This window comes from Halichoerus grypus, chromosome 5 (genome assembly GCF_964656455.1).
Source record: "Halichoerus grypus chromosome 5, mHalGry1.hap1.1, whole genome shotgun sequence".
NCBI lineage: Eukaryota > Metazoa > Chordata > Mammalia > Carnivora > Phocidae > Halichoerus > Halichoerus grypus.
The window spans coordinates 160,737,425-161,013,757 of record NC_135716.1 but is presented as its reverse complement, the minus strand read 5'-3'; the positions used below and the strand labels follow the sequence as shown (position 1 = coordinate 161,013,757).

At 38.2% G+C, this 276,333-nt stretch overlaps 3 protein-coding genes, 1 non-coding gene and 1 pseudogene across 17 annotated transcripts; 2 read left to right on the top strand and 3 right to left on the bottom strand.

The window, feature by feature from the left end:
* The first annotated feature begins 4,649 nt into the window (after positions 1-4,649).
* ZMYM1 (zinc finger MYM-type containing 1) lies at positions 4,650-28,932 on the top strand. Of its 7 annotated transcripts, none has more exons than XM_036065303.2 (9): positions 4,650-4,836; positions 12,886-13,055; positions 14,192-14,261; positions 14,462-14,711; positions 20,514-20,688; positions 23,601-23,754; positions 25,304-25,441; positions 25,625-25,665; positions 26,208-28,932. In XM_036065303.2, exons 2-9 carry the CDS (start codon positions 12,960-12,962, stop codon positions 28,506-28,508), a joined length of 3,225 nt encoding a protein of 1,074 aa, XP_035921196.1. In that variant the 5' UTR covers positions 4,650-4,836; positions 12,886-12,959; the 3' UTR covers positions 28,509-28,932. The 7 variants fall into 7 exon arrangements, with proteins under 7 accessions (XP_035921196.1, XP_035921197.1, XP_035921192.1 ...); XM_036065304.2 differs by having other exon boundaries at positions 14,192-14,264; positions 25,628-25,665; XM_036065299.2 differs by having other exon boundaries at positions 14,192-14,264.
* Positions 28,933-38,399: 9,467 nt separating this feature from the next.
* Positions 38,400-39,340, bottom strand: LOC118518473 (ER membrane protein complex subunit 2 pseudogene; annotated as a pseudogene).
* A 32,110-nt stretch (positions 39,341-71,450) lies between these two features.
* Positions 71,451-87,518, bottom strand: SFPQ (splicing factor proline and glutamine rich). 3 transcript variants are annotated; one of them, XM_036065316.2, is made up of 13 exons: positions 86,596-87,518; positions 85,490-85,678; positions 84,851-85,152; positions 84,656-84,751; positions 83,543-83,739; positions 83,356-83,440; positions 82,895-83,012; positions 82,497-82,545; positions 82,295-82,416; positions 76,685-79,875; positions 73,477-73,519; positions 72,480-72,567; positions 71,451-71,544 (listed from the first exon to the last, which is right to left on the bottom strand). In XM_036065316.2, exons 1-10 carry the CDS (start codon positions 87,403-87,405, stop codon positions 79,738-79,740), a joined length of 2,106 nt encoding a protein of 701 aa, XP_035921209.1. In that variant the 5' UTR covers positions 87,406-87,518; the 3' UTR covers positions 71,451-71,544; positions 72,480-72,567; positions 73,477-73,519; positions 76,685-79,737. The 3 variants fall into 3 exon arrangements, with proteins under 3 accessions (XP_035921209.1, XP_077929557.1, XP_035921211.1); XM_078073431.1 differs by having other exon boundaries at positions 73,477-79,875; XM_036065318.2 differs by lacking the exon at positions 76,685-79,875.
* A 49,991-nt stretch (positions 87,519-137,509) lies between these two features.
* Positions 137,510-271,053, top strand: ZMYM4 (zinc finger MYM-type containing 4). 6 transcript variants are annotated; one of them, XM_078073426.1, is made up of 31 exons: positions 137,732-137,864; positions 161,448-161,509; positions 188,763-188,808; positions 209,809-210,333; positions 212,020-212,081; positions 212,434-212,604; positions 219,407-219,491; positions 219,735-219,990; positions 225,374-225,548; positions 225,662-225,874; positions 228,293-228,443; positions 228,940-229,055; positions 229,621-229,896; positions 230,071-230,221; positions 231,201-231,373; positions 232,328-232,478; positions 233,023-233,163; positions 233,494-233,531; positions 234,457-234,601; positions 237,972-238,090; positions 238,775-238,946; positions 246,945-246,998; positions 247,767-247,946; positions 248,314-248,408; positions 252,686-252,857; positions 253,034-253,129; positions 255,187-255,338; positions 263,038-263,149; positions 264,623-264,871; positions 267,332-267,461; positions 268,557-271,053. In XM_078073426.1, exons 4-31 carry the CDS (start codon positions 209,820-209,822, stop codon positions 268,762-268,764), a joined length of 4,557 nt encoding a protein of 1,518 aa, XP_077929552.1. In that variant the 5' UTR covers positions 137,732-137,864; positions 161,448-161,509; positions 188,763-188,808; positions 209,809-209,819; the 3' UTR covers positions 268,765-271,053. The 6 variants fall into 6 exon arrangements, with proteins under 6 accessions (XP_077929553.1, XP_077929551.1, XP_077929549.1 ...); XM_078073425.1 differs by lacking the exon at positions 161,448-161,509 and having other exon boundaries at positions 137,687-137,864; XM_078073423.1 differs by lacking the exon at positions 161,448-161,509 and having other exon boundaries at positions 137,687-137,873.
* Positions 194,267-194,351, bottom strand: LOC118540904 (small nucleolar RNA SNORA1). Its single transcript, XR_004919863.1, has one exon. It is a non-coding gene; the product is annotated as a small nucleolar RNA SNORA1 (small nucleolar RNA).
* Positions 271,054-276,333: the final 5,280 nt, after the last annotated feature.

The window sequence follows — 276,333 nt, the reverse complement described above, 5'->3', positions numbered from 1 at the left end:
CTTAGTCAGTTAAGCGTCTGCTTTCGGCTCAGGTCATGATCCCAGAGTCCTGGGATCGAGTCCTGCATTGGGCTCCCTGCTCAGTGGGGAGCCTGCTTCTCCCTTTCCCTCTCTCTGCTGCTCCCCCTGCTTGTACACTCGCTCTCTCTCTTGCTCTCTCTCTCTGACAAATAAATAAAATCTTTAAAAAAAAATAAAAATGTTCTTTAGCTTAAAGAATGTTGAAGAGGGAAAAGGGCTCATCAAGGAGACAAACAGATTTGTGACTCATTCTTATTCTCTCTACTGCAGATCGTTATTGACAATTAGCTGTGTACTAATTATCTGGTGAAATCTCATACTATTATTTTGGATCATTCTTTGACTCTTGATTTTTTTCAATAAATTTATGGGGCTTTTTTTCCATTACAAAAGTGATGAAGGTTATGGTTGGGGGAAAATATATAAGAAGCCTTTTTAGGAAGATATAGAATACAAAGAATAAAGTTGTGGATTAATTCTCATTCTTTCTGAACTCCTACTCCGGACCCAAAGCAGGATATCCTTAATATTTAGGTGTTTTCCTAAGGGTATGAATGCCACTGATTATGGGTGAACTCCTGGGGAATTTTAGGACTATGGCTTGACTGCTATTGAGCCTCTCTCTTCAGATACTTATTCAAAAGTGGTAAGTCAAGGAACTAAGTTGGGGTCTGGTGCTTCATCCAGAAGTAACAGGGATGAATTTTAGGGCATATTCAGGTATGGAGAAAATAACATTTATTTTCTCATAATGAACTTAAATCCAAACCTGAAGCCTCATGCTGTTACACTGGCAGAAAACTTAATCTTAGTCATTATTGGCATTCCCAAGAATTCCACCAGAGATATGTATATATCCTAGGGTGGGTCTTATCCACCACTAAAGCATCAGGGAGGCTCTGCAGCGATTGGCTCAATAGTCCAGATTGGTTACCACAGAGATGGCCATTGCCCCAATCTGCATGATCTCATCAGGACCCGTGGCTTAGGGCATGAGCATCTTCATTGAGGATAAAACTCCTTATGCTCAGGGTCCAGCCCTCTCCCCATGGTGCTGTCAAAGAACATGGTGCAGGTTGCCTCAAATCACAAAACTATAGACCTTCACCCGCTTCCTAGCCTTCTGAAATCTTTTCTTCCTTGGTTTTCTCTAAGGCACTTCCTTGTCTTCTTAACCACACACACACACACACACACACACACACACACTCCTTCCCTGGATATTTTCTTTTTTTTTTTTTTACATTTTTAAAAGATTTTATTTATTTATTTGTCAGAGAGAGAGAGAGAGCACACAAGCAGGGGGAGCAGCAGGCAGAGGGAGAAGCAGGCTCCCTGCTGAGCAAGGAGCCTAATGCAGGACTCGATCCCAGGACCCTGGGATCATGACCTGAGCCGAAGGCAGACGCTTAACCAGCTGAGCCACCCAGGTATCCCTCTCCCTGGATATTTTCATAATCTTTTCAATCAGGTTGAATTTTCATAAAACATAAGACAGCTCTTGACTTCCAACAGCTTCTGCTTTGGGTCCTACCAAAATCCCTCTGACAAAGATGCAAGGGAGGAGAAGTATGCAACAATACAAATTAATGTCTCAAAAATTAGGTAACTGCCCCCATGAAAAAGCAGTTTGCACACTCAGTGGTAGTCCTCACCTGAGATGAGGATTCAATCTTTTTTATCATGTTTTTTTTTTTTTTTCTTGGTCCTATTATCAGAAGCAGGGATGTGCACTCAGTGCTCCAGTTCTCCTGAAGTTGTTACAAAAGCTAGGGCTTATCTCTCATTGATATATTTTACTTGTACAAGTCATTCATTTATTAGAAACAAGAGTCTACACAACTTAAAGACTCAACTGCTTTATCTTGCTTAGACCAACTTATGTTAACTTAGAAAATAAAACACATTTGTTGTCAGCAATTGCTCATGGATACATTTACTAAACAAGATTTTGGCTGCAAATGACAGAAAACCAAATCAAAGTAGGTCAAGTACAAAGAGAATCTATTATGTCAGGGTCCTGGGACTGAGCCCTGAGTAGAGCTCCACACTCAGAGGGGAGTCTGCTTGAAGATTCTCTCTCTCCCTCTCCCTCTTCTCCTCCCCTCCCCTGCTCACACTCGCCGCCCCCCTCTCTAAAATAAATAAATAAAACTAAAAAAGAGAGAGAGAATCTACTGGCTTACATAATTTGGAAGTTCTAAGAGTTGAACATCACAAATGGATCGATCAAGGAGGGAAAGTGTCAAAATTTTTATTATATGACCTAGACTGGAATCAGAGTACTCCATCTTCCAGGTATTGTGATTAGGTAAGTGATGTTCATTTGATAGTCCTACCTCACTGGGATTTTTTTCTCCTACCCTATCAAGAAATACCCTTCTATATCCAGTGAAAATATTCTTCAGGAGTAGAGGTAAAATAAAGACATTATTAGAGAAGAAAAACCAAAAGAATTTTTTGGCAATAGTCCTGCTCTAAAAGAATTGCTAAAGGAAGTTCTTCAGATAGAAGGGGAATGATACCTGAAGGAAATGGGGAACATCAAGAATGAAAGAAGAACAGAAATGGTAAATATCTGAGTAAACATAGTAGACTATTCTCTTGAGTAATTTTAAAAATATTTACTATTGGGGCGCCTGGGTGGCTCAGTCCTTAAGCATCTGCCTTCGGCTCAGGTCATGATCCCAGAGTCCTGGGATGGAGCTCTGCATCGGGCTCCCTGCTCCACGGGAAGCCTGCTTCTCCCTCTCCCACTCCCCCTGCTTGTGTTCCCTCTCTCACTGTGTCTTTCTCTGTCAAATAAATAAAAAAAAAAAATCTTAAAAGAAATAAAAATATTTACTATTGACAGTAAAAATTATTAACACTGCCTGATGGGGTTTATGATTCTAATACATAAAACAGCTATAACAAAAGTGTGGGGAGATGATAAAGGGATTTATTTGGGGGTAATAGTTCTACATTCCACTTGAAGTAGTAAAATATTGATTCTAAGTGGACTATGGAAAGTAAATTATGTTTATTGCAATCACTAGAGCAACTACTAAAAAAAAAGTATACAAAGAGATACTGTCATAAACACAATAGTTAAAATGGGATACTAGGGGGCGCCTGGGTGGCTCAGTCGTTAAGCGTCTCCCTTCGGCTCAGGTCATGATCTCAGAGTCCTGGGATGCAGCCCCGCATCGAGCCCCCCATCGGGCTCCCTGCTCCGCGGGAAGCCTGCTTCTCCCTCTCCCACTCCCCCTGCCTGTGTTCCCTCTCTCGCTGTGTCTCTCGCTGTCAAATAAATAAAATCTTTTTTTAAAAAAATGGGATATTAGAAGATGTTCAAATTAGCCAAAAGAAGGCAGAGAAACGGAACAAAGGGAACAGAGAACAAATAATAAAATGATGTACTTAGTATATATTATATTAGAAAGGTAAGAATAACTGTTGGAGAAATTAAGTTCAGTTACCAATGAAGTATTCAGAATCACCAAAGAGTCTAAATTTGAAGTTAACTGCAGAGGACATTTAGGGACCATAGCAGCAGGGGTCAGGAGGGCCTTTTGGGCTGGACACAGACTTTTTTTTTTAAAGATTTTATTTATTTATTTGACAGAGAGAGACACAGCGAGAGAGGGAACACGAGCAGGGGGAGTGGGAGAGGGAGAAGCAGGCTTCCCGCGGAGCAGGGAGCCCGATGCGGGGCTCGATCCCAGGACCCTGGGATCATGACCTGAGCCGAAGGCAAACGCTTAACAACTGAGCCAGCCAGGCGCCCCAGGACACAGACTTTTGATAATATCTCAAGAAGTATGGTTTAAGACAAAATTGCAATAAATTCATCATTCAACTCTATATATCTTCTATAATCCTATTATGATTTTAAGAATAGCACAATTAGGGGCGCCTGGGTGGCTCAGTCGTTAAGCGTCTGCCTTCGGCTCAGGTCATGATCCCAGGGTCCTGGGATCGAGCCCGGCATCGGGCTCCCTGCTCAGCGGGAAGCCTGCTTCTCCCTCTCCTGCTGCCCCTGCTTGTGTTCCCTCTCTCGCTGTGTCTCTCTCTGTCAAATAAATAAATAAAATCTTAAAAAAAAAAGAATAGCACAATTATTTGATCCTATACTTTTTTAGGTGTTGAAAGTGTTAATTTGTTAAGTAGCATTTAAAACACACCATGATTTTTGCACACTCTTTTGGGATTCTTTTAATATACGAAGAGTGCCCCAAAATGGAAAAAGCCTGAACCCTCTCTCCATCGCTGCAGATAATTCCTTTTACTGGGAATTTACTATGTACGTGGAACTTTACCAACATTGCCTTTCCAATCTTCACATGCCTATGGCAAAGGCACTATAATAAACCCCATTTCAAGGATGAAGAAATTGGGATTTACAGAAATTGCTAATAGACCCATCTCTCGAATCCAGTAAATCCAAATGCCGCGCCTGAACTCTGAGTCCATCCCGACGTTGCCCCCAGCATTTAAGGGTCCAAATTTGGGGCCCTGTAGGACGGCTTCAAAGATCAGACCCTGGGCAGCACTAAGGGCTCTTCCCCGCCCTCTGTAGCCAAGGGAACGTGGGCCCCGCCCGACTACCTGCGCTGCGCATGCTCGGCCGCAGAGTGCGGCGGGAAAGGGGCGGGGCCTGTGTGACCGTTTGGCGTCGAAGTTCCTTTGAGAATCCTCGCGCGGCCAGCGTCCCTGAGAGAAATTAGTAAGCCCTCTTAAGCGGCCGTGGATTCCTGCGCCTGACCGGAAAGGGGCAGAGAGTTTCGCCTGTGGCGGGAGAATGAAGCTTCGGGTCGGGCCGGGGTCCTAAAGGTGGGTCCCTGCGTGCGGATTCCGCCATGTGAGGGGTCGGGAGCTCGGGGTCAGGCCCCTGGATTGTGTTTGTCGTCTCCTTTAACCTTGTCCGCAGAGTCGGGGGATCCTTGCCCCGAGTTTTCCAGCGTTTCTCGCCGCCTGCTCCCACTGCGCCGTTACTGGGCTTTCAAGCCTTTGGTCTCTATCCGCGGCCTTTTTTAAAAACATTCATTTGATCACACTTGTAGCTCTCCTTCATTAAGCAGTAGTGTTTTTACAAACAACTTAAAAAAAAAAAAACCGTGGAAGTCCTTTTGCAATTAGATGTGTACACGGAGTCTCAGCTAAAAAAAAAAAAAAAAAGTTTAGTACAAAAGTTTGACTCGATGAATTCGGACTTGAAATTGGGATTAGATGCAGGTGCAGTCTTCATCACTTTATTTCAGTATATTGCTTTAGTGCCCAGGATTGATAGTATCTTGGTTTGCATGGACTAGTGTTTGCAAACGGTAACTTCCAGCTTTCTCGGGGTGCAATTTCAGTAAGAGTTCGACCACTGGTAACACCTGACAGTAACTGGTATTCCTCATCACAAATATACAAGACGAGAAGCCTTTAAAATTTATAACAAGAACTATATTGCATTTAGTCCTGGCAGTATCAGGACTGAACAGTTTGACATTTAACTCCTAGGATGAGGCAACAGCCTTAGGGGAGTAGATGCCCTTGCTAAAATAATAAATTTGCCTCCAGCATTTTCTGTGAGTGAACATGTACAGGTCAGAATCCAAAAAGGATTGGTGAAAAGGTGTAACCTTATCGGTGACACAGCTATGGGGAATTGAACTGTATTCATCTAGATGGCAGGAAAAGCTATTTCCTGAAGGTCAGTGTTAATCTAGCACAAATTAATGCTTTGGACGTCTCCGAAATACTTAACATTTGATATATTACACAGTTAAATGTTTATCATGATTTTATTTTTAAACTAATTTTTTTTTTAAAGATTTTTATTTATTCATTTGAGACACAGAGATACAGAGAGAGAAAGCATGAGCAGGGAGAGAGGCAGAGGGAGAGGGAGAAGCAGGCTCCTCGCTGAGCCAGGAGCCCGATGCGGGGCTCGATCCCAGGACGCTGGGATCATGACCTGAGCCAAGGCAGATGCTTAACCATCTGAGCCACCCAGGCACCCCTATTTTTAAACTAATTTTTAAAAATATGAATGAAATGTTTGCTGAACCCCAAAAGCTACTGATTTACAAGAGTTAGCATGCTCTCTCCAACCTGGAATATTCTTTCATCATTGCTTTGTAGGCACTTTAAAACGTAGCTTAGATCTTCTCTTCTAGAAGACTTTAACCATTTTCTCTTCCCTCATTTCTGCTTTTTACCTTGCATGTGTTTATATTGTTACAATTATCCTGTGCTAGCAGAGTATTACAGAATGTTGGGACATCCTAATTATCCCTCTAATTCTAGTATGTAGGCATTTTATAAATAATGGCTCCCCATTGCCTATAGAACTAAGCATGGACATTTTAGTTTGGTTTGAAAAGCATTTAGCCTTGTGCCTCCAGCCTTTCTGTCAAACCAGTAAAAGAACACAAGTGAATATAAAACATATTTTTGCAAAGTGTAACGTATAAGGAAGTGGCTCTAATGCAAAGAAGTAAAAAGAGTATACCTGCTTCTGGACACATTAGTCACTTTATTTTTGCTTGTGACCATACCACACTATATTAATTACTGTAGCGTTATAGTAAGTCCTCCAACTTTTTTCTTTTTTGAGATTGTTTTAGCTATTCTGGGTTTTGTATACGTTCCATATACATTAGAATCATCTTGCAAATCCACAAAAACTGAGATTTTGATCTGTAGCTCAATTTGGGGAAAACTGATGTAACAATATTAAGTCAATCAAAGAGCATGCTATGTTTCTTTATATCTTCCTTAATTTCTCTTAGCACTGTTTTGTTTTCAGTGTAGAGATCTTGACATATTTCATTAGATATATTCATGTATTTGATGTTTTGAGATGCTTTACAAATGGTTGTTTTAAAGTTTTTATTTTCGGGGACACTTGTTGGCTCAGTCAGTTAAACGTCTGCCTTCGGCTTGGGTCATGATCCCAGCCAGGGTCCTGGGATCAAGTTCCACATCAGGCTCCTTGCTCAGCAGGGAGCCTGCTTCTCCCTCTGCCTGCCGCTCCCCCTGCTTGTGCACTCACTCACGCTCTCTCTCTGACAAATAAATAAATAAATCTTTTTAAAAAATAAAAATAAAATTTTTATTTAATTGTTCTAGTAAAAAATGATTTTGGAATATTGACCTTCCTAAATTTACTTAATAATTGCAGTAATTACTTGGAGATCATTTTCAATGTATACAACATGTCATCTATAAATAATGACAATTTTACTTCTTCCTTTTCAAGATTTCTTTTTTCTTCTTGCATTTTTTTTTAATTTATTTATTTGACAGAGAGAGACACAGCGAGAGCGGGAACACAAGCAGGGGGAATGGAAGAGGGAGAAGCAGGCTTCCCGCCGAGCAGAGAGCCCGATGCGGGGCTCGATCCCAGGACCCTGGGATCATGACCTGAGCCGAAGGCAGACGCTTAACGACTGAGCCACCCAGCTGCCCCTTTTTCTTGCATTATTAACCTGACTAGAACCTCTAGAACAATGGTGAAGCGGTTAGAGAAGAAATTTTTAAATATTGATGTTGTATTATCCTATGATCCTTCTAAGTTCACTTATTTGAGTATTTTACCGGGCAGGGAGAAGATATTCCTTAGGGTTTTCTATGTACACCATCGTGCTCTCTACAAATAAAAGCAGTTTGTTTACTTCTCCCTTTCCAGTTTTTACACCAAATTTCCATTGAGTATTTCACTTTAACTTAAAGAATTTTCTTTAGCCTTTTTTTTTTTTTTTTTTTTAAAGATTTTATTTATTGACAGAGATAGTCACAGTGAGAGAGGGAACACAAGCAGAGGGGGTGGGAGAGGGAGAAGCAGACTCTCCGCTGAGCAGGGAGCCCGATGGGGGGCTCGATCCCAGGACCCTGGGATCATGACCTGAGCTGAAGGCAGACGCTTAACGACTGAGCCACCCAGGCGCCCCTTTAGCATTTCTACAGTATAGGTTTGTTTGTGATAAATTCTCATTTTCATTTATCTGAAAATATCCTGATTTCACCTTTATTCTTGAAGGATATTTTTACTGACTAGAGAATTTTAGGTAGTTGTTTTTTTCAGCACCGTAAAGATACTCCGTTGGCTTCTGGCCTTCATTGTTTCTGACAAGAAAACAGCCTTTATTCTAATTTTTGTTCTCCTGTATGTTGTCTTTTTTCTTTAGCTGCTTTTTTTTTTTTAATTTTTTTTTTAAAGATTTTATTTATTCATTTGAGAGAGAATGAGATAGAGAGAGAGCATGAGAGGGGGGAGGGTCAGAGGGAGAAGCAGACTCCCTGCTGAGCAGGGAGCCCGATGCGGGACTCGATCCCGGGACTCCAGGATCATGACCTGAGCCGAAGGCAGTCGCTTAACCAACTGAGCCACCCAGGCGCCCCATCTTTAGCTGCTTTTAAGATTTTTTTTTTTAATCTTTAGTTTTCACTAGTGTGACTATCATGTGGGTGGTTGTGTTTCCCTTTTGTATTTACCTTATTTGTTACTCATAGAGCTTCTTGAATTTGTGTGGTTTGATATTTTTCTTGATTTTGGGGAAATTGTCTAGCCAGTAGTTCTTCAAATATTGCTTCTGTTGCATTGTCTGTTTTCCCTTATTCTGGGACTCGGTTTACCTCTGTGTTAGACCTTTTTGCCTTGTTCCACATGTTGCTTACCTTATTTGTATTTTTATCCTTTTATGTATCAATCTGAACTACTTTGTACTGTTGATATAAAATGTATCTATTCTTAATTTCCCTATTTTATTTTCCAGTTATCAAATTTCCATGACTTTTTTTTTTTTAATTATTCCAGGACTCTGCTAAACTTCTCCATCTTTTTCTCTATTTTCTCAAATGTATCAAAGTCCTAGCCTGATAATACCAATATGAGTTACCAGTAGGTCTGTTCTATTGTCTTTTTTCTTTTCATTGGTTTTCAGTCTTTTGGGGGGTTTTTTGTTGGGATGTACCCATAAATTTTTATTGTATTATGGATGAAAAAATTTAAAGACTCTAGGTGTACTTCCTCCAGAGAGGGCTAAGTTTCCTGTAGGCAGGCAGATAGTTCTAACAGACTATATATATTTATATATTTATATATTTATATATATATATATATATATTTTTTTTTTTTTTTTTTTTTTTTTTTTTCCCTAACAGATTATATTGATCCTTTTGAGAGTTAGTGTTATGCCTTATTAGGGCTGATTTATTTTGGTTTGCCCTTTCTTCTAGGGAGTGGTCTTTTCTCCTGTGATGTGGCCCTTACTCCTAACACATGGGCCCTCTCAACTGCAAGTCCAGATCTTTACCAAATCCCCTCTACCTTTGCTGGGCTTAAATTTCAACTTTGTTCTTAGCTCTGCAAAGCTACTATATATAATCTCTGTTCAGCTCTTTAGACTCAACCTTCTGTTTTCTGGTAGATTTTTTAGTGTCATACTCTGTAGATGTACATTTGGAAGTCAGCTAATAAGTGGAGGAGGAGATTTGTATGCAAATTGGGAGGCTTGTTTCTCCTTGGTTCCCACCTGTCCTTTGTGCCTCAAGAGTTCTGACTGCTTTGGCCACCCAGAACTCCCATCTCCTTAGCTCATTGTGCTGCTGTTTTCTGCTTGGGCCTTTTCCTCTGCTCTGTCCTGCAAAGTGTGCTCAGGGGTAAAGCCTGTTAATGTTATCTGTTATGCCTAGATTTATCATCTCTTCTTTTTTTTAGGTTATCTCTACACCCAACATGGGGCTCATGACCCCTGATATCAGGCGTTTTGTGCTCTGCCGACTGAGCCAGCCAGGCACCCCTAGACTTATCAGTCTTTTTTTTAAGATTTTACTTATTTGTCAGACAGAGAGAGAGAGCATAAGCAGGGGGAGTGACAGGCAGAGAGAGAAGCAGGCTCCCCACTGAGCAAGGAGCCCGATGCGGGACTTGATCCCAGGACCCCAGGATCATGACCTGAGCCTGAGACAGACGCTTAACCGACTGAGCCACCCAGGCGTCCCATATCATTATTTTTAATTCTTGCCAATCTGATAAAATTTGGAGCTGAGTTGGTTTAGAAGCTGAATAGGGTTTGAATAAGCAAAAATAACTTTACAGGTAGAACAGTATGAGCACAACATAGTGGGGAAGAATTAAAAGATTAAGGTGAAGCAATTTGAAGCATCAATATTGTACTAATTTTCCAGGAGGAAAGCACATACATTCTCTCTGGAGATCTGTTTGTGTGTCTGGAAATAACTCCCGATAGCTTGCAATTTCTTTGCAGTCTCATGTTTTACTTTAAAAATTAATATCAATTTTGAGGGGCACCTGGGTGGCTCAGTTGGTTAAGCAACTGCCTTCGGCTCAGGTCATGATCCCAGGGTCCTGGGATCGAGCCCCGCATCGGGCTCCCTGCTCAGTGGGAAGCCTGCTTCTCCCTCTCCCTCTGCCTGCTCCTCCCCCTGCTTGTGCTCTCTCTCTGTCAAATAAATAAAGTCTTCTTAAAAAATTAATGTGAATTTTGTTTTCTGATCCATGATATATCCCTCTTTGGTTTAAAATGTTTTAATTGGTTATTACCAAGTAGTAGTATTAACCAGCAGGAACATGTACCACATTTATCCTAGGACTATTAATACTCTCTGACATACATGGTTTATCCCCAGGAAAGACAGGTGATAGACTATATAAAAAAAGAGGTTTCAGGGTGCCTACGTGGCTCAGTTGGAGGAGCATGTGACTCTTGATCTCAGGGTCGTGAGTTCAAGCCCCACGCATGCTCCTCCTACTGAGCCAACCAGGCGCCCCAAAAATAAAATCTTTAAAAAAAAAAAAAGGTTTCTAGGACTTATTTTACTCTAATGTACATCTTGTTGGAGAAAGAAGTACTGGATTTGTTATTCATGTATGTTTTTTGCTCTTTTTGTTTTTCTAATAGCTAAAGAAATGTTATATACTGTTTTCCCTGCTTCAAAAACATATTTTAGATTAATTAATTACACTGTCAAGGTGCTTTCCATTATTTGCCTATTGGTGTAATGACTGACACATTTGAAGGGATTCCAAGATGCAAAAGCTCATAGATGCTTTGTTTTTAATTGATTTTTAGACTTGCATATTTTCTTTCAGGTGAATGACAGTCTAGTAGTTAATTTCCCGTGAGTTTTGCTTTGCTGGTTGTGTGTAATGCTCAAATGGGCTGGGCAGAGGCCATATGAGCTTTTATTGCACTTGACAAGTCAGGCCTTATTCATTTAATTTTCTGCTTTGTGATAGGGACTTGCAGTAAAAGCTACCAGAAAAGTGGGGAAAGGACCAAAGATGAGAGAAAAGAATATAGAAGGAACCAGTCTATCCTGGAAAAAGAGGCGTTGGGGCTGAGCAATCAAAAGTCACTTGGAGGAGGGCCTGGGTGGCTCAGTAGGTTAAGCATCTGCCTTCAGCTCAGGTCATGATCTCAGGGTCCTGGTATCAAGCCCGATGTCCCACTCCCTGCTCAGTGGGGAGCCTGCTTCTCCCTCTACCTCTGTTCCTCCCACCTGCTTGTGCGCACACAGGCTCTCTCTCAAAAAATAAAAATCTTAAAAAACAAAAAAAGGCACTTGTAGTTCCTCAAAAGCTATAAAATGGAATTATATTTTAAGCCTGAATGTGTAACAATCTTTTATATTGTGATTTTGGATTTTAACTATCTTATCTAGTTACCAAAAAGGAATCCATTAATGGGACGGGGGAGAGCAGGTGTGAAGTGTAAATGCAAAATAGATTCAAAACATATATAGAAGGTATATTTGATCCACTTTGGTGATTAGATGTGGGAACTTTGAGAGAAGAGAAGCTTAGGATTACCCCTAGATTTCTGGTTTGGGAAATTGGGTATATAGGATAGTGCATTTTATAAGAAAGGGAACATGTGTAAAGCAGGCTTATGGGAATTATATAAGAATATAGTTTTAAATCTCTTGAATTTGAGGGACCTGTGGAGCGTCCAAGTGGAGATATTTAGTAGGCAGTTAGGTATATGGGCTGGAGCTCAGAAATATAGGGGAAAATCAGCCTATAAATGATAGTTGAATCCAAGGTTTTGCCCACAGAACAAGTGAGAAAGAGTCCTGTGGAATTGTGCTTTGGAGGAACACAAATATTTTTATTTTTTAAAAGATTTTATTTGAGAGAGAACATGAGCTGGGTGGGGTAGGGGGGCGCTGCAAAGAGAAAAGCAGAACAGAAAGCTCGACTCGGGGCTCTGTCCCAGGACCCTGGGATCATGACCTGAGCCAAAGGCAGATGCTTAACTAACTAAGGCACCCAGAACACAAATATTTTAGAAGCAGGTGAAATAAATGAGAAGAAGACTGTCAAAGAGATAGGAGGAGAAATAGGCCTTGCAGTCATAGGATTCAAGGAAACAGAGAGGCTCAAGGATGAGGGAAGGGAGTGGTCAGAGAGAGGGCACTAGCTTTAAAAGTTGGATCCTTGAGTGTATTTGAATGTTTATATGTGAAGAACCAATAAGGAGGGAAAGAGAAGTTGAAGAAGATATAGATAATAATTGGCTCTATAAGAGCAGTGGCAGGGGAGAGGTAGTGAGCACAGGTATTTGGATTAACCTTGGATAGAAGACTTTATGTTTTCTAAGACTAAGTTAGAAGTAAACTTGTGGGTTTGGTGAGCTAATGCTATAGGCAGGCCTGGGAGAATAGAAGTGGAGAAAACTAGTTCCAGAAGAAAGCATAGAGATATGTCTACCAAAGAATTATAAAGCAAAGCTATGTTGGGGAATAATGGATGAAGGGAAGAAAGCTAGTGTTGGTACTGTGAAGGAACCTTGAGTCCAAGCTGTCTAAAGACCCTTTGTGCTTCCAGAAAATCAGACTGTCCCATCAATTCATATTTTATTTTAGGAACCTGGATACTGTTCCCCAAGAAGAAATTCATTAGTTTGGACCTGGAGGATTCTTTTGTATCAGACACCAAGATGAAAGAAGCACCGATAGATGGTAAATGTGACAAGGCAGTGACACCACAACTGGGGCGGCTAGATGAAATTAAGACAGAACCTGACAATGCTCAGGTAAATATCCTACTTTATTTTCTTTTTTGTAGAGCAGCATTTAAGTATACATTTCAGTTATGCAGATGCTGGTTTACTGGCTGAAAACCTGAAATCTTTATCTTCCCCTAAGCAGTTGGTCAAATAATACAAGGTATATGGTGTAAAGTGCCGTCACAACTATACGCAAGAATATGATTTGAGCGAAGAATGGATGTTTAGAATTGGGTTTTGGATTGATAAACGGATTGCTTAGGGTATTATGGGCCTAACTAAGGTTAACACATTTTTGTTTTCATTTTTCTTAACTTGAAACAATATGAGTAACTAATTGTATGTTTTTATGCTACTGACTCTGTTTAGTACATTATAAATTCTTAGAATTTTTTTCTTTGTAATTATTTTACCCAAATCAGTTTCATGTTTATTCTTAAACTTTTTTAGACATATTATATGGTAAAGAACCTGTAAATGATAAACTGACTCAAGCTGTGAATGTTCTGTGAGTAGTGCCAAATTTCCTTAAAATGTTTATATATGAACTAGGTGAAATTTCTAATGAAACAAAAAGTAAATTCAGTTTTAATTTATTTCTAGTATTCTGTTTAGAAATAGCCTAAAGTAAATCAGTATTAAGTAAGGATATTACTCCCATTGAGTTGGTGACACTGGGGAATGTTGTCCCATCTCGGAAGTATTGATTGCTTCTTCAGTGTATGGACATTCAAACACATAGATCATGTTTAGATAGAGTGCCTGCTGCTCTGAAAAATCCTCTGCAAGACTCGTTTAGCCCACTCCAACAATTTTGTGTTTAAGGTCTTTATGAAGACAATTAGCTATTATTGATTAGAACAAGGAGGGAAAATAGGCGTCATTACTGAGCGTGTCTCCTCTATTTGTGGTAGCTTACTGAAGGACTGTGAACAAATATTACTGAAATCACATCTAGGAATGATAGAATATAATATATAATGTATAGAATATAATATGTCAGCCAAAGGTCACCAAAAGGGGAGTGTTCACCTATGGTTCAGTTCAGTTATACAATTCATTAATATACCGTATTATATATCAATAATATACAGTATTATTTTCTGTTGAATAACTAGTTGTTTTATACACATTGTATTCATTATTTTCATCTCTTTTTTTAGGAGTATTGTCAAGCCCAGCAGCCTAAAACTCAGGAGAATGAACTGAAAATAAACACCACATTTTCAGACAGTGGTAATAGAATTACTTAAATTAATCCTATTTATTCTAACCAATGTAATAGCCAGTTTATTCTACTTTTTTAGAGTGTCTTTGAATAGTGCATTGTTTGGGGTTTCAAGTCCAGAAGTAACCTCTAAAAGAAAACAAAAGAATGCATACTTAATTTTACGTAAATACTAATTTTCTTCCTTCCTGTTTTGTGTTTATAGCTCCACAGTTGACTGCAGGCATTCAGCTTTCTCTGACATCATCTGGCATGAATAAAATGCTTCCTTCAGTTTCAACCACAGCTATTCAGGTTTCCTGTTCTGGTTGTAAAAAAATCCTCCAGAAGGGGCAAACTGCTTATCAGAGGAAAGGGTCTACTCAGCTTTTCTGCTCCACGCTGTGCATCACTGAATACATTTCATCTGCCAATTCACCAGCTCTTCCCAAGAGAACTTGTTCAAACTGCTCAAAGTATATAATTCTAAATTATGCCCCTTTTACTTCCCTACATAGATCTTGATCAGAGTCTTGGTTGTAACTGTCTACATTTTCATTTTTTCTTTTCTTTTCTTTTTTTTAAAGATTTTATTTATTTATTTGACAGAGAGAGTGAGAGAGCACAAGCAGGGGGAACAGCAGAGGTAGAGGGAGAAGCAGGCTCCCCGCCAAGCAGGGAGCGTGATGCGGGGCTCGATCCCAGGACTCTGGGGTCATGACCTGAGCCGAAGGCAGATGCTTAACCATCTGAGCCATCCAGGCGCCCCTATTTTCATTTTTTCTGAAGAAGTATCACCTTGGTTTAGTGAAAAGAAGCTGCTTCTGCTTTCAGTTCCTCTGTTAGATTCTTCAGAAATACTTTTTTTGTTGAGAGATTTGCAGAAATTAAAACGTAAGGAGTTCTATTTCTCTTCAGCTTTAAATAATGTGACTTCTGAAACTTAACCTTCCTACTCTTCATTTAAAATTCTCTATAAGTGAAATTATTATATGCCCATTCTATTTTATCATTTAACCATATAGGAGGCAAACCACTAACACATTAATCATGTAATAGTTAATTTGGATCTTCCAAGGTATAAAATAGCCAAGGTGTGACATTATAAAATAATGTTTCTCATAATGGTAAATGAAGTTATTCGATTCTTTCACAAAATTGAATAGTCGTAGGTAAACATGGATGGATGTAGTCTTTTCAAGATTTCATTGTTGGGGTCTGTATTACTAACTTCTTTATATATATATGTAAGGCAATTTAGATGCAGAGAAAGGAAGTAGTAATTTCATAATGAATTAGTGGAAAATGTCCAAAACCTTGAACTCTACCCTGGATATATAAAGGATCAACGTACTTTGAGAATCCTATTGTAGTATAATTCTGGTTTGTTAGTACTCATTAAATGCTAATGCTAAATTTTAAATGTTTTTGTTTCAGAACAAAGAAAACACATAAGCCACCAGTTTTGCTCGTAAATATAATAAATTCCTTTCATATGTCTTATTTTGGAATCAGGTTGCCATAATTTGAATTTTGCTTCCTCCATTTACGGTTATATTGTACAACTCATAGCAGCTGTATCCATATCATCTGGGAGCTTGTTAAATAAAAATACAGAATCTTAGGCCTCATCCAGACCTACTGAATCAGAGTTGCATTTGTCCCCAGATGATACATCTATATGCTAAAGTTTGAAAAGCATCGAGAACTTCTTAGTATTCCCATTTGTTTTGTTAAATGCACATAAGAATTATGAGCATTAAATAATAGAATTAAGTGATCAGAACAATACTGGCATGTAATAAGACCTTAGTAAATGTTAGTTATCACTGTTATTCTCTTAACAAACTCACAAACCCTTTTTATTGGTTGCTTCAGCTCCTTGTTTAGCTGCTGCTTCGGGTGTTATCTGTTGCTTCGAGTCTTACTCCCTGAAACTCAACCTTTGTCTTGTGTTTTTTCAACCCTTCAATACTATGTCTTTTTTCCTTTTTGCTAAGGGCTGTAAGGCACTCTCTTCAGTCTGCTTTCTTTCTCTGCAGAATCATAAAACTGGAAGGGACCTTAGAGATCATCCAGTCCAAACATTTTCTTTTGGTTTTGAGGAAACTGAGGTCCTGAGAAGTTAAGGTATCATGTTACTGTGTTTGGAGTTTACCCATTGTACATCTTCAGCAGATCTCCCAGACAGATTGAAAAGGCTGAAACAGGAAAGATATAGTGTGTAAGTTGTTCCCTAAGATGAAGAAATCCAATATGAGCAAAAATATGAAACCGGTTTTACTTCCTTTGGAATACAAATTTTTTTTTGATAAAAACACTATTGTATAGGTTGGTGGAACGGTAATAATGCTTAGGCTGGGAGAGGCCATCCATTGTCCAGAGTAACCTGTGCTTTTTAAAAAATTTTTTTCTTTCACATTTATTAGCATCTTGTATTAATATATAGTTCTCAAGATTTTAGCTAATTATCAGTTAGTATTGAGGTTTCTTTCATAGCAATGATTTAAAATCTGTTTTGAGTTAATGCAGTTTTTATTCTGTTTCATGAACCAAATAAAAGTTAGCTTCGAAAATGGCATTTTAAATCATGTTAGAAAGATAAGACTTCTTTTGAGAGCAGTGTATTTAAGAAGTGTCATTTCTGCACTTTAGTATCCCAGTTGGAACCAACCAGAGATTCTGATAGCAATCAGCAGAGTTCAGAATGTCCCTGTGCTATATAACACTTACATGTAGGAACGTTGTTCAGTCCTGTGCTTAGAGTTTGTTTAAGCTAATTTCAGGTACTATTAAGAAAACTCATTTTTTAGTTTTTTATTTATAAGGACTTAGTAGATTAGAAACCAGGAATGTAGTATACTGGTAGCAGTAAAAATCAGTAAACATTTTCAGACTTCCATGCTTTTGCCAATGGTTTCTTCTGCCTCCCTTTCCATCTGCTAATTTCTTTCTGTCTTAAAGGTCTGCCTCAAATATCTTTACCTCTTGTCTGTTCCCACACCATTTTTTCCTCTCCTCTCACTAACCCCCCACCCACTCAGAGTAATTATTCCATGGCCTGTATTTTAATAGTGTTCATAGTTCCCACAACATTAATCATAAAATTAATGTTTTTAAAGAAAGAATTGATATCGCCCCAGTTAGAATATGAACCTCTTTTTTTTTTTTAAGATTTTATTCGTTTATTTGAGAGAGAGAAGGAGCAGGGAGAGGGGGAAGCAGACTCCCCGCTGAGCAGGGAGCCCAGTGCAAGACTCAATCCCAGGACCCCGGGATCATGACCTGAGCTGAAGGCAGATACCTAACCAACTGAGCCACCCAGGCACCCCTAGACTATGAACCTCTTGAGATTAGGAACCAGATCATACTCATCTTTATATTCCCAATGCGTAAACACCAACTGGCACACAGTGAATCCTAGAAAAGTTTTTGTCGAGTAAAGTACAAGGATAGCACAACTCAGATACTGCATTTAGAGCTATATTTTAAACCAGTAAAATGATTGATTCGTGATAATGAAATGAACCTGTTACTTTTGGTACCATCTATTTAAGAAGGAGGAAAATCATAATACACTAAAAATTTGTGAGTGTTAAAGTGTTAAAATAGTGTTGATTTCAGGAATATTTCATCTGGAAAACTATTATCCTGAAAGATTGATACTCTAAGGGTTCTAAGTAGCCAGATACCATGGCAGTTCTTAAACATTCTGGTCTCTGGACCCCTTTCCACTCTTAAAATTTTTTGAAAAGCCAGAGAGCTTTAGTTTATGTAGGTTCTATCTACCAATATATACTGTGTTCGAAATTAAAATTGAGAAATTTTTAAACTAATTATTAACTCATTTAAAAATAATAACTCATTGCATGTTGACATAAATAATATTTTTAATGAAAAATAGCCATATACATTTTTTAATTTAGTGAGGAGGAATTTTAAGAAAAATTCAATAAGCATCATTTTATCAGTTTTGCAAACCACTTCATCGTCTGACTGGGTTTTCATATCTGCCTCTGTTCAGTTTATTGGAAAATGTTGTTTTAGCTGAAGTGTGAAAAAAATCTGGCACTACAAATATGTAATTGGAAAAGGGAGGAGTGTTTTAATAGCCTTTTAGATTTTGTGGATGCTCTTCTTTGATCCTCTACCAGAAAATAGGTAGTACTTCTTAAAGGTTAGTTACAATGTGAAATCTGAAACCATACCAATGAATTTTTTGTACTGTTAGGTTAAAATACATTGGTCTGTTTGTACTTTGAATGGCTTTTTTTTTACCCATGAATGAATGATTTTTCTTACATGCTATCATAATTTGGAAAGTACTGGTTCACTGAGTTATGTAGATCTTCCAAATGTTGGCGTATTTCTTTTTTTATAAAAATTTTATTTATTTATTTGAGAGACACAGAGAGAGCACATGGGTAAATGAGCAGGCAGAGGAAGAAGCAGGCTCCCCGCTGAGCAGAGATCCTGACATAGGGCTCGATCCCAGGACCCTGGGATCATGACCTGAGCTGAAGGCAGACGCTCAACCAACTGAGCCACGCAGGTGCCCCTGTTGGCATATTTATGCAATATTTTTAAAATCACATTTGTTAAAAGAAACACTAAAAAAAAAAAAAAATACCACTAATCTCATCAAGAAAGCTTAACTATTGGGAAGCAAGTTGGAGATGGCATATTTTCCATAATTCTAATTTTCAGTGAAAGCTCGACTTTTATCATTGGCAGTGAAACTGCCAGTTGTTTATCTTGAAGTAACAGTCTTACTTTATTCATTTTTGAGAAAATATTTGCCAGATACCCACTCTGGATAATAGTTTGTTCTTTCAAGTAAAAATGTATTCCATGAAAAAAGTAACTACCTCAGGTTGTAACTCTCAACATTCCCACGTGAGATTTTCCTTGAGACAACCATCATACTTTGGTGTGAAGGAGAAGTACTTTATGCCTGTGTCCCATATCATCACACAGAATACTAAAAAGAGGTTGTCAAGGATAAAGTTTAATAAAGTAAATGATTTTTACAGCGAATGTGTGGCAATGAATAACCCATACTAGGACATTCTGGTTCAACTGCCTTAATTTGTGCTCAGGCTCTGGCGTTTGACTCAGCATTGTTTTTTTTCTCCCAATTTATTGAGGTGAAATTCACATAACAAAAAGCCACTTCAGTAGTATTTAGTACACTCAACAGTGTCTAGTTCAGAACATTTCTGTCACTCTAGTGTATCCAGTAAGCAGTTTCTCCCCAGAGATCTCCTCTCTCTTCAGCCCCTGGCAACCACCAATCTTCATTCTATCTATGGATTTACCTATTCTGGATATTTCATATTACTGGAATCCTACAGCATACAACCTTCTGTGTCTGTCTTTTAGCATAATTTTTTCGAGATTTATCCGAGGTTTATATGTGTTGTAGCATGTATAGCAGCACTTCATTCTTTTTTTTATAGCTGAGTAATATTCCATTGTATGGATATAGCACAATTTGTTCATTCATTCATTGGTGAACATTTGGGCTGTTTCCATCTTTTAGCTATTTTTTTTTCTTTTTTAAGTAAGCTCCAGGCCCAATGTAGGGCTTGAACTCACAACCCTGAGATCAAGAGTTGTGTGCTTTACCAACTGAGCCAGCCCAGTGCCCCTATCTTTTTTAGCTATTTGAAATAGTGCTGTTAGGAACATACGTGTATTTATACTTTTTTGAGTACTTCTCTTCAGTTCTTTGGGGTACATACCTAGGAGTGGAATTGCAGTGGCCCATTGTTGATTGTGCACCATCAGTTCAAATGTTAACATAGGAAAAAAGTTTTTTTGGACAAATAATATTTTAATATGAAAATAGTTTTGTTTTTTGTGGACCCCTCTAAAAGTATCTGGAGTATCCCCGGAGGTTTGTAGATCATATTTTGATATCCTCTTGTCTTGTAGATTACAAAGTTAGTCAGGTATGAATATGTGATTTCTCATCATCATTCTTTTATCACTAGCACTAATTAACATAAGCTAGATAATCCTCAAACTGTGCTATCAGTTGTGTTTTATAATCCCTACTTTATAGATGAGGGAATCAACATTTGGGAGCATATATGACATACCCGTCATTGCATAATATAAGTCCTAGAACTAAATACCAAATTCAGGTTTTCTTATTTCAAGGCTGATGTCACTGCTGTTGCACCATCTAAAGGTAGATGAAATGGGAGAGGGTTACTTGAAGGAGTGCTTTAACTTATAAAAGTGTTTAATGGTGCCCTTGTTTTTCCTTTTAGAGACATCTTAAATCTAAAGGATGTGATCAGTGTCCAGCTAGAAGATAATACGTCTAGCAAAAATTTTTGCAGCCAGTCTTGTCTTTCATCATATGAAGAAAAAAGAAAAGCATTTGTTACCATATGTACTAATAGCATTTTAACCAAGTGCAGCATGTGTCAGAAGACTACTGTTGTAAGTTGCAATTTTTTTTAACTTTTAGGGATTCTGATTATTTTGCTTAAATATTAAGAGTTTTTACTGGATTTTTTTAAATCCTAGATTCAGTATGAAGTAAAATACCAGCATGTGAAACACTGTCTTTGTAGTAATGCCTGTTTTCAGTTTCACTCTGACAGCCTCATCACGGTGGTCTTGAGAACTGTGGGGCTTACTATTAAACTGTCTCTAGTCTGTTTCATATGCTTCAGATGAAAGGACAGTCCCATTACTTTAATAGTTCAAGGAGAGGGGTGCCTGGGTGGCTCAGTCAGTTAAGCGTCTGACTCTTGATTTCAACTCATGTCATGAGATCGAGCCCCCCATGAGGCTCTGTACTCAGTGCAGAGTCTGCTTGTCCCTCTCGCTCTGCTCCTCTCCCACCCCACACACTCGCGCACTCTCTCTCTCAAATAAATAAATAAAATCGTGAAAAAAAATTGGTCAAAGACTAGTACAGCATATAAGCAGGTATGAATAAAGACCTGTTGCATAAAGAACCACTCCATTTGAATTTGACTGCATGGGACTCAAATGAAACATCCAAGATTGAGTTCCTTCCATTAGTTCACTTGTGGATGGTTCCACTTTAGGAAAAGGGTGGGGATTAGCTTTTCGTACCATTGGGAATAGTTTCAGTTGGTAGGACAGTGAAGAAGATGAAATAAAAGACTTCTGAGAGACAGTTCCTCTTACATAACAATTCATGATAAATTCTGTATGGAGATTTTCCTAAAGAATCTCAGGATGATCTGGCCTTGAAGAAAAGCCAAGCATATGAAAACTTGTTTATAAACTGCAAATAAAGATAGCAGAAATAATAATAGCCTACTGGTCAGTAAGACTCAACCACAAAGTGTTTTGGGTTTTTTTTTAAGATTTTATTTATTTATTTGACGGAGAGAGACACAGCGTAAGAGGGAACACAAGCAGGGGAAGTGGGAGAGGGAGAAGCAGGGAGCCTGATGTGGGGCTCAATTCCAGGACCCTGGGATCATGACTTGAGCCAAAGGCAGACGCTTAACGACTGAGCCACCCAGGTGCTCCACACAGTGTTTTTAATTCTATGTTTTCTTATACCTAAGCAAGGTTAAAATGAATCAAGAATGTCACATGCTTTTCTGAATGAGAAATAATCCCCGGGGCGCCTGGGTGGCTCAATTGGTTAAGCGGCTGCCTTCGGCTCAGGTCATGATCCTGGGGTCCTGGGATCGAGCCCCACGTCCGGCTCCCTGCTCAGCGGAGAGCCTGCTTCTCCCTCTCCCTCTGCCTACTTGTGCTCTCTATCTCTCTGTCAAATAAATAAGTAAAATCTTAAAAAAAAAAAAAAGAAAGAATCCCCTATTTCTGGTAGGAGAGCCTTGGGTGAGAGGTTCTGAGAACAGAGAAGCTGGGTCCTGCTTTGGTGGACTAAATGAGATTAATGCAGTTGGTGGTCTGAGCCCCTTTCATGAAGTAGGATTGAGGTTGTCTTGCTTGTTCAGATGATGCTTTGAGACCCAACTCTATCTCCATAAATTCTTCCTTAAAATCATGCAATTGAAGATAGGATTCTCAGCAAGTCTGAACAATTCAAATAGGTCATTTGTAAGCCACATCTTTTCTTTCTTTCTTTTTTTTTAATTTTTTTTTTTTTTAAGATTTTATTTATTTGAGAGAGAGGGAAAGTGAGAGACAACACGAGTGGATGGGGAGGGACAGAGAAGAGGGAGAAGCAGACTGTCCCCTGAGCAGGGAGCCCAATGTGGGGCTTAATCCCAGGGCTCTGGGATCATGACCTGAGCAGAAGGCAGACGCTTAACCGCTGAGCCACCCAGGCACCCCAGGGCTTCTCAAAGTATAAAAAGTCATACTAGTAAAGTGTAAAAGAATTTTCAAAGTTGTACTCTGTTTTTTGTTTCATTGTTCCTTTGCCAATTTGTTTTTCACAGAAGAAAATGTGTATTTTTTCTTTTTCTTTTTTTTTTTTTGAGTATTTATTTGAGAGAGAGAATTGAGCCCAATGTGGGGCTCAATCCCAGGACCCTGGGATCATGACCTGAGCTGAAGGCAGACATTAACTGACTGAGCCACCCAGCCACCCCTGTATAAGATATTTTCATTTGTCCTTGTACTTTATGCCCCAAAAGCAGTTCTTTTTCACCATTGCCATAAGTCCAGGAATGATGGTTCCTGTTTCAGTAGAAACAGTAGATGGTAAGCCTCACAGTTTATATCATTTACCTTTGCACACTTACTGCTTCCTGGATGCACTATATTCTATATATTTTACTGCTTGTATGCTACTTTCTTGCAGTATGCTTGCAATTTTAAACATGAAGTTAGCCTAGAGAAACAGTGATTCCCACAGCCGTTCTCTGGCTCCTCCTTAGTACCAATAGAAGGCTTTCCTGAGTTAATATTCAAAGTGGAATTGATGAAAGAGATATAATTGTAAGACTTTTGTTTATTTATCCAGTTGGCTTTGATTGCCTGGAATGATGACCATATTCTATGACCTCTTTCTTCATTGCTTGCATATGTATTACTGCTGCTACTAATATTATCTGATAAATAACACAAATAGTGATTTATTGGATTGATCTATTTCTTTCATTTTTGTCACTGTAATCTGTATTGCCTTTTTTTTTCTCTTGTTTGTTTTTAATTCAAGTTAGTTAACGTGTAGGGTATTATTAGTTTCAGGGTAGAGTTTCGTGATTCATCAGTTGCATATAATACCCAGTGCTCATTATTTTTTTCTGGTTTTTAAGAAAGTGTAAAAATGTGGCTTCATTATCATCACTTGCTATATTTTAACTAAGAGCCGTAATGATGAGTATATTTTTGTTTGTTAACAATATATGTCATACACCAGGAATATGAATATTACTTTAATTTCTAAACAGAAACCAACCAAAACACTTACATCTGTTCCTTGCAAATCATTGAAGCCCTCAGATGAAGTGATTGAGACCACCAATGACTTGGGGAAGACAGACCTTTTTTGTTCTATTAATTGTTTCTCTGCTTACAATAAAGCTAAGACGGAATCATCTACAGGTAACGTTTGTTTAGCAGTTATCAGAGGTTTAGAAACTATTGAAGAATATTACTGCTTTCCTTTAATTTATAACCTTGATTCATCTCGAAATTAAACTGACTTAAAAGTCAAAACAGGGGTGCCTGGGTGGCTCAGTCGTTAAGCGTCTGCCTTCAGCTCAGGTCATGATCCCAGAGTCCTGGGATTGAGCCCCACATCAGGCTCCCTGCTCCGCGGGAAGCCTGCTTCTCCCTCTCCCACTCCCCCTGCTTGTGTTACTGCTCTCGCTGTGTCTCTCTCTGTCAAATAAATAAACAAAATCTTTAAAAAAAAAAAGAAAGTCAAAACAATGCAAAATTCTTTGCAAAAAAATGTTTTTCAGGTGCGCCTGGCTGGCTCAGTCAATAGATCATGTAACTCTTGATCTCAGGGTCATGAGTTCAAGCCCCACATTGGGCATGGAGCCTACATTTTAAAAAAAGTTTTCCAGTAGTTTTATATAAAAGGAAGCCTACTTCACAACCAGAGACTTAATATTTATTTGTAAAGATTGTTGTGTTAGAATATAGAATTTTGTACTTAGCCCTGCTTTGTAAAAACAAGGATATTAGTTACATTTTTTACAGCAAATAGAACTAGTTGGAAATAACTTGGAAGTTCACTAATAGAAAAACACAAGTCACCCAGGGCCAACTTTGTATTCCACCAAAGAGCCTCATATAGGACCAGTGGTCCTATTTACATAGATAATAAAGTAAATGATACCCCTGGGGCTTGTACATCATGTAAACTGGCTCATTATAGAAATCTTTGCAATACTAGCTTAGATACCAGTGTAGCTCCATTCATGTTGAGGGTTATGAATCTTGAAAGAGTTAGAAATGATACCCATTAGGGACGCCTGGCTACCTCAGTCGGTAGAGCGAGCGACTCTTAATCTTGGGGTTATGGGTTTGAGCCCCATGTTGGGTGTAGAGATTACTTTAAAAAAATAAAATATTTTAAAAAATGATGAAAGAAATGATAACCATTAGGAGATTCTAAAGGAATCTCTTTTCTGTTCTTCCTGGGTAATTTCATGTAAAGATTTGCTTGAAATTTCAAGCAAATGGTTAAAAGAACTGAGAAATTGTATGCAAAGGTAAAATATGTTTAAAAATGGAAAAAGGAAATTATCAGTTTAAGGTTATTAATGTGTTATCCTAAAGAACCTGGCTATCCTTAAGCCATACTCCAATATCCAGCAATAATACCTAAAGCTATTAGATTTTTTTTTTTTTTTAAGATTTTATTCACTTATTTGACAGAGAGAGAGTGTATACAAGCGGGGAGCAGCAGAGGGAGACGGAGAAGCAGGCTCCCCACTGAGCAGGGAGCCAGATGCGGGGGTGAATCCCAGGACCCCAGGATCATGACTTGAGCTGAAGGCAGACGCTTAACCCACTGAGCCACCCAGGCGCCCCAAGCTATTAGATTTTTTCATTGTTTGTTGAAACACTTGTTATTAAACAATGCTTTCTGATTGACTGATTCTGCTTGGTTTTTGAGAAATCTTTTTATTTTTTTCAGTAAATGTTTCCATGGTACATGATGCCTCAACAGATCTCTTTTCTCCAAAGAAAGATACAACTCCAGTTATAAGCAATATAGTGTCATTGGCAGATACTCACGTTTCCCTACCCATCATGAACTCTGATGTCTTACAAGGTAAAATTGATATAAAGATACCTGACATATACACTGTTTTCCCATCCTTGATGAATCTAGCTATATTCTAAGGTTGTTTTTGTTGTCTGATATGAAATAAGCAATTGTAGTTTATTATCCTATTTTATAGCATATATTTTATTGCATATAAGATCTTGAATTGATGATACTCTTTTATTTTAGCAGATACAGTTTCTTCAGTAACAGCAAATGTCATTGTAGATGTAAGTTTTGTCCTTAATATTTTTGACACTGTCTTGTCTTTTTTAAGCATATTTTGTGCATATATATATGTATGTATATATATGTGTGTGTGTCCATATATATATATATGAGCATATTCATTCCTGTTTTCATCCAAGAGCTCAAAAAAGTTGAGCAAGAGACATCTTTTGGTATTCACGTTCAATTTCCCAAATCTCAGGTTTGACTTGAAATTATTAATAAGAATATTTAAACAGAAGTATTATTAGTTGTAGTTTTTCCTCTGCGTTCTTTATTACCTTTTTCAATATTCTAGGTCACGTGAGCAATAAAAATTATTTTTATTACAATTATATACCAAAAGATTCTTTGAACATTTAATGCTGAATCTAGATTGCAACTTTATATTATAAATAATTGTTAATGTTTCCCCCTAGTGGAGCTAATATTGCAACTCACCCATTCATTTTATTGTGTTATTAGGATAGATATGTTTGATATTTTAATCATTTGAAAACTGTCAAACAAATGCTTTTCTCTTTTTCTCCCAAACATTTCTAAGAGTTTACCCAGTGAATCAAGTAGTGGTGTTGCAACTGGTAGTGTTGAACAGCCAAGCCTTTCTTCATCTTCATCAATACCCAGTCAGCATATGGTTGAGTCCAGTGTAGAAGTACAAAAAGATCAAGTGTCAAACCAAGATGCTACATACAATATGAAATCTGTGAAAATAAGTGATGGACTATGTCACCCAAAATTTACATCCAAAGTACAAAAAGTTAAAGATAAGTCACGAAGCATTAAAAAATCTTGGTGTTCAAATTTCCAGCATTTGAAAAACAGTATTAAAAAGGAAGTGACATTCTGTTATTCATGCCAGTTGTTCTGCCAAAAAAATTATAGTTTTGGAGGAGAATCATTTGCAGCCCAAGGAATTTCTAATTGGAAAAAGACTCTAGAAAAATTCAGAAAGCATGAAAAAAGTGAAATGCATTTGAAGTCATTGCAGTTTTGGAGGGAATACCAGTTTTCTGATGAAGCCGTCAATGATAATTTATCTATTCATTCAAAACAGATTGAAGGAAATAAAAAGTACCTAAAGCTTATAATTGAAAATATTTTATTTCTTGGGAAGCAGTGTTTACCATTAAGAGGAAATGACCAATCGATTTCATCTGTGAATAAAGGCAATTTTTTAGAACTGTTAGAAATCAGAGCAAAAGATAAAGGAGAAGAAATATTTCGACTTATGAATTCACAAGTTGACTTCTATAATAGTACACAAATTCAAAATGATATTATTGAAATAATAAAGACTGAAATGCTGCAAGATATTGTGAATGAAATCAATGCCTCCTCAGCTTTTTCAATAATATGTGATGAGACAACTGATAGTGCCACGAAAGAACAGCTTTCAGTTTGTGTAAGATACCCACAAAAAATGTCAAAGGCTGTCTTAATTAAAGAAAGATTCTTGGGTTTCATAGATATTGAAGAGATGACTGGGACTAACTTACATAGGATTATCAAAACTTACCTGCAGCAAATTGGAGTTGATCTGAAGAAGATATGTGGCCAGGCCTATGATAGTACCACTAATTTGAGGGGAAAATTTAGTAAAATTGCAGCAGAATTCAAGAAAGAAGAGCCAAGAGCTTTGTACATACATTGTTATGCGCATTTTTTGGATTTAGCAGTAATTAGGTTTTGTAAAGAAGTGAAAGAACTCCGAAGTGCTCTAAATACTCTCAACTCTTTGTTCAACACTATTCATATGTCTAGGGAAATGTCTGCAAATTTTCAAAACATTTGTAAGCTAAGTAAAAACAAAACATGCAAGAAACATACATCACAATCATGTTGGACAGTCCATGATCATATATTACTGTCTGTGATTGAGGGCCTTCCAGAGATTATTGAAACATTGGAAGTTGTATCAAGCCATTCTTCAAACACAAGTTTGGCTGATGAATTGAGTGATTTGTTAATATTGGTTTCCAAATTTGAATTTATCTTTTGTTTGAAATTTCTTTATCGAGTGTTAAGTGTTACAGGAATTCTTTCCAAAGAGCTTCAAAGTGAAACCATAGATATTTTTTCGTTGTCTTCAAAAATAGAAGCAATTTTGGAATGTTTATCATCTGAAAGAAATGATGCCTATTTCAAAACTATCTGGGATGGAGCAGAGGAAATATGTCAAAAAATAACCAGTAAAGGTTTTGAAGTTGAAAGACCTTCTTTTCAGAAAAGAAGAAAAATTCAGAAAACAGTAGATCTTGGCAATTCAGATAGGATGTTTTTTCCTACTTCAACAGAAGAACAATATAAAATTAATATTTATTACCAAGGATTGGATACTATATTAAATAATTTAAAATTATGTTTTTCAGAGTTTGATTATTGTAAAATGAAGCAAATTTCAGAACTATTATTTAAATGGAATGAACCATTAAATGAAACAACAGCCAAACATGTCCAGGAATTTTATAAACTTGATGCAGACATCATCCCAGAGCTTAGATTTTATCGGCAATATGCAAGGCTCAATTTTGTCATAGATTATGATTGTATCAACTTCATCAGTCTTGGCTGTTTGTTTATTCAGCATGGTCTTCACAATAACATTCCTTGCATATCAAAGTTATTATATATTGCTTTGTCTTGGCCAGTTACTTCAAGTGCTGAAAATTCATTTTCTGTACTGCCCCGTCTTCAAACATACTTATGTCATACCATGGGACAAGAGAAGCTTAGCGGCCTGGCCCTAATGGCTGTTGAGCAGGAATTGGTGAATAAACTGATGGAACCTGAAAGACTCAATGGAATTGTAGAAAAGTTTATCCATCAGATGAAAGAAACATAACATTTGCTAATTTGAATTTACCCAAAAGAATTTTGTATTTCTGCTGGAATGTTTGTTTTTTATTTCAAAATTTTATCTCCTAAGAAAAAAAAATTTTTTCATCAGAACATGTAACATTCACTTGATTGAAAATTCAAAAAAACAGACTGAAAAGAGAAAAGTCTCCTTCCTCTTTTTAGTACCCAGTTCCCCCTCCCTGTAGTGTTATCTGTTTCTCAAATATCCTCCTGGAGATATTTTTCACAGACAGTACTCTGCAGTGCACACCGTTTTTCAACTTGTCCACTTAACGTATTTTTGAGATTGTCCTATATCAGTACTAAAGAGTTTCTTGATTTTTTTTTTTACAACTGCATAAAATTTCATTGTATGAATGTACCATAATATATTTGAGCAGTCCCTAACAATAAACATTTCAATTCTTTCTAGTATTTTGCTATTATAAATAATCCTGCATTTAATAACCTCGTACAGGGGCCTGGGTGGCTCAGTCAGTTAAGCGTCTGCCTTCAGCTCAGGTCATGATCCCAGGGTCCTGGGATCGAGCCCCACATTGGGCTCCCTGCTCAGGGTCAGCGGGGGCGGGCTGTTTCTCCCTTCCCCTCTGCCTGCCGCTCCCCCTGTTTGTGCCCTCCTCTCTGCCAAATAAATAAATAAAATCTTTAAAAAATAATAATAACCTTGTACATAGGTCATATTGCACATGATTGAGTTACTGTAAGGTAAAATTTTAAATTAGAATTACTAGGTCAGAAGATTTATGCATTTTTATTCTTGATAGATACTGGCAAATTGCTTTCTATAAGGATTATGCCCATTTACAGTCCCACCACCCATGTGTGAGATTGCCTATTTCCTTGAATCTTTATAAACAGTGTTCTGAAACATTTTGATCTTTGCCAGTCTGGTATCAATCCCAGTGGAATTTTGTATTTTCACTTCAGAATAAGGTTGGGTATGGGGTGCCTGGGTGGCTCAGTCGGTTAAGCGTCTGCCTTCAACTCAGGTCATGATTCCAGGGTCCTGGGATCAAGTCCTGCATCAGGCTTCTTGCTCAGCAGGGAGCCTGCTTCTCCCTCTGCCTGCCGTTCCCCCTGCTTGTGCGCGTGGTCTCTCTCTTTCTGACAAATGAATAAATAAAATCTTTTAAAATAATAATAATAATAAGGTTGGGTTATCTACTTGAGCCATTAGTATTTCCTTTTCCTGTGAACTGTCACGTTTAAACATGACTATGGTTTTGGTTGACACAAATAGATGGTGCAATATGAATTCTTAATCTACTTTATGAAAATATGACTAAATAACCCAAAAAGAAGAGACTCTTTCTATCATTATACTTTAGAAAGGTTCAGGTGATAAAGGAAAATCTGTCCCTCAGAGGCTTGTAAGAATTTAGTGGTAGATGTATCTGGGCCTAGAATTTTGTTTGTTTTAGGAATATTTCTCTGCCACTTCTCCCTTTCTGTTTCTTTCTCCTCAATTCTTAATTGTAATTTTTCTAGAAAGAGCATTTTACTTAGGCTTTTTTGAAAACGTATTTACGTAAAGGTATAGAAAGTATTTTTTTAATTTTTTCTGTATACTAAGTTTCCTCGACAATTTCTGTATACATGCTTTCTTGCTTGATTAGCCAACCGGTGGTTTATTTACTTGTTTTTCATACACATTCTTAGATTTATTTATCAATCCTACTTTTTAAAAATATTATGGTTGATTTTAACATAAAAAATACAAAGAGCATACCAAGTAACATTTAATCCTATAAATCCTAATATTTTACTATGCTCCAGATTTTTATTTCAGAAATATTACAGAGCAAGATGAAGCTCCCTTGCAAATCTTTTACTGATAGCATTCCTCTTCTATTTTCCCCAGAAGCAATGATTATTTGTTGTGCTTCTTTCCATGCATGTTTAATTTTATACTTAAAAGATAGCCTTGTTTCATATTTATAAACTATATAAAACTCTAAGTTGCATTGTACATACCTTTCGGTAATTTTTTTTTCACTCAATGTTTTTGAAATTTATACATGGATTTCTAGTTTATTAATTTTAGCTGCTGAATAATACCCCATTGTATGAATATACATGTTCATTCTTTCTCTATTTAAATGGACATTTTATACTCTTTGATTTTGCACTTTTATAATACTCCAGTGAACATTTGTATATGTGGTATGCATTTGCACATTCAACAAATACTTTTGAGCAAGTACTATATACTAGACGCTATTCTAACTGTGGAGACCCAGCAGAGAATAAAATAAGGCCCTGACTCCCAATGAAATTTAGCTTTCTAATGTGGTGATCCAAGATAGATACTAGAAGAGGTTGCTCACCAGTTCTTTATGTAGATAGATGATAATACAGAAAAGAATATAGGCTGCACTAGGATAAAAGATGAGACTTTGGAAGCTGTGACCAGTAAAGGCCTTACCCAACCACCAATCCCTGACATACCGGTTGGGAAGGTCTGCTGTAGGGTACTTACCTAGAAGTAGACTTGATGGTTAAAGGCTGTGTTCTTCTACTTTAATTAAACCTCGGTTTAATTAAATTAATTTTTTCTTTCCCACCATTATCTGAGTGTCTCTCTTGTTCCACACATCCTTACCAACATTTGGTATTATCATTTTACTCTTTTTTTTTTAATTCATTGATTTCTGCTTTACCTTTTTTTAAAAAAGAAAACAAGGGGCGCCTGGATGGCTCAGTTGTTAAGCATCTGCCTTCGGTTCAGGTCATGATCCCAGAGTCCTGGGATTGAACCCCGCATTGGGCTCCCTGCTCCGCGGAAAGCCTGCTTCTCCCTCTCCCACTCCCCCTCTTGTGTTCCTGCTCTCTCTCTCTCTCTGTCAAATAAATCTTATTTAAAAAAATACTTAAAAAATTTTTAAAAAAAGCAAAATAGAAGGCAGTTAGTTAACCACTAGTATTGGATGCTTCTTGCGTGTATTTTCATTCTTTTCAATTTTGTAATGAAAGTGCTTAGTGCTGTGAACTGTCCTCAGAAGTCACCTTTGTCTACCATGTGTTTTTCTCATTTTCATTATTTTCTAGCTGTTTGCAGTTGTAGTTTCTATATTGTCATGGAACCAGGAATTAATTTCAAGAGGTTGGGGTTTTTTTACTTTTTAAATATTCAAATATTTTGTTTTTTACTTTTTTTCCTATAAAGACAGTAACATAAGTCCTAGACCTGAAAAAGAAAACTACAGTAATTAAAACGGCTATTTTGGTTGAATACCTACTATGTAATGTAGTACTTTGTTCAGTGCTTTACATACAATATTTCATTTAGATCTCTCAACAACCTATCTTTTTACACAGGAAACAAAGACAAAAAGGTTATGGATCACAGAGTAAATGGTGAATGTAGGATTTGTGTCCAGGCAGTGTGACTCCAAAGCCCATGCTCTCAATCACAGTGCTCTACTAACTCTTATACAAACTATTATCAGAAATATTCCCAAATAAAAGAGTAACTACCAGAAGGGCATTAAAGAATGGAAGATCACAGAAATAGCAGTATAGTTTTTTAATTTCCCCAAATCCACTGAAGCAGAAATCCATGCACAACATCTACAACAAATCTTGGTGACAATGTATCCCCATGGTCCCAAAATAAGATTAGGTAGTGACAAACTCAAAGGCAATCCATAGACCTGAATGGTATTGGCTATCTGTTCAGAAAGCCATGGAGGAAAAGCAGTGGGACATCTGATACCCTTTGAGAATTAAGAAATCTCCCAAATAAACAGGTTTCCACTAGAAAGCATGGCAGGCTAATTAGGAAACAGTAGCCCAAAAAGAAGGTCCCTACAGATGTCAGCTGGTGAATTTGAGGAGACTGTGCTAAGTTCTGAAGATGATAGAGTAGTCTAGGTCCTTATGAACTCTGTTTTTTTTGTTTTGTTTTGGTCCTTAGGAACTTTTGAAACTAACAAATACAAGCTTTATTCCCAAACAGCTCAATTAAGGAGAAACTGCTGGCTGTAGACAACAATTTTATCAGGACAGGGATAGTAGGGACAGAGGAAAGACAATGTACAGATTGAAATGAAGGAGAGAATCAGAGGAAGCAGAATCTCAATATGAGGTAATTTTGTGAAAATAATAGAATTTCATGAGTCTTGAGGCCAGCAAAGTTATTTTTGTCCTTTTTACTTCCCTAAAAGTACAGGAAAATGTATTTCACATAGAAGTGAACAACAGAATTGTAGAATTTAATACAAAAATAGAGAACAGAGTTATCCTTATAAAACCTAAAAATTGTTTTAATCCAAGCTATAAGAATTTAAGAAAGCTATGAAAGCTATAAACAAATTAGAAAAGCTCAGATAAGTGGATGAAAGATTTTAAAAGATCAGTGACAATTCAGCAAAGCATTAGAAATTAAAGGGAAAAAAATCACTTTAAAACTGAAAACTCAGGTGCTTGGGTGGCTCAGTCGGTTAAGTGTCCGATTTGATTTCGGCTCAGGGTTGTGAGTTCAGGCCCTGTGCTGGGCTCCACTGTGGGCATGGAGCCTACTTAAAAAAAAAACAAAAAAAAAAAACTAGAAGGGACTCCAAAGTCAATAAGACACAATTGATAATCCCTAAGAAAAAGAGAATGGAAGGGAAGAAAATGTTTTCCATCAAAACAAGAGACTTTAGGGTGCCTGGGTGGTTCAGTCAGTTAAGCATCTGCCTTCAGCTCAGGTCACGATCCCAGGATCCTGGGATCGAGTCCTGCATTGGGCTCCCGGCTCAGCAGGGAGACTGCTTCTCTCTCTGCCTTTGCCTCTCCTCTCTGCTCATGCTCTCTCTCTCTCTCAAAGAAATAAAATCTTTAAAAAAAAAAAAAAGACTTTAAAAGGATTCAAGAGAAAGTTATCAAATATAGAAGACTTGATATCCATATAAAAGGAATCTTCAAAGAAGAAATTGAGCCAATGGAAAAGAATATTAAAAATACACAGTAATCCAAAGCAATTGAAAAGAACAAATACTAAAAACTGTATGCCAGTTATTTAGATTTTGTCTCAGCTCCACACCCACCATTCTGTCTCTGTTTGGTGATGATAAAGCTGGACATCCAAACCACAGCAGTTCTCCTCTAGCTGGATCTGTGTTAGCCTCTACCAATAGGGGGCACTAGAGGACAGCTGCAAGCATGAGGGAGAAAGAATCTGTTCCTGCTTCCTGGGCTGTATGTCTGCTTGTGGCTGTGAGCATCATTCCAGCAATGCTACATCATTCTGGAAGCACCACCTCCTTCCCTAGCAGGACCTCATTCCAGTTGCAATTTTCACAACACTTACAGAACCACTTTAATCATGCCCCTCCTGTGAGACACCAGCACGCCCTCTTCAGGGCTCTGGGTCTTAAGCCCAAGCTCAAACCAGCACCAGCATCCTTCCTCAGATGTCTGACTCAGCTCCATGAGGTCCCTCTAAATTTTAACTCCTATCTCCTTTATTTTGTTCTCTCATCCCTGAGAATCTAAGCTGCTACTTCTATGACATTTTGGTGGTTTCTTTTTATTCTTTCAGTAACCTACTTAGCTCTATACTTAGTTAATTTGTTTTCATATTCCATCTGCTCAAATAACTAATATGGCTTCTCTGTCCTTACTGGACCCTGGCCAATACACTGTAATTCAAGGGAGCTTGCCTGAAATTAGAAAGACTTTATGTATTGGGGCCCATGGGTGGCTCAGTCTTGGTTTCAGCTCAGGATCATGGGATCAAGCCCCGAGTTGGGCTCTGTGCTCAGTGGGGAGTCAGCTTGAGATTCTCTCTCTCTCTCTCTCTCTCTATCCTTCTGCCCCTCCTCCCACTCATGTGCTCGCTTGCTCTCTCTCAAATAAATGTTTAAAGAAAGAAAGGCTTTGTATTGAAAAGATAAACTGTGTGCCTAAGAATGTGACCCAGAATAGTCATGGCCAAAAATACTTTTAATGTTTAAAGAAAAAAATTCCTTTGAGAATCCAGGCCAAAAAGCCAAGACACTTATAAGGGAAGGTAAATCTGATTATTTTCATAGTTTTTCATAATGACATTCTATGCCAGAAGACAATGAAGTAACAAACTTACTCAGGATTTTATAACCAACGAAATTGACTTTTTAAAAAATTTTTTATTTTTTAGATTTTTTTTTAAAGATTTATTTATTTGAGAGAGAAAGAGAGATAACATGAGAGGGGGCAGGGTCAAAGGGAGAAGCAGACTCCCTGCTGAGCAGGGAGCCCGATGCAGGACTCGATTATGGGACTCCAGATCATGACCTGAGTTAAAGGCAGTCACTTAACCAACTGAGCCATCCAGTTGCCCTGTTTTTTAGATTTTTTATTTATTTATTTGAGAGAGAGAGAGCACACAAGCAGGGGGAGTGACAGGCAGAGGGAGGAGCAGGCTCCCCGCTGAGCAAGGAGCCCGATGAGGTACTCCATCCCAGGACCCTGGGATCATGACCTGAGCCAAAGGCAGATGCTTAACCAACTAAGCCACCTTAGGTGCCCCAAAATTGACTTTTTAAAAAAATTTTATTTGAGAGAGAAAGAGGGAAAGCACGAGCAAGAAGAGGGAGAGAAGCAGACTCTCCACTGAGCAGGGAGCCCAATGCAGGGCTCAGTCCCAGGACCCTGGGATCATGACCTGAGCCAAAGGCAGACGCTTAACTGACTGAGCCACCCAGGCGCCCCACAAAATTGACTTTCAAGTATCAAAACCACAGGCAAACTATCGTCAATATGCAAACTCATGGAACCTTGTTTCCATGATCCCTGGACCTAAGGAATCTACTAGAGAATGTGGTTCAGATAACTAGATTGATTGGAGGGGCATTAACATGAGGGGTGATAGTTTTACAAGTATCAAGAAGGAATAATAAAATTAGAATATCACTCTTTTGAATTAATAGATCTAGGCGGTGATCATCCATGACTGCTACTGTCATTAAAGGAAGCCAGGCATTATATACTTCCCAATGGACATCAGCACCAGCTGAGCAGTGCATCCCCTCAGAGGTCTGAATTTCAATTCCACAGGATTCTTCCAGGCTTTTAAGGATTAATAACTCCAACCTCTTCTCTTCCCCCCCCCCCGCCCCCCAGCCAAGTGCTAACAGTTAGAGGTGGTAGAAGCTACCAGGAATTGCTGCTTCTAGAACACCTTAGTGCTCTCTTTGTGCCTTCTTAGCTCAATGATTCAAATAACTCATGTGGTTTCAGTCTCCTGGCTGATAGAGAACCATCCATGAAGTAATCTTGCCAAAATAATTCAATCTTTAATTTCATCAAGACCCTAGATCTAATACTCTGGTTTCTCTTCAGATTGAATGAATCTTTTGCCTTAAAAATAAATAAATAAATAAATAAATAAATAAATAAATAAAACCTAGATCTAACTGCTCATTTCTGGAAAGATGGGGTCAGAGAAACATATTAAACATCATTGGGATATAACCAGCAAAACCCAAATCCTGGGAGACTGTACAGAATAAACAATAGTTTAACAAAAACTTACAAGGAAAAAGCAAGATATGACAGAAGATTCTATAACTTTAAAAGAGAAATAGGAGTCTGGCGCCTGGGTGGCTCAGTTGGCTAAGGGACTGCCTTCGGCTCAGGTCATGAGCCTCAAGTCCCAGGATCGAGTCCCACATCAGGCTCCCTGCTCAGTGGGGAGTCTGCTTCTCCCTCTGACCTTCCCCCATCTCATGCTCGCTCTCTCTCACACATAAATAAATAAAATCTTTAAAAAAGAGAGAGAGAGAGAAGTAGGAGTCATGTCAACAAATTGCAGTATGTGAAACTCGTTTGGATCCCACTTAAAACAAATGTGAACACTGGATATTTGATAATATTAAAGAATTGTTCATTATGAGGGTATAATAGTGACATTGTGCTTATGTGTTTTTTAAAAAGTCACTGCCTCTTAGTGAATGAAATTATATGAAATCTGGGACTTCAAAATACTTTGGTGGAGGAGGAGGATGTAGGGTTGAGATGAAACAAAATTGGCCATGATTTCCTAGTTGTGGAATCTAGGTGATATGTACATAGGGACTCACTGTATTGTTACTCAACTTTTGTATGTGAAGTTTTCTATAATGAATATTTTTTAATTTTTTAAAAAGATTTTTATTTATTTATTTGACAGAGTGAGAGAGCACAAGCAGGCAGAGTAGCAGGGAGAGGGAGAGGGAGAAGCAGACTCCCTGCCGAGCAGGGAGCCCGACGCGGGGCTTGATCCCAGGACCCTGGGATCATGACCGGAGCCGAAGGCAGTTGCTTAACCAACTGAGCCACCCAGGTGCCCCTATAATGAAAAATTTTTTAAATGATAAACCCACTGGAGTTTATGCCAGGAATGTAAAGGTGTTTCAATATTAGAAAACTTTTGGGCTGCCTGGGTGGCTCAATCGTTAAGCGTCAACCTTCGACTCAGGTCATCATCTCAGGGTCCTGGGATCAAGCCCCGCATCGGGCTCCCTGCTCGGCAGGAAGCCTGCTTCTCCCTCTCCCACTCCCCCTGCTTGTGTTCCTGCTCTCGCTATCTCTCTGTCAAATAAATAAAATCTTTTTTAAAAATATTAGAAAACTTACTAATGAAAGACAACAAAGTAATATATCAAGTTAAGAAAGTAATATCAATAAATACTATAAAATTGTTTATAAGGCATTAACATTTGTACTTGATTTTATTTTTTATTTTTTTAAGTAGGCTGCACACCCAGCATGGAGCCTAGTGTGGGACTTGAACTCAAGACCCTGAGATCAAGACCTGAGCTGAGGTCAAGAGTCAGATGTTTAACCGACTGAACTACCCAGATGCCCCTTGTACCTGATTTTAAAACATAGGTAAAATTAGAATAAAAAGTTATTTCTTTAACAAAATATAGGTAATATTAGTATTAATATATGGATAGACCCAGCCAATAATTACAATATTAGGAACACTGCTCCCAAAAATATCAGAAATCTACCAACTATCAATCTTATGTAATATTTTTAAATTAGACTATATTTAAGTAATTGTAGATTCATATTAAGTTGTAGGAAATAATAGAGATCACACATATCTTTCACCCAATTTTCCCCTATGGTAACATCTTGCATAACTATAATACAGTATATCACAATGGGAAATCGAACACTGACACAATCTATCTTATTTAGGTGTACCAGTTTTACATGTACTTGTGTGTATGCAGTATTATCATGTATAGATTCTTGTAGTCACCACTATAATCAAGATACAAAACAGTTCGATCAATACAACAATCTCGTATGACACTTTTATAAATATATCCACCTTCCACTCTCCCTTTTCCTCTCTCCAACCATTGACAACTACTAACCTATTAACCATCTCTATAATTTTGTCATTTCAAGAATGATTGTAATCATACAGTATGTAGCCTTTGGGGTTGGCTTTTTTCATTTGGCATAATATCCTTAAAATCTGTCCAAGTTTGTTCCTATTTATCCCTGAGTAGCATTATTAATGTACCACAGTTTGTTTAACAGTCCATGCATTGAAGGACATTTGGATTTTTTCCTGTTTTGGATTACTAGAAATAAAGCCACTAAGAACATTTGTATACATGTTTTTGTGTGAGCATAAGTTTTCTTTTTTTTTTTTTGCAAGTTTAATAAATCACATGATTTATTTATGGAATTTCTACCTCAGGTTGTGGTTTAAAAGACATTATATATGTGTGATATGAAGAGAATGATGTACAATCAAAATGAATCTTGTTAAATCTCTCTTCTGTAGACTTTCTCCATCTTCCTGCTTAGCAATAAAAGGCATTTTTAGGTTTATGTAAACATTTGTTACAACTGCCCTCTTAACAAAAAATTAGTCTATAAATAGCACTAGGCATTTAGTAATAATTCATAGGCCAGTAAGTTCAATTGTGCAGTTGTGAAATGTAATGTGAAGGACTTTGAAACCTTGGGTGATCTGCAGTGTTTCCACCATGTCTTTGACTGCCTTAAGAGAGTATTTGGTTTCCTTCTTACTTCGACCTGCAAACTGATGAGCTCTGTTTATTTGACTAGCTGCCCAACTAGTATATTTCATGTTGTCTTTTTTTGTTTTTGCACTTGCTTTTGGATTAGAAGAAGTATGACTTGCTGACATGTAAAGCCCAAAGCTCTCATATTTCTGTTGTTCAGTTTCAGTGCCTGTGCAAAATACTTTCTTGAAAAATTTGAAGTTTTCAAGTCCACCTTGGGTATATTTAACCTCAGCATACTGCTGACAGTGTAAGTGGTTGTGTGGATTGGTCATCATTAGCTCCTCTAAACAAAAGGTTGCTTTAGCATAGTCATGTTCATTGATATAAAGTTCTGCAAGTTCATGCCAGGGTTCTTGGTCCCCAACAAATTGTTCCAAATACTCATTCAGTTCCCAAATGACCTCCACATTTTTTCCCTGGGCTTTTGAAATGGCAATCTTACACTTTATTACAGCAGTGTTATTTGGATCTTCTTGTAAAATTCTATCATATAGTTGTATAGCATCATCGTATCTTTCTGTGGCTTCAAATCTCATGCCACTTAGTCTGTGGACTCTGTGACTGCCAGGGAACTGTCTTCTCAACTCCTGAAGACAAAACAATGCCAAATCATCTCAACCATAGTCTAGGGCTGCAATCATCACTGGCTCATATATGATCCAAATATCATCTCCAAGCTTAGAAGCATATTCATTAATTAATTCCTCTCCAACTTCCATAATTTGCTCAGTTTCGTGAGTTTTCTTCTCTCCATTTTCTTTTTATCTTGCATTTCTTCCCAAGTGATATCATAGAGCTCTGAGACCTTCGACATCGTCTCAGAACCTGGAGGCAGGGAATAAGTTTTCATTTTTCTAGTCTAAATGCCCAAGAGTACAATTGCTGTGTTGTATGGTAATTACACAATTGGTTTTATAAGAAACTGCCAAACTTGGGGCACCTGGGTGGCTCAGTCGGTTAAGTGTCTGCCTTCAGCCCAGGTCATGATCTCAGGTCCTGGGATCAAGCCTCGTATCAGGCTCCCTGCTCAGCAGGGAGTCTGCTTCTCCCTCTATCCCTCCCCTCTGCTCATGATCTCTCTCATGCTCTCTCTCTCTCTCTCTCAAATAAATAAAATTTTTAAAAATAAATTAAATAAAAATAAAAAAAGAAACTGCCAAACTTTTCCAGAGTGACTATACCATTTTATAGTCCCACCAGCAATGTATGAGCGATCCAGTTTCTCTGCATCCTCAGCAGCATTTGGTGTTGTCACGACTTTGTTTTTAGCTATTCTGGTAGATGTGTAATTCTATCTCGTTTTAATTTGCATATCCTTGAGGGTAATGATATTGAAAACATTTGCATGTGGATATTTGTCATGTGTATATTTTCTTTGATGAAATGTCTGTTCATTCTCTTGCCTGTTTTCAAATATGATTGTTTTTATTGTAGAACTTTGAGAATTCTTTATATATGCTACATATTTGTCCTTAATTTTTCCATTTATAGATTGTGCTTTTGGTGTCACAACTAAGTGCTCTTTACCAGGCCATAGATCCCAAAGATTTTCTCCTACGTTTTTGTTTTTAAAAGTTTTATACTTTTACATTTTACATTTAAGTTTGTGAAATATTTTGAGATAACATTTGTATTTAGGTCAGAATTCTTTTTTTTTCCCTTATGGATATCCAATTGCTCCAGCATCGTTTTTTGAAAGGCTAGCCTTCCTCCATTGAACTTCTTTTACATCTTTGTCAAAAAAAATCAGTTAGGCACAGACACTCAGCAAACTAGAAATAGAAGGGAACTTCCTTAACATGACAAAAAGCATTTATTAAAAAAAAAAAACACACAAGCACACACACAGCTAACATTACACTCAATGGAAAGCTTAAGAGCTTTCCCCTTAAATTCAGAAACAAGGTAAAAATGCCCACTTTCACCGCTACTACTCAAGATTGTACTAGGAGTCCTAGACAGAGCAATTAGGCAAGGGGTGGGGGGAGGAAGGAAGGAAAATGAAAGAGAGAAAGAGAGGGAGAGCGACGGAGGGAGGAAAGGAGGGAGAGAGAGAAAAATCCATTTTGTGTTTGAGAAATTGTAGATGGTACCGTTTTTCATTTTGGTTTCTACATTTTCATTTCATTTCATTGTTCATATGAAGAAATACTATTGGGTTTTGTGTATTTATTTTATATCCTGCAAACTTGCTGAACTCACTTTGTTCTAGGAGGTTTTCTTGGTAAAAATCTCTGAGATTTTCTACATAGACCTTGTCATCTGCAAATAAGGACAATTTATTCATTTCTAACTGGTATGTCTTTTCTTTCTTTTTCAATCTATTCTGGAGGTATAAACTTTTAAAATACTAGACAATATTATCAAATAAGAGCAGAAAAATATTTATTGAGCATACCCAATATGTGCCAGATAGCTACTGGGAATTTATCCTTGAACAGAATAAAATACCACCTCACATGGAGCTTGCATTCTAGTGGGAGGTGATAAACCATAACTAAGCAAATAGGTCAAATATATACTGACTTTGAAAGTGTTAGATAATGTATAGAAAAGAGAAAGATTTACTGGAGTCATCTTTGAGAGGAGAGGGGATCTAGTTCACAAATGGAGGAGTTGGCCATAGCTAGAAATATGGACCGTTCATCCGTTGTGATAGAAGAAAAGGAATATACAGGCATAGATGTAGGTAGGTCAGGAGATAGGACTGTAGAAGCTTGTGGAACTTCTTTTCTGAGTGCTTCTGTTTTCTCAGTGAAATAAGAAGCAAGGTTATCTGCTGAAAATGAAGACAAAAGAAAAGGCACTAGACATTTGAAGAAAGAGGATATGACATGAAATAGATTTTAATGGATTAAAGAAAAAGTATGTAATTGCTGGGCAGCAAAGAGGGATCCCTAGAGATTAAGAAACAGAATTTAAAGAGAGCAGTCAATATGTATGGATTAGATGGAGAGTTGGATTTGAGATGATTTTGATTTTTGCCAAATGAATTCAATTAATCAAAAATGGGGCAGAGGAATTAGGATATTTGCAATTCCAACTTACAATTATCAGTATTAAGTACCATTTTATTTATTTATTTTTTAAGATTTAATTACTCATTTCAGAGAGAGCATGCAAGAGTGCTCTGGTTGGGGTAGGGGCAGGAGAGGGAGAGAGAATCTCAAGCAGAATCCCCACTGAGCGTGGAGCCCAACGGGGGCCTTGATCTCAGGACCCCAAGATCATGACCTGAGCTGAATTCAAGAGTCAGCCACTTAACCGACTGAGTCACCCAGGCGCCCTTTAAGTACCATTTTGTTGAGTGCTTACCATCTACTGGGAACATTAAAAAGGAGAAAAATAAAAAGTAAGTTTTTTATTTACATGACCTCATCCGTTCTTACATTATTTCTAGGAAATGGTGTTGACACTTATTGTACTCCCTGTTTACACAGACCAGATTTTCTAGGAAGATGGGAAGGGAAGTGAATAAGCTGGAAATGGTTTTCTAGATTATTTTAAATATAAATGGTTTAAACTCTCCAACAAAAAGACAGAGACTGGCAGAATGGCTTTTTCTCTTTTAATACATTTTTTAAAAAGACTTATTAATTTATTTTTGAGATAGAGAGCACAAGTGGGAGGGGGAGGGAGAGAGGAAGAGAGAATCCCAAGCAGACTCTGTTCTGAGTGTGGAGCCAACATGGGGTTCAATCTCACGATCCTGAGATCACAACCTGAGCTGAAACCAAGAGTTAGATGCTTAACCAACTGTGGAACCCTGGTGCCCCAGAATGGCTTTTTTTCTTTCCCTAAGATTTTATTTATTTATTTATTTGAGAGAGAGAGAGCAAGGGGAAGAGCAGAGGGAGAGAGACAAGCAGACTCCACACTGAGCACAGAGCCCAATGTGGGGCTCAATCCCATGACTCTGAGACCATGACCTGAGCCAAAATCAAGAGTTGGATGTTTAACTGACTGAGCCACCTAGGCACCCTGGCAGAATGGCTTTTTTAAAAATATGCAACAATATGCTGTCTAAAAAAACTTATTAGATTCAAAGACACAGGTTGAAAGTGGAAAAATGGAAAAATATATTCTATGCAAATAGCAACAAAATCAGAACAGTAGTGGCTATACAATATCAGGCAGAATAGAGTTTAAATGACTCTTTTTTTTTTTTAAGATTTTATTTATTTATTTGACAGAGAGAGACACAGCGAGAGAGGGAACACAAGCAGGGGGAGTGGGAGAGGGAGAAGCAGGCTTCCCGCCGAGGAGGGAGCCCGATGTGGGACTCGATCCCAGGACCCTGGGATCATGACCTGAGCTGAAGGCAGACGCTTAATGACTGAGCCACCCAGGTGCCCCTAAATGACTCTTGATCTAGGGGGTCATGAGTTCAAGCCCTACATTGGGTGTAGAGCTTCACTTTAAAAAAATAATAATAAATAAAAATTAAAAATTCTTAAATTTAAAAAAAAGAAAGGTTACAAGAAACAAGTACATATATTAATGGAAATGTCAAATACAGCAAGCAGATAATAACAACTGTAAACATTTATGCACATAATGACAACATAAAAATACTTATGAAGCAAAAATTGACAAAATTAAAGGGAGAAATGGTTCTACAATAACAGATGGGAACTTCAATATCCTAATGGATCTCCATAATGGATATAACAACCACACAGAAGATAAGAAATAGAGGATTTGAACAACACAGTAAGTCAGAACTATATTTAATAGACATACACAGAACACTTTACCCAACAAAAAAATACACATTTTTCTCAAGTACATGTTTTCCAGAACAGACCATGTGTTAGGCCACAATTAAGACTCAGCTGATTTGGGGCGCCTGGTGGCTCAGTCGGTTAAGCATCTGCCTTTGGTTCAGGTCATGATCCCAGGGTCCTGGGATCAAGTCCCACACTGGGTTCTCTGTTCAGCGGGGAGCCTGCTTCTCCCTTGGCCTGCCACTCCCCCTGCTTGTGCTCTCTCTCTCTCTCTCTCTCTCTGATAAATAAATAAAATCTTTCTAAAAAAATTTTAAAAAAGGAATCTTCTCTGACCACAATGAGATGAAGTTAGAAATCAGTAACAGAGGGGGAACCTGGGTGGCTCAGTTGGTTAAGTGTCTGACTCTTGATTTCAGCCCAGGTCATGATTTCAGGGTTGTGAGAATGAGCCCTATGTTGGGCTCCACACTGAGTGTGAGGCCTGCTTAAGACTTCTCTTTCTCTCCTTCTCCCTCTCCCTCTGCTCTCTCTCCCCCTCTCTTAAAAAGAAAAAAGTCAATAACAGGGAAAACTGGAACATGCATAAAACTACAACAATCAAAACAGCATGGTACTAGCATAAAAACAGACATATAGAAGAATGAGATAGAACAGAGACTCCAAAAATAAGCCTTCACATTTATGATCAAATGATTTGCAACAAGATTCCCAAAACCATTCAAAGGGAAAAAAATAGTCTTTTCTTTAAATGGTACTGGGAAAACTGGATATACACATACAAAAGAATGAAGTTGGACTCTTACCTAACATTACAAATAAAAATTAACATAAAATGGATCAGACCTACAGGTAAGACCTAAAACTATAAAACTTAGAAGAAAACATAGGGCACAGCTTCATGACATTGGATTTGGCAATGACTTCTTGGATATGACCCCAAATGCATAGGCAAAAAAAGAAATAGAGGGGCTCTTGGCTGTCAGTAGAGCATGCAACCCTTGATCTTGAGGTCATGAGTTCAAGCCCCACACTCAGTGTAAAGATTACTTAAAAAATAAAATATTAAAAAAGAAACAAATAGACAAATTTAATGAAAATTTTTAAATCTTGTGCATCAAAAGACTTCAACAGGATAAAATGGCAACTCACAGAGAATATTTGCAATTAATATATATAATAAGAGATTAATATTAGAATATAGAGAACTCCTAAAACAACAACAAAAAATGAGATTCAAGAATGGTCAAAGGTTTTGAATAGACATTTTTCCAAAGAAGATAAATAAATAGCTGGTAAACACATCGAAAGATGCTCAATACCACCAAATCATTAGGGAAATGAACATCAAAACTGCAGTGATGGGGCACCTGGCTGGCTCAGTCAGTAGAGCATGTGACTTTTTTTTTTTTAAGATTTTATTTATTTATTTGCGAGAGAGAGAATGAGAGAGAGAGAGCACAAGAGGGGGGAGGGTCAGAGGGAGAAGCAGACTTCCTGCTAAGCAGGGAGCCCGATGTGGGACTCGATCCCGGGACTCCAGGATCATGACCTGAGCCGAAGGCATTCGCTTAACCAACTGAGCCACCCAGGTGCCCGAGCATGTGATTCTTGATCTCCAGGTCATGAGTTCAAGCCCCACGTTGTGTGTAGATCCTACCTGAAAGAAAGAAAGGAAAGAAAGAAAAAGAAAGAGGGCGCCTGGGTGGCTCAGATGGTTAGGCATCTGCCTTCGGCTCAGGTCATGATCCCAGGGTCCTGGGATCAAGTCCCGCATCGGGCTCCCTGCTCCTTGGGGAGCCTGCTTCTCCCTCTGCCTCTACCTCTCTCTCTCTGTGTCTCTCATGAATAAATAAATAAAATCTTTAAAAAAAAAAAAAGAAAAAGAAAGAAAGAAAGAGGGAGGAAGGAAGGAAGGAAGGAAAGAAAACTGCAATGAAACTACCTCACACCCATTAGGATGTCTATTGAAAAAAACAAAAAAAAAAGAAATTAACAAGTTTTGGCAAGGATGTGTAGAAATTGGAATCTTTATGCACTATTGGTGGGAATGTGAAATGGTATATCCTCTATGGAAATGGTATGGTTGTTCCTCAAAAAGTTAAAAGTAGAATTTCTATATGGTCCAGGAATTCCATTTCTGGGTATGCACACAGAAGAACTAAAAGCAGGGTCTTGAAGATGTACCTTTACACTCATGTTTATAGCTAAAACATGGAAGCACCAAAGTGTCCATCAATAGATGAATAGATAAGCAAAATGTGGTGTACATATACAATGAAATATTATTAGCCTTAAAGGGAGGAAATTCTGACACATGCTACAACATAGATGAAACTTGAGGACATTGTGCTAAGCGAAATAAGCCAGTCACTAAAAAACAAATATTGTATGATTCCATTTATATGAGGTACTCAGAGTAGTCATAATTATAGAGACAGAAAGTGGAATGGTAGTTATAAGGGTCTGGGAAAGTAGGGAATGGGGAGTTATTGTTTAATGGGTAGTATCAGTTTTGACTTGAAAAGAGATGGATGCTGGTGATGGTTGTACAACAATATGAAGGCCTTAAAACTACTGAACTATACACTTAAAAATGGTTAGGATAAGGGCACCTGAGTAGCTCAGTTGGGGGAGCATGCAACTCCTGATCTTGGGGTCATGAGTTCAAGCCCCACGTTGTGTGTGGAGCCTACTTTAAAAAAAAAAAAAAAGGTTAACATAATAGATTTTATGTTATGTGTGTTTTACCACAATAAAAAGATTGGGAAAAATTGGGGAGAAAGAGGGAGTTGGACAACAGAAAGCCTATAGGCAACAAAAAAATAATAATAACCTGATAAAGATATCAGATTAAGCAATTGTCCTGAAAAGCAAGAGGAAGCATAAAGAAATGGAAGTAGTGAAAGAAAGTTGAGATATGAAGAATAGAAGTAGAAATAACCTCTGTATAAAATGTATTCCAGAAAGGGGTGGGGGGAAATAATTTTCCAAAACAGCACTACAATCAAGCAGTTCTTTTCTAAAAAATAGTATTACATGTGTAATATATACCTGTATGCACAGAAAGAGAGCACTCATGATAAAGTAAATGGAGTAAATGTTATCAATAGTTGACACTGAGTAAATGATGATATATGGATGTTCTTTGTATTATTCTTATTCCAACTTTTTGTAAGGTTCAAATTAAGTACAGATTTTTTTTTTAAGATTTTATTTATTTATTTGACAGAGAGAGACAGCGAGAGAGGGAACACAAGCAGGGGGAGTGGGAGAGGGAGAAGCAGGCTTCCCGCCAAGCAGGGAGCCCGATGTGGGGGTTGATCCCAGGACCCTGAGATCACGACCCGAGCCAAAGGCAGACGCTTAACCAACTGAGCCACCCAGGCGCCCCTTAAGTACAGATTTTTAAAAAATGTTTTAAATTTCCCAGATTAGAGAAAGGGATATATAAATGCTAAAAAGGGTGGATTTAAAATGCCTAACAAGATAGACTTTAGGGACGTCTGGGTGGCTCAGTCAGTTAAGCGTCTGCCTTCGGCTCAGGTCGTGATCCCGGGGTCCTGAGATTGAGTCCCGCGTCGGGCTCCCTGCTCGGCGGGAAGCCTGCTTCTCCCTCTGCCTGCCACTCCCCCTGCTTGTGCTTGCTCTCTCTCTCTCTCTCTGACAAATAAATAAAATCTTTAAAAAAAAAATAGACTTTAAAAGTCTTTCCCACATCTACTACAAGACTGAAGACTCTTCAATCAGACTATCAACATTCCAGAAAATGTCAACATTACTCTGAAAGGACACACAGTTATTGTGCAGGTCCCCAGAAGAATCCTATGGAGGGACTTCAATCACATCAATGTAGAACTCAATCTCCTTGGAAAGAAAAAGAAGAAACTCTGACAAATTCTGGGGAAATACGAACTGTCTGCTATTCCCATGATCTTCATTAACAGAACATGATCCATGGGTATCACACTGAGCTTCCATTACAAAATCAGATTGTGTATGCCTATTTCCCTATTAAGCTTATTATTCAGGAGAACCAGTCTTTTCTTGAAATCTGAGATTTCTTGGGTGAAAAATACATCCGCAGGTGTCATATGAGGCCAGTGTTCCTTGTTCAGTATCTCAAGCCCAGAAAGATGACTTAATTCTTGAAGGAAAGGACACTGAACTTCTATCAAATTCAGCTGCTTTGATTCAGCAAGCCACAACAGTTGAAAACAAGGATGTCAGAAAAATATTTTATGGTATCTATGTCTCTGAAAAAAGAACAGTTCAGTAGTTAGCTACAGAAACAACATGACGCCAAAAGAATCCTAAGACCTGTTTTGATAGGTAAAATTTGGGACCTCCCATTACAAAACACTTAGATCCTATAATATACACATACTTTAAATACACAAAAATCAACTCAAAATGGATTTAAGACTTGAAAGTAAAACCTGAAGTGATAAAACTCCTTGAAGAAAACATAGGTGGTAAGCTCTTTGACATTGGTCTTGGCAATTTTTTTTTTATTTGACACCAAAAGCAAAGGCAACAAAATACAACAGACATGATGAGATGTCTCATAATGACAAAAAATGAGAAGTGAAGTATAGATTGAAAATGTCTAACATAATCTAACCAAAGTCTCAAAAAGGGAAAAATCAGAGAATGAAGGAGAGCCAATACTAGAAGAGATAATGGCTGATAACCTATTGGAATTGTTAAAACTATAAATTAAGAGATACAAATATATATCAAGAAGGATGATAAAAAGACACCTACATCTGGAGTGCTTGGGTGGCTCAGTTGGTTAAGTGTCTGACTCTTGATTTCGGCTCAGGTCATGATCTCAGGGTTGTGGGGTCAAGCCCTGCATGGGGCTCTGTGCTGAGCGTGGAGCCTGCTTGAGATTCTCTCCCTCTCCCTCTGTCCCTACCCCCCTCACTCTCACTCTCTCTCTAAAAAGAAAAAAAGAAAAAAGAAGCCTACATCTGAGCTATAGTGTCATACAGAATAAAAAGACAAAAAAAGACCAGAAAGAAAAAGATCAGGTACAAAGGAATGACACATTGATAGCAGATTTCTCCATGACAACAATGGACAGAGGACAAATGGAATACTATTTTTAAGCACCAAGAGAAAATTATTATCAACCCAAATTTCTGTATCCAGAGAATCTACTTTTTTTTAATAATGGCAAGATAAACATTTTTTCAGAAAAATCAAAGAGAGGGGCGCCTGGGTGGCTCAGTCGTTAAGCGTTTGCCTTCGGCTCAGGTCATGATCCCAGGGTCCTGGGATTGAGCCCCACATCGGGCTCCCTGCTCTGCCGGAAGCCTGCTTCTCCCTCTCCCACTCCCCCTGCTTGTGTTCCCTCTCTCGCTGTGTCTCTGTCAAATAAATAAATAAAATCTTTAAAAAAAAGAAAAAGAAAAATCAAAGAGTTCATCACTGAGAGGTCTTCACTAAAGAAATTACTAAGGAGGGGCACCTGGGTGGCTCAGTCAGTTAAGCATCTGCCTTCAGCTCTGGTTATAATCCCAGGGTCCTGGGATTAAGCCCCGCATAGGGCTCTCTGCTCAGCGGGGAGTCTGCTTCTCCCTCTCCATCTGCCCTCCCCCACCCACCCCACTCATGCTCTCTCTCACTCTCACTCCCTCTCTCAAGTAAAATCTTTTTTTTAAAAAAAATAGAAATTACTAATGAATATACCTCAGGAAAAAGGAAAAGAATAATTTCAAAAAAATTCTGAGATGCAAGTAATAATGATAAACAAAGTGGTAAATATGCAAGTATATTCAAACAAATACTATCATTAATAATTTCTAATTCCTGTGTTTAAAAAAAGTAAGACTAGACAGCAATACTATGTAATTGAGAGGGGGCGATCAGATTACAAAAGCGTCCTAGGTCGATGGTTTTATTCCAGGACTGGGTTAAAATATTGACTAGCTTTATACTCTAAGTGTGCATATTAATACATCAGGGAAAACTACTAAAATAATAAGAGTATATAACTTACAAACCAGCTGAAGAAGAAAAAAGTGGAATAAAAAAACAAAAAATCATTGCAAAAGAAAAATAAGGCAAAAAACAGAGGGAGGAAAGATATTTTTAAGTAAACAAATTTATGTGAAAAGTAAACTGGCATAAACATCCGAATATATTAATATTACAATAATTCTAAATGAATTCAACTTGCCCATTAAAAGAGACTGTCATAGTGGATCGGGTCAGAATGGCTAAAATTAACAACTCGGGAAACAACAGATATTGGCGAGGATGTGGAGAAAGGGGAGCCCTCTTACACTGTTGGTTGGAATGCAAACTGGTAGAGCCATTCTGGAAAACAGTATGGAGGTTCCTCAAAAAGTTAAAAATAGAACTGCCTTATGACCCACCAATTGCACTTGTTTGCACTTGTTTGTCCAAAGAATACAAACATAGTGATGTGAAGGGGCACATGCACCCCGATGTTTATAGCAGCAATGTTCACAATAGCCAAATTATGGAAAGAGCCCAGATGTCCATCAATGGATGAATGGATAACTAAGATGTGATATATATATATACAATGGAATATTACTCAGCCATCAGAAAGAATGAAATCTTGTCATTTGTAATGATGTGGTTGGAACTAGAGTGTATTACGCCAAGGAAAGTAAGTCAGTTGGAGAAAGACAAATACCATATGATTTCACTCATATGTGGAATTAAAGAAACAAAACTGATGAACATAGGGGAAGGGATGGGAAAATAAAATAAGATAAAAAAGGAGATGGAGACAAACAATAAGAAACTTAACTATAGAGAACAAATAAGGTTGCTGGAGGGAAAGTCAGTGGGGCCTGGGGTAATTGGGTGATGGGCATTAAGGAGGGCACTTGATATAATGAGCACTGGGGGTTATATGCAACTGATGAATCACTAAAATCTACCCCAAAATTAATAATACAGTATATGTTAACTAACTTGAATTTAAATTTTTAAAAAGGGAGAGAGACTGTCATAGTGGATATAAAAAACAAATTTAGCTATATTCTGTTCAGAAGAGACATGTCTAAAACAAAGATCAAAACAGGTTGAACTCAAAAAAATGGAAAAGGATACAGCTAACCAACACAATCTAAAAGTTGCCATAGTGGGGCACCTGGGTGGCTCGTCAGCTGAGCATCCAACTCTTGATTTTGGCTCAGGTCATGATCTCAGGATCCTGGGATCAAGCCCTGCATCAGGCTCCATGCTCAGTGTAGAGTCAGCTTGGGATTCTCTCTCTCCCTCTCCTTCTGCCCCTACCCCCCGCTTGCGCGCTCGCTCTCTAAAATAAATAAATAAAAAATTTAAAGTAAGAACTGCCATACTACATTAATATCCTAAAAATAGGCTTTATGACAAAACAAAAAAACAGAAAAGATGATCATAAATTCAGGGGCCCCTGGGTGGCGCAGTCGGTTAAGCCTCTGACTCTTGTTTTCTGCTCAGGTCATGATCTCAAGGTCGAGAGATCAAGCCCGGCAATGGGATCCGAGAGCAGCAAAGAGTCTGCTAAAGTTTCTCCCTCTCCCTCTGCCACTCCCCATGTGCTCACTCTCGCTCTAAAATAAATAAATAAATCTTTTTAAAAATGATCATAAATTCAGTGTGTCAGAGAGAACAATTCTTGGGGCACCTGGGTGGCTCAGTCGTTAAGCATCTGCCTTCGGCTCAGGTCATGGTCCCAGGGTCCTGGGATCAAGCCCCACATCCGGGCTTCCTGCTCGGCGGGAAGCCTGCTTCTCCCTCTCCCACTCCCCCTGCTTGTGTTTCTGCCCTTGCTATCTCTCTCTCTCTCTGTCAAATAAATAAAATCTTTAAAAAAAAAAAAAGAAAGAACAATTCTTTTTTTAATTTAAATTCAATCAATTAACATATAATGTATTATTGGTTTCAGAGGTAGAGGTCAGTGATTCATCAGTCTTATATAATACCCAGTGCTCATTACATCACGTGCTCTCCTTAATGTCCATCTCCCAGTTACCCCATCCAGAAAGAACAATTCTAAAGTTACACATTCCAAACAATATAGCCTTAAAATATTTGAAGCAAAAACATACATTTGCTGGAAGAAATTAACAAATCCACCATTATACTTAGAAAATTAAACACATATCTCAATTACAGATAAAAAGAACAGGGACACCTGGGTGACTCAGTCAGTTGAGTGACGGATCTTGGTTTCCGCTCGGGTCATGATCTCAGGGTCGTAAGAACAAGCCCCTGTCAGGCTCAGCACTCAGTGGGGAGTCTGCTTGAGATTCTCTCCCTTTCCCCCTTCCTCTGCCCCTGTAGAAAAACACGGTAAGTAAAATTAGGAACCGGATAAACGAGTAACAGCAGTTTAGATAAGCCCTAGAGAAAATTAGTGTATTGAAAAGTAGATCAGAAGAAACCATGCTGAAGAAAGCACAGAAAAAGATAAAAATTCAAGGGAAAGGCAACCACAGAATGGGAGAAAATATTTGCAAATCATATCTAATAAAGGTCTATTATCCAGAATATGTAAAGAATTCTTGAAGCATCTGGCTAGCTCAGTTGGAAGAGCATGTGACTATTGATCTTGGGGTCATGAGTTCAAGCCCCATGTTGGGTGTCAAGATAACATTATCTAAATAAATAAAAACTTAAAAAAAAAAGAATTCTTACAACTCAACAACAAAGAGACAGTCCAGTTTTAAAATGAGCAAAGGAGGGGTGCCTGGGTGGCTCAATCAGTTAGGCGTCTGCCTTCTCCTCAGGTCATGATCCCAGGGTCCTGGGATCGAGCCCCGCATTGGGCTCTCTGCTCACAGGGAGTCTGCTTTTCCCTCTCCCTCTGCCTGCCTCTCTGCCTACTTGTGCTCTCTTTCTCTGTCAAATAAATAAATAAAATCTTAAAAATAAATAAATAAATAAAATGAGCAAAGGATTTGAGGGGCGCCTGGTGGCTCAGTTGGTTAAGCATCTGACTTTGGCTCAGGTCATGACCTCGGGGTCCTGGGATCGAGCCCCGCATCAGGCTCCCCGTTCGGCAGGGAGTCTTCTCGTCCCTCTCCCTCTGACTCTACCCCCCCACTTGTGTCTCTCTTTCTCTCTCAAATAAGTAAATATAATCTTTTTTTTAAATGAGCAAAGGATTTGAATAAACATGTTTTCAAAGAAGATGCACAAATAGCTAATAAAAGAAAAGAGGCTCAATGTCATTATTCATTAAGGAATTACTTTTTTTTTTTTAAGATTTTTTTATTTATTTGACAGAGAGAGAGACAGCGAGAGAGGGAACACAAGCAGGGGGAGTGGGAGAGGGAGAAGCAGGCTTCCCGCCAAGCAGGGAGCCCAAGGCGGGGCTTGATCCCAGGACCCTGGGATCATGACCTGAGCCTAAGGCAGACGCTAACGACTGAGCCACCCAGGCGCCCCAAGGAATTACATTTTTTTTTAAAGATTTTATTTATTTGAGAGAGAGAGAGAGACCAAGATATCGACAGAGACACAAGCAGGGAGGAAAGGGAGAAGCAGGCTCCCCACTGAGCAGCGGACGTGGGGCTTGATCCCAGGACTCTGGGATCATGACCTGAGCCGAAAGCAGATGCTTAACCGACTAAGCCACCCAGGTGCCCCAAGGAACTATTTATTAAAATCACAATGAATTACCATTTTAGACCCACTAGGTGGGCCATAGTAAAAAAATTAAAAATATAAATGTGAGAAATTAGAACCCTCATACATTACTGGTGGGAATATAAAATGGTATAGCCACTGTGGAAAAGTTTGTCAGTTCCTCAAAATGTTGAAAAGTTACCAGATGACCGAGGAATCTCATTTCTAGGTATAGATCCAAAAGAATTGAAAATACATACTTCACACAGAAACTTGTACATGAATGTTCATAGCATCACTATTCGTAATAGCTAAAAAGTGGAAAAAACACAAATCAGCCGATAAACAGATAAAATTGGTATATCCATACAATGGAATATTATTCAGCCATAGAAGGAAATGAAATATTGGTACATGCTAGAACATGAATGAATCTTGAAAACATGCTAAGTGAAAAAACCCAGGCACAAAAGGCCACATATTATATTATTGCATTTATATGAAATGTCCAGAATAAGGAAATCCAAAAAGACAGAGTAGATTAGTGGTTGCCAGGGGCTGGGAACAGGGAGGAATGGGGAATGACAATGTAGAGTTTCCTTTGGGATGATGAAAAAAATGTTCCAGAATTAGATAGTGGTGATGGTTGTACAGCCTGAATATACTAAAAAACACTAAGTTGGACAGTATGTAAATTATATCTCAATTTTAAAAGAATATTTTTTAAGTAATCTCTATACCTAATGTGGGGCTCAACTCACAACTCCAAGATCCAGAGTTGCATACTCTACTGATGAGCCAGCCAGGCACCCCTAAAAGAATGTTCTAAAAATACAAGAGAGAAAATAAAAGACAAAGTGATCATAGAGCATGGTGGCTTGGGCAGTCCAGTTTATGCCTGTTGTCCTGAGGTTAGTACTTAGAGTTACTACTAATAACTTAATTGTTATTATAAGTGTCCTAGGATGGACAATAAATTAGTCATCCTAGTCATAGAGGATTTGATAAAAAGTTCTAACATTTGTTTAATTGGAGTCTTAGGAGAGATTGCAGCAGAATTAATATTTGAAGAGGTAATTGCTGAGAATTTTTTTCTGAGAATTTTTTTTAAAGATTTTATTTATTTGAAAGAGAGAGAGAGAGCACAAGCAGGGGGAGGGGTAACGGGAGAGGGAGAAGCAGGCTCCCCACTGAGCAAGGAGCCCGATGCGAGGCTCGATCCCAGGACCTGGAGATCATGACCTGAGCCAAAGGCAGGCGCTTAACCAGCTGAGCCAAACAGGCGCCCCTGTTTAATTCACTTTAAATTAATGATGTAAGAGGGGCGCCTGGGTGGCTCAGTCGTCAAGCGTCTGTCTTCGGCTCAGGTCATGATCTCAGGGTCCTGGGATCGAGCCCCACATCGGGCTCCCTGTTCAGCAGGAAGCCTGCTTCTCCCTCTCCCACTCCCCCTGCTTGTGTTCCCTCTCTCGCTGTGTCTCTCTCTGTCAAATAAATAAATACAAAATCTTTAAAAAAATAAAATAAAATAAATTAATGATGTAAGAAAAGTATTTGTCCGCCAATACATTTATTTACATTTATTTACAATACATTTATTATTTTTTAAAGATTTTATTTATTTGAGAGAAAGCGAGAGCACAAGTGGGGAGGGGGCGGAGGGGCAGAGGGAGAGAGAGAGAAGCAGACTCCCCACTGAGCAAGGAGCCTGACATGGGGCTGGATCCCAGGACCCTGAGATCATGACCTGAGCTGAAGTCAGATGCTTAACTGACTGAGCCACGCAGGTGCCCCCTGAGAATTTTTTTTAATGAAGAAACACATTAATTCAGAGATTCAAGAAATCAGATATTCTGGGGCACCTGAGTGTTTCAGTCCGTTAAGCCGGGGACTCTTGATTTTGGCTCAGGTCATGATCTCAGGGTCCTGGGATGAAGCCCTGCCCCCATTCCCCCACCGCCAGTATTGGGCTCCTCGCTATCAGGGAGTCTGCTTGAAAGATTCTTTCCTGCCCCTCCCCCATCTCTAAAAGCAAATAAATTTAAAAAAAATAAATAAATAACTGACAACCTAGAATTCTATAACCAGTGAAAAATACGCTTCAAAAATGAGGATGGCGTAGGGGTGCCTGGGTGGCTCAGTCGGTTAAGTGTCTACCTTCAGCTCAGGTCATGATCTCAGGGCCAAGGATGGAGTCAGGTTCCCTGCCCAGCGGGGAATCTGCTTCTCCCTCTCCCTCCCCTCTCTGCCCCTCACCCCACTTGTGCATGTTCTCTCTCAAATAAATAGAATCTTTTTAAAAATGGGGATGGCATAAAGATACTTTTGAGACTATTCATGGAGTCCATATTTGCCAATTCACCTGCTCCTTAAAATTTATTTGTAATTCAAAAATCAATACTTCCGCTTTTTCGCAGTCCCTTGAGGACATGGGGACATGTGTAGACACACACATTTCCGGCTGAAGTCAAACAAGAGGATAGTGTGCCTTCTTGTGTCAGGTCTCCTGCTTAAAGGACCAGAGGGCGGCGATGGTAGGAAACAGCCCCGTGCAGTGCAAGGAGCTGCAGGTCTGCAGCCCGCTGCACAGGGTTTGGATCATAACTCTGGCACCTGTTAGCAGGGCAGCCTCAGGCAAGTCCCTGAGCACTTCTCTTTGGTCAAAGAAAGAAAATAGACTCTACCAGGATAAGGTGCTTTTAGGATATAAAATTATAATCTATGTGAGCTCTATGTGTGCGTGCATTTTCATTGAGGATTTTTTTTTCCACCTGGGTCATATTTTCCTCCTTTGCATACTAGTAATTACTAGTAAATACTAGTAATAACTATATTACTAGTAATCTTCAATTGAATGGTAGAAATTGTGAATTTACTTTGTTGAGTCCTGGATATTCTTGTACTTTTATAAATCTCCTTGATCTTTGTTCTGATTCAGTTAAGTTCCTTGTAAATAGTTTGATCCTTTTTGTTCTTGTTTCCATCATTTGTTTGGCGGTCTGAAGCAGTGCTCAGTCTAGGGCTAATCAGACTGAGGCAAGACCTTCCTGAGTATTCTCCCAGTGAGAATTATGAGATTTTCTAGTCTGGCTGGGGGAACCAGGCACTATTTTCAGCCGTATGTGAGTGCCAGGCCCTGTTCTCTAATCCATTCTAAAGGTTGTTTCTTGACCTCAGGAAGATTGTTCACACGCATGAGCGGATTAGTACTCTGCTGAATATTTGAGGGAGACCTCTACAAACATCCAGAGTTTCCAGGCTAACACGCAAAGAGTTTGGAAAGCAACACGCCTGTCCCCACAGCAAGAAAAAGGTAAATGTACTGACAATCAACAGCTCTTCTTAGATCCCTCAGAAAGTTGAAGTCAGAGGGCAAGCTGCTGCCCCCAAACTGGAGAGACGGACAGGAGACAGACAAAGTCATAGCCGACCGGGAGCAGAAGCGCAGGGGGAGCAGTCTGCAGCTGGGGCCGGCAGCATGGGACACTGCAAACTGGACAAGCTTGAGAGCTCAAAACTCCAGGGGCCCAGCCTCCTGCTCGGAGGGGGAGGTTCCACACTTTGGTGAGTTTTACCTCCAGGATCCCAACTGGTTCTCAAAGAGAAGACTAGAGAAAAACCGCCCTTATGCTTCCAGCAGGAGGAGGGGCAAAGTAACCATTCTGAAATACTTCCAGATCTCTCTGTTCTCACTAACAAGGCCTGCCCTCGAAGGAAACCATTTTGTCAGATCCTAATTGACTAGGGTTTTACCAAGGCTTAACAGACCTGGGGGAAGGAAAATACACCCAACTCAGGCTTACTGATTGAGACCTAATCACAGGACTGCAGAATGCTTCCTCTCTCCCCACACCTTACCACCACCTTAGTAGTGTTCCCGTGTAGTAGCAGAGGATTGCAGCTAAAAGGACTGCAAGCCCCAGACCATACTTAAGGAGTCTCTAGGAATACCCAAGGCAACAAGGGGAAGAAGGACACCAAGGGAATTTTAGCCTCTAACACCACAACTAACAGTAAACACAGCCTAACTCCTAGTCGGATAGACATAGAACTTCACACTAAAGGACTTTTATCCAATATCTGGGGTTGTCTCTCTGGGTAAGGCTGTCTTTCCTATGAACTCTAGCCACCTGGGATGCTCAGCGGCCTCTCCTTTAACCCACAGTTCGCTGACCTCTGCTTGGTTCCTCTTCCTGCACCGTAGACTGGAAACTCTTCCAAGGCAGTGTGCTGGGACAATTAGGAGCTTCTCCTCATTTGTTTCCCATTTCTCAGCCATCATTGTCCTTCACTGCCTCATGTCCAGTGCTTTGAAAACCATTACTTCTGATATGTTGCCTGGGTTTTTGGTTATTTTTGTTTGTTTTAGGCAGCTGGGTAAATTTGGTTCCTGTTGCTCCATCTTGGGCATAAGGGGAAGTCTTTTTAATCTTTATTATCTGGAATGAGTTTTTTAAAAGTGTGCTAGGGGCACCGGGTGGCTTAGTCGGTTAAGTGTCTGACTCTTGGTTTTGGCTCAGGTCATGATCTCATGGGTCATAGGATTGAGCCCCGCATTGGGCTCCACGTTCAGCTTGGAGTCTGCTTGAAGATTCTCTCCCTCTGTCCTTCCCCCTACTCATGCACTCTCTCTCTCTCTCTGTCTCTCTAAAATAAATAAATAAATCTTTTTTTAAAAGTGCTAGAGATTGTCCATCTTAAACAGGTGGTACTACACATAACCTGGTCATCATATGCAGAAAGTACCTTCTTCAGAGCTAAGTAACAAATAGATGACATTCTGTCCCCACACAAATGGCTCCAGATGACTGTATTATTTGAGTCAGTTGATCTGCTTTCCAGTTTTGTATTCTCTCTGATTGCTTCCACATTTCACTGAAACATATATATTTTAGGGCTTACAAATACCTGCCACTGTACTAGGCTATGGGTGACAAGATGAGTATAATCTGGTCGCCTCAAAACATTTACATACACACACATTCACAAAAAAAATTTTTTTAAGATTTTACTTATTTATTTGTCAGAGAGAGGAAGAGGGAGAGAGCAGAAGCAGGGGGAGCAGCAGGCAGAGGGAGAAGCAGGCTCCCCACTGAGCAGGGAGCCCGATGTGGGGTTCAATCCCAGGACCCTGGGATCATGACCTGAGCCGAAGGCAGATGCTTAACGGACTGAGCCACCCAGGCGTCCCCACAAAACAAATTTGATATGCTTTATAAGAACTGTGTTTAAAGCATTATGGGAATTGTGAGGAGCAATCACTTGATTCCCTTGATGAATAAGGGGTGGGGGGTGATAAATAAGCATTTGGAGAAGGTATTAAAAAATGGTGACACTTGAGGCAAACCTCTAAGAGCCAAGTAATCTCTACACCCAACATGGGGCTCGAACTCATGCCTCGAGATCAAGAGTCACACGCTCTTATTACTGAGCCAGGCAGGCACCCCAAAGCAGCGCTTTTTCTACTTTACTGCTTCTGATTTGCTGGAAGCTTACAAAACAACTAACAAGCTTGCTAAAGCTACCTTAAAGTATTATTAAAGAGCTCAGAGGGCAAGACTTAGGGGCTTTTCCTATGAGAAAATTAAATGCAAGAGTTTTAATACATGACCTGGGGGTGCCTGGGTGGCTCAGTCGGTTGGGTGTCTGCCTTCGGCTCAGGTCATGATCCCAGGGTCCTAGGATCCAGCCACACGTCAGGCTCCTTGCTCAGCGGGAAGCCTGCTTCTCCCTCTCCCTGCCACTCCCCCTGCTTGTGCTGTCTCTCTAATAAATAAAATCTTTAAAAAAAAGGACTTTTAATACATGACCTAATAAATCCTATTTTGGAATTAACTAATTACTTCCTGGAATTTTTAAAAAATATCTTATTTATTTATTTGTCAAAGAGCGAGAAAGAGCACAAGCAGGGGGAACAGCAGGCAGAGGGAGAAGCAGACTCCCTGCCGAGCAGGGAGCTCAATGCAGGCTCGATCCCAAGACCCTGGGATCATGACCTGAGTCGAAGGCAGACACTTAACCGACTGAGCCACCCAGACGTCCCTACTTCCTGGGATCTTGAGTATCTTCAAATTGAGAAAAGTATGATTGTGTATGAGACTTCATATTCACAGAAGACACTATTTGAATTCATTATAAAAAAAACATACTTTTAGACCATATTTTACACGTAATCTACGGATTTAAAGAATATAAACTTCATTATGAGTTATGGAATTTAAACACCACTATAAATGACATAGGAATAGAACTTGGGGAGTCTGGCTGACTCAGTCGGTAGAGTATGCAACTCTTGACCTGAGGGTTTGAGTTCGAGCCCCACGTTGGGTGTAGAGATTACTTAAAAAACAAAATCTTTTTCAAAAAAAGGAATAGAGGGGCGCCTGAATGGCTCAGTCAGTTAAGCGTCTGCCTTCAGCTCAGGTCGTGATCCCAGGGTCCTGGGATCGAGCCCCAAGTCGGGCTCCCTGCTCGGCGGGGGGCCTGCTTCTCCCTTTCCTGCTCCCCCTGCTTGTGCTCTCTCTCACTCTCTCTGTGTCAAATAAATAAAATCTTAAAAAAAAAAAAGGAATAGGACTTAATCCTATTAATACATATTCAGAAGGATGAATCAAATTCTAAAGGTTTTCAGATATAGGGTAAAAAAGTTCTAGAAAAATCCCCAACAGTTAACTCTGGCCAGCTCTGGGTCATCCTGCTTCTCCACTTGACCACTATGTGAACCAGGGTGATTTACTTCATCTTTTCAGATTTGTGTTTCCTTATCTGTAAATGCAGATAATATAGGACCCTAACTCATAATGTTGTCATGAGGATTAAATGGATGGATGCGTGAAAAGCTTTTTGCAAAGTACATTATAAGAACTCAACAAATGTCACCTACTTTTTATCACAACCTGAGTTGCCACTATCTTCACACGAGCTTGTCAAATTAGTTTAATTTTTTAGCAAAGATAATTTTATTTCAGAGGCAAGTAAAAACTTTCTCACCTCTTTCTTTTATTGCCCTAGAAGATCAGTTCCCAAGCCTGGCAAGGCATTAAGCTATTCAGGTGGAGTCCCGTCTGTCCGACCCCTGGAGACTCTGATTCAGTAAGTCTGAGGAAAAGCTAATGAAACTATAGTTGTAAAATCTCCTCCAGCGATTGTGAGGCACAGTTAACTTTGGGAATCACTGTGTTAGAGCACAACTTTTAAATCCGTTGTGTTCTGGGCGCCTGGGTGGCTCAGTTGGTTAAGCGACTGCCTTCAGCTCAGGTCATGATCCTGGAGTCCCTGGATCGAGTCCCGCATCGGGCTCCCTGCTCGGCAGGGAGTCTGCTTCTCCCTCTGACCCTCCCCCCTCTCATGTGCTCTCTCTCTCATTCTCTCTGTCAAATAAATAAATAAAATCTTTAAAAAAAAAAAATTTTTTTTAAATAAAATTAAATAAATAAATAAATAAATCCGTTGTGTTCTTTCAGCTCTAACCCGCTTGTCTGAACATGAGCTGAAGACGGTACAAACACTGAACATAGCAACTTGATAGTTGGCACCTGATACCTTTTCTGGGTCTCAGTTGCGTCATAACCAAAAGGAACTAGATGGACTAGATGACATTTTGTGGTTCTATAAGCCACATCTTAGAACATCTTTTTTTTTTTTTTAAAGATTTTATTTATTTGACAGAGAGAGACACAGCGAGAGAGGGAACACAAGCAGGGGGAGTGGGAGAGGGAGAAGCAGGCTTCCTACGGAGCAGGAAGCCTGATGTGGGGCTCGATCCCAGGACCCTGGAACCACGACCTGAGCCGAAGGCAGACGCTTAACGACTGAGCCACCCAGGCACCCCTACATCTTAGAACATCTTATAAAGAAACCAGACTCCAGTAATGGCTGTGTAAAACGAGACATAATAAGAAAAAAACAAAAAAAGAGGGGGAGGAGGGAAGGAGAGGAAAGAGGAAGGGTATTAAGTGAGGATGAAAACCCACAAGAGAGAAGGGGTTAGAAAATGACCACAGTGGCTACTTTTTAAAAGGATGAACAGCTTTGTCCAGGGAAGAAAAAGAAAATGGTAGAAGAGAAGAACTGCAAGCAGCCTGTGGAAGTAATGGCACCCTACATGGATCCAGAGGAAATGTAGGCTCAAAGGAGAAGGAAACAAAATGAGTAAGAGAGAATGTAAAGGACGGTGATGTGAGGAAGCTGAATAGTCAGGAGGACATAAAGGGTAGGAAGCAACATATGGTAGGAATCAGAAGGATGGAAGACCCCACAGGGCGCCTGGGTGGCTCAGCTGGTTGAGCGTGGGACTCTTGGTTTTGGCCAAGTCATGATTTCATGGGTCCTGGGATCGAGCCCTGCGTCAGGCTCCACGCTCAGGGGCGGGGGGCGGGGTCTGCTTGAAGATTCTCTCCCCCTGCCCTTCCCCCCACCTCTCTCTCTAAAATAAAAGTTTAAAAAAAGATGGAAGAACCCAGCCATGAAATAAAAAAAAAATCAGATCAAATATATAAGATTAAGACAGTGTTACATTTATATAAAACTGTGCTATAAATAGATTTTAAGGCCTGCAAGTTCATGGAATAGGAAGATGTGTTGCAAAAAGATGAACAAATTGGATGGGAAGGAAGACAATTTAAAAGTTTTGGGAACTTCTTCTATTTTGTTTTGGTTTTTTGTTATTGTTTTTAAGTAGGTTCCACACCCAGCATGGAGCCCAACATGGGGGCGGGCCTGAACTCATGACCCCAAGATCAAGACCTGAGCTGAGATCAAGAGTCAGACACTCACCTGACTGAGCCACCAGGCACCCCTGGCATGAAAAGCACAAACTATAAAAGAAAAAACAATAAATTGCATGTAATCAAAGTTAAAAACTTTTGCTTTTCAAAAGACTGTTATGAAAATGAAAAACTAAGCCACACGTTGGAGGATATTTGCCAAACATATCCAACAAAAAACTTGTATCTACAACATATAAAGAATTCTTATAATTTATTTTATTTCTTTAAAGATTTTATTTACATATTTATTTGTCAGAGAGAGAGAGAGAGCACAAACAGGGGGAGTGGCAGGCTCCCCGCTGAGCAAGGAGCCCAACACAGGACTCGATCCCAGGACCCCGGGATCATGACCAGAGCCAAAGGCAGACACCCAACCAACTGAGCCACCCAGGTGTCCCAGAATTCTTACTTTTTTTTTTTTTTAAGATTTTATTTATTTATTTGACAGAGAGAGAGAGAACACAAGCAGGGCGAGCAGCAGAGGGAGAGGGAGAAGTAGGCTCCCCGCTGAGCAGGAATCCCAACGTGGGGCTCGATCCCAGGACCCTGGGATCATGACCTGAGCCGAAGGCAGACGCTTAACCAACTGAGCCACCCAGGCGCCCTGAATTCTTACACTTTAATAAGAAGAAGACAACCTAATTTTTTTTTTACTTTGCAAAAGATATAGATACTTCCCCAAAGAAAAGATATGGATGTCAAATAAGAACATGAAAAGATACTCAACATTATTAGTTATTAGGAAAATGCTAATTAAAACCTCAAAGTTTACTGCTATACAACCCCCTAGACCAGGTAACATTAAAAAGACTAGCAAAATTTAAGTGTCAGCAAGGATGTGGAGCAACTAGACTTCTCATATACTGCTGGTGAGAATGTAAGATGGTATGAGCACTTTGGAAAACAGTTTGACAGTTTCTTTAAAATTTCACATATATCTACCATATGACCTAGCTATTGTGCTCCTAGGCTATTACCTAAAGGAAATGAAAGCCTCTGACCACACAAAAACTTGTACACAAATATTCATAGCAGCTTTATTATAATAGTCCCAAACTGGGAACAATCCAAATGCCCACTGAATTAGTCACAGTTCTCCAGAGAAATATAACCAATAGGAGACATAGACATAATTTATTATTAATATTTGATTTATTAATAATTTATTAATTTAATAGTATTTATATTAATATACATAAGATTTAGGGGCACCTGGGTGGCTCAGTCATTAAGCATCTGCCTTTGGCTCAGGTCATGATCCCAGGGTCCTGGGATCGAGCCCTACATCGGGCTCCCTGCTCGGCGGGGAGCCTGCTTCTCTCTCTCCCACTCCCCCTGCTTGTGTTCCCTCTCTCACTGTCTCTCTCTCTCTCTGTCAAATAAATAAAATCCTTAAAAATATATATACATGAGATTTATCATAGGAATTGACTCACATAATTATGGCAGCTGAGAAGTCCCACCATCTGCCATCTGCCAACTGGGGAATCAGGAAACCCAGTGATCTGATTCAGTCCATGTCCAAAAGGCCTGAAACCTAGGGGAGCTGATGATGAATGTCCCAATCTGAGTTTGAAGAACCAGGAGGAACTTCAAGGGCAAAAGTGTGTGTCTACTCAAGCAGAGAGCAAATTCACCCTTCCTCTGCCTTCTCTGAATAGAGGGTTCTGTTTATGCCCTCAACAGAGTGGATGATCCCCAACTGCATTGATGAGGGTGATCTTTTTACTCAGTCTACCATCTCAAATGCTAATCTATTCTGGAAACATCTTCACAGACACACCAAAAAGTAATGTTTTACCAGCTCTCAAGGCATCTCTTAGCCCAAACTGACACATAAAATTAACTATCACACCCATCAACAGGTAAATAAATAAACAAATTATGTTATATCCAAACAATGGAATTTCACTCAACAATAAAAAGGAACCAACTATTGATACTCACAACTACATCGACGAATCTCAAAATAATAATTTTGTTAAATGAAAGAAGCTGGGCCAAAAAAAAGTAAATTCTGTATTATTTCATTTATATAAAATTCTAGAAAATACAAACTAATATAGAGTGACAGAAAGCATCTCAGTGGTTTCCTGAGTGAGGAGAAAAGGCTGGGTTACAAAAACAATAGGAACTTTTGGAGATAATATATATGTTTATTATCTCGATGCAGCTATAGTTTCATGGATGATCACATATTACCAAAAAAAACTCACCAAAGTATACACTTTATATATGTACATTTTATTGTGCCTTAATTATATTTCAATCAAGCTGTTATATGTTGGCTGAATTAGTGAGTCTCACGTACTAGGAACTCTATAGACATTCAGGTATATTGACAAGTAATATAAGAACATCTGTTACATATCCAAATCACATTTCTTAGAGACAGAATTGGTGAGTTTCTTAGTTTTTTGTTTTGTTTTATTTTGTTTCCATAGAAGCAGGGCCTGAGACAACGGCTTGGATGTATGTAGTTCATTTGGGAGGACCTCCCGGGAAGAAGTAAAGGAGTGGGGAAAGTGAACTAAGGAGAAAAGCAGACCAGGGGTTGCCTGCAGATCTATAGAGGAAAGGGCAGTAGTCAGATGACTAAGGGCTCAGGGAAGATTTTGGGGGAGATGGACATCTTCATTACCTTGATTGTGGTGATGATTTCATGTTGTATACATATGTCAAATCTTATCAAATTTATACTTTAAATATGTGAGCTTACTGTATATCACTTATACTATAACAAAGCTGGTTTTTTTTAAATATTCATCATGTTTTCCAGCGTAAAATAGACTTGTGTGAATATTTATAACTTTGTCCAATTTGTTCTGTCCTCTGGTAAAACAAATCTTTTGGATTCAGCTTCCAGCTCAGAGGACTAGTACCCGATTTGTCCTTCTGCTGTGAACAACCAGAGAACTATGCAAAGTATATTAAACAACTATTGGTTGTACATTATGCATTAGTTTGCTAGGGCCGCCTTAACAAAATGCCACAGACTGGATAGCTAAAACAACATAAATTAATTTTCTCATAATTTTGGAGGCGAGAAGTCCAAGATCAAGGTGTCAGGAGGTTTGATTTCTTCTGAGGCCTCCCTTTTTGGCTTGCCAATGGCATTGTTTTACTGTGTTCTCACATGGCCTTTACATATGACCTTTGTATCTCTTCCCCTTCTTATAAGGACACCAGTCTTACCGGTTTAGAGCCCAAACTTATGACCTAATTACCTGTTTAAAGGCCCTGTCTCCAAATACAGTCACATTCTGATATGTACAGGAAGATAAGACTTCAATATATGAATTTGGGAGGGATACAAGTCAGTGCATGACAAACTGGAAAATAGGCTCTGCAGTACTGTGATCCCCAAAAAAAGGAGTAATAAATGAGGTGAGTGCTTGTCCTAGTGAATCTGCCTGGAGGCATTATCCAATTCACTGCACAGGAAGGAGGCTCCAGGCAGAGTGTGATAGTCTTGCTGCATTTAGAAGAAGAGATGGGTGTTCAATGAGGCTGAAGCAGCTGCAATTTGTGGAACAGCTACTAGAATGGAGGGAGCTATGCAGAGAAAGAAATCTGTATAAAGCTTCTTTTAAAAAAAAAAAAGATTTTATTTATTTATTTGACAGAGAGAGAGCACAAGCAGGGGAAGGAGCAGAGGGAGAAGCAGACTCCCCACTGAGCAGGGAACCAGACACGGGACTGGATCCCAGGACCCTGGAACCACAATCCAAGCCGAAGGCAGATGCCCAACTGACTGAGCCACCCAGGCGCCCCTGTATAAAGCTTCTTTTGAATCCTTGGCAGAACACAAAGCTGTGCACATATAGAATGAGACTCCACAATGTCAGACAAAGAACAATTATTTAAAACTGAACAACCAGGGAGTTATTAAGATGAATCTAGAGCTTACACAGACCTGGGAAACATTAATGTTCTAGCTATCCAAAATAAAAGAACCTTGTTAAACACTTGGGGCATCCAGCAGAGACACTTGAATTAGCTCTCGGGAAAAGGCCATATATACATATATATGTCATTTTCCCTAGTCTTCAAATTTGTTTAAAATATATCTCAGTGTTTAGGCAAAAATAATATATTTCTAAGGGTTATAACACAAGAAGAAATAAAGTATGACCATAACACAAAGGATGGGGGAAAAGATGTCTTAACGTTCTTACTTCATTGTGAAGTGGTATATACTTGATGGTAGAGAGTGATGTTAAAGGTGCATACTGAAGCTCTAAGAGCAACCACTAAGACAAACAAATTGAGAGGTATAACGAATAATAGAAAGAATGATTTATCCAAAGGATAGCAGGAAAAGAGGGAAAAGGAAACAACAGAACCAAAAAAAACACATAAGAGACTTAAGTCTAACCACATTGGTAATTACATTAAATATATGCCTTAAAGTAGACTCCAATTGAAAAATAAAAATTGTTGAATTGGCTGAAAAAGCAAGATTCCATATGCTGTCTATAAGAAATGAACTTTAGGGGCGCCTGGGTGACTCAGTCGGTTAAGTGTCTGCCTTCAGCTCAGGTCATGATCCCAGGGTCCTGGGATCAAGTCCCGTGTTGGGCTCCCTGCTCAGTGGGGAGTCGGCTTCTCCCTCTACCCTTCCCCCTTGCTCCTGATATCTCTCTCACACTCTCTCTCAAATAAATAAAATATTTTTAAAAATGAACTTTAAATATGATCAAAAGAGAACTCAAGGGGCGCCTGGGTGGTTCAGATGGTTGGGCATCTGCCTTCAGCTCAGGTCATGATCCCAGGGTCCTGGGATCAAGCCCCACATCAGGCTCCGTGCTCCATGGGGAAGCCTGCTTCTCCCTCTCCCTCTGCTGCCCCCCTCCCCCTGCTTGTGCTCTCTCGCTCTGTCAAGTGAATAAATAAAATCTTTAAAAAAAAAAGAGAGAACTCAAATCTTACAGAGGAAGGCAAGGAGTAACAAGACTCCAAGGAAGATGACCAAGCAAGAAAGCTCATGAGCTTGCCAAAATTCCGTATGTGCTAAAAATGAAATTCAATGGATCTGAATTAGACAAGTTCTTTCAAAAAAAATTTTTTTTAAAGTAAGCTCTATGCCCAACATGGGGCTTGAGCTCACAACCCCAAGATCAAGAGTTGCATGCTCCACCAACTGAGCCAGCCAGACACACCCCAAGACAGGTTCTTTTTACTCACAGCACAGCAAACAGCAGGGTGACACCAGATGCCCTACTCCTCCCTCTGGTTTCAGAGGAACAGAAAATCCTCCTACCAAGGGTGATCCATCTCCTTGCACTCTAGACGCTAACACTTTCCTCTGCCTCCAAACCTTTGTAAGAGTATCTTCTTTCCTGTCCTTAGTCTCTTTATGAACTCTTACACTCACCCCTGAATCCTCGTGTTCTCAGAGGTGCATCCTCAGATTCCTCATCTTATATATGCTCCCTGGACAATCTTATTTATGCCCATGACTTTAACTGTTACCTATATGCTAATGATTCCCAAATATATATTGCAAGCCCAGCAATCTTCCCTGAGCTTCATGTGAACGTACAGGTTTTGGACTCTGTGGCATGCCACCAGATGCCCCTTTCAGAATGGAGGCCCTTGCTCCCCCAACTTCCCTACAGGTTCATAACTGTATCCCTGTCTGGGAATTGTCCTCATTTGGAGATGCCTCATCCGGGTTTATGCCCACCCTTCCCCCCACTCCACTAGAGACAGCCAATATCCAGTGGGACAAAAAGGCCCTTAAATCAATTTGGGACAACTCTGAAGGGCCATTTCATGGATTGGCTGAGACCTCTGTTGTAACATCCCATGTCAACTTCCCCCTCTGTCTAATCCTGCTTCCTTTTTATCCCTTACATGTATTACTGTTGAGTGCACTACTTGTCAAATCTCCACACAAATCTCCGTCTAAAACATCCAGGGGCATCTGGCTGGCTGTCAGTGGAGCATGCGACTCTTAATCTTAGGGTCATGAGTTCGAGCCCCATGTTGGGCATAGAGCCTACTTAAAAATAAGTAAAATATCCAACTGCCTACTACTATATAGATCATTCTTTTTTTTTTTTAATTTTTTTTTTAAGATTTTATTTATTTGCGAGAGAGAGAATGAGAGACAGAGAGCATGAGAGGGAGGAGGGTCAGAGGGAAAAGCAGACTCCCTGCTGAGCAGGGAGCCTGATGTGGGACTCGATCCCGGGACTCCAGGATCATGACCTGAGCCGAAGGCAGTCGCCTAACCAACTGAGCCACCCAGGCGCCCTATAGATCATTCTTTTTATTTCCATGCTTCAGCACATGTCTAGGATTAGTGAATGGTTGTGAGAATAAATTAAACCTATGTGACATACATCAAGTGTCTGACACGTAAGTGGAACATATAAAAATGTTAAGTTTCTCCCCCTTTACACCTATGTAGACCTCCCCACCGGAAGAGCATCTTGAGGACAGGACATCTTTTCATCTTTGTTACCTCCACTTATTTAAATACGTATCTGGCACAAAAGAGACAACAAAATCTCTTGCAGATAAGTGATCATTTCTTGACCTTTTGGCTAAAACTTTTGGCTAAATCAAGTGTATTGGTAAGTGAAAAAATGAACAAATAACTAATTAGCCTATGAATTTCAAGACAGTCAACAGCTCTTGGCCGACAACCAGGTTCTGCCACTTCTGTCAATAAGCATCTTAAATGTGAAGCCCAGTGAATTTTCAGAGGACTGCAGCCCACCGACTGCATTTTCATGAGACCCCAACCAAAAATGGCCAAGTCAAGCTGTTTCTAAATTCCTGACCCACAAGACTGATCAAAGTACCAAATTACTTTGGGTAATTTATTATGCAACATTAGTAATCAGAGCAATTCCTGAGTTAAAGAGTAGTTTGCTATAATTTTTGCATATAGCATGAGGTAAGGTTCCGTATGAATCTCAGAATCAGCTTATCAAGTGGCTCAGTCGTTAAGCTTCTGCCTTCAGCTCAGGTCATGATCCCAGCGCCCTGGGATCGAGCCCGTCGGGCTCCCTGCTTCTCGGGAAGCCTGCTTCTCCCTCTCCCACTCCCCGTTTGTGTTCCCTCTCTTGCTGTATCTCTGTCAAATAAATAAAATCTCACAAAAAAAAAAGTCAGCTGGGACCATGCTGAATCTATACATCAATTTGGGGAATATTGTCAGGTGAAGTTATTTGAGAGGGCAAGAGCACAAGAGTAAGGACGAGTGGGGGGCAGAGTCAGAGGGGGAAGCCAACTCCCTGCTGAGCAGGGGGCCCGATTTGGCACTCGATCTCAGGACCCCAAGATCATGACCTGAGCCAAAGACAGACACTTAACCGTCACTCAGGAGCTCCAACTGTCTTTAAATCCATGAACATGGGATGTTTTTCCATTTGAACCTTTAATTTCTTCTCAGTCTTTTTCATGCTCAATCTCTTGGTAGTTCATAAATGCTATGCTCCCTCTTGCCTCAGGAACCTTTGGAATTCATTTCAGGTGCAGAACATTACAGCCCCATATATCATTTGTTAAAATCATGTGGACTTCGTCACATTTTGAGCTCTGAGCTTTCTTAGGCTTCCTTTCTCCTACCTTGTCTCCATAACATCTGTCCAGCATTGTGCCAAGTCCTAAAAATGCCAATTTACCAACATACAACTGATAGGATTAAGAATCTTTTTTTTTTTTTTGGAGACTTTGAGACAGCGAGAGAGGGAACACAAGCAGGGGGAGTGGGAGAGGGAGAAGCAGGCTTCCCACAGAGCAGGGAGCTCGATGCAGGGCTTGATCCCAGGACCCTGAGACCATGACCTGAGCTGAAGGCAGACACTTTTCAACTGAGCCACCCAGGCGCCCTGAGAATCCCTACCTACTTAATACAAGGTTAAGTAACTTGTCAAAATTAAATGGCCTTTCCCAGGGGCACTTTCCCAGACTTCCCAATCCCTTCAATACAAAGGACCTATTACTAATCTTCCACCATGGACTCCATGGTCTAAAAGCTTACCAAAAATGAACATATTCCTCTATTTTTGCTATCCAGTATAGAACTATCACACACCTTATTACATTGTATAGAGGGAAAGAATCCTTAACTTTCTGCCTGTGAACCCTGGTGACTAATAAACAGAATTTTTTTTTTTTTAAGATTTTATTTGACAGAGAAAGATACAGCAAAAGAGGGAACACAAGCAGGGGGAGTGGGAGAGGGAGAGGCAGGCTTCCTGCCGAGCAGGGAGCCCGATGCAGGGCTCAATCCCAGGACCCTGGGATCATGACCTGAGCCGAAGGCAGATGCTTAACAACGGAGCCACCCAGGCGCCCCTAGTAAACAGATTTTAAAATACCATGTGCTCCTTTCATGCCAGTGACTGTGCTGAACACCAGGTACATCACTTTCTACCGTACAAAGTAGTGTGTCTGTTTTATCGATAAGCAAACAACTTCGGTGACTTGGCAGATAATGCAGCTAGACAAAGTTCAACACCTGGAACTCCAGTAGTGAAGACCCCATCATGCCCCTAACTCCAGTGTACTGCAAATGATTTTTGCCTTGAGATCCATTAAGTTCCTAAGGTAGCAATCAGAAGTTAACAAAATTGAAACCCCCCCCCCCCGCCCCGCCAAAAAAAAAAAAAGACTGAGGGACACCTGGGTGGCTCAGTCATTAACCATCTGCCTTCGGCTCAGGTCATGATCCCGGGGTCCTGGGATCGAGCCCCGTTATCAGGCTTTCCCCCTCTGCCTGCTGTTCCCCCTGCTTGTGCTCACTTTGTCTCTGACGTAGTAAAATTTAAAAACAACAGAAGATTCTGGATTTGGGATGGCTGGCCTCTTACTTGAAGAAATGCCAACCACAGTTAGCAGGGCTAGGAGCATGAGATAAACAGGAGGGTCTTGATCTCATCCCTGCCTGGTACACAGTTTTCAAGGCAAATCCCATGGGAGCAGTGACTGCTTTGGCTTTCAACTCTTCCTTTGTGCTTTTTCAAGTAACACTGAGCAAGATGTTCTAAATTCTGAGCTTCCTCTACTTAATTATGGCAAGCTAACAACTTAGTGCTTTCTGAAATTCTGCACTATTAGTAATGTGGCCCCCAGAGACATAGCAACAGAATTACCTTTTAAACATATATGCCTCATACCTTTTCCTGAACAAATGCTTAAGCTGGTGCCAAAGAGCCCTTCGACTAACCTCTTGTCAAGTTTCAACGAGAATGACTAGAGTGAAGGGAGAAAAGCAGATTTTACTTCCAAATTTCTTTATTAAGCAGATTTTACAGTCAATTAGAACAATCTTTTCCCTACACTTATGTTCAAAGAATCTATCCATATTTTACTACATATGAAATTCCGCTTTAACTTCAAGAAATTGCTACTCAGGGTAACCCAAACATGTTATTTGGCAAGATGTAATTCTGTCTTTGCTTCTTTGTGAAGTAATGTGAGTACCCTTTAACCATCCATCATCTGACAACTGTTTTGGGAAATACAAAAGTGGGATACAAAATGGTATTATGCCTGAAACCCAATCAAGGAGGGGCATGTAGTTAATTGCTGTTATTTGTCACATACTGATTTTAGGAATAAAACCTATAAAGAATAAAGGCAATTTAAAAATACTGACGGCTTAATCAGTTTAGTTAGAACAAGGGCCTAGGAAGGGCCGTCAGGTTGATCAGTTAATTAACGTTGAAGTAGCTCTGCCAAAAAGCCCCAAGAGTCCTGAATTATCATGTTCTATGCCCATGTCACCTAAAAACAACGTGATGACATATAAGGAAAATTTCAGAAAACAAAAAGTCCTACTTAAAAACAAAAACAAATAAAAGCACAATCTGATTTAAAAATGTCTTTATTAACAACAATTAGGCTGCTCATTCCTCTTTGCCCTCTTCCTCATTCGTTTTCTGGACACAGTTCACCTCATCCTGCCAATTAAAAGAAACAATTACTCCAAAAGATGTTAAGAATCAGAGTTGTCAAACACTTATCATTTAGCACCAACCAAGTAAACTTTCTGACACCAAAGTAATACTAATCAAGGAATGAGGTATTAACGGTATTTACGATCTATATAGTTAAGGATTAAGATGCAGATTTTACCACTAGGCTTTGTCACCAGCTAGTTGATTCAAGTTTACTTCTTCCACTTACTAGGAACTTTAGTAGCAACCACTCTGAGAAGGGAGATCTCTTAAGACACTCCATTAACTGGCACCTTCCCTAGGTTTAAAATCTAGTCAATTACTTATCACTATTTCTACTTTTTCTACCTTACTCTTGTTTAAATGATTACGACAGCCCTTTAACTGATTTATCCATTTGTATTAGATGGGGGTGGGGGGACGGACAGGAAGCTACTGTCCACCTACTATCTTTTTGTAACAAAAACTACTGGCACACAGCCCTGTCCATCTGTTTACATACTGCCTACGACTGCTTTCCCGGCTTCAACAGCAGAGTTGAAGTGCGCTTTAAGACTGCCAAACCTTCTAGGACATCATTAACTCTAGGTGGCCCCATCATATAACTATTTGGCTAAAAAACAGGCAACTTTCAATTTTCCAAACCCTCTTTTGCACAGTTCTATGAACAGAGGTTAACAGACGTACAAACTCCTACAGAAAACTAAAGTCCCTGTTTTTCTGAGGCTTGAGTCAAACCAACAAAACAAGGTCTACAACCTCAAGAGGGCTGTTAAAAGGATATAAATATTCAAGTATTATAAAAACATCGTATTTCCTACACAGGAGTTTTAACATAGAATAAGTTAAAATGAAATATTTACACACAAGTAGTTATGTTTGTAACACCCAAGAGTTCTTCTGAAGGCAGTTTACAGAGTAAGAAACATTCCACTTACTTAAGATACTTCCTCAGTCTAACAAGTTGTGGCTTTCCTTCTTGGCTCACGTTGTGTGATGTCATCTCGAGACTAAGAGCTTATCCACCTATCATTAAAAATATAATCTTATTAAAATAACATGTATAGCGTATTACATTTTTATTAACTTTTAGTGTGTACATCTTATTCTCACATCAACAAGAGGCACATTGTGGGGCCCAGGTCTGGGTTCCAATCAGTCTTTTTCTTTTGTTTTGCTCTGTTTATTGCTTAGAAAAAACCTGGTAAATACACCATGGTTACATTCTTCTAAATTTTCCTCACACACACTTTTGGGATTTTTCCTCCTACCCATGACTGGACTGTTCTCTACTATTTGCTGGATAAGTAAAAGAATCTTAAGGGAGATTCTGAATGGGTCAAAAGTGGAATTTAGAGTTCTAAAAATGCGGCATTTCTCCACTAATTCAAGCCTTCTTTGACGGTTTTCTTTACATAATCCTGTATCTTTTCTTAAAATTGAAACATAACATACAATATTCTATTAGTTTCAGGTGTACAACATAGTTTCAACCATGTACCTTTTGTCAATTCTTCCATTGTCTGACACTTTTATAAATAAAATAAATAGTCCCCACTTTCTAACTCACATCCACGTTTTTTGGTTTCTTAGATTTTATTTACTTGAGAGAGAGAGAGAGAGAGCGTGCGAGAGAACACAAGTGGGTAAGGGGCAGAGGGAGAGGGAGAAGCAGACAGCCCAATGTGGGGCTTCATCCCAGGACCCCAGGATCATGACCTGAGCCGTAGGCAGATGCTTAACTGACTGAGCCACCCAGGTGCCCCCACACGTTGTTTTCAAAAACACATGGATATTATGATATTACCTTAGGAGAAGTAAACATCTTAAAAATCAAACACGTTTCACCCCACAAAGCTAACTCACATTCCTTAACCGTTACAACCAATCACACTCAAAAGTCTTCTACAGGTTAGGACTTCTAAGGAAACTTACTTGCGTGTGTACTCCAGTATCAGCCAACATCAATCATTCTTACCTAAAGAATAATAAGAGAAAGTTAATATAAAAGACAAGGGTATAAAGGTTTGAAAATGCTAGTTAACTTCAAAATTTAAAGAGTAAAATTCCAGAGACAAAGATTAGGGGCAAGTTACAGCATTAAAAAAAAACAAAACAGGAAGAAACTTGATGGGGGGGGAAAAAATCTAAAATTATTCTTATGTAAAGTAATAAAGTAGACAGCTCAATTCAAATAAAAACTGTATCTTATTTAAAATACAAAAGCCTATCTATTTTCACCAGTCTGAGCACAATCAAGTTTGACTGCAACCCAAAATATACTATCCCTTATGTGAAGGTATGTGACAACGTTTACCTTACCAAATGAGTTTTAACATCAGCTCTCTTTTCATATAAAAGCACATACCCTGCTCCCCATTCAAGTATGTCTTCCGTTCTCAGGTGGACTGACCACCTGCAGCAGGAGTCCTCCAGGAGTGCCCTCCCCATTCCACAGTACACAACAATGCAGTTGTTATCCTGCAATCCTCTGCATTTGCCTCATTCTTTCCCTCCCAAGTCCTCACTGAGTTTTCAGTTAGGGCAGGGAAGCTAGGCCTTATTCGGGACAGCAAGGAACCTGAGTTTTTCTGAGGGAGAAGACATTCACCTTCACCATATATGCCTGGCAGGGCCACAGTGCACAAAAACCAGAAAGATCAGCCTTAATTCAAGTTCCAGGTTTTTCTTCCTCCCTGATTATCAGTTACTGCCAAGGGGATAAAAAAAAGAGTTCCCTGTTGCACATGTACCATCCATAAGGGATACTATATCGTTTTGCATTCTCCCCCATTCTCCAGATTATCCTATCCTGCATCCACCAGCCCCCTTTTCACCCTCCAAATAAAATCTTTTCAGCACTGGTGTTCAAAAGCAACATTTTTATGGTTGATGGTTTACCAACTGTGAGATTTCCACAGTTGAGTCTTAAAAATTGCCAATCATTATCTAGCAGCAATGACAGATGATTAGGAGCAGTCAAATCCTCAGAATTCTTTCCCTAATAGGCAGCCATTTGAGAACTGCACTAGCTGACAGAGAACACTGAAACATTATCAGCAAAAGCCAAAACCAAATAAAGGCCCAGAACAAACATCCTGGCTCTCTCAAACCTGTCCAAAATCATTAAGGGAAAGGCAGTAAATGCAGGACTGTGGATCATGTCACTGCAGCTGACAATGATTAACAATAGGAGACATGCAACCCCCATTAAGGTTAAAAGTCCAAAACTAGTCACACGCATCTCTTTTCTTGGGGAAAAATGAGACTATTATGCATTCTTTGTAGGTTTTGCAACCTTGTGTGAAGAGCACCCATTCCATTTCTTTCATCTTTCAGAAAGCACCGGTATCTGTTCCAAGGGCCTAACAGTACGAAAACGCATTCTGGCATCACACCTCTGAACCTTAGACCATTCTCATTAAAAAGAATAATTTTGGTTTGTAACAAGAAAAGACTATGAAATACAATGCAAGCACCTCGGTATAGTGTTGTTACTGCAACCCATTTATTCCCAGCTTTTTGAGTGAGTGATTTTAAGATCCTCTACACTAAGATTCACAAATTATAGCTACATACAAATCGAAACTAGTAAGAATCGACTTAAGTCACAGGTTTCTCATTTGAAAGTGCAAAAACCTATTCATCTTGAAATAAGCAGAAATGAAGCAAAATTAACCCCCCTCCCCAGTGATGTTCCTCAAGTCCACAGATTATATAACAAGTACATTCTCTCAAAATTGTTATTGGCTGTTAAGAAATAAAACTGAGCTTTTATTTCTAAGCACTCGAATCACTAAATCACGGTAGCAAGCAATGGCCACCGATTTAATGAATTATGCCACAGGAAAACCCCATCAGGGTTGTATGTCAATTTAGCGACATTCTCTTGTCACTAATACTGAGCATTATGTTTGCACTGCATTGTATTATTAATATAGAGCTGAACTAGTCACCATTTGCTTTTTTACCTAACAGGAGAGTCAAGGTATTTGCTTGAACAGACTACATTATTAAAGTACCAATTTGTCCCCACCTTGTGAATTGCTTGCCAAAGAGCAAGCCATTTTTCTTGATACAATGGAAGAAAATTCTCATAGTCATGAAGAGTTTTCACCAGCATTTATGCAAAGTAAACCGAACTTTCCAGTTACAGAGCAGAAAGCATTATACATGAAAGCTGTTTCTCATGCATGCTAGCTAAAAACCAGCTCGGGAGACCAAAGTTAAGTTGAATTGAGGTCTGGAACAACAGTCGATGCAAAGCTTACAAAGCTTAAGTCCTAAGTAACAAAAGAAGGTGATTCTGAAGATTTTTTTTTTTTTTTGTGAACATTTTGGATTATATAACATCACATCCCTAAAGCTAATAAGGGAACCAAATTCGAAAAGCTACTCTGAACATTTGCAGTTATCCTACAGAATACGACGAAGTCTTAGGATTGGGAAACAATTCCCAACATGTCTGCAACTGCAGGCAAGTCAACATGCCACACCACTTTCCCCCAGGTTTAGAGCATAGACATATTTAGACAAGTCACGTAACTTGTACTATACACATTAGATTCCCGCCTAAGCCCACGTTAGTAACAAAGGTATTCCCATGAAGCCCATTTAAAAAAAAAAATTTAAATCACATTACCAAAAAAACTGTACTTTTAGTCTTAATTCACTCAACTTGCAGAATAATTACCAAGATTGCATTCTGAATTCGATATTGCTGACCTATGAGCAGGTCAGTTTGCTCCAACAGAGACTCAGTATCGCATGCTATACAGTCCGTGTGAAGATGCTAAAAGCGCTCTACTTCCCAAGTATGGTTTGACTCCCTCTCCCCCACACCACTGACGTGCTCCAGGTTCTCTTCAGTTACAATGCAACTAAAGGAAACCACGCAACTGAATCAGACATACCAAAGAATCAAGTTTGCACTTTTTATCTGAGAACTGCAACAGCACTGAATTCTGCCTGACAAATTACAGCTCTAAACCCAAACCCACGCAGTTTTGATAGGAACTAGCTTTACCATACAAGTGTCAGGTGCTGCACTGTAATTTCATTGTCAGAAGTGTGATGTCAGAATGCCCACGGAATAAAAGTACATAGCAAGTCACCAAGTTAGATTATATTGCTTGTTACCTACCTGTATGCAGTCGGCAATGAGAATCTTGGAGCAAGCAGGAATACTACATCCGGGTCCTAATGTCCATTGCCATTTGCGGTACTACGTTCCTCACAGTTACGCACTGCAGAAATGCTGGCTAAATGCAGTTATGTAGCAGGCCACTACTTTAATAGTGCACAATTGCAGTCCAAGAACACCAGAAAACATTCCGCCACAACATAGTGGCTTGCCCAAGAAAAGCCAAGTATCTAAATTTTTGTCTGCCATAATATGCCACTCATAAAAAATTGCACAGGCGTAACGTTACAATTTCCCAAATTATTATCTGTTTATATTAGTGATATATCTATACATAAAGAGTGGTGGGGTTTATAGTACTTCTTTAGGAGTTTAATTAGTGTTCTAAGCCAAGAGGATTATGGTTTCACTGAATGTGAGCCATCGGGTTAATCTTATAAGGTACCTAATTAAATACACTAGGGTCTCTTAGAGAACGCAGTTTTTAAAGATTAGGAGTAATAAGCTTAAAACGGATCAGTGTTCCTCTTAAAATTATGAGAGAAAGTGGAGAAGAGGAAATGGGGGCAGGTGGTTTCTTTAAATGAGAAAAATGGCTAAAATACTTCAAAAGTACTACATTCCCTTTCCCACCCCACATTTCATTATCAGCTTTTAGGAAATTCCTTTTTAAGATGATTTAAATTCACATTAGTCTAAAAACTATCATATGCATTGCAAGACTTATTGAAAGTCTATTTGAGTATCTTACAACCCTTGGTACGCTGCTGTTTCAGTGATGAAAGGCAAAACTTAGTTGAAACTAAGCAACATTATCTGCTAAACAATGTTTAGCAATTCTACAGCCCACAGTAAGGCTATCAAAGCCACAACTTTCAGGAGATTATCCATTAGCATCCTTCACCACTCTTCAAAGGTACAGTACTAACAAAAGCTTATTTTAGGGGTCTGTGCCAGCATCCCTTATAAAGAAAGGCATGTAATCTGAAAAATAAACTGAAACATTAATTTTATAGGCAGATTTTCCCACTTCCCCACCAGCCCCCGCCCACACACATTCAAGTTCACCCTCTGTGGGTGTCCCATGAACACCCCTTATTTTATGATTAGTGGAGTCCCTACCATACAATTCAATCAACTTGTAATGGATTCCTTTCAAATCCAGACCCTTGTTTCCATACAGAAAACCTCATACATATCACCAGTTGATGACTTAGGACAAAACTTCCTCATTGATAGAATTATGGTAGAACTACTACCGATTTCCAAGTGTCTTGGTGAAGAAATAATGAGCATTTTCTAAGGAGATTCTCTTCCTTAATTAGCACACCATGTACCTGTCAGTCACACCACCATAACTGGGTGACATGCCTTTATACTCCACTAGTGTTTTACTTTTAGTATTATCCAGTTTCCTATGCAGAAAGTGCTCAATTGTTTCAACAATAGGTTTCCCTTTGTACTCAGGCACAATACTAAACTTCAGCATTTTAACCAAGATTTGATTTAGAATTTTACTTTTGCCAATTAGCACCAAGAACAGAGGTGAAAAGGAGGAAGACACATTCCATAGTAAGAGTTCTGTAATGTACAAATTTGAATGGAAACATAACTAAGAACAAAGCCAAACCGTTCAATTACTTTACCTAATTTTAGGAAGTTGTTCCTCTGCTAACATATATGCACTGGGAAAACAGGTTCCCGTTGTACTAACAGACAACAGTAACTAAATCTACTTTAATATTAAGTCAAAATGTCTTATCCTAATGGAAGGAGATTCAATGAAGTTGACAATCAACTGACAACACCATCGAAACACTCCAACACTTTATGGTGGGAGGAAGGGCTATTTGTACTGTGTAGCATAAGCAACTCTCTCCAGATTTAGTGCTACATCGAAAGTAAACTATGGAAACACAAGTTAACAAATATTTTACAGTAAGAATCGTTATCTGCAACCCTATTTGTCATTAACAGTCACCACTAGTTTACTTAGACAAGAGAACAAGTAGATTTTTATAGTCCTACAGATTTTGCCCACCAGCAGTAGCACAAGGAGATATAAAAGTTACAGAGTACAAATGCATACATAGCTAAACCTACTTTATGGTTACTACGCTTCTTACTTTCGAGTTGCATTTTTCAAACTAAACCCCATCTTCATAAATCGCTTGAAGTAATACATGAAAAGGCTTCATGTTTAACAATCTTTAATTCAAATGTGAAAGTTCAATACAAGCCATTTGTAGGGCTTGGGACTTGTTCTTTTAAAAACAAGAATGGAGGAATGCAACAGAATGAGCTTTCCACTTTTTCTTCAGAAACTTTCAAGGAAAGGATAGATCATAGGGCCATAAAGATCCATTTAGTCATACCCACTTTCTCCCCCTACCAATAGTCTTTCACCCATTCCATAATCTTAATACACATTCCTGAAGGAAGATTTACAGTTCAGCTTGCTTACATAACCATTTAAAAATACTTAGCACCAGCTTGCTTCCTATAATGCCAAACAAATCAAATCATGAAACTACTTCAATATGCATTTCTTCTTTTTAAAACAAGGGGGTACTTATTTGTAGAAAGCAATACTTAGCCTACAGATACATTTCCCAGAAATGGCATGTGCCATTCGAAGGCCTAGACACGCTCATGCTTTCAAAGTGGAATACCTAGCCTAATGTGCATAGAAGCATGAATGGCAAAGTTGAAGATCAATATTATAACTATTTTTTCTATTTATTTGAAGCACAGTAAAAAAAAAATTGGTACACTTTGGAAATTCAGTGGCACAAGGTACACTGCCATAACTTGAGGGACATTATACAGTTAAAAAAAAAAAAAAGGAAATAAAAAGGAAAAAAATTCCCCTGTTTGAAACACTGCATTACATAATTTTACCTGCCCAAACAGACCATTTACAAATATTAGGTCAATAAACTGCTAACATCCATAAAAAGGTAGCTTTCTTACTAAAATGCAAGAATTTAAAAGATTGGTATCTAAACAAGAAAAGACAAAAACAAACTGGAATGAAAACCTAAATATCACATCTAAAATCGGGGCTTTTTGTTTGGGCCTTCGTACTCTTCTCTCCCTCTACCATATCCTGCTGGAGTTCCAGGCCCCATTCCTCTAGGACCCTGTCCACCCACAGGTCCCGCACCTCCCTGCCCAAAGCGCTCAGTACGCTATTGGAACAGTAATTAACAGTTCATTATATGTAGTTGATGTCCATGTGTGTTAAGTAATTATTTTAGAAGGTTCCGTAGTCAACGTTCGTCGATACAATCACCAATGAGTCGATCCACAGGTACCGGGAACATAGAAAGGAAAAAAGGGTAATTTGAAAATTAGTTTACGATAATACATGCCTTGTGGTATGTTCCCACTTGAGCCATTCTCATACACCTGTTTCAAAGAATAGGTCTTCCCTGTAGTGCTAAAAAATTTAAGAATTAGTGCAGATGTGAAAACCCATTCCAAAATGAGTTTTAAGAAATTTCACATCAGATTAACCCACTGGAAAAGCTTGCAAACTTCTCACTTTCAAAGTCTGAACAGGAAATTTAATTTCCAAGTAAGCCTAACAAGCCCAACCAGACAGATTCAATGCACTCAATGAAGTGACAAAGACCTACTCACCAGTTAGTGGCATGAGCTGCATAAGAAACCTTGTGCTTTTCAAGATCTTAAGACACATCTGCTAAGTTGCAGAAACCTTAAAAGGTTCAAAGTTTTAATAAAATGCTACCAGACTACAAAAAGAAAAAGCATAAAAGACTAGCAGATTTAGTCACTTAACCGGCACAGTAACTTCATTAAAAAAGTGTTGCCATATTCTCACAGGTATACGACCTTCAGAACCATCACTATATAACCAGAGACAATTATGTTCACAGTAGTAGCCAATACTGTTGCAAATTGACTGAATATACAGCCCACCCCCACACCGGCCCAGCTTTTCCTCCGGGTCTTTGAGAGTCCACTGGTTAGCTATGATTCCATGTTTTGGCTATCTCCCAAACAGCCTAAACACCAAGCTTCGGTAACTGCAATAAAGCAGGATTTCACTATTCCACCTAGTTTTAAGTACTTCTAATCTGAGAAACCTATATTCCCCCAACAGAAAAACCCTATAGATTTGCAAAGCACAGAAGCCTCAACTATCTTTCAAATTCCACTCAAAGTAAGTTACTGAGAGCATCACTCCAAAAATGGGGGGGAAATGCATCAGGGTTTAACTGTTCCTATACATAGTTCCAACATGTTTCCTACTAAATACTACAGAGCTACTTAAAAAACTAAATCTCAATCCTTTAAACTATTTCTCAAAATCCTAAAAATCTCAGGGTTTTAGCGCATTATGCTGTATATCGCAAAAGCTCTAAGACAATTTTGGGGTTTCACGATTATGTTATTACAACATCTTAGAACCCTACCTGTTACATGGGACTTTATATAAAGAACCTTAATTGTGGGAACATCACGTCAAATTAGATTTTATAAATTTGATACAGACCTACAATCTACCTTTTAGAAAGCACATAAACCAAAATGTTACCCACAGTATTTTTAAAATTCAATTTAAAGAAAGCTAGTAACACTATGTTTTAACCCAACCAGCTATTTATGATTCTAATTCTCAAAAAACCTTAAGTAGATTTTAAATAGATGAGGCCCCATACTAAATTCTTATACTCCTATATGTAAAATGAATCTAACGGGCTACGTGCTGCAGCTTCCCTCCTTTGCCAAAAGCCTGCAGATTTAGTTCAGTTGTGAAAATGCACTCTTCTCTAAACCCACCTCTTAATCCAATATTCAATTTTCCTACGGATTTGTAAAGCCCTAACACAGCCACTCAGACCAATCCACTTGGTGGTTTTAAAGCATCCTGATAGTCTACCTGTACAGTTAAAATATGAAAGCATCAAGAAGGTTCAGATCAAATGCACACAACTAGTATGCTTAAAATTGTCACTCATTTTTGCTATCCTGTAGCAAAATAGAGATGTCAGTTTATTTTAGAAGGTGCACCTATTGACAGGCCCAACAAGTGGGAAACGACGAGTCAAAACAGTAAACAACTCCCTTTTCATGGGTAGAAACCACACCAAATATAGGTCAAAGTCCTACACATCACTAAAACATGCCTAAAACTATAAACTACAAGTCTGATTCATACTTATGGCAAATATCAGCTTAATGAATGACAGTTTGCCATTTGATTACTCGTACTTGTATGTAGAATAATCAGGTACATCATCTAACATTTAGAATTTGGATTTGCCATGTGCTAGAGTGCAAAAGTACACAAGCAATATAATGGAAAGCACCTATGTCTACTTATTGCCAAAGAGAACTCCAACATACTACTGACAGCATTGACTTCTTGTTGGCAACCGTTTCTGTTTAGGTTACCGCACACTGAGTTCTTCTATGTTGCCAAAGTATTCCTCAATATTATGATTTACATGATAAGGGAACTAAAAAGAGGTCCAGTTACCTACTTAAAAAAACAAAAACAAAAACAAAAAACAAAACACACACACGTAAGTTGTGAAAAATGAGAATTTCCTTTGTACTACGTCACACAGGATACATTACCATGTCGCTTCCCATCATGGAACCACTCATGGTTGCTGGTGGGACTCCAGGATTAGCTTCATAACCTATGCCACCACCACCACCTAGAGGTGGAAATTTCTGGCCTCCTGAACCATAGGGATCTAGGAAACAAAAATGCTGGTTACAACTCAACCAGAACATTGCTCTCTAATGGTATTGCTAATTTGATCTTCATGCTTACCTCCCATGTTCATTGCTCCTCCACCACCCATTCTCATGTCCCTTTCTCTCTGCAAGAAAAAAAACCCTTTCATACACCTGTACTATACCTCTACTAAGAATTCTTGAGAAGACAGAAATTTCCAAAACTTAAAAAAAGGTTAAGACTACATTTAGAACCAATATTCTAAAACCAATTGTTGAGACTCAGTTATCAGAAAACCCGTAAAGCTTCTTCCCAACTAATGAAATCTTTAGGCCCAGCCAAGAAAATAAAACAAAGCGTATTAATCATGATAATGACACACTTGTAAAAAGAACAGCAGTGAAGTGAAAGGTCATTATTTGAGTAAAATTTCATTTTAGTACCTACAAGTTTTGTAGACAACTCCAATTACATTTCAAAAGAATTTTACTTACTGGATCCATGTAGCCCATCCGGCTATAACTTTCCTCTCTTTGGCGTCTCATTTGCTCTTCCATTTCACGCTGACGAATCATCATCTCTTCTTCCCTTCTACGTCGTTCTTCTTCTTGCCTAGAAATATTCATCAATCATATAAACTAAAGTGCCATCCATATCTTTTAGAAGCCAATTTGAAGAAAGCTAGTAGTTTGCCTCATAACTTTACAAGTCTAGGTTACAGCAAACACACATGAAGGTCTGGAGAGAGCACAGAATAGACTTAGAAGCATTCTGGCAACAAAAACAGGCGTCATTAATCAAAACCTTACACTCCAACTTTGTGTTAAACCAACACTGACACAGTAGTATTTAACCTCTCTGTACTCCATCACACTCACCTGCAAAATTTAGGTCTATCTTTTCCTCTAAATGTTAACCCAGAAGCAAAGGCTAATTAGCTTAACAAAAATTTTACCTTAGTTGCATCTCTTTACGTTTCTGCATTTCTTGATTGTGAAGTTCTTCCATGCGTCTTAATTCTTCCTGGCGTCTCATCAGATCTGAACATTAGAAAATTGTTTTGAATTCACATTAATGGGGTTCTAAAAAATTCAAAAAGCAACTGATCCTATCAGGGAAATTTACACAAGCGGGTCTTTTACCTTGACGCAAAAGATTTGCCTGATGCTCATGATAGGCATCTTCCATTTCACTTTCCAATTTGTCTTTTGCATCTTTCATGTTTTTTTCAACTTGTTCCCTTTGCTGTTTTTCCATTTCATCCAGGGATTTCCATCGCTGAGAATATTCATACTCAAATGTGCCATGTTGGGCAAAACGAGGAGGCGTTTCTCTCTCCCTGACAATATTTAAACATGAACCAATTTGGGGACACACAACAAATACTACCTGGTTGCCCTAAAAACACAGATGTCCCACCTGGCCTATCACATGTAAGAAATGCCAAAAGGTATAGGCCCCCTTGGTTCATGTAAAATAGCCCTACATCAAAAATGACATGTTCCAGGTGTGCCTGGGTGGCTCAGTCAGTCTGACTCTTGATTTTGGCTCAGGTCATGATTGAGCCCCGCCTTGGCAGGGAGTCTACTTGAGATTCTCTCCCTCCACACCCCACGCGCACTCGCCCGTGCTCTCTAATAAATAAATCTTTACAAAATAATGAAAAATATAAAAATAATAGGTCCCAGAATGATGCAGTAATAGAGAATATAGGGCACTGGAGATAAATCCTACCGTCCCCATTTCCTAATTTTATTTCCTCTAACCAAATTCCTATTCAAGGAATATTTTTTTTCAATCTTTAAAAAGATACCTATTCATCACACCGTTGTTTTTAAGGACAAAACTACATATAAAATGTACCTATCTCAGCAACAAACATTAAGCATTTGAGTATCTCTACTTCAAAACCCCTAAACTTCCTGAGCCTTAGATTTCTCTCAAGCACATGCATTTCAAAGATTTTTGCATTCTCTAAACAAAATTGAAAAATTATTATAAGTTCTCATTTACAATTAAAAAAGGCTTATTAGATTAGGGGGGCCTGGGTAGCTCAGTGGGTTAAGCGTCTGCCTTCGGCTCAGGTCATGATCCCGGTGTCCGAGGATCGAGCCCTGCATCAGGCTCCCTGCTCCACGGGAAGCCTGCTTCTCCCTCTCCCTCTCCCACTCCCTCTGCTTGTGTTCCCTCTCTCGCTGTGTCTTGTCAAATAAAATCTTTGAAAAAAAAAAATGCTTAGATTAAATCAATCTTACTTTTGATACATTGGATTCTTCTGTGCAAGTTTTTCAGGAAGGCCATCTTCATCATCTAATTGTTCAAGTGGTTCCACAATGACTGGACGAGGAGTTCTAATAACAAAAATGGTTCCATCTTAACTGGTTTCGGTTTTATCCCAACTTCTTCATCCAAATTAATAAAGAAAAAGTAGGATAAGCATATGAACTTACGTTGTCAGTAAGAAAACACCTTCGCTGCATCTTTCAAAGGCTTTTCTTGCTGCTGGTTTAGAAGCAAATTCCACAATGCCTTTCCCTGTAGATCTTCCACGATCATCCACAATTACAACAGCCCTTTCAATAGGACCAAATTGGCTAAAGGCTTCTTCCAACAGTTCATTGGAAACATAAGGTGAAAGATTTCGAACGGAGAGGGCAGCAGCATGTGTGGCAAAGCGAACCCGAAGCTGTCTACCTCTCATGGGTGTATCATCAAGTTCAGCTTTGGCAATTTCAGCCAATGCCCTAGATTCCTGAAAGTATCAGACACACACATGTTAATATAAGCTCAACGCTGGTTAGTGCCCACTCTAAAACTGTCAAAAGCCTAACTCCCACTCCCTTTCTTCCTCCAGCTCAGTTCAAGTATCTTCAGGCAGCCCTCCCTGACACCACCCAGGGTAGGTAAAGGTCTTACCCACCCACTCCTCTCTTTTCTTAGTATCAATTATTCACAACATGGCATCTTTTTTGTAAAAATGGTGAAAATTTTAAAGACCAACTTATTGCTGTTGGTTTGAACACTAGAGTTTGTAATAGTGAAAAACAAGGAAAAAACCCTCTAAATCCACATTAAAAAAAAAAACTCACAAGTTTAATAAACCCAAATCCTTTGCCTTTATTGATAAAAACTTCTCCTGGTTCTCCATATTTAGCAAATAGTCTTTTGAATTCATCCTCTGTGATATCAGCAGGTAGATTCCCAACAAACAACCGACAACGCTGAGTGTAAGTTTTCTCTCCGGGCCTCCTCAAGAGAGACAAGTTGGCTTTAAACCCCTAATGAAAAAGGAAGGAAATTTTCAGAAACCAGAGACCTTAGCAAGTAGAAAAATCCAGTTTAACAGTGTTCGCTGTTCCCAGACTGGGTTAATACCACCAATCGGGTTGCTCTTCTGTTCCATTTAAAGTCAAGATTCTGTATTTGCCGTATTTCCAACTTAGTAACCATCCAAACATCAAACAGCCCAAACCATCCAGAACACTCGAGAATAGACCTACAGCCCTCTCTAGACTCGACTCAACACAAGCAACCTCATCAGCTGTCTATGTTGAGTGTCCCTGACAAACCTAAATCGTAGCAGACATTAAGTTGAAATGGTGATCAAGTATTAAATGAAAAAAGAGGGGCGCCTGGGTGGCTCAGTCGTTAAGCGTCTGCCTACGGCTCAGGTCATGATCCCAGGGCCCTGGGATCGAGCCCCACATCAGGCTCCCTGCTCCGCGGGAAGCCTGCTTCTCCCTCCCCCGCTCCCCCTGCTTGTGTTCCCTCTCTCGCTGTGTCTCTCTCTGTCAAATAAATAAAATCTTTAAAAAAAAAGTGATCAAAAACCTGCTGTCACCCGCACGACCTGTGCCTGCGCTTTAAGGCCGGAACTCCCCCGACCTCTCCAACCCTACAATTCACGCTCTACTCTGGTTCCCAAGATCCGCTAGCTTTAACAGGGCCCAGCACAGCTTCTCATCGCTGCCTCCTCAGGCCACCCTCCCTCGGTCCTCCGCCAGGCCGGAGCCCAGCCCGCGGCCAGCTAGCGGACCCACGCCGCCTGCCCCTCGCTCCGGCAGCGGCCCCGCCCTCCACGGCCCGCGCGCACGCGCCTTTTCCGGTCTCCGACAAAATGGAGGCTGGGAAAGGAAGGAGGAGGGGGCCGCCGCCATCTTAGGGAAACCGACGCGTAGCTCCGGGAGACACTCACCTCTGAGTCGGAGATCTTCTCCTCGCTGCGGCCGCCGGGCCCGCCGGGTGGGGGCCCCTGGTGGTGCTGCTGGTGGTAGGGCGGGTGGTGCTGCCGGCCTCCGCGGGGCTCCCCGCCGCCTCGGTGCGGCGGCTTGGGGTGGCCGCCAGGAGTGCTTAGGCCCGGGCCGCCGCCGGGCTTCGGCCCGCCTGGCATTTTGCCGCCTTTCGGGCCTCCGGGTCCTGGGCCCTGCTTAGGCCCGGGACCCGGGCCCCCTGCGGGGGGAGGTGGCGGGCCCCCGGCCTGAGGCGGGGTGGTGGGGACCCCGCTGCTCGGCGGCGCCGGCGGGGGCGCCCCGGGGGGCGCCGAGGTGACAGCGGGCGGCGGGGTCGGGGTGGGGCCAGGCCCCGTAGGGGCGCCGGAGGTCGGAGGAGTAGCAGGCGGTGCCGAGCCGGAGGCCGGCGGAGCGCTGCCCACTCCGGGAGCCGGGCCGGGTCCCTGAGGAACGACGGGCTTGGACGAGTCCTGTGGCGGCGGAGGCTGCTGATGCGGCGGCTGATGTGGTGGCGGCTGAAGCGGCGGCGGCGGCTGCTGTGGTGGCGGCTGCTGCGGCGGTGGCTGCTGCTGTTGCTGGTGGGGAGGCGGTGGCGGGATCGGGGGCTTGGGGCCACCCTGGCCCGGGCCGGGACCCATGGGTCCGCGGTTCTGATTGAGGCCCATGCCGGGTGGCGGGGAGCGGAAGTCGTGGAGGCCGCCGCGGCCACCGCCTCCTCCGCGCCGGTGGAAGCCGCCACCGCCACCGCCACGGCTCCGGAACCGGTCCCGAGACATGTCTGTGATCAAGGGGCGGTCGAGGCAGAACCGGAGAAGACGCTCAGGGAACGTGGAGGCCACCTTGCTTCACACAAGATGGCGGATGACACAGGCGGCGCGCCGCCTTTGTCCTCCTCTTATATAGGCCAGCTGTCATGGCCCCGCCTACTTCTCGATCGGTAGCTCCAATAGCCAATTGCAAGTACGGTACTTGATGACACTAAGTTACGGAGCGCTAATCTTTCCGATTGGCTTCCGGATGAGAGGAGGGAGGCCTGGGGGGCGCTGAAGTTTCCAGTTGGCCAATGAGCGGAAAAGGAGTTGGCTGTAGGCCACTGTGATTTGCTGTGAGAAATTTGAATGGGTTTGCCAGAGCAATTTTCCCTGATAGCCAAGGCCCTATCAGCTCCTGGGGAGAGATGTTAGAGGACCCTTTTCTTTCTTGATTACCCCCAAGAGCTGCCTGCCGGTATTCTTGCCCGGAAAGAACAGATGTTCTCCGGTTCAAAAGCATAAATTACTTGTACCTACTACCTACTCTACCTTGCGCTGGGCCAATTAAATTAGAGAAATAAAATCTTACCGATTTCACACACACAATCTTACTGATTTCATTTTGGAACCTCGCCGGAGTTACAGGTTTGTTTTAGCAGTATAAACTTCGGAATAGGCTTAAGTTAGTGCACTCTTTGTTCAAAAAGAAAAGAAGTTTTGACTGTGTACATGCGTGTGTATAGACTAGTAATTTACAAACATAAATCACGGAAGGAAGATAATATTTTCTTTAATTCCACTGGCACTGGGGCGTCTGCCTTCGGCTCAGGTCATGATCCCAGGGTGCTAGGATTGAGCCCCGCATTTGGCTCCCTGCTCAGCGGGGAGTCCGCTTCTCCCTCTCTCTCTGCCCCATCCCCCTGCTTGTGCTCTCTCTCCCAAATAAATAAATAAATAAATAAAATTCAAAAAAAAAATTCCACTAGCACTCAACACTTCCTGAACAGATTAAGATACTTTAAAATTACAATGTTAAAATATCTATATGGAATCAAACAATGGGCAGTATCCTTACTTCAAACTCTCTTTTAAGTACCCTAGCCATGTCCCCTAATGGACTGTTATCTATGGACCTTTTGATGGATCATTCCTTCCTCAATTAATACTAGCTCATGGCTCATTGTCTTCCTTTCCATCTCTACTTCTGCTCATCATTCAACATCTATTTGGATGACTATCCAATACTCTGTCAAATTCTTTACCTCCAACAATCTCCCCTTCCATCCTATAATACCCACCCAACCCTCATCATAGTCACCCTGTGTTTTTTATTGCCAGTAACTACACCATCTCTAAAATCTCCTTTCAAGCATCTCAACTGTCTGATCAATAGTAACTGATTCTTTGACTTCCTCAAAACCTTCAAATCATTAAATGTATTACTTTTTCACTTTCACATTCCTATATTCATAACTTCTGTCACCAGGCTTAGATGTTATGATTGCTTACAAATACAATTCTTGTTTTTCTCTTTCTCCATTATACTCACCTGGTAAAACCCCAATTCTAGTTGGACCCAACAATTCATTTTCTTAACAAGAGCTGAGGCTTTCACTTTAAATTCTTGACCACAAGTCTCAAAAGGGCATTAGACTTTTTTCTGACAATCTCACTGAGTCTCACTAGTAAATTCACTTTCCCACTTCCCCACTTCCAGAGATAGTGTATTTCATGCTTTCTCTCTTCAAACTTTTACACCTTCTTCTCTCACTTCACCATAACTAATTCTCCTATTTCTTTGAGAAAATAAAAATCATCAGAGAGGAACATTCTCATTAGATGGCAAGCCTCAAACCTACTTGTATTTGTACCCATCCTCTCTGTCTTCCTTCCTGATACCGTGAAAGATGTGTTTTTGCCCCTATCAAAGGGCAGACCCCTCCTCTAGTGCTGTGGATTACCCCCCCCACACCCCGCTCCCCGCATGCCTTCTCAAGGATTTTTCCTTGCTGTATCATCAATTACTTCTACTGGAACATTAGCATCTTAAAAAAAAAATAAATAAAACCTTCCCTTCATCCTTTCATCTCATTTCTTCATCCTTCTTTACAAGAAAACTAAAACAAGTTGTCTACACTAGAGGTCTCCATTTCCTCACCTCTATTTCCTCTTAAATCCACCCCAATCTATTGTCCACCCTTCTCCTCTGAAAGGATGCCTTGCCAGGGATGCCAATGATCCACATGTTGCAAAATCCAATAAACACTTCTCTATAATCATCTCTTTTTACCTGTTAGCGACCTTCCACATAGATGGCCCTCTGTCTTTCATGAAACACTTTTCTCACTGGCTTCTGTGACACCACACTGATGATTTTTCTCCTGTTTCAGGGATCCTTCTCCGTTGCTGACTCCTCCCTCATAGGACTTCTAAATGCTGAGATATTTCAGAGCTCATTTCTAGACACTCTTTAACAACTGTTCTCTCCTTATATAGATAATCTCTTCAAGACCAAATACCATCTAAATGTTAATAATCTTTAAATTTATATTTCCATGGTAGGGTAGGTCTGTCCTCTGAGTTCCCATGTCATATATTCAACTACTTATTAGACCTCTCCCACTTGGAGGTCTCCCTGGCATATCAGATATAGTATATCTAAACTGGAGCTCTTGATTTTATCAAACTAACTTGTTCTTCCCCACAGTCTTCCCCAGCATACTAAATAGCATCACCTAGTTGTTAAAAAACAACAAGGATTCATCCTCATCATAAAATCCAAAACTCGGTTCTAACCTACAAAGTGTATCATGAATCCATTTATCTCTCTCCATCTCTACCACTATAACCTAATCTTTTTCACCTCCATCTCTCAGCTAAATTACTGCAACCACATTTTAATTTGTCATCTTTCTCTCTTTCTGGGTGCTCTCTAATCCATTTTCCATATGGCAGCTAGGGTGACCTTTTAAGAAATATAATTCAGGGGCGCCTGGGTGGCTCAGTCGGCTGAGTTTCCCACTCTTGATTTCTGCTCTGGTCATGATCTCAGGGTCACAGGATCAGCCCCTCACGGGCTCCCTGCTTAGTGGGGATTCTGCTCAAGATTTTCTCTTTCCCTCTTTCTGCCCCTCCCCCCCGAATAAATAAATAAATCTTTTAAAAAAATATTTTATTTATTTATTTGAGAGAGAGAGAGAAAGCGCCCTTGTAAGAAAGGGGGGAGGGGCTGAGGGAGAGGGGTAAGCAGACTCTCCACTGAGCAGGGAGCCACCCAGGTGCCCTGAATATAAATAAATCTTTTTAAAAATCCATAATTCAGATGTCATTTTCCTCCTTTATTTAAAGGCCCTACAGTGGCTTCCCATTGCTCCTAGAATAAAATTCAAACACCTTACCAAGTTCTACAAAGCCTGACCTGATCTGACCCGGGTCTGCTTTCCCAGTCTTTTTTTTTTTTTTTTTTTAATTTTGTTTTCATTAAGTAAACTGTACCTCCAACATGGGGCTTGAACTCACAACCCAGAGATCAAGAGTTGCATGCCCTACTGAATGAGCCAGCCAGGCACCCTAACCGTTTTTATCTGTCTAGTTCCCTGACAACATCCACTTGTTCTTAGGATTTATCAAGTTACTTTGTCTGGACGCTTTTTGCTTCAGGGTACTTGGACTTGCTGTTTACTCAGTCTTGAAGTGCTTCCCCCCACCCCACCCCCACAACTTTCTGCAGTTATGGCTTCTTCATTCTTCTGTCTCAGCTTGAATGTCACCTCAAAAAAGCCTTCCCTGCCAACCACCACATCTAAAATAAGCCTCCGTTACACCATCCTATACATGGTGTCCTGTATAGAATAGCTCTCTTCACACATTGTATTTATCTTGTGTGTTTCTTCACGTGTTTATTGTTGATCTCTGTTAGGCTGGGATTCTGAGCCTGAGGTGTTTTTTGTTTGTTTGTCTGTTTGCTTTTCTGGGAGAGAAAGAGTGAGCAAGAGAGAGCACAAGTAGGGGGAGGGGCAGAGGGAGAAAGAGAAGCAGACTCCTCACTGAGCATGAAGCCCATGGGACTCGATCGGGGCTCAACCCCGGGGATCCTGGGATCATGACCTGAGCCGCCCAGGCGCCCCAGTTAGACTGGGATTCTGAGTCTGAGTTCTTTAAGGCTGTACCGCGGTAGCTAACACAGACACTAGCACAGAGATGCTTCATAAATATGTGTTGAATGAATGAATGAAAGCATACCACTTAAAAACAGGCTCTGGTTCCATCTCCAGGGCTTTGTACCAAGATCCTTCATTCTTCTAACACACTCCCTAGGTGGTACGTACTCCTTAGGGAACTTACGTGCTGAGCGGTTTCTCAGTGCTCAGTAAATACTAGCTATTGTTAGGAAAAAATCAAAGACCTCTAAATGCATTGCCTATTGAAGACAAAGGGAGTTCAGTAAAAAAGTCTTGTTAGTGTATTCTTGAAAAGGCAAAGAAATTTGTAACACTTTTTTTTTTTTTTTAGAATCTGAACTTTATTTATTTGGGGGCTCCTGGGTCGCTGACTCTGTTAAGCATCTGACTCTTTTTTTTTTTTTTTTTAGCATCCAACTTTTGATTTAGGCTCAGGTCATGATCTCAGGGTTGTGAGATTGAGCCCCGAGTCGGGCTCTGTGCTGGGCGTGGAGCCTGCTTAAGATTCTCTCTCTCTCCTTCTCCCTCTGCCCCTCCCCACCCTTTAAAAATAAATAAATAAAATAAAAATGAGTTTTATTTATTTTATTTATTTTTATTTTTTCTTAAGTAGGCTCCATCCCCAGTGTGGAGCCCAACGCAAGACTTAAACTCACAACCCTGAGATAAAGACCTGAGCTGAGATCAAGGGTCAGATGCACCAACTGAACCACCCAGGCACCCCTATTTTATTTATTTATTTATTTATCTATTTATTTAAGATTTTATTCATTTATTTGAGAGAGAGAGAGGAAGAGAGAGCACAAGCGGGGGGAGGGGCAGAGGGTCAGAGAGAAGCAGGCTCCCTGCTGAGCAGGGAACCTAAGGCGGACTTGATCCCAGGTCCGCAGGATCATGGCCCCTGAGTCGAAGGCAGACGCTTAACCGGCTCAACCACCCAGGCACCCCCCTATTTTATTTATTTTAAAGCAAGCTCTATGCCCAATGTGGGGCTTGAGCTCATGACCCCAAGATTAAGAGCTGCATGCTCTACCAACTGAGGTAGCCAGGCACCCCTGTAATACATTTTTTAAGCAAATCTATTCTTGAATTTAACAGTAGATTAAAAGAATGATCCACCACAACGAAGTAAGGTTTTCTTAGGAATAGTGGGATGTCAGGGCGCCTGGGTGGCTCAGTTGGTTAAGCATCTGCCTTTGGCTCAGGTCATGATCCCAGAGTCCCTGCTCAGTGGGAGCCTGCTTCTCCCTCTCCGGCTCCCCCTGCTTGTGCTCTCTCTCTGTCAAATAAATAAATAAAATCTTACCAAAAAAAAAAAAGCAAATCTGATGCTTCTTACTCTTTTCTTTAAAATTCCTTATTGGGGCACCTTGGTGGCTCAGTCAGTTAAGCATCCAACTCTTGATTTCAGCTCAGGTCATGATCTCAGGGTTGTGGAATCAAGCCCCGAGTCAGGCTCCCGGCTCAGCAGGGAGTCTGCTTGAGATTCTCTCTCCTCCCTCTGCCTGCCCCCTCCAAAATAAATAAATAAATCTTTAAACAAAACAGACCATATCTGTTTATTATTGTCTTCGCGTTGCCCTTAGGAGAAGCACACAAAACTCCAAAGTCCTGAGGCGGCCCTTCATTTCTCTGGGCATCACATTCTTCTTCCCTTATCTCTCCCTCTTACATCTTTGCTCGAGTCACACTGACTGATTCTGAGTTATTTTAATTTATCATGCTCTCAACTGAAATAGTCTCCCTCTGGCCACTCTCTTCCCACATTTTGTTAGCTCCTATCTGTCTTTCAGGACTTAACCAGGCTTTCTGTGACCCCAGAGACCCAGTTGCTTCACTTGACTGTCACCCTGTACTTTACTCTCCTAACATCATCTCACCGATCGTGGAGACTTTCTGAATCGTACCCTCTAGGTTGTGAGATCATGATGGAGCAATGACTGAGAATCTCTATTCACCGCCACAGCCCCAGAGGGCGGTGCTGGGACACTCAATATAGATTTGGATGAACGAAGAGATGAGTGAATGAAGGACTGCATTAATCTTTCCTTTTCTGAGCCATTGAAGAATGCCCCCTGTCATCGATGACTAATTTCAGATACTAAGCACAACCCTGTAGTTCAGATGTGTGGCAAAATATCCCGGATGGCCCGTGGAACAGTCTTCACCTTGTAATACTCTGAATGTAGGTGAGCCTACAATTCAAAGCTATAATTACAATAAATAAAAAGTATAATTATCCTCTGGTTCAACTTTTTGCAAGCCTAGAAGGGGAGGGGAGGGAGCTAACATGCTTGCTGCAACGCATTGCTGCTCCCTAATGAATATTAATTGCACTGACTAAATTTGCATCTTAAACTGCATCCCAGGGCCTGAGAAACCATGTTGGTCAGCTTAATTTGTCTTCATTTAGCTTCATGGCTCCAACTTAGCAGAGGCTCTTCAGTTTCCAGATCTTTTGGCCCTTGTTTCTGGAGCCTCGTGCATGCAGCAGAGGCTTCAAATTACATTGTTGGGGAGGAGAAAAGAGGGCACTTAAACTCCCCCAAATGCACACTCCCCTGGAAAAAGTGGCTCCTAGACAGGCCCAACTGCCAAACTCTAAGGGCGCAGTAAAGATCCTCACCACTAGGTGTCTCAGTGGCCGAGTCACGTCCTCCACCTCCTTGGAAAGCTGCTAGCGGTACACACTCCGTGACTCTATTGTTACTGAGCCTCCAAGCAAAGAACATTTCCAAACGATTGATTTCAATACTGGGTAAATTTTCCAACAGACCTCATGAGTAGCTAGATCGCCTCTCTCGATAATAGGAACACTGGATTAATCACAGCGTCTCACTCTTCTTGCTTTTCCTTTGTTTAGGGATGATATGCTGTGTTGGCTGTACATGTATTTATTTAATTATTTTTCTATCTATGTATTTATTTATGCGGGAAGGAGTCTTAGCCTGAAGTGATGATGATGTTCTACCTGATCTTGATCACCTCTCACCCCCCACATGAACTAAATGTCCTTCCAGGCATCCTTCACACAGGTACTATATAGCCTTGAAGATGTTCATCACTCTTTGGGGTGAAAAAATAATTTAAAGAATCACCAAATGGAGGAAGATAGCACAGAGAAAGATCCCATATATATGAATTTTTACCCTAAGGTGACATCCGAAATGGATGAGAAACGAAAGAAATATTCAACAAATGATATTGGAATAACTTGTGCACACACACACACACAGCACACACACATATGAATTACCAAACTAATTCCAGATGGGTTAAAGAGATAAATATATTATTAAATCAGATCATGAAAGAATGAGAAAAAAATACAAGTGGATATTAGATCTTTGCCAGGAAGAGAATTTTCTAAGATTTAATGTGATAAAATAAATTACAAAACAAAACATCAGTAAATTTCCCTGCATGAAGATTGGAAATCACCATGTGTAAAAAAAAAACAAGAAAATAACAACAGCTAAAAGTTAAACTGAAAAAAATAGTTGCAAAGAAAAATTATAAGTTGTTAATACCTCCAATATATAAAGAATTACTTATACAATTTTATAAGCCAAGATCCCCATAAGCAGCCAAAATAAATGAAAGACCATATGGAAAATATTTGACTTCACTGATAATTATAGAAATGCAAATTAAATTGAGATACCACTCTTCATCTAGGTTAACACAAATTGAAACAGCCATTACTGATATAGCACTTCCGGAAAATAATTTAGCATATCCTCTAGCAAATTCATTCTCTCTCTCTCCTCCCTCCCCCTCAGGCTCTCTCTCCCTCCAGCTGCCTCCCTCCCACCCCTTTCATTCATTCATTTTTATTCAACAAATACCCTCTGTGTGCCTGCTAGGTGCTGGAATCTAGCCTAAATTCTAAATACAGGAAAAACTTTATGTACAAATTTGCTCATCTTAACATGATTAGTAATAGTCTCAAATTGAAAACATCCTACATTGTCATCCACAGACAAGGTGACAAAATGTCCTGTTTTGCTTGGGACAGTCTTGGTTCATGCCTGATGTTCCCGCGTAATTAATAAATGGTGCCCCCTATTAAGAAAACTTTCTGGCTTATTGGCAGTCAAGTATCTTGAGGCAGGGCCAACTTTTCTAATTTGTACAAAAGCACCACTGAGATTAGCGGCTGTCCGTTGAGTTACTGAGGTCGGGCGATTTCTGGTTTTGTCTCTATTTTCCTGTAATTTCCAGACTTTCTAAAATGGACTTTATATGCATATGGGCTTTACATGCATTAACTCATTTAATTTTCACAACCCTATAATTATTCTTTTTTTCTTATTTCACTGCTTTTTTTTTTTTTAAGATAAGGAAATTGGAGTACCGAGAGATTAAGTTCCTTACCTAGAGTCACACAGTTATTAAGTGGTGGAACCGAGAATTACATACAGGCAGTCTATCTCCATACCTTTTTTTTAAAGATTTTATTTATTTATTTATTTGAGAGAGCAAGAATGAGAGAGAGAGAGCACACGAGAGGGGGGAGGGTCAGAGGGAGAAGTAGATTCCCCGCTGAGCAGGGAGCCTGATGCGGGACTCGATGCCGGGACTCCAGGATCATGACCTAAGCGGAAGGTAGTTGCTTAACCAACTGAGCCACCCAGGCGCCCTATCTCCATACTTTTAAACACTAAGGTATCCTGCCCATAGTGATAACTATATCCAAATGGGGAATATGCTTATAAATGTTATTTGAAAAGTACCAAAAAGGTCTCTCTTTTTTTCATAGAAACAAAATATTTTCTGTTAAATCCACCAATTAGAAGCATACTAAAATAATCGATTTTTAAGAAACTCTATAAGAGGCAAAAGTTCATAAAGAAATAAGTGAACTGTAGGAATCCCAAACACCACGTTATGAATGTCTCTTTTCCATAGATGTTTATATTTCTGTTTAAGTTTCAGCATACATTAAATACACACAATAAAAATATCTGTTGTAGGGTTGCCTGGCTGGCTCAGTCAGAAGAGCATGCAACTCTTGATCTTAGGGTTGTGAGTTCGAGCCCTACTTTGTGTGTAGAGCTTACTTTAAAAATATATTAAAAATATCTGTTTTAGGGGCGCCTGGGTGGCTCAGTCGTTAAGCGTCTGCCTTCGGCTCAGGTCATGATCCCAGGGTCCTGGGATCGAGCCCTGCATCAGGCTCTCTGCTCAGCGGGAAGCCTGCTTCTCCCTCTCCCACTCCCCTTCCTTGTGTTCCCTCTCTCGCTGTCTCTGTCAAGTAAATAAATAAAATCTTTAAAAAAAAAATCTGTTTTAAATGTATTGGTGGGGTTGCCTGGGTGGCTTAGTTGGTTAAGCATCTGCCTTCAACTCAGGTCATGAGTTCAGGGTCCTGGGATCGAGCCCCATGTCAGGCTCCTTGCTCAGTGGGAAGTATGCTTCTCTCTCTCTCCCTCTGCCCCTCCGCCCGCCCCCCCACCCCCATTCGTGCTCTTTCTCTCTCTCTCAAAGAAATAAATAAAATCTTTTAAAAAAATACATGTATTGGGGGACAAATATTTTTCTTATATCATTAATTTAAAGTGAATTAAACGGGGGCACCTGGCTGGCTTAGTCAGTTGAGCTTCTGCCTTCAGCTCAGGTCATGATCCCAGGATCCTGGGATCGAGCCCCACATCGGGCTCCCTGCTCAGCAGGAAGCCTGCTTCTCCCTCTCCCTGCCATTCCCCATGCTTGTGCTCCCTCTCTCTCTCTCTCTCTGTCAAATAAATAGATAAAATCTTAAAAAAAAAAAAAAAAGAAAGCAACATGCCTTAAAAAATAAATTAAAAAAAACAAAGTGAATTAAACAATATGCATTACTATTTAAGTGAGGAAATGTAAAAAATTATGTATACTTTATGAGTGTTATTAAAGATATATAAGAATAACTGTATAATTCTACCTTTAATTATATGTTAATCTAAAATAAATTATTTAACTTAAAAAACACTTTCAGGGCGCCTGGGTGGCTCAGTTGGTTAGGCATCTGCCCTTGGCTCAGGTCATAATCCCAGGGTCCTGGGATCGAGTCCCGCATCGGGCTCCCAGCTCAGTGGGGAGTCTGCTTCTCCCTCTCCTTCTGCCTCTCCCCCAGCTTGTGCTCCCTGTCTCTCTCTCTTTCTCTTGCTCACTCTCTCTCTCAAATAAATAAATACAATCTTTTAAAAAAAGATAAAAACTTGGGGCACCTGGGTGGCTCAGTTGGTTAAGACTCTGCCCTTGGCTCTGGTCATGATCTCGGAGTCCTGGGAATCGAGCCCCAATTCGGGCTCTCTGCTCAGCAGGGAGGCTGCTTCTCTCCCTCCCTCTCTCTCTCTCTGTCTCTCTCAAATAAATAAATAAATCTTTAAATAAATAAATAAATAAATAAAAACTTAAAAATCACTTTTTTAAAAAATTTTACATTACAGAAGGGCAAAATTTAAATTATTTCCCTAAAAGGGATCCTGGTGTATTTAGGCATCACCTCACCCATCTGAATCATACTCTGCTGGTACCAATCAATTAAATTCCCTTCAATGGGTTTGCATTGGCTAAAGATTCACAGATCATGTTGAAGGTTGGCTGTAGATGTCACATCCATTATGCATTGACATCTCCAAGTTTCATTCTCAGACATTGGAAGCAGCATATGTTGGCTATGGAATGAAACAGATTCAGGTTCCCATCCCAGCTCCATCTCAGGTTGTTTGTCCCTGGGCAAGTTTCTGAACCTCTCTGAGCTTCAGCTTCTTCATTCGTAAAATGGTAAGCTAATAATACCTCCTGGTGTTGCCTGGAGGATTAAATGAAATGGGTCAAACTAAGCACCTAACACAGGGTCTGGCTTCTAGTACGTTCTCAGTTAAAGAGTTATTATTGTCATTATGACGTCCAAGTTGTGGGAATCCAACTGGGGCTCTTATGCGGTGACTCTGGTTGGATGGGGTCAGGTTTGAAAATAACTTCACTGACTTGAGCAAAGAAAGACACGTAGAAGCACAGCTTGAGTGACATCTCCCAAGAGAACCTAAGGGAACAATCTAGAAGGACAGGGCAAAGCTGGCAAGATCATCAAGACTGGTTTTTGGCAAGCATGCTAGGCACTGCAGCAGGGGTATCTGGGGGAAGCCAGATTGAATTTTAATATCCTTCAGACCACAAAGGGGATAGCCTTCCTGTCCTCCTGACATTGCAGTACAAGCCAGTTGGGGCACTAGTCCCTCCCTCCTAGTCAGTGGGACTGCAGCAAGAGCAGCTAACAGCCTTTGTTGGCTCTGCCTCTCCTCACACATGCCCAGAATGGGGCCTTAGCTCCAGGTTAAGTGCTACCACTGAAGTCTCCCACGATCATCGCACAACATGCCTAGAGACTCTATGAACACAGTACCACACTGCGGTTGGTGGGGGAGCGGCATGCCTTGAAATCTCTTTGCCATCTTTCAAAGTCCAACTCAGGATCGAGGTTATAAGGATTAAATGAGATCATGCATATTTAGTACAGGGCCCCCCACAAAACGTTGGCTATTAATCATCTGTGCCTCCATGCTCCACATGACCTGGAATGCGGTGGGCATTGGTTGATGAAAGGTCATCTTCCTGGACTTCCTTAGGCAGGGCCTGCCACTTCCTCCTCTGGGCTCCTAAACCCCCTGTTATTGGTCTGTCACTGTACTTATCACCATACATTTCATTTCTATTATCTGGGGACTTGCATGTTTCCTCCACGAGGCTGGGAGTTCTTCGAAGGCAGATACCGCAGCCTCGTCTGTGAATTCATATCTTAGTTGCTTAGTAAATGTTTAATGACTGTTCACTAAAGCAATATATATATATACACACATATATATATTTAAAGATTTTACTTATTTATTTGAGAGAGAGATCACGAGCCAGGGGGAGGAGCAGAGGGAGAAGGAGACTCCCCGCTGAGCAAGGAGCCCAACGTGGGGCTGGATCCCAGGACCCTGGGATCATGACCTGAACGGAAGGCAGCCGCTCAACCGACTGAGCCCCCCAGGTGCCCTAAAGAAAAATACGTTGAAAGAAATACGCATTTTGGAATTTTTATAGACCCAACTTGAGTCCCAACCTCGTCATTAAAGCTGTGTGTCCCTAGTAGGTTACTTCACTCAGAGTCTGTTTCCTTCCTGGAAAACAGGGATGATAAGAACTCTCCCCCCCAACACCTGCTGTGAGGATTAAATAGGATAGTGCAGGAAAGCCTGAACCACCCCCCAACCTGGTCAGTTTTAGGTGCTCAGTAAATGAGTTCCCTTCCCCCTCTGGGAAGTTACACTAAAAAAATAATAATAATAAAATAAATACCAATCTCCTGGACTCTGAGTTTCCTTCATTTATGAAATTCTCATGGAGTAAGAATACACGAGATGAATGGAAAGTACTCTGATGTCTTTGGCTAAGCCATGGGTGTCTCAGCTAAAGGAAAAGTCTACTGTGTTACTACTGGGTTAATTAAGTCTTCTTTGACATTCTTCCATAGTGGAAGAAAACACTTTCTTCTTGGGGTTCATTCAAGGAACACTACTCACAGGAGGGAAAGTCTGGGGCGGGAGTCATGGGTTGGGGGCAGCTCCACACCCCCACCTCAGGCAGCAGCATTTCTTCCCAAGCCTCTTCACGGACACTAATGACGCTCCCAGGCCCTGCTAAGTGCGTCCCCGTCCTCCTCCTCCCGCGCTGCTCTGGGAGCCTCCCCAACCAGACCAGAGCTGGAAATAGGACTCACGATTCGTTAGATCTGGTGGATGGCTGACAGCAGGGGCTGAGTCGGCCAGAGGGGGTTGGATTTTAAAGAAACACAAATCTGATTGGGCAGAGGTAAGAAATGATGAGAGGGGGAGGCAAAGCAAAGGGGTAAATGGAGAGATTTTCTACGAATGCCCACGTAAACCAGATTCTGAGGTTGCACAGCAGCCCCTCCTCCAGGTCCTGTGTTACCCACCTTCCATCCTCCTCCGCTGCCTTTTTGCTGCCTGCTGAATTTAGACCACAAACCCCGTGCCTGCTGCCTCTTTGGAGCCTTCCTGGGAGTGAGAATCTGATGCTTCTGAGGCAGCCCAGTGACCCTCCGCACAAAGTCAAACAGCCTGCTCTTCTGTTTGCCACAGTGGGCCCCAGTCATTTGGGAGGAAAAGACGCAGCCACACAATAGATGACTCTAGGAGCCAATGGCCTAAAATTCTGAACCGCATAGTCACAAAACTGAGTGAAACCCATCATCGGCCCACAACCCCTTTGAGTTATCATGTCACCAGCCCTCCGCCATCGTTTGCTGCCCTTCTCTTTCACGTTGGCTTCCCACTGGGGCCTACTTGGTGCAGCATGGCCTCTTCTGCCCCACTTCTTCCCTGAGTTTAAAAAAAAAAAACTTTTTTTGCAGAAAATTACCTCAACCTCGCAAGCCTGAACCCATGATTTTGAAAAAACTCAAGACCCGTACTTCTAAAACATCAACACCCCCAACCTCTTTTTTTGAGATGTTTTATCCAACTCCGTTAGAAAATTGCCCTATTCTATGTTCCTCGTGCTCTCAAAATTCTCAAGGAATTGTCTACCCCTAGATGTCTTAAATTAGTTTCTGTTTTATAAAAGAACAATAGGACGCCTGGGTAGCTCAGTCGGTTAAGGGTCTGCTTTCTGCTCAGGTCATGATGCCAGAGTCCTGGGATCGAGTCCCACACCGGGTTCCCTGCTCAGTGGGGAGTCTGCTTCTCTCTCTGCCCCTCCCCTGGCTCGTGCTCTCTCTCTCTCAAATAAATAAATAAATTTTAAAAATATGTAAAAGAAAACAACAAAACCAAAAGTGTTTCAGTTTTGTTTTAGAAACAAAACTCATTCCTGAGAAACAGTAAGTGTGGCTTTTAAAAAACACATAGATGGTACAGCCTGATGGTCTGGGTTTGAATCCTGGGCCTGGCCACTTACTAGTTACATGGCTTTGTCAAGTCTGGGAACCTCTCTGGGCCTCCCGGGAATATGGGGATGTTAATAATAGTACTTACCAGCGCACCTGGGTGGCTCAGTCGTTAAGTGTCTGCCTTTGGCTCAGGTCATGATCCCAGGGTCCTGGGATCGAGCCCCGCATCGGGCTCCCTGCTCAGCCGGGACCCTGCTTCTCCCGCTCCCCCTGCTTGTGTTTCCTCTCTAGCTGTCTCTCTCTCTGTGTCAAATAAATCAATAAAATCTTTAAAAAATAATAATAATAATAGTACTTACCTGTAGCATTAGGAGGATTAAATGACTATTTAAAGCACATAAAACAGGGCACCTGGGTGGCTCAGTTGGTTGGGCGACTGCCTTCGGCTCAGGTCATGATCCTGGAGTCCCCGGATCGAGTCCCACATCGGGCTCCCTGCTCGGCAGGGAGTCTGCTTCTCCCTCTGACCCTCCCCCCTCTCATATGCTCTCTCTCTCTCATTCTCTCTCTCATAAATAAATAAAATCTTTAAAAAAAAATAAAGCACATAGAACAGCATTTAGCACATGAGACATGCTATAAAAATATATACTACTGAGGTGCTTGGCTGGCTCGGTTGGTGGAACATGTGACTCTTGATCTTGGGGTCGTGGGTTTGAGCCCCAAGTTGGGTGTAGAGATTATGAAAAATAAACTTAAAAAAAGAAACTATTTAAAATATATATTTACCATTATCTTACTAGAATGTAGATTTGAACTCCTCTATGTAGATGTAGATAGCAACTGAAATTTATATCCTAGGTCTTTAATAGCTTAGCTCCTCTCGTACATGCTGACAAACCACCATTCCTAGCCATTCCCATTTAAACACTGCTCCAACCTCTTGCTGTTCTCCTACTTGGCCACCTGAATGCTCATTCTTACAAGAATAAAATAACTCCCATCCTCGAAAGAAGAAAATGAACCCACCTGGTCAGAACTTCTGCTTTGGTAAAACTGTAGTGGCTCAATTTCTAAGAGATTTCAACTCATGGAAATGAGATTGCAGAGTTGAATGGAAGAAGAGCAGCCCCCCAAAAGGAGACCCAGGACTGAATGAGTTAAAAGGGTCAACAGAGTCCATAATCCTAGACAACAAAAGATGAGCTTCAATGCCTGAAATTCAGCTCCTGTCACAACCACAAGACTGCAGTTGTACTTTGAAAGGTCACCAATGTCCCTTTTGAGCCAGTCCAGGCCTTTCTTAGGTTCTCATCCTTCTTGAGTCTGTAATTCCTTCCTGGCTCTGCTCCAAAGTCTGCAAGCTCCTCAGAGGAATGTTCAGGGGAACGGTGGCAAGGACCCTGTCAAAAGATTACAAATTCCCATTGTAAGTAAAAAGAATTATAACTGTGTGGTGATGGATATTAACTAGACTTACTGTGAGCAATCATTTCACAATGTATACAAAAATCAAATCATTATGTTGTACACCTGAAACTTAATATAATATGTTAATTATATCTCGATGAAAATTAAAAAAAAAAAAAGGTTACAAAGAACCTCCACTAAAACAGAACAGCAGAGATAATACTTAAGCCAGAAAAGATGGAAGCTAGGGATGCAGTTGCACCAAAAGCCCGCAGGACAGACTTACTGTCTTCTCCCTTCTTTCTCTTCCATTTGCTTTCCTAATGCTAAGTATAAACATTACAATGAGAAGAGGAGAGACCTTTCCTGGGAGGAGATAACAGGATGTAAATATGTAGACAAGTTAATAATGTCTTTCTTTCATAGCACTTACCTAATTTATCTTTTTATTAATTGGTTTCTTGGCTTTTTCTTTTCTTTTCTTTAAAGATTTCATTTATTTGAGAGGAGAGAGAACATGAGCAGGGGGAGGGGCAGAGGGAGAAGCAGGATCCCCACTGAGCAGGGAGCCCCACACAGGGCTCATGACCTGAGCCGAAAGCAGACATTTAACCAACTGAGCCACCCAGGTGCCCCTTTCTTCTTTCTCTTGTCTTCGCTTCGCTTGCCTTCCCTTCTCTTTTCTTCTCTTCTTTTCTCCTTTCTTCTCTTTAGAGAGGGAGAGAGAGAAAGGCTGGGGAGGGGCAGAAGGAGAGAGAGAATCTCAAGCAGACTCTGTGCTGAGCACAGAGCCCAACACAGGGCTCAGTCTCACAACCCTGAGATCATGACCTGAGATGAAATCAATAGTCAGATGCTTAACCGACTGAGCTACCCAGGAGCCCTAGTTTCTTGGCCTTTTCTCTTACCCCACCACAGTGTAAGCTCCAGGAGGGCAAGGAACAGGCCCACAGTCTTCCTTATCCTTATATCCCCAGCAACCAACACAACGCCTGGGATATTGTTACAGATTTTAAGATAGCAAACAAGCTATAAAAAATACTAGAAAGAGATATTGGAAAACACTTATTTTTATGTTCTTGGGATACATAAAACCTTCCTAAACCAGAGAGAAAATCAAGAAGCCATGAAGAAAAAGATAAATAGATCTAAGTACATTAAAAAAAAATTCTGGGGCACCAGGGTGGCTCAGTCATTAAGCGTCTGCCTTCGGCTCAGGTCATGATCCCGGAGTCCTGGGATTGGGCCCCGCACTGGGCTCCCTGCTCGGCAGGAAGCCTGCTTCTCCCTCTCCCACCCCCCCCCCCCCGCTTGTGTTCCCTCTCTCGCTGTGTCTCTCTCTGTCAAATAAATAAACAAATAATCTTAAAAAAAAGTTCTGCCTGAAGAATAATAATAACTAGCAATTATTTGTCTCTTTATATGTGCCAGTTTCTCACTTAAGCATTTTACATGTCTTAACTCATTTAAGCATCCTAATAAGCTTATTATCATCTCCCTTTTACAGATAAGGTAACTAAGCACAACAGGACTAAATATTTTGCTTAAGATCAGCTACTAAAAAGTGGTGGAATCGGGGCGCCTGGGTGGCTCAGTTGGTTAAGCCACTGCCTTCGGCTCAGGTCATGATCCTGGAGTCCCTGGATCGAGTCCCGCATCGGGCTCCCTGCTCAGGGGGGAGCCTGCTTCTCCCTCTGACCCTCCCCCCTCTCATGCTCTCTCTCTCTATCTCATTCTCTCTCTCAAATAAATAAATAAAATCTTTAAAAAAAAAAAAGTAGTGGAATCCAGATTTGAACTCATGCAATCCAGTTCCAGGGTCCATGCTCTCAACTATTACATTGCAGTTGCTCCTGGAAGAAATGATAACAAAATTTTAAAAACAAGCAAAAGACTGGAAGAAAAATTTTGCAACATGTATAGTAGACAAGGGCTTAACAGTCATAATATATGAGTTTCTAAAAATCAATAAGAAAAATACAGCTAATCCAGTTGAAATACTGGCAAAGATTATGAATCAAAAATTCACTGAAGAAATAAACACAAACGGTCAATAAATTCCTCACTAGTAAGTAGTGATTCCTAAAGCTATAACCGTAGTGAGATGAGCAAAACGTTAGTGCAAGTATCCAGGATTGGCAAGGGTGGGGAGAAATAGAAAGAATCAACCAGTTAAACTGCTTTCCTCTTTTATTTAATGGGTTCTTTTTCATCACTCTCATGAATAATTGACTAATCAATAGTGATTGGCTAATCAATGGGTATTAATTTTTAAATTGTCCCTGGTTTGACCAGTGGGAGCCCCTTCAAGATATCACATGTGTCCTTTTGACGTGTTCCATTCTTCTTTGAGTACTACATATTTTCTGGCACAACAAAATATTTGCAAGTTCATTCTATCCCAGCCCTGTAATCAGTATTTCTCTAGGGGGTCCTGGTTCCTTGTAGAAACCAAGTGTATTCAGTGTTATTATGTTATTATATATGTATATAATATATTATTAATTATATTATTTATCATATTACTAATGTTATTAATTATTAACAATATCAATGTAATTGGCCATTAATATAATACATATTATATTAAGTGTCATTGCTTTTAGGTCCTCTTGAAGGGCTAGAAAATGTATGCAAAAATGCTTCATGATGAATATTAAGTAAAATAATCAAGACAGAAAATTGTAGATATAGTATGGTGGTTTTCATTAAAAACACTGTCTGGGTGGCTCAGTTGGTTAGGTATCTGACTCTTGATCTCAGCTCAGGTCTTGATCTCCAGAGTGGAGCCTACTTAAAAGAAAAAAAAAAGAAAAAGAAAACACATTGACAGATATAGCAAAAGGCTGAATTATGACATTTGGAGTGATTTTTTAAATTTCAATTTGTATTCCAAATTTTCTGAAATGATTATTTCTTATTACTTTTTTTTTTTTTTAAGATTTTATTTATTTATTCATAAGAGACAGAGAGAGAGGAGAGGCAGAGGGAGAAGCAGGCTCCCCGCTGAGCGGAAAGCCCGATGTGGGACTCGATCCCAGGACCCTGGGATCATGACCTGAGCCAAAGGCAGACGCTTAACCATCTGAGCCACCCAGGCACCCACCCCTTCTTATTACTTTTTTGGTAATCCTTTATTTTAGAGTAGATTTAGATTATAGAAAAGTTGGAAACATAAAACAGAGAGTTTCTTTATTCCCCACATTCGGTTTCCTCTATTATTAACATCTTTTGTCACAATTAATGAATCAATATCAATCATTATTATGAATGAAAATCTGTACTTTATTCAGATTTCCTTAGTTTTTGGCTAATGTCCTTTTTATGTTCCAAGATCCCATCGAAAAATACCACATACATTTAGTCGTTATATCTCTATAGGTTCCTCTTGGTTGTGAAAGTTTCTCAGACTTTCCTTGTTTTTGATGACTTTGTAGTTTGGGGGAGCACTGGACAAGTATATTGTAGGATGCCCTCAAGTAATTTGTCTGATGTCTTTCTCATGATTGGACTGGCGTTACAGGGTTTTGGGAGGAAGACCACAAAAGTAGAGTACCATTCTCATCACATCACATCAAAGGTACTTACATTACTTGTTGGTGTGTTACTTTTAAAATGAAAAAATAAATGTGCTTTTTAAAGTTCTAAGAACAACAAAAAAATAAAGTTCTGACTATGAACAAGTGTAATGCATTTTCTTACATATTACTTTAGGATGCAAATTTGGCTGCTATAACAAAAAGAAACAAAAATATTAAAACATGGGATGCCTGGGTGGCTCAGTCATTAAGCGTCTGCCTTCGGCTCAGGTCATGATCCCAGGGTCCGGGGATTGAGCTCTGCATCGGGCTCTCTGCTCCATGGGAAACCTGCTTCTCCCTCTCCCACTCCCCCTGCTTGTGTTCCATCTCTCGCTTTGTCTCCCTCTGTCGAATAAATAAAATATTTTTTTAAAAATAAAAAAATATTAAAACATGATAGAAGTTAATTTCTTTCTTTCAAAAAGATCTAGCAGTCTAGAGCTACTGCGGCAATATGTTTAACAAAGTTAATAAAAGACCCAGTTTCTTTCTATCTCATGGTTCTGTCTTCTTTAACAAGTAGCTTCCAGGGCTATCATATCCACTTCCCGTGGGAAGTGGCCAATATGCTCATTCTTTTAAAGACACACCTGGAAGATGAACATTTCATTAATTTTGCTCATATTCCATTGGCCAGAACATAGTCACATGGCCAAACGTAGCTGCAGGGGGTGCTGGGAAATATAGTCTTTTAGTAGACAGCTCTGTGCTCTGCTAATACCTCTATGATGATTAAAGAAAGGGAGGCTGGATTTGGGGGAGGTAATCAGCAGTCTGTCAAAACTGGAATGCAAGCGTATTAAGGGTAAAAGATGGTTATGGAAAATCTAACACTTTAGTGGCTATTAATCATTACCACCAAAAATTTCAATGTGAACACAAGACATTTTTTCTAATGTCATTTAGCTACTTTCACTCCACATAGTCCCCAACCTCATGCTACTTCCACACTTCTCTGCCCCATCCCATTCTCCTTTCCTCTCCCTCTCAGAAGGCAAAACCAAACTCCTCCATTCACTTGAAGCAGTTTACCCAGCCACAGTCATGACCATTGGGCTTCTCCTTCTACTTCAAGAGGATTATCAAGATATTTTCCCAAGATCTACTCTTAGAAAAACTTAAAATTTCAGCACCTTTATGCTAAGATCTTTCCCACCAACAGGTGAGGTAAAATTCCCTTGTGTCTGGTACTACCTGAACATGTCTTCATATGGCAACCAGGACTATAAGCTGAAAACCACTGTTTGCAGCATACTCCCTGGCCCCATGTAGGACTATAATGTTGAAAAAGTTTGTTCTCAGGTGACTTCAGTTTTTCCCTACACTTCCCTTTTCCTTAGCTTTCTTCTTCTTCCTTTCCCTTCATGGCACTCCCAAGCCTTCCTCCTGCTTTTGATTTTTCGAAATAATTCCTGAACTACCTTTGACTAAGGTAGAAATAACAGTAAAGCCTCTAGTTACTAACTATTTCAGGGCCATTTACATTTTATCAGGGACTAAAGGCTTCTAAAGAATAGAATTTCAAGTATCTCAGAGTTCTTGGAGGAAATTCTTTATTCTTAATATCATTCAGGCAAAGGATGAGATAAAAACAAACTTTTACTTAACAGCTAGTATAGACTAGGCCTTGTGTACAACACTTTCACATAAATCAGTGTATTTAATCCACACATTAAGCATGAATGGCATTATTATCCCTCTTTCACAGATAAATTGAGGTTCAGAGAGATGTAATCATTTGAACCCAAATCTGCATTGTTTCCATTATAGCAGTTGTGACTATTTGCCTGAAGAAGAGAACTGAAGAATTCTTCAGTCTCACTGGGACCAAATCTTCTCTGGAATTAGCCCCAGACAGATCTTGGACCAGAATTAGCAACATAGGGAGTGGTTGCAGGAGAAGAGTAAATTCTATACCCAGCCCAGACCCAGTCCCTTTTGTGGTGTCTCTGAAGAAATGGCCTACAGTAGAATCACCGGAGAACCTTTATCAAAATGTGGTCTCCTGAATCCCTTCCCAAACTACTGGGACACAGCTCTGGGATCTGCATTTTATTTTATTTTTTTTTTTATTTTATTTTTTAAGATTTTATTTATTTGACAGAGAGAGACACAGTGAGAGAGGGAACACAAGCAGGGGCAGAGGGAGAGGGAGAACAGGCTTCCCGCAGAGCAGGGAGCCCGATGCGGGGCTCGATCCCAGGACTCTGGGATCATGACCCGAGCCGAAGGCAGACGCTCAACGACTGAGCCACCCAGGCGCCCCTGGGATCTGCATTTTAAATAAGATTCCCTAAAGTGCACTAAGTTTGCAAATCACTGGTTTAGTGACTAAACAGAAAAGAAGAGCTGTCATCCTCCTTCCAAGACTGCCCATATAGTTGTAATTTTAGTGCTTGTTAGCACTCTTGTGAGGCTGGGAACCAGAAAGGCTAAGATTCATTCTTCTGAATTATTCATTTAGCAATTATTTATTGCATGCCTTCAAATATGCCAGGCATAGGAAAGCAAACACATTGCTTTTGAAATGTATTAGAAGGGAGGACAAAAAACTAGGGTGCGGGTGGAGGTGGGGGAGGGGACTTAAGAGCGATGATCAAGAAGAAATTGAGAAATTATTTGACCGGTTGATCACCTGCGCAGACTTTCAGGGTCTCCAAAGAGGTGGTTGCAACAATCTGGGACAACACAGGAGTTGCCGGCTTCGTGTGCTCTCATGTTACAGGAATGGAGCATGCCTGTCTGGATCAGCTGGTCGAAAAAGGAAAGGCCAGAGAACCATTTCTCCTCTGTGTCTAGTGGAAAAGCCAGATTGTTCGCTTTCATCTAGCTGGGGAGGAATTCATTTCCATATAAGCAGCAGATCCAGATTTTGTAGGACCCCGGCTTTGGCCATTCTGGAGGCCCTCTCCAACAAAAAGAATACAAAATTATGAGTGCAATATTAAGTATGAATGTAAATCTTTGTTTAGAATGAGAAAAGAAATCAAGACAAATTACTGAAGACTCAGATTCCCATCCCTCTTTTCTGAGATCTTTAAGCAGTTTTCCAGAAATGTTTCTTGATTGCAACCTGCTTCCTCTCTTCAACTCCCAGACTACAACTCCCAGCAAACCCCGCTCTCCCAAGGGCCCGTGCAAGTGAGGGGCTCTGAAATTTAAGCTTCACCACCTTCAAAATAAATCCTTCTTCCTTCCTTCTTCCTTATAAGGCAAAGTGTTAATCTGCTCCAGTGGCCTTTGCTGTAGGCTAACTCCAGCAAATATGCACAGGGCCAATTAACCTGATTTAACTGGGGAGTAATCCTGACAGAATAAATTCTGTTGATGGTGGGGGTACAGGTAGAGAAAATGGATTATTGAATCTGAGAGAGTTACCCCACTTCATTCTTCCTAGGGAATCGGAAAACAGCAAAGGGAATCTGTGAGCATTCCAACATAGTTTAGGCATTTGCTTCAGCCAGGCTGTGCAAGCAGGATAATAAAATTGATTAGACTTGAATTTATTAATTCACTTAGGTTGCAAGAAGTATCTCTCCCCTGCTATTCAGAAATCCTCACTGATTCTCACCTGGTATGAGTAATACACACCAGGAAAGAGAATCAATACCTTCTTAGTAAATGCAATTTGTTTGGTGGATAAAAACATGGTGTTCAAGGGAAGCGCTTTCATAGTAAAAATGTTGAGGAGTACTGTTCTGGTCCAAGCTCCTCCCTTTACAGATGCTAAAACCGAGTTGATAGAGGAAGAGATGTATTGAAAACCAGAGTCAAGACAGTAGCAGAGCCGGAATAGAATTTCCAGTCCTGATTTCCCTTTGACTAAACAACCTTCCCAGTTCAAAATCTTAGCTTCTAACGGGAGGCAAAGGAATAACCCAGGAGGCAAATAAAAAGAACCTGTTAAATTGGGTTCCGAGCTGCTGACAACCTGGTGAGGAGATGGTGGGCCAAGCTAGCGCTCTGATGAGTACAAAGCAGCCAGGGACGACTGCACTATTTGGCAGCCATATCAAAAACCTTGAGCATGTGCTTGCCTTAGCCCTTGATCCTGGAATTCTAGCTCTCAGAATTAATTTAGCATAATCAGAGGTGAGTGCAAAGGCACATATATGTTTACTACAGTATCATTTAGAACTTAAAAAAATTGATCTAAAATATTATACATACACAAAATTAAAATTTCATTAAGAGCAGTCTTATGATGAAATTTTCCTATCAGTCCCCACCCACTGACTAGTTCCACTGGTCAGACTGTGGACTGAGTTGCCTGTTATTTTTTTCTGGTATCTTCCTTCATGTCTCAACCATATACGCTCATACTGCTATTTCTCAGTTTTTCAATTCGGACATTATTCATTGATTCCTTGTTATGGTTAAGTGAAGATTTAGCTCTTCTCACTCACCTCTCCCACCTCCTCTCTTCATTCTCCCGGTATCACAATTGTTTGTCCCATCATAGTCAATATTTGCATAATTACGATTTCACAAGTGTTAACTCATTTCTGTGCGGCGTAGAACACTCTGATTGTAATTTAGTTTCTGTCCTTCCTACAGCTAATCCCTCACTTTTATATTTGCTTAGGTTTTTTTTTTTTTTAAAGATTTTATTTATTTATTTATTTGACAGAGAGAGAGATAACGAGAGCAGGAACACAAGCAGGGGCAGTGGGAGAGGGAGAAGCAGGCTTCCCGCGGAGCAAGGAGCCCGATGCGGGGCTCGATCCCAGGACTCTGGGATCATGACCTGAGCCGAAGGCAGACGCTTAACGACCGAGCCACCCAGGCGCCCTGCTTAGTTTTTGATATTCGTAAAACTAGCTGTCCTTGTGTGTTCTGTGGGGTCTGCTATATGCCTGTCAATATTATTTTTCTTTCTTTTTTTTAAGATTTTACTTATTTATTTGAGAGAGAGAGAGCACGAGTGCACGCGCACGAGCAAGGGGAGGGGCAGAGGGAGAGGGAGAAGCAGGCTTCTGCAGGGGCTCCATCCCAGGACCCTGACCTGAGCCGAAGTCAGACATTTAACCAACTGAGCCACCCAGGCACTCCTATGCCTATCAATATTATTTTCCTACTGGTCAAACATATCAGATATTCTATCAATTTCATTTTTTCCCCCTAGACATCTCTGTTCCAGAGCCTTCTGTTCCATTCTGGAGTAAGAGCTAGATTTCTAGATCTGCCACAAACTATTACCATTGGAGTTCTTTTGGGACATTTTCCTGTCTTCTGTCTTCTTCAACTTATTTCTTTCTCTTTCTAGGTTTATTCCCTTGTTTTACTGGAGAACATTCTCCAGGAATTTCTTTAGTAAGGGGCATGTAAGGTAAATCTACGGAATCCTTGTAGACTGGAAAAGTCTTAATTGAATGCTTACACTTAATAGTGTGGTGAAGTGAAGAAAACTAGATTTTCCCCTCAGGATTTAGAAAGTTCTTGCTCCATTATATTCTAGTTTCTAGTGTTAGATTCTGACTTCAGAATGTCATCTGTTTTTCCCCTCTCTAGAAACTTCAAGAATTTCTTTTTATAGCTTGTAATCTGAAGTTTTAGGATAATTTTATTTTATTTTTTTTTAAGATTTTATTTATTTATTTGACAGAGAGAGAGATAGCAAGAGCAGGAACACAAGCAGGTGGAGTGGGAGAGGGAGAAGCAGGCTTCCCGCGGAGCAGGAGCCTGATGCGGGGCTCGATCCCAGGACCCCGGGATCATGACCTGAGCCGAAGGCAGACGCTTAACGACTGAGCCACCCAGGCACCCCAGGATCATTTTATTCTTCATGTGCTGGGCACTTTGGTAGGCTTTTTGAATCTGGAGACAATTTCTCTTAATATAAAAATATATAAAATATCAATTGTGCATTCCTTCTTAATGCACAAATAGTAAAATATAGTTTGATTCTCTTCAACTTCTTTATATTAAATTCTCAAACTCCCCAGAGTTACGAGATGCAGACCAGAAAGGGAGATATTTACTGAGATTATGAATGGCCACAGACATACTGAAACTTCTTTAAAATTATTGTATAAATGACTCATTAACTTCAAGTGGAGAATGAAAATACAGCCCATGTTAAATATACACATTTCCTCTTTTTTAAGATTTTTATTTTTTTTAAGATTTTATTTATTTATTTGACAGGGAGAGACACAGGGAGAGAGGGAATACAAGCAGGGGGAGTGGGAGAGGGAGAAGCAGGCTTCCCATGGAGCAGGGAGCCTGATGCAAGGCTTGATCCCAGGACCCTGGGACCATGACCTGAGCCGAAGGCAGACGCTTAAAGACTGAGCCACCAAGGCGCCCCAAGATTTTTAATTTTTTTTAAAAAGATTTTATTTATTTGAGAGAAAGAGAGAGAGGGTGCACGCACAGTGTGCACGAGCAGGGGTGAGGGGGAGGGGTAGAGGGAGAAGCAGATTCCCCACTGACAAAGAGCCCAACTTTGGGCTCGATCCCAGGACCTTGGGATCAGGATCTGAGCCAAAGGCAGACGCTTAACCAACTGAGCCACCCAGATGCCCCCCGCTTTTGTTTTTTTAAGATTTTATTTTTAAGCAATCTCTATACCCACCATGGGGCTTGAACTCAGAACCCCGAGATCAAGCGTCGCACACTCTTCCAACCAAGCCAGCCAGGTTCCCCATATATACACATTTCTTAACTTTCCCTTTCCCATTCTACTCGTACTGGTTGATTGAATTTTGCATTTCTTTGGTTCTTGAGATATGTATATGTCATTTATTCCTCATTATTTTTTTTTAAAGATTTTATTTATTTATTTATTTGACAGAGACACAGCAAGAGAGGGAACACAAGCAGGGGGGAGTGGGAGAGGGAGAGGCAGACTCCCTGCTGAGCAGGGAGCCCAATGCGGGGCCCAATCCCAGGACCCCGGGATCATGACCTGAGCCGAAGGCAGACGCTTAACCAACTGAGCCACCCAGGCACCCCAAGATTTTCTTTTCTTAATCAATCTCTACATCCAACATGGGGCTCAAAGTCATGACCCCTGGATCAAGAGCTGCATGCTCTACGGACTGAGCCAATCAGGAGTCCCAGCCATCTTAACCATTTTTAGTGTACAGTCCAATAGTGTTAAGTACATTCACGTTATTGTGCTACCACCACCATCATCATCCATTTCCAGAACTTTTTCATCTTGCCAAACTGAAACTCAACACCAATTAAACAACAACTCTCCTATTTCTCCCTTCCAATAGCCCCTGACAACCACCATTCTACTTCCTGTTTCTATGAATTGGACCACTTTAGATGCCTCCTTTCAGTGGAAAAATACAGTATTTGTCTTTTTGTGACTGGCCTATTTCATTTAGCGTAATTCTTCATTGTTAATCCATACCACCACATGTGTCAGAATTCCCTTCCTTTTCTTTTAATATAAATTCCCTTCCTTTTTAATGTTGAATAATATTCCATTGTTTGTATGTACCACATTTTGTTTATCCATTTATCCACTGATGGACATTTGGGTTGCTTCTACCTCTTAGCTATTATGAATAATGTGCAAATATCTCTTTGAGATCCTGCTTTTGATCCTTTTGGATATAAAAGTGGTATTGATAGATCATATTATAATTTTTTTAAAGATTTTTATTTATTTATTTGTCAGAGAGAGAGAGAGCACAAGCGGGGGAGCAGCAGGCAGAGGGAGAAGCAGGCTTCCTGCTGAGCAAGGAGCCCGACGTGGGACTCAATCCCAGGACCCCAGAATCATGACCTGAGCCGAAGGCAGATGCTTAACGACTGAGCCACTCAGGCGCCCCAGTAAAACAAATGTTCTTGATGAAACAGTAAAAATTATTTAATTTTAATTTTCCTAAATCTCGGCTCTTGAGTACGTATCTTTTTAATATTCTGTGTGACAAAATATGATAAAAGCATAAAGCCTTCAAACTGTATATCATAGTATGAGGTTGATTCCAAGGGAAAGCACCTGAGGTCATTTAAGTTTGGAGCAGATCTAGCTGCTTTTTTCAGGGAACGTCACTTGTACTTGAAAGAATGATTGACAAACAGTGATTATATACACTTGGGTATTTGGCAGACATTTTCTCAAAAACGAGTGAATGAGGCTATTACTTCAAGGAAAACAACTGACAGTATTTGTTGACAATAATAAAATTCAAGCTTTCATGTGAAGTTAGAATTTTGGAAAACTCGTATCTATCATCAGGACCTCAATGGTTTTGCAATACTTGAAGGCTTTTTTTTTTAAAGATTTTTATTTATTTATTTGACAGAGAGAGATACAGCGAGAGAGGGAACACAAGCAAGGGGAGTGGGAGAGGGAGAAGCAGGCTTCCTGGCTGAGCAGGGAGCCCGATGCGGGGCTCGATCCCAGGACCCTGGGATCATGACCTGAGCCGAAGGCAGACGCTTAACGACTGAGCCACCCAGGCGCCCCTACTTGAAGGCTTTTATGGTAAAATTGATGGTGACATTAATGAATGAGATTTTTGACATTTTATAATGAAATGTGTAAGCATTTGGAAGACCAGCATAATGCAGTGAACCAGTATTTTTCAAAGGACCAAAGCATGGTGTTCTAAAATTATTCATGGGTAGGGGTGCTTGGCTAGCTCAGTCACTGGAGTGTGTGACTCTTGATCTTGGATTTGTGAGTTTTAGCCCCATGTTGGGTATAGAGATTACTGAAAAATAAAAAAATATATATTTAAAATTATTCATGAGTGGGGCACCTGGCTGGCACAGTTGGTTAAGTGTCTGACTCTTGGTTTCAGCTCAGGTCATGATCTCAGGGTCATGAGATCAAGTCCCGTGTCAGGCTCCACGCTCAGCACTGAGTCTGCTTAAGATTCTCTCTCCCTTCACCCTCTGCCCTTCCCCCCTTCAAATAAATAAATAAATAAATCTTTTTAAAAAGTAAATAAAATTATTCATGAGTAGAACATCCATTCAAGGTACAAGATAGACCAATGGATTTTTTTTTTTTTTAAAGATTTTATTTATTTATTTGACAGAGAGAGACACAACGAGAGAGGGAACACAAGCAGGGGAGGTGGGAGAGGGAGAAGCAGGCTTCCCGCCGAGCAGGGAGCCCAATGCGGGGCTCGATCCCAGGACCCTGGGATCATGACCTGAGCTGAAGGCAGACGCTTAACGACTGAGCCACCCAGGCGCCCCAGACCAATGGATTTTAAGGTAACAGAATACAGAATTCATTGATATGGTTTCAGATTCCACAGTGAAACTAACATTTAATAAACTCCTATATGTTGATTATTGATATAATACCAAGGAAGAATATCCACATCCAGAAAGGCTTTTAAAATACGTTTCCCTTTTCCAATATAACTGTGTGAAGCCAGACTTTCTTAATAGACTTCAACCAAAACTGCATATCAGAGTAGATTGAATGCAGAAAATATTAGAATCCAGCTGTTTTCTATTAAGCCAGAAAGAGGTTGGCAAAATGTAAAACACTCCACTTTTCTCATTAACTTTTGATTTGGAAAATATAGTTATTTGTCATAAAACATGTTATTTATATTAACACAATGCATTTATTGCTATAATTTTAAGTAAACGAATAAATGCTTTAAAACTTTCTCAATTTTGCTTTCAAATATGGTAAATATGCCTGGACAAAATCTCAATAATTTATTAATTATCACTTATTACTTTTTAATTTTAGTGTAGTTGACCAAAAAAAAAAAAAAAGCTCAATAGCTTTTAAGAGCGTAAAGTGGTCCTGGGTGCCTGGGTGGCTCAGTCGGTTAAGCATTTGCCTTCAGCTCGGTTCATGATCTCCGGTCCTGGGATCCGGTCTGTGTCGGGGCTCCTTGCTCAGCGGGGAGCCTGCCTTTCCCTCTCCATCTGCCTCTCCCCCTGCTTGTGCTCTCTCTCTCTGTCAAATAAAAAAAAAATCTAAAAAAAAAAAAAAGAGTGTAAAGTGGTCCTGATAGGAAGAGCTTGAGAACTAGTGATTTAGAAGCTGAATGCAACATGAGATCTATTTTTTTTTTTTTTTGAGAAAGAGAGAGAGAGAGTGCTTCTGTGAGTGTGGAGGGGGGAGGGGGAAAGGGAAGGGCAGAGAGAGAAGGAGAGAGAATTTTTTTTTTTTTAAAGATTTTATTTACGGGGCACCTGGGTGGCTCAGTTGGTTAACCATCTGCCTTTGGCTCAGGTCATGATCCCAGGGTCCTGGAATCGAGTCCCACATTGGGCTCCCTGCTCCACGGGGAGCCTGCTTCTCTCTCTCCTCCCTGCTCATGCTCTCTTCTCATTATCTCTGTCTGTCTCTCTCTCAAATAAATAAATAAAATCTTTTAAAAAAAAAAGTGGCAGAAGAAGCAGCTAAGAGAACAGGCCTTTGGACTTAAACAAACTTGGACTCAAACGCCAACTCTGCTAATTCTTAGCTGTATGACCTTGAGCAAGTTACTTCACCTTTCAAAGGTCACTTTCTTCCTCAGTATTAGTAATGAGATACTTATTTATTTATTTATTTATTTATTAATTAGAGACAGAGAAAGAGTGTGTGAGAGAGAGAAAGAGCACACATGAGCACGGGTGGGGGCAGTGGGAGAGGGAGCAGAGAGAATCCCAAGCAGACTCCATGCCCAGCGCAGAGCCTGCCTAGGGCCCCATCCCAAGACCCCAAGATCACCCCTAGATCAAGACTCAAGCGAGGGGCGCCTGGGTGGCTCAGTCGGTTAAGCGGCTGCCCTCGGCTCAGGTCATGATCCCAGGGTCCTGGGATCGAGCCCCGCGTTGGGCTCCCTGCTCAGTGGAGAGCCTGCTTCTCCCTCTCCCTCTGCCTGCCTCTCTGCCTACTTGTGCTCTCTATCTGTCAAATAAATAAATAAAATCTTAAAAAAAAAAAGACTGAAGCGAAATCAAGAGTCAGATGCTTAACCGACTGAGTCACCCAGGTGCTCCTAGTAATAAGATTTAAATTAGATGGTATATTCACAGCCCTCGGCAGACACACGGTTGTTCACTATACAGCAGCTCAACTGTCGTATTGGTTGAACGTGAGACATACCAGTCAGCGAATTGACAATAAGTACTTCAGATCTGGACTTCAGGAAGGAGTGTGGATTTACCTCATGTAATGATGGCTCAGTTAATGAGCTTTTGCCATATAAATTGTTCCACTCTTTCTCCAGTATGACAGACTTTTCACTTAAAAAAATACTAAAAATATGCTCTATTTTTATACTATAATTTTTCAATGCTATGGTTTCAGGCAAAGACACCACTTTACTTGGCACGACAGATTTAGTCAGAGAATATTCCATGAAAAAATTTGAATTGTGCTCCAGATTTAGATGAACACAAATGTTTTGTTTTGTTTTGCATATGTGTACCAAGTGAGAAAAATGAAGTATCTTCTACAATCCTTCAGTCGGTTGTGTGTATATGTTGTTTACATTTTCCTTTTTTTTTCAAGTTTTTATTTAAATTCCAGTTAATTGGGGCACCTGGGTGGCTCAGTCATTAAGCGTCTGCCTTCGGCTCAGGTCATGATCCCAGGGTCCTGGGATCGAGGCCCGCATCGGGCTCCCTGCTCGGCGGGAAGCCTGCTTCTCCCTCTCCCACTCCCCCTGCTTGTGTTCCTGCTCTCGCTGTGTCTCTCTCTGCCAAATAAATAAATAAAATCTTAAAAAAAAAATTCCAATTAATTAACATATAGTATAATATTAGTTTCAGGAGTAGAATTTAGTACTTTAACACTTACTTACAACACCCAGTGCTCATCACAAGTGCCCTCCTAAATCCCCATCTCCAATTATCTCATCCCCCCTGCCCACCTCCCCTCCAGCACCTCTCAGTGTGTTCTGTACAGTTAAGTCATTTACAGTTTTCAAAGCACTTTTGTAGGTAGCCTTTATTTTACTCTAGGGGTATTTTTCTATGTAATAAATTTACTTTCAAGTGCAATTCAAGTGAAAGATAACCATGAGTCTGAAAAGGTTGAAAAATTGGTGAAAATGGCCAACAAAAGAATATACCTCCTAAAGAATAACTTCCTTGCAGCCCTCCTCACTAACCACATATCACAATCAAGTCTTCTCTTCTTCCTTGATGAATTTAATAAAACTAATTGAATTACATTTTATGGGCAAAAGATATTAACCTTCAAAGAGCTGTTTATTTGAAGGTTAATATGGTATATTACATGGTATACATTAAATATACAATACATTATATATAATGGTATATATTATAACACGTAAGATATTTAATGTATACCATATAATGGTATATATTTATAATTGTATTATGGTATATAAGTATATTATATGTAATTATAATACATAATTATACTATATTATATATATACTAAACATATAATCATAAATATATATACATAATATAAATAATATATAAATATATGCATAATATAAGTATATACTACATAAATACTATATAATTAATTAATATAATATATTTATATATAAGGTAACATTAACATATTGAATATATTATAAATTATAAACATAATTATAAACATATAATACATAATTATATAGCTTTATGATATGTATACATGTACAATTATGTATTATATGTTTATAATTATGTTTACATTTTATAATATATTTAATATATTAATGTTATCTTATATATTAATTAATATATTGTATTAGTAACAAATCATACGTTATATAATATATAATAACAGATATATATAATATATAGTAACAAGGCAGATATATATATAATATAATATATAATATATTATTTTAATAGTATATATAATAGGGCGTCTGGGTGGCTCAGTAGTTAAGCGTCTGCCTTCGGCTCAGGTCATGATCCCGGAGTCCCGGGATCAAGTCCCACATCGGGCTCCCTGCTCGGCAGGAAGCCTGCTTCTCCCTCTCCCACTCCCCCTGCTTGTGTTCCTGCTGTCGCTATCTCTCTCTGTCAAATAAAAAAAAAAAAAAAGTATATATAATAATATATAATTATATGTAATTATAATACATAATTGTACTATGTTATTATTATATAATCTGTAATTGTTATTTATACATTATGATACACTCCATTATGATTATAATATATACCATATTATATTATATATTATATTTATACAATATACCTTTATATAATAGTGTATATGTTATAATATCTTATTATACATTATAAATAATCTGTAATAAATTATAAATTATTGGGGCACCTGGCTGGCTCAGTTGGAAGTGTGTGAGACACTTGATCTTGGGGCCATGAGTTTGAGCCCCACTTGGGTGTAGAGACTTCTTAAATAAATAAATAAACTTTTTAAAAATAATAAATGATAAATTATTATGTAAGTTATACCATTACATAACATATGAATCTATTTCACTGCTTAATATTTATTTTCATTGCTTAATAAATAGATTTCCTTACTTTTTAAAAATTATTTGTATTATCTTGAGTTTTTGGGTTTTTTTTAAGATTTTATTTATTTGACACAGAGAGAGAGCACAAGCAGGAGGAGCTGCAGGCAGAGGGAGATGGAGAAGCAGACTCCCCGCTGAGCAGAGAGCCTGACATGGGGCTTGATCCCAGCACCCTGAGATCATGACCTGAGCTGAAGGCAGACACTTAACCGACTGAGCCACCCAGGCATCCCAGGAGTTGACTTTAATCGGTTGACTTTAAGGTATTCAAAAGGGAGATAACCCTGGGTGGGCCTGACCTAATAACTGGGCTTTTTATGAAGGGGCCTAGATGTCAGAGATGGAAGAAGTCGCAGAGATTTGAAACATCTGAGGCTCACCTCTTGGCCATGAAGAAGTAAACTGTCATGTCTAAGAGAGAGCCAGGTGGCAGGAAATAGTGGGTGGCTCCTAGGAATTGAAGGCCTCAGTCCTATGACTGAAAGGAATTGAATTCAGCCATTAACCAATGAGCTTGGAAGAGGACTCCAAGCCTCAGATAAGATGGAAGTCCTGGCTGACATCTTGATTTCAGCTTGATAAGAACAGAGCAGAGGACCAGGTAATCCATGCCCAGATTTCTGACCCACAGAAACTATGAGATAATAAATTTGTGTTATTTTAATCCACTAGGGTTCTGGTAATTTGTTATGCAGCAGTAGAAAACTGGTACAGAAGTGCATAAATTAGCTATTGTCATAATAATCCTACATAACAAATCATCCCAAAACTCAGTGGCTTAAAGGAAGCACCATTTATTTCTCATGAGTCTATGGGTCACCTGGGCAGTTCTTTTGACTGGGACTGGGTTAGGCTAATCTCACTTGAACTTGTTCATGAATCTATAAACACCTGCTGGGTTTGCTGGGGGTTAGCTAGTCTAGAATGACCTTGGATGAGATGACTTGGCTCCAATCCACATGGTCTCTCATCTTCCAACAGGCTAGCTGTGTTTGTTTTCATTGTAGTGGCAAGGTTAAAGAGAGGAAGAGAAAACATATAAGCAACTTTCAATTGCTTGCATCAAATTTGTTACTGTTCCATTGACAGAAGCAAGTCATATGAGATGAGAAATGAAAATATGTCCACACAAAGACTTGTAAAAAGTGTTTATAGTAGCTTTATTCATAAGAGTCAACAACTAGAAGCAACTGAAATGTCTATCAATAATAGAATAAACAAATTGTGGCACACTCACAAAATGGAATATTACTCAGCAATAAAAGAATGAATTACTGGTATAAGTAACAATATAGATGAACATCAAAACCATTATGATGAGCCAAAAATGTGAGACACAAAAGAGTACATATGAATAATTCCATTTATATGAAGTCGGAAAACAGGTAAAGCTAATCCATGGTGATAGAAATCAAGCTAACAGTTGTCTAAAGGGGATAGGGATTGAGTGGAAGGGGGCAAGAGGGCACTCTCTAGTGGAAAGGTGCTTTATCTTGATCAGGGTAGTGTGTATTCATATACACAGGTATATGAATTTATCAAATTCATTAAATTGTACATTTTAGATCTATGCATTCACTATGGCTAAACTTTTCCTTAAAAAATAAATAAGCAGGGGCGCCTGAGTGGCTCAGTCATTAAGCGTCTGCCTTCGGCTCAGGTCATGATCCCAGGGTCCTGGAATCGAGCCGCGCATCGGGCTCCCTGCTCTGTGGGAAGCCTGCTTCTCCCTCTCCCACTCCCCCTGCTTGTGTTCCCTCTCTCGCTGTCTCTCTGTCAAATGAATAAATAAAATCTTAAAAAATATAAATAAATAAATAAATAAATAAACAAACAAACAATGATTTAGTGGAAAGAACATAAGTTTTGGTGTTATAAAGCTTTTAATTTTTGAAATTTAATTTTATTTAAATTAAATTAATTAACATATAGTGTATTATTAGTTTCAGAGGTAAAAAGCCTTGAATTTTTACTTCCTACCTGCATTTTTACTTCCTACCTGTGCAAAGTCACTTAATCTTCATATGTCTTAGTTTTTTTCATCTATAAAATGAGAAAGTTGCATACCTCAGTGGTTTTTTTATTGTGGTAAAATATGCATAACATAAATGTATCATTTTAATGATTTTTTTTAAGATTTTATTTTTAAGTAATCTCTACACCCAACATGGGGCTTGAACTCACAATCCCAAGATCAAAAGTCACATGCTCCACCAACTGAGCCAGCCAGGTGGCCCTCATTATAATGATTTTAAAGTGTACAGTTCCATAGTAATAAATACATTCATATTGTTCTGCAACCATCAACATCATCCAGCTTCATAACTTTTTTTTTTTTAAGATTTTATTTATTTATTTGACAGAGAGAGACACAGCGAGAGAGGGAACACGAGCAGGGGGAGCAGGAGAGGGAGAAGCAGGTTTCCCGCTGAGCAGGGAGCCGGATGCGGGGCTCGATCCCAGGACCCTGGGACCATGACCTGAGCCGAATGCAGACGCCCAACGACTGAGCCACCCAGGCGCCCCAGCTTCATAACTTTTTTATCTTTCCCAACCAAACCATTGTACCCATTAAACACTAAATATCCATTACCCTCTCCTCCCAGGCCCTGGGATTTACACTTCTATTTCCTGTATGTATGAATTGGACTATTTTAGATACCTCATATAAGTGGAATCATACAATATTTGTCCTTTTGCCATTGGCTTTTTTCACATAGTATAGTTCTTCAAGTTTCATCCATGTTGTGAAGTGTGTCAAAATTTCCTTCCTTTTAAAGGCTGAATAATAGGGGAGCCTGGGTGGCTCAGTCGTTAAGCGTCTGCCTTCGGCTCAGATCATGATCCCAGAGTCAGGGGATGGAGCCCCGCATCGGCCTCCCTGTTCAGCTGGGAGCCTGCTTCTCCTTCTCCCACTCCCCATGCTTGTGTTCCCTCTCTTGCTGTGTCTCTCTCTGTCAAGTAAATAAATACAATCTTAAAAAAAAAAAAAAGTCTGCTTTCGGCTCAGGTCATGATCCCAGAGTCCTGGGATCGAGCCCCGCATCGGGCTCCCTGCTCTGCGGGAGGCCTGCTTCTCCCTCTCCCCCTCCCCCTGCTTGTGTTCCTTCTCTCGCTGTGTCTCTCTCTGTCAAATAAATAAATAAAATCTTTAAAGATAAATAAATAAATAAAGGCTGAATAATTTTTAATTATATTGATGTACTACATTTTTTTAAATACATTCATCCGTTGATGGGCACTTGGGTTGCTTCTACTTTTTGGCTATTATGAATACTGTTGCTATGAACATAGGGATACAAATATCTGTTTAAGCCCCTGCTTTCACTTCTTTTGGGCATATATCCAGAAGTAGATATGCTGGGTCATATAGTAATTCTATGTTTAATTTTTTGAGTAATTGCTATACCCTTTTCCACAGTGGCTGCATCATTTACATTCTCACCAGCAATGTACACAGGTTCCAGTTTCTCTACATCTTCACTAACATTCATTTTCTGTTTGTTTGTTTTTTTACAATAGCCGCTCTCATGTATGTGAAGTGATATCTTACTGTGGGTTTTTTGGTTTTTTGTTTTTTAAGATTCTATTTATTTGACAGAGAGACACAGAAAGAGAGGGAACACAAGCAGGGGGAGTGGGTGAGGGAGAAGCGGCTTCCCGCTGAGCAGGGAGCCTGATGTGGGGTTCGATCCCAGGACCCTGGGATCATGACCTGAGCCAAAGGCAGACGCTTAATGACTGAGCCACCCAGGTGCCCCTTACTGTGTTTTTGATTCACCTATTCCAATGACGAGTGATGCTGAGCATCTGTTCTTAAGCTTATTGGCTATTTGTATATCTTCTTTGGACAACTGTTCAAGTCCTTTGCTCATGTTTTAATTGGGTGCTTGTTGTTGTTGTTGAGTTGTAAAAGTTCTTTATATATTCTGGATATCCATCACTTACCAGGTATAGGATTTGCAAATATTTTATCCTATTCTGTGGGTTGTCTTTTCACTCTGTTGATAGTATCCTTTGATAAACAAGTTTTAATTTTGATGAATTCCAACTTATCTATTTTTTCTTTTGTTAGTTATCCTTTTGGTGTCATATCTAAAAAATGGTTCCATATCTATTGTCATGAAGTTTTTCCCTTATGTTTTGTTCTAGAAGATTTATAGTTTTAGCTCTTATGTTTAGGTCTTTGATCCATTTTGAGTTAATTTTTGTGTATGGTTATGAGATAAGGGTCCAATTTCATTCCTTTGCATGTGGATATCCAGTTTTTTCAACACCATTGGTTGGAAAGACTATCTTTTTCCCATTGAATGAGAAATGGCACACCCTTGACCCATATATGCAAGGTTTTCTTTCTGAGCTTTCCAATCGATTCCATTGTTCTGTATGTCTGATTTATGCCAGTACCACATTATTCTAATTATTGTAGCTTTATAATAAGTTTTAAAATCAGAGATTATGAGTACTCCAGGTTTATTTTTCTTTTTCAAGACTATTTTGGGTATTTGGGGTCCCCTGAGATTCTACACGAATTTTAGGCTGAGTTATTCTAGTTCTGCATAAAAAGTCATTGGGATTTTGATAGGGATTGCACTGAATCTGTAGATCACTTTGGATAATATTGCCATCTTAACAGTATTAAGCCTTTAAATCCATGAATGTGGGATGTTTCCATTTATTTATGTCTTATTTAAATTTTTTTTTTTTTTTTTTTTTATTTGAGAGAGAGAGAATGAGAGAGAGCAAGCACATGAGAGGGGGGAGGGTCAGAGGGAGAAGCAGACTCCCTGCCGAGCAGGGAGCCTGATGCAGGACTCGATCCAGGGACTCCAGGATCATGACCTGAGCCGAAGGCAGTTGCTTAACCAACTGAGCCACCCAGGCGCCCTATTTATGTCTTATTTAATTTCTTTCAGAAACGTTTTGTAGTTTTCATTGTACAAGTCTTTAACTTCCTTGGTTAATTTTTAGGTATTGTTTTCTTTTTGATGCTATTGTAAAAGGAATTGTTTCTGTAATTTCCTTTTCAGATTGTTCAATGTTAGTATATAGAATTGCAACTGATTTTTGTGTGTTGACTTTGTATCCTGCTACTTTGCTGAATTCCCTTATTCTAACAATTTTTTTGAGGAATCTTTGGGGTTTTCTACAAATAATATCATATCATCTGTGAACAAGAACTTCATTTCCAATTTGGATGCTTTTGATTTATTTTTCTTGCCTAATTGCTCTATCTAGGGTTTCCATTACTACATTGCATTTAGTACTAAAAGTGGGCATGCTTGCCTGGTTTCTGATCTTAGAGGAAAAGGTTTTAGTTTTTTACCATTGGATATGATGTTTGTTGTGAGTTTTCATAGGTAGCCTATATTATGTTGAGATAGTGTCCTTCTATTCTTAGTTTGTTGAGTGTTTTTATCACGAAAGGGTATTTTATCTGTCAAATGCTTTTTCGGTATCAATTGAAATGATCATGTGGTTTTTTTTTCCCTTTCATTCTATTAAAGTGGTATATTACATTGATCAATTTTTTTTTTTAAAGATTTTATTTATTTGACAGAGAGAGACACAGCAAGAGAGGGAACACAAGCAGGGGGAGTGGGAGAGGGAGAAGCAGGCTTCCCGCGGAGCAGGGAGCCCGATATGGGGCTCAATCCCAGGACCCTGGGATCATTACCTGAGCCGAAGGCAGACGCTTAATGACTGAGCCTCCCAAACGCCCCTAAATTGATTGATTTAATATGTTGAACCATCCTTGCATTTCAGGAATAAATCCCACTTGGTCATGTTCATAATCCTTTTAACATGCTGTTGAATTCAGTTTGCTTGTATTTCATTGAGGATTTTTGCTTCAGTGTTCATAAAGGATATTGGTCTATAGTTTTCTTTATCATAGACTCTTTGGTTTAGATATCAGGGTAATGCTGACCTAAAAAATCAGTTAGGAAGTGTTCATTCCTCTTCAGTTTTTTGGAAGAATTTGAGCAGGACTGATGTTGATTCTGTAAATGTAAATGTTTAGTGGAATTCACCAGTGATGACATCTGGTCCTGGGCTTTTCTTTGTTTCTATTTTTGTAATTACTGATTCAAATTTTCCATATTTTCTTATTCTCACTTTTTAAAAAGATTTTTAAGTAATCTCTGCACCCAAAGTGGGGCTTGAACCCAGAAACCCAAGATCAAGAGTCATACATTCCATCAACTGAGCCAGCCAGGTGCCCCATTAGATTTTCTTTTTTCTTTTTTTTTAAGATTTTGTTTATGTTTATTTTTTAATTTTTTTTAAAGATTTTATTTATTTAGGGCGCCTGGGTGGCTCAGTTGGTTGGGTGACTGCCTTCAGCTCAGGTCATGATCCTGGAGTCCCGGGATCGAGTCCCACTTCAGGCTCCCTGCTCAGCGGGGAGTCTGCTTCTCCCTCTGACCCTCCTCCCTCTCATGCTCTCTGTCTCATTCTCTCTCTCGCAAATGAATAAAATCTTAAAAAAAAATTTAAAAAAAAGATTTTATTTATTTGACTGAGAGAGACACAGCGAGAGAGGGAACACAAGCAGGGGGAGTGGGAGAGGGAGAAGCAGGCTTCCCACTCTGCGGGGCTCAATCCCAGGACCCTGGGATCATGACCTGAGCCGAAGGCAGACGCTTAACGACTGAGCCACCCAGGTGCCCCAAGATTTTGTTTATTTATTTGAGAGAGAGAGAGAGCACAAGCAGGGGGAAGGAGCAGAGTCAGAGGGAGAAGCAGATTCCCCGCCAAGCAGGGAGGCCAATGCAGGGTTTGATCCCAGGACTCTGGGATCATGACCTGAGCTGAAGGCAGATGCTTAACTGACTGAGCCACCCAGGCACTCCCACCATCAGATTTTCTATTCATTATTCAGTCTTGGCAGGTTATGTCTTTAGGAATTTGTCCATTCCTAGGTTATCCAATTTATGAGCAGATGATTGTTCACTTTTATGATCCTTTTTATTCCTGCAGAATTGGTTGTTATGTCCCCATTTTCATTTCAGATTTTAGTTATTTGAGCCTTCTCTCTCTCTCTTTTTTTTTCCTTAGTCAATCTAGCTAAAGGTTTGTCAATTTTGTTTTTCTTTTGCAAGAACTAACTCTTGGTTTTGTTGACTTTCTCTCACGAGGTGTTTGTGGGGATCAAATAAGATGACGTGATACCAATTCCTACAGAAGAAATACAAAGGGTCAAGAGTCATATTTTAAAGAGTTCTGCCTCATTAAATAATTCAAAGAAATTAGGTTAACAGTAAGATACCATTTTATCAAATCAGCATAGTTAGAGACAGAACCCAACGAGAAGTCAACCCCTTGTGTGTGGGTTTAGTTACTAAAAGGAAACACTTAGGGGGGCCTCCAGGACATTGGTAATATTTTATTTTATTGACCTGGGAGCTGGTTTCATGTTTTAAAAATTCATCAAGCAATGCGGAGTTATTGTTTACCGGGTACAGCCTTTCAGTTTTGCAAGATGAGAATTCCTGAGTCGGATGGTGGTGATGGTTTCAGAACGATGTGAATGTACTTAAAGTCAAAGAATTATATACTTAAAAATGGTAAGATGGTAAAATTTATATTACGTGTATTACACCACAATATTAAAAGTTTATTGAGCTATATCTTTAAAATTTGTACACTTTTATGCATATAAGTTATATTTTAATTATTAAAAAATATAGTAGGGCACCTGGATGGCTCCGTCAGTTAAGTGTCTGCCTTTGGCTCAGGTCATGATCCTAGGATCCTGGGATCAAGCCCCGTGTTGGGCTCCGTGCTCAGCGGAGAGCCTGCTTCTCCCTCTGCCTGCCGCTCCCCCTGCTTGTGCTCTCTCTCTCTGACAAAAAATAAATAAAATCTTTTTTTTTTTTATTTAAAGATTTTTTTTTTTTTTATTTCTTTATTTGAGAGAGAGAGAATGAGAGAAAGCACATGAGAGGGGGGAGGGTCAGAGGGAGAAGCAGACTCCCCGCCGAGCAGGGAGCCTGATGCGGGACTCGATCCAGGGACTCCAGGATCATGACCTGAGCCGAAGGCAGTCGCTTAACCAACTGAGCCACCCAGGCGCCCAAATAAAATCTTTAAAATAAAAAATATTTCAGATGTTTGCAAAACAATGCAGAAAAGGACATTTACTCTTAAAACAGCAAAAACTGGAAACCACTTACATGTCCTGTAAAAGTGGACCAGTTAAAACGTTTATGTTGGAGCCACACAGTAGAATATATAAAGCCATCAAAAATGCTGTAGATCAATCTTTATCAGCATGGTAATATATGTATGCTACATCAAGTAAAACAATTAGAAGATAAATATGAAAGATACAAAAAGCAGCAAAAAATTTTCTTCTTCTTCTCTGACTTTCTTTAAGGAACATGAAATTGCCTTTCTAATAAGACATACAGTAGGGAATAAAAAACAACAGCGCCTGCTCCTTTCATTTGAAAAGTAATCACTGGCTGCTCACTGCCTGTATTAGTCAGGGTTCTTTTTCAAAACAGAATTAATGGGATGTGTATATAGATAGAGAGAGCTTCATTTTAAGAAATTTGCTCATGTGATTATGGAGGCTGGCAAGTTCAAAATGTGCAGGGTAAGTTAGCAGGCTAGAGACCCAAGGAAGAGCCAGTGTAACAGTTCAGGTACCAAGCTGTCAGCAGGCAAAATTCCCTTTTACCTGGAGGGATGAGGTAGTGTCAGTCTTTGTTCTTTAGGGTCTTCAACTGATTAGATGAGACCCACCCAAATTATGGAGGATAATCCGCTTACTCATAGTCCACTGAATTTTTTTTTTAAGATTTTATTTATTTATTTGAGGAGGAGAGAGAGAGAGCATGTGCGCAAAAGCAGGGGGGAGGGACAGAAGGAGAGGGAGAAGCGGACTCCCCACTGAACAGGAAGCCCAACACAAAGCTCGATCCCAGGACACTGAGATCATGACCTGAGCCAAAGGCAGACACTTAACTGACTGAGCCACCCACCCTGTTTTTTTTTTAAAAAGAAGATTTTATTTATTTATTTATTTTGAAAGAGAGAGAGCCTGTGTGTGCAAGTGAGTGGGGGGGGGCAGAGGGAGAGGGAGAGAATCTCAAGTGGACTCCATGCTGAGTGCAGAGCCAAAAGCAGAGCTGAACGCAGGGCTCTATCGCATGACCCTGAGATCATGACCTGAGCCAAATTCAAGAGTCAGACGCTCAACTGCCTGAGCTACCCAAGTGCTCTTCCACTGAATTAATTGTTAATCTCATCCAACAAACAGAAATATGCAGAACAATGTTTGACCAAATATGTGGGAATCATAGCCTAGCCAAGTCGACACATAAATTAACCATCACATTACCATTCTGTAGGGCTTGACTATGGGCTCTGATGAGAGGTAGAAGAAAAAGACAAAAGGTAGCTCTCTCGGCCATTTGAGTGTTTCCAGGTTACATGGACTTCCCACATGGAAGCCAGCATGCCCACAAACTCTTTCAATCTGCTTTAGTTAAGTTTTCACAAACCAATTTTCTGAAATAGTTCTAGTCCAGATCACCAATGACCTTCCAATTCCATAATCAATTTTTGGGCCTCATCTTACTTGTCTTCTCAGTAACATTTGACAAGTTGGTAATTGATCCTCTCTTTTGAAATACTCTTGGTCTCTGAGACTGCACTCTCTCCTGGTTTTCCTGCTACTTTAATTGATACTCTTTCTCTTCCTGAGTTACAAATGTTGGAGTGCTTCAGGGCTCAGTTTAATTTACTTTCTCTAACCAGTCTTATGGCATGTACTGATGACTCCCACATTCCTATCTCTAGCCCTGTTATCTCTCCTGAGCTTTCCCACTTCACCAGACCTTCTGGGGGATCTCCAGGGACTTTATTGCATAGCGTTGCCCTGAAGGAACTTAGGTTCTCACAGAGGTGAAGTGGCCTACCTAAGGTTCCACAATTAGAGATGGAATCAGAACAAAAACTACAGTTTTTCTGAAATTCATTCTAGGTCTTTCCCACTTCATCAGACCTTCTGGGGGATCTCCAGGGACTTTATTGCACAGGGTTGCCCTGAAGGAATTTAGGTTCTCAAAAGTCATGTCAAGTCCCCATAGTTGGCTTTTAGTTTCTTGAAGTCTGAGTTTGGGTGGGGACAGTTGAGTTCAAGTTGAGACATATTTGCAGTAATTGGAGTCTACACAAATTTGGTACCTCTCCTCTGTGCTCCCTATCATGCTGTACATTTATCTTTCTCATAACAACTCGTTTATCTAATTATATGTCCATCTTAGCCATTATCTCATTTATCTTGTCACCTCTAATTTCTGGCATGTGCCAGGTTCATAAATAAGTAAATTATGTTAAATCATCATGCAGTGGCTATGAGGTTCTAGAGCTCAGGGAAGGGTATGGATTGATGTCAGCAGAAGCAGCTAATGACTTATGTGATGGACACGCTCCCATTCGGGTAAATTCCCATCTTTCAGGTCCTGTAAGCCTAGTGTGCTCCCGTCTCTTGAGCATATCTTACATACCCAGTAAACATTCATGCCTTAGTGGGTCTTTTAGGGTGCCTGGACCCAATTCCAGGGGTAGGTTCTCTCCCTTCCTCCCACAACACCAAGCAATTCAGAGACACAAGAAAGGTATTTGAGAATTCAACTCAATTCTGACACTATCTACCCAAAGGTAGAATCCGATGCCACAGGTTAAGGTTTTAGTCCTACAAGACTGCCCTCTACTCTCCACTTCAGACACCAATCACAAGACACAGCCTATTACCTGGGCTTTTGACTGACAGGCTATGGATTGGAGGTTCCAACAACCTCCTCCTTAGGTTCAATTAATTTGCTAGAATGGCTCACAGAACTTAGGGAAACATTTACATTTACCAATTTATTAAAGGATATGATAAAGGTTATGAATCAACAGCCAGATGAGGAGATAAGTAAGTTTAGGTTTCCAACAAAGAAGCCTCTGTCCTTATGGAGCTTGGGGCCTAGGTTGATGGCATATGTATGTATTCTGGTTCCCCAAGCATGGAAGCACTCTGAAAAGGAGCACAAAGCTAACCTACTAGGCTTTTATGGAGATGTCATTAAATCGTCATGATTGACTAAGTCATGGGCCATTGGCTAATTCAACCTCTAGTCCCTCTCACTTCTCTGGAGGTCAGGGGGTGGGACTGAAAGTTGTCCAGCAGACAACCCAACCCCACCTTCAGGTGCTTTTTAAAAGCCACTCATTAACATGACAAAAGACACATTTACCACAATCAACACTTAGGAAATTCCAAGGGTTTTGGAAGCTCTGAGCCAGAAACAAAGAAGACTACATATATATAGTCTTTTTTTTTTTTTTTAAGTAGGCTCTATGCCCAACATGGGGCTTGAACCCACAACCCCAAGATCAAGAGTTGTATGCTCCACCGACTAAGCCAGCCAGGCACCCCTAAATAAATATTTCTTATAATAAATCATAATATCACAGTGGAGGTTTTTTTTTTTTACAGTGAATCATTTTTTAGTGAAGGGAAATGGGGAAGACATCTTGTTCACATGAGGGCAATGTAGTACACTTGAAATAATACACATGAGGACATGATACACTTGAGATTTTTATAAAGGACAGTCACTGAAAAAAATTGAATTGAAAATGTGGACAATCTACTAATAAAAGTTACAGTAAACTTGTCATAAGGAATCTAAATAACTTCAAATCAGTAACACTTTTTTTTTTTTTTTTAAGATTTTATCTATTTATTTGTCAGAGAGAGAGAGCACAAGCAGGGGGAGTGGCAGGCAGAGGGAGAAGCAGGCTCCTGGCTGGGCAAGGAGCCCTATGTGGGACTCGATCCCAGGACCCTGAGATCACGACCTGAGCCGAAGGCAGATGCTTAACTGATGGAGCCACCCAGGTGCCCCTCAGTAACACTCTTCGTCTAATTTCTGCATGCTACTTTTTTGAAAAAGGACAAACAAAATGTCCCTTATTTCTCCAATGTATGTCAAAATATGGAGTCAGGAAAGATTTAGTCCAAACTCCCACACCTTCTGTTAGAGAGTAAGAATCACTGGTGTCTGACTTGATGGCTTGGTGGTACCACAAAATTTTGGAGTTTTCAAATCTCCAAATCAAGATTAAATTTTTTTTCTGTGTCAAATCACTATGTTATACATCTTAAACTAATGTAACATTGTATGTTAATTATAGCTGAATAATAATAAATAAATAAAATAAATAACATTTAAAAATTCTATTTTGAATAGTTTTTATTTGAATCATATAATCATACTTCAAATTTTTGAATTTTTTTATGACATGAATGTTAACTGTCAGTTAAACTGAATATTCTCCCTTTTTCCTACCATTTTTACTAGGTAGGCTTTTATTTTATTTGTATTTAAGTGTTCAGTCCTCTTAACCATTCTCTTCAGACACACATGTCATGAAAGCTGAAAAGTTTCCATGGTCTTTCTTACTATTATTTTTTATTCTTCAAAAAGATAAAGAAATATATTTTATTACTTGCTTTAATTTCAGTTTTTCCATTGTCCTCATTTTGGAATGAGAATCTCTACATTGTTTCTTTTTTTTTTTAAAGATTTTATTTCTTTATTTGACAGAGAAAGACACAGCGAGAGAGGGAACACAAGCAGGGGGAGTGGGAGAGGGAGAAGCAGGCTTCCCGCCGAGCAGGGAGCCCGATGCGGGGCTCGATCCCAGGACCCTGGGATCATGACCTGAACTGAAGGCAGGCGCTTAACTACTGAGCCACCCAGGCATCCCTGAAGGTCATTCTTTAAGTCAGAATTTTGTACATAATGGCCTGGTGTTCTGAAAAGGAGATAAGCATTATTTCCTCCATTTTAGGATAAGAAAAACAAGGGCTATCCTTTAACAAAAGAATTCATCTTCTCCAGTTTCTGAGGGCTTGGGTTTGGTTTGAAGAGAAGCAGTAGACCAGATTTCTGGGTCTTCATTACTCAAAGGGCAGTGTCAAATTGGAATATCAATTTTTTTTTCTTTTTGTTTCTTCTTCTCTCCATGCCCATTGGCACAAAGGCAAATACTCAAAACAGTGAGATTAAATTGGGATATATCTCTATAGCAGTCATAAAAAATGACAGAATCAAAGAAATCTAGAATTGGAAATAATAGAGTATTCCAATAGAATTGGAAATGCCAAGGGATGGCATATGTGATGGATGATGTTGCTTCCACCCTTCATCAGTGGCAGACATCACCAATCAATTATTGAATCTAAATGTGGCCCAACAGATATTTTCTACACAATGCCCCCAGTGGCCATTACCAAGTAAGTGGAGCTGTCAATGAGGCCCTACCTAAGGTATTCTAATCATTTAACATTATGAGAACACTGAGGCCAATAAAGGTAAGGGGACTGGCTCATAGTCACTCAGTGGCTGACAGAGAACCCCTATTCTTTTTTTTTAAGATTTTATTTATTTATCTGAGAGAGTGAGAGAGAAAGAGAGAGAGAGAGCGTGCGTGTGCAGGAGCAGGGGGAGGGGCAGAGGAAGAGGGAGAGCAGACTCCCCGCTGAGCAGGGAGCCTGATGCAGGGCTCAATCCCAGGACCCTGAGATCATGATCTGAGCTGAAGGCAGATACTTAACCGACTGAGCCACCCAGGCACCCCTAATTGTGGAATTCTTGAAACTATCCCACCAGGTAGCAGGGAAAGAAGGATGGTGTCCCTCTACAAGCAGCATTCCACAACAGGGGACACCCAACTTCCTCTCAAGTTCTCACAACCAGTGTTAAGAAGTTCTTAAAGATTTTTATTTTTATTATTTATTTGACAGCGAGAGAGGGAACACAAGCAGGGGGAGTGGGAGAGGGAGAAGCAGGCTTCCCGCTGAGCAGGGAGCCTGATGTGGGGCTCGATCCCAGGACCCTGGGACCATGACCTGAGCCAAGGGCAGACGCTTAACGACTGAGCCACCCAGGCGCCCCAAGAAGTTCTTCAGAAACTAACCAACTAACTAACTAACTAACCAACTAAAGTAGCCCTCCTCCGGTCACTTTTTATCCCAACACCCTGTTATACTTTCTTTTCAACATCCTCTGATTTTATCTAATGTATCTAAATGTTCAATTTTGTTTTAAACATATTTTAATCTAATGGATAGAATTCCTCTAGGTAATAACCTCTTTTGGGAAGAAACTCCAAGTCTTTTACAGCTGATCTCTACCTCTGCACATGTCCCTAAGATGGCATCTGCATGTATGAGCTGTTAATGTGTGGAAGAAGCTTGAGACCTTGGATCCATTTGGTGTCCTTGTACTATATTTTGACTTCTCTGGATGCACAGTAACCTATTGGTCAGTGAGTGGTGTATCTTGTAGCCAGGCCTCTCTAAGCTTATTAAGAGCCTGGAAGCAAACCCTATCTCTTCCTGAGGTCTGGGTGTTACTACTTTTTGTTCTAGGTTGGATGAGATCTACAGAGCTACTTCCCCCTATACTTGCCAGGTAATCTCATGGCTACCTTCCCTATGCCTCCCCAGGGCGTGTGAGAACTTCTGGATACATTCTAAATCACAGTGGGGTTATGGGCCACTCACGTGCAGAACTTCTTCCAAGTCCCTGTATCGAATTTTGTATATGGAAGTTTGTGTTCTACTTCTTTAAAAAATTTCCTCCCTGCCCCCATCACATAAGCTTCAAGACCCACGAAAATTGGATTCACTCCTAACTGACAGACACTCCGAGGGGCTCAATGCAGGCCTTCTCTCTTTTCCCAATTGCACAAGGCCATTACTTTTATTTGTATGTGGCTGTTTGCCTATTGGTGTGGATACAGTCTGCAAATCATCTCTACCTGGAATTCCAAACAGAAGCAAAACAAAAGTGCTTTCTATTTGAAGAGCTAGAGTAGGAAGACAGTGGCATTTGTCTCTCAATCACTGCCTCTCTTTTCCTTCTTCTTCCCTCCACTCTTTAAGAGTCAGGCTTTTCTTTTACTTCCCTATGTCACAGCTTCATGGCTTATCTTAGAAGAAAGGAGCATCTCTTCCGGAGTTTGGGAGAAATGAGATTCTTACTATGTGCTGAATTTTGTAAGTTAAATAGAATTAAGGAAATTTAGCAAATTCTTTTTCTCTCCACTAAGACTATTCTACTCTCTCCTGATTAGGGAAGTAAGTCTCAGAGCTCTACTTCAGGCAAGAGTCTATGAAGGAACATGATTTAAAGAAGAAAATTAAAATGAATCAGCTTGATATTTGCAAAGTATTATACCATTATACTCTCCTTTTTTTTAAAAAAGAAGTCAGAAAATTGGATTTGTACATGACATAATCCCATTTTAAACATTGGCATATATTTTAAAAAATAAAAAATTTAGAATATATAAAATAATATATTCTTATGATGCTAGGAATCAAAAGGGTTCTAAGAGATTTAGAAATATTAACTAATTCTCCCAACAACCCGTTTTACAGATGAGGAAACTGAGGCATTGAGCAAGTAACTTGACCAAGATCACATAGCTATACATGGTGCAAACCAAATACATGTCTGTGGGGAAGATTTGTCTGCAAGGCACCCAATCTGGAACCTCTAGTTTATATTTGAATAAGCTAGAAAGAAAAGCCTTTGAATTCTGGCTTGGTTTCTCTGCTGAATGACCTTGTACTAGTCACTTAACCTCTAGAAATCCCTCTGTAAAATTAGGATAATGTGATTAACCTTGCAGTGCTCACTAAGTGTTGGTTTTCTTTTTTTTTCTACTTCTTATATGGATGATTGCACTGAACATTCATGATATGCTTGTATATTACCTGAAATGCACAAATCTTGCCTATTGTTCAAGACCCAACATATTCCTAATACTTCTAGAAATAGTCTGCTACAGAAGACAGTGCTAGGCTTGGGGTCAAGATGCTTGTTCCAGTCCTGGTGCTGTTATTAATCCTTTTTGTGAATGCACACAAGTTTCTGAGCCTCAGTGGCTCTATCTTTACAATGTGGAATTGGATTAAATCAGTGGCTTTCAACTGTTTTGCGATATGCTACATTTCTCTAATGGTGGGAAGGGGCATGGAAGAGAGAGGACAAGGGGAAGGATGGGTGAGCAGTTTATGGGTTTCCATCTCCACTACAAATTTAGCAACTCTATTTTAAGCTGTCAGATTTTATTAGATGGGAGTATTCCACTGCCAGTAAAACAGGTGGAAACCACTAGACCTTTCATGTACCCACATTCTCTAAAACTCTTTTCTTGGTTTCTCTGTTTATTTCCTTTTTATCCTAAACATGGAACTAAAGGGTCTGACATGTTTTAAAAATTCCAGCTGAAATACACATTCTTTTGTCCTTTTCTCTTTTCTACCAAAAAGTGAAATTAAAGATGAAGAGGCCTAAACAAGGACCAGCATGGATACTTCCAGCAATTTCACAGATAGTTTCCAGCAAAATGTGATGGATTAGGAAACTTTTCAGTTTCAAAAAGCTACCAAGTGACACACAAAAGTCATAAATTATCTCTCATTATCCTGTGATTTTAGGAGTTGCTCATTTGCATTTGAATGTTTCTTGCTGTGGGGGAATGACCTTCAAGAGGCAGCTTCTTTGTATTTCTTACTTGATTGTCTTTAAGCTATTATTATGAACTCTGTTAGAGCAATTTTTCTCCACCTGAGGCTAAGGAACTGGAAGGTATGAAGAGGAATAAATCAAGCCCCCATTCTCTTCAGTCTTCTTCAGCTTCCATTTTAAGGCAAGATAGACCCAAATTTACTTCCCCGTTTTCTGCTTGGAAATAAGATGGTCATCCTTTAAGTCAGAGTCTCAAAGCTTCTTGAATGGAGATGAATAAGGACACACAATATCTGCAAATCATCACACGTCTTCAGAGACGAATTAAATATTCTTGCAGTATCATGGACCTTCCATTTCTGATCCCCTAGATGAAAACTGATTTATCTTTTGCTTTGAAGACAGGTTGGTACATTGAAAAGCCTGGAAGGCTGTTGCTCAAATCTTGATTCTAAATTCACACCAGCATTTAGGCGCCTTGAGGCAAATTACTTTTCTGGACCAGGCAGCAATTTTACCATTGGGAGTATTGGAGTAGATGCTTCCTGAGATTCTTCTCGATTTAGATATTCTAAGGACAAATTACTATTGAGGAAGTAACCTCCAGTTGTTGGTTTGGTCTTCAAAAACACTACAGGATCTGATTTTGAGGTTAGGCTGTCAGAGTTGACCCTTAATATTCCATGCCCTTTCTCCAGATCAGGCTATCTAAAGGAAGTAAAGCTGGGTCTCCTTGAGATGACTGGCTTGTTCCCTCATTCGTTGGGATTCTTCATGTTCAGAGGTCCACTGAGAACTTGAGGTCACCATCATTTTCCCTTTACAATGGTATCTCCATAGTCAGGTGTAAGATGATGATCTGGACCCCTCACTGACATTTCACCCAATTCTCCAGATAGTCATTTCATTAATTTCTTTCATTCCTCCTTCATCACTGCGTCATGGCCCCTTTAAGGCAGCGGCCATAGTTGAGTGGTGGGAGCAGCTGCTGGCAGCAAAGAGACTTGCAGGATTTGGCCTACCCTTGGCCACTCACCGCGCACGCTCAGGACCGGGGGCTTGGTGGGAAAGGAAGGAGGGGCTTAAGGTGCGCCTGCGCATCTGGGGCGCGCGCAAGGGGCTGGTTTGGTGATCCCTTTAAGAAACCGCAGGCGGAGGAATTTCTCTGAGAGAAAATAATCCTACTCACGGGGCCCCTTGGAGGCCATTAACCCCCCGAGTCCCGGCCCCCCCTTTCCCGGGCAGGCCCTACCGCCCACGCGCGCACCCGTGGGATCTCTGGATCTCCGACCCGGCGCGCGGCATCCGCCCCCTCCCCACTCTCAGCGCCAGGCCCGGCCGGGTTCGGAGAAGCTGCCGCGAGGCGGCCGTGCCTGCAGTGTGGGCGGGGGCCGGGGGCCCGAGAGGTTCCGCCGCCACCGCGCCGGGAGCCGCAGCGGTTCCGAGCGGGGCCCAACATGGCGGAGAGAGAGGTGGAGTCCGGCCCCCGAAAGAGGGTAGGTGAGGTGAGGCAGAACTCGGGCGGCGGGCGGCGGGCGGCGGGGGGCGGGGCGGGAGTCGCGTCCCGGGGCCGGGAATGGGCCAAGCGCAGGCTCGTGGAGGGGTCGTCGAGGCCCGGTTGGGGGGCGGTTGCAGGCAGGACTGAGGCAACCTTGGGTCAGGAGCGCGCTGGAGAGTGGTCCTTCGGCAGGTGGGACAAAGATTTGCTGCTGGTTAGGAGGGGGAGGGGCGGGGGTTGTTGTTTGCTTTTTTTTTCCCCCCAGCACTGGGGGTGGGTTATGTGGGCAAGGGGAGGGAAGGTGTCACATTCATAAGTGCATCTTTAGTAAATCAGAGTCTCGAAGTTTAACTGGGGAGAGGTCAGGTGGGGGTGGTAGTGGTAGTGGCGGGAATAAGTCGTGGACGGGTCTCAGGAGGAATAACCTGGAGGGTTTTTCAGTAACACCATCGCGAATTCATTTTCCTACCTCCTTTCCCCTCCCCCCATAACCGTTATCAAGACCAAGGTGGAGGTGGTGCTCTTACCTGTGAAGAAGTGGGGTCGTTGGCATGTCCTGATTTAGAGAGATTTTGGCAACTCTAAATGTCATGTTCTAGTCTAGCCTCTTTACCAGCAATTAAGAACGTGGAAGAGTATGACAAGTTTTGTTATAGCAAGGATGTACCCAACCAGCCTGCAGAGGTGAAGCCAATTGGGAGTTGTTGAGTGCCTTTTAAAGTTTGTCTTGAAACTTTTCTTATTTAATTCTGAATGATTTTTTTTCAGACGGAGAACAATACTGTACTATCGATTGAGCAATATTTTTCAGATTTTTTTAGACTCCCCCCGCCCCTCCCACCTTAGCATGTTGAGCAGTAAGTTTCCTATCAGGAATCTTCCTTTTGGGAATGGTCACAAAATCAAATTAGTGTTAAGCCAACCACGTAAAAAATTACTACTTAATTTTTACTCACAGTGCCTTTTTGATTTAGCATAGAATTAGCAATCTCATAATGAATTACAGCTAACATTTTGAGTGCTTACTATGTGCCTGGCACTGATTTATAGGAGGAATTTAACTTTGCATTAGGTATGTAAAACCCATTTTGCAGATGAAGAAATGTAGGCATAGAGAGGTTAAGTAATTATTCTTAAGATCAGATAGCTCTTTAAGAGGTCGAGCTGTGATTTGAATTCAGGTTTGTCCCAACTACAATGCTTGTAGCATTGTAGCCAGTCTATGTTTCTCTCCCTAAAAGCTTAAATTATAGGGGTGCCTGGGTGGCTCAGTTGGTTCAGCGTAGGACTCTTGATCTCAGCTCAGGTCTTGATCCCAGGGTCTTGAGTTCAAGCCCCGCCTTGGGCTCCATACCTAGCATGCCTACCTAAAACCAAACAAAACTTAAGTTATAAATAACCAAAAAAATGTCAAATAGTTTTTTCCAACAATTTATTAGGAAATATTTTCAGCTACACAGCAAAATTGAAAAAATTTACAGGGAGCGGTCATATACTCACTACCTAGATTCTACTATTAACATTTTATTGGTTTTATCACTTATTTATTCATGTATCTAGCCCTTATTATATATAACTCCATTTATCAGTTATTTTAATGCATTTTAATGCATTTCATTTTAGTATTTGGAGCAATTAAAATTTAATGTTGATAGTCTTAGGTTTATAGACGTTTAGGTCTTCTTTGTGCAATAATTAGTCATAGCTAGAACAAGTTAAGCTGTATGATAGTATATTAAATAGTTCATTTAGTATAAATATTGCGTATGGAATGCACATGTTTTGAAATTTTAAATTTCTCTTCAAGCTGTGAGTCAGTTTAAACTCGATCCTCATATACATGGCATGTGGTCCACCAATTAAAATATATAGGGTAAATTTAGATGTGTAATGTTCATTCAAGGAGATCTCTGAATCCAGTTGCTCCTAATGCTATTATCATTCATCTTATAAAATGGAATGTTCTAGAAAACATCTAAGCATGTTGGTAACAAATTCAGCTAGCTTTTAAATACTTTTTTCTCTTCTAATACACTTTAAAGATGCCACACTGATAGTAATCTAAACTATTATTTTTTAATGTCATATAATATATATAGCACTTCTACAGGTTTTACCCATTATTTTACCAGTTTCATTGTGGAGGAAGGTTACATTCATTATCTTTTAGGCTCCATAATCCATTTTTTAAAGTTACTTATTTCATTTCATTTATTTTTTTTAAAGTAATGTCTATACCCAATGTGGGGCTTGAACTCACAACCCTTGGTCAAGAGTCGCCTGCTCTACCAGACAGGTGTGCCTCCATTTTGTTTTTGATATTTGGTTAGAATGTTCAGTAGGGTTATCCTGAACTGTACACATGGTACACGTGCTTTTTTTCCCCTCATTTTTTTGATGTGTGCTAAACTCATGTGGATTCCGTATGTATACTCTAAACAGATTAGTGGGGACTATGTACAAAAGTACAATATCTTTTTAATAATTTGACTGCTTTGAGGCAGCTAAAAAAATTGCATAGGCCTAGGTAATAAGTTGAGGTTATTTAATCTGAAATTGCATTGATGATGACATGGTATTGTATTTATGATGCTTAACTGCTTTGACCTTTATAAAAGTCACAAAAAGTTTCTGAGCACCTATGCTAGTTGTTGAACTGTATGCTAGGTATTATGCTGTGGTATTTATGATCATGTAGGATAATACATTCTGGCTCTCCTGCTAAATTGTGAATTCTTTTAGGGTAGGGTCCATTTTATTGCATTTTGCATCTCCAGCACCTATGACTTCCATGTAATGGGAACTCAAAAAGACTTACATTGATTTTTGGTAAGAAAGTTCACCTGTTACAGTAGAGGCTGTAGGGCTTGGGTACTGAGGTATTTGCTTTATAATTTTCAGAGCTTCAGTAAAAATCTTCCATAGCATCCTTTATACTCCAAAATTGTCTCCTATGGATTCAGATTTAGGGATCTTCTGATTGTTCTGGATTATGGTTAGATGGGAGAATGTATTTTAAGACCCTTGCTGGGTTAACAACCTTACATTCTGTGTAGGCCTGCCGGCTGTCTTACTTTTATGCTTGTGGGCATTTAGAACAATAGGTATTCATTAGATAAGTTTGATTTGATTGTATTCTGACTATATTGGAATGCCAGTCTTTCAGTTTCTGAACTTGGGGAAGCTAAGTATGTGGGTGGGTCAGCACCATATCCATCAATCATCTGAGCTAAGAACCAAGTTCATATGAAGTTCATATACACGTAGTCTTTCTTAGTTTAAAGTTAGGGATATTTTTGAGATATTATTTGTGAATTATTTTAAGATTGTAAAATTTTTATTTTCTAATACAGGTTTTAAAATTCATTAGTTAGGCTTGTTGTAAATAGTGGATTTATTTGTTCATGGCTATTATAATAAACTTACGAAGCATGAGATCTGTGGAATTATTTTATGCATGGCTATTAAACTTATGAAGCACGAGATCTGACTGAATCTAGTGGCCATATTTTTTTGTGAAATCCCTATATCTTTTCAAAGTTTACATACAGAATGATGACTTTTGTAAATGTGTATGTTATTACATGGTCTACTAAGTTGTGTCCACTCTCAAACTTGTCTGTGTATTAAATTTGAGGCATATGTGTTTGGTATGCTTAAAAGAAAGGTAAGCATGTGTATAAGTAGCATGCTTCCATTTTTGTAAAAACTGACCATTTTCCCTTCCCCACGTATGTGTCTATACTTGTATATGTATGAGCTTGGAGAAAGTTGTGGAGGCTACATGTCAGGCTGCATGTTACTGTTGATTACCTTCAAGGGGTGGGGATAAGGAAGGAAAGAGAGAGTAGGGGAAAATTTTTGCAAAATGGAAAAATACGTATAATATTAAGTGAAAATAGAGACTATAAAATGTTACCCATATTATTGTAAATATGTAAACAAGGAACATGCATGTAGACGGGGAATAGAAAATAACATGAACAAATGAGAACATTGATTTTATCATGTGATGGGATTATGGAGAAGTTTTGTTTTGGATTTCTGTTATTTTAATATTTTATAATAGAATAATAACAAAAGGTTGATCCCTCTTAATTCCTTGATGAACTTTTAATCTTTTGTCTTTTCACTAAATGTGTTACTTAAAAAGCACAACAGTACATATTAAAAATATTTGCAGCTCACGTGTACAAAGTGTAAAGCATCTGCTTGAAGAATGGGTTGGCTCTGTATAGAGAGCATTTGAAGAGACCATTCTAATGTTGATGATTCTGAATTATTTTCAGTGCCCATCTTATAACTAGCCGAGGTTTCTGTAAATATAATACTTGATATTTATAAACATTTAAGTTCCAGTCATTATTTTAATTATTTTATGTGTAATATAGCCTCCAATCCTCATTAATTCCATTATTAACAGTAGTCACCATTACTGTCCCATTCTATAAATGAGGAAACTGAGGTACAGAGTTTTGTTTTGTTTTGTTTTTGCTTAAGGTCATACTATAATAGGCTAAACCAGTATCAAATAGTACTTGAAAAATTATACTGTTTGATAAATAGTGTAGGTTAGGATTCATTATTATAACATATAAGAGTTAATATGTTTATTAATTATATGTAATATATGTAACAAAATGCATATAGGTAATATGTGTGATAATAGTCTAGTTCCTGAATTATCTGGAGTTTTTGGTGGTTAAAATTAATTGAATTATATTTAAATTGATGTGTAAATTCTCAGGATGCATCGAAATACATTCTAGTTTGAGATAACCTTAAAACATATCTTCACAACGCACAGGTTTATTTTTAAGAAAGTATACACTAAATATTTTAAAGCTATGATTTATTCTAAAGATAAAGTTTGTGCTTCCTTTGAAAATGGAATGGTTTTCTAATTTACTAAAGACCATTTAAGGAAATAAATGTAAAATTGCGGTTTTATGGATATTTAGTGAATATTTTTGAATTCTGTATTAGGAGACAGACCACTCTTTAAAGACTGACATTTCCTTTAAATATTCTGATTATTTTACTGTGCATTAACTATGTAATTATTTTAGCAAAGGAAAGAGAAAGCATTATAGTGTAGTATTAGGTTGAACCATGTAAAAAATTGCTAATATTTGACCGTTTGACTTATAAAAAAATGCATTTTCTTTTTTTTTTTTTTTAACAACCGACAATCAGTTTATTAAAAAGGTTGATGTAATCATGTGCAGTGGTGACTTCAACCTCAACTCCTGGCTCAATACTGATGGAAGTAATCTGCTTTAACAATCTCAGAAGGACTGTGCAAGTCAGTGAGTCACTTGTGGATCCTCATCTGAAAACGATCCCAAATCTTAGAACCTTCACTACAAGGAGTTGTTCTTGTAGTGATTCTCAGAGTCGTGGTAGGCATCCAAACTGGTCCTTCCACTTTGAGATTCTTCTCCTTTGTACCTCTGATCAAGTTGCACATACCTTCTCCAAAGATTTTACATTGTACTGGTTAGAGTAATTCTAATTTGGTGAATCGCCACCTCTGGTTCCCTGGGTGTCTTCCCTGGTGTCTTTAAAAGCCCTGTCTGTGGCGCAGCTTCCTGATGGACTTGCTCCTTGGAGAGAGCGAACAGTGGTGAGTCAGGAGCAGAAGCGGGGCGCCTGGAAGCTCTGCTGTAGCTGCGACCACGTCTTCCTCAGAGAGCCAAGAATGCATTTTCGAATGGCTCAACCTCTAATAGAGCATGGGCTTTTCAAAGTCAGGTTATGGTACAGTCTCTAGTATTTAGCCGTATTGGGATATTAACACCCATACCCATTTATGCTTAGGGAATATGCATAATATTACTTTAATTTCATTCTTACCTTTCTGGCCTCCTGGAAGCTTGAGTTAGCTACCTTCCTGCTTTTCATCAAAGATAATACCTGAGCAAACCTTTTCTATCCAACATGGACTACCCACTACTCTTTGAGGTTAAGGATCATGTGTTCATCTTTCTTTACATCTCCTAACATGTTGTCTTATAAATTTAAATGTGATATGTATATACACACACACACACATATTGCACATTTACAAGCAAAAGTTAAAAAATCCTTTTTATTCTGTTTCATATTTTGATATTAATATAGAATATAAAATATAGGTTGGTACAGTGAATTCCTGTTACCCAGATTCAACAGCTAAACTACTCAACATTTTGCTCTTCCTGTCTCATCCAACTTCTCTTTTTTTTGGTCAAAATAATTTTACTTATTTTTTATTATTATTATTTTTTAAGATTTTATTATTTGACAGAGAGAGCGAGCACAAGAAGGGAGAGCGGCAGGCAGAGGGAGAAGCAGGCTCCCCGCTGAGCAGGGAGCCCGATGCGGGACTCGATCCCAGGACCCTGGGATCATGACCTGAGCTGAAGGCAGACGCTTAACCCACTGTGCCACCCAGGCACCCTGGTCGAAATAATTTTAAGGAAATCTCAGGCATAATATCATTTAATCTATACATACTTATGCATGTATTTCTAATAAGTAAGAATTAAAACTAAACAACTCTAATACCATACCTAGTAAAGTTAGTTCTTTAATCCAGTCTGTGTTCAGATTTCTTTGATTCTCTAAATTTTTTTTTTTTTAATAGTTGGTTTGTTTAAATCACTATCCAAATAAGATTTACCTCTTAAATTTCTCTTAACTTCAACTATTGCCCTCTCTACACCCTACACTTTTTCCCATGATATTTCTTTGTTGAAAAAAACTAGGTCATTTGTTCAGGAGAATTTCTCACATTCTGGATTTGGCTGCTTGAATTCTTGTGGTATTCCAACATGTTCAATTATCCTTCATATTTCCCACAAATTAGTAGTTACATATAGAGCAGTGGTTCTCAACTTTGGCTGAAACTTGAGAATTACCTGGAGAGCTTTTAAATATCCTGATTCTCAGATTACATTTCAGATAATGAAATCAGAATTCATGGGTGGATTCTAGGCATCAATATTTTTAAAAATTTCCCAAGTGATTTAGTCTGTAGCCAAGATTGAGAACTTGAATTGGTAGAGCTTTATGAGATTTTGGTTCAGTTTCTTTAAGAAAGAAAAATCCATGGGAAAAAAAAAGAAAAATTCATGAATAGAGTGATACATAACATATTTCCAATCAGTTTTAAGAATAAAAGAGTGTGCTGTTTAATAATTACAGTGGGGTAATAGCCATAAACTGGGACTGTCCTGGACAAATTAGGATATATAGTCACCCTATTAGATGATGCTAGTAGATGGTGAATTCTTGTTGCATTATTCCAGGATGCACACTTTTAGTGATACTAAAATTGATCAATTTACGTTCTGCCAGTGGAATCTAAACATAATAGTTTCTTAACATCTCACCTAATGAATTTATCAGCCTTCGATGATTGTTTCCTAGATCTATGATTTCATTAGAGGAGTGATTTTTTTTTTTTAATCATTTCTTCTTTTATTCACTGGAATTCTTCCTTAAAGATTTTCTTTCTTAAAGAATTTCTTCATCAATTATTTGGTTACCCTGTTATATTTGTACAGGAAAAGCAGAGAGTAAATGCTTATTTTTTTCTCCTTTATCAACTTTCAGAAGAATGAATTGATGCCATAGCAAATCATAAAGGTGAGGCTTGGGAGGTGGTATTGTTATGAACACATAGATTTTAATATGTTTGATATATTTAAATGTATTGTGGTCAGTATTTTTTTTGATCTTTAAATTTGTCATTTTTTTTTTATTAACAGCTATCTGTATTAGTATCCTAAGGCTGCCATAACAAATTACTACCAATTTGGTGGCTTAATACGGTAGAAATTTATTCTCTCTCAGCTCCGGATGCTGGATGTCTGATATCAAGGTGTCAGTAGGGCCAGGTTCTCTCTGAAGGCTCTGAGGAAGAATTTTTCCTTCTTCCAGCTTTTGGAAGGATTTTGGAAGCTTCTGGTGGGTTGATTTACATTTCTTAATTTGTGGCAGCATAACTCCAGTCTGCCTCCCTCTTCACATGGCCTTCTGTGTTTTCTGTCTTTTTTTTTTTTCTCAAAGATTTTATTTATTTGAGAGAGAGAGAGAAACAGCATGACAGGGGAGAGGGTCAGAGGGAGAAGCAGGCTTCCCGATGAGCCGGGATCCCAGGACTCTGGGATCATGACTGAGCCGAAGGCAGTCGCCCAACCAACCTAGCCACCCAGGCGCCCTTCTTTTCTGTCTCTTTTAAGGATATCTTCATTGGATTTATGGTCCAGCCTAGTCCTGGATGATCTCGTTTCAAGATCTTTACCTTAATTACATCTGTGAAGACCTGTTCTGCTCACATTCTGAGCTTCTGGGTGCACGTGTCTTTTAGGGGCTACAATTCAAGCCACTACAGTCCACCCTCTTGTCCCTCAAATTTGACATCCATCCCATATGCAAAATACATTCATCTCTATCCCAACATCCCCTGAAGTCTCAATCCATTATAGCATGAATTCTTAAGCCTTAAATCTCATCTAAATATCATCAGCTCAAAAACACCCAAATCTTAGCATCTAAATCATCTACACAAGATACGAGTGTGATTCTGGCTATGACTCATCTGAGGTAAAATTCTTCTTTATCTGTGGCACTCTGAAACCAGAAAACAAATTTTCTGCTTCCAACATACAATCCTGGGACAGGCATAGGATAGACATTCCCATTCCAAAAGGAAGGAATTAGAAGGAATAAAGGGATCACTGGTCCCAGTCAAGTTCAAAACCCAGCAGGACCAATTTCCTTAGGTTTCAAGACCTGAGAATAATTCTCTGTGGCTTAATCCTCTGCCCTCTGGGTTTATTGAAACACTGTAGACCCCTGCTTTGAGCCTACTTCTCTGGCTTCTACTTCTTTGTACCTTTCTTTTTCTTGAAGGGTAGCACATGTTCACGCATGAGTAGCTTTATTAGCTCTTTCCTGCCGATAGAATTCCAGGAGTCAGACAGATTTTTTTTTCATTTTTTTTTTTTAAGACTTTATTTGACAGAGACAGGGAGAGAGGGAATACAAACAGGGGGAGTGGGAGAGAGAGAAGCAGGCTTCCCACTGAGCAGGGAGCCCGACGCAGGGCTCAATCCCAGGACCCTGGGATCATGACCTGAGCTGAAGGCAGACGCTTAACGACTGAGCCACCCAGGCGCCCTGATTTTTTTTTTCATTTTTATCTAGTCTGTGTTCTTTTTTTTTTTTTTTTTTTTTTTTTTTTAAAGATTTTTTATTTATTTATTTGACAGAGCGAGAGAGCACAAGCAGGGGGAACAGTAGAGGGAGAGGGAGAAGCAGGCTCCCCGCCAAGCAGGGAGCCCGATGTGGGGCTCGATCCCAGGACCCTGAGATCATGACCTGAGCCGAAGGCAGACGCTTAACCATCTGAGCCACCCAGGCGCCTCCTAGTCTGTGTTCTTTAAGTATAGGCTGGCAGTGTTTTTGTTGATGTAATATGTTTACAAACCTTGAGTCTCCTCTCTGGTTCTTCACAGATCCTGGATAATCCAATCTTTATTCCTGACTTAAATTGAGGTGACTGATTGGACCCATGATTCATACATCTCATATCTTCAGCAAATAGTTGTCCAGCTATACCCTTGGCCCTTTCCCTAGAGCACATTTTTCTAATAGTGAATTTCATAATTTTAGCATCCTCTGCCATCTGAATGGGCTGAGAACTTCCCAAATCATCAAGAGTTGTTTCCTTTTTGCTTAATATTTTCCTCAATTTATCTCTTTCCTCTCACTTTTTACTCTTAGCAGCAAGAAGAAACCAGGTTGTACTTTCAACACTTTGCTTAGAAGTCTTAGTAAATATCTAAGTTCATTGCTTCCAAGTTCTGTTTTCCTACCCAGTATAGAACACAATTCAGTCAAGTCTTTGCTACTTTATAACAATGATCACCTTCTAGTTCACAATAATGCATTCTTCATTTCCTTCTGAGATACTCGTTTCCTTCTGATACCTCACCAGAAACACCTTTAACATTCAGATTTTGTCAACATTTTGTTCATGTGTATATGTATTCTTTAAGAAATTTATTCTCTCTCAGCTCCGGATGCTGGATGTCTGATATCAAGGTGTCAGTAGGGCCAGGTTCTCTCTGAAGGCTCCACGGGGAAGCCTGCTTCTCCCTCTCCCACTCTGCTTGTGTTCCCGCTCTCACTGTGTCTCTCTCTGTCAAATAAATAAAATCTTATTTATTTATTTGACAGAGAGAGAGAGATAGCGAGAGCAGGAACACAAGCAGGGGGAGAAGAAGCAGGCTTCCCACCAAGCAGGGAGCCCGATGCGGGGCTCGATCCCAGGACCCTGGGATCATGACCTGAGCTGAAGGCAGACGCTTAACGACTGAGCCACCCAGGCGCCCCAGAATTTACCATTTTAATTACTAAACGTGTATAATTCAGTGGCATTAAGGACATTTTAATAGTGTTGTGCCAAGTATTACCACTGTCTTTTTCTTTAAAGATTTTATTTATTTTAGAGAGAGAGGGTGAGGGAGGGGCGGAGGGAGAGAATCTCAAGCTGACTCTGTGCTGAGCTCGAGCCTGACTCAGGGCTCGATCTCACTACCCTGAGATCAAGACCTGAGCTGAAACCAAGAGTTGGACGCTCAACCATATGAGCAACCCAGGCACTCCTACCACTGTCTTTTTAGTCCCAAACGGAAACTCTATCCACATTAAGGAATAACTTCCATTGCTCTTCCCTCCAGCCTCTGTTAAACTTTACTTTATATCTCAATAAATTTGCCTATTCTAGATATTTCATGTAAATGGAATCATACAATATTTGACCTTTGGTGTCTCATTTATTTCACTTAGCATAATATATCAGAACTTCATTCTTTTTTATGGCTGAATAATATTGTATGTATATAATATTTTATTTATCCTTTCATTTGTTGACAGGTTGTTTCTATCTTTTGGCTATTATGAAAAATGTTGCTATAAACAGTGCTGTACAAGTATCTGAGTCTGTTTTCACTTCTTTTGGATATATACCTAGAAATGGATTTGCTGGAATAAATGGGATTTTTACGTTTATCTTTTTGAGGAATCCCCAAACTGTTTTCCACAGAGGTGCACTAGCAATGCACAAGGGTTTTGCTTTCTTCATACCCTATCCAACACTTGTTCTCTTTTTCTTTTCTTCCTTTCTTTTGATAATAGCTGTCCTAGTGGGTGTGAAGCAGTATCTCATTGTGGTTTTGATTTGTATTTTTTTTAATGACTAATGATGTTGAGTATCTGTTCTTGTGCTTATTGGCCATTTGTATATCTTCCTTGGAGAAATGTGTATTTAAATCCTTTGCCCTTTTTTAATTGGGTTGTCTTTTTGTTAATGAGTTAGAGGAGTTCTTTATATATTCTGGATATTACAAAGTCTAATTTGTCTATTTTCCTTTTGTAGCTTGTGCTCTTGTTTTCAATTTAAGAAACCATTGCCAAATACAAGATCATGTAGATTTTCCCATATGAAGAAATCTAAGAGTTTTGTAGTTTAGTTCTTTAATTTAGGTCTTCAATCCATTTAAAGTTAATTTTTGTTTATGGTATAATGTATGTGTACAGTTTTGTTCTTTTGTATCTGGATATCCAGTTTTTACAGCACTCTATGTTGAAGTCTGTTCTTTTCCCATTGAATGATCTTGGTATGCTTGTCAAAAATTGGTTGGCCTTTGTATTAATCACTTTGGGTGCTATGACTAGTAGTTAGATTAGATAGTATAGTATAGATTGGGTGACTTAAACCATAGAAATTATTTCTTGTATTTCTGGAGGCTGGGAAGTCTAAGATTGAGGTACTGGCAAGGTAGATTTCATTTGGCTTGTTGGCAGCTGCCATTTTTGCTTTGTGCCCGTATAACCTCTTGTGTGTTCTCGGACAGATTGAGGGAGCTCCCTGGTGTCTCTTTTTAGAAGGGCACTTAATCCCATCATGAGAGTCCTACCCTCGTGACCTCATCTAACCCTAGTTACCTCCCAAAGGTCCCAACTTTAAATATCATAACATTGGGATTTCAGTCTTCAACATACAAATTTTGGGGACACATATTTCGTCCATAACAACAATATATGTAAGGGCTTATTTCTGGATTCTCAGTTTTGTTCCATTGGTCTGTATGTCTCCTTGTGCCTGTACTACACTGTTTTGATTACTGTAGCTTTGTAGAAGTTTGAAATTGGAAAGTGTGAGTCCTCCAACTTTGTTTTTTCCTTTTCAAGATTGTTTTGGCTATTTGGCATCCCTTAAAATTCCATATGAAAGTCAGGATTTTTTTCCTATTTCTACAAAAAATGCCATTGGGATTTTGTTAGGGATTGAATTGAATTTATAAATCTCTTGAGTAGTATTGTCATCCTGATACTATTAAGTCTTCCACTCAATGAATGCAGGGTATCTTTTCTTTTATCTATGTCCTTTAAAAAAAATTTTTTTTTGTTAAGTAAACTTTACCTCCAACTTGGGCCTAGAACTCATGACGCTGATACCAAAGAGTGCCATGCTTTGCTGACTAAGCCAGCCAGGTGCCCCTGTCCTTTAAAATATCTTTCAGCAGTATTTTGTCCAGGTCTCAGTGTGCAAGTCTTGTGGCTCCTTGGTTAAATTTTTCCTAAATATCAGTGTGATACACCATATTAATAGAATGAAAAAAAAAAAACCCACATGATCTCTCAGTTGATGTAGATAAAAAACATTTGAAAAACTCCGTCAGGGGGCTCCTGGGTGGCTCAGTTGGTTAAGCGACTGCCTTCAGCTCAGGTCATGATCCTGGAATCCCGGGATCGAGTCCCGCATCGGGCTCCCTGCTCAGCAGGGAGTCTGCTTCTCCCTCTGACTCTCCTCCCTCTCATACTCTCTCTCTATCATTCTCTCTCTCTCTCAATAAATAAATAAAAATCTTTAAAAAAAATTAAAAAAAGAAAAACTCCGTCAGACTTTCATTAATAAATTAGTAGAAAGGAACTTCCTCAACATGATAAAAGCTATATATGAAAAATCGTAGCTAACATCATACTTGATGGTGAAGGACTGCAAGGCTTTCCCCTAAGATCAGGAATAAGATAAGGATGCCCTCTTTTGGTACTTCTAATCAATGTATTTGAAGTTGTAGCCAGAGCAGTTAGGCAAGATAGAAGAGGCATCCAAATTGGAAAGAAAGAAGTAAAACTCTCTCTTACTGCAGATGACATGATTATATATACAGAAAACCTTACAAATCCACCAACCTCCCCCTTCCCCCCAGACCCTGTGAGAGGTAGTAAATTCAGCAGAGTTCAGGATAAAAAAAAATCACAAAAATCAGTTGTATTTCCACACACTAGCAATGAAATCCTGAAAGGAAATCAAGAAAATTATTTCATTTACATTAGCATCAAAAAGAATAAAATAATTAGTTATCTATATTCTTTTGATTTAACTCCAGTAGTTCCTGAAAGTTTATTCCCTTTTTGGTCAAAAAGATGTGCCTAGGCTCATGCTTTATGTTACTATCTCAGACTTGGAATTAACTCCCAAGAAGCCAGGGTACCTTTAGGCAGGAAGTGGTAGTTACAGACTATAGTCTGAACTGAGATAAGCTTTTTGAAATTAGAGTGTTTTTTTGAGACACTTATTGCTTGTGTTTTTCACACTTACTCAACTCACATCTGGCTTTTCCTTCTGTTTCCCCACTGAAATTCTCTTTAAGATCACTGAAATGACCTAATAATTACCAAGTCTAATGGATGCTTTTCAGAGCTTTTATTAGGTTTCTCTTAGACATCTGACCCTCTTGCCCGTTCCCTCCTTGAAACGTCTCTCTTATTTATAAGATGGCATTCTCATGGTTCTTTTCTTGAATTGCTTCTTTTCGGTCATCTTTGACTCTTTTTGCATGCCCAGTAAGTGTTGTTTCCTTGGCCTGTGTTTTTCTTGGGTAATCTCCTACAGCAGTTTTAAAACTATCCATTAAATACACTGTGATTTCCTTTCTCCTTTGCTTCTTTTTTTGTATGTGTCTAAAACTCAAAATCTGTATTTCCAGATGTATAATTTGACTTGTATTGTGCTAACAGATAATGCTAATTCAGTGTGCCTAAAATGGACTCCATTCTTTTTGCAAGTACTTACTCTCACAAATAGTGCCCCATTCCTTCTCTCCCTGTTTTTCTTTCTGTATTCTTTTAGTTATTGTCTTCTAGTCACCCAAGTTAGAAACCTCTGAGTCATCTTGCTTCTTCTCTTTCCCTTATCAATTCAGTTTTAATTGGTGAATCTTATTGAGATTACTTCAGATATGATTTTTAAGATTTTATTTCTACTAATACCAGCCTAGTTATGGTACTCATTTTGTTTGCTTTGTCTTAGTTTCCTTGTCTTTAAAATTCTTCTGCCCCCCCCATTGTCCTCACCCGTTCATTCTGTATACTAGACTGATTTATCTTCAGAAATGAAAATCTGTTCATCAATATGGTAACAATTTGGCTCCCTTCATAATAATTCAGTTCCCCAGGATAGGTACTGTTCAGATTCTCTTCGCAAGAAGCAGGTTGCATCACAGCTCTGACTCTCCTCTTAGAAATGTACTTTTCCTTCATGGGAGAGGTTTTTTCTGATTGTCTCTGCTACTGTCATGCTAGCCTTGGTAGGGGTCCTGCTTGGCCCTGCAGCCCAAATGTAGAGATAGAATCCTTGTTTAATTCTACCCAGCATAGTTGAAACCAGGTTGTGACTTTTAAAGATTTTTTAAGCAATCTCTATTTCCAGTGTGGAGCTCGAATTTACGACCCTGAGATCAAGAGTTACATGCTCTACTGACTGACCAAGTCAGGTGCCCCCCAGGTTGTAACTTTTAAACAAGACTTTATTAAAAGTTGAGTATAGTAGGAGGGAATTACAAAACCAACACAATAGTCCACCCCCTGCCCCAAATCTGTGGTTTTGCTTTCTGTGGTTTCAGTTACCCAAGGTCAACCGCAGTCCATCCGGAAGCAGATGATCCTCCTTCTGATGTATTGTCAGGAGGTCAGTAGCTTAATGCTGTGTTACAGTGCCTAGGTTGTTCACCTCATTTCATCTCATCACATAGGCATTTTATCATCTCATGTCAGCACAAGAAGGGTGAATACGGTATTATATTTTGAGAGAGAGACCACTTAACTTCTATTATAGTATAGTGCTATAATTGTTCTATTATTGGTGTAAGTCTCTTACTGTGCCTGATTTTTTAAAAAGATTTTTATTTATTTATTTATTTGACAGAGAGAGGGAACACAAGTAGGGGGAATGGGAGAGGGAGATGCAGGCTTCCCGCCGAGGAGAGCCTGATGCGGGGCTCGATCCCAGGACCCTGGGACCATGACCCAAGCCGAAGGCAGATGCTTAATGACTGAGCGACCCAGGCGCCCCTTACTGTGCCTAATTTATACATTCGACTTTATCATACGTATGTGTAGTTGGTCCTTGAACAATATTGGGGTTAGGGGCACTGGTCCCCCCACAGTCAAAAATCTGCCTATAGCCTTTTAAAAATATTTTATTCATTTATTTTTAAAAGATTTTATTTATTTGACAGAAAGTAGGAGAGAGAGCGAGAGAAAGCATAAGCAGGGGGAATAGCAGAGGGAGAGGGAGTAGCAGGCTCCCCACTGAGCAGGGAGCCCAGTGCGGGGCTCAATCCCAGGACCCTGGGATCATGACCTGAGCCGAAGGCAGACGCTTAACCGACTGAGCCACCCAGGTGACTCTTATTTATTTTTAAATAATCTCTTCACCCAGTGTGGGGCTTGAACTCACAACCCCAAGATCAAGAGTCTCATGCTTTTCTGACTGAGCCAGCCAGGCACCCCTGCCTATAACTTTTGACTCCCCTAAAACTTAATTACTAATACCCTACTGTTGACTGGAAGCCTAGTGATAACATAAACAGTTGATTAACACATATTTTGTATGTTATATGTGTTATGTATTATATAGTTAACAATAGAGTAAGCTAGAGAAAAAAATACGTGTATATATATATATTTTTTTTTAGAGAGAGTCTGCAAGAGGTGGGGGGAGGAGTGGCGAGAGGGCAGAGGGAGAAGGAGAGAATCTTAACATTGTTTTTCAGAGAGCAGAAATTGAGATTGAGGCTGGTGAACATACACATATACAGACACAAATTTGATTTTGTGGGAATCAGCAGATAGATAACAGCAGGGGACCCAAGGAGAAAACATATCATGGTGTATTCGTTTTTAATTAGCAATATACCTTAGAATCCCCTGAGGGAATTCTATCCCTGCTCCTTTACAGTACACAAATGTCTAGTCCCTATCTGTCCCAGACCTTCTGAAATAGATTAGGTGGAGGATTGCAGAGTAGGAACCACTATCATTGTAGGTTTTGGCCTTGGTTCTTACCATTAACATGGTTTTTGTTTCCTTACAGATAAAATAGAAATAAAGATTTATCTAACTTAGTAGGTTTCAGTAGGTTACTGCACAAGAAATATTAGCATACACTAGGTGGTGATTTCTAGAAGCAAAGGGGAGAGATTGGGTAGTGTCATGGAAACCTTGGAAGTCATTGTTGGGAAGTGAATGTGAACATTACTTTTTTCTTGCCTTCCATTCTGTGTGACACTTGAATTATTTAAGAAGCAAATGTTTGCTCCAATTATTCCTTTCATTCAACCCTTTTGTTCCCCTGAAATTGACTATGATGTTTTCTTTTCTTGAATTCCATTATATCATAGTAAGTTTCTTTTTTATATGATCTTCACATGGTTTTTCATAGAATTTATGTCAGAGTTGAAATATTTCTCTAAAGATAGTTACAGAAAATATGTATGCTTACTGTCCTTCAGTTTTTCTTCATGTTTGATGTCTTAACATGTAAGAGAAGTAGATATTTTCCTCACTAATTTTTATATATGGAAAATAAATTTTAATGAAACAATATCTGATCATTATGAAGAAGAAAAAAAGGGTGTCGTATCTAGTAACAAAGGAGGATTTATTTTATTTGTTTAGTTGTCATTTGTTGGAAGAAAAGAATACAGAAAGACCCCAAAATAGTTATTTTCAGGGTTGTTGTAAGTGGTAAGTTATATAGAAAAAAGCTGCTTGTTTTGTGTGAGGAGTATAACTCTGCATTTAAGAGGTTTCTAGTTGATTACTACCTTTTTAAAACCTTTGTTACGGAAATTTAAACTATAAATGTAGAACAAATAGTTCAACTAGTGGTCATGTATTTGTTATTTGTCTTCTTTAACAGTCATCAGCTTTCTGCCTTTTATTTTTTCATCTCACATGTCTTTCCCTGTAATATTTTAAAGCAAATTGTAGACATATTTCATTTCACCTATTAATACTCAAAGCATGAATCTCTAACAAATGCTGTCTCTTTTTTGAAAAAATCATAATACTGTTATCACACTGAACAAAATCAACATGATTCCTTAATGTCACCTAATATTTGTACAACTTTGTTTCACAAAGTTAGTAGCTAAAACAAGGTTTGTGGGTTATGTCTTTTAAGCCTCTTTTAATCAGTAAATCTCCCCATTTTAAACACTGCCATTTATTTTTAGAAGACACTGGATGATTTGTTTTGCAGCACTTCCCACATCCTGGGCTTTGCTGCTTATATTCTAGTGTCATTGAACGTGTTCCTCCATTCTTCATGTTTCCTGTAACTTGTAGAAGTGTGAATAGATTCAGGTTCAATTTTTTTTGAAAGAATTCTTCATAGGTGGTGCTGTGTTCTTCCTGTGATACCACTAGTGAATCATGTTCATCCTTGTTCAGGTGATGTCAGCTTAATCTGTATATTTAAAAGTTCCTGTTCAGTTTTTTTTTTGAAGATTTATTTATTTATTTGAGAGAAGGAGATAGAGTGTGCAAGAGTGTGAGTGAGCGGGGGAGGGGCAGAGGAAGAGGGAGAGAGAATCTTTTTTTTTTTAAGATTTTACGTACTTACTTTTCAGAGAAAGAGAGCACAAGAGCACGCATACAAGCAGGGGGAGCAGCAGGCAGAGGGAGAAGCAGTCTCCCCACTGAGCAGGGAGCCCAATGGGGGACTTGATCCCAGGACCCTGGGATCATGATCTGAGCTGAAAGCAGACACCTAACCAACTGAGCCACCCAGACTTCCCAGGAGAATCTTTTTTTTTTTTTTTTAAGATTTTATTTATTTATCTTAGATGGATGGATAGATAGAGCATAAGCAGGGGGAACAGCAGAGGGAGAGGGAGAAGCAGACTTTCTGCTGAGCAGGGAGCCCAATGTGGGGCTCGATCCCAGCACCCTGGGATCATGACCTGAGTTGAAGGCAGACGCTTCACTGACTGAGCCACCTAAGGCCCCCTCCCCCGCAGGAGAGAGAATCTTAAGCAGACTCCATGGTGAGCATGGAGCCTGATGTAGAGCCTGATCTCACATGCCTGAGTCGGACGCTTAACCTACTGAGTTATACAGGTGCCCCTCCCCTTCAGTTTTTTACCTGAGTGGTTTTAGCGTTCATTGGTAGTTCTTTCTTCTTTTTTTTTTTTTAAGATTATATTCCCTAAGTGACCTCTATATCCCGTGTGGGGTTTGAACTTCCACAACCCTGAGATCAAGAGTCGCAGGCTCCACTGAGTGAGCCAGCCACGCACCCCGATCATTATTTCTTGATTCACTATTTTATTAGGTATTATAAAATGATGGTTTCCTAAATCTTTTATTTTTCCAGTGTCTGTTACGATTATTTTGTAGAGAGCTTTCCCTTATCAACGAACAGTTGGTTTCTTTATTACCTTGAAATATGTTAATACAACATAAAGACAAGATAGACGGAAAAAAAGGTAAATGCTTGATTCTTTTGTCATTTTTTTTTAAAGATTTTATTTATTTGAGAGAGAGTGAGAGATCATGAGCAGTGGGGAGGGGCAGTGGGAGAAGCACACTCCCTGCTGAGCAGGGATCCTGATGTTGGGCTCGATCCCGGGATCCTGAGCCAATAAACCCTGACTGAGCCACCCAGGTGCCCCCTCTTTTGTCATTTTTAAGAATGAGTTGAAGACTTGGAGGCCTCCACAAATGACCAATGAGGATTGTTTTTTGGAGTAAGGGGAATAAAGGTGGTATCATGATAAATCATTACAAGTAGATTTTTATATTTATTGTATGTCAGTCTATTATGCCATGTTTGGTGGGTAAAAGCCTCTTTACGTTAGCTCTTGAGTCATTTTGTCATGACTCCAGTAGTCTTTGATAACTTCCTTGTTTTCTGGTGCAGGATGAATCAGGCTCATCAGTATAATTCCTACTCCAGACCTGAAATCAGCCATTTTTCCCAGAAGGTCTGGTTCCTTTTAGTGGGAAATGGTATTTAGAGACCCTAACACTTGATCACTTTTTAAAGTCGTATCATCTTAAATTTTAGATTTAGAAGGGTTCTTTGAAATTTCTACCCGGTGTAGGAATCTGTGTCCTCTAAGTGTTTTTCACATTCATAATTAGATTCATTTGAAGACCATTTAAAAAGGTTAAATGACAAAGACTCTCATGTTGAGTATCATCTCTACTTTATGTTACTTAGAAATCTAAAATGAAACTAATAAAAGTTAAAAATAAGCTATTCATGGCAAAAGTAATTAACTGTCCGAAATCTCTGACTTTGTTTCTAGAAGCTATAATTCACACTGAGGATGTAACTGCCAAGAATCATGTATCAAAAAATCTTGTATGGGCAGATACAAAACAAAAGTTTTAACAGTTTAGAGGAACTGAAGTTCAGTTGAACTTGGTACACTTCTAGAAAAACATTATCATCTTTTACACTTTCGTGGAACATTTATGGAATTTAATCATAATTGACACATAATTCATACTTCCAGAAAAAATGTAGATTTTAAAACCTTAAAATTTAGAGACTGCATTCTTGACCACAATGCAATAAAGCTGAAATGAGTAAAGTCAATTAAAACAACCCAACCATTTGGAAATTTTAGAACTTGTAAATAATTTTTGGGTTAAACAAGTTGAAGCTGACTTTAATTACAAACTGTTGAGAATATAACAGTGAGTATGTCAGTTATACCTCAATAATCATAGTAAGAGAATGTAACAGAGCAAACCATATCACAACTTGGAATGTGAGCAGGCTATAAAGAATATATTTTGTATTAAGTGTTTTAACGTTAAAAAGAAAAGAATTGCTATTTAACTGTATGTGTTAGAACAATGAAATAAACCTGAGGAAAGCACAAGGGAATTAATAAAGTTGAAAATAAAGTGTGGGAAAAAATGAATTAAGTAGAAAATGTATGGACTGATAAAAGTAGGAGCTGATTCCTTGTGAAGTGACCAATAGAGTAAACAAGTTACTGACAAGTCTAATTGAGGAAAAGAAAGGAAAACAAATAGTGTTAAGGAGAAGAAAAGCTATAATAACCATAAATAGTTTGGGGGTAATATGTTGAACTTTTTGAGGTATAATTAACTCAGTCCTTTAGATGAAGTGGAAGATTTTCTGAAATAAGTTACTAAAATTGATTCAAGAGGTAGAAAACCTGGAAAGGCCAATACCATTTAAGAAATGGCCATTAATGTCAAAGAACAGCCCAAGTTTCTAATTTTTCTTTGTACCATTGAGGAATATCCATTTTCATGTTTTTAATAATATTTGCCAAAATAGAAAAGATCTTACATCAAGATGCTAATAAAGACCTTGATATATTTAATATTAATTTTCTATTAATAAAATCTCTTTTTATAAAACTAAGAATAGAGGGTCTTTCACATAATAAAACGTGTTAGAATCCAGCAGTCATCCTTGAAATTTAGGAAGGATGCCTGCTATTATCATAATTATTTATTACTGTTCCGGAAGTTCTAGGGCACAATATAGTTAGATGAGGAAAAGAAACGAGAGTTGTAAATCTTGGAAAGTTGGAGAACAAAATTATGATTATTTTTTCTGATGATACATTTATTTGCCTGGCAATCTCAAGAGTATCAGTAGAAAATATTTTAGGGCTCAGAAGTAAAACTTCAAAAATGAAAGCAATCTGGCGGAAAAGAACAAAAATGTACTAGGATTATAACGGGATAGTAAAATGTCTAGTTACAATATTAAAATATTTTTAAAAATCCTATAAAATTTAATAACTTTGACGATAAGTAGTTGGAAAATAAAAGATTGATTCACAAAGTAATACAAAACTAAATTCCTTGGGATAAAACTAATAAATATGAGACTTGACAAGAGTTTACCTAAGGACATGGTAATTAATAATAATAATAATAGTTACAACAACTAATCTTTATGAGCATTGTTTTAAGTACATGTCTTGACTCCAGAAAATGACTTTATAATACAGTGTTATGCCTGAGGGTAACAGAGAGGTAAAGTACCTTGTCAAAGGTATATAGGTGCTAGAATAAGGAATAATGGGATTGGAACCCACTCAGGCTGTGTGACTCCAAACTCCAAAGAATCTGTAACCATTATGCTTTGATGGCTCTTAAAAAAAATAAGTGATATGCCATATTCCTGGATCGGAAAATCCAATATAATAAAAATACACGTCCCATAACATTAATATTGTATCAGTCAGTAACCCAACAGGATTTTCTTTTTCTTTTTCTTTTTGATGGTGAGGAGGGTAGACTTTGAGAAAACTGATGAAGTTCATTAGGATTTATAACTATGTGAAAGCTAGCCAAAACAGTTTTGAATTAGAAGACTAATGGGAGGGGCGCCTGGGTGGCTCATTCGTTAAGCGTCTGCCTTTGGCTCAGGTCGTGATCCCAGGGTCCTGGGATCGAGCCCCACATCGGGCTCCCTGCTCGGCGGTAGGCCTGCTTCTCCCTCTCCTGCTCCCCCTGCTTGTGTTCCTGCTCTCGCTGTCTCTCTCTCTGTCAAATAAATAAATAAAATCTTTAAAAAAAAGAAGAAGAAGAAGAATGGGAGAGTGGAGGAGTAGGGGAATGGTGGGTACCTTGTTCTACAGGATCTTGAATATAATACTGTTATAGGAACACTTAAATTTTTACAAATAAAGAGATTCATGTCTATATATAAGAATATATAGAATAAAGTTATTCTTTAAATTGTGTTTGGACAGTTTCCTGGTCATTTGGGCAAAAAATAAAGTTAGATCTTTTCCTCCAGATACCAAAACAAATTTATAGGGATTGAATATATGGATATAAGAAAATGAAACTATTCCCCAAAGGATGGGGCACCTGGGTGGCTCAGTTGATTAAGCGACTGCCTTCGGCTCGGGCCATGATCCCATGTCCCAGAGCCTGCTTCTCCTTCTCCCTCTGCCTGCTGCTCCCCCTGCTTGTGTTCTCTCTCTCTCTGTCCAAATAAGTAAAATCTTCAAAAACAAAACAAAACAAAACAAAAAAAACCATTCCCCAAAGGAAATATAGGTAAATATAACAAACATCTTGATACGGGGAATGCCTTTTTGAGCATGAACCAAAAAAAAGATAATTCAAAAGAATAATAGATTTGCCTACATTGAAAATATTGTCACATTTTTAAAGAGCAAAAGTGTTGGAACTATCTGATGATCAGAAGTGACTTTTCAGAAGAATGGGGTACTGGGCAGATAAAAGCAGATAACCACTTTAGGAGTCATCTTAGAATTCCTCAGGGCTCCACATCCCTAATTTCCATCCAGTCACAATTCATGCTTCCATTCAACAAATGTTTGAGTGTCTGTTATGTACAAGGAACCATTGTAGGAACTGAGGATACAGTAATGAATAAAATGGAGAGCATTTCTGTTCTTACAGAGTTTATATTCTGTTGATGGGAGAGAGAACTGTTAAATAATGAATGTAGAGCATTTAAAATGGAACACTACTATAGAGAAACATAAAGCAGAGAAAGAGGATACATTGTGCTATGGTGGAAGGGGCATTGCCATTTTAAATAGGGTCATTTAAGCAGAAATCTGAAGGAAATGAGAAAGCCATCATGTGGGTATCTAAGAGTAGGAAAATCCCAGGTAGAGGTAACAACAAGGCTAATGGTTGTAAGGCAGGTGAATGCTGTGTATATTTTATGAACAGCAAAGAGTTGGTAGTTGAAGGTGGGTGAGCAAGGTAGTGAGTGGTAGGAGATGCGATCAGGGAGATAACTAAATAGAGAGGGTCTTTTAAGCTGTTGTAGTGACTGTAGTGTACATTGTTGGATGTTTCACAGCATCCCTGGCCTCTACCCACTAGATGTCAGTACAGCTCCCCAGTTGTGATAACCAAAAATACCTTCAGATATCTCCAGATTTTCTAGATTTGGGGGGCAGAATTGCCCCTGCTTGAAAACCACTGTTCTACCTTATGGCTGTAGTCCCTTTTTGGGAAGGCTTGGAGAAAGATAATGGTGTGTACTTGTGGTAATGGTGCAGAGCCCTCCTTCAGGTGGACTCAGTCTCTCCTCCATCACAAGAGGCCTTGGGTCTGTGACTTGACCAGGTCTGGAAACTGGGCAAATGTCTGTGACTTCACTGTGATGACTCAAATCGGTTTTGGGCCACCAGATTTAGACATTTTCTGTTATATAGATTAAACTGCCCATCTATTTCATTCCTAGGAACATCGTGATCAATTAGCCACTGCCAAAGATCCCTGCGGGCCAAAGCATTCTGATTGCCGGTACGTCCCTGCTGCCCTTATCTCTGGAGTGAAGTGCTGCCCCTTGGCCTCTGCTGTTTTGGGATCCCATCATCCTCAGTGAAATCAGGGAACCCACCTCAGTGGTGAAATTCCCTGCAGTCATAACTGACTTAAAAAAGAGAGCAGGCACACAGCTTTCCAATATGTGGTGCTTCCCTCACTAATTATAGTGTCTTCTGGGCCTTCTCAGGGAATGCAGTTGGGTAGTAGGTGTATAGTTTGCAGAGGATAAATCCACTTAATATTCCTGTCTCCCTGAGCCTTTGGATATCCTCTTCCACATAATGCCAGTGAAACTTTAGTATCTTAACCTCATTAAATATTCATTGTCATTGTTAGAATAATTTTGATTTGCATTTCCTTAATGATTACAGCTATATTGTTGAGTATGTTTCCGTCAACAAGTGTGCTATTAGAGCTTCAGCAGCTTCAGCTGCACAAGTTATCACATCAAATTCAGAATCTGTAGAAGCTCACTGATATTAATGAATTCTAACCTCCTTGGTCTAATACCTGTATTAGCATCTGTTTTCAACACACATCCCCCAGGTTTTTTCCTTTACATATTAACACAATTTTGGCATTTTTTAGTGTATAAGCTGTTTTCTCTTGGGTCCTCTGTGTACCTGTTCCTCTATAACATGCTGAAATTTGAACCTAGTTAGGGGTCTAGTGTCAATAGGGTTGATTGTAGTTGGTCTTGAGGAGAATGAGCATCCTCCTTCAAGTCATTTGCTGAACATACAATACCACAGGACTTTCAAGCAAAGGAAAGTTTCTGTCTTTAGATACAGAAGGGTAGGTTAGTGCCACTGGAGGTTTGAAATTATTTTTTTCATTCTGATTGAACCACATGTTCCCATTTCAAGTTTCAGGGTCCCATATATTTTCCTAGTCATTGCTCTTACTTTCACATGAGAAACTTGGTGAGACTATGAATTCATCTAATGTTATCATTCAGCTATTTGCACAATAAAATTTTGCCTTTGATTTTTAGCAATATCAACCTGTAGTTATAAGAATTAAGAGATTTTTTTAATACCGCATAAAAGTGGTTTTTTTCAGACTGTGATTTAATCTGATAGTTCATGGATTTGAACTTGTTTTCCTGTGTACTTGTTCAAGAGCACACAGAGAATCCATCTCATGTAACAGACCTTATAGTTATCACTGCTGCCTTAACAGTTAAGTACAACAGCCACTTGGAGTCCCAAGGCACTTGCTTCAGTTGGCACTTTATCACAGTCAACCACATCAACCATAGCTTGATAATTGCGATGCCACTGCATGCCAGGGATTACTAGTATCCTATTTCCTGTGTAAGCCAGAGGGCACAACCAAGCCAATATCCAGATCCCATCTTTGTAGGTCTGTTTACTGTGACCACTACCAGTATCAATTCTATATCAGTCAGATGTCAGAAACCACACAGTAATTTGAACAGGGTAAGTTTAATATAAAGAATTATTAACCAGTAACAGAGAAGTAACCCTAAGGGGGAAAGAGAACTTTAAAGCATACACAGTAGTAGGTACAGGGAGCAGCTGCTACTTCTAGGGCTGAGGCACAGTAGCAGGGATAGAACAGATTTGGAAGATGCCCCATTTTCTAACTTCAAGGCTGAAATTCAGATCTTGTTGAAGAGGGTTGGGTTACACTGGATGATGGAGAAGTTTGAGGTGCCGCAGATTTTTGCTGTCAAGCAGGAAACCCCCTTTTGGGGTGCTGAGAAAAGTCACTAGGCAGCTTTTTTCTGAACCTGGCTGTGAAGCCAGCTGGGACCGTGGCATAATTCTCTGGGAAGTGTCTGGCCTGTAGGAGTGCTGCTGAAACTTGATGAGCTGCCCTCAGGGGTGCTGACAGAATTTTCTGGGAAACTACCCATGGGGTTGTGTATGTGTCACTGAGACTTGATGGGAAATTGGTGCCTGGGGAGAGGGTCATTGGATCTTTTGCACACCTCTGTCCTCCACTGAAACCAGCAGATTAGAGCACACTAATGGGAAGAGAACTCACTTCTGTCTGGAGTATTCATCCAGTGCCATCTGCTGACAAAGGTTAACATTTTGTCAGCTGGCAGAGAAATGTTTATAGGGACCAGCTTCATTATCACAAAGCAGGGTAGAGAGAAGTGGATTTGGAGTTGAGAGGCAATATATTTATAATTGCTACATTCAGATATTTACATTTCTAGTACTCTTCATTCTTTTGGGTAGACCCTGATTTCCATGTGGTACCATTTTTTTCTTGACAAATATACCTTCAGTATTTGTTTGGTGGTGATGAATTCTTCCATCTGAAGAAGGTACATCTGAAAAATCCTTTATTTTGCCTCTTAACCAGTAACAGAGAAGTAACCCTAAGGGGGAAAGAGATAAATAAAATAGTTGTAGAAAATACATAAACTTACCATCTTAAAAAATAAAATAGTTGTAGAAAATACATAAACTTACCATCTTATAAGTGTACAGTTTAGTGATAATAAATACGTTTGTAATGTTGTGCAACCATCTGCACTTCTCTTGTAAAATTGAAACACTATACCCATTAAGTGATAATCCATATTCCCACCTACCCCCAATCTTTGGCAACTACCATTCTACTTTCTGTCTCTATTTCGTTTAGTATAATGTCCTCAAGTTGCATCTGTGTTGTACCATGTTAGTGTTTTTATCATGAGAGGGTGTTATATTTTGTCACATACTTTTTCTGCATCAGTTGTGAGACAATCATGTATTTTTTTTCCCTTCATTCTGTTAATGTGTATTGTGTTGATTCATTTTCATATGTTGAAACATCCTTGCATTCTAGAAATAAATTCTACTTGATCATGGGTTGTAAGTTTGAGAAAGATTGGTATTTTTCTTTATTTTGTAGTGCCAGTGAAGCTATCAAGTCCAGGACTTTTCTTTTTCAGAGAGTTTTGTTTACTGATTCAGTCTTCTTACTAGTTACAGGTCTATTCAGGCTTTCTATTTCTTCATTATCTTTTTATTTATTTAAGGATTTATTTATTTGAGAGAGAGAGAGAGAGAGAATGAGCAGGGGGAGGGGGAGAGGCCGAGGGGGAGGGACAGGGACAGGCAGACTCCCTTCTGAACGCAGAGCCCCACGAGGGGTTCGATCCCAGGACCCTGAGATCATGACTTGCGCTGAAGTCAGATGCTTAACTGACTGAGCCACCCAGGTGCCCCTATTTCTTCATAATTTAGTTTTGGTAGGTTTTGTGTTTCTAGGAAATTGTCCATTTCATCTAGGTTATCCAATTGGTGGTGTAAAATTATTCATAGTACTCTATTATAGTTCTATTCATTTCTGTAGAACCAGTAATGTCTCCACTTTTGTTTTTTATTTTAGTAATTCAAGCGTTTTCTTCTCTTTTTTCTTAGTCTCTACAGAGCTAAAGTTTTACCAATTTTGTTGATATTTAAAAATACCAGCTTTTGGGGGCGCCTGGGTGGCTCAGTTGTTAAGCAACTGCCTTCGGCTCAGGTCATGGTCCCAGGGTCCTGGGATCGAGTCCCATATCGGGCTCTCTGCTCCGTGGGAAGCCTGCTTCTCCCTCTCCCACTCCCCCTGCTTGTGTTCCCTCTCTCACTGTGTCTCTCTCTGTCAAATAAATAAAATCTTAAAAAAAAAAAAAAAAAAAATACCAGCTTTTGGTTCCATTAATTTTTCTTTGTTCTTTTTCTGTTCTCTGTTTTTATAATTTCTGATACAATCTTTTTTATTTCCTTTCCGCTGCCTGCTTTGGGTTTAGTTTGTTATTTTTCTAGTTCCATAAGTTGTAATGTTACATTGTTGATAGGAGATCTTCTTTATTTTCCCTCTTCTTTATTTATGGTAGGTAAGTGTTATAGCTGTAAATTTTTTCCTTAGCATTGCTTTTGCTGCATCCCATAAGTTTTGTTATGTTGTATTTTTGCTTTCATTTGTCTCAAGTATTTTCTAATTTGCCTTGTGATTTCTTTTTTGGTCCTTTGCTTGCTTAAGAGGGTGTTAATTTACACAAATTTGTGAATTTTCCCATTTTACTTCTATTACTGATTTTTAACTTCATCCTGTTGTGGTTGGAGAGGATATTTTGTATGATATCTGTGTTTTTAAGTCTGTTGAGACTTTTTTTTTAAAGATTTTTAAAATTTATTTATTTGACAGAGAGCGAGCACAGATAGGCAGAGTAGCAGGCAGAGGGAGAAGCAGGCTCCCCACCGAGCAAGGAGCCCGATGTGGGGCTCGATCCCAGGACCCTGGGATCATGACCCGAGCCGAAGGCAGTTTCTTAACCAACTGAGCCACCCAGGCGCCCCGAGACCTTTTTTTCTTTTTAAATATTTATTTATTTTAGAGAAAGCAAGGGGGAGTGAGCATGAGTGGGAGGGGCAGAGAGAGGGAGAGAGACTCTCAACCAGACTTCACGCTGAGCACAAGAGCCCTACTCGGGGCTCGATCCTATGACCCTGAGATCACGACCTGAACTGAAACCAAGAGTCAGACACTTAACCGACTGCGCCACCCAGGCAGTCCAGTCTGTTGAGACTTAATTGTGGCCTAACATATGGTCTGTCCTGGAAAATATCCCACATGCACTTGAAAAGAATGTATATGCTGATGTCATTCGGTAGAGTGTTTTGTATATGTCTATTAGGTCTAGTTGGTTTATTGTGTTGTTAAATTCTTCATTTTCTTATCTGTCTCCTGTATGGTTGTTATATCCAATATTGAGAGTGGGGTATTGAAGTATCTAATTATTGTAGAACTATTTTTGTCCTTAATTCTGTCAGTTTTAGCTTAATATATTTAATATATTTTGATGGTTTGTCATTAGGTATGTAAATGTTTATATTTGCTATATCTTGCTGTATCAGACTGTTTTATTCATATATAATGTCACTTGGCAACCTTTGAGGTTTAGGCTATCTTGAACAATGTTAGTGTAGCCAGCCCTGCTCTCTTTTGGTTAGTATTTGCATGGAATATCTTTTCCTGTTCTTTTACTTTCATCTTATCTATCTTTGGATCTAAAGTGATTCTCTTGAAGACAGCATATAGTTGGATTATGCCTTTTTTTGTTTTGTTTTTAAAGATTTCATTTATTTATCAGAGAGAGAGCGTGCGCTAGAGAGCACAAGCAGGGGGAGAGTAGGCAGAGGGAGAAGCAGGCTCCCCACTGAGCAAGGAGCCCAGTATGGGACTCGATCCCAGGACCCTGGGATCATGACCTGAGCCAAAGGCAGACGTTTAACCAACTGAGCCACCCAGGCATCCCTGGATTATGTCTTTTTATTAATTCTGCTGATCTATGTTTTGATTGGAGAGTTTTAAGAACTTTAATTACTGATAAGGAGGGACTTCTGTCATTTTGCTAATTGTTTTCTATATGTTTTATAGCTTTTTTGTTCCTCATTTCATGCATTACTTTTTTGTTAGATATTTTTTGTAGTGAGATGTTTAAACTCCTTTCTCATTTTATACTCTGTATATTCTAGAGCTATAGTCTTTGTGGTTACCCTGGGGATTGCATTTAACATCTGAAAGTTATAACACTAATTTGAATTTATACCAGCTTAACGTCAATAACAGAGTAACCGCTTTTTTACAACTCCAACCCTACCCCTTTGGTTATTGATATCACAGACTTAAATCTTTATACATTGTATGCCCCAAAACACGAGGTAGGCGTTCTTTAGATTGCATTAGTCTTTTAAATCCTGTAGAAAACAACATTTGGAATTACAAAACAAAGTTAGAATAATACTAGCCTTTATTTTTTGATTTTTTGGGAAAGATTTTATTTATTTATTTATTAGAGAGAGAGAGCTTATGAATCGGGGAGGGGGCAGAGGAAGTGGCAGAGGGAGAGGAAGACTCCCCACTGAGCAAGGAGCCTGAGATCATGACCTGAGCTGAAGGCAGATGCTTAAACAATTGAGCCACCCAGGTGCTCCAGTACTAGCTTTTACAGTTGCCATGTATTTACCTTCATTGAGATCCTCATTTCTTCATATGGCTTTGAATTACTGTTTACTGTCTTTTCATTTCACACTGCTGGACACCCTTGAGCATTCTTTATCTGAGAATGTCTTAATTTCTCCCTAACTTTTGAGGGACAGTTTTGCCAGATATTGGAATCTTGTTTGACTATTTTTTTTTTTTTTTTAAGATTTTACTTATTTATGAGAGAGAGAGAAAATGAGCAGGGGGAAGGGGCAGAGGGAGAGGGTGAAGCAGGCTCCCTGCTGAGCAGGGAGCCCAACACGGGGCTCGATCCCAGGACTCTGGGATCAAGACCTGAGTTGAAGGCAGATGCTTAACTGACTGAGCCACCCAGGCACCCCTGATTATTTCTTCTTTTAGTACTTTGAATATATTAGCTCACTGGTTTTTGGCTTCCAGCATTTCTGATGAGAAACCTGCGCATATATTTCTTGAGGATCCATTTTATATGAATCATTGCTTTCTTGCTACTTCCAAGATTCTTTGTCTGTGGCTATCCAAAGTGTCTGTGTGAATTTCTTTGAATTCGTCTTATGTGAGGTTTGTTGAGCTTCGTGGATATTTATATTCATATCTTTCATCAAGTTTGGGGAAGTTTTCAGTTTATTATTTTTTAAAAATATTCTCCCTGCCCCTTTCTCTCTTCTTCTGGGACTCCCACGGTGTGTATGTTGGTCTGCTTGTTTGTGTCCCTCGGGTACCTCTGTTAATTTTGTTTCTGTCATTTTTCTTTTTGTTCCTTAAACTTGGTAATTTTCATTGTCCTATCTTCAAGTTTGCTGATTATTTCTTCTGCCTGCTCCTATCTGTCTTTAAATCTCTCTAGTGAATTTTTCATTTCAGTTACTGTACTTTTCATCTCCAGAATTTCTTTTTGGTTGCCTTATAGGCTTTTTTTTATCTATTGATATTTCTACTTTGTTTATTATTATTATTTTTTATATCTATATTACATCTTTTATTTCAGATTATGAGGAATTTACATTTTTTGAAAAGATTTTATCCACTTGACACAGAGAGAGAGAGAGAGAGAGAGAGAAGGCACAAGCAGGTGGCAGAGGGAGAGGGAGAAGCAGGCTCCCCACTCAGGCTCCCCACTCAGGCTCCCAACATGGGGTTTGATCCCAGGACTCTGGGATCACGACCTGAGCCGAAGTAAGATGTTTAACTGACTGAGCCACTCAGACGCCCCTCTACTTTGTTTATACATTGTTTTCTTGACTTTCTGTATATCTTCCTTTACTTCTTTGAGCATCTTTTTTTTTTTAAAGATTTCATTTATTTATTTATTTGACAGAGAAAGACACAGCAAGAGAGGGAACACAAGCAGGGGGAGTAGGAGAGGGAGAAGCAGGCTTCCCGCCGAGCAGGGAGCCCGGGCAGACGCTTAACTGACTGAGCCACCCAGGCGTCCCTTCTTTGAGCATCTTTAAGACAGTTATTCTCATGTCTTTGTTTAGTAGGTCTACCATCAGGTCTTTTTCAGGAATAGTTCCTGTTTATGTTTTTCCTTTGTATGGGCCGTGTTTTCCTGTTATTTGTGATTTTTTTTGTTGTTGAAAACTGGACATTTCAATCTAATAATATGGTAATTCTGAAAATCAGAATCTCCCCTTCTTCAGAATTTTAAAAAATATTTCGTTATTTTGATTGTTGTAGACTGTCTTTGTAGTTAGGATCAGCCTGAGGTGTCAATTTAAGTTCTCAGGTTTTTTCTCAGTCACTGCTTTTCCCTGGATACGGATGGTGAGTTTCTAATTTCTTCTGTATGTGCAGTTGCTTTTGAATGTCCTACTCTTTTTAATGTCTGGCTCCCAAAGGGGACAGAAGAAAAAAAATGAAAGGGAGGGGAAGGATACTGGGCAGAAGGGGAGGGGCCTGTAGCAATGGGGGTTGGTGCAACCAAAATGGCCACTGTGATCAGAAGCAGCAATGAGGAATTAGGGCACAGATCCCCAATACTTGGAGGACCAGATCATTTTTGCCCACCCTAGCTCTCACAAGCTGCTTCTGGAAGGTATGTTCAGCTGCCTGCCCTGTAGTTGGAGATGGAGGATGGATAGCTGCTACCCTGCTAAGAGCTGAAATTGACCCAAAATTTCCCTTCCAAACCTACCCCCTAGAAGTTGCATGCTTTCAATGTTCAAATATTCTAGAGTTCCAAAAACAGTTATATAAGATAGATTATGCCTGTGTCATTGTTGTCTAGATGGGGAGACAGAATCCTGGTGCTTTCCTACTCTTCCATCATCTCAGAATCTCAATAAAGTTGACCTTTGAAGAACATGGGTTTGAACTTCGTGGGTCCACTTATACTCAGATTTTTTTTTTGTAAGATTTTATTTATTTTTGAGGGAGAGAGCATGTGAGTGCAAGCGCATGAGTGGGGGGGAGGGGCAGAGGGAGAAGCAGACACCCACAGAGTAGGGAGCCTGATGCAAACTTGATCCCACGACCCTAGGATCGTGATCTGAGCCAAAGGCAGTTGCTTAACTGAGCCACTCGGGTGCCCTATACTCAGATTTTATCTGATAACACTGTACAGTACTGTAAATGTAATTTCTTTTCCTCCTTTTCTTAGTAATGTTTTATCTAGCTTACTTCACTGTAAGAATATAGTATATAATACATTTAATATACAAAATATGTATTAATGGACTGTTAATGTTTTCTGTAAGGCTTGCAGTATAGTCAGCTATTCGTAGTTAAGTTTTTGGGGAGTCAGAAGGTGTGTGTGTGTGTGTGTGTGTGTGTGTGTGTGTGTTTTAAGCTTTATCTGTTTTGAGAGAGAGCACGTGTGGGAGTAGGAGCAGAGGGAGAGAATCTTTCAGGCAGACTCCCCGCTGAGCAAGGAGCCCATGTAAGGCTCCATCCCACAGCCCATAAGATCATGACCCAAACCGAAACCAAGAGTTGGATGCTTTTAACAAACTGAGCCACCCAGGTGCCCCTATCTGTGGATTTTTGACTGGGGGCGGGGTCAGTGCCCGAACCCCCATGTTGTTCAAGGGTCAACTGTATTTGTTAGTAAATTTTGAGAGAGATTGGTTGTGAGAGAGAATTGGGGAAGGGGATTGCAGCTGCCTGCTATTATGATTAACTTTACACTTGGAAATCTCAGAATACTCACAATGTTCTCATTTACTCATTTCCACATAGTACTATTAGAGAACTGTATTGGAGTGGCATATTTTTAGCTTAATTAAGTATATTGTGGTTATTTTTGAATATTTTATTTTTATTCTAAAGACAGCAGTCATTGTAGATGATTTGAAAGATTTAAAGTATAAAGGTAAAACTCTTGTAATATTACTACTCAGTGTATTTATAATTATGTGTATATTTATCTTGCATGCGTATGTGTATTTTATTTTAGAGATGAACACATGGTAGCTTAAATTCTTTTGTTCATGTTCGGTGTATAGTTGTATATAAACACAAGTATAGATTCCTATAAGCACCACCACAAATAGGATTAATAACAATTCTGTTGCTCCAAGAAATTCCTACATGTTATCCCTTTGTTGTCATATTCTCCATTCCCTCCTAACCACTGGCAACCACAGTTTTATTTTCTGTCACTGTAGTTTTGTCTTTTTGAGAATGTCATAAATGGACTCATGGTATTTTTAACATTTTGAGACTGGCTTCTTAGAATCAATACTTTATCACTTCTTGGAACTTTGGATCCCACCGTATAGGTTGTTTTACCCTTTCCCTTTATGTTGTTGTCATCTCATATATACATAACAAATCTGTATCATATAATGTTTTTACATTCAGCTGTCAAACATATAAAATAACTAAAGGGTATAAGAATGGATTGTATTTATAAATAGTTATATTTATTTACATAGTTATCAATTCTTTAAGAAAGGTTTTTTATACAAAAAATATAAGAAAATTTAGAATATTCTAAATTTCAAATGCTCACTAAAGGGTACTTTCATTGTATGTAGCTGTGTGGGTTGACATTTCTTTCAGCACTTTAAAAGTGTTTTCTTCTGGGGCACCTGGGTGGCTCAGTCAGTTGGGCGTCTGGCTCTTGATTTTGGCTCAGGTCATGATCTCAGGGTCATGGGATCGACCTTTGTGTTGGGCTGTGCCCTCAGTATGGAGTTGGCTTATCCCTGTCCTCTTCCTTGCCCCACTTGCACGTGCTCTCGCAAATTCTCTCTCTCAAATAAAGAAAGAAAGAAAATCTTAAAAAAAATGTTTTTTTCTTTCTTTTGGCATCCAAGATTTCTGATGAGAAACCTGCAATGATAAGTAATATGTCATTTTTCTCTGGCTGTTTTAAAGATTTTTTCTTTGTCTTTAGTTTTCAGCAGTTTCATTATGAGTACCTTGTTTTGGATGTCTTTAGATTTATCCTATTTGGGAATTTGCTTAGCTTGTATTTGCAGATATGTATCTTTTTTTCAAATTTGGAAAGTTTTTGGCCATTATTTCTTTAAGTACTTTTTCCACACTACAGTTTTTCTCTCCTTTTGGGACTCTGCTTACATGAATGTTACTCTTTTTGATATTGTCATGTGGGTTTCTGAGGCTCTGTTCATTTTCTTTTTTTGAGATTTATTTATTTATTTTAGAGAGAGAGAGCATGAGTGGGAGGGGCAGAGAGAAAGAATCTCAAGCAGATTCTGCACCAAGCATGGAGCCCAATGTGTGATCACAACCTGAGCTGAAACTAAGAGCTGGGGCTCAACTGACTTTGCCACCCAGGTGTCCCTCATTTTTTTTTTTTAAATATTTTTTTTCTCTTGTTCAGATTAGGTAGTTTCTATTACTGTATTTTCACAATTCTTTCCTCTCTATCTCTATTTTGCTCTTGAACCCATGACTGAGTTTTCTTTAGTTTATTACCTTTTTTTTTAAAAGATTTTATTTATTTGAGAGAGAGAGACAGAGACAGAGATAGCAACAGAGAGCACAAACAGGGAGGAGAGGGAGAAGCAGCCTCCACGCTGAGAAGGGAGCCTGACGTGGGGCTCGATCCCAGGACTCTGGGATCATGACCTGAGTTGAAGGCAGATGCTTAACTGACTGAGCTACCCAGGTGCCCCACCTTTTTTTTTTATTGTAAAATATACATAACATAAAATTCACTTTGACCTTTTTTAAGTGCATAGTTTATTGGCATTAATCGCTTCCAATTATTATAGAGCCACTGTCATCTCAAAGACTATTTCAGGGGTGCCTGGGTGGCTCAGTCAGTTAAGTTTCTGCCTTCAGCTCAGGTCATGATCCCAGGGTCCTGGGATCAAGCCCCATGTCTGGCTCCCTGCTTAGCAGGGAGTCTGCTTCTCCTGCCCCTCTCCCTGTTCATACTCTCTCTCAAATAAATAAATAAAATCTTAAAAAAAAGAAGACCATTTCATCATCCAGACTGAACTATGTACCTGTTAAATTAACTACCCATTATCCCATGACCCCAGCCCTTGGTAACCATTCATTGATTTTTTCCTTTTTCTTCTTTGGTGTTCTAATTTTTCAGTTCTAAAATTTCAGTCTGGTTCTTGATTCTATTTTTTTGTTGCGACTTTGTCTATTAGCTTTTTTTTTTTTTTTTTAAGATTTTATTCATTTATTCGACAGAGAGAGACACAGCGAGAGAGGGGACACAAGCAGGGGGAGTGGGAGAGGGAGAAGCAGGCTTCCCGCTGAGCAAGGAGCCCGATGTGGGACTCGATCCCAGGACCCCGGGACCATGACCTGAGCCGAAGGCAGACGCTTAAGGACTGAGCCACCCAGGCGCCCAGTTGGTTTTTTTTTTTTTAAGAGTTATTGATTTATTTTAGAGAAAGAGCACAAGAGTGATGGATAGAGGGAAAGGGAGAAAGGGAATCTCAAGCAGACTCTGTGCAAAGCCTGATGTAGGGCTCGATCTCATGACTCTGAGATCATGACCTGAGCTGAAATCAAGAGTCGGACGCTTAACTGACTTAGTCACCCAGGTGCCCCAACATCTGCCATTTTAATCATTATTAAGTTTATAGTTCAGAGGTATTAAGTATATATTCATATTGTTGTGCAAAGATCACCACCATCTCCAGAACTTTCTACCTTATTCTTTGTAAAGTCTGCATAGAATTCCATAGTATAATGTGTATTAATAAATCATTTAATCATTTCTCTGTAGAGGGACTTTTTTCTAATATTTCATTGTTGAAAATAATGTGGCAATTGATGTCCATCCTGTGTTTTAAAGGCACAGGAACAATTCTAAAGGTTAGGAGATTTGTAAAGAAGATGTGTGTGGGGGTGCCTGGGTGGCTCAGTTGGTTAAGTGTCTGCTTTGTGATCAGGTCATGATCCCAGGGTCCTGGGATCGAGTTGCACATCGGGCTCCCCACTCAGCGGGGAGTTTGCTTCTCCCTCTACCCTTCCCCCCTGCTCATGCTTTCTCTCTCTCTATCTCAAATAAATAAAATCTTTTAAAAAAAGGTGTGTGTGTGTGCTTACGATAAAAAAGCTTTACTATATTATCACTTGTTGCCATTTCCTTTTTAAAAAGTTACATTAAAAATGTATGTTAGGGGCGCCTGGGTGGCTTAGTCGTTAAGCGTCTGCCTTCGGCTCAGGTCATGATCCTGGGGTCCTGGGATCGAGCCCTGCATCAGGCTCCCTGCTCTGCGGGGAAGCCTGCTTCTCCCTCTCCCACTCTGCTTGTGTTCCCTCTCTCACTGTGTCTCTCTCTGTCAAATAAATAAAATCTTATTTATTTATTTGACAGAGAGAGATAGCGAGAGCGGGAACACAATCAGGGGGAGAAGAAGCAGGCTTCCCCGCGGAGCAGGGAGCCCGGAGCAGGGAGCCCGATGCAGGGCTCAATCCCAGGATCCCAGGATCATGACCTGAGCCAAAGACAGACGCTTAACAACTGAGCCACCCAGGCGCCCCATATAAATAAAAATCTTAAAAAAAAAAAAAAAAAAAAAGTTATATATTAAATGTACATATAATTTATCAAGGCTTAAAATTTTATTTTCTGCTTATTAAAGTGATACATGATTATTTAAGAATTTGAATATTGTAGAACTATTTATGATTCAGATTGTATATATCAATTCTTATGTATATATATATGTGCAATTTAGATATATATAATTGGTCTATTCTTGGTTTCAAGAAGTATGTTTCAGGTCTGTGTGGATCCTTTAAGAAAATGAGCAGCTAATCTTTAAATAATTCTAAAATGGCAGTTAACATTTCATCAGTTAAGCATTTAGAGATATATATTTGAGTGTATCCAGTTTCTATACCTAGGAAAGCAATTTACTAGATTGCTTATAACTAATTTATATGTATTATGCCTTTTCCTGTCCTTTAGAAAGAGATGGCATGTATGTATTCAGTAAAATGTTCATTCAAAAAGATGAATACCTCTTGTATAAAGTACATGATCCAGGAATACTAAATTTTCATATTTGTTAGATATTTTTTAATTGCTTTCCTGTTTGTTGGTATGTTAGATTATCTGGGGTTAATGTAACATGACGCTATAAATCAGGTTGAAAACTAAGAACTATGAAAATTTAGTTACAAATTATTTTTTAGTGACAATTTTTTTTAAGCTTTTATTTTTTTCAGGTAATCTCTACACCCAGTGTGGGATTTGAAACTCACAACCCTGAGATCAAGAGTTTTATGCTTTACTGACTGAGTCAGCCAAGTGCCCCTATGTTTTATTTTATTTTATTTTTATTAGAGAGAGGGAGAGAGAGAGAAGGGAGGGGCTGAGGGATCGGGAGAGAGAGAAATCTAAGCAGGCTCCACTCACAGCACAGAGCCCAACATGGGGCTCAGTCTCACAACCCTGAGATCATGACCTAATCCGAAATGAAGAATCAAACGCTTAACCGAATGAGCCACCCAGGCACTCCTAGGTGTCCCTATTTTTTAGTGACATTTTAAGTTTGATCTTTCTGGCCTCTACCTATATTATCTTGTGTAATGTATTAAATGTTATACTAAAATACAATTACATACAATCTTACTACTATACATTAATTGTAGTTTGGAAAAAAAATCACAGAATTTAGATTTTGATACTGTCTTCCATGATCAAAAAAGTTAATGGGGTATCTCTAAGGGAATAAATATTTTAATTACAATTAAGACTGAACTGACTGGGCTTGCTTTTAAGTTATTCTTTAAATAGAAGTACTTTTTGATTTTTGGTTACTCCTACAAGACACACACTCTTAAGAAATTTTAAATACTTAAATTGTATTTTGTCTCAATATATATCCACGACAGTCATCATTGGACAGTGATGAATACAGTGACTACTAGTATAGTAGGGTGCCCCTGCCTAAGGGGCCAGAATTGATTTTGCACCCTTAGTGCAAATGTCAACACAGTAAAAATACAAATAATGTCTTAGTATTATGGCAAAAATAGTTTTCACTTTGGTAACTCCTGAAACGGTCATGGGACCCCTAAGGAACAACTATTTCTGGGTTTTTCTTCTTTTTTAAATGTTTCCTACATGGTTGCAGATCTTTACAGGCTGAGTAATCTTTGCTTTCTGTCTTTATTTCATAGATATTTTGAAGCTAGATATCAGTTGGCTCTTCAACTTTTTGTCAGTATATATGATTTTGGGGATTTCTTTGGATTAATTTTTGTCTTTTTGGTTTCTGGCACTTTGCCTCTTGATCAAAGTCAGGGTTATGAGGTTTTTATTTTTACCTTAAATAATTGAAGAAATTGTTGTAAGTTTTGTAATTTACAAGTTCATATTTGCTGTAGATTTTAGGAAGCACTGAAAATCTTTGCTTGAGTACATAGATTTTTTTGAATTTTATTTATTTTTTTCATCATAGATTTTATTATAAATGTTTCTGGTTTTCCAAACTTATAACAAATTTATACATTATGTTGGAGTATTAAACTTGGTGATAAAAGTGCAGTTTAATTGTTCCAGACTTATTATAAAGAATCATGGGAACACATGTTTTCCTCCTTCATAAGTTCATGTGTAAGGGTAAATATAGCATTCTGTACGTTCACATTGAAAGGGAGATATTATCCACTTATTCCAAATGACTTTTTCCATTTTAAGTCTAGATAGCTTAATTTTCCTCTGAGTTGTTATGAAAAGAAGTCATGAAAGAAGTCATTTTAAGGTGATAGCTTTTCACAATTAATATGATTTTGTTTGAAGCTGTTTTCACAGCAGTGACTAAAAATCTATACTCTGTATTTGGTAATAGATTTTGACTTTTATTTCTTTTATTTTTAATAGGTTTTTATAGCTATCTGAACAGATTATTTCCATAAAAATATTAAATGTAAATTTAACACTCAAATGATACATTCTGTGAATTCTTTTTTTTTTTTTTACCCTAGAAGTTTGCACCTCTTAATCCTCTTCAGGTATTTTGTCCCCCCTCCAGCCTCTCCCCACTCTGGTAACCAGCAGTTTCCTATATCTGTGAGGCTGTTTCTCTTTTATTTTGTTTGTTTTGATTTTTAGATTCCACATCATACAGTATTTGTCTTTTTCTGTCTGACTTAATTCACTTAGTGTAATATCCTTTAGGTCCATCCATGTTATCACAGTTGACAGGATTTGTCTTTTTTGGGTGGGAGGGGTTAAAGATTATTTATTTATTTATTTATTTATTTATTTTAGGGAGAGAGACAGAGAGAGCCTAAGAGTGGGGAGAGAGAGGGGGAAAGAATCTCAAGCAGACTCCACGTTGAGGGCGGAGCCTGCAGTCCTGACCCTGAGATTATGACCTGAGCTGAAATCAAGAGTCAGACCCTTAGCTGACTGAGCCATGGAGGCACCCCAAGATTTCATTCTTTTTATGGCTGTGTGATATTCCAGTGTGTATATGTGTGTGTATATTTAATGTATTCACACACACACCCACATCTTTATCCATATTCATCTGTCAGTGGACATTAGGTTGCTTCCGTGTCTTGGCTATTGTAAATAATGCTGCAGTAAACATAGGCATGCATATATTTCTTTGGAGTTGTGTTCTCATTTTCTTTGGGTAAATACCCAGAAGTAGAATTGCTGAATTATATGGTATTTCTACTTTGAATTTTTTGAGGAACCTCCATATTTTAATTCCAGTGTAGTTAATGTATTCATTTCAGGTATGCATTGTAGTGACCAACAATTCCATATATTACTCAGTGTTTATCAAGATTAAGTGTACTCTTAATCCCATTCACCTATTTTATGCATCCTGCACCCACTTCCCTTCTGGTAACCATCTGTTTGTTCTCTGTAGGTAAGTCTATTTTTTGGCTTCTCGCTTTCCCCTCCCCCTTTCTTTTTTTTTCATTTATTTTGTTTCTTAAGTTCCACGTATCTGTGAAATCACACGGTATTTGTCTTTCTCTGATTAGCTTATTTTGCTTAGCATTATACTCTCTATATCCATTTATGTTGTTGCCAATGGCAAGATTCCATTCTTTTTTATGGCTGAATAATATTCCATTGTGTTCATCTATATAGATTTAGATATAGATACAGATATAGATATACACATACACACACCACATCTTTATCCATTCATCTATTGATGGATGCTTAGGTTGCCTCCATAATTTGGCTATTGTAAATAATGCTGCAATAAACATAGGGGTGTATATATTCTTCTGAATTTGTATTTTTGTAAGAGCCGCCATACTTTTTTTCATAATGGCTGTATCAATTTCCATTTCTTTTTTTCTTCCATTTACATTTCTTTTTTTTTTTTTTTAAAGATTTTTATTTATTTATTTGACAGAGACACAGCGAGAGACACAGCGAGAGAGGTAACACAAGCAGGGGGAGTGGGAGAGGGAGAAGCAGGTTTCCCACTGAGCAGGGAGCCCGATGCGGGGCTTGATCCCAGGACCCTGGGATCATGACCTGAGCCGAAGGCAGATGCTTAACCACTGAGCCACCCAGGTGCCCCTTCCATTTACATTTCTACTGACAGTGTACAAGGGTTCTTTTTTCTCTGTGTCCTTGCCAACACTTGTTATTTTCTGTATTTTGGTAATAACAAATCTGACAGATATGTGGTGATATATTGTGGTTTTGATTTGCATTTCCCTGATGATTGGTGGTGTTGACCATGTTTTCATGTGTCTGTTGGCCATCTGTATGTGTTCTTTCAAAAAGTATCTATTCATGTCTTCTGCCTATTTTTTAATTTTTTCTTTTTTCATATTAGGTCGTGTAAGACCTATATATATTTTAGATGTTAACTCTTTGTCAGATGTATGATTTGCAAATATCTTCTCTCATTTGGTAGGTTGCCTTTTCATTTCGTTGATGGTTTCCTTTGCTTTGCAAAAGCTTTTTAGTTTGATGTATATCCATTTATTTTACCTTTCGTTGCCCCTGTCTGAGGAGACTGACCCAAAAAAATATTGCTGAGACTGATGTCAAAGAGCTTACTGTCTATTTTCCTTCTAGTAGTTTTAGGTCTTACATTCAAGTCTTTAATGCATTTTGAATATGGTATAAGATAGTGGTCCAGTTTAATTCTTTTACATGTAGTTGTCCACATTTCCCAAAACCACTAATTGGTAAGTGTGAATCTTTAATAATACATTTCTGTTTTCTTTTTTTAGATTTTGTTTATTTATTTGAGAGAGAGAGAGAGAGCGAGCAATCATGAGGGAGAGCATGAGCGGGGGAGAAGGGCAAAGAGAGAGGGAGAAGCAGACTCCCTGCTGAACAGGGAGCCTGACGCAGGGCTCAATCCCATGACCCTGGATCATGACCTGAGCTGAAGGCAGAAGCTTAACCGACTGAGCCACCTAGGCTCTTTCCTTTTTCTTTTTTTTTAAAGCTGTATTATTTATTTACTTTTACTTTTACTTTTTTTTTTTTAAGTAAGCTCTGTACCCAACATGGGGCTTGAACTCACAACTCTGAGATCAGGAGTTGCATGGTCTGCTGACTGAGGGAGCCAGGCACTCCTAATAATACCTTTTTTTTTTTTTTTTTTTTTTAAAGAGGTAGGGAGGGGCAGAGAGAGAGAATCCTAAGCACGGAGTCTGACGTGGGGCTTGATCTCACAACCTGAGATCATGACCTGAGCTGAAATCAAGAGTTGGACACTTAACTGACTGAACCACCCAGGTGCCCTACCTAATAAAACATTTCTTTTTTTTTTTTTTTAGATTTTATTTATTTATTTGAGAGAGAGAAAGTGAGAGAGAGAAGAGAGCGCCCAAGCAGGGGGATCAGTGGGCAGAGGGAGAGGGAGAAGCAGGCTCTCCACTGAGTGTGGAGCCCAATGTGGGACTCGATCCCAGGACCCTGGGATCATGACCTGAGTTGAAGGCAGACGCTTAACCGACTGAGCCACCAGGTGCCCTAATAAAACATTTCTAATGGCTGAGTTCAGTATATTTCTGAACTTAAAATTGATTCAGTTGCTTCATTTTATAGCAACTGATAGCATTTAAGAAACGTTTCTAAACCAGAGCACCTGGGTGACTCAGTTGGTTAAGTGTCTGCTTTTGGCTCAGGTCATGATCCTGGCCGGGGTCCTGGGTTCGAGCCCCACATCAGGCTCCCTACTCAGTAGGGAGCCTGCTTGTCCCTCTCCCTCTGCCTACTTCTCCTGCTTGTGCTCTCGCTGTCAAATAAAGTCTTAAAAAAAAAAAAAGAAACATTACTAATAAAGAATGCTGACAGCACATGAAATATGAATCAGAAATGCTAGGTGTACCTACTATAAGTTGATAATCTTGTTTTGATGGAGAAATCAAGCCTATTTAATTCTTAGTTCCTGTCAAAGTAATTTCAGTGGGAATAATTACTTTAATTAACTTTACATAAATTTTGCAATGAATAGAAATGTTAAAAGTAGATGGATATGATTCCTTTTTAAATTTTTATTTATTTATTTTAAAAGATTTATTTTTTTTAGAGAGAGAGGGCTCGAGCATGAGCACATTTGAGTTGGGGGAGGAGCAGCAGGAGAGAATCTTCAAGCAGCCTCCCCTCTGAGTGGGGAGCCCAATACAGGGCTTGATCCCAAGACCCATGAGATAATGACCTGAGCCAAAACCAGGAGTCGGGCCCTTAACCGACTGAGCAACCTAGGCACCCCTGATAAGATTCCATTTTAAAAGAAGAGTTGTTAACGTCTTAAAAAATCAGTTAGTTAGGAAATGCCCTTATGGAGAGAGAATGAGATCTAATTTTATTGTATCTTTATCAAGTTTTCATTCTCCATTACACCAATTTGAGTTCTTAGTTTATGCCTCACTTGAAGTGAATTGTGAGCATCAAGTTTCAAAGTTTGGAGAGAACTTTTAAGAGTTATAGACCAATTTCATTAATTATATGGGTTGAAGAATTTGAGACCCCAAAGAGTTAAGTTTCTTGCTTAAGGTCTGTTAGTAAATTAGTAGCAGATCAGTGACTAGAATGGAAAAATACTGATGTTTATGGTCTTTTTTGAGACCTATCACATATTTGACAGCAAATATTTTCCACATCTAAGTACTTTTTTCTTTGTGTAGTCAGTCCTCACTTTGCTTGAAGTTCTTTCGCCGCGGTTTTGTTAAGTAATACCAGTCCCTTAACAACACATTTCAGATGTCATTTACTATGGTATGTGAACTCTCAGTTATTGTGTAGTGCATAAACTTCTATGCTAGCTCTTCAGTTCACAAATCAGTAGGTAATTAATAGATGTCCATTATGGTCAGTGACTAGTCATGTTACTCCTCTCAAAGTCTGTTGGAGATTGGTCACTGTGTGTCTGTTATTCAGTTCTTGCGTAGACAGCAAAGGATGTAGTTGTGTTACTTCCTTGTCTTCTAATGGTAAATCTGTGTGGCATTTTACAAAACTGGGTAATCAAAGCGGAGAGTTGACCAACCAAGATGGAAGTGCAGCAAAGAAATGAAAAGTGATAACAGTAGATTTGAAAATTTGGATGTCATAGATGATTTGAAAACAGTGACAGGTAAGTGAAGATAGGATAAGAGCTAGTCCTGTATGAAGGTATAGTATGAACTGTATTGGAAGAATATAAAAAACAAGGTAAAATCGCTTTAACATCATTAAGTTTAAATTGTAATAGGAACTTAATCAGTTTGGCTAACATTCATTAGTGTTGAAGTTATTTGCTGCATGAAAGAAAACTTAGTACAAGGAGACTGAAGAACTTTTTATTGCCAGTGAAGGATGGTTTCTTTTCAGAGTCAGCAGGGATTAAGCTGCTAGAGCAAATAGGGATGTTGTGCAAACTTCACACCCAGATTCCAAAGATGAATTGAGCGAGTAATTATGATCATCAACAATTTAATATGGGATAGGTCTGTTTTGGAATGCAAGCCCATCAATAACAATGTGATGAAAGATAACAGTGGTCGTAAAAGGAACATTATTCAAATGAAGCCCAAGGAATTTACAGTAAAGGTGAATTTATCAGCATGAATGAGGAAAGTCATTGTGATAGAAAGGATGAAGATGTTCCAGGGGAAGTGACTCCAGCAAAAATTCCACATTAAAGAAATTCTTGGAAATACTTGACAAGACTGAAAGGACAAAGGGGTAAAATGTTGTAAGCTGAACCAAACTTTGAACGGATGAAGAGAGTTTGCCAAGGCATAGAAAACGTCCTTATTCTGTGTCATAAGTTATATGAGAAAAATGAGAAGGCAAGAACTCCCTACTCTTGGTAAGTATTTTTAGAAAAAAATAGAACACTCTGATTTTCAATGTTTCTTCTGTTTTAAATTATAAAATAGTAAATATTAATCACAGAATACTTACCATTTTCCTATGCATTTATAATTCACAGTTAAAAAGTCTTAAATGTTTTTAAATGTTATGATAGAAATTTTAGAGTTCACAGAACAATTGTGGGGTTTTTTCCGTTTGATTAATGAGATTGCTCAGTTTCAGCTTGCAGGGTCTTTTTCATGGTTCTGCACTGCAGTTCAAAGTGAGTACTGCCTTTATAAATGTTTTTTCCATAACAGATTTGTTACATTTTCTAACTTGATAAAATGACTAAAAAGATCATTGGTATGAACAAATTTGAAAGTATAAGTAAGGGATGTTTAAATTGGAATAATAATAGGGAAAGACAAGCATTACCATTTGGGGTTGAAGGAAAGAGATTAGACATTTAATTTCGAGTGGTCTGTTGCAAGCATAAAAAGCATTTTGAAGTTTCTGCTTAATCTTTGAGATTCTTGTAATTTTTATTTTTATTTTAAAGATCTTATTTGAGAGAGAGTGAGAGAGCATGTGCATGCACAGAGGGGGAGGGAGAGGGACAAGCAGACTCTGTGCTGAGCGCAGAGCCCGATGTGGGCCAGATCCCAGGATCCTGAGATCATGACCTGAGCCAAAACCAAGAGTTGGACACTGAACCGACTGAGCTACCCAGGCACACTTATTCTTGTAATTTTTAAAGTTACATTCTTTGGATGTTCAAGTTTTTATTATAAAAAAGCTTTAAATTACTTATTTTTATTTTTTTAAAGATTTTATTTACTTATTTGAGACAGAGAGAGAAAGAGAAAGCGTGCACAAGTTGGGGGAAGGGGCAGAGGGAGAGGGAGAAGCAGACCTCCCCTCTGAGCAGGGAGCCTGATGTGAGGCTCTATCCCAGGACCTGGAGATCATGACCTGAGCCGAAGGTAGTCGCTCAACCAACTGAGCCACCCAGGCACCCCAGTAAATAGAATCTTTATTGATCCAGGATCCAAGAAATTTCTAATTGTAATTTTTTTTCTTTCCAGGTGGGTGTGGGTGGTAATGCTCACCAATTCACAGTATATTTGGATTTTTTTCCTCCTTCCAGGGTTAGGGAACTTGAGTGTTTTGTTTTATAACTAAAAATGTACTTTATCCCCAGTGCTTAATTTTTGGAATGCAGGGGGCTGAGTCATTTGCCTAGAAGCTTTCCTTTTATTCTAAGCAGTGGATATATTTTTACAAATGAAATGTTGTAGTGAACCCTGATTTTTATTTTTTATTTATTTTTATTTATTTTTTTAAAGATTTTGTTTATTTATTTGAGAGAGAGCATGAGAGAGGGGAAGTCAGAGGGAGAAGCAGACTCCCTGCTGAGCAAGGAGCCCGATGCGGGACTCGATCCTGGGACTCCAGGATCATGACCTGAGCCGAAGGCAGTCGCTTAACCAACTGAGCCACCCAGGCGCCCGTGAACCCTGATTTTTAAAGCAAGGGAAGATAACTTTTAGTAGTGTGATAATAATAGCTTGCATTTATTGTGTATTTATAGTTTGCTAAGCACCATGCTTAGTACTTCCATTTAATCATCCTGGCAATCCTGGGAAGTAGGTATCACTATTTTTATATGTTACGGATGAGGAAATTTTAGGCTAAAAGTTGCATAGCTGGTAAGTGGCAGAGTTGGATTCAAACTCAGGTGATCTGAGACTGGAGCCCATGCTCTTAACTAATTTGTTGTCATACTTCTTAAAGTTATAACATTTATTTTATAAGTTTATGTATGTAACAGTTACATGTTTTGAAGTTAATGAGTGGAACCCATGAGACTGTTTTGACAATTAAAAATGAACTGATATGTTTTGTCTTAAATCAGTATCCACACTTTACTTTTGGTTTCATAATATTGAGAAAATCCCTGCATATACTAATAGTTATTACAGACTCTTAAAAAATTAAATTGGGTTGGCTTTTAAATTCAGTTAAATCATTATGAAACTTGAGGGATGACTAGTAAGACATTAATTTCATAGCTAAATTTGTAACTGCTTATACTCATTTCTTACTTATAAATGTCCAAAAGGTTGGACAAGAAGCACTCAGACATGTTTAGTAAAACCATTATATTATCATCAAACTAAGTGTTACTTATAAATTTTTGCCACCCAGTTGTTGAGATTATAGGCCACACAGGTGTTCTGGAGTTTTGCCTGTCATTTAATTGAGAGCATTGTTAGTGTTACCTGCTTGCACATTGTTGAGCAGCCACACAATTCAGTAGTTTTTAGTATTTTATAGTTGTGCAACCACAGTTTTAGAACATTTTCATCACCTGAGAAAGAAGTCCTGTACCCAGATCTACTACAAAGTTATAATAAAAAAATATGGTACTGGCACAGAAATAGAAACATAGATCAGTGGAGCAGAGTAGAGAGCCCAGAAATAAGCCCATGCTTATATGGTCAATTAATCTACGACAAAGGAGGCAAGAAGGGAAAAAACAGTCTCTTCAATAAGTGGTAGGAAAACTGGACAGCTACATACAAAAAATGAAACTGGACCACTTTCTTATACCATACACAAAAAATAATTTCAAAATGCATTATTAAGGACCTGAATGTGAGACCTGAAACCATAAAACTCCTAGAAGAAAATATAAACAGTAATCTCTTTGGCTTTGACCTTAGCAGCATTTTTCTGGATGTGTCTCTTCAGGCAAGGGAAATAAAAGCAAAAATAGAATACACCAAAATGAAAAGTTTTTGCCCAGTGAAGAAACCAAAAAAATGAAAAGGCAACCTAATGAATGGGAGAAGGTATTTGCAAATGATAAACCTGATAAAAGGGTTAATATCTCAAATATGTAATGAACTTACACAACAACATGAAAAAGAACCAAATAATTCGATTAAAAATGGATAGAGGACCTGAACATACATTTTTCCAAAGAAGACATACAAATGGCTAACCAGACCCATGAAAAAATGTGCAATATCACTAATCATCATGGAGATAGAAATCAAGATCAAAATGAGAAATCACCTCACATCTGTCAGGATGGCTGAAGTAAAGAACACAAGAAACGAGTGTTGGTGAGGATGTGGAGAAAAAAGAACCCTTGTTCACTGTTGGGAATGTAAATTGGTACAGCCACAGGAAATCATCTGTATAGAGGTTCCTCAAAAAATTAAAAATAGAAATACCATGTGATCAGTAATTCCACTACTGGGTCTTTACCCAGAGAAAATGAAAACACTAATTTGAGAAGATATATGCACCCTTGTTTATTGTGGCATTATTTACAGGAGCAACCTTAATGTCCATGGCTAGATGAATGGATAAAGAAAATGTATATATACACAATGGAATGTTACTCAGACATAGAAAAGAATGAGATCTTGCCATTTGTGACAACATGGATGACCCTAGAGAGTATTATGCTAAGTGAAATAAGTCAGAAAAAGACAAAAACAAAATGATTTCACTTGCATGTGGAATCTCATAAAACAAATGAACAAGCAAAAAGGAGAACCAGACCCATAAGTACAGAGAACAAACTGGTGGTTGTCAGAGAGGGTGGTGGTGGGCAAAAAGCAGTCAAGGGAAATGGGAGGTACAGGCTTCCAGTAATGAGTAAGTCATGGGGATGAAAAGTACAGCGTAGGGAATATAGTCAATGGTATTTCAATAGTGTCATATTAGTGACATATGGTAGCAACACTTCCGGTGAGCATAGCGTAATGTATAACATACAGAGTTGTTGAATCACTATGTTGTACACCTGAAACTAATATAACATTGTGTGTCAACTATACTTCAATTAAAAAAAAAAAAAAAGCATTCCTACTCATTAGCAATCCTCCTGTCTTTCTTTTCAGCTTTAGGCAAACAAATCCATTTTGTCCCTATGGTTTTGAAATGTTTATCAGTCTCAAAAAAAAGGGACTTGGTGGATGATATTGTATATTGTAAACAAACTTGTTAGTTGTTTGGCATCAGTGGCAGTATTTTTAGTCTTTGTTTTTTGTTTGCTGTATGGGAGGGAGGGAAGGAGAGGTAAGAAAACAAAGGTTTTGTTTTTGAACCATAGAGAAGAAAATCGTAGAATTTTGCCAAACAAACAAGTGTCTTCTGAAGTGTCTTTTCATGTTCTTCCCATCTAGGTTTTTTCATTTCTTCTGAGTCATAATCAGTTGCTACTGTTTCTTGTGCCCAGTATAATTTTAATTAATGTATTTCATTTCCATTTTGTTAAGTATTTTTCATAATAAAATTTGTGTGGTCTAAGTTCTTTTTTTTTTTGAACATGAAAATCATTGATCTTTTGTGTCCCATCTTGCAGAAAAGTGTGATATCAGCCTGATTCTTATTTCTTACAGAGCACAGAAACTGTTAGGAGACTAAATCACAATACTATATTATCCCGTTGGTTTTATAATCAGCTCACAAAGTGAAATGGTACATAATCCAAATTACCTTAGAAAATCTAAGTTACCCATAAAGTATAGACATGTCACCATGGGTAATGTCACTACTATGTTTTATCTTTTCTTACATCATTGAGCAAGATTGTACTTTGGTTGTGCATGCATAGTGTACAGGGGTAGTAGTGTACAAAATGTATCTTATCTTTAAACATTTGAATCCCCTTCGGTGCAGACAAGTACTTTCATTGTTTGGCTTGCCGAGTCATATGTCCCATTTCTGTTTTATTTTGGGGCATAACTCATTGGGTAGTTGGTAGGTGGAGTGGCCTTAACTATTTATTTCCTTTCTTTTTCACGTTTATATAGTTGAGTTCAGTTATGTTAAATGTGTTTTGTGAGTCACCTACACTATAATTCTTTTTACTCCTCTGCTCTTTTCTTTTGGAATTCTGATATTTCACCAGGATGTATCTTTTTTCCATTTCCTCTTTGGTATTTAGTAGGCCCATTCAATCTCAAATATTTGTATTTTCTGTTCGGGAAAATTTTCTTCTATTATTTCACCTTTCCATTATTCTCCCTTTTGGGGATGCCTTTGAGTTTGCTCTTAGTCCTACTGCTTCAGTCTTTCCATGTCATCATATAGGCTGTCTTTTCTAGCTCTTTGACTTTATGTTGTTTTTGAAACAACTTTTATCACTAGGCTTTCCAATAAAATTTTAATTTTGCAGTCATTTTCTTGTTTCCAAATATTCCCTCGTCTCCTTTTCGTGGTTGTTCTTAGTTTTTTTGTGTCGTAGAAGTTTCCTTTCTGTAAATTAATTGTTTTCCTTCTAGAGTGGTGGTTCTGTTTATTCACCTTGAGCCTTCTCCTTCACATAGTTATTTCAGAAACCTGGGATCATTGGTTGTCTCTTCAAATTTATACATATCAGATACTATTGATTACTACAGCCAGCTGTTGTCTTTTCTCTGTAGTTGCATAAGTATCTAGGTAGTTCTTTTTTTCTGCAAAGTTTATCCCTTGAATGGGGAGACACACTCTGGGTTTTATTGGGCAAGGTTTATCAAAAGCAGCCTTCCTTGTGTTCTTGCCTCATTGATGAATAGTAGGAAGAAAAACAAGAGGCTGGAATGCTCATAGTTGCCAAAAGGAGGAGACCTTTACAGACTAAAGTGGACCATGCGAGTGTCTTTAGCTTCTGGGTAGAGTTGCCTTTGCTGTGGTTCGCCCCTCACCCCAGTCTCTGTTAGTTATTTTTATATATATCCCTTTGTAAAAAAAAAATTTCTTTTTTTTTTTTAAAGATTTTAATTTATTTATTTGACAGAGAGAGAGATACAGCGAGAGAGGGAACACAAGCAGGGGGAGTGGGAGAGGGAGAAGCAGGCTTCCCACCAAGCAGGGAGCCCGATGTGGGGCTCGATCCCAGGACCCTGAGATCATGACCTGAGCCGAAGGCAGACACTTAATGGCTGAGCCACCCAGGCGCCCCGTAAAAAAAAAATTTCTACACCCAACATGGGGCTGGAACTCACAACCCGAAGATCAAGAGTTGCATGCTTCACCCCTGAGTGAGCCCCACCCCTTGCATCTCTGTCTTAAAGATCCAAAATTACCTCAGACTTGGCTCTGCTTCTGTCTTAGGCCCTAACATACTGAAATAGGAGCATCCCTGTAACATGGCTAACTCATCTGCAGAGCAGCAGATTTCTGGCTAAGCAAAACCTGTTTGATGCTGATTGTTCTGTTTAATTTTGGTTAGAGGTTTTAAGTAGTTATCAGTGTTAGTAAGTTCTCCATAGGTGTGGCTGTCATTATTATTATAACTGTACATGACTGTATGTATCTTGTGACTTAAAAGTAATTTAAAAACAAGTTTTTTATATGAGGGCATGTATTTATCTATTTTTGGTTTGGGGGTTTTCACGTGAGGTTTTCTTTTATTAGTTCTAAATTATATTTTACTCTGTTTGGCAGCGTTTTGTTTATGTTGTGAATTTGTATACTTTGTGTTGAAAATTACAGCTTTTGGGGGAGTGAGGAGGGACACCAGAAAGTATGATAGAATGTGACAATAATGTTATTTTTCTCTTTCCTTTTTTGCTTTTTCAGTTTGAGCAGAAAACTGGTGCAGTTTTTGATGAAATTGTAGAGAACTGTAAGTACCACTTTAGAAAAAAACCAGTCATGTCTTTAAATAGATAATAATTGAGTCTAGATAGAGCATTTATCTGTAACAGTGTTTAGTTAGGGCCTGTTAATATGATGGTACAATTTGATTTAGTTTAGATCTCATCACCCTGTTAGTATCTTCAGCAAATTAATCTTAATTATAAGAGTTTTACTTTTTTTTAGTAAGCATTTTGTTCTCACAGTTATTAATGTTGAAATATAGCCATGCTTTGTGTATGTATGAATCATATAGAAGCTTATACTTACTATTCAGTAAAGGTTTCTACTTTGTTTACAGGGTCTCTTAATTTTCTGTTTATATTCTTTCTGTGTTACATGATTCTCTTAGGAAAAAAAACCCAACTTTGTTTTTTAGGATTATAAAAGTAATACATTCAATTTTACAGTATAAAAATGAAAAAAGCAGAAAATGAAAGCCTTTGTCTTTATTATTCTCTAAAAATAATCAGTTTTAAAAGTTTAAATATATCTTTCCAGACTTTTTTTCTGTGAATATATATAGATCTATATATGATGGATGGGGATTTTTATATGTCTGTAGGGATCACGTGGTAGGTACTGTTCTTGCTTTTTTCATTCAAGTGCCTAAACGTCTTTCTATGTCAGTGGATTTTGGCCTACTCTATCCTTTCTGATGGCTACTTGGTATTTTATTGTATGGCTGTATTATAATTTAACCAACTTACTCTTTTATATATGTGTATATTATTTTCAGTTTTTCATTATTACAAACAATATTGAGTATATGTATTCCTATACACATTTTTGTCTACTTGTTGAAGTAGACAAAGGGAGTGTATCCTTTTCTGTAGAATAAATTCTAAGAATAGAACTCATGAATCATCAAAGGATGTTTGTGTTCTTACAAAGGATAAATTTTGTTATCTAGAGTTACTGAGTCAAGGAGAATATGCATTTTTTTTTTCTTAAGGTAACTTCCATTAGTAGGATCTATGAGAACCTTCTTTCTCTTTGGAATTAGTTTGTTATTATTTTTGAGAGATAAGAATTTTTTTAGACTACATAGTGAGAGGTAACTAGCTCTCCTGATCTTTAGTGGTTTTGGAATAATCTGGAAGCTCATTCATTCATGTCTAGTCTGGGCTTTGAGGGCACAAAAACTGGGACTGCCAGCTTGAGCACCTGTACATGCTCTCCCTGTTGCCTTGCCTTCCTCATAGCATGGCAGCCTCAGGGTAGTCAGACTTTTTTCATGGTGGCTCAGGCTCCAAGCAAGAGTAATTCATTGAACAAGGCAAAAGCTGCATCTTCTCTGACCTGTGTTCAAAAGTCACACAGCATCACTTCCACCACATTCTTTTGGCTACGAGGGAGTCAGTCACAAGCCTGCTCAGATTTAGGAGAAAAGTATATTCAGACCTCACTTCTTGAAAGAAGGGTCAAAGTCACATTGTAGACCACCATGTAGATGGGAGATACTGTTGCAGCCGTATTTGGAAAATACAGTCTGCCTTCACAGCATATAATGCTGTCATAAGATATTTTATTATATATCAGAAGATGGCTTTTAAAAAATTGATTCTTTAGGTCTGTATTTGGATCTTCATAACATTAACTACTTCCTGTAATACAGAAACACAGACTGATGAATCTGATCATATATGATTTTTTACAAGTAACGTTTGTCTTTTCACTTAGTCTTTCCTTTTTTTTTAATGCTTTTTTAAAAAAATATTTTATTTTATTGGAGAGAAAGAGCACGAAAGAGAGCACAAGTGGAGGCAGGGGGCAGAGGGAGAGGGAGAAGCAGATGCCCTGCTGAGCAGGGAGCCTGATGGGGCGCTCCATCCCGGGACCCTGGGATCTTGACCTGAGCCAAAGGCAGACGCTTAATCGACTGAGCCACCCAGGTGCCCCAGTCTTTCATATCATTGTTCCTATCCCTGCACCCCACCTACAGCTTTGTAGGTAGTCTTCCATGTTTTTCTCCAGTGCTTCTAAAATCATTATATGCATAAATGTATACAGATAAATTATATATGTAAGGGTTTTGAAGGTTTTTTATTTTTTGTTCAACAGGTAGGATCATCATATACCTAAGATTTTTCTACCTAGCTTCTCTCATTCAGGAGTACTTCATGATATTCTTCCACCTCAACTGGGATAGCTCCAATATAGTATAATGTCCCATGGTTTAGATGTACAAGTCATCTTTTGCCCTGTTAGGCATTGATATTATTTTAGTTTTTTTACCATGATAAACGATGATGCATTAAAAATCCCTTAAGAATGTCCTTATATGGAGCGCCTGGGTGGCTCAGTCGGTTAAGCGTCTGCCTTCGGCTCAGGTCATGATCCCAGAGTCCTGGGATCGAGCCCCGCATCAGGCTCCCTGCTCCACAGGAAGCCTGTTTCTCCCTCTCCCACTCCCCCTGCTTGTGTTCCCTCTCTCGCTGTGTCTCTCTCTGTCAAATAAATAAATAAAATCTTGAAAGAAAAAATAATAATGTCCTTCTATGGATTAAAAAAAAATGTCCTTATATACTAGTAGTTTTATATGTATACATAGATTACAACGAGTGGGTATTGTTCAGTAAAGGGTATGTGTAATTTTAATAGATGTTGCTAGCCTACTTTTCCAAAACTTGAATGCCTTACATTTCCATCAGAAATGTATAAGAATACCCCATCATCCCATTAATATATATTGTAGCTCTTCTTCAGGTTTGGCAGTCTGTTGGATATGAAATAGCACAGTGTTAACTTTATCCTGCATTTTCTTAACTCCTATTGAATTTGAATTTAAGCAGTTTTTAATAAGTTCAGCATTTGGACTGGCTCCTCCGTATTGTCTAATTATAAATATTTGTTAAATAAGTGAATACTCTTTTCCCATTTCTTAAAGTTTTTTCATGACAATTTGTAGGCTTTTAAATTTTATTTTTAAAAATATATTTTTTAAGATTTTCTTTATTTGTCAGAGAGAGAGAGAGAAAACAAACGGGGGGAACAGCAGGCAGAGGGAGAAGCAGACTCCCCACTGAGCAAGGAGCTCGATGTAGGATTTGATCCCCAGGACCCTGGGATCGTGACCCAAGCCGAAGGCAGACGCCCAACCGACTGAGCCACCCAGGCATCCCTAAATTTTATTTTTTTAAAAGATTTTATGTATTTAGAGTGCACGTGTGCACATATAAGCAGGGGCAGGGGCAAAGGGAGAGGGAGTGAGGGATTCTCAAGCGGACTCCACGCTGAGCATGGAGCCCTGATGATATGGGGCTTGATCTCAGGACCCTGAGATCATGACCTTAGCTGAAATCAAGAGTCAGACGCTCAACTGACTGAGCCACCCAGGTGCACCAGACTTTTTAAATTCTGTAATAGTAGTTGCTAAGGTGAGTCATAGTAGGCATGGTAAAGGATAAATCTGAAAGAAGATTCAGGTATACTTTTAAAAAGATAAGACATTCATTCAGAAAATTTAACTTTTAAAATATATGACCTAATGTTCTTTTAATAATGGAGTAGGGGTTTTTTATTTCCTTTGTTTCCTTTTGTTTGTGTCAGCTTTTCCTAAACAAATGTATTTTTAAAAATATTTATTTATTTATCTATTTATTTATTTATGAGCTAGAGCATGCAAAAGAGAGAGCGAACACAAGCAGGGGGGAGGGGATAGAGGGAGAAGCAGACTTCCTGCTGAGCAGGGAGCTGGATGTGGGACTTGATCCCAGGACCCTGGGATCATGACCCGAGCTGAAGTCGGCTCAACTGACTGAGCCACCCAGGTGCCCCTAAACAAATGTTTTTAATATAAAAAATTTGGTTTTTTTTACCATCACAGTTTTCAGTCTTGGTTAAAAAAGTTTTCCTTACCCTTTGAATATATGCTATCCTAGTTTCTTGGAGTATTTAGAAAATATTTTTATAAAATATTAAATACAAAAGTATTTATAACATGTGAGCTATATTAAAAATAAAACCCTTGGCTTCACCACCCAGCTTTTATTTATTTATTTATTTATTTATTATTATTTATTTATTTATTTTTAAAGATTCTATTTATTTATTTGACAGAGAGAGACACAGCGAGAGAGGGAACACAAGCAGGGGGAACGGGAGAGGGAGAAGCAGGCTTCCTGCTGAGCAGGGAGCCCGATGCGGGGCTCGATCCCAGGACCCTGGGATCATGACCTGAGCCTAAGGCAGACGCTTAACGACTGAGCCACCCAGGCGCCCCACCACCCAGCTTTTAAAAAATGTGCCACATCATGCCTTTCATGCCAATCCCTCAGTCCCATTTTGTTCTCTCCAAATAGCTATTATCCTGGATTTTGCTTATTTCCTCAATTTTCTTATACTGTTTACCACCTTTACATTATTAATCAAGATATTCTTTAGTTTTGCTTGTTTATGGACTTTGTACTGTTTTTGAATTAAACTGTATATGTTACCACTTTCTTTTTATTATGTATTCCCGATACTTGACTATACTGTTGCATGTAGCTCTCATTCATTTATCACTGATGTGTATTTATTCATTAACTACATTACAATTTTTATTTTTTATTTTTATTTTATTTTATTTTTTTTTAAAGATTTTATTTATTTATTTGACAGAGAGATAGAACCAGAGAATACAAGCGGGAGGAATGGCAGAGGGAGAAGGAGAAGCAGGCTCCCCGCTGAGCAGGGAGCCCCATGTGGGGCTCGATCCCAGGTCCCTGGGATCATGACCCGAGCTGAAGGCAGATGCTTAACCGACTGAGCCACCCAGGCGCCCCAATTTTTATTTATTTTTAAAAAGTTGTGGTAAAAAACACATAATATAAAATTTACCATCTTAATTCTTTTCTTTAAAGATTTATTTATTTATTTAGTTAGTTAGTTATTTAGGGAGAGAGAAAGAGAGCATGTGTGTGAGTGGCCGGGGGTGGCCGGGAGGGGCAGAGGGAGAGTGAGAGACAGAATCCTCAAGCAGGCTCCCCGCTGCGTGCAGAGCCGGAGGTGGGGCTCAGTCCCATGACCCTGAGATCATGACCAGAGCTGAAACTAAGAGTCACCAAGAGTCAGCTCTTGGTGGCTGCTCAACCAGGCGAGCCACCCAGGCGCCCCTCATCTTAATTATTTTTAAATGTATAATTCAGTATTTTAAGACTGAGCCACCCAGGCGCCTTTAAAATAGCCCTTTCAAAAAGAACTTTTGTTCAAACCACAGTTGTAAATGTCAGTCAGTCTAGTTCTTTCGGTTGGGTTTCTTTGATCTCCGCTCAAATATGAACATACTTAAAGATTGCCCACCTGTAATATTTGGGATCCAATTTCTTTATTTTAGGACTCTGGAAGTCAAATTGTAGGAAGTACACTGATTGCTATTTTAGGCAAGTGGTCTAAAATTATTATTCTTTGTTTCTGATATTGAAAGGTCTTGTTACTCCACTCTACTCCATTAGCATAGCAGAAAATATTACAGGTCTCATTGTTACCACTGCAATAAATTTGCTGTGATGGAAGCATAACCTGTGTCTCAAGTGTAGTCATAGGTCATACTGTTTCTGTTGCAACAACTTAGCTGTGCATTCCTGGCAGGTATGTAAAGGAATTAATGTGTTTGTCTCTAATAAAACTGTGGACACTGAATTTTGAATTTCACATAATTTTCCATGTGTCAGGAAATTTTCTTTCTTTTTTTTTTTAAACCATTTAAAAATGTGAAAAGCATTCTTAGCTCATAGGTTGAACAGAAATATTGAATCTTCTATCTATGAACTTGGTATGTCTTCCATTTATTTAAATCTTTAATGCTTTTCAGTAACATTTTATGATCTATAAAGGATTTTCTTGTAAGCTTTTTATGTTTTAGCATTTAATGAAATTTATTTTTGGATGTAGGATAAGATTAGGGTTCATTTTTTTTCCAGATGAGTATCTTATGCTACCGCATGTTAAAAAATTCATCTTTTCATCTAAATAGTTGATGTTTTTGTCACTGAACTGAATTGGCACTGAGATATATTTAAGTTCTATATATGTGGGAATCTCTTTTTGGAAATTGTTTAAAATTCTGTTAATATTTGTATATTTACAAAATTATATATTACTAAATATTAATATTTCTATACCAGTGTCATTGGTTTTATTTGTATGTATTTTTTTTTTTTTAAAGATTTTATTTGTCAGAGAGAGAGAGAGCACAATCAGGGGGAGTGGCAGGCAGAGGGAGAGGGAGAAGCAGGCTCCCCGCTGAGCAGTGAGCCCGATGTGGGACTCGATCCCAGGACCCTGGGATCATGACCTGAGCCGAAGGCAGTCGCTTAACCGACTGAGCCACCCAGGCGCCCCTATTTGTATGTATTATTATAAGAAATATTTTATTTCTATATTATTACTATGTGTGTATTAGCTTTTGGGTATAGACGTTTTTCTGCTATGTTAAGCCATTGCCTTAGTTTTATCTTTATTTTATTTTATTTTATTTTATTTATTTTTGTAAGTAGGTTCCATGCCCATTGTGGAGCCCAAGGAGGGGCTTGACTCATGATCCCGAGATCAGTACTTGAGCTGAAATCAAGAGTGGGATGCTTAACCAACTGAGCCACCCAAGTGCCCCATCTTTTGTGTTATTTTAATTTTTTTTAAAGGGGGAGGTTAGAGGAAGAGGGAAAGAGAATCTCAGGCAAGCTCTATGGCTAGCACGGAGCCCAAAGTGGGTCTCCATCTCATGAACCTGAGATCATGACCTGAGCAGAAACCAAGAGTTGGCTGCTTAGCCAACTGCACCACCCAGGAACCCCTAAAAATCTAATAGTCTTTTAAAATTTGAGTATATAGTTATCCGTACATGAAACCATATCAACTAAAAATATTTCATTTCTTTTTCCCAGTGACTGCTCAAATTATATAATTTATTATTTTTGCTAAAACTTGTAGGATTACATTAAATGATAATCATGGTAGTTGTCATCATTGATTAATTTGTGAGTCCCAGTTAATTAGTTCTCATATTTTGTTATTTAGGGCTAATTATTGTTAGTTTTTGTCACATAGGCTTAGGCTTTATTACATTTTTTTTTAAAGGTTTTATTTATTTATTAGAGAGAGAGGGAGAGCATGAACTGGTGGGAGGAGCAAGGGGAGAGGGAGAAGCAGGCTTCCCGCTGAGCAGGGAGCCTGATGCAGGACTTGATCCCAGGACCCCAGGATCGTGACTTGAGCTGAAGCCAGACGCTTAACTGACTGAGCCACCCAGGCGCCCTACATTTTTTTATATATTCCCAGTTTACCTTGTGGAATGGCTGAAGAATATTGGTATTTATATATTCCTGGATTCCATTTGTTAATATTTTGTTAAAATGGATAAAGTTTGTTTACACGTGGAGTTATAGCTTTATTAAATGTTTTCTAGAATTCAGTTAAATATTTAGGCTTGGAGATTTCTTGGTGTGAGATTTTAAGTTATGAATTAAATTTTTCAAACAATATAAAGTTTTTCTTTTATGTTTCATCTTTTGTCAGTTCTGGTAAGTTTTATTTTTCAAGTAGTTTGTCCATTTCATTTAAGTGGTCTTTTTGTCTTTCAATTTGAGGCAGTTTAGTGGGAAGGACAGTGGCTTCTAATTGGAGTTTTAATTTGCATTTCCCTGCTAATGATGTGGCACATCTTTTTAATGTGTGTATCGGTCATTCTTTTTTTTTTTTTTTTTTTTTTAATGTGTGTATCGGTCATTCTTAAATGTTCTTTTGTGAAGTGTCTGTTCAAATCATTGCCCATTTTTAAGTTTGGTTGTCTTTTTGTTATTAGGTTGTAAGGATTCTTATATATTTTGGATGCACATCTCCTGTTGTATAGATCAATAGACTGAAATAGATGAGGCTATCTATGTCCATCTATCTGTAGCTGTCTATAAATCTCTTCATATCCATCTGTCCATCCATTTTGTGGCTTGGCTTTTCATGATCTGAGTGGTGTCCTTGAAAAGCAGTTTTTAATTTTGATGAAAAAACTCTTCATTTTATTATTATTACTATATTTTTGTGGTGTGTGTTCTTTGTGTTCTAAGAAACCTATCCAAGATCATGAATATTTATACTTTTTTTTCCCTAGAAACTTGATGGTTTTAGCCTTAGCTTTTATAATTAGGTTCATCATCCACTTCAACTTAGTTTTTGTATATAGTGTAATGTAAGAGTCAAATATATAATTTTGTGTGTGGATATCTAGCTGAATCAACACCATTTATTGAAAAAGATTATTCTTTCTGATTGATTTACCTTGGTACTTTTGTTGAAAATCAGTTGATCTGCATGTTGGGTCAATTTCTGGACTCATTATGTTCTGTGGATCTGTATGTCTATTCTTAGGGTGATACCACACTGTCTTGATTACTTTAATTTTATATTAAATCAGGTATTCTAAGTCATATTTTTCAAAGTTTTACTATTCTAGATCTTTTTTTTTTTTTTAAAGATTTTATTTGTTTATTTGAGAGAGAGAGAGAGCATGAACAGGGGGAGGGGCGGAGGGAGGGGGAAGGCAGGCTCCCTGCTCAGATCATGATCTGAGCGAAGTAAGCGACTGAGCCATCCAGGCATGCCCCATTCCAGCTCTGTTCTTAAACATTGTTTTGTCTGTGGAAGTCCTTTGCATTTACGTATATATTTTGGAATTAACATATAAATTTATACAGATAAGCCACTGGGACTTTGATTGGAATTACATTATCTGTAGATTAATTTGGGGGAGAATTGACATCTTAAATATATTCAATCTTCTTACTTAGGTCTTCTCTAAATGTCTAAATAATTTCTAGATTATTAATTAAGTTTCTAAATAATCTTGTACTTCTTAGTCTATAGATTTTGCACATATTTTATAAAATTTAATATCCCTTTATATATTTTTCTGTCTTTCCAGTATTTTGCCTGGATATTTTGTTTGTGGATAAATTTATGGACAGCTTTCCCCCACGGAGATAGCCTTCCTTCCTAAGTCAGTGAATAATCATCCTTTCTTTGCTTACTTGAAATGTATTCCTATTTTTTTATTACATTATAATGATGGAAAATTCTTTTTTCTGATTTCCAAATGACCTTTATTATCTTTGTAGATATATTCCCTCAATTTGAGGACTTTCTCTTCTCTTTATTGTTTGCTCAAAGATTTTTTTCATGAATGAATATTAAATTTTGTCAAATGATTTCTCTTTACTGAGATGGTCATGTTTTTTTCTTTTATTGTGTTATGTGGTGAACTGACTTATTTCAGTACTAAACCCACCTTGCATTCATGGGATAAATCCTACTTCGTTGTGATCTATTATTTGTTTTATATATTTTCAGTTTGCTAATATTTTAAGTATATTAGTCTTTTAAGCACCTATGTTTATGAAGGATATTGGTGTAAAGTTCTTTTTTTTTTTAAGATCTTATTTATTGAGAGAGAGAGATTGTGAGCTGGGGAGGAGCAGAGGGAGAGGGACAAGCAGACTCCATGCTGAGCGTGGAGCCCCATGCAGCGCTTGATCCCACAGTGCTGAGATCATGACTTGAGCCGAAATCAAGAGTCAGATGCTTAACCGACTGAGCCACCCAGGCTCTGCAAGTTCTCTTTTGTAATGTCTTTCTTTGGTTCTGGTTGCAGAGTAATACTGGCCTCATAAAATTAGTTAGGAAGTATTCCTTTCTCTTATCTTTACTGGAAGAATTTCACGTAAGATGGGTATTATATTTCTTTAAATGTTTAATTTACTAGTAAAGTTATTTGGGCCTGGTGCTATTCGGATTTTCTTTTTCTTCTGTTTCTAGTTTGGCAGTTTGCACCGTTCAAGGCATTTCCTATAAGTCAGCATAGTTGAATAGAACTTTGCATGATGAGGGAAATGTTCTGTATTTACACTATTAGAGTATCCACTAGCTACTTGTGGCAGTTGAGATTTGAAATGTCATGAGTGCAAAACTGAAGTTTTAATTTAATTTAAATGGACATAGGTGGCTGGTGGCTTCCTGTATTGGACAGTGAAGATCTAAGCTGGCGAATTTATTTCTGTGAAGTTCTTAATAATTTTTAAATGCGTTGTCATTCAGTTCATAGCATTTTAAAATTTATTCTTAATTAAGTTGTTTATAATATATTTTTTAGAGATTTTATTTGAGAGAGTGTGTGCGAGAGCGTGAGCAGGGGGAGGGGCAGAGAGAGAAGCAGACTCCTCCCTGAGCAGGGAGCCCACTGCGGAACTCCATCCCAGGACCCTGGGATCATAACCTGAGCCGAAGGCAGATGCTTAACCAACTGTGCCACCCAGGTGCTCCTGTTTATAATATTTTCTCACTTTATTTTTAGTCTCTATGAAATCTTCACTACTGTACCTTTCATTCCTGATACTAGTAATTTTGTGTTCTCTGTCTCTCAAGTTTCTTCATATTAATTTTTTATTAACATATTTAATTGTGAAATACACATAAACTGAAATTTACCATCTTAGTTTTGTTTTTTGAGAGAGAGAGAATCTTAAGCAGGCTCCATGCTCAGCACGCAAACCTGATGTGGGGCTCGATCTCACAACCCTGAGATCATCACCTGAGCCGAAACCAAGAGTTGGATGCTTTACCGACTGAGCCACCCAGGCACCCCTACCTAGATCTTAGCCATCTTTAAGTGTACAATTCAATAACGTTAAGTATGCTGGCATTGTTGTGCAACCAATCTCCATAATATTTTCCATCTTGCAAAACTGAAACAATACCTGTTAAATAATAACTCCCCATTCCTCCTCCCTCCAGCTGTGTCACCCACTCTTCTACTTTCAGTCTATGACTTTGACTACTCCGGGTACCTCATATAAATGGAATCATATTATGTATATGTTTTTATGACTGGCTTGTTTCACTTAACATAATTTCCTCAAGGTTCATCCACGTTGTAGCTTGTGCCAGAATTTCCTTCCTTTGCAATTAGTAGAATTGGTGTCTCTTGTGTTTAATGAGCTCATAAGAGTAACAGAGTGAAATTATTATAATTTTACTGATGCCATTGAGGTAAAAAAATGCAAGTTACTCTGTACAGTTTTATAGTTCTTAAAATGATTATTTTAACATTGTAATTTTTTCTGGCTATAAGGGGTAGGAGAAAAAATGAGGTTCAGGACCTGAACAGATCCTTGTTTATCTCAATAGAAAGGGATATCAGCTGATTCTGGTGTGGCAAGAAGGGAGAGAAGATGAATAATATAACCATGTTACAGAAGTTTTGGAATTAGAAGGAAGAATAGCAGGAATGTATAACTATAGAATGGAACACAGCTGGAGCTGTTTCCTCATATCTCTGTGGCATTGTGCTTCTGGTATTATTGGCATAAATTACTTTTATTATATTTTAAAAATTTCATTTTATTCTGCTTCCAAAAATAATATGCTCTGAAATACTGAAATATTATAAAAACATGTAAGCGTTTTACTTCATTAAAATGTATGATACTCTGTTATAGTGATGTGTTTTAGTTTTAATAGACCTTGGACAGTTTTTAGGTACATACTGAATGTATCAATTTTTTAATTTAATTTTATTTATTTATTTGACAGAGAGAAAGAGTGCATATGCAGGGGGAGTGGAAGGCAGAGGGAGAGGGAGAAACAGATTCCCGCTGAGCAGGGAACCTGATGCAGGGGCTCAATCCCAGGACCCTGGGATCATGACCTGAGCCATAGGCAGACGCTTAACTGACTGAACCAACCCGGCGCCTCAATTTTTTTTTTTTTTTAAAGAGAGCGAGTGCACGAGGGTGGGGAGGGGCAGAGAGAGAGAGAAAGAATCTTTAGCAGACTGTGTTGAGTGGGAGCCTGATGCGAGGCACGATCTCACTACCCTGAGATCATGACCTGAGCCGAAATCAAGATTCAGTCATTCAGTGGACAGAGCCACCCATGCACCCCTGAATGTATCAGTTTGTAGATATTGCTGCTTTCTTGATCATTATTTTTAGAGCACTATAAATATCCATGAACATTCAAAAAGTAGTCTATTGTCTTTAGTTGTCCTTAGTGAAGAAGAAATGGTTGTTTTATAAGGTGTTTTTTTTTTTTTTTAAGATTTTATTTATTTATTTGAGAGAGAGAATGAGATAGAGAGAGAGCATGAGACAGGGGAGGGTCAGAGGGAGAAGCAGACTCCCTGCCGAGCAGGGAGCCCGATGCGGGACTCGATCCTGGGACTCCAGGATCATGACCTGAGCTGATGGCAGTCGCTTAACCAACTGAGCCACCCAGGCGCCCTATAAGGTGTTTTATAATGTGCTTTAAAATCACATTTTTTTTACCTTAATACTGTACAAAGTAGACTATTGAATTTGATAATATGTAACTAATTTCTCTCAGAGGTATTTCAAATGTCAGCATTTTTTGGTCACCTTTTAGTAATAAAATCTTTTAATTATAAAATCAAATTGTTCTGAATATTCCCCTGGTTCAAACTATTTTTTTTTCCTATGGGAACAAATAAAAGCAAAAGTTAGTGAAAGTAAGTTCTGTGAATCTCACCTACAAGTCTCCTTATTGAATGTTTAGAGGTTACAATGGCATACTTGAATAGTTCCACAATAACAACACATAATCAAATGAAAACAAGAAAAGAGAGCTGTAATCTTTAGTTGGGACTTCTTGAGGAAACTCATTCATCTTCATTAGGACTTAACGTAGATTGTTGGTGATTGATCTGGCTTCAGTAAATGTTCATATCTGGTGTGGTACGGCATTCATTGGTTCATCTTTGTTGGTAGAAGATTCGATGGGCTGGGTACTAGGGGGGTGTTTTGTGGAAGAAATTGAACCATCTGATAAGAAGTTTGACTTGATGAATCTAAACATTACTTTCAACCTCTGGGTGCAGTGATTTATTATCTGCATAGTTTGTTTATGCCTGGCTCATAAAAAAACTAGAGCCTGTTACTCAAAGTGTGGTCTCTGGATCAGCAATATTAGCATCACCAGGGAGTATGTTAGAACTCAAATTCTGGCTCTCATCCTTGACCTACAGAACCAGAATCTTTGGGGGGTGATGTGGAACTCAGGTGTTGTGGAACTCAGGTATCTATTTCCAATAAGCTCACCAAGAGATTCTGATGGCCAGTAATCATTGATTAAACATTGTTTTAGCTCAGTGATCCTCAAGCATTACTCTGCATTAGAAGCAAAATTTTCTAGGGGTGCTTGTTTTTATTTTGTTTTTAAATTCTTTAAAGTGAGATAAAATTTACATATAACATTGCATTAGTTTTAGATGTACAACATATTGTTTTGCTTTATGTATGTATTGTAAAATGATTACAGCAATAAGTTAACATCCATTGCCAGTTACTTATTTGAAACACTGATAGAAATATATTTTACATGGAGACCTACGTGTGTACAAGCATTTTTTATAGTATTACTTACTGTCACTCTGAATGTTGCACTTTGTTTTCTATTCTAGCCTTTTTTGTTTTTTTAAAGTCATCTCCATGCCCAGCATGGGGCTTGAACTCACAACCCTGAGATCAAGAGTCATATGCTCTACTCACTGAGGCAGCCAGGTGCTTCTTCTATCCTAGCCTATTAAAAAACAATTTCCTGGCCCTGGTTCACTAATGGGCAATAGTGGGGCAATACCTGCAGGTTGAAAGAACACTGGATTGTTGTATTCTAATTATTATCCCATTTCCATGAAAAGTTTTCTGTTGGTTACCGGCCTGTTAATAGCCAAGATTGGTTTTCAGCTTAGGATCATATATATGAATTACCATTCTTTCTATTACTGTAAGTGTGCCTTAATGAGAATCAGGATCTGTCAATAAGGGCCGAAGCTAGAATGACTGTTGAATAGCAGCTAGTAGTTTCAGACAAAGCCACATAAGTTCAGCTGTTGATGAATTGCATGTTTATGAAGAGTCAGTTATTTCCAAACCCATTTCTTTTAGTTGTACTTGTCATTGTAATTATATGATTTTAATTGTTTTTACACTAATGAAATTTACTCTGAAAAGCGAGTTGTTTCTGTGAATAATTTGAATGCTTTGGAAAAACTTAATTGGTAAGTCAGTAAAAATATGGAGGTGCAAATGTCTTTATTTTGTTATTCCACTTTAAAGAAACCAAAATTGCAATCATGAACTTTGCGTTATGGGTGGGACTTGCAAGAAAGAACTCAAATTTACATGCACCTTTTGCAAGTCTTGGTTGATCATCAAATGATTGGCCAATGTGTCTTTATATATCCCAAATAAAAATAATTGTTTTATTTTTTAATGATTCCTGGCTTTATTGGATTTTAACTGTTAAACTACATTCTTGATCTTATAGTTCAGTGAGGCTTTTATTACTAAGGAAATTGTATTTTATTGAGTAACAATCATCTCTTAGAAATATCTCAGTGACAAAATGCTAATTTAACCTTTTATTTAAAATGAACCAAGATTACCTCGTTTTAACCTTATTGTTACTTGTTTTACATTCTTCAGTTTGTTTTGTTTTCCTTTGATTTTTTTTTAATATAAGAGAGAAAAGCAACCTCAGAATTGTTAGAGAACCATGATTTCTAAAGTTAAAATTATAATTAATCTTACTTTATTTCTGAAAATTATGCTTTGATTAAAAGCAAAAATGTCTGAAGGCATTAAGTAATACATTGGCAATGAAAGTAACAGCCCTTTTGTAATAGTTCATTTATGTGTTTATTGGATTTCTTAGCTCATTTTAAGGTACGTTGATTCTTAGGTAGAAATATCAGTATACCTCTTAAAGCAGAGACTAAGCAGGAAGACCAGGAATAAAAGCTGACCTGGCATTATGAAATTTACTTGCAGTATCAAACAAAAATATTGTACTTAAATTGCTTAAAATAACTTTCATTCTCCTTTCACTAAGTTTTACAACTTACTTCCATTTAACACATGTACTCCTTTCATCCTTTACAAAGGAAGTTTATGTACTGATCACATCCTCTGCTGCCCATAGATTTTCCTTCTGAACTCATTAGTTATTCCCTCTTTATTGGATCATTCCCATGGGCATACTGCAAGCTGTAATATTCTTAAAAAAACAAAAACAAAAACACAACAACTCACCAGAAAGTAAAAAAATAACAAGGAAAACAAAAACAAAAATACGAAGTCAGAAAAAGTCTTCCCTGCAGATTATAATCCAGTTTCTGCTTATTTTCTTTAATTTAGAGCAAAATTCTTTTGGAGAGTTGTCTGTGCTTAAGGTTCCCCACTTCTGTCTTCTCCGTCTCTGTTGGGATCACCCCACTCCAGCTTGTACACTCATTTTTCCACTGATAAAGCTCTTGTCAAGTTAGAAGTTCATTTCCATTTTACCAGTATTAATAATCATTCCCAATCTTCATTTTATGTGTTATCTCAACAGCTTTTGTTACGGTTGGCCAGTCCTTTCTTGTTGAAATAGTGTCCTTCACTTAGTTTCTTTGACATCAGTCACCTAGTTTTCCTCTTGCCTCATTGGCTGTTGCATCTTAGTTCCTTTTCCTGATTCCTTCTTTCTACCAGATTTCCAAATGTTGAAGAGGACTCTTTAGCTCTTTTCCATCCATAGTAAATAAATTTGCTAGGTGTTCTCATCTAGTCCCATTAATTTTAAGTACCATCTCTTCACTGATTCCCAAATATATATGTCATTTCTTGGCAAGAGTCTCTTTAATTCCTTTTTAATGTATCTCCAGTTGAAGATTTAATAAAGTTCTCAAAATTAACAGGCCCAAGACCAAGTTACCCCTTCCTGTCTGTTCCTCCTTTAGTGTTCCCATCTCAAGAAATGATACCCTGTTGTGTTAACCTTTGCTTCTTTCATATCCAGCTGCTTGTATACCGGGAGATGCCACTAACCTTTAAAACATACCCAAATCTGGGGCGCCTGGGTGGCTCAGTCGTTAAGCGTCTGCCTTTCGCTCAGGTCATGATCCCGGGGTCCTGGGATTGAGCCCCGCATCAGGCTCCCTGCTTAGCGGGAAGCCTGCTTCTCCCTCTCCCACTCCCCCTGCTTGTGTTCCCTCTCTCGCTGTATCTCTCACTGTCAAATAAAATCTTTAAAAAATAAATAAAAATAAAAAAATAAAACATACCCAAATCTGACTGTTTTTCCCCACATTCACCATTACTATCCTGGTCTTAGTCACCAGTTTTTCCTTGGATTATTGCAGTAGTCTCCTAACTGTTCTTCCTGCTTCTGTTCTTCATTCCCTGTAACATTTAACAGCCTTAAAGAAGTCATACAGAAGCTAGGGTGATCCTTGTAAAATATAAATCATGTTAATCCCTCTTCAGGATCTTTTAATGACTTCCTTTCACACTTGAATATATTGTATTTTTTCCTGTGGTCTGCAAATTCATAATAGACCTATCCTCTGGCTTTTTCTCTCTTCTCATTTTTTAGTACTCTTCCTCTCACTCATTTAGTTCCAGCCATATGGTCCTTGCTTTTCCTAACATATGCCAAGCATGTTCACAGTGTCTAACAGCTAGCAGTCTTCCATGAGAAATTTATGCTTTCAAGTGTTTCACTAGCTTCTGTGATCCCCAAATAAATGTAGTGTCATGTTTTGTTCTGTAGATTTAGGCTCTGAAAAACAGAAGCTATTTCTTTTGATTATTTGGGCCTCAAGGATGAGTAGAATTCTTGTCCAGTTAATTACGTAGCTTAATATAACTAGTACTTACGTTTTAACCTCATTAAGATTTGTTTAGCCTACAGATTTCTTGGGTGATAACTAGCAAAATTTCAAATTCAAATTAGATGCTTTGTTAGAAATTGCTGTCTCTGAGGAAGCTTTAAATCTCAAGTGCATTTTCAAATAAGGATAAAAAATTTGTTTTTAATAAATGATAGATACATGTGCTTCAAAATTCAAAAGATACAAAAGGTGTGCTTTGAAAAGTTGGTGTTTCTGTTTTCTAGCTACCCAATTATGATATTCATAGAAAACCAATGAAAGATATTTTTATGTATAAATAATTATATATACACATAATTTTTTGAAAAATATATCAGTGATAGCCTAATGTATATATATATTTGTCACTTAGATATTTTTACTTAATTAACCTGGGAAACTCATATAAAGCTACCTCATTCTGTTTATGACCACATAATATAATATTGTAGGTATGTATTGTAATTAATTTAGCCTCATTGATGAATAGATAGACTATTTCCAGTCTTTGCTGCTATAAATGTTTTTTCATAGTACTCTTACAAGATTATATCTGTAGGACTAATAAAACATTATGTTAACTGTACTGGAATTAAAAAATGAATAAAGATTATATCTGTAGGATAAAATCTTAGAAGTTGAAATGCTGGCTCAAAGGTATGTGTATTTAAAGTATCATAAATATCGCCTGGTTCTTTATTAGGATTGTACTAGTTTATACTCCTACCAATTTGACTGTAGCAGTTGGCAAACTTTTTCTTTCAAGGGCCAGATAGTAAATATTTTAGGCTTTGCAGCTCACATATGGTCTATGTCACAAACTCTTCTTCGTATATATTTTTTGGCTTTGGGTCAGTGTCTGGCAGCTTTGGCCTATATCATAGCTGCCAGGCTGTTATCAAAACCTTTTGTCATTACCAACTTGCTATGTGAACATGGTATCTCATTGAATTATTAATTTGCATTTCACTTACAAGCATAGCTCATCCTTCATGTTTCCTTTCCTGTGAAATGTTCATTCAAATCCTTTTCTTTTATATGTGTATTTGGTTGTTTGTATTTTTATTGAGGTATAAGAATCTTAATCTTTTATTCATTAGAGAAATGACCCTTTCTCATAGAATATATGATAAAATCTTTTCAACCAGTTTATCTTTAATCTTTTGGTTTGCTTTGTGTTTTCTTCTCCTTAGGAATTTTTTTTTTTTTTAGGATTTACTTATTTTAGAGAGAGAGCGAGACAGTGCATGAGTGGGAGGAGGGGCACAGGGAGAGGGAGAGAGAGAAGCAGAGCATGGAGCCCGACGTGGGAATCAATCCCATGACCGTGAGATCATGACTGGAGCTGAAATCAAGAGTTGGACGTTCAACCAATTGAGCCACCCAGGCACCCCTAGGAATTTTTTCGTCACATTTGATCTGTTACTGTTTTACTCAATAAATTAGTCTTTTATTCTAGATTTTATGTCATTTTTAGAAAGGCTTTTCCTCAGTTTAAGACTTAAAATAATTTTTCCATTTTTTTATATTAGTATTTTTTATGTTTTTTTTTAAGATTTTATTTATTAGAGTGAGAGTGAGAGCACTCGTGAGAGAGCACAGTGGGGGGAGTGGAAGGTACGGGAGAAGGTGGGGAGTGGAAGGTACAGGAGAAGCAGACTCCCTGCTGTGCAGGGAGCCTGACATGGGACTTGATCCCAGGACCCTGGGATCATGACCTGAGCTGAAGGCAGATGCTTAACCCACTGAGCTACCCAGGCGCCACCTTAAATACATCTGGAAATTATTTTGACAGGAGTTAAGGATCCACTTTTTCCAAATGGTACCCTTTTCTCCCAATACCATATCCTGAAGTTAAATGTAGTGATTTTGAAAGTTCCTTGCAATATTACTTTTTACTCTTGACTTCTCATGTAGTAATAGAATTTAGATTAAGCTGCTGACCACATGAAATGCATATTCTTTCATCATTAACAGTTACTGAGCATGTGCTATGTGGTCTGGTACTAAGGATAAAATCTTGAGAAGGCTCTAATACCCCTGGCCTTCAGTTGCTTACAGTCTGGTGGATTTATCATACCATATGTATGTGTGTGTTTTAATACCCTACTCTGTATTCATATTTTTCCCTAATTTTTTCTTACTATGAGAATTTTCAAGTAAATAGAATAATTGAAAGAATAGTACATTTAATATCTATAATGTTGTGCATGCTCTTTCATCCCTCCCTGCTGCTCTCTGTAGTATATATGTGAAAGTAAGTTGTAGACATTCCTAGGATTTTAGCATCTGTTGTTTGATTATTATTTAATTAAGTAAAATTATGATTTTCTAATTTTATTATTTCCTCTGTTTGTCTGTTTTTCTAGTTCTGAGGAGGGGGAACCATAGCTATCTTATAATCATTTCATCCCTAGAACTTAGTGCAGTTCTTACCACAGAGTCATAAATATGTGATGAATGAATGAGTACTTTAGGCAGTGGGAAACTGTTGAAGGATTTCAAGGGGAAGGTATAATATGGAATGATTTATGGTTTAGAAAGATAATTCGGTGTATTTATGGAGGAGGGTAACTTGAGGAATGTTTTTATTTGGACTTTGTATCAGTTCGGACTTGACTGTAAGTAATCCAACTCAAGCCAACTTAAACAAAAAGAATTTATCCTGGATCATGGAATCCAAGGAATGATTTGAAGAACCAGCCTCATGAAGGGTTTATTTGGGCTTCAGGAACAAATAAAAACAAGGCTGTTGGTACCATGAATATTTTGTCTTTGCTTCATTCTGTTTTTATTAGGTCCAGTTTGCTTGCTCATGGATCAGTTAATGTAGTTCAGGGATAGGGCTTGCAAGAATATAGTTGCTTCCTAGATGTTCATGTAGATGTCTACAGTAAGAGATGTGGAGTGTTGGAGTGGTGCCATGTGGAGAAGATTAGAGACATATTAAGTAGTACAGTTGACAGAATTTGTCCAGAGGGAAGGAGAATTGGACTGATTCTCTTTTCATGAGCAAACTGCTGGCTTGGTGATGATGTTGATCAAGTGATGGAAATACAAGAAGAGTATGCTTGGAATGGAACATGATGGGCTTGGCTTTAGAAGTACTAAGTTGGAGATCCCTAGGGACTTAGAGGAGCTAGGTGAATGTGGAGATCTGAATCTTGGAAGAAAGGTCTAAGCTAAAGTGCTTAGGAGGTTCACAGCAAAGGTGAAAGCTATAGTGGTGAGTTAAACAGTCCCGAATGTATAAAATGAGAAGAGAACTGGCATATTGAGAGCATCAACAGAGGAAGAGGTAATACGAAATAAATTAACAGACTAGTTAGAAAGATAGGAAGAAGTATAGTGTCATAGAAACTAAAAGCCTTTATTCCAGGAGGGATACGCCACATAAGGATTGAAAAAAATCAGTTGGATTTGACCATTAGGAAATCACTGAAAATCTTAATGAGAGCAGTTCCAATGCGAAGTTGGGACCCAGGTTGCATTAAGTTCAAAGGATTAATGACTGGGAGATGAAGTAGAAACAAACCATTGTAGACTTTTTCTCTAGAGGTTTGACTGTGAAGGAGAGGTGAATGAGGGCTGGGGAAACAAATAAGGGCCGGGAGGTTTTTTTGTTTTATTTTGGAATGAGAGAGATGTGAACATGTAGTTTCAAACAGTAAATAGTTTTTAAATTTATTCTGGCTTGGATAAATTTTATTCTCTATGTTTAAATATTTACCATTGTAAACATTAACTGCTGTCTTTATTAGAGTTAGACCGGAGACAGTGAGACTTAAGACAAGAGACTTGGGTTCTAATCTCATTTCCCCAGAATAATCACTATAATAATTAAAATTATCACTTATATTCCCTTCTGTATGTCAGTCACTGTGTTAAAAGGGCTTTTATACATACTATCATTAATTCTCACCACAAATTAATCTCTAAGGTGAGTATTATACTGTGTGATAGATAAACCTGAGAGCTTACTTCTCAGGATCACATAGATTTTTAGTGATCACACTATGATTCCAACATAGATATGTCTGATTCTGAAGTTGGTACTTTTTTCTGTATCGCATTGCCTCCTTTCTAACCTAATATAGCTTATCAAGTTTTAGGTCCCTGTTTCCTTATCTGTCACATTGGATAGTCCTATCTGTCACACCTGTATCAAAGTACTAATTGAAAACTGTGCTATTATTTTCTATATTTTGTTTGAAAAGAAAAATTATATATTTGGTTAAGTACCAGACAGACCTTATAAATGTGGTCATCTTTAGCACTATCGTTTGTCTAAACAGTATTTTACTTTTTAAGGTGGTGGTATCATGGATACAGAAATGTCTGAAGATATAGACCACAACTTAACTCCTACCCTTGACAGCATGTCTTATGGAATGCCGAATCAAACAGGATCTGAAAATTCATTGCTGGATGAAGATGATTATTTTTTGAACTCTGGGGATCTTGCAGGAATTCCAGTCGTTGGTAGTGACAATGAGGATGAACAGGATTTTAGTTCAAAGGACAATCTTGTTTCTTCAATTCATACTGATGATAGCTTGGAAGTAGAGAGAAGAGTCACACAGCATGAATCAGACAATGAAAATGAAATACAGATTCAAAATAAATTAAAAAAAGACTTTCCTAAACAGTTTGATCAGGTTTCTGTCTTTAAGTCAATACGGAAAGATTTTAGTCTAGTAAGAGAAAACAGCAAAGAGACATTTTCTGGAAAGGAGAAAAATAGAGACCTAACTTATCATGAACGTGAAAAACGGTTGGATAAACCCCATAAAGAGTTGGATTCAAGGTTGAAAAGCAGTTTTTTTGATAAAGCAGGTAATAATTGTTGGAATAGAGCCATAAAACACAGTAAATAACAACGTACTGATAATAACATAGCTTTTATTACTTGTGATGCTAAGCGAAATATGAACAGTTAAATTCATTGTAAGCTTGTCATTTTTCTTTTATCCTTGTTCTTTGCAGAGTGACTGAATTTCTCCCAGTAACTTTTGGTAATGGTAAAAATGATTGAAAAATAGCTCTAAACCTCATTTCTCCCTCCCCTGGTTGCAATATTTTGATGAGAAGGCAAGATACTCAAGTCACCTGTTCATTTTCTTTGGTTGAACATTGGAACCTGAAGTTGGATTTAACTTCTTTGTGCTGTAAGCACTAATTCAAACTGCTGTCCCACAAATTAGTCCAAATTAGGGAGGGTTTTTCTATTTGATAACATTTCTATTTTATGTTTTAGAAATTTCTTGAGGCCCCCTCTTGAGCCTCTTTGCCCAGTGTACCCTATACTGTAGCTCCAGTTCCATTCTTGAATATGTCACATATTTTCTTATTTCTTTGCCTTCTTTTCCCCCTGCTATTCCATTTGTCTGTATGTCCTTTTCTTTCTTTGTATATATGCTTGTAAAAGTACTTCTAGCCAACAGTGCCTAACTCATAAACCTCTTCTACTCTGTAGTCATCCCTAACGTCTCTACATGAAGAATGAATTGTTTATCTATATTTCCATAGCATTTTGTTTATACTTCATTATTTGTAGTACTTACAGTATTATACTTTTGTATTTGTTTTGCCTTACTTACCAGCGTAGGAGTTTATTGAGGACCAGATTGTATCTTATTCATCTTTGTATTCTTGGGGCCTAACCTGGTGCAGTGAAAATAGTAATATTTTAATAAATGTTTAATAGATGTGAAGGAAAGCAAGGTATAATATAGCAAACCTTATATTTTTTCTGACAATGCTGGGAAAATATGGTAGAAAGAACAAATCAGTATTATTAAAAAGAACAGTTAGTGTACATATCTATTATGTACCAGGCTATACAAGGTATACTATATTTTTCAATACATATTATTCAATATATATTTTTGATATCCCTACATGGGATAAATTATGAGGGTATTTATCCTCAAGGAACATAATGTCTAGTAGTAGAAGGGGTAAATCAAATAGTAGAAGTGTCAGTGACCAGTTGAATAGCATACGATTTAATTTATAATTAAAGACAATGGTAGAATTTGTCATAGGGCCATACAAGAAGATTTCTTTCAAAGAATTGAAACAGTGTTTTTGGTATTCTTAGAAAAAAGCTGATTTTTAACTCAGTGGCCAGAGAAGGTTTATGGAGGAGAGGTGGATTTTGAACTGAGCAGAATCTGGAAGACCATATAGGGATTAAGGTAGATAAAGGGGCCTTGGAATGGTATAAGCAGAAATGGGGAAGAACAAACACAAGTAGTTTTCAGAGCATAGTGACTAAAGTAACCACTTTATTTAGGTTTGAGCAAGGAAGGTGTAAGGTGAGGCTAAAAGTAAGGTGGGGCCAGACTTTTATTTGAGTGAAACTATCTTTTGGGTAATTTTTTGGGACCCATTTCACTCTAATAAGCATCTTTATTGGACAAGAGAGGTGATTATCAAATGATAGCTTTTTAGGTCACTCTTTATAAGATTTGTTATTCATATACATGTGTTTGTTTTGTTTTTTTTTTCTTTCAATAGCTAATCAAGTTGAAGAAACATTACATACCCATTTACCACAAACCCCAGAAACAAACTTTAGGGTAAGTTTTCAGTGTGTATGTAGATTGCTGTAACTGTGGCAAGTGTCAAAGTTTTCTTTATGTCATTTTCTAAACTGTAACTATATGTGTTAGGTAGAGCACTGATTTTTTTAAAAAATTTGCTTTATTATTTGGTAAGGACATCTTTGAAGGTGTTCTGAGAAGCCTCAGCTCTTAGTTTCTTTATTGTATTTGATACTTAGACATAGATCACTTTTACTTTTAGGCGTAGGGACTCTAATGAATAGCCATAGAGTTCTTCATTTCCAATGAGCTTATCTTTGGGTGTTGAACCTGAAGAGGAATAATTTTTAAATCTGAATATTTATTAATCCTTTATATTGTGTTTTAGGATTCCAGCTATCCATTTGCCAATAAAGAATCCATTGGTTCGGAACTGGGGAATTCCTTTGCATCAAATATTAGAATTAAAGAAGAACCTTTGGATGATGAGTATGACAAAGCAATGGCACCACAGCAGGGACTACTAGACAAAATTAAAGATGAACCTGACAATGCTCAAGTAAACATTTCACCTTTACTTTCCCCCTTCTTTTTTGTTCCACACATGAATTACTTATTTGAGAGAGGAAGTTCTTGATTAAGAAGTGAAGTAGTTTGTTGACAGTGTGAGAGTAGACTCTTAATGAAGGTTGAGGTAATTTGAATTATCTTGTGAGAGTAATGCTAAGGAATCAAGAATTATATGAAACTTTTCCTGAGTAGTGATTTAGGCCTTTAATCCACTTTGTTCTTTAATACCACTGTTCTGTGATTTTTACAATTTCAGTGCAAGACTAGGGAAAGTGAGTCTTTAAGGATTTGAGATTGATACAGCAGACATGGTTGAAGGTTTACGGTTGTTCATGAGTTTATGTTGTGATTGAGTTTATATGAGGTAGTAATAAGCCTTTTGCAGTTATTGCTAATGAAGTACACACTCTATATGGATTTAAGGATTTTGGGGGGGGAGGAATTAATGGACAGGTTATCTTTGAAAGAGTTAATTGATTGAAGAACCAGTTATTTTGATCAGTGGGTCGAAGGTAAAGGAGGCTTTGATAGGTGAAATGGGATTCCAAATTTTGGATCTGTAATTAATCAGGGTATCAAGTTCTGCTATTTCAAGATTGCTCTGGAGGTAAAAGTTCCAGCGATCCCATAACTGAAGTCCTGAAATCAGTGAAGATATCCATGTAGTTAATGATATTACAGTAGTTGAAATGGAAGAAAAAAGTTCTTTCAGGTGCAGTAATCATTTTGGAGTATACGAAGGGGACTGAGGGATGAGTGCACAAAGTCAGCAATTATTTGAGGGTGCCTATGTTTTACACAGATGGCATGAATTCAGATGCTGAGAAGTGAAGATAGCATGAATTAGTTATTTCTCTGAAATTACATTTGATCTGGAGAAAGGTTATCTTTCCACATGTTTCTGTTGTTTTGGAGGGCTGAGAATGTGAGATTTCTGTAGAAGAGGTTCTTTCATTCAGATGTCTGTGAGCACAGTTTCTCAACCTTGGCACTATTGACATTTGGGGCCAGATAATTCTTTGTTGCGAGGGGCTGTTCTGGGTATTGTAGTATGTTTAGCAGTGTCCTTGGCCTCTACCTACTCGATACCAATAGCACCTCTACCCCCCAGTGTCTCCAGACATTGCCATATGTCCTATGGGGGGGGGCAAAACTGCTGTTGAGAACCACTGTTTTATAGTAAGGAGATGGAAGAATAGATACTTTGTATGAATCAGATTGATACTCAGTTAAGCAGGAATTTCTTGGTGCTCAGTGGAAGGTAGCTGTATAGGGTGGTAGTGATGGTAAAGCTTTAGGAGCTGGATGGTTATGAGTGTGGTGGCAACACAGAAGATGGCAAAGTAGGAATATGAAAATAGTTAAATACAAGGTAGATTGAAAGCATGCTAAATGTACTGACAACTTAGGAAAAGTTCATGTGGCACTGTATGCTTCAGAAGACCACAAACATATCTGTATACAGGGAAGATTTCCTGTCTCTTTACATGCCCTAATGTGGACATGGGAAATTAAGAAATCATAAAACTGGCAGGGATCCAAAGGCATCACTCTTTCTCTGTATGTGAACCAGTGGCACTTTCTTTAGGATGGAAAGGCAGTTATAGCAAAGACAAAATAAATACCTTCAGGGAAGAGGGCATCAGGAAGGATTATTTGTATTACTTTTTTTTAAAAAACATTCAGTGGTTCCAGTGGTTGGGGAGTACCAATAGGATGGAATTGTTAGAAAAACCTACATTTTTATACACTATTCAGAGTGTACTAATGTGTTACAAAATGCCGAATATGAGGTTTCATCATGATTACAGGAAAGAACTTCTCAAAGGCACCTGATTGATTGGACTCTTCGGAACCAAGGAGGAATGTGTATAGGTCCTGGGCATAAGGTCCAGAGGCATTCTTTACCCTGACACTACAATTAAGGCAGTCCCAGCATGTGAGTGGATAAACCTAGGTTTTCTCTAAGAAATCCTTTCTGTTATTACCACATCAATTCTGTAGGATCAGATCTTTTATAATTCTTCTAGAAATCCCTCCAGGGACCTTCTGTTAAACTATAGATACCAGGTCTTTCTTTTACCTCTTTCCTTCATTTTCCTTTCCCCTCCCCTTTCCCTCCCCTCTTCCTCTCCCTTCTTCATTGTTCTGTTCTTTTAAGGTATTTCTCTACCATGACCATTGGAAACCTGTATTTTTGCTGTTCAATACTGCCTAATGCTTTATCACTCTTACTCATTTCCCATAGACTGGAAAAGGGAGTTCCAGTGTATTATTTTAATAGTCTCTAAAACAGTACTGTTAACCTAACTCTCATAAAATACTGATAGGTTTAACAGTTGTGGTCAGGCTTTACTTTTGACTATCAATCTCTAGTAGTCTAACTTTTCTCATAATTTAATAAGATCATAGCTTTAGCTCATTGCCCCTTTGTCAGACCTCTTTTGGATTTTCTCTTTGCTTAACTTGTAGTTTTGCTTTCTGCTCACTTCCTAATTCTCCTTTTTACACAATTCATTTTGGTGTCAATTTCGTTACTTTCCATACTTTCTTTACTTTCAAAAGCACCTAAGTGTTGAAATTTGTGCATATATATTTAAAGACTTCTACCCATTTGTTCTTGATTATTTCTTCAGTTATGATTTTCTGGGTTCACCAGTTGCCATCCTCCTGCCTCTGTTACTGGCCTTATATCATTTGGCCTTCCAGTTTCATTTCTTTATTCAGATCCCCATTGCATGTTACTATATTTTCTGTAATATTTTTACAGGTATAGATGCTTTTATGTGTACTGTGTTGTTTTGTCTTTCTTACCTAAGATGGCCAGAGTAGGTGATACTAACTCCATTCGTAGATGAGGGAACTGAGGTTCATAAAGGTTAAGTTAGTTACCCAAGGCCATGTGGCCAGGAAGGAGCCCCTATGGGGCCATAATCAAGGTCTTTACTATTATCAGTCTGACAATATTTATATAAATAAAAGTTGTTTCCTTTTTTAAAATGCCTAAAGAAGATTTTAAAATAGAAACTTTAAAGAGCCAGGGACCTCACTTTTCCTTTCCCCCTTTTCTATAGGTTCTAAAAGTTTGAAATTCAGTGAATACTACGTTAAAGCCATGGTTTTTTTCTCCTTTTTGTTCATAACAAAAGAGCCAATTTTAATCTCGTTAAAGTAAATGAATTAGGATGGGAAAGCAGTTGTCACAATAATGAGTCATATAGTTTTAGAAAGTGGAGTGCGATAATTAAATGTTGGGGCTTTCTTTAGGTATGTCAGATTAACTTAGCCAAAGGTCTGGGTTCTTCGTTTCTATAATACTGTCTTGGGGTACTGATACAGGTCTTCCTTTATGGTAAAGGGAAGGTAAAGCTATTGATAAAGGATTTTTGTTTTGTTTTGTTTTGACACCTGCTTTTCTGCTTCTGAAAGTCTTTGAGTCATCAGATTTTCACTTCTCAAGTTATTAGTCATTGTTTATAATTAAATGTTTGTAAAGTTAGTCATTATTAGGGGGTTACTGGCAGAAACATGATTCTGCCTTGAAGGCATTCTGGGGTGTATAAGTAGAGTACTTAAGATACATACTTATTTTACTATGTTACAGAAGTAATATGTACTTGAGGCTTAAGGAAAAATCAGAAGTTTGGAATAATTGTCATAAACAGTGAGAAAAGGAGCTGACTGGAGACCATTAAAGTATGCCAATGAGTATTGATTTTGGGGGGAGTTTTCTGAGGTGCAAAAAAATTTTTTTTTACTTGAAGTTTGCTTTAATATATAACGTAGGAATGTCAGGATGAGTCAATAATAGGAAATCTTTTAATACATAACTTCAACTGGTCAAATAAGACTGTATGAGTAGATATATAGATGCAAAAAGACATCTCATGTAATTTACTATGCATTTCTTATAATAGATACTCTTTTAATCATGGTAAGGAAATATCTGCTTCAGATTAATATCAATCATTAAATTTAAGAGTAAAATGATGGAATCCTGTTAATGATTACTAGAAGAACACAAATTACTGGCGTCAGCATTATTATTTAACTCTTGGATTTTCGACCTAGTACATGTTAAAGAAATTAGAAGAAATAGTGGAAAAGGGGAGACAAAATTATCATCATTTGCTAGTAAGGATCTTTATTAGAGAATTAAGAGAATTCATGAAAGTTCAGTGAAGTAGTTAATTGAATTTTAGTTATATAAAAGAGCAGTATTTCTGTAAATCATTGTTTCTCAGATAATATGAAAATATATAGTATTCCTTTTGGCAAAGCAACTTTAAAAAGTACTTATGTCGGATAAAAGATAATTTCATAGAATGGAGAGACTTTTTAAATGTAAGGTGTCAGTGATTCCTAAATTAAGATCGAGTTTCGATACAATTCTGATGAAAATATCAGTAGGTTCTGATGTTTTGAAGAATAGGCATGTACACACACAAACATTACACATGTGTTCTAAAAAATAGTTTGATAGTGGCGGACTATTAAATGGTTAAACCTGTCACAATTAGGTTTATTAGGATAGTGTGATATCCTAAAATTAGGCTGATAATGGGGCGCCTGGCTGGCTCAGTTGGTAGAGTGTGCGACTCTTGATCTCGGGGTCGTGAGTTTGAGCCCCATGTTGGGGGTAGAGTTTACTTAAAAAAAAAAAATTAGGCTGATAATGATACAGAATAGATTGCCACAGAGACATTTTTTAAACAATTTGGTATGTTAACAGTGAATGAAAGGAATTCAGTAATTATTCAGAGAAAGGGAAAAAATGCCCTTTAAACCTCAAAGTAAATAAATCCCAGGTGGATTAAATTAGGGGTTGGCAAATTATCAGCAGCACGCCAAATCCAGCCTGCTTTCTGTGTTTCTGTTTTGTTTTTGTTTTTCTGTACACTGTTCTTGTAAATAAAGTTTTATTGGATCATTGCCACATTCATTCATTTATATATTATCTATGGGTGCTTTTGGTTTACCAGGGCAGAGTTGAGTAGTTGTGGTAGTATGGCCTCCAAAATTGAAAATATTTAGTATCTGGCCCTTTTCAGATAAAGTTTGCTGACCTCTGGATTAAAGGACTATATTAAAAACAATGAAACCATTTTCTTAGCATTTTATTGTGGAAGTACAACTTTATGAGAAATCAAAGAAATCACAAAGGTAAAAACTAGATTTTTGGCATAGAAATGGAAACTTCAGTACATAAAAAATTGTAAAAGTAAATATTGAAAAAATGTTGGTAACATGCTACAAAAGTTAATATTGGTACATTATAATATAAGTGGATATTACAAAAAGAATTGCAGATTGAGACAACAGTGGGGAAAGACTTTTAAATGGCTTTTTACACAAATTGCTAGAATAAATCTAATTAGAAGTTTAAAAAAAAAAACTGTCATTGTGTATCAGGAACATTGACTGTGTACCTTTTTACCTAGTAATTTCACTTCAAGAATCCTTCCTTTAGAACATAATGCTAAGTATGAGAGTATGAGTATTCACAGAGATGTTCATGATGGTATTTCTGATTATACCAAATGTTGGGAAACAAGTGGGCTGACATTGGGTTATGGTTATATATTCTCAGTGTCATGCAGGACCATTAAATTGGAGACTGAGGCCAAAGGAAAAATCAGTAATACCGATCCTGTCTTTTTATATAAGTTTTCTTGTTTTGTTCATCATGGATTGTACATTTAAAAAAATACTGCATTAAAATATTGTCTTGATTACTGAGATTTTTGGTACCTTAATTTTGTGCCTGAGGCAAGTGCCTCACTCAGCCTCATCCCAGTCTCATCCCTGTGTAATCTGATATGTCTATTAAATAATATATCTATCAATATTTCTCAAACGTGAGTAATGGACCAGATACCTCTTACCACAAAAAAAAGGGGTTATGTTGGAATTGTCTGAGAATTCCAAGAATAAGAGGTCTGCTGGGGTTTTGCAAGTTTCAATGTAATAAACAATGAATGAAAATAAAAGTTAAATCTGCCACTTAACAGATTTCATAGTGAAATAATATAATTGTAAAAACAAATAACAGCACTGAAAACTTGTAGTATAACTCAGTTATATGTGGTTATTCATGATGAAAAATATGTTTATATTCGCCAAAAAAGTCATTGAAATAAATACACAGTTTTCAAAAATATTCTCTTAGAATTCTCAGACTCCCTAGAATATATCTGTAGACCTCAGGGATTCTTTGAATCCAGTTTATAAAACACCAATGTAATAATAGGCAAATGTTCAATTGACTCAGTGATCAAGATATCATTTTATTAGAATGATATATTCAGTTTAATTACAACTATGTAGAAAAATAAAGCCTCTGAATACAGGAGGGGAAAAGACTGGAAAGAAATATACCAAAAGAATAACAGTGGTGGTTTTGGTGTGATGGAAATATGAGTAGAATTTTTTCCTTATTTCTACCTGTCTAAACTTTGTATAGTGTGTATTACTTTTATAATAAACAGCAACTTAACATACTGTAATAGTAAGAATTTTCAAAAATAATTTAAAAATCTGGTAGTGCTACAGGCTAATTGGGTAGCTACTTTCATTTTTTATCTCTTAATTTTTCAGCATATGCAAACCTATTATACCGTTATTGCAATTACCGTTTGCTTGCTATTATTTCTTATTAATGGTGATGTAGTATGAACATTTTCTCCGCCCTGTGTAGCCAAAGTAAAATGTATTGAATGTCTGGATTTCTTTAGATACATTGTATTAATTCTTTTCTATAAGTATTTATTTTTTTATTTTCTTTTTTAAAGGAGTATAGTCATGGCCAACAGCAAAAAACTCAAGAAGGGGAATTGAAAATTAGTGCTGTCTTTTCAGTCAGTGGCAGTCCTCTTGGTAAGAAACAGAACTGAGTAAATGCATCATGTTTATTTATTCTGACCAGTAGGATGAGAGGAAGTATCTACTTGTATTAGTAAACTAGGCAGTTCTCTGCCCATTTAGAATGGCTTTAATTATATACTGCATAATTAGTTTTGGGTTTCAACACTGGTTCTAGAAGAGAAAGAAGGATATATATCCTTAAAATTCAGACAAACAGTAAAACATTTTTTCTTTTACCTTTTTTTTTTTTTTAAGCTCCACAGTTGACTACTGGCTTTCAGCCTTCACTGGCGTCATCTGGCATGAATAAAATGCTTCCTTCAGTTCCAGCCACAGCTGTCCGAGTTTCCTGTTCTGGTTGTAAAAAAATCCTCCAGAAGGGGCAAACTGCTTATCAGAGGAAAGGGTCTACTCAGCTTTTCTGCTCCACGCTGTGCCTCACTGGATATACAGTTCCACCTGCCCGCCCACCGCCACCTCCCACCAAGAAAACTTGTTCAAGTTGCTCAAAGTATAGCAGAATTCTAAATTATCTTCTTTGTTTGTTTCCTTTTAAAGTACTCTGTTCTTATCTGTGTATTGTTTTCTACATTTCCATGTTTATTGAGAAGTCCCACAGCATGTTGCTGCTCTCAGGTTTTCCTTCTTTTTACGGATTTATTTATTTGAGAGAGAGCAAGCGGGAGGGAGGGGAAGAGGGGGAGGAAAAAAGAATCTCAAGCAGACTTCCCGATGAGCATGGAGCCTGATGTTGAGGGGCTTGCTCTCCCGACCCTGAGATCATGTCTTGAACCAAAATCAAGAGTTGGGTGCTTAACTGACTGATCCACCTAGGCACCCCTCTCAGTTTTTCTGAATACTAGGTGCTCAGCTTATTTTAACTGCAAATAATGTGCCTTTTATATATTAAGAGATGTTTTTGAAACAAGCCTTTCCATCCTTGTTAGTTGAGATGCTTTTATCTTAGAGGTAATAGATACTTAAATCCACAAATATTTAAAGTTATGTATCTTGTTATCTAATTGGAATTCATTTAAAACTTACCTTTAAAAGGACTCCAGTGTATATATTTTTTTATCTTCTCAGTATCTCTGAACTACCTCAGAGGTTCCATTTTAGTGTTGAATATCGAAAGAATATGACCTTAGACCTTGATAAGGTCTTTCTGATATATTTGAAGAATATGAATTCATTTTATTTGATTTGATATGGTGATTGTTAGAAACTGCTTAAATAAGTCAGAGAAAGATGAATAATGTTCTTGTTCTGAAACACTTTGGCCTCTATTATTAAGCTATTCAAACCACAGTTTAATAGTTTAGATATTTGTATTTATAGTTCCTCACATGAATCCTTCCCTTTTTCTGTCTGGAAAGGGAAGAAGGTGCTCCCTCTTCTGGTTTAGTTGGAAAAAGGCATTTTAGAGACTTGAAAGAAATTTGAATGTGGTTAGAAGTCTTTCTGGTAGTTACGTGGCTTCCTTTTATGTTTCATGTTTGATTTAGTGAAAATAGACTTCTTTATTTATAATGTTTGAATTATAAAACATACTTTTAAAAGTGTGTACTTCATTTCTATATTCTCATATATTCATTATCAGATTCTAAGATTAAATCAACTTGAAAATTATGATTTTTATAGGTTTTTTTTTCTGTTTTGCCATGAGATAATTTCATATAATAACTTCCTCTTATGCTTCTTTATTTAATTCTACTTTAGTGATTGGCACTTTCTAAAATTTCAGTTTTATTTCTTCTTTCATAATAATAGTCACAGATATTTTCAGAGATATATCAGTGAATTTTAAAATGACCGTAGAAAACTCACAGAAGTTTTAAAATGTGTGCCCTCTTTCTGTCTGTGTTTTTAAAGTCTTGTCCATACATATTATTCTTTTCATCTAAATTTATTATATCCCTTTGGTTTGCCTAGCGTTATCTGGAGATAGGTCATTTTCACCTACGTGTCATGCCTTATCCATCTTGATCATATGTAGTTCAGTTATCCTTTAAGATTACATTTGTCTTTTGTTATGTTTGGTCTTATCCATAAATCTTCCATGTTTTCAGCCTGTCATTCCTTGACTCTTAACTCTTCTACCTCTTCATTCATTCACTTATTCTACTTAACTGTTCTACCTCTTCATTCATTCACTTATCTATTATCCTTTTTTCACCCCTGTTCTTTTCCATTTGCCTCTTACTGTTCTCTATCAGGTATTCCTTACCTGCCTGTCTCCTCTGCCTTTTCTTCCCCATTTTCTTTCTTTTCTCCCCTTCTCATTTTATAAGATCTCTTTTCTGTTGCTGCTCAGCCCTCAACCCCTGATCAGTCTTGATTTTCCTTGCATTCTGTTTTACTTCCTGAACTACTCTTTCATCTCCTTTTTACCACTTTACCTTTCCTTCCCTTGTTTTCCTTTTTTTTTTTCCCTTCAACATGGGCTTGAACTCACAACCTTGAGATAGAGACCTGAGCTGAGATCAAGAATTGGATGCTTAGGGACGCCTGGGTTGCTCAGTCTGTTAAGCGACTGCCTTCAGCTCAGGTTGTGATCCCAGGGTCTTGGAATTTAGTCCCGCATCGGGCTCCTTGCTCAGCAGGGAGCCTGCTTCTCCCTCTGTTTGCTGCTCCCTCTGCCTGTGCTCTCTCTGACAAATAAATAAATAAAATCTTTTTTTTTTTTAAAGATTTTATTTATTTATTTGACAGAGACAGAGATAGCGAGAGCAGGAACACAAGCAGGGGGAGTGGGAGAGAGAGAAACAGGTTTCCTGCCGGGCAGGGAGCCTGATGTGGGGCTCGATCCCAGGACCCTGGGATGATGACCTGAGCTGAAGGCAGACGCTTAACGACTGAGCCACCCAGGCGCCCTAAATAAATAAAATCTTAAAAAAAAAAAAAATTGGATGCTTAACTGACTGAGCCACCCAGGCCCCCCTGTTTTCCTCTTATTTACACAGTCATTACAGCAGTTTGGGATAGTCTGGTTTATCTGACTATAAAATTGTTCAATTGGATCGATCGTACCTTAAATATAAGGAAATTGGATTCAAAAAAGTTAAAAGATTTCCTCAGTGTCACATAGCTGGTTAATTTTGCTAACACCCCGCCCCCTGGCCCCCATGTAGTCCATATAATCAAACAGGTTTGATTTGTAAGTTAATCCCTTGAAGGATCCCAAGAAGGATTTCAATTTAATTTGAATGGGTGGAGGTAGAAAAGATTTCCTTCCTGATAGCCACTATGTTTATAGACCAGTAGAAATATAGCAGCAGCACTTAGGTTACAAGAAACTCAATAGCTATTTGAAGTAACAGTTTTATTTTTCTTAATCTTTTATTAACCATATCTCTTAACATCTTGAATTTAACCTAAACTCTAAGTATATTTTGGCTAATTATCATTTAATTTTCAGGTTTCTTTAGTTATAAGGACCTAACACTGTTTTTAAAAATCTTTTTCAAATCCTCCGTAAAAGAGGTAATTTGGAGGATAAATTTTTAAATACTATTAGAAAGATCAGCTTACTTGATATAATGATACTCAAAGAAGTAACTATTTCAGGATTGTCTGTATCATTTCTGAAGTTTTACTATTTGGAATCAGATATAATGTACAATAAGATGTAATGTAGTTGGATGCTAGGCATACTGAGGGGAGTGAGACATATACCTACTTTTATTCTTCCTTGCCTTGATCCATGCTGCACCCCAACCCTTATCTCCTTAACATTCTAGGAAGCTCCTATTTAAGATACAGCTAAAATGTCACCTGTTGGGTAGCCTTTCATGTCACATAGTGTCTGAAATAATTGTTTCTTCATTTCTGTTTCTATTGTACGTTATGCTTTTTCATAATGATTTCACTTTTATATATTAAGGATGCTTCTGTTATGGTATTTTATATGTCATTTGTCTTTTTGTCCCAATATACTATGAGCTCCTGGAGTGCGTGCTTGTACCATATTGTGACACAGGGTATAGCTAGTGCCTGGCTCAATATAAGTGCTCAATAAATACTTCTATAAATGAAATATATTAAAACCTAGGGACACCTGGGTGGCTCAGTTGGTTAAAGTGTCTGCCTTCAGCTCAGGTCGTGATCCCAGGATCCTGGGATCAAGCCTCATGTCGGGGTCCCTGCTAAATGGGGAGCCTGCTTCTCCCTCTCCCTCTGCCCCTCCCCCTGCTCATGTTTTTTCTCTTTTTTTCTCTCTCTGTCAAATAAATAAAATCTTTAAAAAAAACCCTAATTAAAAAATAACTGGGGCGCCTGGGTGGCTGAGTTGGTTAAGCATCTGCCTTTGGCTCAGGTCATGATCCCAGGGTCCTGGGATCGAGTTGCACATCGGGCTCCCTGCTCAGCAGAAAGTTTGCTTCTCCCTCTGCCTGCTGCTTCCCCTGCTTGTGCTCTCTCTTTCTCTCTGTTATACAAATAAATAAAATCTTCAAAAAATAAAAATAAAAATAACTGTGAAGGCAAAAACAAATGCAGAAAGTAGAAGAGCCTAGAGCTACTAAGTATAGAAGATGAGGTATGGAGTTATGTATTATAGCATATGAGGTGTTCCTTGTGATGATTATTATGTTTACTATTATCTTTTATTGAAGCAGAGATATTTGTAATCTTTTCTAAAAAGTACTCTATTAGTGTAATCTGTTTAAGATGCAAGAATGAGTATAATGGTTTATATACTATTATGTGGTGTGTACTCATGGGAGGGAGACAACATTTAGAAAATTTCCATAAAGGCATTTTTTTCCCATTGGCTTTTTTTTTAAGAGAGACAGTGAGTGTGAGCATGAGCCAGGGAGGGGCAGAGGGAGAGGGAGAGGGAGAATCTCAAGCAGGCTCCATGCTCAGCCCAGAGCTCGACTCGGGGCTTGATCTCATGACCCTGAGAACATGACCTGAGCCAAAATCAAGAGTTGGTCGCTTAACCAGGAGCCCCTTCCATTGGCTTTTGAAATGGTTTACACTTAAACAATTTAATAAACTGCTATGTGGGAACACTGGTTTGGGGGTAGGATAAGGTGTAGAGTGGTAGGGGGCCTTAGAAGTGTTTTAATCTTCATTGTCTTTGCTACTCATGCTTACAAATTAATTTATTTAAAAATAGAAGTACTCGATTTTATATAACTATGCTAGAGTATACACTGTGTGGCTTGAAATGTATTTTTACATTTATTTATTAACAATTTTACTTTTAAGTAATTTCTACACCTAGCATGGGGCTCTCTCTCACAGTCCTAAGATTAACAGTCTCGTGCTCCACCAACTGAGCCAGCCAGGTGCCCCTGTATTTTTACTTTTAAAAGATGGTGTTTTTAAATTTTTTCAAGTGTAATATATTTTTAAAGAATATTTTGAAAATATGGAAGAGCCTAAAGAAGAAAATTAACGTCTCTTATCATCCTACCTATTAGAGATAATGAATGAAACTGCTTGATGTATATCCTTTTAGTCTTGAAACACAGTATACTAATTTTCCGAACAGTTCTATGAAGTAAGCCATGTCTTAGTTCTGTTTATAGAACAGAACTTAAGGATCAGAGCAATTTATCCGTTTACCCAGGAAAACCCATGTGTTCTTATTTAAATATCAGTGCCCTTTCCATACATATATATATAATTGCCTCTGTTTTATTTATTTATTTTAAAGATTAGAGAGAGAGAGCATGAGCGGGGAGGAGTGGGAGAAGCAGGCTCCCCGCTGAGCTGGGAGCCCGATATAGGGCTCGATCCCAGAACCCTGGGATCATGACCTGAGCTGAAGGCAGACACCTAACTGACTGAGCCACCCAGGCGCCCCTGTTTTATTTATTTTTACTGACAAAAAGGAAAAATACAAATGATACTGTGGCTTATTTTATTTTTGTTACCATTTTTAGAGATATTTTAAATCCAAAGGATGTGATCAGTGCCCAGTTTGAAAATAGCACCACTAGTAAAGATTTTTGCAGTCAGTCATGTCTGTCAACATACGAACTGAAAAGGAAACCTGTTGTCACCATAAATACGAACAGCATTTCAACCAAATGCAGCATGTGTCAGAAGAATGCTGTTGTAAGTCATCTTACTTTTGGGCGGGAGGTCCAGGGAGATCTAATGTTTGTGCTTAAAAGAACAGCTTTTAATGATCTCTGCTTGTTGTTGGTGTGTTGTTTTTTAATTCCTAGATTCGACATGAAGTTAATTACCAGAATGTGGTACATAAACTTTGCAGTGATGCCTGCTTCTCGAAGTTTCGCTCTGCCAACAACCTCACCATGAACTGTTGTGAGAACTGTGGGGGCTACTGTTACAGTGGCTCTGGGCAGTGCCACATGCTTCAGATCGAGGGCCAGTCTAAGAAGTTTTGTAGCTCAGCGTGTGTCACAGCATATAAGCAGGTACATGACTGTATTTAACCCCAGTGTCTTTGTTCCTTTCAGGAGGATCTACTTGTTTTGGTAGAACTTACTTATGAAAATATTGTCATAAAAATACTAAGAAGTTATTTTTTTTTAAGATTTCATTTATTTGTCAGAGGGAGAGAGATAAGATGTTATTATTAGCTTAATATTTTTATATATAAATAGTACTTGTCAAATGAATGTGTATTAAAAACCCACTTGTAGAGTTTTATAAGTAGCGTATTTTTCTCTTCATGCATTTGAAATACATGCTTTTAGGGCATGGCATTTATATTTCAAATATGATTCATGTTTTTTAACAATATTTTGAAAATGCACAAAGAAGAAAAATAATGCATCTCCCAGAGATACCCAGTCTCATCTTTTTGGTGAATAGTTTTCTTTGAAATATATTTTTGGTTTGCATGTAAGTGTATACTTTTTTATTTGATAAGGTAAGGTCACAAGTTACATATATATTCTTGCCATGAAATCCATATAGTTGAAATTGCAATTCAGAAAATAAAAATCTTACAATTAATTGTTTTTAAGAGGTTTTTCCTTTTCTTCATGAAATAGGAAAAATAAATGTAGGTTATATGTTATTTTGTGAATTGATGAGGTTTATAGAAGATGAATCACGTGAATGCTGTATGACAAATGTCTGTTAGGCAGTTTCATTTTTACTATATTTGTATTTTGTTAGTAAATTTTGATCACAAATTAGATTTTAAAATTCATAAGTCCAAAGGAATATTTTTAATTTTACAGTGCCTTCCTGTTTCAGGGCATTAGCTGATCATTCTTTTCCTTAAATTAGTGAATCTTTATACAGTCTAACAAGATTCATGAATGTGATGTCATTTGAGAAATTTCTTTTAAAGTATTCTTAATACTTTGCAGTGATTTTGGAATTTTCAGTGTTATACAGTGTTTCCATTTATTTCTTGTTATTATGAAGCACATTAAAGGGGCTTAGCTTTACTATTTATTCCTTCCTCTAGAAACACCTTGGTTTTACCCTCACAGGGAGAAAAAAGACAGTATCTTCATGAGCTTATCCTTGTCCAAAAGACTTTTCTTGATATTGTTCAAGTACTAAAAGTTACTTGGATTCAGTCCATTGAAAGATGGTTCATATTCTGCAAGAGAAGGAGAAATAGGTTGAATCATCTTAATTTTAAATTATTTATTGTTTTTAATTTAGCCAATATCTATAAATTTCTCACATATTAATATGTACTATAGTGTAGAGAAAGAATGTGAATTTAGAAGTAAAGCAGATCTTTGTTTGATTCCCTGACTTTCTATTCAAATATAATTTTACCTGGGGAAAGCCGTTAAACTCCCTGGGTCCATTTTCTTATCTGTGAATGGATATTATACTACTACTGTTACTGAGATGTTGTTAGGATTATGTGAAGTAAGAATGAGAAAGCACCTACTATAGAAACTGGCATATTGAAGATGGTCATATCTGCTGCTTTCTTTCCTTCGTCATATATAATTCATTAAACAAACATTAGATGTGATTCCTGCTTTGAGGGGCTACTGTCTCCTGGGGGAGATAGACCTACAACTAACTGAGTAGAGATGGTATGATGGAAGTATTATGGTACAGCAGGGCACAGATCAGTTCTACTTGATAGGACAAGATGAAACTATCAGCAAAATCTTCACAGAGATAATGGATACTGGATATACTTCATAGGTTATCCTGAATGTGTGATATGTTAGTAGTATTTAGCATTATTTGCTGCTGAATCCCTAATTTAGTGGGAACTTAAGATAGGAGACTCATTGATTGCTTATATTTAGACACTTGTGATATCCAAAGTTTGCTCCCACTTTATTGCTTACTTGCTTATTGCTTTGTGTGCTTTGTTGTTATTAGTGGTAGAATATTTGGTAGTGAATTTTCTAATTTTATTCTCTTGAATTCACATTTTATTGCCATATATAGGACCTTTTGTGGGGGGGGGTTCTTCTAATTTTTAGCATAGTGTAAGAGCATGAATTCCCTGTTGTGTAATTTTTTTTAATTCCATTTTTAAAACTATAGTTACAATCAATTAATAGATCCCCAAATTAATTGCCAGGTTGTGGTCAGCATTATTTTTTAATGAAATAGAATAGAATGGAAAATATAAACATGCATCACATGTTATCATAATTTACATTGTTTTATGAAACTTTCTCAGTTTTATATACATATATGTGTAATACACAAACAAAACTTCAGAAATATGTACTGGGTCATTTTGTAAAATTTATTTCTTACTGAGGATTGTAATCATAAAAGTTTGAAAGCCACTAATTTAAAATATTTCAACAGTGTTAAGTATAAACATTTCAAAGAATTATGCTTTTACTTATAATTTGGTAAAAATGAATGTTATTTTATTCTCTTAATAGAAATCAGCCAAAATTACACCATGTGCGCTTTGCAAATCATTGAGATCCTCAGCAGAAATGATTGAAAATACCAATAGCTTGGGAAAGACAGAGCTTTTCTGTTCTGTTAATTGCTTATCTGCTTACAGAGTTAAAATGGTTACTTCTGCAGGTAATACTGGTTTCATAAACTATATAAGTAATAATAGTTGACAAAAGTTATGGTTATTGCTTTTTTGTATAGTATAGATTTTTGTCCCAATATAATTGATTTTTAAGGCAAATTTAAAATATTTCAGATCTGTGTTGTAATATACCACCTCTTGCCTTGATTGCTTAAGTTATGTTTATTTATTTGCTTGCCTATTTGTGCATTCCCCTTTTCCAAAAAAATTTCATATGGCTTCTTTAATATCTTTTTATCCACACCTGATTTATTTCAGTATTCATTTACTTTGTAGTTTCAGGGTAGACTGTGCCTACTTTAAATTAAAAGAAGTATTATTAATGTTAAGTTAGTTTTTGTTTGTATGTGACGTGATTTAGTTTCAGTTCCTGCAACTTGACCTGGCCCTTGAATTTTCATATATTGGATACTTACTTATTTTCTCAAACATTTGTGAACATTTGTATATATTACTCATTAATTTTTATTTTGATTTGCTTAGGTGTACAAGTGCAGTGTAACAGTTGTAAAACCTCAGCAATCCCTCAGTATCACCTCGCCATGTCCGATGGAAGTATACGCAACTTTTGCAGCTACAGCTGTGTTGTCGCGTTCCAGGTACGGCGTCAAAAATCTTCCTCTGTTCCAGTCAGTGAGGTGCCTACTATGTAGTGTGTAAACTTGGTAGGTGTTTGCTCCTGCCCCGATCGCTTATGCTTCTATCTCAGTCTTGTTAAACGTGGATTCTTTGACTTTTGCTGTATTTGGAGGATTGTCATTTAATTGCCTCCTGTAACATTAAGTGGAATTGTTATTACCCAGATTATCTATTGGGAGGATATTATTTTTAAAGGAGGTTATTAGTTTGGGGCCCTGGCTGGCTCAGTCAATAGGGCGAACCACTCTTGATCTTGGGATTGTGAGTTTGAGCCCCATGTTGTACAGAGATTACTTTAAAAAAAGTTAAAAAAATTAAATAAAAAAGGAGATCATTAAATTATTTTAGTTTTTGGGTATAAGAGACACTGCACATTCAGTTATAAGCTGCTCAAAGGTAGGGAGTTTTGCTTGTTCACAGGTGTATCTTACGTACCTCGAACTATGCTTGTCAAACTTAGGTACTCAGTGCTTATTTGTTTGAACAAATGATTACATCGATCATTTTGTTTGTTTCATTTTTCAGAATTTGTTCAACAAACCAACAGGAATGAATTCTTCAGTAGTGCCCTTGTCTCAGGGCCAAGTAATTGTAAGCATCCCCACAAGTTCAACAGTATCAGCAGGAGGGGGGAACACCTCTGCTGTTTCTCCCACTTCCATCAGTAGCTCTGCTGCAGCTGGTCTCCAGCGACTTGCTGCCCAATCCCAGCACGTTGGGTTCGCACGAAGTGTTGTGAAACTCAAGTGTCAGCACTGTAACCGCCTTTTTGCCACAAAACCAGAACTTCTTGACTATAAGGTAAAGTATAGGATCATGGTAAAGGGTTTGGGTATAAAATGGTCTATCTATAAAATCATTTCTGGCTTTTCATGTCTCAAAATTACACTACTTGTTTTGAAAGTAGGAGGGAATAAGGATTTCTAAAAGATAAACCAAATGTTTAATTAGTACTTGATGATTATTTCTTTACAGGGTAAAATGTTTCAGTTCTGTGGCAAGAATTGTTCTGATGAATATAAGAAAATAAATAATGTAATGGCAATGTGTGAATATTGTAAAATTGAGAAAATTGTAAAGGAGACTGTGCGATTCTCAGGTGCTGACAAGTCATTCTGTAGTGAAGGTAAAGGCAAGATCATTTTACCTACTGAGCATGTTGGTCCTTTTAAAAGTAACTGATGATTTAAGCTGTTACTATTTAAGTTTATGTAGTTTATCCTTCGTGTATAACAACAAAGTCTTTTGTTTACACTTGGTTTGCTTTTTTCTTTTCTGAGTCAGTCCTTCATATCATATAGATGTCAAAATGAAGGAAAAGATCATTGAACTGTATTACAGAAGATGGTGGTGATATGAAAAACATACCATGTTCTTAGATTGATAGGGATGTTGTAGTTATTGCACCTTTTTTAAAAATATATTTATTTATTAGGTGGGGGAGGGGCAGAGGGAAAGGAAGAGGGAGAGAACCTTAAGCAGACTCCCTGCTGAGCGTGAAGCCTGCCGTGGGGCTCCATACCAGGACCCTGAGATCACGGCTGGAGCCGAAACCAGAAGTCGGACACTTAACCGACTGAGCCACCCTGGCGCCCCTATTGCATCTTATTTCTAAAGAAAACTTCTTAAATTTTGGTAGCATCCTAAGATTATAGTTCTGTTGTTTTAAACAGACATGTTTCTGAATAGGCAAATCAATGTGAGGTAGATTGTCTTCTTTATTTAGATGACTATTTTGTATGTTTAATATGTTTTGTTTTATTCTAAAGCTGTACACAATTGGCCTCCTAGATTAGTGGCTTTCAAACCTTTTGACCACAACACAAAAGATCATTGTGACCCAGTATGTTATCACCCTCCCAAGTAAAATAAAAGTTTTATGAAACAAAGCTGGCTTTTATTATATGTGATGCATTGTAATATTTTCTGTCCTGTCTTATTTTATTTAAAAAAAGAAAATGATAGAATAGATCCTTTAAATTGATCTCTTGATCTACTAATTGCTAAGGATCCAAGTGTGAAAACATTGTCACAGGGCATTTAAGTTTAAAGATGTAGATACTTAATATTTTTTCTCATGTTAATTTTATCTTTCCTGTTTTTAGGTTGCAAATTGCTTTATAAACATGACTTGGCAAAACGCTGGGGAAATCACTGTAAAATGTGCAGTTATTGTTTACAGACATCTCCCAAATTGGTACAGAATAATTTGGGGGGGAAAGTAGAAGAGTTCTGTTGTGAAGAATGCATGTCCAAATACACAGTTCTGTTCTATCAGGTAAATATAATCCACATTCCTGGGGTTTTTCAAGTTAGGGCATATATTACTCCGTTTTATTCTTCAATGTAGTATGAAGGGCAGTTTAGTGATTTAAAACTTTTAAGTATTAAATGTATTATGTAAAAAAAAAAAAGTATTATGTCCTCTTGCAGTATTAATAAAAGATTTAAGAAGACTTTAATGTCACTGAAGTTATGTTCTTTTTGTTTTTTTTTTAAGATTTTATTTATTTGATAGCGCAAGTAGGAGAGTGGGAGGCAGAGGGAGAAGTAGGCTCTCCACTGAGCAGGGAGCCCGACGTGGGGCTCGATCCCAGGATCTTGGGATCATGACCTGAGCCAAAGGCAGATGCTTAACCAACTGAGCCACGCAGGAGCCCCTTCTTTTTGTTTTTAATTTCCGTATAGAAGATCTTTCAGTCTTAAGACATCAAAGTATTTAAAATTAGCATTTTATTAATTTATTATTTAACTAAAATGAATTTGTCTTCAGAAGTTTTTGAAGATTATAGGTCTTATTTTCATTTCACTATGTTTTTAAATTACTCTTTATTGGGGCGCCTGGGTGGCTCAGATGGTTAAGCGTCTGCCTTCGGCTCAGGTCATGATCCCAGCGTCCTGGGATCGAGTCCCGCGTCGGGCTCCCTGCTCCTTGGGAGCCTGCTTCTCCCTCTGCCTCTCTCTCTGTCTCTCATGAATAAATAAATAAAATCTTTAAAAAAAATAAATAAATAAAAAAATAAATTACTCTTTATTGACATCTATAATGTGACTTTTAATGTTTAGTATAAATGATAAAAAATGATATTTACCATTTTAGGGTGGTTAACCTTCATTGTTGTGTTCTAGATTCTAAGTTAATTTCCTCACTTGTCATTTGTGTACTGCTTTCATTCTCTCAGGCCACAGATAATTTGTTTTTTACTCCTTTACCATCTTATTTCATTTTTAGATGGCCAAATGTGATGGTTGTAAGCGACAGGGTAAACTCAGCGAGTCCTTGAAATGGCGAGGAGAAATTAAACATTTCTGTAACCTGCTTTGTATCTTGATGTTCTGTAATCAGCAGAGTATGTGTGACCCACCTTCACAAAACAATGCAGGTAAAATTAAACTTTACAGTCTTATCAGTGCCAAGGACCAGCTACTGTTCTACAGATTGGGGAACTTTAAACACTTGTTAATAATTTCATGAAATGCAAATTCGCAAATTTCATTCTGTTCAAATGGCATTAACATTTAAATCCCTTTTTTGTTTAACATCAGAATGAGTTTATTATGTTTTCTCTGAGCGTATTGATTTAAACTCTGTAAGAACTATGGGAAAGAATGGCAGTTAATGTTTGTAATTGGGTATATACACCTTGATTTCCTTAAAAAAGGATTTGAGAGTAAAACAAAGGACATAGAATCGAAATCACATGGCCTTTTAAATATACCACATGCATAGTTATACAAGAGAAAGTACATGGAATACTTTTATGTTTCACTAATTAAAAGAATAAAAAAAAAGCCCAGTTAATCCTAAAGTGATTCTTTGCTCTAACAGAATTTAACCTTACTAAAAGCATTGTTCAACCTCCTTGAGATGTTGGTTTCTTTGTATGTGCATATAAATTAAAAGGTTTTTTTATTTTTGTTTATTAGCAAGTATTTCCATGGTGCCAGCTGCTTCAGCAGGGCCCCCGTCTCTAAGAAAGGATTCAACTCCAGTTATAGCTAATGTGGTATCATTAGCCAGTGCTCCTGCTGCTCAGCCCACAGTGAATTCTAACAGTGTCTTACAAGGTATGTCTGAGTTTAAAGCATTTATCTAGCCTTTTGACGTTGAATACAGTCAGTCTGTATCTTTTTTTTCAATCAGTGATCATTTTCATATGTTTGACACACTTTTATTATGAGGGGTGGCTCCTTGTGGGCTGCTGGGCATTAAACAATGTTTTTATCACTTCCCGGTCTCTTGTTTTCATGTGACACTTTACATGTAGTTTTCCTGTAAATTAAGATAATTCATGTTTTTATTATGAGATTTTCTGTCTGTCGTTCCACCATCAGCTTTAAATGCTACTGTTTAAATAATTGTGTAAGATCCTAAATATTTATTTTAATTTATATCAGGTGCAGTTCCAACAGTAACAGCAAAAATCATTGGCGATGTAAGTTTTATTCTTTTAACTGGTATTGCCACTGTATTTATTTTCCAATTTTATACATATGAATATGTCTGTTAATTTTTCCTGCTTATTCTTTGTTATATAAAATAAATTTTATAAGCTCATTTAATCTTTGGGAACAAGATTCTGGTTATTCTGGTTATTTAATTAGGTCTTTTATGTACTTTGATTTCTTTGAATGGTTGCTCTCTGTGTAGTTACTGAAGGCAGTTTTTGTTTGTTTGGTTTAGTTTAGTTTTTTTTTTTTTTAGTTTAGCTTTAGAGAATTAAATTTTATAGAATTCAGGCATAAAAGGTATTTGGGGTGTTTTGTAATATAGTCAGATTGTAAATGAAATATTTATAAAATGTACTTTGTTTTCCACCCAGTGCAGATTATCCTTAAATAAGCATTCTTGTTTCTTCACTCAGTATTTTTTTGTTTTGTCTCAAAAGAAGAAAAAAATAAATACGAGAAAAACTTAGAACAGTGGCATTTCTAAAGTGTTTTCTGGTCTCTAGGATAACTTTCATACCTTTTTTTTTTCCAAGTTACTTAAGTGATCAGAAGTGATTCTGTTATTTCTAGTTATCTTGAAACAAAATCTTCTAAGACTCAACTCAGAAAATAACAGTTCTCATTTTAAACATAGCCAACATTGTTACTGGCCAGCAGTATCTTAGAATAGAAATAGCATTTTTCTTGTTAAATATAACTGTTAATTAGATACATTCAGAGTCAGTATATAGTTATCAGACTATTTTATTACTATTGCTATTTTAGGAATATTGTATTTCTTACATATTTCGTAAGTTCTCTGTCTTCCATGTAATTCCAATATAGTATTTCTTTTGAAATTATAAGATTTCTTATAATTAATGATAAGCTTTTGAAAACCTCTTCGGTTTCTGATTTTTTTTTAACTAGGCAAGTACACAAACAGATGCCCTGAAACTGCCACCTTCCCAGCCCCCAAGACTTTTGAAGAATAAAGCCTTATTGTGCAAACCCATCACACAGACTAAAGCCACCTCTTGCAAACCACATACCCAAAACAAAGAATGCCAGACAGGTATGTTCCTTGCACTTTCTTCCTTTAATTTTTTTTGGAAAGGAATGTGAGAGCTGTTTACATTAATTGAGTGCTTGCTATTTCCTGGGTTATGTGTTTGGTTGTTTATATACATTGCCCACTTTTGTTCTCACAACTTCCTGTGAGTTAGGTATTTTCACCCTCTGAGAATTAAGAAATTATGGCAAAGAGAGGGTTTTAATTTATAATACCATACTGTGAATACTTCATTTTCTTTTGTTATTAATGACAGTGTAATTTTATGGAATAAGCCTAGACTTTGGAATTATGTAGACAGGGTCTAAATTAAGAAGAATTATTGTTGTTGTTTAAGATTTTATTTATTTATTTGAGAGAGAGAGAGAGAAAATGAGAGGGGGGAGGGGCAGAGGGAGAAGGGGAAGCAGACTCCCCGCTGAATAGGAAGTCTGAAGCGGGGCTCCATCCCAGGACCCTGGGATCACGACGTGAGCTGAAGACAGCCACTTAACCAACTGAGCCACCTAGGCACCCTGAGGAACTGTTGTTTTGTAGAGCATCCTTAGGTTTGAACTTTTTCACCCTCTGTTTCAAATAGTCAGATTTTTGTGCAAGAGGGCTTTCTTTTCTTAAGAATGGCCTCTCCCCCCAGGCAAAATTTCTGAGCTACATTTCTGGATTCTGAGCGTGGTGCTATCCTCTGTTTTTCTCAGTTTGCCTCTCCTGGCATGGAATCTCTGCCCTGCAAAGTCATCAGGGCTGATGGTGATTGGGACCCAGTATTCTTGGCCTACCATTCCTGCAGTAGGGCCTCTACTCTATAGGTGGCAACTGGGTGAAGAAAGGGAGACCCCAGCCTGTCAGCTATACTCACCAGGAAATTATCCTCTTCACCTTAGAGTTGGAGGGGATGAGAAATGATGGTGGCCAATCCCCCTGGTGAGGTATGGTAACCCTTGCTTGGAAGCTGAAGAAAGAGGAGCCCATTCTTCCTGGCTACACCTACCCAGAGGGGAGCTTCTGTCAAGCTGGCTGAGGGCGAATGGAGCAGGTTGTGGATCAAATGTCATAGTCTCCCAGGGGAGGGACAGAAAGAGAGGGAGAAAGATAGACTCTTTTTTTTTTCTTTTTTTTTAAGATTTTATTTATTTATTTGACAGAGAGAGACACAGCGAGAGAGGGAACACAAGCAGGGGGAGTGGGAGAGGGAGAAGCAGGCTTCCCACCGAGCAGGGAGCCCGATGTGGGGCTCGATGCCAGGACCCTGGGATCATGACCTGAGCCAAAGGCAGATGCTTAACAACTGAGCCACCCATGTGCCCCAGAAAGATAGAATCTTAATCAGGCTCCACGCTGAGTCAGACACGGGGCTTGATCTCACGACCCTGAGATCATGACCTGAGATTCAGACACTTAGCCGCCTGAGCCATCCAGGCACCCGGAAAGTCTCAGAATCCTTAAACCAGGAAGTAATCCTAGATTCCTGGATCTGGAAGGTTATCCTAGATCTGGAAGGTTATCCTGTAGGTCAGTGCTTCCCAAACATTAATATGCATATGAAGTACTTCGGAATTTTATTAAGTACATTGTAATTTAGTGGGGTCTGAGGTTTTGCGTTTCTTAAAGGTCCCATGGACCACATTGACTAGTAATGCTGTAGATGACTTTGGCCTATATTTGTATTGTATTAATAATGGCTGATTTAGTATTATGTAGCTTTGTTATCAGATATCTCTAATCAGGTGATTTGGGTTTCTTTGTTTTTGAGTATAGTTGACACACAGTGTTACATTAGTTTCGGGTGTACAACTTAGTGGTTTGACAAGTTTATACATTATGCTATGTTCCCCACAAGTGTAGCTACCATCCGTCCCATCACATTGCTCTTAGAGTATCACTGACTGTATTACTTATGCTCTGCTCTTTGTTCCTATGACTTACTCATTCCATAACTGGAGGCATGTTTCTCCTTCTCCCCTTCACCCACTTTGCCCAGCCCCCTATCTGCAGGTAATTTTTTTTTTTTTTTTTAATGTCCACTGGACCATGGTAAAATTGATCCCGCCTCTGACCCTCCTCAACTTGCCAGCTTTTCACTTCTTGTCACTAGCATCACTTTTCTCTTACGTTAATGGTTTTATAATCTTCTAGGGTATTTTTCTGGCACATAGAAAGGACTCTGTAGGATACCTATTAAATAATTGAATAAATTCTCCATCCTTCTCACTTTTTCCCTACTCATATTTAGGTTTCTAAGTTCCGTTTCATCTTTTAGTACCTTAGAACATCTGCTTGTATATATTCATTCTTTTTTGTAGGTATCATAACCACCCTGGTCCCTGTATTCATCATCTTAGCTCTACACATTGCAGTTGCCACCTACTTTTACACTTGATATACTTTTTATTCCACGCTAAGAGGGCCTCCAAATTAAATTAAACTTTTTTTTAAAAGATTTTATTTATTTATTGAGAGAGAGTGTGTGCGTGCGTGTGCCCAAGTGAGGGGAGGGCAGAGTGGGAGGGAGAGGGAGAGAGAGAATCCTCAAGCAAATTCCATGCTACCATGGAGCCTGACACGAGGCTCCATCTCATGACCCTGAGATCATGACCTGGCAAAAACCAAGAGTTGGATGCTCAACTGACTTGAGCCACCCAGGCACCCCCAAATTAAGCTTTTTAAATGATATTTTCATCATATTACTTTGTGCTAACCAATCTGTAGTAGCTCCACACTATCTACTAGAAATGATTTTTAAAAGTTCATTATAGCCTCATGAAAATGGCCCTTCTACCTATTTAATCTCCTCCTTAACATTCTTTTCTTACTCATGTTACCAGTTTTCTATAGCCCTCTTCTAAGATTACTGTTCCAATTCTTTCTATTTGTTAATCCAAATTATATCCTTCATTCACTGTATCCTCGTATCATTGATCATTGTTGTGTTGCTCACTTTTTATCACTGCTATCTTCAAATCTTTCTTTACTACTACTTCAGTTATTTCTCCTTCTGTGGACTCAGAGTGTCAAAGATTACACTTCTTTTGAACTATAAGTCTGTGTGGTTTATTTTTTATTTTTATTTTTTTAAGATTGTATTTATTTGAGAGAGAGCACAAGCTGGGGGGAGAGGGAGAGGGAGAAGCAGACTCCCCGCTGAACAGGGAGCCTGATGTGGGACTTGATTCCAGGACCCTGGGATCATGACTTGAGCCAAAGGCAGACGCCTAACCAACTGACCCACCCAGGCGACCCAAGTCTTTGTGTTTAAAAAATTTTTTTTTAATTATAATTCTTTTGAACTATAAATCTCTGTTGCTTTAAAAAAAATTTTGTTATTAAAATGTTTCTAACCCTCTTTGTTTTTTGCGATTTTTTGTTCCCTCATTAGAAGACACTCCAAGTCAGCCCCAGATCATTGTTGTGCCAGTTCCCGTACCAGTGTTTGTGCCCATACCTCTTCATCTTTATACTCAGTATGCACCAGTCCCATTTGGAATACCAGTTCCAGTGAGTAATCATTTTAGAGATTAAGGCTGATTTAGTGAATGTTTTCCTCAACTAAAATGTTAGAGTGCCATAAAGAAAAACTCTTCACTTGTTGGTAAAATATTCCTGACTATGGTTGGTTATTATCATATTACTGTATTTTTTAATATGGAGTATATGAAGGACTGCTTCTCTTTTACCCTGCCTTCTCAGAGAATGCTGTGATGTAGCCTGTTTATAATGTTTCATATACAGTAAACCACTCAAATAGGAAAAGATCAGAAACTGTGTGTACGTGCTAAAATTGTAGATTCTAGCAAGGGTGAGAAAGTAAAAACTGTGATTTACATTATTCTTTTTCTTAGAAATGTATTCATTTTTTTATTGGAAATATATTTTTCCTTGGTGAATTCTTAAGGAAAATAGTTATGTGAAACTGAAAATGTTAAGAATATAATCAGAAACAAAAATATGTTAGATAATTATTCTTTTAGACAGTCACATTTTGTTGATTGTTTAGAAAAAGCACTTAACTGAATTTTGATTCAGATGGCTGTGGTTTTATAAAAACAGACTAGCAAGACTGTTTTAATAATTAGTAATAGAAATACCTGAATTTGTTCATTATTTTAGTACTTAAATCATCTCACATATAATAGTTTTGATGACAGACATATTCCCCAGAAACTGTCCTTGGTCTTTCAGATGCCTGTCCCTATGCTTATTCCATCCTCAATGGATAATGAAGATAAAGTCACCGAGAGTATTGAAGACATTAAGGAGAAGCTTCCTTCACATCCATTTGAAGCTGATCTCCTTGAGATGGCAGAAATGATTGCAGAAGATGAAGAGAAGGAGAAGACTCTATCCCAGGGAGGTTGGTATAGTTTTAAAGTAAAGAAAGAAAAAAATACACTTAAAAATATTTGGGTAACTCGGGTAATATTAAGTATTGGATAATCAGGTGTTTCTAAAAGCTTTATTTGTGTTTAAATATCAAGTGTATGGATTTGTTAAATTTGATACCTCTGAAAGTCCTATCCTTTTTTAAAAAATTTTTTTATTATGTTAATCACCATACATTACATCATTAGTTTTAGATGTGGTGTTCCATGAATCATTGTTTGTGCATAACACCCAGTGTTCCATGTAGAATGTGCCCTCTTTAATACCCATCACCAGGCTAACCCATCCTCCCACCCCCCTCCCCTCTAGAACTCTCAGTTTGTTTTTCAGAGTCCATCGTGTCTCATGGTTCGTCTCCCCGTCTGATTTCCCCCTCTTCATTCTTCCCCTCCGCTGTCTTCTTCTTTTTTTTTTTTCTTAACATATATTGCATTATTTGTTTCAGAGGTAGAGATCTGAGATGCAACAGTCTTGCACAATTCACAGCGCTTACCAGAGCACATACCCTCCCCAGTGTCTATCACCCAGTCACCCCATCCCTCCCACTCCAGCAACCCTCAGTTTGTTTCCTGAGATTAAGAATTCCTCTTATCAGTGAGGTCATATGATACATGTCTTTCTCTGTTTGACTTATTTCGCTCAGCATAATACCCTCCAGTTCCATCCACGTCGTTGCAAATGGCAAGATCTCATTCCTTTTGATGGCTGCATAATATTCCATTGTATATATATACCACATCTTCTTTTTTTTTTTTTTTTTTTTTTAAAGATTTTATTTATTTATTTGACAGAGAGAGAGAGACAGCGAGAGCAGGAACACAAGCAGGGGGAGTGGGAGAGGGAGAAGCAGGCTTCCCGCCGAGCAGGGAGCCCGATGTGGGACTCGATCCCAGGACCCTGGGATCATGACCTGAGCCGAAGGCAGACGCTTAACGACTGAGCCACCCAGGCGCCCTATATATACCACATCTTCTTTATCCATTCATCTGTTGATGGACATCTTGGCTCTTTCCACAGTTTGGCTATTGTGGACATTGCTGCTATAAACATCGGGGTGCACGTACCCCTTCGGATCCCTACATTTGTATCTTTGGGGTAAATACCCAGTAGTGCAATTGCTGGATCGTATGGTAGCTCTATTTTCAACTTTTTGAGGAACCTCCATACTGTTTTCCAGAGTGGCTGCACCAGCTTGCATTCCCACCAACAGTGTAGGAGGGTTCCCCTTTCTCCGCATCCCCGCCAACATCTGTCGTTTCCTGACTTGTTAATTTTAGCCATTCTGACTGGTGTGAGGTGGTATCTCATTGAGGTTTTGATTTGGATTTCCCTGATGCCGAGCGATGTTGAGCACTTTTTCATGTGTCTGTTGGCCATTTGGATGTCTTCTTTGGAAAAATGTCTGTTCGTGTCTTCTGCCCATTTCTTGATTGGATTCTTTGTTCTTTGGGTGTTGAGTTTGATAAGTTCTTTATAGATTTTGGATACTAGCCCTTTATCTGATATGTCATTTGCAAATATCTTCTTCCATTCTGTTGGTTGTCTTTTGGTTTTGTTGACTGTTTCTTTTGCTGTGCAGAAGCTTTTTATCTTGATGAAGTCCCAATAGTTCATTTTTGCCGTTGCTTCCCTTGCCTTTGGCGATGTTTCTAGGAAGAAGTTGCTGCGGCTGAGGTCGAAGAGGTTGCTGCCTGTGTTCTCCTTTAGGATTTTGATGGACTCCTGTCTCACATTTAGGTCTTTTAACCATTTTGAGTCAATTTTTGTGTGTGGTGTAAGGAAATGGTCCAGTTTCATTCTTCTGCATGTGGCTGTCCAATTTTCCCAACACCATTTGTTGAAGAGACTGTCTTTTTTCCATTGGATATTCTTTCCTGCTTTGTCAAAGATTAGTTGACCATAGAGTTGAGGGTCCATTTCTGGGCTCTCTATTCTGTTCCATTGATCTATGTGTCTGTTTTTGTGCCAGTACCATACTGTCTTGATGATGACAGCTTTGTAATAGAGCTTGAAGTCCGGAATTGTGATGCCGCCAGCTTTGCTTTTGTTTTTCAACCTTCCTCTGGCTATTCGCAGTCTTTTCTGGTTCCATACAAATTTTAGGATTATTTGTTCCATTTCTTTGAAAAAAGTGGATGGTATTTTGATGGGGATTGCATTGAATGTGTAGATTGCTCTAGGTAGCATTGATATCTTCACAGTATTTGTTCTTCCAATCCATGAGCATGGAATGTTTTTCCATTTCTTTGTGTCTTCCTCAATTTCTTTCATGAGTATTTTATAGTTTTCTGAGTACAGATCCTTTGCCTCTTTGGTTAGATTTATTCCTAGGTATCTTATGGTTTTGGGTGCAGTTGTAAATGGGATCGACTCCTTAATTTCTCTTTCTTCTGTCTTGTTGTTGGTATATAGGAATGCCACTGATTTCTGTGCATTGATTTTATATCCTGCCACTTTACTGAATTCCTGTATGAGTTCTAGCAGTTTTGGGGGTGGAGTCTTTTGGGTTTTCCACATAAAGTATCATATCATCTGCAAAGAGTGAGAGTTTGACTTCTCCTTTGCTGATTTGGATGCCTTTTATTTCTTTTTGTTGTCTGATTGCTGAGGCTAGGACTTCTACTACTGTGTTGAATAGCAGTGGTGATAGTGGACATTGCTGCCGTGTTCCTGACCTTAGGGGGAAAGCTCTCAGTTTTTCCCCATTGAGAATGATATTCGCTGTAGGTTTTTCATAGATGGCTTTTATGATATTGAGGTATGGACCCTCTATCCCTATACTCTGAAGAGTTTTGATCAAGAAAGGATGCTGTACTTTGTCAAATGCTTTTTCTGCATCTATTGAGAGGATCATATGATTCTTGTTCTTTCTTTTGTTAATGTATTGTATCACGTTGATTGATTTGTGGATGTTGAACCATCCTTGCAGCCCAGGGATAAATCCCACTTCGTCGTGGTGAATAATCCTTTTAATGTACTGTTGGATCCTATTGGCTAGTATTTTGGTGAAAATTTTTGCATCCGTGTTCATCAGGGATATTGGTCTGTAATTCTCCTTTTTGATGGGGTCTTTGTCTGGTTTTGGGATCAAGGTAATGGTGGCCTCATAAAATGAGTTTGGAAGTTTTCCTTCCATTTCTGTTTTTTGGAACAGTTTCAGAAGAATGGGTATTAATTCTTCTTGAAATGTTTGGTAGAATTCCCCTGGGAAGCCATCTGGCCCTGGGCTTTTGTTTGTTGGGAGATTTTTGATGACTGCTTCAATTTCCTTAGTGGTTATAGGTCTGTTCAGGTTTTCCATTTCTTTCTGGTTCAGTTTTGGTAGTTGATACATCTCTAGGAATGCATCCATTTCTTCCAGGTTATCTAATTTGCTGGCATAGAGTTGCTCATAATATGTTCTTATAATTGTTTGTATTTCTTTGTTATTGGTTGTGATCTCTCCTCTTTCATTCATGATTTTGTTGATTTGGGTCATTTCTCTTTTCTTTTCAATAAGTCTGGCCAGGGGTTTATCAATCTTGTTAATTCTTTCAAAGAACCAGCTCCTAGTTTCGTTGATCGGTTTTACTGTTCTTTTAGTTTTTATTTCATTGATTTCTGCCCTGATCTTTATTATTTCTCTTCTCCTGCTGGGTTTAGGCTTTATTTGCTGTTCTTTCTCCAGCTCCTTTAGGTGTAGGGTTAGGTTGTGTATTTGAGACCTTTCTTGTTTCTTGAGAACGGCTTGTATTGCTATATACTTTCCTCTTAGGACTGCATTTGCTGCATCCCAAAGATTTTGAATAGTTGTGTTTTCATTTTCATGGGTTTCCATGAATTTTTAAAATTCTTCTTTAATTTCCTGGTTGACCCATTCATTCTTTAGTAGGATGCTCTTTAGCCTCCAGGTATTTGAGTTCTTTCTGACTTTCCTCTTGTGATTGAGTTCTAGTTTCAAAGCATTGTGGTCTGAAAATAGGCAGGGAATGATCCCAATCTTTTGGTACCGGTTGAGACCTGATTTATGACCTAGGATGTGATCGTTTCTGGAGAATGTTCCATGGGCACTAGAGAAGAATGTGTATTCCGTTGCTTTGGGATGGAATGTTCTGAATATGTCTGTGAAGTCCATTTGGTCCAGTGTATCATTTAAAGTCTTTATTTCCTTGTTGATCTTTTGCTTATTAGATGATCTGTCCATTTCAGTGAGGGGGGTGTTAAAGTCCCCCACTATTATTGTATTGTTGTCGATGTGTTTCTTTGCTTTTGTTATTAATTGCCTTATATAATTGGCTGCTCCCATGTTAGGGGCATAGATATTTACAATTGTTAGATCTTCTTGTTGGATAGACCCTTTAAGTAGGATATAGTGTCCTTCCTCATCTCTTATTACAGTCTTTGGTTTAAAATCTAATTTGTCTGATATAAGGATTGCCACCCCAGCTTTCTTTTGGTGTCCATTAGCATGGTAAATGGTTTTCCACCCCCTCACTTTCAATCTGGGAGTGTCTTTGGGTCTAAAATGAGTCTCTTGCAGACAGCGTATCGATGGGTGTTTTTTTTTTCAATCCAATCTGATAGCCTGTGTCTTTTGATTGGGGCATTTAGCCCATTTACATTCAGGGTAACTATTGAAAGATAGGAATTTAGTGCCATTGTATTGCCTGTAAGGTGACTGTTACTGTATATTGTCTGTGTTCCTTTCTGGTCTATGTTGCTTTTAGGCTCTCTCTTTGCTTAGAGGACCCCTTTCAATATTTCTTGTAGGGCTGGTTTCGTGTTTGCAAATTCCTTTAGTTTTTGTTTGTCCTGGAAGCTTTTTATCTCTCCTTCTATTTTCAGTGACAGCCTAGCTGGATATAGTATTCTTGGCTGCATATTTTTCTCATTTAGTGCTCTGAATATATCCTGCCAGTCCTTTCTGGCCTGTCAGGTCTCTGTGGATAGGTCTGTTGCCAGTCTAATGTTTCTACCATTGTAGGTTACATATCTCTTCTCCCGAGCTGCTTTCAGGATTTTCTCTTTTTCTCTCAGACTCGTAAGTTTTACTATTAGATGTCGGGGTGTTGACCTATTTTTATTGATTTTGAGAGGGGTTCTCTGTGCTTCCTGGATTTTGATGCCTGTTTCCTTCCCCAAATTAGGGAAGTTCTCTGGTATAATTTGCTCCAATATACCTTCTGCCCCTCTCTCTCTTTCTTCTTCTTCTGGGATCCCAATTATTCTAATGTTGTTTCGTCTTATGGTATCGCTTATCTCTCGAATTCTGCCCTCGTGATCCAGTAGTTGTTTATCTCTCTTTTTCTCAGCTTCTTTATTTTCCATCATTTGGTCTTCTATATCACTGATTCTCTCTCCTGCCTCATTTATCCTAGCAGTTAGCGCCCCCATATTTGATTGCACCTCATTAATAGCCTTTTTGATTTCGACTTGGTTAGATTTTAGTTCTTTTATTTCTCCAGAAAGGGTTTCTCTGATAACTTCCATGCTTTTTTCAAGCCCAGCTAGTATCTTTAAAGTGATGATTCTGAACTCTAGATCCGACATCGTACTAATGTGCATATTGAGTAGGTCCCTGGTAGTTGGTACTACCTCTTGTTCTTTTTGTTGAGGTGATTTTTTTCTGTCTTGTCATTTTGTCCAGAGGAGAATAGATTAATAAGAGAACAAAATGCTAACAGGGTAACAACGTCCCCAGAAAATATACTCTAAACAAATCAGAAAAGACCTGAAGCAGGGGGAAAAGAAAGGGAAAGAGAGAAAAAAGAAAAAAAAAAAAAAGATAAAGATAAAAACAAACAAAAACAGAACAAGACAAAAAAACCAGAATATGATCAAATATGATCAGGCTGGTACATAGATCAGTGCCACACACTAGATTTTGGGTGTATTTTGGTCTGTTAGAAGAAAATGCCTCCCAAAATTTTAAAGAAAGAAAAACATATATATACAAAAATAAGGGTTGATATGATGAAGGGATGAAATATGACTGTAAAGATGAAAATTATAAAAAATTTTATAAAAGGAATTGATAAGTTGTTTGAAAAAGGAAAGAAGAGGATTTAAAAAAAAAGGAAAAAAAAAGGGAGAGAATGTGATCAGGTAGGAGAGTAGAAAAAAACCATACACTAGAGATTTAGGGTATATTTTGATCTGTTAGACGAAAATATGTCAAAATTTTAAATAGAACAACTTATATATATATGCCAAAAATACGGGTAACTACTATGAAGGAATAGAATATGACTCTAAAAATGAAAAATAAAAATGTTTTTTAAAAAAGGGATTGATAAGATGTTGGTTGAAAAAGGGAAAAGAAAGTTAAAAAAAAATTAACTTTGAAAGACTAAAGAATCATGGTAAAAAAGCCATGGATTCTATGTGCATTATTCCCCTAGCACTGGAGTTCTGCCGTTCTCATTGATGGGTAAACTTGGTCTTGGCTGGCTGTTCTTGCTGATCTTCTGGGGGAGGGGCCTGTTGCCGTGGTTCCCAAATGACTTTGCCAGTCCTGTCCTTTTTTTAAAACTAAGTATTAATATTCTATTTTTATTTCTTAATCATTCCAGAAAAATAATCTGTAAATCCATTTTCATGATTATGTTTTGGCTTTATTCCTATATTCAAGGCATGATCCCTATTTAAGAATTCTGTTGTATAATAATCAGCATGTTGATAGAAGGCAAATAGAGCCTTAGGATGGAAAACTGTTTGGCTCAAGATAACCTATAGATAAATCCTGTGCTATGAGGGTAGAATATCGATAAGAACAGTAGTTACGTGCTTACCATACCCTAGACATGTCCTAAATGCACTGTGTGCATCACCTCATTTAACCTTTACAACAACCCTGTGGGGTGGATACTGTTTATTTTAAACTCATTTTGGAAAATAGGATATCATACTTGCCCTGGTTATGCAATCAGGAAGTGATGGAACCAGAAGTTGAATTCAGTCTGCCTGACTCCAAAGCAAATGACAGTAACCAGAAGTTGCAGGTACATATCCAGAAAGGTTTCTAGCCTTAATTAGTTTAGTACCTCCTTGATATGGGGGTATAAGAAGAGATAGAGAAAATGGTGTTTGGATAGTTGAAATACATGAAGGCCTTTTCCTATATCACTGAGGAGCCAGGAAATTATTTTTTCCTGACAAATGTTTTCTTTTTTTCAGTGATGGTTTTTACAAAGCTAGCTGCTGGGTTTAGATTTTGCATAGTAAATGCTAGATGATTTTCAGAACACTGTAGCATTTGGAAAAAATGTCTGCTTTCCTCTTGTGTTGCCATTAAGTTTTAAAATCATATATATCCTGAGAGATGCATAAAAAGGTTATTATCCCACTGTTTCTGGTCTCATTTTGCTCTCTAGTATATAATCTCATAATTCTGACCCATTTGTATGTGGAATTTAATGTCTTAGAATATTTCCCCCTGTGCTTGATCTTCTAATTTCTGATACTTAGTTTAGAAGTTTAAGCAATTCCTGATAATAAACCTCATTTTAAGTTGGCATCTCCATTCACATTGTTAACATTTTTCAGGTGCTTCCTCTGTACAAATATTGTAATTTTGCCTTAACCTAAAAATTGAGTCAGACTGAAAAAATTTTCAAACCTAACCTGCAAGATAGATAATTGTAATCATATTTGTCAATTTGTAAATAAATTGTTCGTGTGTGTGTGTGTATGTGTTTCATGGTAAAAAAAAATGGCAGAAAGCACAGGAGTGTAAAATAAATGTCTCTCTTGACCTGACTTCTCTCATACTGCTACCTGGAAGTTTAACTACTGTTACAGTCATCATTTGTTTAATTTCATTACCACTAATACCTAGTTTTATTAATGAATCATTCTTTCTGCATATGAAGGCTATTTTCTTAGCATTCCCTAGTATGATTCATTTATATATGCAGTCATTTTATTTGAGATGCAGTTTGCTTTCTGTATACATGTAAGTTATTAAATATATACTTTTTTTTTTCTTTAGGATCCCAAACTTCTGAACAGGAACTCTTTCTAGACACCAAGATTTTTGAAAAAGGTTTGTAATTCGACATATATTTCAGATCTTAGAAATAGTATCCTTGGGGTGCCGAGGATGGGATGGCGCTGGTGTCAGGTTTCCTGCTGAGCAGGGAGTCCGCTTTTCCATTCGCTTCCCCTATCCCTCCCCCTGCTCGGGTTCTCTCTCTCTCTCATAAATACATAAAACCTTTTTTTTTTTTAAATTTTATTTATTTATTTCACAGAGAGAGACATAGCGAGAGAGGGAACATAAGCAGGGGGAGTGGGAGAGGGAGATGCAGGCCTCCCGAGGAGCAGGGAGCCCGATGCGGGGCTCGATCCCAGGACCCTGGGATCATGACCTGAGCTGAAGGCAGATGCTTAACGACTGAGCCACCCAGGCGCCCCAATATATAAAATCTTTAAAAAAAAAAAAAAAAAAGAAGGAAATACTATCCTCAGTTATTAATACAAACCCACAAAGTATTAGTATCCTTGGATTTAATATTTGTAATTTTAGCTATTTGTTGGGGGCATCAGGTGTTTATGTATGTTAATATGTAATGAGAATAATAAAAGGTACCTCAGATACTGGTTTTAAGGATTAATTGAAATGATGCTTTAAAGTGTATACCAAGAATATGAAGCCAGTTTTATGAGGCTGGTGAAGAAGTTTTCATTCTTTAGTGTACCTAGTTAAATCGGCAGTCATCTCGGTTTTGTTATTCCAGGGTTCAGGAAGGTTTCTCAGCGCAAATAGAGTCCATCTTATTTTGAGCGTATGTTTGTTTTCTGTCTGTTTCAGACCAAGGAAGTACATACAGTGGTGACCTTGAATCAGAGGCAGTATCTACTCCGCATAGCTGGGAGGAAGAGTTGAATCATTATGCCTTAAAGTCAAATGCTGTGCAAGAGGCTGATTCAGACTTGAAGCAGCTCTCAAAAGGAGAAACTGAGCAGGATCTGGAAGCAGATTTTCCATCCGGTTTGTGCCACATAAAATACTCTTGATTTTAGAAGATTGGCATAACTCTGAATTGACATTATGAAGTAGATATACAGTGTGATAATCTAGGGCACAAATGATGCCCACCTTTGAAGGTTAAATAATAAGTAGTTAATTTTGTGTTGTGTTTAACCTTTCCCATAGTAACCATGTAGGAGGTTTCCTTGATTTTTAATGAAGTTTTTAAGTGCTGTATCCTTTTTCTTAAGAATATAAATAAAGTTATTTTATCATGAACAAAATAATTAATATAGTGATGATTACCTGATGTTTCCTCCCCCAGTCTGTCTTTATATAAATCTGTGAGTTATTTACCTCAAATTATGCTTTCTGCTGATTATTATAGAATCCTTTGACCCACTGAATAAAGGACAGGGAATCCAGGCACGTTCCCGAACAAGACGACGGCACAGAGATGGCTTCCCTCAGCCTAGACGAAGAGTAAGCAGTAGATTAATTTTTCTAGCATTTTCTTTCCTTCGGTGTCTCTTAGTTCTTGATGTTTACAAAGCTCTGTAATGGGCAGGGTCACAGAATTCCATACATTGTTTTACACAGCCTTGTACTTTTTTTTTTTTTTTTAAAGATTTTATTTATTTATTTGACAGAGATAGCAAGAGCAGGAACACAAGCAGGGGGAGTGGGAGAGGGAGAAGCAGGCTTCCCGCCAGCACGGAGCCCGATGTGGGACTCGATCCCAGGACCCTGGGATCGTGACCTGAGCCGAAGGCAGACGCTTAACGACTGAGCCACCCAGGCGCCCACAGCCTTGTACTTTTGTGCCTTTATTTCTGTTTCTTATAATCAAGAACCATATCTTTTGAATATTTTAAAGGAATATGTAAACCTCGATGTTTTGGTAATAGAGGTACTGAGATAAGTCTTCCAGCATAGCACATGGCAGATGCTTAGTATGTGGTTATTATTATGTAGCTGTTCAATGTTTGTTGTGATTGTCATCATCTGGATCATAGTTAAATAAGCCTTTTCCAGCTGATAGAAGGGTAACCACAAAAATTTACAGTTTACTGGTGGATAGTTTGTTACTCACTTGTGTTATAGTAAGTCATCCAGGACTTACTGGGGACTGATAGCTAGGAGCATGTACTGACTCATGGCCCAGGTTCAGCCATTCAGATACAAGAAAGGGTAGCGTTCCTGCCACTCCAGAATAGTATATGACACAACACCTGTGTATGTCCCACATAATCATGCCGTCTTTATGAATTTATAAAATTTTGTAAATGTATTTGTACTATATTTGATGAACTCAAAATAATAAACAATATATGGCAGACAGCTATTGTTGAAAAAAAAGACCATTACCTTTTACTTTGTTTCTTTTAGCATGGTCTTTTTCTTTTGTTTTTATAATTGAGGGTGTTTTGTTGTTTTACTTTAAAAAGCTTTTTATAATCCTCGTTGTACACTTTTTTTTTTTTTTTTTTTTAAAGATTTTATTTATTTATTTGAGAGAGAGAATGAGAGAGAGTGAGTACATGAGAGGGGGGAGGGTCAGAGAGAGAAGCAGACTCCCCGCCGAGCAGGGAGCCCGATGCAGGACTCGATCCAGGGACTCCAGGATCATGACCTGAGCCGAAGGCAGTCGCTTAACCAACTGAGCCACCCAGGCGCCCATGTACACTTTTTTTTTTAAGTCTCTAAATTTAGCTTTTTTGGTATATTATAATGAGGTTTATTTTATATAATATAGTATAATAGTGAAATTCATGTGGACTGTTTTTCATATTGACAGGACTTTCCCGTACTAAAAACTAAAAGAATAATAGCCTTATTTTAAAAAAATTATCTCTATTGAGTTATAATTACATGCAAAAATTCATAAATTTTAAGTGTAAAATTTGATGAGCTTCACCAAATATATTCAGTATGTAATTACCACCACAACCATAGCACTTCCACTGTCCCAAAAGCTCCCTTGTGACCTTTTGCAGTCAGTCTTCTCTAGCTCCTGATAACCACCAATCTGCTTTGCAGATTGATGCAAAATTGTACTGCTTTGCCTTTTCTAAAATTTCATATAAATGGAATTATGTAATTTGTAGTCTTCCCTGTTTGGCTTCTTTAACTTAGCATAATGTTTTGGAGATTTATCTATGTTGTTTCATGTATCAGTAGGCCATTCATTCCTTTTTATTTCTGAGTAGCATTTCATTGTATGGACAAACAGAATTTGTTTAACAGTTGATGGAAATTTGGGTTATTTCCAGGTTTGGGCTGTTTCAAATACAGCTGCTATGAACATTCTAGATATAAATCTCTGTGTGAACATATAGTTTCATTTGAGGAAAAATATGCAGACGTGGGATTGCTAGGTTTTATAGTAAAGATTTTAATTTATTTTAGAGAGAGAATGAAAAAGCACAAGCCGGGGGGAGGGCAGAGGGAGAGGAGAGAATCTCAAGCAGGTACCCTGCTGAGAGTGTTGCCCAGTGCCGGGCTTGATCTCACGACCCTGAGATCATGACCTGAGCCAAAATCAAGAGTTGGATGCTTAACCAACTGAGCCACCCAGGCACCCTGAGATTTCTTTTTCTATATTGATTTTATGTACTGTGATTTTGCTCAACTAAAGTCTAGGATTTTCTACCTAGACAATCCTGTTATTTGTGAATAAAGATTGTTCTACTTTTTCCTTTCCAATCTTAATGCACTTTTTTTTTTATGTATTGCACTAGCTAGGATTCTTTTATGTATTGTACTAGCTTCAGTACAACGTTGAATATTAGTGATGAGAGCGGATCTTCGTGCCTATTCTCAGTCGTAGGGCAAGTGTTCAGTCTTGCAGTATTAACTATGATATTACTTGTAGGTTTCTTGTGGAGGGCCCCTATCAGGCAGGTAGTTCTCTTCTATTTTTAATTTGCTGAGAATTTTTATCATGATTTGTGTTGAATTTGTCAGGTGGCTCTCTTGCATCTATTGAGATGCTCATCTGGTTTTTCCTTTCTGAGTCTATTAAAATGATGACATACATTAATTCTTAAAATGGTAAACTAACTTTGCATTCATGGGATGAATCTTACTTTCTTCTGATGTATTTAGTCTTTTATCTATTGCTGGATTCAGTTTGCTAGTATATTGTTAAGGTTTTATAAATGTCTCCGTTGAAGAGAGAGTGATCTGTAGTCTTCTTGCAATGACTGTCTGGCCTTGTTCTCAGGATAATGGTAACATTTGTACAGTGAGTTAGTGTTTACTCCCTTTTTATTTTCTAAAATCGAATTGATATAATTTAACTGGTGGGTCTATAGGGGTTTTGTAGGAAAGTTTTAAACTATGAATTAAATGTTTATGGCTGTTTAGGTTATCTCTTCTAGAGCAAGCTTTGTTAGTTTGTGTCTTTCAGGAAATTTGTTCATTTCATCTGCCTTGTCAAGTTTATTGGCGTGACAGCATTCTCTTAACTATCCTTTTAATGTCTCTAGGATCAGGTATTGGTAATTTAATGTTTTCTCTCTTTTTTTCCTGATCATTCTAGCTAGACGTGTATTTTTTTTATCTTTTAAAAGAACTAGCTTTTTAACTTTATTAATTTTTCTCTATTCTTTTTTCATTGATTTTTGTTCTTATTTTTATTTCTTTAATTTTCCTTACTTTGGGTTTTATTTCATTTACTTTTTTGGTGGGGGGAGACAGAGAGAGAGAGAGGCAGGCATAGGGAGAGGGAGAGAGAGAATCCCAAACAGGCAAGCAGGCTCCATGCCCAGTGCGGGGTCGGATGTGGGGCTTGATCTCACGACCCCAAGATCATGACCTGAGCTGAAATCAAGAGTTGGATGCTTAACTGACTGAGCCACCCAGACACCCCTCTTACTTTGGGTTTTAATGTGGTCTCCTCTTTCTAGTTTTCTTAAAGCTTTGATTCTTGATTTTAGACTTTTATTTATTTTTCATAGAAGCATTTTAATACTATAAATGTCATTGTAAGCTTTAGCACTGTGGGAAAAAATGTTTTCATTTTCACTGAAGTTCAAAATATTTTCTAATTGCATTTGTGGTTTCTTCTTTGACCATGGGTATTTATAAATGTGTTGTTTAATTTCCAATTTTTGAGGATTTTCTTTTTTTTTTTTTTTTTTTTTAAGATTTTATTTGTTTGACAGAGAGAGACACAGCGAGAGAGGGAACACAAGCAGGGAGCGTGGGAGAGGGAGAAGCAGGCTTCCTTCGGAGCAGGGAGCCTGATGCAGGGCTCGATCCCAGGACCCTGGGATCATGACCTGAGCCGAAGGCAGACGCTTAATGACTGAGCCACCCAGGCACCCCAATTTTTGAGGATTTTTTTAACATCATTTCATTATTGTTTTCTAGTTTAATTTGATTGTAGGTAGAGAATTTATGGGGGCTTGTTTTGGATCCCAGAATGGATCTGCTCGTATGTTCCATGAAATAGACCTGAGTGGTAATAACTGTTATTCATACTTCATAGGGTGGGTTCAGTTTCTGGAACATAGTGAGTACTCTAATGTTAGTAATTATTAGAGTTCTGCATTTCAACTCTCTCCTTTTTTTTTTCTTTACTATATGGATTGGATTAACCTCTAAAACTCTTTCTAGCTTTAAGAACTGAATATTTAGGATCTAATAATAAATTGTGTATTCTGTAAATTTATTCCCTTCTTTCTTTGAGAACTATGTTTCTTAAAGATTCAGAACTAAATTTTATATTCTGTGAATTTTTGGAATTCTTACAGGGACGGAAGAAGTCTGTAGTGGCTGTGGAGCCCAGAAGTCTTATTCAAGGAGCCTTTCAGGGATGTTCAGTGTCTGGGATGACACTGAAATACATGTACGGGGTAAATGCCTGGAAGAACTGGGTTCAGTGGAAAAATGCCAAGGAAGAGCAGGGGGATCTGAAATGTGGCGGTAAATACACAGCATGAATTTGTGTCTTGATTGAGGGGGTTGGGGGTATATAATTCAAGTCATCAGTCTACACAAAAGGGATACATATTAGGTCAAAAATTGCATAAAACTTTGGTTTTGGTGTTAAATTTTCCTCCATTTTTATTTAAAGTTTTAATTTCTTCTCTCCTTGTCAGGTATTGAACATGCTGCATCTAGCCCATGTTCTGACCCTTTAGGAAGTGCTCAAGACCATGCAGTCTCTCAAGAATCCTCAGAGCCAGGCTGTAGAGGTAAAATCATTTCTCTTTGTAGTCTGAATTCTCTGAATCACTTTTTAATATTATTGCCAATTTTAAATTTGTAAATGGGAATATTTAAGATTATTTAAAAATTGGAGTCTTATGGTAAAAGAGAGAAATTAATATCCTACTCTGAATTACAAAGATCTTGTTATGAAGGTAAGGTTGTATGGGCATGTATTTGTTACGCAAATACGAGGAATTGTATTCCTTCCTCTAACATTATGCGGGTGACTCAAATCTGTATTCTTGAGCCCTGTATCTGTAACATGGAACCCATTGTGACACTTCTGCTGTTGGTGGTGGTGTTGAGAAAAATTTTACCTGGAAAAGCCTTGCCTCTTCTGTAGGAATTTTTCCTAATAATAAGCTCTGTGAGACTGGGTGCCAGGAAATTTGGGACCCAATAAACAATTCATATAGAGCAGCAGTGTTTAATTTTAGAGCCTACTTTTTTTTCCCTCTGGTTTTGAAGTTCCTTTTCTAAACTTTTGTTTTCAGTTTTTATTTTCCTTTTTTATTATCTGTGTCTTATGTGAGATACTTACTGTAATCTTTGTGGAATGAGATAGGGCAAGAATGGATGAGTATGTCCTTGTCACTAGATACTTTGCATCTTTCCAGCTATACCTTCTTTCTAACAATCAGGTAATTGCATGCACTCTTGGCTTCACCTCAGTCTACCCTGCTGGCTTTTGGGTACATGTCACTCTCCTTATTGGAGCAGTTAGTAGCTGCTGTGGTCTGTGACTGATGCACTGAATTCCTGCAGATCAAGTGTAATCTCTGCTGAGTGATAAAAATATACTTCTTTTAGGGAGGTTTATTAGGCCCTTTAACTCCCAGTTTGAGCCACCGCACTCTTTGTTTTAAAGAAGGAAGAGGGGTAGGGAGAATGGAGAGGTAATATTATATTAAACTACCAGGCCTAAATGCAATAGCCACAGGGGATGCCTACTCATTTCTGCTATTCATTCATCCAAAAAGTACTGAGTTTATGTACCAGGTATGTACCATGCATGGTGGTTAGGTACTTTGGTGAAAAGGTCAAACATGGTCCTTGCCCTTCTGAACCACCACTTACCTTTTAAAAAACTAAATCAGGGGAACTCGAGTGTATCTTTGAAAACATGCAACCTTATCTAAATGCAGAGGAGCAGTGACTAGAAAAAGAGTACTTTCATTCTAATCTGAATTGAAGTAGGATCTCTACTGGAGTAGTTTCTCTACATATCAAATTGTAGGATCTCTACAAATCAAATTGGGTCACTCTCCTGGTAAAATTAATTTAGTTCTTAGTTGTCTTCAAAGCCTTAATATGCTAGGTGAGATTTACCACCATCCGCCTTCATCTACCCTTCTTGATTTTTTCCTATATATCTAAGTCCCTTCAATCTTTTCATTTTTCTGTATTCCAGCATTTCTAAGGGCATGAAGCTGTTACATGTTACTTGAAGTGTTCTTTATTCAAATAAATCGGAGTTAGAGAAGGTTAAACAGCATTTTTATGCAGATATTCTCAGAACCGTTAATAAACCTTTTATGTATCATTGTGAATTCTTTAGACGCAGATATAGTATGCTGCTGTTTTCTAAATTTATCAGATCTTAGAAACCCAGTTTTCTCCAGCTCTCATATTACTAGTACTTTGTGGAATATGCTTCGGGAAGTATTTTTATATCTTAGATTGCAATTCTTTATTCGTTTGTTTAATTCTTCTTCACCTTTCAAGGTCTGGCATTAGTGTCACATCCTCCAGAATCTCACCTGACCCTTCCCTGTCTGATAGATGTTCCTCATTTGCTTTCCTAGAATCCTTCTTAAACTAAACCCCTGTCACAGCACCTGTTACACATGGTGCACTGCATTGTTTTTATTTCTTTAACTGAAAAAGCCTTCAGATCGGGATTTATCTGTAATCCATGTATTCACCAGTGTACACTATAATGTCTGAGCCCACAGTAGTAGTCAGTGTTTTTCAGTGACTAAAGTAATGTTACTGTGTTTCTTATAAGTTAATATTTCAGATGTTTTCTACCTTTCCATAGTCCGTTCTATCAAGCTGAAGGAAGATATTCTGTCCTGCACTTTTGCTGAGTTGAGTTTGGGTTTATGCCAGTTTATCCAAGAAGTGCGGAGACCAAATGGTGAAAAATATGATCCAGACAGTATCTTATACTTGTGCCTTGGAATTCAGCAGGTATCAAATTCAGTAATTGTTCTAAAATGTATTGCATTTTTAATAATTCTGATAGATCTTGTGATTCAAGCTGAAAATTATAGTGTATATGGTGGTTTGGTATTGCTTTTATACTCTGTTCTTAATGAACCACTGCCCCTGATTTAAAAGTCTTGATCATATAGCCTTCCATAAGCCAAATTGAGACTGTTCGTAGAATAACAGAAATTCAGGATGGTGCATTTTATTGTTATATGGACAAAAAAGGCAAAAATAGCAAAGTCACAAAAAGTGACATAGGTGACTGTGTGTGTATATATGTACTTATGTAAATCATGTAGTCTTATTTAAAATTTTCTAAATGCACATTAAAATAACAGACATGGGGCACCTGGGTGGCTCAATCAGGTAAGAGTCTGCCTTCAGCTCAGGTCATGATTCCAGGGTTCTGGGATTGAGACCAATGTTGGGTTCCCTGCTTAGCGGGGAGTCTGCTTCTCCCTCTCCCCGCTTGTGTGCTCTCTTCTCTCTCAAATAAAGAAATAAAATCTTTTAAAAAATAAAATAAAATGACGTACCATTGTTTGTCTATGACATTAGCAAAAAATATTATAACACTTATTGTTGATACAAATTCTGTGAAGGGGATTTGCCTTCATAGCTGGTGGTAATTAGTACACACTTCTAGAAAGCAGTTTTGGGCACGTGTTTCAGTAATATTTTTGAATGTTCATACTCTTTTGCCAGTAATTCACTTTTTGGGAGTCTGACAAAGCTAATACTCTGAAATTCAGACATCATTTGCACAAAATTGGAAATAACTTCAATGCCCACCAGAGTGTTATATTTAAGTAAATTATATTTATAAACTTGTATATTATGTAGCCAATAAAAATTGTTTACAAAGTAACTTCTAGTAACGTGTAAAATACTAATATTAAAGGATTAAATGAACAAAATGAGAATATGAATTCTATGTGCATCAGTATATGTTAACATATAATGATTTAAAAACCAGTCCTATAAACAGGTAATAAAATGAAATGCATCAAAATATGTTGATAGTGGTTATCATCTTGGGTGGTAGTGCTCTGGATGTTGTTGATTTTTCTTTTCTCTATTTGTGAAATTTTCTTCCATTTGTATGGTGGGGGGGGTGGGGGTGTTCTTTTATTTAGGCATTTATTCCTAAAGTTTTGTTTTTTAATTATAAAAGTAGTATGTGTTCAGTGTAACTGTTAAAAACAGTAAGTTGAAGGCATATACGGACAGTTTTCTCTCCTTCATTCCCAGTCTCTGAGATAACCAGTGTTGCAGTATCTGTCCTTCTGTGTCATACACATATGCGTGTGTATAGATGTTTTAGATGTGTATAGTTGTTTTGCTTAGTTTTTAGCAAAATGGGGCTGATACCATATACATTTTTTTGCAGCTTACTTTTCTCAATCTATGTATCCCTCCAGGTGAACATAAAATCAAATTCCTTCCTTTATAAAGGAAAGCTGCATAATATTGCAGAATACGAATATACCAATTATTCACCCTTTTTTCTTTTAAGTATTCAGGTTACTCCCCCCCTTAGTCTTAATACAGTGGTTTAGTAAATATTTTATTTGAGTGCCTGATGAACTGGTGCTTTTATTTTTAGGTTAAAGCATATATAGATTTTTCTTTCTTTTTTTTTTAGGATTTTATTTATTTATTTAAGAGATTGAGAGAGAGCATGGGCAGGGGGAGGGGCAGAGGGAGAAGGAGAAGCAGACTCCCTGCTGAACAGGAAGCCAGAGGTGGTGGTGCTTGATCCCAGTACCCTTGAATCATAACCCGAGCTGAAGGCGGATGCTTAACTGACTGAGCCACCCCAGGCACCTGCATATATAGATTTTTTAAATTTTAAGATATTTTCATTTTACTTTCCAGAATGGTTAATTTACAACTTTACCAGCAGTATTATGAGTGCCCATTTCTTGAATTCTCCTCTTTATAATGTTTATTATTCTGATGGTCTGATGGCTTAAAAAAAAAGGCATCTGGTGGCTCCAATTTGTATTTTCCAATTTTTATAAAGTAGAATGTCTTTTTATGCTTTTGGTCATTTGGATTTTTCCTTTCTATCTGTAAGATCTCTTATATTGGGGATAAGAACTCTGATGTAAATGCTTGAAATAAATTTTTCCAGTATATTTTTGTTTTCCAGTTTTTGTTTATATATTTGCCATTCAAAATTTTTTCCTTTTTACATAGTTTAATAATATGCATTTATTTCCCTTTAAAATTCCTGGTTTTTCTGTGTTGCTTAGGATGGTCTTCCTACATAAGTATTTAAATTCTCATAGATTTCTTTCTTAAATATTTGGGGTTTTTTTTAAGATTATCTTTAATACATCTGAAATTCATTTTTGTACATGATACAAGTTTATTTCTGATGAATAAGATTTGTGATGGGTATCTAGTTATGCAAGCAGCATTTGTTTTCCCCAGAGTCAAAAGAGAACTTTCGTTATTTAATTATTGTTCCCACTGTATTTTGATTCAGTTTCTTGATTGTAAAAGATAAATATATTTTTTAAATTTTATTTATTTATTTGACACAGAGAGAGACAGTGAGAGAGGGAACACAAGCAGGGAGAGTGGGAGAGGGAGAAGCAGGCTTCCCGCTGAGCAGGGAGCCTGATGTGGGGCTCGATACCAGGACCCTGGGACCATGACCTGAACCGAAGGCAGATGCTTAATGACTGAGCCACCCAGGCGCCCCTTTTATAGGTTCTTTCAACCAAAATTTATCGCCACGCATGCATTTTGGTTAGGTAAAAATTGTGAAGATTCTAAGCACACTTCCTGTACTTTTAGAGTTTATGATATTATGGATCTAAAGAGCATTTTCTAATTTTATCAATGCAGATGTCAAGAAGTGTGGTAGTGATTCCTGTTCTGATTTGAATATAATCAAACGTCATTGCTGTGATTTCAGTAAAAAACATTGGACTGCTTTACATACCAAATACTCCGCTACCTATAAAATATACTCTAATTTGTGAGACAAATCAGAACCTTAATGAGAGTTTTCTCTAGTATATTTATCATATTGTTATATTAATAAAACTATTAAAAAGGCTATAATTTAATAAATTGTCAGCTGATTGTTTTAGAAAGTAAATATTATGAACATTTTATCAATTTTGACAAAAAGTAACTTTTCCTTAACTGTAAAGAATTTTAAAAGGTTACTTATGTTGACATCTCAAATGTGCTTCCTGTTTTCTTTTTTTTTCTGATTATAAAGATAATTATGCTTATTGTAAAGAATTTTAAAAATACATAAAAATGTAAAGAAATAAACTCAACTCAACTGTAATGTCAATACCTGGACCACCATTGTTAACATTAGCCAAGAAGGGGATAATTGACAAAAGAAACAAATAGGCAAGTAACAAAGAAAATCAACAGATAGCTAACAGGCAAAATGTACCAGGAATGCCTAATAGTCATTTACTGTGTATGCTGTGTATTAATATAAGCTTATTTCATATATTAACTCATTTATTTGTTAGTGCACCCCTGTGATGTATAAGGACTATCATCATCACCATTTTCTGCTAGGCACAGTGAGTGAAAATCTTGCCTGAAGTCCCCAAGGTAGTAATTGGCAGGGCGAGAATGTGAATCCAGATGGTTTATTTTCAGAGTCTGTTCTTATGATCACTGTGGTGGACCGCCTCTCTAATATGAATGGTACTCAGCTATAACCAAGGAAAAATTGCACCCATTAGGCTGATTGAAAATTGAATGATTGAGGGGCGCCTGGGTGGCTCAGTCATTAAGCATCTGCCTTCCGCTCAGGTCACGATCCCAGGGTCCTTGGATCGAGCCCTGCATCGGGCTCCCTGCTCCGCAGGAAGCCTGCTTCTCCCTCTCCCACTCGCCCTGCTTGTGTTCCCTCTCTCACTGTGTCTCTGTCAAATAAATAAATAAAATCTTAAAAAAAAGAAAAGAAAAAATTGAACAATTGAGAAGTTTGATAATACCAAGTATTAGTGAAGACGTATACATTTTTCTTGTGTGGAGGCTTTTTCGGAGGGCAAGTTGATGTGACTTTTAAAACTTTAAATGCATGTAGGGGTGTCTGGCTGGTTCAGTCAGCGGAGTGTGCGACTCTTGTCTCGGGGTTGTGAGTTAAAGCCCCGTGTTGAGTGTAGAGATTACTTAAAAATCTTTAAAAAAAAAAAACAAAAAAACTTTAAATGCATATAGATTCATCAGTCTAGTAAATCCATTGATCAGTATTTTTCCCCAAAGAAATGCACGCACATGTATATAGAAAGACATGTATTTTCATTGTAACATTGTTTTTAACAGCAAAAAATTGGAAGCCATCTGTGTGTTCATCAAAATAGTAATGGTTCAGTCATCTATAGTGTGTCTGTACTATTGAATACCATATAGTAGTTAAAAAGCAATGAATTGCTCTTAAACATATTTACATGGAAAACTCTTAGAGACATATATTTTTAAAGTAGTGTAGTGCAATATTTACATTATGATAAAATACACATATCATAAAACTTACCATTTTAAAGTGTACAATTCAGTGGCATTAAGTACATTGAGGATGTTGTACAATCGTCATCACTATGTTGCTCTAGAACTTTAATACCCTAAATGGAAATCTCATACCCATTAAGTAGCCACTCCCTATTACCTCCTCCATTTAGTCCCTGGCAACCATAAATCTGCTTTCTATCTCTATGGATTTGCCTATTCTGGATATTTCATATAAGTAGAATTATACAATTTTATATGGCCTTTTGTGTCCAGCCTCTTTCAACATAGGGTTCACCTATGTTGTAGCATGAATCAGTACTTCATTCCTTTTATGTCTGAATTATTTAATTCTTGGATATACCACATTTTGTTTATCCACTCATCTGTTCATGGACATTTGAGTGGTTTCTACCTTTTGGCTATCACAAAAAGTGAATGATACCGTGAACGTTCATGTACAGGATTTTGTTTGAACGCCTGTTTTCAATTCTTTTGGGTCTTATGCCTGTAAGTGGAATCACAGGGTCATGTGGTAACTCTGGATTAGCTTGTTGAGAAACCAACAAACCCTTTTCCACAGTGGCTGCACCATTTTACATTCCCAGCAGCAATGTATGAGGGTTCTATATATCTCCATATTCTTGCCAACATTTGTTAATTTCCTTTTTTCTTAATAGTCATCTGATGGATATGAAGTGATATCTCATTGTAGTTTTGATTTGCATTTCCCTAATGACTAAAGGTCATTGAGCATTTTTTCATGTACTTGTTGGCCATTTGTTTATATCCTCTTTGGATAAATATTTAAAACCTTTGTTCCATTTCTAAATTGGGTTGTCTTTTTGTTGTTGAGTTGTAGGATTTCTTTATATATTTTGGATATTAAACTCTTTATCAGATATGTGATTTGCAAATATTTTTTCTTAGTTTCTGGGTTTTCTTTTCACTCTCTTGTTAGTGTACTTTGATGCACAAAAGTTTTGAATTTTGATGAAGTTCAGTTTATTTTTTCTGTTTTTTTGTGCTTTTGGTGTTTTATCTAAGAATCCATTGTCAAATTCAAGTTCATGAAGATTTACCCCTATGTCTTCTTTTAAGAGTTTTATGGTTTTAGCTCTTATGTTTAGGTCATTGATCCATTTTGAATTCATTTTTTTATCTCGTGTAAGGTAGGGATACCTGTGAGTTAGGGATAATTGTTTATGTAGATAGCCAGTTTTCCCACCACTATTTGTTAAAGAGACTGTTCTTTCTCCATTGAATGGTCTTGACGTCCTTGTTGAAAATCATTTGATATGTGTTTACTTGACATGTGTTTATTTTGGACTCTCAATTCTAATACATTTGTCTATATGGTTATTCATATGGCAGTACACACTATTTTGATTACTGTAGCTTTGTACTAAATTTTGAAATAGGGAAGTGTGATTCTTCAAGATTAACTTGGCGATTCAAGGTTCCTTGCAATTCCATATGAATTTGAGTATTGGCTTTTTCCTTTCTGGGGGGAAAAAAAAGCCATTGAGATTTTGATAGAATTGCCCTCAGTCTGTAGATTGCTTTGGGCAGTATTGCCATTTTAACAGTATTCTCTTCAGATCCATGAATGAGATGTTTTTCTTAAGTATTCTTTAATTTGTTAGCGTTCATTTTTTTTTGTAGCTTTAAGTGTGTAAGTCATGTACCTCCTTGGTTCAATTTATTCTTAAGTGTTCTTTCAGATACGATTGTAAATAGAATTGTTTTCTTAATTTCCTTTTTGTATTGTTCTTTGCAATTGATTTTTGTGCTGCTTGTATCCTGTAACTTCGCTGAATTCATTTATTAACTCTAATAACAATTTCGTGTGTGTGTGTGGCTGTATGTATTCTTTAGAATTTTCTATATATAGGCTCATGTCATTTATAAGTAGAGATAGTTTTACTCCTTAGGACCTTTCCTATTTGAATACCTTTTATTTGTTTTTAAGGCCTGGTTACTCTGGCTAGGACTTCAAGTACGATGTTAAATGGAAGTGGCAAGAACAGGCAATTTTGTCTTGTTCCTGGTCTAAGGGGGAAAGTGGTTTTTAAAACATGTATTTTATATGTACTCATATGTTTGAGTAAAGGTATAAAACTCAACTCTGTATTTCTAATGTGTAGTGAGTTGGAGTATGTCATTCTTCACTTTTTCTGTATTTTAACTTTTTTTCCATAATGAGGATATAATATTTTTAGGTTGTGAAAATAACTTTATTAAAAGAAGAAAAAGGCGAATACTTCTCAACAGTAAAACTGTGATCTAGCAATGTCATGAATTGCCCTTGAAGAAGCCTATAAAAATGCATGTTGAAATGGCATATAATTTTTATTAGCCAGAACAGATGTAACTAGAAAAATATTTTTCTCCCAAGCCATACATTGGATAGAAAAGCAGAAAACCAAAATAGCCATAGATAAATAAATTAAAAAATACCAAATCTTAGAAACAGCAAAAAATTTTTGGCATATAAGTATACCTTGTGTTATTCTGTAAGTGCTCATTTTATTTCCCTGAGTGATTTCATCTACCTGCCCTGTAACCTCAAGATGTTTTTTAGCAGTACTTACCCAGGCTGTTTCTTGTTTCCCATTCTGTGATATGATTCTTGATGGCTATAATTAGCATAGTTTTAAATCTATAATTAGACTTGAACTTTTTGAGGGCTGGGTTGAGAGCTGTGGTTTAAAACTTGGGTATCCTCAGGTCACCTGACACTAGTAACTGTATTATTTCAGGAAGTGATCTTGTAACTAGGCTAAAAAACCAAAAACTTCTGAGAGCACATTTGCATTTAGATCCTGGGAATTTGAAAAATGATTTGGAACATACAAATTAGAAGCAATTTTTTAGTATATCAGTTTCATGAACTGAGTAAAAGGTACTTATTTATTATAATTATTCTGTATCATCCATGTTTTAAAAAGGAAATAGAAAATTTTACCTTGCAAGCTCAGTGCTTGAGGTATTGACAGTTCATATGAAAAGGACCTTAGAGCTTGAATTCTGGTATTTTAAGATGTATCCTTAAAAAATGGTTCACAATGTTAAGGGCAAAAATTAAGGGTAAACTTTATTCCTTAAAATAATTCAAAAAAAACCCAAAACTTGTGTTTTCTTTGTATCAACATATATGTTTCCATTTTTTCTCTTGTAGTACCTGTTTGAAAATGGTAGAATAGATAACATTTTTACTGAGCCCTATTCCAGATTTATGATTGAACTTACCAAACTCTTGAAAATATGGGAACCTACAATACTTCCTAATGGTAGGATGCTTATCTTTTATTTTGATTCTTTTCATGATATGCCTTCCTAAATTGCTTAATTTTTATGATTATCTTTTTATAAATTGTTCACTTATATTTCTGTCTTGATTTATAGCATATTTGGACTTTTGAGGAGAAAACTCTTTGGCTTATTACTGATTTTAGTAAAATTATAACTTCCATACAGTGTATGTATAGATACTAACAAAAATAAAAAGCAACAGGAAGTTGTATTTACTTTTTAGAAGCCATTTTTGGTCTGGTAGTGTCGGTGAGGTTGCACACTATACCAGTAACTGACACATACTTTACTTCTAGATTGTACCTACTAGCAGTGGACTTTGAGTAGTTCATTACCAATACCCTGTACTGGTTGTTACAAGAGTTAAATCTTCATCCTTGAATTTATCTTTGACCATACGTTGTTGGACACCTCCCTGATGTACTCCTGGTCTTAGGCTCCTAGGCTGTGAACGGAGAGGTTGAATGTGATGTTCAGGAATTTGTGCCCCTTTCTTTTGGGCTAGAGAGCACCTTTGAAGCATTCTGAGCAGTGTGGTGGCTTGATGCATTTAGCATCCAAAGAAGAGACAAGGGAGATAAAATTGGAAGTAATAAATTCATATTTGTGGTTAGTCTCCCAAGAATAGAATGCATAAGCAGGAACAAAGAGGATTGGTGAGAGAACATAAGGAAGGACCTGCATTTAAGGGCTGTCATGAGGAGTGTGCGCTTAAAGGTGTACTCATCTTAATTCTTCTGCAGGACACCTGCTTTTCAAGAATAATCCCATATAAGTCATCACAGTAATCACTCTTAATATAAATTTAAAATAAAATGGGGTGTGAAGGAGGGAGGGAGCTAGCTGCCTTCTAATGATTTGAGCTAAAATGAAACTGAACCAGTTAACTGTAAGCATAATGATCTCAAACAGGAGGAGTCTGCAAACTGCTTGATTTGGCCTGCTGCCTGTTTCTGTATAGTCCATGAGTTACAAATGGTTGGGAAAAAAATCTAAAGAAGAGTAATATTTTGTGGCAAATGAAAATTATATGAAATTTAAATTTGTGTGTATAAGTAAACTTTATTGGTACATAGCCACACCTGTTTGTTTCTGTATTGTCTGTGGCTCCTTATCTTCAATAACAACAAAGTTGTTCAGAGCCTCTGTGGCCCACAGTACTTGAAATATTTACCATCTGGCTCTTTATAGAAAAAGTTTGCCAAACCCTGGTCTAAAATAACAATGGATTAAAACTGTTTCAGGGGATTGCTCAGAGTGTCTGCTTCAGTGGAGTCATCTGCTCTTTCTTTGCGGTGCCTTTTCTGGTTTTCCATGTAAGGAAGAGGGGGAAAGATGGGAACAATGGGTCATTTCCTTTATATCTTCCTGTCTGAGAATTTGAGAAATTACTTGGTCCTGTTTAGCAGGAGCTTAGTACTGTTAACTGCTTTCCCCCTTCTTCGGTGCAGGTTACATGTTCTCTCGCATTGAAGAGGAGCATTTGTGGGAGTGCAAACAGCTGGGCGCTTACTCACCAATCGTCCTCTTGAACACCCTCCTTTTCTTCAATACCAAATACTTTCAACTCAAGAATGTTACTGAGCACTTGAAGCTTTCCTTTGCCCACGTGATGAGACGGACCAGGACTCTGAAGTATAGCACCAAGATGACATATCTGAGGTTCTTCCCACCTTTACAAAAGCAGGAGTCAGAACCAGGTGTGTGGTGGAGTTTGTGAGATTTCTATTTGAAGTCCGGTTAGTATACAAATAGAGACTTAACCACAGAAGGGTAACTGTAAATTCGAGACATGAAAGAGTGTAGCTTTAGATTAATATGTAGATGCTTTTTTTTTTTTTTTTAAAGATTTTATTTATTTATTTGACAGAGAGAGCGAGAGAGCACAAGCAGGGAGAACAGTAGAGGGAGAGGGAGAAGCAGGCTCCCCGCCAAGTAGGGAGCCCGATGTGGGGCTCGATCCCAGGACCCTGAGATCATGACCTGAGCCGAAGGCAGACGCTTAACCATCTGAGCCACCCAGGCGCCCTGTAGATGCTTTTTTATTGCCAGGGCTAGGTTACAGGTTTGCCACAAAATGAGAGCAATCACTTGCTTCACTGTACTTTTATTGGCTTTTAAATTAGAAAGTCTGATTTAATTGGTCCAGGAGTAGAGCCCAAATAAATCTGCGTTGTAAAACTTCCCAGGGAATTTAAACATACAGCTAAAAATGAGAATCACTGATTTAGATGCAATAGATAGGCCAATCGCTATTTAAAAGGAACCTGTCTAATTTTTAAATCTACTGTTTCTAAATCTTTTTTTTTTTTTGACCAGAGCACCTCTTTTTAGTTAACATTAACTGTCAATTTCTGAAGAAACTTAAAAGCTGGCCTAGAGTATGCAGATGGTGTTTGACTTAATTTTTCAACTTTACAGTTGTGAAAAAGCGATATGCATGCATTCGGTAGAAACTGTACTTTGTAGACTTTTGGTATTTTCTTGGGCTAGTGGAATGCAATATGATCCTCTCTTGTGATGCTGGGCAGCAACAGTCTGCAGCTCCCAGTTAGCCCCGGGATCATGAGGGTAGACAACCCATATGTTTGCAACCATTCTGCACCCAGTCATCTTTTTCACTTTCCAGTACGGTATTTAATCAATGACATGAAGTAGTCAACAATACTTTATTATAAAGTAGGCTTTGTGTTAGAGGATTTTGCCCAACTGTGGGGCTATGTAAGTATTTTGAGCATGCTTAAGCTACGATGTTCGCTAAGTTACATGTATTAAATGCATTTTCGGTCATCGTATGTCAAGGAAGATCTGTATTGCTTTTGTACACGGTGGAATAATATCAGCAGTCACAATTTTCTTAGAAGGCTTATGGTCTTAACATTCCTAAAACAGCCTATTAAATAATAGTTTGTTTTTAACATTTAAAAAACTAACATATTATGGAACTAGAAATTAAACATATTAATTTTGACCAAAATTGTAAGTTCTAAAATTCCCAAAATCAAGTTGTTACTTCCTTGGGATAAGAGTGAAATATGTATTTTTTGAAAGTGAGAATTTAAAAATTACTGAAACTTAAAATTACTTAAAAATTCTCTCAGTTGCTCCTTTTCTTTAGAAAATGTAACACCGTTGTGCTTTTTCACCCCATGACTATGTCCTCTCTCCTTTATTTTGTTCGTATATAGCCCACTTTGTGCTCTTAACTGATGTTAATTGGGGGCAGGGCGAGGCAATCAGGTAACATTTCCCTGTTTTCTGATGAGGTGCTTTCAAGACTGGTAGTAAGTTCAGCTTCTTTTCTGAATGAAGGAGTCTTTATATTTAGGTATCCTCTAAATAGACGACTGGGGTGAATTTTAAGTAATAACTAATGCAGGAAGCTGGGGAAAATTCTTTGCTACCTATTAAAAGCAGCTGTAAGAAAAGAAGAAGAAAACCTTTTTCCTCAGGTTTGCAGCAGATCCACCACCCACTACTATTCTCTTGAAGCCTGAAGGGAGAAAGTGGGAAAGAAACAGCCCTACTTTCCATGTCTTCACCCTAGTTTCTTTTTGACAACCCTTGGCTTCTGCAAAATTCTGTTGGTGAAAAAGGGCTTGCCCTTTTCTTATCAAACGGTCAACTTTACTGAGAATTTCTTTTCCCAACAAAGATTCCATTTCTCATAATACTGTGACAGATAAAAGAAACTTGACCAAATGCCCGGTGGACACTGATGACCCACAGTAAAAGTATTTTCAGGTAAAAAGGTGACAACTTCTCTCTTGATCTCTCCTGTAGAAGAGCACTTAGAACCCCTTTTTTTTCCTTCTTTATCTTGCTGTGGCTTCAGATGTACCTGATGAAATTTCATAACAAAGTCAGGTTCAGAATTAGGACCCAACTCTTCCAGTACCATGCTTTTTGCCATGCTGCACCCACTTTGGTGAGCAGGGGGACATAAATTTTACAGAACAGGGACTTTGATTTGTTCAGTCCTATTAAGCAGTACTTAAAATACTGCCTAGGACCTCCATAGGTGCTCAGTCAGTCCTTGTGGGATGAGTGAGTGAACGGGAGAAGGGAGTGACAGTTCTTACTGGAAACAAAACTCTGGGTGTCTTGAGACTGGAAGAAAAGATTTTTCTAATCTTCTGATTATTATTTCCCATCTCAAGATAAACTAACTGTTGGCAAAAGGAAACGAAATGAAGATGACGAGGGTCCGGTGGGTGTGGAGATGGCAGAGAATACTGACAACCCACTACGATGCCCAGTCCGACTCTATGAGTTTTACCTGTCAAAATGGTAAGCATCCTTCTTCTGGACTAGATTCAGCACACTTCAAAAAGTAGTTAACATGTTTTGGATTTCAGAAGCTTAAGTATCAGAAATACAACTTTAGACAAGGATGTACCTTTAATCTCCTTTGTCCCTGTTTTCATATCTGCCTTGATTTTGGACCCGCAAACAAACTGCTTTTTCTTGATAATTGTTTTTCTGAAAATCTCTTCAAAAGCAAGAATCACAGCTATTGTTTAATCTTTACAACTGTTGCTCAACCTTTATGTGATAACTAAACTTGTGATTTTACTGTATTACATAGGAAAAATTTTAGAGTAGAGGTTGTACTGCTAAACCTATAAATAGAAAAACAATTTACTTATTTATTTATTTTTTAAAAAGATTTTATTTATTTGACAGAGAGAGACACAGCGAGAGAGGGAACACAAGCAGGGGGGAGTGGGAGAGGGAGAAGCAGCCTTCCCGCGGAGCAGGGAGCCCGATGCGGGGCTCGATCCCAGGACCCTGGGATCATGACCTGAGCTGAAGGCAGATGCTTAACAACTGAGCCACCCAGGTGCCCCGAAAAACAATTTATTTTTAAAGAATTTGTATTTTTTGAGTGGTCTTTCTGTTACAGAAACTTTAAAGACTTTAGAGTTGTAAGAGCCACACTAAAGTACTTTTTTCTCCAAGAAATATAGTGACTGGGTTTGCCCCATGGTAATGTGTATTGAGTGCTCTTGGGGATCATTCCAGGGCATTGGGTGCTGAGGATATGTGGTTCTCAGCCATAGTGTCAAATGTGAGTTGAATTTTTTCTTGCTCCTATAATGTTTTAAATACTAAAGTTTGTGAATGACTTATACTTTGTCTTCTATTAACATTATACTCACCTCCGGTGAGTGGAGGAGGAAAAAATGTGCGGTTACAGATTGCACCTGGGGCGGAATGCCTTTAAACTTATCTCCCTGGGTGCGTTGCTTATCTATGACATTAGTCACAGTAGGGAAAAAGGTGAGAGCCACTATATTAAAGAGTAGTTACGTATTTCCTATACTTTCTGATCCCCAATTTCCTTAGTTTCTTTCTTTCTTTCTTTTTTTTTCCTGTGGATAGTTCTGAAAGTGTGAAGCAGAGGAATGATGTGTTTTACCTGCAACCCGAGCGCTCCTGTGTTCCGAATAGCCCCATGTGGTACTCCACATTCCCGATAGACCCTGGGACCCTGGACACCATGTTAACACGTATTCTCATGGTGAGGGAGGTACATGAAGAACTTGCCAAAGCCAAATCAGAAGACTCTGATGTTGAATTATCAGATTAAAGTGGAAGTGGGGTTCCTATTTTCATACACATGGGTATGCACCAAACTGTGAATGCATCCAGCTTTGGAAAACGATGTACAAGTACAAGTCCTCTTGACTTGATTATAAGATAATGGAAAACAGATGACTCGTGAACCACAGTGTGGATGTACAAATGAAAATTGAAGGAAAGAATATGAACTGAGAAATGTTGTTCTTTGGCAGTGATATAGTTCTTAGACATCTTCAGAATGACTAACCAATTTCTCTGAGTGGTGCATAATCTTATTTTGTTTGGGAATAACAAATTGTGGAATATTTTTAAGGAAAACTGTTGTATAAAACTCTACCATAGTAACCTTAGACCTTAGAGAGGTAGCTTTGGAATAAAACCTTGGCTGCAGTAGGCTACTTGGGCAAGCCCTATGTGCACGTCAGGGGAGAAATCAGTGCAGAGCTAAGAGTGACATCAGATGAGGACTGTGGGACCCAGACTTGAAGACCCAATAAAAATACTCAACTTTTTTTTAAAAGGTAGAGAGTGAAGTGGTCTTGATTTTGATTTTCACTGCCAAGCCAGTTCTGTGAAGGATAGAAGCCTCTGGTGCTTTTGCCATGGGCCCCTCACATCAGGGAAAAAGGCCTTCACTGCTGTTCACACAGTAATGTGTCTCTTAAACTTTCTGGGTCTTGCCTTCTCAGCTGTGGGTCTGGATTTGGGTAAATTGAGGTAAAGGGGCTGAAACTCCACGAACTGATTATGCACACAGAAAATCTGTGGAGCCCATTAGACCCCAAGTGTCTTGAAATGTTTGTAGAAAACCCACTAAAATGCCCACTTCTCTGGGTGTCAGCCTTTATTGCTGCTGTCTCATAGCATGAGCTGTGGTACACAGAAATGGGGGTTCTCCTTTTGTTTTCATTTTATCCCCAAATGGCAGCTTTTCTCTCATTGTTTTATCTTCCTATTCCCCCAAATCCTCTTATTTTGCCTTTTGCACCAGTTTCTGGAGGCCCTTGTCATTTCAAAAAGAATAGTCTCTCTCCTTACTCTGGCAAACCTGTGGGTGATTCCACAAAGACACAGTATTACTTAGCTATCAGAATTATGATAGAAAAGGTCCTAGTATGTTCTATAAAGCATTTGGAAGATGATCTTGTTGCCCTAAGAAACTTGAAAATACGGATTCTGGGGTTAGGATATAAAGACACTGTCTTGCATATCATATCCACAGCAGGTCTTATAGCATTATTCCAAACTCTAGCTGTTTTAGTAGTTCTATGAGGATTGCGAGTCATAGGTGTGTTTGGCATATCAGTCCATCTCCCTCATCTCCATTCTCAGTTTCTCCCCCCAGAAAATTTTACTCAATCTTATGATGTTGGCCAATCACAGAACTTCTTTAGCTGAGGTGAATTTGACCCTGTAATAGAAATGAGAGAAGTCCAAAAAGCCTCTGAGAAATTTTAACCTTGAAAGACTTTTCAATATGTCCCATTTTTAGATGCGGGTGGCAGGTGTTTTGGTTTTTTAAAATAAATGAAAGTCATTTAAGTACAATAAAAATTTAAAAGTAGGCCTTTTGACATTGTGTACTTGATGGTTCTGTCCCTCTGCTGTAACAAATTTCATTTTGGTTACCAGGAACTGTGTGAAAGAAGTAAATCTGCCCCAATTCTGTATGATTAATTCCATCTGTGTTTGTCATTTCTGACTGGAAAACTTCTTACATTCAGATCTTGTTTGATACGGAGGAAAAACAACTGGATTGTCTGATAAGTCTGCCAATAAACTATCCAGAAACATCAGTTGTAATAGCCCCCACTATACAAATTTTATGGTTTGTATAAACACTAACATTTCCCCTAGTTGTATCAAGAACAGATATTGTTGGCATAGTAGATACATTGTTAGAAAACACCAGAGAGAAAAAAAGAAATCTGTATCTTTTAACTGAGAACAGCTAATACCCAGGTCAATAGCTGTCAGGACTTCAATTGCATGTTAGTCCACAGAGTTGTCCAGACCCTAAATTAATTCGTAAAAGAAAATCTTGATTAATTATTGGTTATTCTTCATAAGCATAGCTGTTGATATGTGTGTCAGACTATTTGCTTTTTAAAATTTTATTAAAATTATGTAAAATTGCATTTTTATTTCCAGGGGAGAAAAAAAACATCAAACAAACAAGCGAAACATCTAAATTATTCTTTCTGTTCTTTTTTGTTTTTTTAACCACTTTTGGGTTTTCCCCTTGCAGAAACCACAGAAATATTCCCTTAGAATAAAATAGTATATTTGTATTTGATGGGTGAGTTATTCCTTTTCTTTGTCTTGAACAAAGTATTTTTTTTTTCTGTTTAATCTTATGGGTATGAGCCAACAGATGGTATATTACAAAGAAATAGCAGTTTTCAGGAAATAAATTATTTGGTTTTTACTTAGTCCAGTAAACATATTGTTTCATTGCAAAGTCTTTTCACTTGTTTTCTTTTTTCCATCAAAAGACTTGTTCCCATTTTTAGTGGATTAATTATATTCAAAGCCCTGAAAGCTTAGAAATACCAGGTATCACATATATGTTTCATTTCAGGCCAACTTTTTTGCATCAGTTCACCTTGAATGATTTTGAAATTGTGAGACTGGGATAAAGAATATATATCCATTCTTAAGGATAAATACATACTTAATTTGGAAATGTGAGACTAAGTGGCATTTTCCTTCGACTCTAGCACTACCTTGGTATTGTGCAACTCACTTTCAATTCCACATGGATTGTTTTATCTACTGCCTTTTGGCATTCCTAATTTTGTAAAACAGGAGTTTTCCAAGAAGTCTAAAGTAAAATGAATTTCTGTGTATGAATCCCAGTTTTCTATTAAATTCAGAATTTAGTTTTCCATGTAAATAAAAAAGTTCCCTATGGTAGTGAGTTGAAATTTGAGGAAAGAATTAAGCACTAATTCCCCTAGTTCTTCTTGTGTGTTATCATTGTTGAAAGAATAATCATTGAGAAGCATTGTTTAGAGAGTAGGAAGATCTGAGGCTTTGGAGCCTAGTCTTTCCACTTACTGGTTGTATAGCTTTAAGTAAATCACTTAACTTCTGTGTGCCTCAGTTTTCTTACAAAGTGGGAATAAGAATAACTTTTATTAAGTTTGGCACATGTTAGGCTTTTGAATGTCATGGATTTTTTTATTATAACATGCAGATTGCTAGGCATATAGCAAGATTTTAAATAAATGTTAATCCCCTTCCTGCAGCCTGAATTTTCACTAAGTTCAGTGCTTCCGATTCTGCAAAACATAATATCCTATATGATTTGAGTCAAATATTTAAAGTACCATATGTAATCATAAGTTCTTCATTCATGTGCTTATATGCATATGAATAGTAATCAGCATCACAAAAATCCACTGATAACTTACTACATTGAAAAAAAAGGAGGAAATACATGGTATACCTTTTTTTTTTTTTAAATTGGGGAAACTCTCAATGAAATTTTATTTACTTGGTAATGGTTATATACCATGACTTGGGAGCAAGACAACTATACAACAATATACATCTCCCAGCTTCTTTCTTCATTAACAGAACCCTCTGCTCCCCCATGTTTTAGCTCGGCAGTAGTTTCTTTGGTAAGTGATTATACTTTCCAGGCTACCTTGCAACTAAGTGTGAACATGGGACTGACTTTTGACCAGTGGGTTGGAAACAGTAGTTTATAACTAGCAGACCACATCCTTAAAAGGAAAGGGCTTGCCTTCCTCTTATAATTTCCCCTTATCTATGGGCTGGAATGTCACTGTGCTCATGGCAACCCAGTTCTGTCTATGTGGGAAAGGGCAGCATATCAAAAGCATGTTAACCTCATGAGGCAGGGCCACTTATCTCCTGAACTGCCTGCTAGCTCGGACCTTCACATAAGAAAGAAGAAACCTTACTTCAGCTATTGTTATTTGGTCTCTACTAAAGTAGCCAAACCAGTTTCCTAACTAACAGATTTACTATGCCCAGTGTCGTGCTACTGCTTAATACAGATCTAGAAATTCTGATTTACACCGTAAGGAAAGAAAAAAGAGACTATCGGTATTGGAAAGAGAAATAAAACTCTTTATTTTTATTTTATTTTATTTTATTTATTTTATTTTATTTTATCTTATTATTTTATTTTATTTTATTTTTTTATTTTATTTTATTTTATTTATTATTTTTAAGTAATCTCTACACCCAGTGTGAGGCTCCAACTCATGACCCTAAGATCAAGTGTTGGATGCTCCACCGAGAGAGCCAGGGCACCTATAAAACTCATTATTTTTAAGTCATATTTTCAGATGTTCAGGTACACCTATGTATTTAAGAAAACAGCAAACTATTAAAAATAAGTTTAAGGATGGTAGCTACAAAATAGTTCATGAAAATTTCAAGCACCTTTCTACTAGAGTAGCAGCCAATTAGATAATGTGATTAAAAGGAAAAGATACAGTAGCAGTGAAAGCTATAAAGTATTTAGTAATTAAGTAATATACAAAAAATCCTGTGTTTGTTTTAGTAGGTGGTGTTGGAAAACTGGCTTTTTACATGGAGAAAAACAGGATACCTAACTAGCATCATGTCCAAAGGTGGGCTCCCAATGGATTTAAAGGTCTTAAATGTGAAAGGTAAAATTATAAAATTAATAGAAATACAGAGAATATTGTTGTGATCTGGGGGAGAGAAGAAGCTTCTTAAATAAAATTCCCAAAGCACAAACCATATGGAGAAAATGTACATTCTAATTTTATATCAGAATTAAAGATGTTTGTCAATAAAAGATGACAAACGAATGACAGGCTCAGAGAAGATACAGGTTTACCCCCTCTCTGAAGGTACAGTGTTCCTATGAAAACTTCAGTAAACCAAAACTGTGTAGAATGGAAATTTATATGGAAAATTTTAGCATTCCCAGACACCAAAATAACCCCTCTTAGGTTTTTCTGATTCTTCAGGGTACATCTTGCTAACAGATGCAGAAAATAAACCAAGATAAAGCACAGATGCTCACAGACACCATGCAGAGTTATGGAGACTGAGGTGGTTGATGCTGAGACGCTGAGGGTAGTTCCCGGGAAAGGAGCTTGGCGGTGCCGCGCTCACTCCTTGGGATGTGCGCTGCCTCTAAGGGCTGCTAGTGTAAAACTCAGAACAGCGTTTGGCCTTGTGCCTTTTTTTGTGAAAGTGAAAATCCTCTTATATCTTTCAGTTAGCAAAAATGGGTACTAATGTAAGTTTTTTGTAAAAGTAAAGTGGCCTAACACAGACTTCCAAAAAGCGGGAATACCTGTACTTGCAAAACTACCAAATGATCTGTATCTAGAATATACCCACAACTGCTGAATTGTAAAGAAAACTGAACAAAGAATGATGAGTACTTCATAGAAGAGAAACCCAAACAGGGAACATGTATATGAAGAGATGTTCAGACTCCTTTAGTAATCATGGAATTTCTCTTCAAATCTATCAGTTCATGTCCTTAAGATTGGCCAAATTAGAAAAGTTGATAGTGCCAAGTGTACTGGTGTTAGGATATAAAAACCCTTATATATTGCAAGAATAATTGAGCTCTACAGTTGACCCTTGAACAACACGGGAGTCGGAGCAATAATCACACAGTTGAAAATCAGAGTATTAGTGTTGACTCTCCAAAAACTTAACTACTAATAGCCTATTGTTGACTGGAAGCCTTACTGATAACAGTCAGTTAACACATATTTTGTGTTTATATGTATTATATGCTGTATTACAATAAAGTAAGGAAGAGAAAAAATACTATTTAAAAGCATGAGGAAGAGAAAATTTACAGTACTGTACTATAAAATAATCCATGTATATTGTGGACCTTATAGTTCAAAATCATGTTTTTTGAGGGGCAACTATATATCCAGTCTGGAAGGCAATCTTAAACATCAAGTTTTAGAACAAAACAAAGTTTTGATAGCTTTTACTTAAAAACAAAAACAAAAACAAAAAACTCCCCTCCCCCATTAAGTAAAAGATTGTTACCAAATGCATTTTGTGTATCTATATAATTTGTATCATTATTCATTTAGTGAAATACATTGATTCTGATATCAAACCATCCTTGCATTCCTTGATGAAACCCTAATTTTACATGTATTTTTTATATATACTATTGGATTAGCTATATAACCTTTACCAAGGACATTCCCTTCTATTCCTAGTTTTCCATGAGTTTTTCTTTCAGTTATAAAAAAGTGTTGAACTTATCAGATGCTCTTTTTTGCATTTATTTTAATAGTCTTCTTATTTTTTGCCTTTATTAAATGAAACACATTAATTTTTTTATGTTGAACAGTTTTTGCATTCCTTTACAAACCCTTATTAATTTAAAAATATGTATATACTGTTAGGTTTGGCAGCTCGTATTTTATTTTGTTTTGCTTTTGTATCTGTAATCACAAGTGAAATATTTCTTAATTTTTTTTCTTGAATTCTCATCTGATTTTGGAATCACTAGACTCAAAAAGAGTTGGGCAAGTTTTCTTCCTCTTCCATTCTATGGAACTTACAGAAAACTTTGGTTTTTGAACGTATAGACAAACTATAAAACTTACAATTCTATTGATTGTTTTTATCCCTCTAAAGGGGAGGTCTTTGCCATTGTAATTCACTGAATGTTCACTGGTCTATTCAAATTTTTTATGTCAATTTGGATTTTTCTATTTCTCTACAATTTTATATTTCTTTATAAGTTTCACATAGTTTCATCTATGTGTTCAGCTTTATTAACATATGGTTCATAATTTTTTCCTTTTTCCATTCTGTATTTGGTATTCTGTTTGCATTTTCTCTTTTTTCTGATCCATCTTATCTAAGAATCTTGTCAAAGAACCATCATTTGGTTTTGTCAGTCTTGCCTTTTCTACTTATTTCTGATTTTATTAGTATTTTTCTTGTTTTTGTTTTTTTTGGTTTATTTTTTAAATTGATGAATGATTGCTTCATTCATTCTTAATCATTCTTATTGCTGAAAATGAAAAATTATTTCAAATCTATTTTTCCCTTCAGCTCTTTAGTGGTGTTCCTAGATTCAGACATGATTTTATCATTAGTCTGTTTGTAGGTATTTTCTCATTTCCTTTTTTAACCCAAGTGTTATCCACCCTCCCTTTCCTTGCCTGAAATTTTGTCAGTTTTCAGGCTGTTTTTGAGGTATACTAATATCCATTTTCTTGATTAATTGCTCTTATCAGTATATAATCCCTCAGCTTTTTTTTTTGCATTGAATTCTGTCTTATCAGATACTATAAATATTGATCCCTTACCTTTCCCATAATTACCATTTGCCTGATAATGTTTTCCTGTAATGTTTGCTCTATGTTGTTAGATGTTTTATATAGAATTCATAGAATCTTTTAAATTTTTTACTCTTTTGTTTATATTAGTTTAGACTCATGGATTCCTGTTTTACTCATTGGGTTGTAATCTGATGCTCTCATTATTTGTTTTAATACTCAAATTGTCCTAGATTTAACCAATGGAAGCCTGTTCTGGTTGGCTCCTATGTCTTTCTGATATATCCCCATCA

What these genes read in the sequence shown, in the direction of transcription:
- ZMYM1 (XM_036065299.2), top strand. Translation starts at nt 12,960, where the DNA reads ATGAAAGAAGCACCGATAGATGGTAAATGTGACAAGGCAGTGACACCA. An exon ending in TGTGTCAGAAGACTACTGTT is followed by an intron (nt 20,689 to 23,600) that starts GTAAGTTGCAAT and finishes ATTTCTAAACAG; the next exon opens with AAACCAACCAAAACACTTAC. An exon ending in CAGCAAATGTCATTGTAGAT is followed by an intron (nt 25,666 to 26,207) that starts GTAAGTTTTGTC and finishes AACATTTCTAAG; the next exon opens with AGTTTACCCAGTGAATCAAG.
- ZMYM4 (XM_078073423.1), top strand. Translation starts at nt 137,826, where the DNA reads ATGGCGGAGAGAGAGGTGGAGTCCGGCCCCCGAAAGAGGGTAGGTGAG. An exon ending in AAACAAAGAATGCCAGACAG is followed by an intron (nt 234,602 to 237,971) that starts GTATGTTCCTTG and finishes TTCCCTCATTAG; the next exon opens with AAGACACTCCAAGTCAGCCC. An exon ending in GAGTTTTACCTGTCAAAATG is followed by an intron (nt 267,462 to 268,556) that starts GTAAGCATCCTT and finishes TCCTGTGGATAG; the next exon opens with TTCTGAAAGTGTGAAGCAGA.
- SFPQ (XM_078073431.1), bottom strand. Translation starts at nt 87,405, where the DNA reads ATGTCTCGGGACCGGTTCCGGAGCCGTGGCGGTGGCGGTGGCGGCTTC. An exon ending in AAGAATCCAATGTATCAAAA is followed by an intron (nt 83,740 to 84,655) that starts GTAAGATTGATT and finishes AAATATTGTCAG; the next exon opens with GGAGAGAGAAACGCCTCCTC. An exon ending in CCATGATGGGAAGCGACATG is followed by an intron (nt 79,876 to 82,294) that starts GTAATGTATCCT and finishes CTGTTCCAATAG; the next exon opens with CGTACTGAGCGCTTTGGGCA.